General features: G+C 37.8%; 1 protein-coding gene and 1 pseudogene across 12 annotated transcripts; both read right to left on the minus strand.

The window, feature by feature from the left end:
• Positions 1-996: 996 nt before the first annotated feature.
• On the minus strand, positions 997-117,658 carry SYBU (syntabulin). 12 transcript variants are annotated; one of them, XM_012508646.2, is made up of 9 exons: positions 74,751-75,044; positions 71,904-72,024; positions 70,642-70,722; positions 68,729-68,930; positions 45,648-45,845; positions 12,854-12,956; positions 6,587-6,790; positions 4,657-4,806; positions 997-2,828 (listed from the first exon to the last, which is right to left on the minus strand). In XM_012508646.2, exons 3-9 carry the CDS (start codon positions 70,663-70,665, stop codon positions 1,718-1,720), a joined length of 1,992 nt encoding a protein of 663 aa, XP_012364100.1. In that variant the 5' UTR covers positions 70,666-70,722; positions 71,904-72,024; positions 74,751-75,044; the 3' UTR covers positions 997-1,717. The 12 variants fall into 12 exon arrangements, with proteins under 12 accessions (XP_012364100.1, XP_003256168.1, XP_004090844.1 ...); XM_003256120.3 differs by having other exon boundaries at positions 68,729-68,933; XM_004090796.3 differs by lacking the exons at positions 71,904-72,024; positions 74,751-75,044 and adding an exon at positions 117,206-117,658 and having other exon boundaries at positions 68,729-68,933.
• Positions 117,659-286,281: 168,623 nt separating this feature from the next.
• LOC115830756 lies at positions 286,282-286,387 on the minus strand (annotated as a pseudogene).
• Positions 286,388-288,358: the final 1,971 nt, after the last annotated feature.

Raw genomic sequence — 288,358 nt, forward strand, 5'->3', positions numbered from 1 at the left:
AAAATATTTTAAAAATAATTTGTGGGTACCCAGTAGGTGTCTATATAGGGCTCATGAGCTATTTTGGTACAGGCATGCAATGTGTGTGCAATAGTCACATCATGGAAGATGGGGTATCCATCCCCTCAAGCATCCTTTGTGTTAAAACAATCCAATTATATTATTTTAATTATTTTAATATATGCAATTAAACTATTATTGATTATAGGTTCCTTGTTGTGCTATCAAATTCTAAGTCTTATTCTTTCATTTGTTCTAGGTTCTTGACATACATCTGTGAACAAAGCAGAACACAGATCCCTGCCCTCATGGAACTAATATCTCAGTGGGAAAGATGGGTAATAACCAAGGCATTGTAAGTAAAAGGGTGGTATATTTAAAGGTGTTAAGTGCTATGGAAGAAGAGTTTCTGGATGAGAACTTAGGATATTATCCAGCCTCTTTATCCTCCCTTTGTGTGGCAAAGTAGAAAAGGCATTTGCTTTTGCAAACACTTGAAATCGTGGCTTCTGGAGATGAGCTCTGAGATCCTGAACATTTTTCCTCTTTGAGGCTTAGCTCCCTCATGTGTAAAATACTAATCTCGAAATTTTGGTGTAAGCACTAGATGAACATAGATCAAATACCTTCTCATCCCTTCCCAGCCACCCATCCTCATCCTATCATTCTGGGGAAGGAAGCTATATGGCACTACCATATTCTCCCTCTCCTGAACACTTAGCATGCTTAAATCAACCCAATGTTCCTGAAAACATTCAAGATATACTTACTGCATAAACGTGGACAAAATAGTGTATGGGCAATTTAAAAGTAAACAAAACTACTTTTATTCAGAAATGATGCTTTTTAAGTAAGTGTAGGAAATCTTCATCTTTCTTTAATAACTATTTTTCCCTCTTCCTAATTTAATTCAATTTTTACAGACCCCTATTGATAAAGATGTAAGATCTGCTATTCATTGTCTTTCTTATACATAGAAGTAAAATCACAGAAATAATTATTTTATAGGAGGATAAAACATTTATTTAAATGGAAACACTAATCTTTATTTTCATCATGCTGAAGTGTGTGGTTACAATTTCCAATAAAACACTATATATAATAAGCAAAATAAGTTAGTACATTGTAAACTTATGCACAGTTTCATCAATTAACAGTTTAAGAACAAACAAGCCATTTAAGACTTTGGAGCTACATTTAGTAAAAAATTGCAAACACTCAAATCTTATCAACCCCAAGTAAGACACTAAAGAGCTATTCAAGACTTCTTCAAACCAATTACACAAATACATGTTTATTTTTGGTTACAGTCCCCTGCTATGCACAAGACCATTGGAATGCTGGAACAATTACACATTTTAAAACGGCACAAAGCAAAGCAAGGAGATAACATGCCAGCCTTAGAGAAGCTGTCTTGAAAGTGCAAACTGCATTTTCTCTTCCTGAACCACTAGGATAAGAACGGGTACCTCAGACGACACGGCAGGGTCATGAGCATGCTTTCTATACCCCACTGGTGGGACATTTACTGGAACCAGGTCTCCATGCCTTTGAAGATACCTCCGGTTTTAAACAGTGAACAGGCTTCAACTAAATATAGTGCAAATCAAATATCAAGGAGCAAAACGACAGAATAGAGACCGTCACAGATTGACCTCCTGTTTCTCTACCTGGCACAACCCACATGGGACACATTGGCACACGGTAACAACAACTTCTATTTAGTTTTGATATGGAAGGCGGTGCGGCGGAGCGAATGCAGGGCAACCACGCAACAGCCCCTGAGCAAGGCCCCGATGTTATAGACAGGATCTGTTCCTCCTCTCTGAGTACTGAATGCCCACAGAACCGTGGGGACCACGGGGGCAGCCACAGCCAGGAGATCCACCAGGAAGCTGCTGCTCCAGTACTGCCTCACGACGCCCCCGCGAGCCAGTGGGATGACACCATCCAACCTCTCTTCCACGCAGGCTGCAAAATCTAGCTCTCTCATGAGGCGGTTTGCATGAACTTCTGCATCCACATTGGCGTACGGGGTCTCCACGGGAGACAAAAGGATGGCTGAGTTTGGATTTCTTGGAGTTAAATCAACCACTAAGGCAGAGAGGGACTCTGGGAAGCTCTCCATCGAGTCTGGTTCAGACTCATCAGGGGACGCCAAGCTCGAGGGACAGGGGTCCTGGAGCTTCTGCAGCACATTCTGAATGAGCTCCGAGATGGCTGGGCTGTAGGGCACCACGTCGGTCTGAACGGCTCGCTCCACCACCACACTGCCCTCCTCCTGACCCATGACCATGGGCAGCAGCTCCAGGACGTTAGCCCCAGGGGTGGAATGCACAAGCTCCAGGTCACCAGATTCTGTGGTGGTGGCTGTTACCATCTCATCAAACAAATCTGTGCCGTCGGCTATGCTATCTCCTACCAGTATCTCCCTGTCAGCCCCTTCCCCGGTGACCTGCTCTTCCAGAGATAACCCATCTGCCATTGTGTCAAGAGGGGGGTTGAGGGTTAAGCTCTTCTCTGGGGAATCACATGGAAAGTCTAGGCACAGTTCATCCCTCAGAGAGCCACTGTGTGCCATCTCCATGCTCTGAAGGAGAGACTCCAGCTTCTTGTTTTGGATGTTTATGTCCACAAAGTATTTCTGAATGCCTTTATCTTTATCAGCCAAGCTGCTCCGCATGGTTTCGATGACCTGTTTGAGCTGTTTAATCTCTTTCCTGGCTTCTTTGAGTGCCAACTGGGCCTCTACCCGGTGACACTCCTCTTCAATCCAGTCCTCTCGCATGCGGGCCAGCTGGGACTTAAGCTCCACGATTTCACTTTCCCTAGAGTGCCAAGACAAGCATGGTTAATTAAAAAAAAAAAACAAAAAAACTTTGAACTGGGCAACAGGCAGTTCTGGCACAGAGCCAAGAGCTCATACTCTTCCACTTGAAATACAGATGTGAAATCAGTTTTCAATTCAGGGAACTCAAGAGAACACAGAAAAACTTGAGAAAACACTCCAGCCTAAACATAAAGAAGCAGTACATTTTCTCTTTGGCAGAGATTAGCTATGAACTTTCTCTTTACTTGTAAATGGCTAAAGTAATAATAGTAATCAGAATCAGAATCAAAATAGCTACCACAATTTTTTTTGAGTACTCCTTATGGGTCAGATATTGCACTGTGTTATAAGTCTTATCTTCTAATCAATCCTTAATATTTGAAACTTTATTATTAGAACATCTTAGCATCTGTTAGCCTGTTTTTATCTCCATAGCCTACCCTTTCCAAATGTCTATAGTTTGTGGAAGGCCAGTTCACTTTTAATTACCTATCAAAGACAGAAGGTAGACTGATAAGTTTTAGCCTTGCTAAATTGTTCGTATGGTATTCCAATGATAAACATTTTCGAAATAATAAAATGCTACACGTGGCAGGAACTTTACCTGCTGACAAGCTGCTTATTCTATCTCCTCTCAGGTAGGATAATATTGAATTCATCCTACACTAAGGAGAATCTATCCTATTTTTTAGATCCTTCACAGGACAACTCTATTTCAAGGTCTTTGTATATAAATTCTTTCTTACATATAATTTTTTCATATTCAGTCCTTACATTCTCAGTGGATATGAAGATAGGGTACTCAGGATCCTCATATATATGAAGAGACATCAATATTGCTCATTTAAGTTTAGGTTAGAATATTTTCCCAAGTTTTGTTGCATTCCCATTCCTTCCTCCCTTAAGTGCTCCAGTCCTCCCATGGACTCTGCAAATCACAGACCAAACACTTCCAGACATAAGGTCTGACTCACCCCAGAGGAGAGTTTTGGTCTCAAGTCTATTTCAGACAGATGATGAACCAGATTAATTCGGAAGATGAAAAATGTCCCTTCCTCACAGTCTGCGCCCTTATCTGCCCACAGTTTTAGCAACCAAGGTCATTGAGTTTTCTCTATATCTTTCTGGCAGCAGAAGAGGAAGTTTGGGCTGATCAGGTAGCCCAGACTCTTAGAGAATGCACATGCCACCCTCACCCTGAGCTCACAGCTACCCTGGTCAGAGCTTTCCTGGTCTGTTCCAAAATGTTCCAGGGGAAAATCATCAAGCAGAAAAACTGGCCTGCTGCCCAGATGTCAAAAGTCTTCTCCCTCAGATAAGATCTCTTAAGCATGGGCTTTTTTTTTTTTCAACCTTAACGCTTGGCCAAGAACAATGAGCCCCTTCCTTCGCACAGAAATAGCATGCAGGAATCACAATGCACACAGATATCCATTCGTGCACGGATATAAACAGGGCTTAATTGGTCCACGGTTGTGACCCATTCTGCTGGAAGTATGGGATTGTTCCCGCACGTGTTTTTGCCATTTAAAAATAATCATGCACACACCCGATTATTTCACATCAAAGCTGTATACACGGCAAAGCAACAGCAAAAAACAACAACAACAACAAAACAAAGGATCCCCTCTAACCTACGGGCCTCCCTGAACTCCTGAAACAGCCATATCACACAGAGTTATGACTCTTTTCAGAGGCTGACTTTAAAAATTTGACAAAAATTGAATATAATCATTTTTTCTATCTTTCTATAGTTTGGGTTCATATTTCATTTTATGGAAAAAGAAGTTGTCCTACACCCCAGCGTGCAAGGAAGGCAGATTCACCTTTCATGGAGTCGGCGCTCAGATTCCTTCAGCTTGGTTTTGAGGTGTCTCACTGTCACCTCTTTCTGCTGCAGTGGAGTCAAATACTGCTCTGGGTTTGGGGGTCTGACACCATGATTTTCACCGCAAGACATGTACCTTCCAGAACGCCTGAAACAATCCAAGTAATGAAATGTTACTTTTTGCTGTTTCCTTTTCTATAAAAAGAAGAGTAACACAGAGTGTTATCAACTGAATGTTTGTGTCCCTCCAGAATTCATATGTTGAAATTCTTACCCCAATATGATGATATTAGGTGGTGAGGACTTTGGGAATTAGCCCATAAGGGTGAAGCCTTCATAAATGGGATTAATGCTCTTATAAAAGGAACCCCAGAGAGCTTTCTAGCTTTCTTTTTCCACCCTATGAGGATACACTAAGAGGTCAGCAGTCTGCAGCCCAGAAGACAGCCCTTCCCAGAACCAGACCTTGCTGGCACCCTGATCTCAGACCTAAACCTACAGTATGTAGCCCATGGTTCTCGAAAGATTTGGACCAACATCTAGAGTACTTTGTTATAGCCACCCACATTGACCCAGACACAGCTAACAGCTTGAGAAGGAATGGTAGCTGTGTGCTGGGGTCTTAAACCTCAATAATGGGTGACCTCACTTCAGAAGGTGAGCTGTAATAGAACTGCCAATCTTAGGACTGTTAATTACTTTGAAGATTGAAGGAGGTATTGGTGTATTTATGGAGAGAATAGGGACTGTGGAGGAGGAGAATTTTCTATGGCTTAGGAATGTTCTCATACAAAATAATGCACCATTGTCCAGGTGCCTGAACTGTCAGTTCAGAGTAACATGCAGCACAATGGGTGAGGGTCAGGGGATGGGCCTGGGCAGAAGAGAAGGAAGCCAGCCAGAGGACCTAACTTTCTGCACAGTGTGCCACTGCCTAAAGATCCTGATGGCTATTTGCTGAATGCAAGTTGTTCTAAAATCAATCCCTGCTGTGAGTATGCCAGTTTGGAGGAAACGGAAAGGTCCTTCTTCTGAAGGGAAGAAGTTTCTTCCTCTACTTAACTCTCCCCAGTGTGTTTTGTAAGACAGGCTCAATGTTTTACAAAACAGCCCTTGCTGGAATCTTGGCCCCTCTCAGGCCTGGCTGGGAGCTGGGAATCCCTGCTTTAAGAGAGCTGACTGACAAGAATAGGGATGCCCAGCAGGAAGAAGGCCGAAGGAGGAGGGCGGCCAGCTCCTTCCCTGACTCTGGACCCAGTCCCATCCACTGTGCTGCCAGCTCCCTGAGCACCTGCCTGCCTCCAAGATGACCTGTGTCCATGCCCACCATCCAGTCCTCCTGTCGTGGCCTCTTTGGAAATGCAGTTCCTTCTTTCTGCTCCACACTCCCTACAACCTCATATGAATTAACTTCTTGCTTGCTCTTCAGACCTCAATTCCATTTCACTTTCTCAGGGAGGCCTCCCCTGATCGCTCCAGACTGAGGTGGACACCCTCCCCACCTTTCACACACCCCTGTAGCAACAGGTGCCTACAGAATCATCTTAAGTTGTCTTCGTTTGTTTGTTTGTTTGAGATGGAGTCTTGCTCTGTTGCCCAGGCTGGAGTTCAGTGGCGCATCTCGGTTCACTGGAACCTCTGCCTCCCAGGTTCAAGCAATTCTCCTGCCTCAGCCTCCTGCTGCCTCTGTGGCATTTTCTCTCCCTATTCAGGAACTGCTTAGATTGCTGTGCCTTGTTAGAAATTGTGGCTTGCGCTCTTTCTGCAGCAGCCCTTGAGGAATAAGCCAAATGTGGGAAAGAAAAATGCAGTGTCTTGTAGAATCTGGCAAGGGATCAAGAGTTGTATAAATTTTTTTTTTCTTTTTTAAAGAAAAGCTTACCAAGTAGGACAAACTAAGATGCATGAATTAGGTGAGCAGGACTCACCTCATGATGGGGCTACAGTCGCTTCCTTTGTAGGAGCCTGAGTTGCTACTGCTTGGGGAAGAGGGTGCATAACTGGGATGGATATTGACAGGGCTCAGCTGATTCCTGCACAGCATGGACAGAAGGTCCTTTTCCCGCGGGGATGATGGGTTGCTGCCAGGCTTGTGTGACGAAGCTCCATTATTCCGCCCATGAGGACCTCGACTGGGAGAAAAGCATGAAAAATATTAAAATCCCTGGGGCTACAGATGCCCAAGGGATAATGTCTTACTCCTTAAATCTAAGGAAATCCAATTTATAGAGTTCAAAGGGGCAATACAATTATTCGTGTAGACTGTCCTTAGGAGCGGCCTTCTTCCCACCTGCCTGGTATTTTCTCTCCTTGTGTCATCAGCACAAGCAACCTCTCCCTCTGTTGTTCTTTCAAATAGTTTCTGACCATAAAGCTTGTTTTGGATTACACCCAATAGCCTGCTAAGAACATACACAATGTAGAATATTGATTTAGCTCAGGTTTATTTTGGAGGCTGTTTTCAAGATGTGGTTTTTGTTCTAGTCCACCTGTTTCAGTTTAGAAATATTTGCATTTGGTTCATGTCAGGGTAAGAAAATTAATGTGGTTCATTTGGAGGACGGAGGAAGGTGGTAGCCCATAAAGGAGGAGGAGAAAACAGGGCAGATAAACAGAGCACACATAAATGCATCATCAGTAATTTTGATTACTTAAAATTTTTTTTTTTCATCTTTTTCTAGCCCCAATGACTTAAGACAACCTTTGTCATTTAACTGCTGAAATACTGTAACAGCCGCATCTTGGTTCTCCTGCCTCTTGCCTTGCTCCCTCCAGTAGAAGGTTGGCTTGTGGCTGGAGTGGCCTTTCAAAACGGAATCTGATTCACCGTCCTCCTCAAAGCCTTGCAATGGTTCCCCACTGCCTCCAGAACAAAGGCCAGTCTCCTTAAGATGGCTCACAAGATCCAATCCCACTACTCCATCCAACCCCATCCTCCACCACTCCTCCCTCCTCCCTCTGTACTACAGCATTCCAAATCACTTACAGTTTCCTGAAGGATCCATGGTTGACCATCCTTAGGTTTTTGAACTCATAATCTCCTCTGCTTAGAATGTTCACCTGCTCCCTTCTCTAAGCCCCTGGATACCAGGATACTTCCTACTTTGAGACTGATGGGAACCTACTCTAAAGAGCCTTCTCTATATTCTTCCTTTCCTAGGCCAGTGTAGGTGCACTCCTTAATGCTCCCTAAAACTGTGCAAACTTCTACCATTGGACTTATCACATGGCGTCACAACTGCATACTTATTTGTCCTTCCTGCTAGGCTAGGGCAACCTTGAGGGCAGAAACAGCCTGTTCTTTCTATCCTCCTACTTTTGATACATGGTAAGTGTTCCCTAAAGGACTGCTGAATAAATAAACCAGGTGTGAGTCATTGGCACTGCCACTTAGTAGGAACTTAGGCAAGTGAGCCACTTAACATGGGGATCAAAACATGCACACACACACACCTTTCCTACCTTCCTCACAGAATTGATGTGAAAATCAAATCAAAGAATGCGTGTGAGTACATTCCACAAGCTATTAAGGGTAACTCAACTGTGGAGTATTATTAGAGAATAAACTTGTTCAAACTTCACCATTAATCCTGTTACAGAGATTTGACACCCACTAGTGTAAGGAAGCATCTTGAGAATGTTGAAATTACTTAAACAGGATAAAGTTCTATGTCAGGAATATTACTTGATGGCAAAAAAAAAAAAGAGAAAACAAGATAGCTTTCATATAGTAGTACTGCTTTCTGACAATCCTTTCTTTGCAATTTTCATTACAGCTGTATCCAACTGGCATCTTAATGAGAAGTGTGTGTAAATGTGAATGCGAGTGTGCGTGTGGGTATACTTGGCTTCAAAACCATGATTACTTATTTACAATCAAATATAATTTCAACTGGCTGTCAACCTGGCAAATCATACACAATAAAACGTAACCAAGTTCTAAAGTTAAAGTTATTTCCTTCTGAAATCATCCAAATGAATGCCGCTCTTCTCTTCGTGAGAAGAGGACACTTTATATGGAACAGATGGGCTGATGGCTTTGTGACAAAACCAACTTCAGCAGCCATGGTAGAAAGAACTTCATGAGTAGCTGAAAGGAACATGTACCCTGGTGTGCATTTTCTTTTCCATGCTTCACTTCTAAGTCTGGCATCAACCAGACTATTTCTTAATCTGATTATGAGAAATATGGAGGATTAGCTATTACACATTAGGCGGGAATGTAAAGAGCTGTCCCATATTTTGACCTGGGGAATTTTATTACGAGTTAACTTCCACTGAGGACTTTCGGTGACCCTAGCGCTGTTTCCGGTGCCTTCTGAATATTGATCAGGAAATAAATTATCAGACAGTTTGTAAGAGCTAACTTTTTAAAAAGAAGTAACATGCTTAAAAATATCAGTTCTCTTCATTTAGTAGTTCAAATGCTAACATATATCGATGCAAACTCATTATAGGTATTGATAGGAAACATTTTCAAAGGAGACACTGAGATTCCATGTTTGTCATGGCCATGAACCGTCAAACCCAATGCTGTCCTCTTCAGCCCATCCCAGATCCTTCGGTCTGGTGGACAAGAAAAACGCAGTCCACAAAGAGGAAAGAAAATTCTGCTGACCCTGAACCCTTCTACAAACCTGAATACGTAACTAGAAGGTCAGAGACAGAGGAGTGAAGATGAAACCTCATGAGTGACTCAGGTGAATTTTGATTCCCTGACCATGGCTCTGGACTTCAGGTAATATCATTATCACCATCATCATCATCATCATCATCATTATCATCATCATCATCACCATCATCACCATGATCTAGGGTTGAACTGTGTCACCCACTGCAAACTGATATGTTGAAGCCCTAACTCCCAGTACCATGGAATAACGGGGTTTTAAAAAAGTGATTAAGTTAAAATGAGGCAGTTAGGGTGGGTCCTAATCCAGTTTAACTAGTGTCCTTATACAAAGAAGGAATTTGAACAGACATAAACAGAAGGAAGATGATGTAGAGACACAGGGAGAAGATGGCCACTACAAGCCAAGGAGAGGAGCCTCAGAAGAAGCCAACCCTGCAGACATGTTGGTATCAGACTTCCCTTTTCCAGAACTGTGGGTAAATACATTTCTGTTGTTTAGGCCATCCAGTCTATGGTACTGGGTTATGCAGCCCTAGCAGACTAATATAATCACTACCACCATGATTACCATCATAACCACCACCACCAGCAGCAGCAGCAACAGCAACAGCAACAGTACCATGTCTCTTAGTAATACTTTCACCCCTACTGACAAAAACCACCTTTTACCAACACTTTCACTAAGTTCTGGGCATCATGTCAAGCACTCACACATATCATCTCATTTAACTCAGTGAGATAAGATGCTATTATTATCCCATATCCCAACACAGGAAACTGAAGCTTGGGGTCATACACCTGATAAATAATGGAGGCTAACCTCAATCCCAGGTCTGTCTGACTCCAAATCCCAAGGGTTTTCTTTTTCTGTCTAATTTTTATCTTCCAAACAGATTCATGTTTTAGTTTAAGAAAGATAATTCCTTAGAAATATCAGCAGAGTTGCCCTTCTATGAGACAAGATAATCTGTAAGCCTTTAAAGTTTTTGTTTTAAAAATAACTTGTCAAAAATATTGTCACCAACTCCACCTGTTTCTCACATTTCCCACTGATTGACCAATCTTCCTGTTAGCCTTCCTTCAGGGAGCTAATTCTCCACAGAGAAAATTCATTCACTACATGGGGAAGCAGCCAATTGAAAGGATCACAAGCTACTACAGAGTTTGGCAGAGATACCGGGCTACTCTAGAGGAGCTGCCCCCCCGCCCCGCCCCAATGCATGGCCCTCCAGGACACAAAATTTATGTGAAATTCCTGAGATAGTCCATGACCAAAATCTACTGATGGTACTCTGTGCCTGGGTGAGATTCTTTTATTTATTTATTTATTTATTTGAAACAGTCTTGTTCTGTTGCCCAGGACTGGAGTGCAGTGGTGCGATCTTGACTCACCGCAACCTCCACCTCTCAGGTTCAAGCAATTCTCCTGCCTCAACTTTCTGAGTAGCTGGGATAACAGGCACCCACCTACATGCCAGGCTAATTTTTTTTGTTGTTGTTTTTAGTACAGACAGGGTTTCACCATATTAGCCAGGCTGGTCTTGAACTCCTGAACTCAATTGATCCACCTGCCTTGGCCTCCTAAAAGTGCTGGGATTATAGGCGTGAGCCATTGCACCCAGCTGAGATTTTTAAAAACTGAGGCTAATAGGTAGAACACTGCCATTTTCAATTTTCCATCTATTAATTTTTGTTAAGCTTTTGAAGTCTATTATTGCTTGGCTATAACAGATACTAATATAAGCATTCATCTGATTTGCATATAATTATATTTGGCTATTTTATGTTTAATATATCAAATTTTGACCATGAATTCTAGACTAGAATATTTTCTCTTAGTCACTCTGTATTATTGACACAACCTTGGAATTTAACCACAAACACAAATTCCTTTGAAATATTTAAATTGGCTTCATCTACAGGCCTTCCTTTTTTATCTTTTTGCCTTTCTATATTGTTTGACACTTTGTTCCATGTGTATGTCATAATTTCTTGAATGGGTTATATAAATGGTTTATTCTCAGAGCAAGCCACATCTGATTTACACAGAATGTTTACATTCATGTCCTATAATCCCAGAGGCACTTTATTGCCAAAATGGTGGTGGTGGGTGGGGACCAGGGATAGAACAATTGTGCTTTATTACTGTAGACTTCACTGTTTTGTTACAGGTTTGTCTGGCTTCAGCTGTATTTTTAATGATAAAACTGTGCCCTGGGGGTCTCAGGTCACCTTATAAACATCTGCTAAATCTTCAGCTCACCCAAGAGAAATAGAAAATATTTGCTTGCTGAGTCCTGGAAAGGCAAGCTTTTGGAAACTAAATAGATTTTCTCCAGGAAGAGACCTTAAAAAGTCACACAGTCCAACTGTCTTTTGGACACCGTGGCCCAGGAGAATCAAGTGACATGACAAAGTCAGAAGCCAGGTCCCCTCACGTTCTGTGGCTCCCTCCATAGCTTTCTTTAAGTCTCTGCTCAGAGCTCAGTTCATCACTGAGGTATCCTAGGACCCACCAAGCTAAAATATACCACAAACCACATTACTTCCTATCTCCTTCCCCTGAGTGTTTTTAAAAATAATTATATTATTTTTCAATTTATTGTTCTTCTTGTCCTACTACAGTGAATATAATTTTGTGGAGTTTTGTTTCCTCATAGTAGATGCTCAATAAATACTTGTTAAATGAATAAAGCCACTGGTGGCAATCACAGAATCCTGGGGCTTACAGTCCCTCCCACTGAATGTGAATAGTGGCTCCCATGTCTCATAGTCCTCTCCACCAATTCAGATAACATCAATGGAGAGCATTGTTTGATGCTTGCTATGCTCCATGCTCTGACTCAGCATTTTACTTTTATTAACTTGTTTAATCCTAACAATAAACCCTCTGAGGTGGGTAGGTCTATTTCACAGATAAGGTAAACGAGGCATGGAGCGGTTAAACAACTTGCTCAGAGCCACACAGCCTGGAGTTGGTGGTGCTGGCATTTAAGCCAAGGCAGCCCGGCTTCAGAGCCCACACACCCAGCTAGTGTGCTCTATGGGGTGGCCACCATGCCTATGAACTCTACTACACTTTCTTCACTCCTTCCCCAGGTAAATGCTGCGAGTGGTCAGGGAGTAGCTGCTTCCTTCACAGAGGTTAAAAATGGAAGTCCAGCTAGAAGAATAAAAGGGTGAAGTCAGAGGCTTCACAGCTAAGAGACTCATAGATTCACGGAGGGGAGGTAGGAGGGAAGTGGGAGACCACTAGCTTCCTATGCAGATGAGTACACAGGTGAGTGAGGGAAAGAGAGAAGGGACAGAAGGAGGAGTGGGCATAGAGTCAAGGGCTGGATGGGAGACAGCCATGGATGGACAAACACAGGTGAGCCATGTGACCACAGTTGGCAAGGCAGGAAAAACTACCAATTTAAAATCACTGTAAAAAAAACAAAACAAAAAGCCTCACTGAATAATAAAATATGAACGGACAGTAATCTGGGTGGTTCTACGGATGCACAGCAGGTGAGTCACCTGTGTAAAGCGTCTTAATTACAGAGCAGGAGATGGTGCCTACTTGCGTGAAGAAGAAGACCGCTTGCTTCCCGCAGTCGACATATGGACCTCAGGAGCGGAAATGCTGCCTGTGCTGCTCGAGGAGCTAAAATCAGCTTCACTACCTGAAAAACAACAGGGGAGAAAGAAGCGTGAGGGAAAGGAAACCGGAGAACACACTGGCAAGTTCCCTGCCTTCCAGGTCCCTGCTCCCTGCTTTTGCAAACTATTGGCAAGTGCCAAGATTCCAGAGCTTCCAGGCTCACAGCATTTTCCTCAAAGCAGTCAAGAGAAGGCCCAGCAAAAGGACATCATTTCATAAACACAGCTAAGATGCACAGTAATGCTGGTTTCGTAAAGAGGCCAGTCTTCCTGCAGACACTGTCAACAGTGACCAAGTGCGTCAAGAAATGCACTGTTCTCCCGTATGTGAGGCTCTCACTCTACAATAACGGGCTTACCCTACTTCAAGCAAAAGAAAAATAAAATACTTATCAGTCCAAGAGTAGTTTTTCCAAGAGAGTTTATCTTTGGGCTTCTGTAGTCAGCTACTCACACTTCAATTTGGCACTTTAGGTTTGGAGACAGTTAACCAGTGAGAGGCAGTCAGGAAAGGGCAAAGCCTGGGCTCCCAGACTGCTGCACCGGCACTATCTGAGGGCTGACTTTCTCTGACTGCAGTTTTGTTTTTTCTTTAAAGAATAGATCCTTAACAGAAAAGCAGAAATTTAACAGTGATAGAAACTGAAATTTGGAATTTTAGCTTCAGGGTGGGATTACAGGTAGGGATGTTCATTAGTTTGCAAAGATCACATGATACTTTGAGTACAGACTACAGGTGGGTGTGTAATTATAAACATGCTGTGCAGTAAAATAATTTATATAAATTCATTCTAACAGAAATATGTAGTTCTGAAAGAGTAATAATGGAAACATTCCCACACAGTGCCTGGGGAAGTGAGGGGAGGTGGAAGAGGCAAGCTAGAACAAGGAGAAGAAGAAAAAGAATTTTTTAAAAACGTGAAGTACCATGTGCTTTTGAAAAACAACTCTAGGTATACAGTTTAATTTGACCTTGTTGCTCAACCCCTACAACACAATTTGTGCCATTTCTGGTCTAGAACTCAGAGCCAGCTCACATTTCTGAGCTGAAGAAAATATGAATAGCCTAAATCCTTGATTTTCTAACAAGCAGTGAACAATAATTATCATAATAATGACTATTTATTGAGTGTTTACTAGGTCCCAGGCCCTGTTCACGATGCTAATCTTGACATCTTTGTAAAATAGACATTAATCTCACTATTTTACTACTGAGAAAACTGAAGCTGTTTGCCTGAAGCTTGTAGGTGATAAATCCCGTCCAGGACCAAATCTTCATGCTACTTCTCCCATACTATGCTTTGTCCTCAGAAAGGCAGCAGGAAGAAGCAGGGGAAAAGGAGAAGTTCTTAAAGAAACTATACATTACCATCTCCCTAACAGGCCAACAAGAACCATAGGTACAAGATGTGGCCAGACTCTGGCCTACTAGGGAACAGATTTCTCTTTCTGATGGCCTCTATTAGTTTTGCTAGAGAGGAAGGTAGGTAATCACAAGGCAGAGAGAAAAAAAATCCTTTCCCTGGTTTCCAGGAGCTCTCAGGAACGCCACCCTCTAGGAAGTCCAGGTCTCTAGGAAAGAGACCAAGAATGACCCATTAGCCAAATGACAGCAGTGACTCCTGGCTCCCAGTAGAATTCTGGGAAGATTAGCATGGCAGTTTATCAGAACTGAGACCAGCTATTCCTTCTGGATTGCAGAGACTTTGTGTAATGATGTAATGAGCTCCTAGAAGCTCCCCAAACTTCATCAGTTGACTCTAAGGAATGCACTGGTTAAACTGTAGTAGTTTACAGTCTGAAGGATTCATGATTGGTAATGCAGTCCAGCAACATGAGATTCCTGATTGAGCCTAACTCAATCAGCTTTGTTTGCTAGTAAATTATCAGGTTGGTTATTAAATGATAAAGGTAGGCAATTTCCAAAAATAGATCCTGCAGTTACAGCCATCAGGCTTAAGATATTATTTTTTAATGTGAAATTATTACTCTGAAAAACACTCAGCTTTCATTCCTTTCACAAAAGTCCATCGATTATAATTGAACTGTTTGCCTAAAAGCAGAAATTCTAGAACAGGAACAGATAATTGCGGAAAATCCATTGTTACCCCATGGTGCTTCTGATGTGTGGTAATTATGTTCTCTTAACTAAAAGGACAACTTTGTTCTATATTTTATTGCTACTGGAACTCAATGTATTGACTTTTATGTATTTGCAGGGCCTAAGGTCACTTCGTTTCAGCACTTTTCTCTCTTACCTTCTGTACATCTGAAAGAGCTTTGAAGGCACATTCGGGTCCCTGCAGCTGTATTCAGGTCTATTTGAATAGTATGATAGTGAAAAATGTATATACTACTTCACAACTATTTCAGTTCATGAATTTATAAAACGTAACCTGGTTAATGCAGTGTAAAAATCAGTGAACTCTTTTTAAGGGATACACAGGAAAGCTAAATGTAATACATCATCTGATATACTTTCCTCACGTACTAAGCAAAATAACTAAGAGAAAAGCTGGAGACCTAATCACATCCCCCGCCCCCACCGCCATTTATCTAGTAGTTGGCAACAAAGATACAAGGAAAGAGAGGCATTCTTTATTCATTTCCTTTAAACAATGTATGCAACTAGGGTATTGTTTTCAGTGCTCTTTTGGGTTATTAAAATCACGCACAGAGTACCTAACCTAAAAACGTAGAACCTCAGCTGGGCATGGTGACTCATGCTTGTAATCCCAGCACTTTGGGAGGCCAAGGTGGGTGGATCACCTGAGGTCAGGAGTTCGAAACCAGCCTGGCTACCATGGCGAAACCCTGTCTCTACTAAAAATACAAAAATTAGCTGGGTGTGGTGGTGAGCGCCTGTAATCCTAGCTACTTGGGAAGCTGAGGCAGGAGAATTGCTTGAACCAGGGAGTCAGGGGTTGCAGTGAGCCAAGATCATGCCACTGCACTCCAGCCTGGGTGAAGAGCAAGACTCCGTCTCAAAAAACAAAACAAAACAAAACAAAAACAAAAAACAAAACAAAAAGAGAAAACATAGGACCTCAGCTAGACAGCCTGGATTCAAAGCCTGCCCCTAACCCATATTAGGTGGAAAGTTTTAGCCAAGTTACTTCATTTCTCTGTGTCCCAGTTTCCTAATTGGTTAAATAAAGATGATACTCATAGCACCTGCTTCATGGGTTTCTTGTAAAGAATGAATTTCATCCTCATCAACAGTCTTTGTTCCTCATCAATATTGTTTTCGATCAGCTGCCAGGTTAGTGGAGTGTTATCCCAGGACTGAACAGACAGGATGAATTTGATGACCTTTAAGATAATGCTCTGATGCCAAACACTTGGTGACTAAGCATCCTGCTGCAGAAGGCATTTTCCAACTCTCAAGGAGCTATGCCCAGTGACCTCCAGAAGTTCTGGCAGTTTTTTGTTTTCATAGCACTGCTGAACTCTTTTGAGAGATATTCCTTTTATTTATAACGTTAGGATAATAAGCGTTCTGTGCATGTATGCTAACGCCAGGGAATTAGAAAAGGAAGGAAAAATGAAAACAAAAAGAATACGTGCCCAAACTGATAACTAACTAGACTTATTTTTAAAGCACTGCCTGTAATCTGGTCTCTTAGGACATTATTAATTTTGCCTGTTTTCAAGATATGGAGCAGTCCTCATACATCAGAACATCACAGTGTAGAGCAATCCTGAGATCTACTAAGCAGTATTAAGCCATTCTAAAACACTGATTTAAGTAACCCCAAGCCCTCTCTTATCCTTTATCACTGCAAAGCTATCAAATTAATTCAGGTTGGACCACCTCAAATAGAGGCAGTAAATTAAAAAAAAAAAACCCAACTAGTTCCCACCCCTTCTCTCCCATCCGCCTTCTCCACCCATCCCCCCAAAATACACAGATTTTTAAATTTACAGGTCTCCAGGGAGGAGAGAGGAACCATTTTCACTGAAGCTAAGCACAGCTATTAAGGAGCAGCAGAAGCAATGGACACATGCAATTATAGAAAACACTATTAAAAGAAGCTGCTCTAAAGTATATTCAGTAGAACTGACTCTTAGCTGCTAAGGCTTGGGGGGCCCAGCCAAGGTATCCAAGAAACACTTCACAGCCTAAACAGGGTTTTTGTTTCAGTTTTTGCAAATTACTTTCCTGAACCCCATATAGGTATTTATCTCAGAAAGGGAATATTTGGTTAAATGATCAATACATTGATAAGATACATATACAGGTTTTTTTTGCATTTGAGAATAAAAGTATTCCTGAAAAATTGTAAATGTAATTTCCATTTATATCATAGTTTCAGAAAATAGTTTTCTTCATTCTGATTGATGCTCAATTGACAGAGCTGCCATATACTTAAAATAACACACACACACACACACATAAACAGCTAAACACAAAAGAAGAGAAGTTCGAACTTAAAAGTATTTAGAAGTGAATAATTTGTATTGATAAATCCAACTATATCAAATGAAACTGCTTATGGGAAAATAGCAAGGTCAAAGACAAATAGATACACTGAAAAAATATTTCCAACACATGAAAAAAGGTTAATCTCCTTAATTTACCAAAAGCTCATAAAATTAGTAAAAAAAAAACTAACAGAAAAATGGGCCAAAGACATATGAGGCGGATGACAGAAAAAGAAAAACAAATGGCTGATACACATGAAAAGCCAAATAATCTATCAATGCCACTAAAAATATAAATGAAGGTAAGGAGACTTTTTTCATCTATCTGATAGGCAAAAGAGTCTGATAATACCAGCTCTGTTAAGGGTTTGTGAAAACAGTTAGTAAGAGTGTGAATTATGCTACATGCATAAAAAAGAAAACTGTACTGCTAGGAATTTATTCTGCACATAAGGATCCAAAAAGACGACCTAGTCGTCCATCAATAGTGACTGGTTAAATCAGGTGGTATAGCAGCAGCCTAAGAGAATACTCTGCCATCAGGAAAAGGAGTGATGTGATCCTGGGTGTGTCGAAGTGAAAAGATATCAAACACCTGTTATTAGATGAGAAAAATAAGATGCAGAAAAGTGGGTATTGCAAGTCTGCCTTTTTTGTAAATAAATCTTTAGATAATATGTAACCTGTCATATGCACAGAACATTTTTCTTGAGGGATAAAATGATCTGTTAATAGCAGTGTCTCTTGGGAGCAGGAAAGTGTGGATATAAAGAGACTTATTTTCATTTTATTATCTTTCTGAGCCATTTGGCTTCTCTAACCATGTGCACATTATTCGTATATAAAATATACATAGGAGTGCACTGACGTATGAACAATCCATTTTTCCTTTTAAAAAATGTAAATTTTTTAAGGAAAACCTTTTTATAATAAGAGTAGTCACACCATATTATGTAGTATTAAAAGAGTTCTGGGGTTGAGACACCTGGGTTTGAATCTTGGCTCCTCTACTTGCTCTCTGTGGTGCCTTGAGGAACGAATTTACCCTCTCTGTGCCTTAGTATCCTCATCTATAAAATAGGGATGAGGTTATTAATATTAAGTATTACTAAAAGATTATGGAAATTCAGGTGAAACATGCAAAGAAATTAGAACAATGCCTGGCATACAGCAAGCCCTTAATAGTACCATTTTAGCTGAAACTACTGGTACAGTGGCCCAAAGGCCAGAAGATGGCTTCTCAAAAAAGGTCTTGATTACATCTATCCCTTAAAAAGACCTATAATACGAAATGCTTTTTTCTACTCATACATTTTTATAATTACTCTTTACAAAAGGTGGTTTTCCTTTTGCCATTGTTCAGCAAAGAGCATGTTTCTGTTTTTTAATTCTCTTTCTGTGTGTGTGTACAATAGGGCATGTGTGTGTGTACAATAGGATGTTTCCAAAGATCTTGATTCTAAAAGAGACTCCCCATGGATGCCTCCAAAAAGTTCTAGAGTCTCTCCTGGTTTAGAACTCTGCCTTCAGAAAGTCCCAGGGGAAATACGAGTAGGTTTACTCCAGCTCTCATCTTTGCAGGGCCCAGTCTCCTGAGCTAGGTAGCTTGGAAGGTCTGAGAAAGGGAGGAGGCCTTAAGGAGGCCAAGAGGGTCAGAGGCAATGCCACCCAGTTCACTCCTGTACCTTGGGCTGGCTCAGCTACCTGTCTAAGCAGAAATACAGGCAACCCATCTGCTGAACAAGAAGAGTGAATCAGAGAAATGATAAGCAAAGAGGGTGTAAAGAAACTTCAATAAACAAGGAGAAATGAAAGTTTCTGACCAGAAGTAGCTATAAAGCCCAGCTCCACCTGTCACTAGTTATGTATCTTGACCAAGTTTTTTTAACTCATCTAAGCCTTACTTACATGTATGTGTATATGTATACACATACATTTTAAAAGGTTAATTTATTATTTATTTAGCAAAAAGTTATTGAGCACCTGCCATGTGTCAGATCCTGTTTTAAGTGCAAAGACAATGATTCCCATCCCATTAGGTTGCTGTGAAAATGAACTGAGTTAATGCATAGAAAGTGCTTGACACACTCATAAATACGAATCTTAAAATTATTATTAATAATGCAGTAGTCCCTAAACCTAACTGTGCATGAAGATTATCTGGGAAGTTTAATAATAGTGCAGATTTCTGGGAAACTCTCACAAAAATTCCAGCTCCAAAGGTAAAACAGTGCCTGGACTTTCTCTCCAAGTCCTATCAAATTTCAAGAGCTTTCTTCAGTGTGATGCGAACAGTGAGTGAGCAGAAATGAAGACAGACAGGCCGGCAAAAGGAAGAGGAAGAAATTCACAGGCAAAGTGCACAGGAGAGAAGAATTTGATTTACAGAATGATCTGCACCCTCACAGCCCTCCAGGAACACTTTTCCTGGAGTGAATACATTATCAGAGGACTGGAGGGAAAAACGGAATGTACATAAGGCACAGGTTGTTTGAAACTGGGCCAGTTCCAGCCAAACTCATGCACACAAATGTTGGTTTGCAAAGCTAGTAGGATACTTAACAGTTGGTTCATGGTTCAAAGTCCTCATAATCCTGTTGTAAAAGAGAAGGGGCCAACCAGTGTGCTGTTGAGCATGTCAAATGCCATTCAGCAGAGAAAAAACATTTCACAATCCAGCATACGCTGCGTTGGGGTTATTCCATCAGTGCCAACCTGGATTTTCCGTGGCAGACACTCTTCACAGCATCAAAGGAACCACACACAGGCATTCATCATCTCCCACACTGACTCAGCTCAGGAACTACTCCAGTGGCAGGCATGTCCAACGGGCAACCCTTCCCCCACTGCCTTTCACCCAACAGGTCTGGGAAAGGTTACATCCACTGTGGTCATAAACTTCATCCTAGCTCATTATCTTGGGGACCCAGTAATAACAGAGCAAATCCTCCCTGAGTATTTTACAGACTTGTACGTGTTACTTATCTTTGATTTCTTGTCAAATTTACTGAAGTGAACTGAATTTCTGCCCCTTTAAAAGAACTAGCTGGAAAGCCTGCTGCTTCTATTTAAGGAGAAGCATGTATCCAGTGTTTAGCAAAATGAGATGCCTGCCCTCCTGTCTGGCAGGAAAACCTAAATCAGGAAGAGCAGCACTAATGGTGGTGCTGGGTGCAGAGCAGGGGTGCCATTGCAGGAGGTGTTCATAGGGGAGGAAGGAGGTGATGAAGGACTGGGAGAGAAAAATGGGGAGTGAGACACCAGGAAAGACAGAAGGTCATGACAGGGCTAGGATTTAAGTCTATGACTCAGTCCAGAATATAAGGGAGAAGGAAAAGATGAGAATGTTTTGGAGTCACCTCATTCTCCACTCTTCTTCATTTCAGTGAGGTGGTGCTGTCTGCTTGCAATTCTAGACCACAAATGGAATAAAACACCCACTTACTGGGAAACAGATGACATAATTCACAACTCGTTGCCAAGACATCCAATGGGGCCCTAAAATAATGTTTGTTTTTTATTTAAACCTCACTTCTGTACTTAAACATGGCTTTTCCTAATTGACTCTAAGTCCTAACAACCTTGACCATTCAACCCCCATCTTCGTCCCCACTGTGTGACAACCTCCAGGGTACACCATCTTCTCGACCCACAGGTTCCTTCCTTCCCTTGGCAGTGGCACTCAGAGTGTCAGGAAGGTTGCATCTGTCTCACACGTGGCTCACTCCCTGGATTTTCTCAGTAGCACTGACCTCCACCTCCACCCCATTTAAACAGAGCAGAGTTCCGACGCTGGACTCGGCCATGCTCCCCTTCCAATATCTTGATGTGCTTTCACCCTCCTCTCTCTTTCTCACTTGTATTTTCAGTCTCTATGAAGTTATTTCTCTTTGCCTTTTTAAAAATAATACGGTTTAGTAGTTTCAGTTACTAGCTGTGTGACCTTGGGAAAGACAAGCTCTCTGAGCTTCACTTTTTTCTATGAAAGGAGAATAATGATAGTATCCATTTTACAGAGTTGTTTTAAGGATGATGTAAGACAATATATGTAAAACATGTAAAAATAGTGCTGGCACTCAGTAAGCACTTTAAAATTTCACTATTATTTTTATTTTTCTTCTTCTTCTTATGATTGCCCTCTTTGAACGATATCTAGGTCCCAACACATGTGAGGCCAAAATCTGGAAGAACTTAGAACAGGGACAAGGAATGAGGCGAGGCTGTTGTGTACTGTGAGTGGCAAGAAAGGATTCAAAACAAGCATGAAAATAAAAAAAAAATAAAAGATGGTCCTGGCAGAGGACAGTAAAAATTCTTCTTTTAGATTATAAATCAATGAGTAAATCCTCCGCTGTATTGACTGAATATCCCAATTTCACAGGAAGGCCTGCAGCACACTAAACAACAGGGAGCTAATAACCCAGCCCTTCTTATAGGGTCTGTGGCTCACAAATAACACATGGTGAGAGCTGTTATCTCCACATCAGTTCATATTTGTGTGTTCCCCAGCACTTTGCTAGCACACGTGGGCTGAGACCATAGTCCTGCCTTCAGAGAGAGGCAAATGTCTTAGGAGGGACTCAAGTTAGGTGCTAAGAGAGGTTAACAATGGGAAAGACTGTTTCCTGCTGGAAGCATGACGACTTCATGGAGGAGGCACACTGAACTAGCCAGGTTTTGAAGCCATTTACAACAATTCAGGACTGTAGCATGCAGAGCTGTGGAGACAGCACGGTGTGAAGGGAACAGCATACAGAGATGGTAATGCTGAAAGAATTAGAAGCAACAGCAGGGAATGGGGCAATAAAGGGAACTTGGAGGCAGGCGAATTTAAAACCTTCCTTAGACACAGGTCCCAGTGGTTGCCACTGGTCAAGTTAAGAGTTGCTCATATTTGACACACAGGTCTTTTTTATTTTCTAAAATTCCCACTTTCACTTCTCTAATAAAATATGCAAACATATTACCTTACTCAGAGAAGTGAAAATGAAAGAAAAGGAAGCACAAATTTTTCCTATTCTAGGGATCCTACAGCCACAATTCTGTCTGAAGTGATTCCACTGACAACCCTTAATGGTCTACTGATCCGTGCCCTTCATGATCTCCATTTAGAGCTGAACCTGCTGACATTTGTGAGGTGAGGAAGTGGCAGGTCAGAAAGTGCCATACGAAACTAAGCATGGAACTATTTTTCTATACGTGAGTGACATTTCATTATTTTCTCTGTGACCTAGAAAGCTGTTCTCTCAATGTAGTTTTTAAAACAGTCTCAGATACAAAGAACTGGATTAATCATAATTCTTGGTTTTTGACATTCTCTCATCATTGGCCCATGCAAGGCTATCTTCAATTTATTTATTTACTGACTGCTCTGTTTAGGTATTTATGTTTTGTTTATGTTTAATATAATAAATGAAGAAACCACCAACCTATCACAAAAACTAGAACAGTGACACTAACTTACATGCATTTTTGTGGTCTTCCTTTATCTTATCCCCTGTTCACCATTTCCTTGCATTCACTTTTACAAAGAATGATCACATCTATGTATTTTTAAAAGGTAGAATTTGAGGATTTTTGTTTTATTTGTTTTTAACTTTTTAAAATAAATAGTTTATCATGATGTATATAAAATCCTTTGGGACAATTTTCATTCAATATTATATTGCGAAAATTCTCCATATAGTTGTAGTGCATTCATTTGACTGCTATATGATATTAGAGTGTGTGATTTTTATCCATAATTTATACTTCATTCTCCCAATAATGAGAAAATGAGTTGACTTTATTCCAGTTACTCATTTAGCTGGATTTTCCATTCTGATAAACATGTATTTGCATTTCCAGAGTCTAAGAAAAAAAAAATCAAGAGGAAATCTACTCTTAATAATATATTCCATAGGCAAAAAGAAATGCTCTGCGGATCACCTGTCCTTACAGATTTGTACTTATACCCTTCTTCCTGTCATTATGAATAATTAAAAGTAGTTATGAAGAGTAAAAGTAAAACTGGAATCTCTGTTTTAGCTTATCCCAATTATAGGGTCCAACATGCCTAAGGTGACCTCTTGTCTCATGGTAGCTCTGACCCTGAATAGCCCTCAAAGATCAGGAATTACCTGATGCCCTGTTGAGTCTGGCTTAGGTCACTTCACAACCCTGTACTTAGACTTGGCAAGGAGATGGGCCCATGAACGTGAGAAGCTGACCCAGAGTTGCTGGATTACACATACAACCTCATCGAGGGAGAAACCTCTTGTCCCAAAATGGGGGGGAAGGGTGATGGGAAAGCTTCCCTGAAGGTATGTGCTGGTGTTTAATGCAGCCCAGAACTTGTTCCTAATTCCAAGGCCTAATTTCAAGTTGCAAGCGAAGAAAAGATCTTCATTTTAAGGCAAGCCCCAGTGTTTTGGAGAAGGAGAATCCACCAGGTAAATCTCTATATTAAAGCTGGGTGCAGTGGCTCCCGTCTGTAATCCCAGCACTTTGGGAGGCTGAGATAGGCAGATCAATTGAGCCCAGGGGTTCGAGACCAGCCTGGGTAAAATGGTAAAACCCCATCTCTGAAAAAAAAAAAAAATACAAAAAAATTAGCCAGGCATGGTGGCATGCGCTTATAGTCCCACTACTCGGGAGACTGAGGTGGGAAGATCAATTGAGCCCCAGAGGTCGAGGCTGCAGTGAGCCATGAGCATGCCACTGCACTCCAGCCTGGGTGACAGAGTAAGGCCCTGTCTCGAAAAAAATTTTTTTGAGTCTATATGAGGAAGTAACTGCTATGCTTTATAAATGTTACAGGCAAAGTAAAAATTTCTGTCTTTTGATTTTTATCTAAGCATCTATGTGTTAGAGCTGATGACTTGTCACTTCAAAATGTCTTTGTGAAGTTAAATGTCTGTTGAGCGAGTCAGGCAATTATGGGATAGATTTTAAACCATCCTCAGTGAGTCAGAAACATGTTTCCCAGGTGGTGCTGATGCTGCTGGTTTGGGGCCACTCTTTGAGAGTCACTGTTTCAGAAGAACGAGAAGACGACTAATTTAGGAGCAGAGATGACATTTTGTAAGATTAAATAACTTATGGGTGGACGTGAGACCCAGTAATATAGGTTTTAATAAGCCCTCCAGGAATATGGACACTAAAGTTTGAGGACCACTGCCCTAAGACAGGCCTATGCCTGAGATCCCCCAGTAGCTTCCTGAATGGCTGCCTCTGACAAAGTGAGAGCAGCCGGCTTGACTGTAATTTGACATACAGATACACACTGTAGTATATATTTTGGGAACCATTTTTACATATTTCACATCCAAAATGAGTGAACTGCTTGATTTACTTGGCATAATACTGAGTGGTACTAACCATGCTGCATGTAATTGACAATATGTTTTTAACAGCTGTGGTTAAGAGCAGGTGCTAGCATCAGCAGATTCAGGGCTCAAATATCCGCTCTTTCATTAATGACAGTGTGACCTCAGGCAATCACTTAACCTCTCTACACCTCAGTTTACTCACTGTAAAAAGGGACTAAAAGAGTACCTATCACATGGAATTTTGTGCGAATTAAACGTCATAATATGAACTACTATAAGTGCACAGTAAATACTCATCATCATCATTAGCCTACTTATCCATGTGTTTGGTATGTGTGCTGCTAAACACTAAATTTTTCTAATAATTCTTGCATATGGGCACTGTAGACTATTTAAGTAATGTGATTTAAGAAGGAAAGGTATTTATTAAGTGACTAAACTCTAAATACAAGTGATAAGTTATAGATGACCTGGTTTCTCTCGGGAATAGTTAGAAACGGCTTGCTATGTTCACACCCTGTTCAAAGTGCCTTACAGGCATGCTCATTGAATCTTCATATCAAGCATATGAAAGAGGTACAATTATTATTCCTATTTTACAGGTGAGGAAAGTAGACAACAGGTAACTTGCTGAAGGTCACACAGCCTTTATGTGGGGATCTGAAACATCACAATAAGATTCATAATATGCCTTAAACACCAGGAAAGTATACCTGTATGGAACTTCAAGACTTGGGGCAATTTTGCCACCCTCACCCCCCATCCCACCCAAAGTGTTTGCTTGCTCTTGCAAGGGGCACACTGAAACCTTTGAAAATACATTACAAACAATCTGCAATAAAAAGTCTTAACAAAATCATCACTACTCTATTCTGTATCTCCCTAGCAGAGAGCAAACGATTAGTGAACACAGACTATACTAGCAAGGAGACTGCCCTTACACAGTAAACCCTGGGGCTGAGTCATTCATCTACTTTCAACAAAGATAATAGGACTGAATCTTCATTCTTAAGCAAAAAGTTAACATAATACATTTTAAAGAAGTGTTGCCATTTGAAACATCAGATAGATAGGGTTTTTTTATGGTACAGTCTGAGGACCACCTGCATCAGTATCACCTGGCCTCTTTGTTAACAATACAGATTCTTAACTCATACTCCAGATCCGCTGATTGAAATTTCTTTAAGTCAGCCTCATAATCCATTTTCGCAAATTGCCCAGGTGATCTTCTGCACACAGTAACGTTGTGAAATCACTACAACAAATGCTTCTTGTTTTCAAATCTGTCTGTTTAGTAACTGTGTCATCTGTCTGCTCTTTCCCATCCTGAATGCTCCACCTGAGGCCATCATCATTTCTCACCCAGAATTACTGAAACAGCCTCACACTGTGCCCAGCTGCTCCTTGTGGCCCCGAGCAGTTTGTCTTCTACACTACTCCAGAGAAGAAACCTCATTAGGCAATTCCCTTGTTGAAACTCCTCAATGGCACCCTGTGTCCATAAAGTCCAAACTCTTTAGCATGATTTACAAACCCTCCGTAATCTCTTCAGACTGTCATACCACAACCACTGCCAATGGAACCATTCACAGTTTCCTGAAGGAGGCACGATAGCCTCTAGACTCCCAGTTTTCACACACGCTGTTCCCTCTAGCTGGATTATTTTCCTGTCCCTCTGGGCTTGGCTAACTACTACCTGCTCTTCAGGTCTCAGTTTAGCCTTGAGCTTTACTTCCTTCAGGAAGGGGATTAGGTGGCCCTCCTTTATCTGACCCCACCCAGAATTTAACAAGTATTTATCACATTGCACTGCAATTGTCTGTTTGCTTTAACATATTTTCCAGTATGCTTGTCAGCTCCTTGAGGGCGTGTTCTTTTGTACCCCAGAGTGTCACGCAGGGTTTAGCACAGAGTAGGTGCTGTTGTTTTGAAATGTTATTTCACAGCATTAAAAGTTTCTCCACCATTGGCATTTAGGGATAGCTCCTCTTTCTCCTATTCTGCCCTTTAGGTTGGATTGACAGACTGGTGTTATTTCCGATTAGGACAAAAATACTCCCTTCCACTCCTACTTCCAGCCTGTATGCCCAAACCTCTTAAAAGTCAAGTTTTCTTTTTCTTTTTTTTTTTTTTTTTTTTTTTTTGAGACGGAGTCTCACTCTTTCGCCCAGGCCGGACTGCAGTGGCACTATCTTGGCTCACTGCAAGCTCCACCACCCGGGTTCACGCCATTCTCCTGCCGCAGCCTCCCGAGTAGCTGGGACTACAGGCGCCTGCCACAGCGCCTGGCTAATTTTTTGTATTTTTAGTAGAGACGGGGTTTCACCATGTTAGCCAGGATGGTCTCGATCTCCTGACCTCGTGATCTGCTTGCATTGGCCTCCCAAAGTGCTGGGATTACAGGTGTGAGCCACCGCGCCCGGCCAAAAGTCAAGTTTTCAGCACGGGATACCAGCATGCAAAAACCTTGCTAACTGCAAAGACCTTTGTCTCGTTCATCACTGCATCCCCAGAGCCAAGAGCACAGAGCCTGGCTTATAGCAGACTCAGAAGAATATTTAATGAATGAGGGAAGAAAGGTGCCAAAAGAACTTACATATATGATTGCAGAAATGATATCATTAACTTTTGAGAAACTGGAAAGGATGGGAGGTAGCAGGTTGGAAATGGGCAAAAAGTCTGCAGGTCATGAACGTAGAGAAAAGATAACTTCTGAAAATCACAAACTGCTGTTTGGTGTTGATCTCCAGTAAAATTGTAGAGAAAGTTCTTTAATAAGGCAAGAAGGAGCCAGCAAGAGTTCACTGGGTCAGATGTGAAAAACAATCTGCACTTCCTTTTCTGACAGAGTTATCATGGCCACATACATCACATATTTGGAGTTCAGCAGACGTTTAATGCAAACACTTAGGATACTCTTATGAACAAGGTCAACATGTGTGCACTGGGTGATAGCACAGTCCAGTACCCACAGGATGTTGACAAATGGGCTGTCTGTCAACCTCCAGGGAAATCTCTAGTAACATATCACCTGGCCCTGGTGTTGTCCATATCCTATTTAACATGCTTTATTAATGACATGAATGAAATCATGGATGGTATGGTGTTGACGGCAGACTCCTGATTACACAAAACCTTGAAGGGATAACTAATGCATCGGATGACAGCATCAGATAATAATGCCACTAGCCACTGTGGACTCAGAGCCTACTCTGTCAAGAATTCTACAGCTGCTATTTCCTTTAATCCTTCCCCCCAAAGACATACAAGTAAAGACCAGAAAACCAAAGTTCTGAGTGATGCTGAGACTCACCCCAAATCACAGAGCTAGTAAGCAGCAGAGCTGGCTTGTCTGACATCACTCTGCTTGATCCTTGTGATCAGAATTCACAAAGATCTAAGAACAGGAAACCAAGACAACAATGTTCAATCTAGTCCATCTCAACTATGCTTTAAACACTTCCTAGGCTAAGGCACTGGATGGGGGAGGCATGGAGAAACACAGTTCCAATGCTCAAGGGTTTCCTAGGAGGAGTTAGGCTATACAGACAAACAACCAGGATACAAGGCAGAATACAATGAGTGCAAACAGAGAGGGAGGGCACTCAGAAAACACAGAGGAGGAAGAAATCTTCTTAGCTAGGGTGAAGGGATGAGGGCAGGGGAATATGTCATGGGAGAGATGACACTTGAGATAGCCCTGATACACCAGGAAGAATGTAGTGTTGGGGGCATGGATAGGAGTTGACCTTGAGTGAAAGAGATCACATGAACTAAAACACAGAGGAAGAAAAAAACATGGCATGTGTAGTATATATATATGGAGTCCCTTGTATGGCTAGAATATAGTGACCAAATGAGAAAATGCAGCCAAAAAGGTGAGTTGTAACCAGAGAGTTGAAAAGTGTAAAAACTATGCTACGGGCAAGAGGGAACCATGACATATGAAGGCAAGAGAGAACCATGATGAGTTTTGTTTGGGGTGGTAACATAAACAGTGATGCTTTATGAAGACAACATGACAGCAATATCTGAAGGAGAGACTGGAGGCTGGCGGGGAATTCAGGTGACTGTTACAGTTTGGAGATGGGTCATAAGATAAGGGAGAATGAACTCTGAAAAAGGAGACCCTTTCCGGGTAGCTCTTAGGTTCCACAAAATTAACTGTATGGGTTCAAGATCATTTGACACTCCAGGTGGACAAAATGATTAAAAACAGAAAAAGGATAAAGTCAAGTTAAACATTAAAAAACACCTTTATCTTATGCTTTATCTTATGCCATATGCTTGACTGCAGTGCTCTCAATCAAATGAAAAGAACAATGTCTCTTATATATTTCCTGAAGAATTTGTGAAGAATTGGATAATCTGATAAGAATGGATTGAGGTACTGCAAGATCAATGCTAGATTTACCCTCTGTGTAATTTTTTTTTTTTTTTTTTTTTTTGAGACAGAGTTTCACTCCCATCGCACGGGCTGGAGTGTAGTGGCACAAACTCGGCCCTCTACAACCTCTGCCTCCCAGGCTCAGGTGATCCTTCTGCCTCAGCCTCCTGAGTAATTGGGACTACAGAAGCATGCCACCACACCCGGCTAATTTTTGCATTTTTGGTAGAGACAGGTTTCATCATGTTGACCGGGCTGGTCTCAAACTCCTGACCTCAAGTGATCCACCCGCCTTGGCCTCCCAAAGTGCTGGAATTACAGGTGTCTGTGTAATCTTTAATGTAAATTTCATTTGAAAGCACAAATATCAATACAATAAAACAAGTAAGCTGGGTAAATTCTGGCAATTTCTGGCATCTGTAGGGAGTGTGAGAACAAAAGCAAATGGAGAAATGGAGGGCCTAGTGGCGTTGGGGTTGTTTTTAACTCTGACATGTGTTTAAGGAACTCAAATGAGAAAGAGGGAAACAGAATAACGAAGTCACAAGAAAATATTTCCAAGATAAGTCCTGGCAGCACAACAGAGAAGTCTGGGTCAGGTGATGTGGTCAGAGGAAAGCAGGTGGAAAGCCGGTGGAACAGCTCCTGCGCGCCTGCCCTGGGACACCTGTGCAAGGACCACAGAGCCCAGCGTCCGCCCCAGGAGGGGACATGAACTTGGGATGCCTCGCTCCTACTTCTGTCTTCCTTCTCGAGCTGGGGCGGAAGCCGACAAGAAGCAAAGAGCTCTGTCTCCAGCAGCAAACAACAACATTTCACCTCATACCATTGTCTATCAATTGAAAATTATTCTAACTCTCAAGCTTCTGAACAAAATGTTTTTGAACTCCCACTCATCCTTCCAAAAACATTTTCTACAAATCCTGGTGTGGTTTATAGCATTTAAAATGAACGAAGCATACTCACGATTGGATTTTGCTCTGCTCACAAATTATGCTCTGCATTTCCTTGGACTCCTTTAGTGGAACCTTCCCCAGGATCTCACTCTCAGTGACATCTGGCACAAAGCACATGTTCCCAGGCCAACCCTTTGCTTGCCCAGCTACTCTGCCCCACCCCCCTACACAAGTTAACTTTTAAATTCAAGTGTACTCAGTGTTCTCTACTTTCTCCACCCCTTCCCTCTGCAGCCCACAATGTTCTGTGAAAAACCAAAATAAAATGGAAAAGCAAACCAGAGTATTACGAAAAATAAATCAAGGCCACTCTTTTTAGGACCATCAAAGAGTGTTTGCATGGCCGTAAAAACAAGGGAATAAGCAGGCTTTGGAAACAGTAGTTTTGAAAATACCCCCCAACATATTGTAAAGAGCACATATCTAAGCTGGTAACATTATTTTTAAAGTGCAAGGAAATGTTAAAACACACATTTCAGAACAGTGGTTACCCCTGGGGGAGTCAGAGAATAGGATCTGGGAGGAGTGTGCAGGCAGGTTCCCTGGTGGTAAATCTTAAAGTGGAAGGTGAAATCACAAGTTTTGCTTTATTATTATTCTACCCAGCTCACGCATATGTCACATACTTTCTCTTTATGCATCACATTATATGTAGTATTTATAAAGAAATCAGGGAAGCAGCAAAACTGAATTTAAAACAAAAGTTAATACAGTGCTTGTCAGAGAGAAATAAAGAGAGAAGAAAAGAAAAGAAGAAAAGAAAGAAAAAAGAAAACATGATCTTATTCCTAGAGAGGTTCACATTCTAGTAGAGAAAAGAGCCATCTAAAAAATTATTATTAAATATAACATGGTTACCATAACAATAGAATTTAAAAAAAACACTGCCTCTAAGGGCATACATAGTATTTAAGTTAACAATGATTGCATGTAAAGTTCAAATCCCTAACTGTCTTTGCCTTAAAAATACAGTTTTACCCTTTATAAGTATCAATATTGCATTACATTTCCTGGGACCCTTCCAAGACCCCAGAGTCTAGGTAACATGCTCATCCTCTGGGCTCCCACTGGACACTATGCTTCCTCCTGAAGCATATCACAATGTACAGGGATCCCCTAGTTTATTGTTGTACCCAGTGCCTGGTCACTGCCTAGCACATTAATAAACATTCGTTTAAAAAAACAAATGAGTAGCATTACCAGGTTCAGTTCTTTTAAATGGTAGCTGAGACTGAGAAGAAAAGGAAGGGTGGAAATGCTGAGTTGGAGAATCTTATCCAAAACTTGAGAATGACCCAGTATTGCATGGGAAAAATCCCTTTACTGTCCCTGGTTCTCTGGGCTGGGCAGTATAGGAGGCTATGGCGCAATCTGCAGATTCTAAACCATTGCCCTCTATGCACTAGTGCTTCTAAGCTCATGGCTTGGATCTTTCACTTCTTCCTCTAACGATGAGGGAAAAGGCATTGGATGTCAGGCAGTAACCCAGTATCGGATACAGGCATAGCCTTCATCTTTCAAGAAAAGTCAGGCCCGCCAGTAGTCTCGGCAGAAATCAGATCTTCCTGGCAGAGGCTCACAGAGCCTGCCTCTCTCAACCTCAGAGATGAGTACAAGAAGCCAAACACTCAGGAAGATCCAGTTTCCCTGAATAATGTTGCTGCCATGTAAGACAAGGAAGCATCCCTTCCTCTGAAAGTGCCACAAACTCTCCTGAAGGAAAAGGATGCAACAAATAGAAATGTCAACTGAGACCTCAGAAAGCTCCCCAGATATGACCCAAATATCATGACAGAAGCACCAGGTACCAGCAAACAACTGATGAACTGTGCGCCATCAGAGCATGTGCATGCGTGACTAATAACAATGGAATAGAAAGTGGGGCATTATTTTGTTCACAGACTAGCAGAATATAAGTAAAAGGTCACCATGCTAGTGGGGATATTGCTAAGGATTTAATTGTTCCATTGCAACTTTAAAATAGAAGGCTTATTCTAGCTAGGCCATCTGAGTGATATTGCATCTGAAATTATGTTTAGCTAAACATATTCAGCATGTATGAACATACATTGATTCCAAGTTGCCAGCCTCTCAAGACCTCATTTTAAACCACATCCTACAAATGCTACCCCCCTGCTCCTTTTTTTCATTCAAGTGACTTGGTATAGTCCTTGGTGCACATGCCACGTTCTTTCCAGGGAAAACAGAAGGAAAGAAGAGAATATGCCAGAAGAAGTAGAAATTAAAGTGGCATTAAAATAAAAATAAAGCTGCAAAATATAATCTGGGTCAACTCTTCATGCGTTTCAAAATAAGCACCAGCAGGCTCAGCACATATGGCATGGGTTTTATGTATTTTTTTGGCTCAGATGTCACACAGAATTAGTGCAAAAGGAAAAATCCCAGCATGGGGCCTATTTTTATACAGATTAATCAATCATTTCCCATCTCCTCCTCTCCCATCATTCCCCAAAATTTGAACCTAATGAAAAATGAAATTGCTTTTTTTTCAAACTATGTCATGGAAATCCTTCCAGGAAAAAAAGGAACTTAATATTTGAACCTAGATTTTAATCATCACATTTTAAATTCAAGTTATAAATACTAACTAGACTTATGCTATGGCTCAGCCTCTTTTATATTACATATTTACTGTGGTATCTTACCCATTTTGTTAATAGCAAAACAATTTCATATATATACATACATACACATATATATAGCTATTTAGCAAAACAACAAAGCCACACATTTGAAAAGGAAACAAAAACCACTACTGTATATTTCACTTTTTGTTAGGTACATTCTCGTGTACATAAAATCCCACAATTCCCATCAAAATGTTAAGCACATAGTAGATTCTTAGTAAGTACTTGATAAGAAATTTGATAGGCTGAATCAAATTGAAACAAAGAATTGTTCAAGCTATTAGCTAATGCCTCCCTTGACTACCAGGCATTGTAAAAATGATGATAATGTTTATAGTAATCACAATACAATAGAAGTTAATTTTTTTGTATGCCATATGCCATTGATTATTTCACTGAATTTTCAAAGCAGCCTTATGTGAGGGGTACTCTTACTATCTCCACTACATAGATGAAAGAAAAGTTTTAGAGAAAAGAGTCAGATATTTTGAGGTTAAAAAGAAATCCCATACTATGCTGGTTTTTAGAGGTGGGCAGGGGACTTCATTGCAGATCCACTGAGAAAGGGATATGGGGCTTTATACTATTAGTGCAGTAAAAGTTTGGAGAAAGTGTCATCCACATGGTTTCCAGGGCTCCAAAATCATGATCTCTGTAGAATTTCTCACACACCCGTGTTTGTCTGCTATTCCTTCTACTGTTAGAAATTATACTTATGAAATGTTAAGTTAATCACCTAAAGTTTGACCCCAGTGACAAAGCCAGGGACAGAGTAGTGCTTGGTACATTCACATTCTCAAAGGGTGGTATCTTTTCACTGTTCTGGGCAATTAAAATTGAACCATGACTAACCGTTGGAAAAGATGACATAAAAACAGTATTTTTTTTGTCTAAGTAGTCATGAGCATAAAAAAGTAAACAAAGTTAACAATCTAGCATAATGCTGTGCTCACTTTTTTATATGATTAAAGATGAATTTCTCTTATACTAATACAGTATATGCTTTGCTTTCTGTTTAGAGCTGCCAGATGTCAGCTATATATGTGAACAATCTAAACATCTTAATTTTACACAATTTTAAAGTTATCAAACTAAAGTTGGAGTTACCATAAACATAGTCTTTCTTTTGTTTCTACTAATTAATTTTACCACCACAGGCATTAATCATTTGCCTAGCAGATGAAAAGTACTTTAAGATGACTCATGTGTTTTACAACACTACAAACCCAACCTTTATGCTCTTGGAATCTACAGTAAAGAGGAAGTGTTAGGTCAAATCAGTTAATAAAAATAAAAATGTTCCACATCCCAGTTCCATGAACATTAACTGTTTCAGAATTTCTAGTGGATGCCATGTGAGAAAAGTAAATTAAAACCGGCCAGAGAGATGTGCTCTGAGTAATTTTCATGGTAATCAGGCAGACGTGGGTATTCCCTTTCCTAATCACACGAGCAGGCTCTCTCTTGATAATAAATACGTCGTGTTTCAGCCTACACAGAGGCCCATTTCAAACCATGTGCAGTGCCAATTAGCGTTCATTGTGGCTGTGTTCATCTATTCCCTTACCACACCACTGGTAAGGCCAGGCTTTTCATTTACAAATGCAATACGCAATGCTCATGGTTAGAAGAGCATTCTAAATGTAATTGCCAATGGTCAGTCTTTTTCATTTTGGCATCAAATTGACTTACAATTGCACAAATAGACTTATAAATGACAAAGAGTATTTAAAATAACACGTGTGTATTTTTAAAAGTTTAGTTATAAGACCATGCATTCAGAATATCTGAGAGGTGAAGATGAAAACTTGTTTTAGGCTCCATTTTGGCCTACCACAACTAACTTACACACACACACACACATACACACACACACACAGTCTAGCCTCTGTGATCCAATATAATTATTTACTTACTGTGACTAATACTACTTACTTAGAAGGTAAGCTCCATAGACTTTCATGGCAAACATTGCCTCTGCAAACAGCCTCCCAGCACAGGCTGGGGTATGTCTTTTGCAGAAATACAGTGTGTGCAGCTCATATCTCAGTAGAGTACAGTCTCAGAGTGGGGTATCCATGGAGACTGAGCCTTCTGCATGTGCAGGGCAAGGAAGTTACTCTGCTGGCACCATAGCAACAGGAGGCAGAGGGAAAGCCAGCCTATCAGGGAAGAGCACAGGGCCTTCTCCCTGGTGACTGCAGTGTTCCAATGAAACCATCGCCCTCATGAATGGACACAAAGGATTTGAAGAAATACCAAATTGTCAAATAGAAGTAAATGCCTACACAACAGTCAAGATGAATCCTTGGACAATATTGGAGCAAAACGTATAGAATCTTTCCACATTGATTATAATATCCCAATGGGCAAGCAAGAAATTATATCAAACCCCACACAGCCCTAAATTTTATGGCAAACACAACACTTTGAGAAAAATGCTTGGTGTACTCCATGAATTCCAGCTATTTAAATATGCATGACAATTCACAACACTGCCCAGAAGAAAGGAACAGGGGAGCCTGATTATTCTGAGGACAGAAAATGGAATACAGAGCTCTCTGGAACAATTTAAGGCAGATTCCCTCTAAATAGAAGTTTGCTCAGAAAAAAATGTTTAGTAAGCTTCCACCAAAGCTCTCTATTATTTCAGAATAATTCTTACTAAGAAGGCATCTGTGACAGAATAAGACTAATGCAGATGAGATGCTGAGTGGACATTAAAATGCCTTAAAGTTGTGCTATTCGTAAACTTTCCTTATTTCCCATTTTATAACAATAATAAAAGTGATCATTTATTGAGCACATACTGTATGCCAGGCAAATATTGTCACTACAAACACAGCTCACTTTCAAATGCCAACACCGATTTTTGCAAAGATACAGGATGTGCGTGTTTACCTCTCAGTGTTGTATAGTATTTAGGTAATGCATATATTCGGCTACATATCTAACACCTTTCATGATTTTCACAATAATACAAAGAAGCTACATATTAATTATCCCCTCATATTACAGTTAAAGAAAAAGAGAGAATATTTCCTTATGTTACCAAATAAACTCCCCCCGACCCGCGCTGCTCTGCAGGTGACCTGGTCCACCCTACCTCAATGTCTAAATATAAGGGGAAGAACCCCTCCTCCCGCAATTACCTCTCAGAAAAGAAGAAATCCCCTTATATTAGAGTCCTTCCAAAGCCTTTTATTACAGGGCTCTCTCCTAATTACCTTCTTTGAACAAAAAGTGCCATTTGCAAAAGACATATCCTTCTGAATTGGCTGCAATCAGTGCTAATTTTGCTTCCCTTTGGAAATTCAACTGATGGAATTGTTTAAAATGGAAGAGACAAAGAAATTCAAAAACAGATTTTGTAATTATTCCTATGGTATGACTCCTCCAGCCTTTTAGTGATCACTTTAAATAGAAATACTGTCAGTGGTTAAGTTGTAGCAATCACAAAAACCTATATTCCTTTTTTGCTCTCTGAATTCAGTGACTGAATAGCTTTCGATAATGAAGGATACTCATATATGTATACAAGAATATATGAATATACAGAAAAACCAGCTGCCCCATGCTATCCAGTGACAACTTGCTTGCTAGTTGTACACTAATGTCCCTCTCTATTCTCCTTTTCCATAATAAGCACCCATTTGACTCTGATGTCCTGGCTATAACTGGAAATGACATGTGTCATGGAGTTCAAGGCTACAGTGAGCTATGATCACACCACTGAACTCCAGCCTGGGGGACAGAGGAAGACACTGTCTCTCTAAAATAATAAATAAATAAAACACCTAAAAATCTCATTAGGAAAATTAGGGGATCTTATATATTTACTGTCTCCCTAAACTTTGCTGTATTTCCACCACCTCCATCCTAGGCTAAGCCATCCAAATTTAGTGTCTTGCTTGCAGTTTCACCTCATGATAATCCAAGCTCTACAGAGTCGTCAGAGGGATCCCAAACATGTAAATCAAATCATTTCTCACTTCTTAAAACCATCCAATGTCTTCACATTACTCTAAGGATATAGACTTCAGCTGCTACCACTCTTCTCCTTTCCTAACTCACTGCTCTGCCCACCACCTGCCACCCCATCCCCAACCCTCCCTAAGCATGGAACAATAAGGTTAAAGTCTCAGATCAAATGTCACCACCCCAGACACTCCCCTGACCATCCCCCATCACTCTCCAGTTACCTTGTTTTACTTGTCACCATCTGAACTTATCTTGTTTGTGTGCAAGCATCAGCCATCTCCCCCACGTTAAAGGTAGGCATCTTGTTTTTTCACTCCTCTATCCTCAATGCCTGGAACAATGGTGTCAGCATAGAGCAAACGCTTAATAAATATTCATCAAATGAATGGATGAAAGCTAGTAAATGTACAACCAGGAGTCAAACCTATGTTTAGCAGAAACCTCTTCTTGATTACATAGTGAAATGAGGGTTCCCTTTCCTTTAGACTCCTTCAGAGCGATCACCTTCTTGCAATGTTACAAATATGCCAGTCCGTGTATGTTGGAATACAAGCCTATTGCAGCTGTGTTGCTGAAGCATTACTCCACTTGACCGCAGCTGGCATTCATATAGCTTGCTTGGCTGCGCTCAGATACAGGCTTAGGTGGTGGAAGAGATTAACCCATCGAATTGCCCAAGTGAACATACTATGCTGTTCAACAGGTAACTTTCTCTAAATAATCCTACAGTTCACCAAAATGCCATGCAACAGATTGTACCAGCAGACAGTGAGGTCCAGGTATTTATCCCTCTGGCTCCTTTTCTGCTGGTGGCTGCATTCCTCTGCCAAAGTCCATAGTTCCTTCACAGGTGGCCTTGAAGTTCTCTCTCTAGGTTGGTAACTCTACCCTCCTCTTGCTCCTTCAGGATGCAGGAATGGCCCCAAGCTGTTGCCAGCACCCAGTATTTCACCATACTTTATCGAATCCCCTTAATCATGCACATACCTTTGCAGGCAGTCTCTTCAATAAATGCTCCTCAATTAGGGAGGTGGGGAAAGCCCAACCTAAAGCATATATCTGCAAGATCTACAATGCTTGGTTTAGAAGTCTGTGTGTAAAAGAAGTTTCCAGGTTTATTTCTGTTATGCTGACAGTTGATAAATATGTTGAATGGTGGGTATCTGGTCTGCTGGAGCTTCCACTACTTTTGAGAGACCTATAACGCTTCCTTCTCAACATATTAGAGTACTGAGTAAGCATTTGGCAGGCCCCCAAATCAGTGGCTAAGAACACTGTGCATGCAATAAATCCCAGTAGACCCAGGATTTGGATGACAGTTACCTCTGGAAAGAAGAGGATTATAATTCACTAATTCTTAGGGAAAAACCATTAAAGGGCCATTTGGCACCATTACATCAATTGGGTGCATCATCGAAAACACAGATGGGAGAAAGGCATGAGAGAAAATACGTAACCCTGCCATAAAGATAAACACGTAAGTCCACTGATCACATTTAAGCTTTATTTTACTGGTTTGGTCCCTGCTGGGGAGATGTGATAAACTATAAAACGGCCTGCCATAAACATGATCTGCTGTATCCTAGGGGAGCATTCTTTCTCTCAGGGTGAAAGGAAGTTTTAGAGATCTATTTCAGTATAAATACAAAAGCTCTTGCTTAAGCTGACAAACTCTAATGATTTTCATTTAAGAAAATATTCATGATATGCAGGGTAGCACATAAAACATCGTGACATGTGAAGAAAGGACTAGCTCATGATTAAGTAGAAAACACTGAAGACCTTAACATTTTTTGATATTCATATCTTTATGGTTTATTTTACTGATTTGCATCCAAATGGCCTTGTATGTTCAACTTTCTGTACTTCATTGCAGTTACGTCGAGGCTCACTGATTTTGTTGCTGGCAACTGTCAACATAATGTACATATGGACTGTATCAGCTAATTTATAAAAATTAGTAGGAATTTTTAGGGCTCTACGAACATTTTAAAAAATTGTGTTTTATATCAACACATCTTTCTTAATTTTAACACTCTCCTAGTGCAATTAAAACTACTCCTTTGAAGGTGGACTTTACTACTATGGCAGCAGTTAAGAGTTAGGAGCAAGGCTACCCTGTTTAAAATCCATTTACAAGCTATGTGACCTTGGATGAGTTACTTAACCTCCTTGTGCCCCAGTTTTCCTATCTGTAAAATGAAGGATAATGATATCCCTTTCTTGCACTGATATTAGGATGAAATGAGTTCAGTGCTTGGAATTTTGCTTGGGACAGGCAGTGCTCGATAACTATTCGTTTTAAAAAACTAATCAAATTTCAGACTGTTATTCAAGCCCACAATTACATCTAATATATCCTTCCAAATATTTTCATAAGGCGTATAGTATCTGAAATAGCTTACAGCTTGTATTTGAGGCTGGGGTTTGCTGCTGGAAGACCTTAGCTTATAACTGGCAAGCTATTAGAAAAATAATGCCTTGCCAAAGTATGCAGAATGTTTTCATATAACCAAAATCTTCCCTTTTAGCACTAAAATTTTAATTTTCTTCCACTCTATGGAGACATTGTTAAAATGCTTGACACATTTTTCTGCCTTCATATGCATTGTGTTTTCCAATTTCACCATCACATCGATTCAATCTGCTTTTACATCAATTACTGCACTAAGCGCCGCAAGTGACAAAACTGTCAATGGCCTAAAACACTTAAAAGGCCACCCAGGCCAAGTGCGGTGGCTCACGCCTGTAATCCCAGCACTTTAGGAGGCCAAGGCGGGCAGATCACCTGAGGTCTGGAGTTTGAGACCAGCCTGACCAACGTGGTGAAACCCCGTCTCTACTAAAAATACAAAAATTAGCCAGGCATGGTGGCAGGCACCTGTAATCCCAGCTACTTGGGAGGCTGAGGTGGGAGAATTGCTTGAACCTGGGAGGCGGAGTTTGCAGTGAACTGAGACTGCGCCACTGCACTCCAGCCTGGGTGACAGAGAAAGACTCTGTTAAAAAAAAAAAAAAAAAAAAGAAGAAGAAGAAGAAAAGAAAAAAGAAAGAAAGAAAAAAAAAGCACCACCTAGCTTTTTAGTGGTTTCTGTCTGCTCACTTATATTTTCCCATCTCTGTTCATTGTCAGCCATCAGCTGTAAACTCACACTCCTGTCTGTCCTCCTAGAGCAAGTATTCCTCTCCTTTTATGTGAATTGGGATAACATAACCTGCTAGATTTTTGTTCCAAGTACACGCAAATTGTGTGTGAGAGTTTTAGGAGTTTTCCTGTATATGAAGCGCACAGAATGTGTGGCATCTATTTTAAGAGCTACAAATGACCATCAGTAACATTTAGTGAGGAATTACTTTCTGCCAGGTCCAACACAGATCACTTGATATTCATTAATTTCACCTATTTAATATTTTCCATAACCTATTTTACAGATGCAGAACAGAGTCTCAAGAAGACGAGTAGCTATAGATCACACAGCTACGAAACAGTGGTATAAAGACTTGAACCTAGTATGCCGGACTCTAGAGTCTGGTGGTTAGAAAGTCCTCCTCCACCCCCACCCAATAACACAAATGTACTTTTTTTCTCCCAAGATAGGACAAGTTGGGTAACCTGGGGATAGGCTGTGTAAATCTACGCTCTCAACTCCCCTCTAGGCTGTTCAAGTTATTACAAGAATGGCCTACTCTAGGTAAGTTGTCTAGCTGTTTTATTTCACAGAACTAACTTTGAAGTGAAAGTGATGCTCATGATAAGAACAGAAACATCTGTCAGCTTCACTGTGTGTGCATGAGCCTCTATTAAGGGAAACAATGTTGATTAATCACTAACCTCCTTGGTGCCTTTTGAGTTTTCTAGCAAATGCTTCTGAATGTGGGAAATAAGGTTTTTTAAAGTAACCAATCCTCTGCTATTGTCATAAGGTTATTAGAGTTCAGCTTAGCTAGGTCTCCAATTTCAGTAGCAGGGGTAGTGTCTGATGACAAGGGGATACTAACTTAGTTTGAATGCTAAGGAGATACAGTCACATCTTTCACATACAGATTTTAACATTACAGTTTCTAAATGTGGATTCTTTTAAATTTTAGTGATTAGCAGGGGTAGTGTCTGATGACAAGGGGATACTAACTTAGTTTGAATGCTAAGGAGATACAGTCACATCTTTCACATACAGATTTTAACATTACAGTTTCTAAATGTGGATTCTTTTAAATTTTAGTGACCCTATTTGCTCTTTACCAGTCTCCTTAATCGCCTCCAGTGCTTTTGTCCTTTCACACTTTCTACTTTGTTTAAATTGTGTAATGGTTTTCCCATCTCTCTAATTAAACTTGTGGACAAAAAATTTAGTACTTCCCTTTGTAAAACAATGACATTATATCTTTTTCTTCCTTGCTTTAAGATATTCCCCAAGTAGGAAGTCAAGCCTTAAATGAGGCCCAGCACTGTCATTTAACGTTCTAAGTAAGTAATCCAATAGGTAGGTCTTTCATTTCTGGGTAAAAACAGTTTCATCAGGAAACTGACTGCAAACTAAATACGGGAGGAGCACCTGGGAGAAGGAACACCTCAGATTCCTAAAACCTTTCCCAGTTGTAAAGCCTTCATTTCTTTTCTTTTAATCTGTACATCAGTCCAAACTTATCATACGGTATTCTGCCTTAAATTAGAAGCTCCCTAAAAGCTGTGGATGGAGGTTCTTTGTCACAACTTCCCCACGCTCCTCCCACACAAAACATAATCTCTTGCACAAAGTATAAGCTCTACTTCTCATTTAAGTATTTATTGGTCAGCTTTATACTTTATGACAGACACAATATTAGGCTCTGCAGATTCAGCCTTGTGTGTTTTGCAGAGTTGTAGATAAAAGAGAAACATGAAAACACAAAGCCACCATCCAACAGGACTGTAGGACTGTTTTCTTTTGCTCCTTGGTGGCAATTTTTAATTAAATCTGCATAGGCATTAAGTGAGAGAAGCCAAAATGACAGAAGGCTCACCGCCTCCAAGAAGTTTCCAGAACCAGTTCCTGCCTGGAAACAGGAAGGGTTTTCCTGCTGCGTGTGCTGCCGGGCCCTGTTGGCAAGGTACAGGCTTGCTCGGCTCACCTTTCCAAGCCCTTCCCCGATGTCCTGTGACATATTTCCCTTCTTCTTCTGCATCATACACTCAGGGAACATTATTAGCTCTTTATCTTAATGACCAAAGGAGCATTTTAATAACTCCTTCCTGAGGTGAACAGCAGTGTTCCAGAATCTAGAGCAAGATACCTAAAATTAAATGGGCTTAGGTTACTTCATGTTAAAGAGTCCCTGAGCCTCTGTATAAGAGCCACTAATTGCTTGCTATTTTAATAAATTGGTATTGTTATTAATGAGTTGACTTATTTTTAAAAAAGTAGAGCATGCATCAAGAATTGAAGATCCATTTTGGCTGAGAGGAGATGGTCGCTTGGGGCTATGGAGGAGGCAGGACAGTTTGACCTGAGAGCAGTATCCTCTTGTGTTTTAACAGATTACGTCTCTGGATTCTATAAATTTTAGAGTCATCCAGGGGCCTCGCTTCCAGGATTTCCTCTCTTCATATTTATGAGACTGACAGGTTTGTTCTGCTAAAAGTTCAGAGAACTATAGGTCATGGTGCAGATTTTTGTCAAAGAACTTACTGTACAGAATTAGGTCACACACTGAAAAGTTGTAGCAACGTTTTCAGTGATGACATTAGAAATTTTAGGCAACTAAAAAAATAAGCTTTAAGGACCCCTTTACCTTGGTTAAACATGAATAAATAAAAAGATCACCAGCTAAAAACTGCTCAGGTGATATTTATGCCTCTGAGCAATTACATTAGAAGCAGTTGACAAAGTTGACAAAAGTGGTTGTTTGAGGCTTTGGCTTTGGGGAAGGGTCATTGAACTAGGATTCATAAATGCTAACAAATGAGATCCATGAAACCTTTGAAATGGTATGTGATATTTTGTGTATATGGACACTCTTCTGGAGTATGGGTCCATAGTTTTAATGATTCTCAAGGATCCATGAATCAAAATAGCATTAAGAAAAACTGTTTTTGTTTTCCTTCCTTCCTTCCATCCTTTTATCTATCCTTCCTTTATTCCCTATAATTTCTTTTCCTTTTTTTTTTTTTTTTTTTTTTTTTTTTTTTTTTTTGAGGCTGGAGTGCTGTGGCATGATCTCGGCTCATTGCAACCTCCGCCTCCAGGGTTCAAGCGATTCTCCTGCCTCAGCCTCCTGAGTAGCTGGGATTACAGGTGCACACCACCATGCCTGGCTAATTTTTGTATTTTTAGTAGAGACGGGGTTTCACCATGTTGGCCAGGCTGGTCTTGAACTCCTGACCTCGTGATCCACCCGCCTCAGCCTCCCAAATCCCATGCCTGGGATTACAGGCATGAGCCACCACACCTGGCCTATTCCCTGTAATTTCTTCATGAAGATGGAGAGCCATAATACTTCTCATCAAGATGAGTGGCTGCTCTTTAGCAAATGAGTATTTTCTACAGGATTAGGGAATTGTTCAGTGTGAATTCTGTATATATACACAGAGTTTTAAGTATTTTGTTAACATATAATTATTATGATTATTGAAACAAGGAAGGGCCATGATAATATTAACTCTCATATAAACTTAGTTTGTTCTTACTGTGCCATAGTTGTCTACTATTTCACTGTTTCCTTGTATTGCCATCACTATAAAATGTTTTGGGAATGAGGTGGTGGGGGCAGGATGAGGAAAACAAAAATAAAATCATTACAGGTTATGTTCAAACCCTACAATAGCTTCATGATGAAACATGCTTTTTTTTTTTTCAATCTATGAAGCTGACATTCTTTCCCACATCATTTTATCTTCTGAATCCCATAGCCTACCTTTGCTGTTGAGGTCGACGAATGTTGACTGAGTCTCTAATGTGCACCAGAGCCTGTGTTCTGGGAATGCAAAAAGAGGATGGTAGGGCCGGGCGCAATGGCTCATGCCTGTAATCCCAGCACTTTGGGAGGCTGAGGCAGGCAGATCATTTGAGGTCAGGAGTTTGAGACCAGCCTGACCAACATGGTGAAATCCCGTCTCTACTAAAAATAATAATAATAATAATAATAATAATAATAATAATAATAAGTTAGCCGGGCATGGTGGTGCTTGCCTGTAGTCCCAGATACTTGGGAGGCTGAGGCAGGAGAATCCATTGAACCTGGGAGGTGGAGGTTGCAGTGAGCCGAGATCGCGCCACTGCACTCCAGTCTGGGTGACAGAGTGAGACTCTGCCTCAAAAGAATAATAATAATAAAATAAAATAAAAACGTATGAAGTACTGATGCACCCCACATGGGTGAACATTGTAAACATTATTCTAAGGGAAAGAAACCATGTACAAAAGCCCACATACTGTATAATTCCATTTGTTTGAGATGTCGACAATAGGCAAATAGAGGTAGAGAGTAGGTTAGTGCATTTCAGGGACTGGGGAAAGGAGGAACACAGTGCTGATGGACTTGGCGTTTCCTTTTGGGAGTGATACAAACTTTTTAGAATTAGTAAATGGTGATGTTTGCACAACAGTTTGAATAGACTAAAAGCTATTGAATTGTACACTTTATAGGGTAATTTTTACGGTATATGAATCATATCTCAATTTTTCAAAAAGGCAGTTGAGCTAAGGGAAACAGTCCTAGCCCTTGGGTACACAAGGTAATTGTTTTATTTCTTGGCTAAAATTTCATGACATTCTTTAACTCATTGTCTCTTTCTTCAATATCAAGGGTGCTCAACACCCTTTGTATCATCCCCATTTTTCTCATTTATAGGCTGTCTTTCCTTCTTCATTGTGTAGCATTCCTTTTCTTTTACATATTATTCCAAAGTGGGAGACTATTAACGAATTCATTATGACTAACATTTATCAGGCACCACTAGGAAATAGAGGATTTCTTTTTCACAGTTTAAGCTTTCCTTGGTGACAAAATGGCCTAATCTTTGGTTGACAAAAGCAAGATGAAAAATAATCCATTATGATGTATTGTGTACATCAATGACTCAGGAAGAACAAAAGCAGAAAGAGATGTTAGCATCCTATGGAAGAGGACACAGGGCTAGGCCTTGGCCCCATCAAAATAAAACCATCTGTAGCTCCTTGCACAATAATGTCATCACCAAACAAAACTTGGAAGACAAATGTAAGAAACGAGACTCATGCAAGCCAGTAATCTGTCTTTTCAGCTCATAAATACGGACAGCATAACTGTGAATGCTAAAGAGAATAATGCAATATAGAGGATACCTCCCAATGATGATGAACACATCCTTTTACTTTAAAGTAAATATACTGCATGTGTATTTCTGAGATACAAAGTATTCATTTACATAGTGCAGATTCTGAGAATTGACCTTTTCTGATGCTGCTGGCATTTCATTCACTGCAGTAATGACCTCCATTTCATCTTATAGCTTCTAATATTTTGTAATTATTGAACATTTACATGTGTATATACATATCATATTCATATTTAAATCTCTAAAAGAAAAGACTATAACTAAGTTAGCAAGTACGCCCAGCTCTACATATTTGCATCAAGATAATGCCCAGCTCTACAGAGATTTGCATCGAGATAACCTGTTCTCTTCACGGTTTGTGGTCACTTATGATAGTACTAACTAATTGCTTAGTATAATGGAATCTAGAATTACTCATATAGTTTAAATGTTTGTTAAAACATCTAGCTTATATTTCTTCAACTTTTGTTTCTTTTTATAAAAAACTCTTTATAATGAATACACATGTCACTATAGGTCACTATAGTTACTCAGTTATTAAAAACCATTTCAGAAAATAGTCCACTTTCCACCCTGCCTCCTTTAAAAATGATGCTTTAGACGCTGGGTACAGTATTCGTGATCCCCAACTCGATATACAGGTGTTTAGTTTCAAACGTGAAACTACTCCCATCACAATGTTCTGATGAAAACATGACGAGTAAGTTCACTGACCTGGTTTCACAAGGCCTGACTTTGATTCCTTCTTATATCGAGAGGACTGAATGCTTCCTTCAGCAACCATTCCAATTGTGCATTTCTTTCTGGTGAAGTCTTCATCACTTCCAGGGCAAAAGCCAATGGGGCTGTTTCCAGCATCTGAGGGTGTCTTCACCGGAGACACTGACTGGCTGCTAGGACAGCCTGTGTCATCTAGAAGACAGGAATCAATAGGTGTTTAATGATGAGGAGGAAATCAATGATGGTGGTGAGAAGCCATGCGGTGCACCACACACACACACACGTGCACTCACACACGTCCACTCTGCTTGTGAAGCCTAGGTTAACTGCTGTGAACTCTCCTCTCATGACGCTCCTTTCATTTTTCTATATTTTAATGCAAAACCTTTTTTTTTTTTTTTTTTGAGACAGTCTCACTGTGTCACCCAGGCTGAAGTGCAGCAGTGCGATCTCAGTTCATTGCAACCTCCACATCCCAGGTTCAAACAATTCCCATGCCTCAGCCTCCCAAGTAGCTGGGATTACAGACATATGCCACCAGGCCCAGGTATTTTTTTTGTGTATTTTAGTACAGACAGGGTTTCACCATGTTGGCCAGGCTGGAGGGTTTCACCATGTTGGCCAGGCTGGTCTCAAACTCCTGGCCTCAAGCGATCCACCTGCCTCAGCCTCCCAAAGTGCTGGGATAACAAGCATGAGCTACCAGGCCCGGCCCCTTGTAAGCTTTTTGACACAAATATTTCTGTAACACTCATTTTGTCAAAACATAAAGATATGTCTGTTTCAACACTTTATATAGTGTATTTTTGGGTCATACGTGTCCATAGATTTTTGGATGTGTTTAGTAACAAGAAGTTCACCGGAACAACTCAGGATCTTTAGGGTGAACTCTTCAGAGTTTATATCTGGAAAATAAAATTACTTGAATATTACTGACCACATCCGGTTTTGGATCACTTGACCCATCAATTGGTTAACAGAGTTTGAAAGATAAGTCATCTGACTTTAGGGTTCAAAGAAGCAGAGTGAAGTGATCCTGTTTTATTATACACACACAACCAAAAATACATAAATCAGATATATTGCTGTCTGGAGTAAACTGGTAAGATGAAAATGATATTCAGATTAGAAACATTCCTTTAACTTTCAAGTAACAGATTATTACCAGGGTGATTATATTAAGTTAATATGCACGATATTAAGTGACCTATGTAGATACTTGTTATGGAAACAGGAAAGTCATACTGCTGACTCCTATAAATGCTTTCCACATTTATTAAAGTACTTATAATGGTTGGTTAATTTATTTATATTTTGATGAGCAGAACTGTATTGGACCTCAAAGCCAAATCAGTATTACTTAAAAGTACATCTACTCAAACTGATCAATTAGTGGTAAATTTACATGACTAAATAATCTTCATTATATGAAGATGTTTTGACGCCAGAGTTACTTTAGTAACTCATTAGACAAAAGAACAAATAAAGACATTTAGTACTAATAACTTTTCAGACATCTTGTGAATATTAAGGGAACTAAAATAATGTGCCATCTACCAAAGGCTATCTTAAAACTCTACAGCTTGAATAAAGATAGAAACAGAACTAGGCCTGAATAAAACATGCTGATTGCTAGAATCCATCTAAAGAAAGATTTGCCATTGCTTCATTTTTTGGCCTTTATTTCATTTTTCAATTACAAAATATCCCAATTCCTGGAACAGAGTGAACTTGGCACTAATAAAATGACTTATTTCTCTTGATAATCGTGTTTTGACTTTTCGGTGTGTTAGCATACGCAGGACCTCTGTGGTCTGTTTCTGGAAGTGAATGGTTTTTAGTGTGCTGCTCATGCCTGCAGTCTTTGGGCTCTTTTAAATACACTGCGTTCTTCCTGAACTCCTGAAGAAACTCTGGCCTTCAATGGCAAGGTGATGAGAACCCTTCTTGGTGGCTGTTGCTCAGCTCTTTCATCATTCACTGCCCTTGCCTTTCCCTTACACTTACACACCCCAGGCTTCAACCCAAAGATATTTGAGCTCCTTTTTAAAGGTGCAAATTTGCTAATTACTCAGACACAGATTCCAGCAATTTTACAAGGCACAACAGGTCTGCACAATGCCTCAGGAGAGCCTCTCTTAATTCCTATCCCAAAGCAGATAAATGAATGAAATCTAATCATTCAGCGTTCCCTGCTGTCTTTAACATTATTTCCTTATGAGTCAGTTCCATAAACCACTTCTTTTGAAAGAGAGATGTCCCTACAAAATAAAAATCTATGCTTCAGAGTGTCTACCCTAAAAAACTCAGATTTCCTGAAAACTCTCAGACTCACAGGGATAAAATTAAACAATTTCCAGCATTGAGAAATGCTGTCAAAATTATACCTTGGGTTCTATTACATTTTTCTACAGTTAAATGAGACAGAATGTGTGCCCACCATGTTTTCAGCGCTAGTCCTTTCAAAGATTAAGTGCTGGGGTCTGGTTAAAATTTGAGAACTGAAATTATTTAGAGTGGTGGCAGTGTGTAAGAGGCAGTAGGAATGTTTAACTTGGAGTGTGATGCCTCACCTGTCATCAGTATTTACAGCCAGGATCTCCAGAAGCAGGGAATGAAAAGATTAAAACCTAAATAAATCCTGAACTTTGGATCCATCTTACAGGATTTAAATCACTACAAAAAAGATCTCTTAACTATCTACTCTTGTGCTTCATATGCTGTGTGTGGGGGGAATAATAGGAATATAAGACATGGTCTTTCATTGGTTAAATGAATATGTATCAAGTGCTGGCACTGAACCAGGCTACAGGCATTGTACCCAGGCCCCATCCTGGTGGAGTTTATAAATAAGCCAAAAGGATCTACGTATATGTCACTTACAATGCATAGTTATTGTAAACTGGCAAGTCTGATAAAGTTAATCCATATCCAAGAAAATCTGTGGGTTATGGGAGAAGCCTGGGGCATTTGCCTGTTTTGTCTAATGCACCCAACACTAACAAAGGAATCTAGTTTCAGAAAGGGCAGGGCCATGAATTTTCCTACTACAGAGGGCACACTTTATCTATGAAAAGTAAGACCCCAGCAAAGGCACAGAGCTTCATGTGCTAGGGAGTAACCTGAGGTATTTTTCTTTGTGCAGCACTGAAGAAGAAGTTATCCTTACAAGTCTTGTTTAGGGCTCCTTCTCTGCTCTCCCTCCTCCTCTCTTCCTCTTCATGGCCGGTTGGAAGCTGACCACCATTCAAATGGAGATAACACTCCTTTTCAAAATTCTATGAAAAATATTCTTAGTTCCCATTTATCTGAGATTCTTTTTTTTAAGACTTAAATGACTTCTGCTTCATTAAACAATGAAATAATTTGAGTATCTATTATCTATCTATCTATCATCTATCTATCTATCTATCTATCTATCATCTATCTATCTATCATCTATCTATCTTTTTAAGACAGAGTCTCGCTCTGTCACCTAGGCTGTAGTGCAGTGGTGTGATCTTGGCTCACTGCAGTTTCCACCTCCTGGGTTCAAGTGATTCTCCTGCCTCAGCCTCCCGAGTAGCTGGGATTACAAGCATGTGCCACCCACACTCAGCTAATTTTTGTATTTTTAGTAGAGATGGGATTTCTCCATGTTGGCCAGGCTGGTCTTGAACTCCTGGCCTCAAGTGATCTGCCTGCCTTAGCCTCTCAAAGTGCTGGAATTATAGGTGTGAGCCAGTGTGCCTGGCCACAATTACTCTGAGATTCTATGAATAGTAAAGCCAAGCTGATGTTCTTTGGGTGTTTATATTTAATCTTACCATACTAAACTACATGCGGACCAAGCACATATTAAAGAGATTTATTTATTAAACCTGCTTCAGTTAAACTATGTGAATGTGCCTTCTCTTTGCTGCTGCTACCTGACTGCTGAATTTTCCTGTACAATCTATAGATTTATAAAGATATATTTATAATTTTAGCTTTTATGTTAATATAAGGAAATTATCAATGACAAAGATTTCTAATATGAGAAAACCGTTTCTGGGCAGGAAATTGCAGAAATACTGAATAATCTGCCCCCAAAGTGTGGGATGTTTCAAATTTCCAGAAGAATGCCTGACAAAACTGTGAACATTTTAGTCTGGTTTTGCCATAGGGAAGCTTTGCTCCAAGGTTTTAGGGAAGAAGATGTAGAAGACTGTTGGTCTATTACAGAGAGGAATTTACATCACAGGCACGTGTGCACACACACACACACACACAAGCACACACCCCTCTTACATAGTTGAGTTTTTACATTTCTTTCTCCATTATTCGAGGTAAGTATAACTTTACTTAAGAAACATAGGATCACTTTACATGCTTTATACAGTGTGATCCATGTGAAAATATGGGACAATTTCCTTCCAGGGGCTGCTATTTTAAATCCTCCTTAGACGGGTCCAAGATAGCCTCTGGTGGAACTCAGGTAAACATTACCCTCCTCAAGGCCACATCTAAATGATCACCTTCTAAGTGAAGGAGACTAATTTACATGCCCTCCTTGATTTAATTAGAAATCAGTTCTTTTGTTGTTGTTCTTGTTCATTTGCTTAAAATTGGTGAACACACAGGATTAAGGGTAGTAGAAAGAATACTCACAGATCCAGGAACCTCAGAGGTTGTGGGCTATCTAAAGTACTGTTAAAAAAATATGCCTATGGAATGGAATAGTTTCCAAATTGTCATCAAGAAAATAAAAAATATGCTAAGGTCTATAAAGACAGATGAGAAAAACCAGCAACTGTTACAATTTTGTAGCCTAGATGTTGTTAAAAAATGATTTTAAAAATCCATATTTCCTCTCTCTTTACATTATAAGGTCTTTGAAATATAGGATATAGTTAATAATTATGCAACTACTTATAATTCTGAAAAATATGTGCCTAAGTACTTTAAAAACACTTTGAATCTCATTTTAAATGTACTTGCTAATTAAATTAAATCTGTTGAGGTTGTTAAAATTTTAGCTTAACTTTCAATTATAAAACCAATAATTCTCATTGTGTGAAATCTGAAATACAAAAGAGTATAAAGAGGTAAAGAATAAAATAAAGACATACTATTCTCCTATAATTGTGTTACCCAGAAAAATATTTTGTGAATACAGTTTACTTGCGTGTTTGCTTTTTGTTTTATCAAATTTTCAACATATATTTTAGACAGTTTCATTATCTGTCATTGAAAATTTCTCCCTGGAACTTGCTAGGCTAGAAAGAAAGAAGCTATTAAAGACTAACGGGAACCAACGCAAAGGAGGCCCCATTGGTTGAGTACCAAAAAGAATAATAAATGCAAGTGACTGATAATCACTGGATATCTAAAAAAACTGAGTTCATGGTCATATAAAAAAACACATTACAGAGATAGAGAAAGGCCCCTTTCACCCCCAAAATGCCCAACTCCCTGGAAATCACTGGAAATGATCCAAGGACCAATTCTTTATATTGAAAATTGGCAATTAAACGGAAAGAAAGAATTAGCATGTATTTTTATTGTAAAAAGTGTTCTTATATAAACTGTATCTCAGTGTAACTGAAATCCCTCATTGTTATTGGAAAGTTTGTCCTTACAAAAGCATTCTGGTTAATGAAAGCAGATGGAATAACAGAAATAGAAAATTGCTATTTTGCAACCTCGAATGAAATAATTGATTTAGGCAACAAATGTAATAGATAAAACCATTAGACAAAGTCTAATAGAGAGTTTACAGTGGAGGGATCAGGCCTTACCCAAATGCACCCATCGAGTCTTCTTCCCATCTCCAACAGTGTGAAAACCCCTCTGATGCGATGTGAGATGAGGCATGCAGCACTCCCTATGAAGAATTCTTGCCACACACAAACACACAATTGCCCCCAAATCCAATCAAGGCTTTAAAGCTAATGTTCACCTTATGAAATATATAGAAAATAGAATAATGAGTTAAATTAGAGATTGGCAAACTGCAGCCTGCAGGGCAAATTTGGTCCACTGCCTGTTTTTTTGTAAATAAATTGTTATTGGAACACAGCCATGCCCAATCCTTTATATATTGTCTATGGTGGCTTTCAAGGCTACAATGGCAGAGAGTTGAATAACTGCATCAGAGGCCGTCTAGCCAATGAAATAAAAAATATTTGCTATCTGGCCCTTTATAGAAAAAGTTTGTTGATTTCTGGGTTAAATGATACCACAGGAAAGCAAATAGGCACTTATGAGAAAATCTGGGATATTTCATCATTCTCTGTCATACCAAGGAATTATGTTAATCATGTTAGAAATTAAAAGGGCACTGTGATTATGTAAGAAAATGTGCTTTTTTTTAAAAAAAAGTTATGCATGCTGAGGTATGTTGGTAGACAAGAAATGACATGATGTCTGGAGATTTGCTTTAAAATGCTTCAACAAAGAAAAGAGAGACATAACAAATACAGGAATATCCTGCTATCATTTAATCTAGATAAGTGGGTAATAAGCACATGAGAGTTCACTGCAGTATTCTCTGTTTTTGAGTATGCTTTTTAAAAGTTTCAAAATATTTTATTTGATTTCTTGAAAACATTATTTTAAAGGAGTACTGACTTAAAATAGATATAAACATCACTTTTAAAATGTGTTTGTTTATTTTCAGACAGAGTCTCGCTCTGTTGCCCAGGCTGGAGTGCAGAAGAACAATCATACCTCATTGCAGACTCCAACTCCTGGCTCACATGATTATTCCACCTCAGCCTCCCTAGTAGCTGGAACTACAGGCTCAGGTCACTGTGTTCAGCTTATGTTTAACTTTTTTTTTTAAGAGACAGAATCTTGCTTTGCTGGCCAGGCTGGTCTCAAACTCCTGAACTTAAGTGGTCCTCCCACCTTGGCTCCCAAAATGCTGGGATTACAGGTGTGAGTCACTGCGCCCAGCCAAACATAGCATTTTTAAAGACCAATCCTTCTTGTAGGAAGAATTAGTTTGTTTTAATTTTTCTCACTATTATTAAAATTGCTTTACTACACATTTTATAGATACATCCTCGATCAAATCTTTGATGAGCTCATAAAATGTATGTCTAGTGGAATTACTAAACTTCCAAGAAGTTTGAGACAACTTATATTCCTATTATTGTATGAACATACTCCACTTATTAAATACCTGCCAGTACTAAATATTATTTGGTTTACATTTTTTGAAGTTCATTAAAAATAAATTTTGATGTCTTAATTTACATGTATTTAATTGTTTGTGAAGCTCAATGTCTTTGTATGTTCATTGACCTTTTAAATTTATGCTATGAATTGTTCAAGTCCTTGATAATTTTTCTGTTTGGATGTTCAGGTTTTCTTACTGATCTGTAAGAACTCTTTATATGTTAAAAGCATCAACCCTTTGTCATACTTCACTGTTTATTGTTTGCTTTTGACTTTATAATGTTTTTGACATTCAAACCTTGCTCTATTCTGTCAAATCTCTCCATACGTTCCTTTGTGATTTCTTCCAATACTTTTATGCTTAGAATGTTCTTTTATTATTCAAAGATCAACCAAATATTTGCCTATACTTTCTCCTAGATATTTATAGTTTTCCTTTCATTTAAATTAAATCTATCTGGAATCCATTTTAAAATGTGGTATGAGGGTTAGATACTAACTTTATTATTAATATTATAATTTTAAGGAAGTCTACCCATTACTTTGCAATGCTTTTATGATGAAAATTTGAAAGCAATAAAAACTTTTTGCATAATTCATTTATATATTTCAAAATATTAGATTGCCCAAAGTGTGCATGTGCGTATCATAAACTTTCCTGATAATTAAACAAAAATGCCTAAAAACCAGTGCCATCAAACACATTTGGTGGCAATTATGATGACCAAGTACCTACTAAAATCTTCTAGCTGAGGCTGGCAGATCCCTTGAACTCAGGAGTTCGAGACCAGCCTAGGAAACATGGTGAAGCCTAGTCTCTACAAAAAATACAAAAATTAGTTGGGCATGATAGTGCATAGCTATAGTCCCAGCTGAGGTTGCAGTGAGCCACGATTGCACCACTGCACTCCAGCCTGGGTGTCTGAGTAAGACCCTGTCTCAAAAATAATCTTCTTACACCAATTACAGGTAAGAATAAAACACCAAGTTCTAAAAATTACAACTATTAATAAAATATTTCTTCAAAGTCCAAAAAGCATCTCTAAAACTGCTGGCTCCTTTTTGAATTTAGATCTCAGAGCCCACTGGCTTTCAAAAATGTTGAACTAAACAATTCCAGAAGACACTTAAAAACAACATTAATGGAGGAAAATATGATTTTGTGCCATAATGTCTTGAAACATTCAGTTATGGTTTGATTCTGTCCGATGTTCAGTTGTATAACTTTTTTTGGGGGGGAAGTTATTGCTGGTTTAAAGAAACATTATTTTAAACTATATGGAAATCTAGTTGATTCTCATGAACAGTGGAAGCATTTACTGACTACTTATTCATCCACTCAACAAATATTTATTGAATATCTACTATGTGTCAGACACTAATATAGCTCTTATTATGCTTATTGCTCCGGATACTGGCATTTTTGAAGATAGTTTAATGGAGACAGATAAAGTGTCACAGCTTAAACTCATGATTAATATAAACCAGGTGAAATTCTTACCACAAACCTTTCAGTGCATTTATAAGGCAAGAAAACTAACATTTATTAAGTACTTATCATGTGGCAAACACATTAATTATTATCATATAATTTTAATAATATGTTACTGTTGGGAAAATGGAGGCTCAGAGAGGTTAAAAATTTCACGGGCACAGAGCTGCTGGACAATTGACTCAGGATTCAAAGTAAGGTTTGTCTGACAAAGTGCCTGTTTTACTCACCACCATAAGCTAGCTGTTTTCTAAAATTTTCAACTTATGTTTGTTCCAAGAGGAAACATCAGCAATTCTGGGAATGCCCAAATTAAAAACAGACAAAGGAAGCTGTTAGAAAGAAGCCATCCCATAATAAACAGACCACAGAAACTGGAGGCAAGAAACCCTTTCTAGTTGTTTCCAGTATTCCTGCCTCAACACATGTAGCCAATGTGTGCCATTTTGATAATTTTGAATTCTAGGTTTTCAATAGCAAACCTCGCATTTCTATTCCTTCACCCAATTTTAGCATCTTTTTGTAGTGGGAACTCAGAGATCTACAGAGCTCTAAAATCTGCTTCAGTATTATACTATATGTCGCTAACCAGTGGCTGATGTTGAAGTGTATAAATCTCATCCATTCATCCATTTATTTTTTTTCTACAAGTAATTATTGATTTCCTACATGTGTCAGGTATTGTTCTAGACATTAGGGAGGTAATGATGAGTGAGACACTAAGATCCTTGTTCTTAACAAGTTCACATTCTAGTGGTGAGGAGAAACATTTAATAAGTTAAAAAAATACATAAAAAGATGTTTTGGGGCCAGGTGTGGTAGTGACAGCTCATGCCTGTAATCCCAGCACTTTTGGGAGGCCAAGGTGGGAGGATAGCTTGAGCCCAGGAGTTTGAGACCAGCCTGGGAAATGTGGGGAAATGACACCTCTTTTTTTTTTTTTTTTTTTTTTTTTGAGACAGAGTCTCACTCTGTCACCCAGGCTGGAGTGTAGTGATCAGGGATCAGTGCAGCCCCCCACCTTCTGGGCTCAGGTGATTCTCCCAACTCAGGATTCCATGTAACTGGGATCAAAGGTGTGTGCCACAACTGCTGGCTAATTTTTTCTTTTTCTTTTTTTTTGTAAATAGGATCTCACTATGTTGCCCAGGCTGGTCTCCAATTCCTGGGCTCAAGTGATCCTTCCACCTCAGCCTTTCAAAGTCCTGGGATTATAGGCATGAGCCACTGCACCCAGCCAGAGATCCTCATATCTACAAAAAAAATTTTTTTTTAAAAAGTTAGCTGGTCATGTCTATAGTCCCAGCTATGCAGGAGCCTGAAGTGGGAGGATTGCTCAAACCCAGGAGGTCAAGGCTGCAGTGAGCTGAGGCCGTGCCACTGCACTCCAGTCTGGGTGACAGAGTGACATCCATCTCAAAAAAAAAAGATATTTGGGATTTACTGTTAATGAAGTATACCCGATGATATTATGTAGACTAGGTGGGAGGTGGGAAGCTACTTCATTAGATATATCGTCATGGAAGGCTCCTGAAGAGGTCATTTGACCCTAAACCAAAAAAAAATCAGAAGGAAATAATCACACAAAAGGCAGAGAAAACAAGGAAAAGAATTCCAGATACAGAGAATAAGTACAAAAAGCTCTGAGATAGGCAGGAATATGGTGCATTATGGAAACCAAAAAGAGGAAGGGTGATGGGGAGAGAATGATGATGAGGGCAAAGGGATGCAGAAGCCCAAGTAGTGAAGAATTTTAGGTCAGGAATCTTGACGTTTGTTGGGAGTGCAACAGAAACTGCAGTGTGCACTACACATGAGATAACAAAAATTTAGCCTGTGCTTATAATGGAGAACAGACCGAATCAGTGATAATATATCTAGCTAATATTTACTGAGTGCCTATTAACTACCAAGCACTGTTCTAAACACTTTACTTCACTTCTAAACACTGTTCTTAAACACAAGTCTTAACTAACTTAATCTAATATCCCTTCTGAGATACGCACTGTTGTCATCCTGATTGGCAGGGGTCATACAAAACTAGCACTAGTGTTTACGCCACCTGCCCAAGCTTGTAATCAGTAAGTGGCAGAGTTGTAGTATGAATCCAGACAAGCTAACACCAGAGCCTCTTTGTTAACCACTGTGTTGCATGGCTCCTTTAAGAATGAAAGGATAGAAGCAAATAAACCCATTTGGAGGACAATACCATAGTAGAAATGAGAGGTAACAGTGGTTCGACTCGAGTGGTAGTAGTGAACATTAAGAAAAGTACATGTATTTGAGATAAATTTGGAAAAATAACTGAAAGCATTTATTTATAGTAATGAAAAATAGGAAAGGATCAATAATGTCTTCTAGGTTTTTTTCTTAAACAAGTGGGTATATGGCAGTCATTTCTGAACTGGAGAAAAATGGGTTTATGAGTGTGTAGCGGGTGAAATCAAGAATTCTGGTTTTGCTATGTTACATTTGAGACACAAATTAAACATGACCTTGGAGATAGCAAGTAGGCACTTGGATAAGTGAGCCTGGGGCCCAGCGGGGATGTCTGGAGCATCGTCACCCTACAGGTGAGACATTGAAAGACACAGGCCTGGATAAGCCCTTGGGGAGGACAGGAGAAGAGGCCAACAAGGTGACTTGAAAGGCAGGAGGAACGCTCAGCGGGGCGGTTCACAGAAGCCACGGAGGAAAATCTTTCCTAGGAGGGGGGCTTGTTCAATTATGTTGAATGCTGCTGACAGGTCAAGGAAAATGAGGGCAGACAGGGAGAATATTAGATTTGCCAACATGGTCACTCACATGCTTGCCAGGACACATTATGGAGCCAGGATTTTGGAGAGGTTTTGCCATGAAGAGGAGCAGAGAAACAGGATGGCAGTTGCAAAGAAATGGGGAGTCTTTTGCAAATGAAGGTAGTTGTAAAGAAGGAAGGGAGCTCTTTTTTCTTTATAGATGGCGAGTGCGTATGTGCTAATGGAAATTAGCTTGTCAGAGTGACTGAAATGAACACCTCACACTAAGACATGTAACTTACATCTACAAAAGCAAAGTAGAGAGTGGAGTAATTATTTACTGAGTGCCTTCCTTGTTTCTTGGAGACAAAATAATCACTTCACGGATAAACATTCCTGGGATTTCTGAGCTATTTTGGAGCTTCGAGTGCTCCCATAAAAGTCACTCTGGTGAAGCCCTGGGCAGTAAAGGAGGATGCAGGGCCAGGTGAGGTAAGCTCCATTTCTGCAGAAGACTCCGTGCTCTCTCTCTGGAACACGGGCCGAATACTTGGTTTCTACCAAGCATCAAGTTGTTTGATTTGCACTAGCAGCCCCTGAAAAAGGAATTTGGAGGAGAAAATATTTGGTCCAAATATTTAATGTAGAATGAGTAATGAATCTACCTAGAGGTTTTGGTGAGGGAGGAGTTGGTGTTGAAATTGGGAAACAGAGGGTGACTCTATCACTGACAGAAGAAAGGTGAGCCCTGGCACGGGGGTGGTGAATTTATCTTTCGGGAGAACTTTATCTTATTTTTTCTTTCATATGGTTATGATCTTTCCAAAATAGGCATGTTACAAATCTTTCTGACCTTCCCTCTCCTTAGCATTATGGGTTTATTTGCAGTTTCTAGGCCATGCCTTTTTAAAGGCTCAGTTTTTTTTTTTTTTTTTTTTAAGTTTCCTTGGTAGGAGAAGATAAAGGAAAGGGAGAAGAAAGAGAACTAAAAAGACAGGAAGGGAAGGAGAGGAAGAGAGACAGAGAGACAGAGCCCATGAAGCTATTTCTTTTATTTTTTTGAGACAGAGTTTCGCTCTTGTCGCCCAGGCTGGAGTACAGTGGTGTGATCTCGGCTCACTGTAACCTCCCCCTCCAGGGTTCAAGCGATTCTCCTGCCTAAGCCTCCTGAATAGCTGGAATTACAGGCGCCCGCCACCATGCCTGGTTAATTTTAGTAAAGTTGGGGTTTTGCCATGTTGGCCAGGTTGGTCTCGAACTCCTGGCCTCAGATGATCTGCCCGCCTCGGCCTCCCAAAATGCTGGGATTACAGGCATGAGCCACCGCGCCCAGCCCCAAGAAGCTCGTTCTTATTCTCTTGAAAAACTTATAATAAAATAACTACAAACCACTTTAAGGACATCTGAATTAAAGTGAGTTGTCTTGTAGCAATGTGAGTATCTTTTCCTTTCCTTTCCATTTTTCTTCACAATAAGAATCTGAACATGGTGATGGTCAAGATAGAGTAAGGGATAAAAATGGAAAAAAATAAAGAAAAAGCAATGTTCATCATACTGTTTATGTAATTGTTACATCTGAGTTTTTTCTATTTTGAAAAAAAGAATTGTTTTAGATAACATTTATATCATGGAATTTACTTCTTTTTTTAAAAAAAAGAACAAAAGAAAATAGAGTCAAAGAAAAAATATACTCATAGTCTAATTCCAGTGACAGTCATAATACAAAATTCTAAATTATGAAAGTTAGTCTCATAGACAAAATGTCCATCCACAGAAGAATGTTTGAATAAATTATGGTCCTCTGTAGAATGACACGCTATGCTGTCATTACCATGAATGTGGGGGACTTCCTTGTGCTGACAAGCAATGACAGGTACAGGTACTGCCCGGAATATGCATTTCTTGAGGGCAGGAAGAGCCATGCCGGTAGTGTTTATTGCTCTAGCTCAGCAACTAGAAAACTGCCTTGCACACAATAAGTATTCAATAAATATTTGCTTCATGAACAGAAAGGATCACAGATCAATATAGCATGATTTCACTTTGGCAAAAAGCAAAACAAAATACATCATACAAACGTGATTAGCTCTGGTCTGGTATATGTGTTTGTATATTTTATAACAAATATGTTTTTGTTACTTCTGAATTTAAAAATAAAAATATAATTAGCATTAAAGAAAATATAATCCTCACAAACACTCCAGCATCAATAGAAGGGTAGCCTAAGATCCAGAGGGTCTTAAGAATTCTGAGAGTTAGGTCAGTCTCTAACAGTGATCCTATCTGCCTGGTCACCCACACACAAAAAGAATAAAGCCTGAGCCAGCTGGTAAAGAGGCAGAGCCCAGAGAAAATCCACACTGAGCAGGGAAAAGTTGAAGGATATGATTTCTAGTGGGATGGGTGAATGCTGTGTGATCTCAACGACAGCACAGCTGTGCATCTGAAAACTTGGTTTGGGTTCCCTAAAAAGAGAGAACAGTCAACCTGAAATAACAGATCTCCTTCTGGAGCCAGAGGAGCCTAGCAGCTGGCAGGGAAGCTTCGGAGCAAAGACTGTATCCAGCAGTGGCCAGGGCACCAGGTTAGGAGGCACCTTCTGCTCCAGTCAGTGGGAAGAGGCTGGGGCTTTCTCAGAATAAAAACCACCTGGAGGGTGGGGTAGAGGGTGGTGACCAGTGTCAAATCAGACTCCTGGGAAACATGAAAATGTGGCCTGTACTAATTATCTTTTTTTTTTTTTTTTTTTTGAGACAAAATCTTGCTCTGTCACCCAGGCTGGAGTGCAGTGGTGCAATCTTGGCTCACTGCAGCCTCCACCTCCCGGGCTCAAGTGATTCTCATGCCTCAGCCTCCTAAGTAGCTGGAATTACAGGTGTGTGCCACCACACCCAGCTAATTTTTGCATTTTTTGTAGAGATGGAGTTTCACGATGTTGGCCAGGCTGATCTCTAACTCCTGGCCTCAAGTGACCTGCCAGTCTCGGCTTCCCAAAGTGCTGGGATTACAGGTATGAGCCACTGCAACTGGATATAATTACCTTTTAGATTGTAATCTAGGCTGCTCGTTTTTCTGATGGTTTTTGTGACTGAAAAATAACAATTAGAGAAGACAGTACTCCTCACTGCTCCCTAAATATTCCCTGTGCTTTTAAGACTCTGCTTTTACCCACATTGATCTTTTTGCCATTTTATGCTTTGCTTCTCAAACTCCTACACAACCTTCAAAACCTTGCTCATGTGCCAGCTCTTGAGTGGGGCATTTTCTGGTTTTCCTAGCAAAGAGATCTCTCTTCTAGATGCCCACAACTCTGGAGTCATGGTTCTATTGTGGAGCTTACCCTTTTTGACATTTAGAGACGCTAAATTCCTCAGGACAGGAATGTTTTCCTCGTCTAACCAAGCTATTTAATAGAGTACTGAGTACTTTTCTAGTTGTTTTATTTCCCCAACTACTAAGATAGTGCCATGCTCTCAATATATTTTATAAATGAGAGAATTATTCACTTGTGCTGTTCTCATAATTACAATTTCTACCAAATTTCAACAAATGCTTACTAAGAAACTGCTAGGAGTGCAGGGGACTATATTGTTCCTGCCTTCATAGGGTTTACAGTCTTGAGGAGTCAGGTAACCAAATAAGAAATTTTAAAACTAGGCTGGGCATGGTGGCTCGTGCCTGTAATCCCAGCACTTTGGGAGGCCAAAGCAAGCAAGCAAGCAAGAAATTTTAAAACCAGATAATGTGGAAAGCATAAAGATGGGGGCACCTAACCTGGACATTGAAATTAATCCTTCAGCTTCTTACTCTGATCTAGAAATATACTTATTTGTAGTCACATCCAGTCTTATTTCTTTTCTTCGAATTTATGTATCTTTTTTGGTCTACCTCGGCCTTGTGAATACTTCTCCACTATTATTATTATCTTTCTCTCCCTTCATCTCTCTCTCTGTTTTATTCTTTACTTCTCAGTCCAAAAACTTTATCAAATACCTGCCACTTGATAAACACCTGATTTTCACTGTAAATGCAATATTTGTTTTTATTCTATTATCTGTTTCCCATCCCAGTTAAACCTTTAAAAAAGTTGTCTATACTTTGTTACCTCTCACTGATGTCCCAGTTGATGAGAGGTTGATACATCCCATCTCTTGCTCACCATCAATTTGCTGCAACTGTTTCTGCTGCAGCTGTTTCTGCTGAAGATGACTGACAACCTAATGGTCTGATCCTTGAGCACTATTTAATGCACATTTTACTTAATCTTGCGGTGATATCTGAACCTCTTGGCTACTTACTTCTTGAAACTCTTTTCCTTTGGAAGGGGAGACATTGTCACACCTGGGTCTCGTACTTTATTCCTGAATGCTCATTCTCAGGTGTCTTGATTTCCTTTTCCTGCCTCCTCTTGCTACACCTCACAGTCCTTCTCCTAGTCCTCTAACTTTCTTCCCCGTGCACTCCCCACTAGTAATATTATCAAAACCCTTCACTTCTGCTGGTCACCATCTTAGAATTTTCTTTAGGGCTCCAGACTTTTGCCTAAAACTCAACAAAGCCTAAAATGAACTCATTAACTTGACTCCCTGCCCTTCTCCCCAAACCTGCTATTCCATATTATTCATCCAGTGGAGATTTAAACACAATCCTTCTCCTTCACCTTCCATTTGCAACTGGTGTCTAGACCCATCTGTTCTAGCCCCAAATCTCACACATGTCATTTATCAGTTCCTCACTTAGACTGCAGCAGTGTCCTTCAAAGCAGACAGACTCCGGTCACTCCTGCCCCCTCCCTGTCCAACACAGAAATAGGAAGACTTTCTAAATTATAAGTTTGATCATAACACTTCCTTGCTGAAAACCCTCCACTGGCTCTGCAAGATCTTTAGAAATTGCAAAATGGTAGCCCATGATCTATATTCACCTATGTGCACATGCTATTTGTCCCACAGAGTTTAAAAGCTGAAGTTTTAAAATTCAGAATATGTTTCATGATGGCACACACGTCCAGTTCTTGAGTTCTCTCTGTTGTCTTCTATCCAGGTGGCCTCACTGTTTACATTACTTGCCTAGTTCCTGTATGGACCCTTGAGCTCATGGAAGAAGTTCTGAGCATGGCATAGGAAGTCTTGCACAACCTGACCTGCCTGCCTTTCTGTCTCATTTCATGCTTTTAACTCAAATTTGCTGATGCCAAGGCTCATGTTTATCTACTACACCACACTAATTAATGTTACTTCTTTTCTTCCTTGGGCTTATGAAATGTGAGAAGCCAACGCAAATAATACATGGAACAACAAACTCAAATTACAAGGTAGGAGTGTACGTGGGGTGGGTGTGAATGAAAGGGACTGGGACACAGGTGAGTAAAAGCAGTACTGTGGGAATCCCATCCAGATGGGATAATTTGTTACCCCATTTATTTCAGTGTCAGGGTTAAGGCAGTAAAACAATTGATTTTTCTAATCCCTGTGTATCATTCATTTTTGTAGCCTAAGCACAATTCCTGATCCTTTGTAGGCATTTAAAAATGCTTACTGAATAAACATGTTTTGGTGAAGGCTTGCAAAAGGCTGAATGTCCTATCACTTCCAGGCCTCACCTTCTTTTCTTTCTGCCTCCTTCAGTGTATCTACTGGGTGTTCAGGGTACACTCTTGGTATCAGTATATCCCCTTTTGGCGTAACCCCAAATCATCCCAATATCACAAAAGAATATGCAAAATAGTAAAAAGTATAGATATAGTAAATTCAGAAAGAGGATAAATAGGAAAATAAAAAAGGAAATTCTTTCTCCTCCTCCTTACTTTGCTACTGTCCGAACACAAGTTAAACCTATTATGTAGACATAAATAATATTATGGCTAAGACTAATGACATGGGACCAGTAAATATAGAGTCAGAAGCTATAATTTCCGGGGACTGCGGAGGCATCCTTCCACATCCACCTTGCCCCATGGTCATTGGTTTAAACAGCCTGGCTGGCCACCATTTCTACCATCTTTGATCCTTATTCATCTTGTGTTGCTACTTTGGGCATACCCCTCATACTCCTCATACCAAATCCTCAAATACACACAGACCACAAAGAAGTGAGGTTCAGCCTTCAGTGTGCACAAGAGTTATCAGGAAAGCCTGTAAAATGCAGATTCCTGAGCCCTTTCATTTCAAGACAATAGTTTTGGGGTAAGGCCATTGTACCTGAATTTCAAACAAGTTTTACTGAGGATTCAAAAGTAGGCAAACACCATACTCCAAAATTGGAAAACATTCCCATAAAGACAGGTGTTTTAGAACCTGAAAGATTTTCAGGTTAAGTACTTTAATTTGCTTTCAGACATAGTCCAATTCCATCATGTTTACCTTTCACCATTCCTACTGCTAAGAATTGTTGATTAAATGGCAAAAATTTTGCTCTTGGCAAATTGCAGTTACCACATTCTCAAAGAAATAGTGCCTATATGCCTTTAATTTATAAATCTATTTCATTATGTACATGCTTCTGTGGTGAGGCTGCTAAGCATTTAAAATATTTATTACACATTTCCTAGGTCTCATACTCATTAAAGTGATACTAAATTGATAGGGTCTTTTTTTAAAAAATTCACAGCAGGGTAGCAGTCATTCAACTGTAGTATAATTTGGAATTGCAGCTCACTTCACTTTAAGCAGTTCATCTCAGTTCTAATCATTATGTTCAAAGCTTCACTCTATCCAGATGCCAAGTTTCCCCAACTGTACAAAAGCACAGGAGAAATATTTCTGTTTGGCAAGGCCTGGTAAATTTTTGGAGGCGTTGTCATGCCTCAACAGGGCACCAGTCAGGTTATAATTTGCCTTAATTGCTTGTGCCACAAACAGCAACAATGATTACCTCTTGGTCACTGGCACTCAAAGAAAGATTTCTTCCCAGCTACTGTAAATAACAAAATACTTTCTGCAAACACCTTACTTGGGATTAGACTGCAAAGCATCTCAGATTTTGACCATTTTAAAAAAATGACCTGGTGCGTTTTTAATGTGTTAAGTCGCACACTTGCCTGTGTATCTGTGTGTGCACATTAGAAACATGAAAATAACTCAGATAAATTACTGTTCTCCCATAAAACAACTAGTCTTCTATCTGCATAATTTGTTCCACCTGCCATGTTTACAAGGCACCCCAAGGAGAACTAGCTTAAAAGCCAGCAATCCATCTGCCTCTCAGTTCTAAGGGGGTAATTATTGCCTCAACTAAGCAAAGAGGAATGCCAGCATGCTGCTAACCATGTCAGGTGACTGATGTATGTGCCTGACACACTCACCCAGGTCATCGGCTTTTCTAATAGTGGCTGGGGTCATGGTACAGTAACGAACACAATTCACTACTTACAGAAAAGGGGGAGACAAACGGATAGAGGCTACATTCAATGGGCCAAACCCAGAACACAAACCAACAATGTGGGCTTTATAACTTCTTGTTTTAAAAACAAGAAACATGGGGGAGAAAAGACAGGTTGACTTTATGCCAAAACACTGGTTTAAACAAACAAACAAACAAAAAACTTGTTTTTTAAAGGGGACAGGAAAGGAGGTGTTTTGTCTCTATTAACTTCCTATTAACTGTACTTCCTCACGTATTTTTAAAATAAAGCATTAGTTAATATTTATTAATAATGTACAATGTTCTACTTGCTGTGCACATAAAATAGGGCCTGGCCTCTAATACTGTATAAACTTAACTGTCTCCAACTAAGGTCATAGTGACCAAGACTGAGGACAAACTGTGAGGAATACTGTTGGAAGACTAGAATGATGTCCAAGCACAAAAACACTCATGTGCTGATGAAATGCGCAAAACACATGCAGATCTTCGAGAAATTCTGCTAAGAAGAAGCGATTAAAAACAAACAAAAAAAAAGAGCTCTTTGGGGACACACCCCAAATGAATTGCAAAAGGTCACACTCAACTTCTTCCCTCTGAAATGAGGTAGAGACAACATACAAATTAGCATATAGAACATCAAGTCATTAAATGTTCCTTGCCAAAGCTCCCATGGGAAAGCAAGAGGGAGGCAGTGGAGTGCGGAGGGAAAACAGAAAGTGGGTAAAAACGGACAGATCACTTTGGAAATAGTTCCATTCTTTTCATTTCACAGGCTGGTAAAATTATAAGAAAAACTTGGGGGTGGAGTAGAGAAAACATCAACATTGAATTGACATTTATTTTGCCGAAGTACAGCTACCATCAACTATCATGAATTTTTGTTTCATTACAAATGATAGAAAAGCCAGATTCACAAAATAAAGGATAATTCTTTGTATTAAATAAATGTTTATGAAGCTCATTACATTATCTTTTTTTAAAAAAATAAAAATTTTAGAACATATGACGCTCTTCATAATTAATGCTTTTGATATAGATTTGAGGAAAGAGTCTCCAGTTTGCAGTTCTGAAAATGTAATTTTCAAATTAAATTTCATTGTGTTTGAGGTGACACGTTCCTCTGTAATTTCATTACCAGATTGTAAGAATTCCCTTAACTAGGCGTGGCCCCTTTTACATGAGTGAATGTGATGATTTATAAAGAAGATAAGCTAATACAGGAGGATTACTGGAAGGTTGTGAAGCTATGATGACAATAGATCCCTCTGAATTATTTTAGCTTTGTTCTAGTAAAAGATGGTATTTTTTAATATTTGTATGCACCTTGTTCTCTGACTTAACTGCCGTGATTAAACAACGAACACACATTCTGGCCTCAGTGTTGGAGTGGCTGGATTAAAACGAGCGATTTCCCCCTGCTGGTTGGACATGTCTTACATTCTCTATCTCACTGCCTGCAGCATTAACACTCCCCATAGTACCAAACCCATTTATTTTCCACCCACCAACCGGCCTCCTAAAGCATCATTAACATGCCCCCAAAGGCCTTGCTGCTGTCAATTTTAGCCTACACAACACTCAAAAGCCTTTGTGGGGTTTATCAGAGTTCTGTAGGAAAGGAAGAGAAAGGCATTAGACTCAAACCTTGGGGAATTGACAACACAGGAAGATGAAGAGAGATGAGGGAGAGGCCCAGGAATGGAGGAAATCCTATCTGCAGGCAGAGTGCAAGGCTCAAGATTGAAAGGCTGTTCAGAGACACCCATAATTATATGCTTCTGCCACTCAATTTTCATCTAGTTAATGGCAAAAAGATCAATATCTACTTTCGATTTTCATGTACAGCATTATAGCCTTAGCCAGAGACAGGTCTCTTAGGAAGGAGGATGATTCAGGAAGGGGGTCCAGGGAAGAATGATTCATAACCAAAATCAATAATCATATTGGTTTGCCTTTGTATTTTCTAAAATATATTTGGGGTTTTCCTTTTTTTGTTGTTGTTTTGAACAACTTTTTCTTATTTTCTGATAACACTACTCACCCTGAAATCCCTCACAGAGGAATTGATTACAGGGAGAGAATACCAGGAATAAATGTGGAACTGAGTTATGTACACAAAACTCTGTCAGTTTGAAATGATGTGCCCAGAGTTCATCCACACTCACCAGAGTGAGCTCTGGACTCCAAAACAGAGTTAAAGTAAACAGCATTACATTCTGCAAATATGACTCTAGATTCTAGGAATACTAACTGTGATAGCTTCTCAGTTATCCTTTTGTTTTCTTCTTGGGGGAATAGTAAGCAAAGCAGCGGTAGGTTTCCATCTTAAACTAGATTCATGTGATTCAAATAGAAATAAGTTTTAAAACATAATATTTTGATAGGGTTTTTTTTTTTTTTTTCAGAATCAAGCAGACGATTTGAGTTAGAAGAAAAAAAAAGTAGGCAGTGCAGAATTTCCAACATACAACTTATGCAGAGGACAGAATAACTTTGTGGAGGTATGTAATAAATCCAAAGCTGCATTTATAAAATCCTTGAAAAATGTAGCTGTGAGCCCTAAATGCAGTGGAATGTTAGGTCCTGCTAAATTAGAGCATTAATTAGAGCATCTTGATTCACGTGTTTCTTCTCATACATGTGTTAATCTTCAATTTCCATGTTCCCTAAATAAGTTCTAAAACATTATCCACTGTGAAACATTCTTCACTAGTCATAAGACAGTCACTCCTTTAAATTTTACCCAAATTCCTAATACTTCTCAAGGCATGTAAGTCCTTCTAAGTCATGTGCTTCAATGGGAATTAAAAGCTCTGTCAAGTGATAATGGTGGCACCTTCAGGAACTATCAAGAGATTTGTGCCCTTACCAAACATGCTCACAACTTTAAGGAAACTTTCTTAATCACGTGCCCAAACTGACATCCACAGTTCATTGTATTAAGAACCATCATTTATTAAGCACTTCTGTAAGCCAGGTACCATGCTAGGTGAACATTTAGGTACTGGTCTCATTCAACTTCATAGCCACTCTACAAGGCAAGTATTATAATCTCATTTTATGGATGTAACAACTGAGGCTTAAGGAGGTTAAGCAACTTGCTGAAGGTCACACAGTATGTAAGTGGTGAAAGGGCCAGGGATTCTAGCCCTTCAGGCTTGACAGATCACAAAGCCTGGGCTCTTCCCTACAAAACTATAAGGCCAGGCCAGCCTTGGGCTATAACTCTCCTTGATCTTGACCTCATTTATTAGGAATTGCTTTATCTTTGGGGAATTTTATAATTAGAGGTACACAGCCTTCTAGAGGTTGCTAGTATAAAATTCAATCCAATATTTTTTCTAGATTTAACAAAGGAATGCATTTTTAAAAACAGTCATAGAATGGCAGTCATTAAAAGGTCAGGAAAGGACAGATGCTGGAGAGGATATGGAGAAATAGGAACGTTTTTACACTGTTGGTGGGAGTGTAAATTAGTTCAACCATTGTGGAAGACAGTGTGGTGATTCCTCAAGGATCTAGAACCAGAAATACCATTTGACCCAGCAATCCCATTACTGGGTATATATCCAAAGAATTATAAATCATTCCACTATAAAGGCACACGGATGCATATGTTTATTGCAGCACTGTTCACAATAGCAAAGACTTGGAACCAACCCAAATGCCCATCAATGATAGACTGGATAAAGAAAATGTGGCACATATACACCATGGAATACTATGCAGCCATAAAAAAATGATGAGTTCATGTCCTTTGCAGGGACATGGATGAAGCTGGAAACCATCATTCTCAGCAAACTAAACACAGGAACAGAAAACCAAATACCACATGTTCTCACTCATAAGTGGAAGTTGAACACATGGACGCAGGGAGGGGAACATCACATACCAGGGCCTGTCAGGGGGTGGGGGGCTAGGAGAGGGATAGCGTTAGGAGAAATACCTAATGTAAATGATGGGTTGATGGGTGCAGCAAACCACCATGGCATGTGTATACTTATGTAACAAACCTGCACATTCTGCACGTGTATCCCAGAACTTAAAGTATAATAAAACAAAGGAAAAAAGTCATAGAAACAAGAAGTTAGATTTTACATTCGAAATTATAAGCTAGAATAACATATGAAAATTCAGGTGTGAGATTCCAATAAACTGAACTATACGAAACTGCTGTGTTTGTAGGTCACAACAGCCAGAAATGTACCGCCTTCTACAATTCATCCTAATAGTAGAAGTGTAGTTCTAGGCTATAAGGTACCCAGTATGGGCCCATTCACAACGCACCTGCAGTGCACACGCTTCACGCCTCTGGTGGCCTCCCCAGGGTACTGTACCTGAGCAGAAGCTGTTGCTGCTAACGGTCCTCGCTGAGCGCCCAGAGCTGCTGGGGTTGAACTCTCTGCTCTCTTCCTCAGAGAAAGGAGACTCAGAGGCTGGGGACACTTTGTGCTGTTGTTGGGGCATATGGGGCCGAAGAATCAACCGGGGAATTCGGCTTCGAGAAATCTCCTTGTCATGATGCTGCACTCTGTGCTCCTTCTCAAATTTGGACATCAAAAAAGAAAACAAAAAGAAACGCGTTTCCCTCTCTTAACTCCTGTCGGTTCCTTCAAGGATCAATTTCTAAGAAATCACATTTCTGAGTATTGAGTCTTCACAGAGTAGTCCTTCTTATCTCAGTTGCTGAAATGAGCTTCAAAACTCTTCCACTGAGCTAACCTTTCTAATCTACTGAATAGCACATGTCTGTGTGGCACATACACACACACACACACCACACATATACACACCTCCACTCACTAGCTAGAAGGCCATCCTACTTCCCTATGCCGGTCCTGACTCACCTTCCCACCCTGACTTCTATCACATTCAAGCTTCTGCCCCCCAAAGGCTCTTTATTAACACCACACTCTGACTTACTTGATAGCCTTCAGGCTTCCATTTTGCTTTCCCTAAATTAGCTGTGACAATCTGACTTCTGTTTTCTTGTCTCCTCACAAAGTTGAACCCTATATACCTGGAACAGTTATTTCCTGATAGCTCACACACAATTATCTTTAAAATCCCTCCTCTTCTGGGCAGGATCTTAATTATTCGTTAATATCCTGGTACACAGGGCTTGTTGCCAACAGAAAAGCAAACACGAATCCGATACTCGGGAAGATGGCTCCACCTTTTACATCATCTTTAATTTTTGTTTTCCTTACAGGACATCCATAAGAAGAGATTTTTCTCTCTCCTTAAAAACGCAGCATGAAGTACCCTGCCATGTCTTGGTTTTAAAAATGAATAACAGTAATATTTTCACAATGTTTCCCAACTTATAAAGTGCTTTTCCAACCATTTTCTCATTTGATCTTTACCCACCAGACTGTACACAGAGAGGACACCAATGAATGTCCCTATTTTCAGATAAGGAAACAGGCTAAATGGGGTAGAGATGCTTAGGCAATTCTGCACACCATGCCAGAAGTAGAACAAAATTCAAATCCAGTGCTTTGCAGGGTCACCACCACCCTACCTTATTAAAATGGATTCCTAGGAGGAGCGTTTTGCAAAAATTCCACTGCTTCCTCCAACCTCTGCCACTGAAAGGGACTCTTTGGCTTAGGTAACAAACACCTTTTCGAAACATGACCTACTGTTCCTTCCACCAGCTTACCAGGAAGGGTCACGGCCAAAATAAACACCTCTGGGAGGCCGGCACATGGCATAAATTGAAGGGTAAACCTCAGCAATGGGGAACTTCGGAGGGCCCTCAGGCATCCACTCTACCCGGGGGCCGCCAGCCGCACCCAGCCTCGGATTCGCCCTGCACATCTGCCGCCCTGCAGGTACCACGCGCCAGCCACTCCGCCGGGCACACCGCAGACCCTGAGCTAAGGCAGGGTCACTGACACGCGCGAGTCCTCATTTCCCAGTCTCGAATGCATCAAATTCCTTTCATTCACATCACACACACAGGACATCAACTGAAAGCTACACCCCACAGTCCCAGTTTCAGGAGGTGGGATTAACCCTCCAGTCATGTCATTCTCCAAAATCTATTCTTCCAGTACCACCTCCCCATCTCCTGGATCTCAACTCCTAAGCAATGCCTCCTGCCTTCTCCGGACCCCACCACCACCTCTTCCACCTTTCCACAGACTATAAACGTCACCCCTCCAGCTCTCATCCCGCCCGCTTCTCGCCCCGCAGTGACTGCCTTCCCCGCCCTCCAGCGCCCGCACTGCCCCGCGCTCCTTACCTTGCTCTCGCGGAGGGGCCCCATCGCGCCGCTGCCCGCCGGCTCCTGGCGCCGCCGCTGCCGCCGTCCAGGAGGAGGCACCTGCGAGCACGGAGCGAGGAGACTGCGCTGAGCCGGCGCGGGCTGCGGGCGGCGGCTGTTGGTGAGGCTCCAACGCGCCGCCGCCGCCACTGCCGCCGATTGCGCTGGGCTCCGAGGGCGCGCCCGGCCCCGCCCCGGCCGGACACGTGGTGCCGCAGTCGCTAGAGGCCGCTCCTGGGGCGCCTCCCACGCCCTCCCTCACCTGCGGCCTTCAGGGCAACTCGACCGCGCCTGGGCGCGCCCCACCCGCCGGATTTCGCCACGGCACTCCCCGCCCCCCCAGCCAGAGCCCGTGTCCCTCCCTCTCCAAGGAGCTCGCCCCGGTGTGGGCAGGCTGCGGCTAGCGGCATCTCCAGCCAAGGGGTGCCCCCACCCTTTTTTTTTTTTTGGCACTTGATCTCAGGTTTGAAAGGGGTGGCATTGGATGGAGTGACTGAGAAAAGCTGCGACATCACAGAGAGACAAAATGGAGAAAGTTTTCCCCTGGCGACCCCTCCTTGGCCTCCAGGTCTTAAGTCAGTCTACAGCTCCCCACAACTGCCTCGCCCGAGAGCGGCGGAGATCCCTCTCATACCGGACCCCAGCCAAGTCAGTGCGGCAGGACTGACACAGCCTCTGGGTTCTGGTATCTCAAAGGCTGCGACGGATTCTACTTGGAAGGGAATCATCAGAAAGGCCTTCAGAGGTCAGCGCAGCTCCCTCCGGCTTGGGGAAGCCAGGCTGCTATGTAGCCAGAGAACAGCCTTTTCCCCAGCGCTGCCCTGCAACTGCCCGGCTCCAGGAAGGAGCTCCAGCACACTGCTAAGGGAAGAGCACTGCAATTGAACTCAGAAAAACGAGTTCAAGCCAGCACTCCAATAGGTCCCTTCAGCCTGAGTGCCTTTATGCCTAAAGTTTTTGTTGTTGTTTCGTTGTTGTTGTTTTTTTGTTTGTTTGTTTGTTTTCCGTTGTTGTTGAAATGGCATGTCGTTCTGTGGCCCAGGCTGTAGTACAGTGGCGCGATCAGGGCTCACTGCAACCTCTAACTCCTGGGATCAAGGGATCCTCCCGTCTAGGCCTCTCAAAGTGCTCGAATTACATGCGGATGCCTTTGCATGCGTGGTCTACGCCTACGGTTCTTGACCCTTCTGAATTTCAAATTTACCCTTGTTAAATTGAGGGATAATAATAGTGATACCTACCTCTAGGATAGCTGTGAGGATTAGATGAGGAAAACAAACAGCTCTATCCAGCTGATTGAACAGAACTTTCCAAAGGGCAGCTAAGTCAGGTCCAGGTGATCCAGTCAATATTTGTTGATGCCTTTTACATGACAGGCAGAAAAAGCATTTGTGATGCACACAAATTTGTTTAAGAAAGCTCGAAAATCTGTCCAACGGCGGACTTAGAATACGGTACATTAGCTGGGCCAAGGGCCTTGATTTATTATAATTGCTACCCTTAAATCTTATCTGGTGATGGAATTCACCATGTATAATGACTTATATACCCTTTATTCAGAATTGGAGAATATTCCAAGCAGCAGTGTGACAGGTGAACCCTCTGATCCTTATGCACCAGCGTCCCACATGGGAGGACTGTGCTCCTCAAAAACGGAGGGTCATTGTCCCCTTTGGTCCATCCTCCAAACAGCATTTCTCTGAGTCCTCAACTCTCAAGCCTAAGAATGTATGTTGTGAGTCTAGAGAGAGCCTGAAGCCAGAGGATTAGTGGAATCAATTTTCCTTCTTCCTATAACTCCAAAAGAGAGCTTCCTCCATAAATCTTCATGCCTTTTCAATCTACTTAGCTCTCGCAAGAAGTGAGGTTGGTAATTTTAGGATTCTTTATTTGGGAAGAAGAGGTGATTAATTCGTACTTTCTATACCTACAGCTGTTTCAAATATGGACCTCAGGAAAGTGATGGTCCAGGATGATTCATACAACCGATTGTTCCTAAAATTCTGAGCCTGGGATTATATACTGTGAGATAAGAACAAACTTTTAAAGTTAATGGATGCTTCTGAGTTCCCAACTTAGAATTGAGAATTGACATGGGGACCTAATAGCAGAAACACCCTCCACTGAGTTAGCCAAGTCAGAACCTCAGTGTCATTGTGGACTTTTTTCTGTCACTCACCTGACCCACACATAGCATAAACCACCATGTGATCTCCATGCCACCCAAGTAATAACCGTCTTGAATCTGATTACTTCTGTCCACTATTTGTCTCCATTATCTTCATGTAGAGTATAAACCACAGTCACCCTAGATTATTGCAATAGTGGTCTAACTCAAGGTCTCTTGCTTTCACCCTTGCCTCTTATTCCTTTCTCTTCAATCAGTGTTTCCCTTTTTCCACAAGCCTTTATGAAAAGCTAAATCAAGTCATGCTTCTCCATGAAAACTCATTAATGATTTCCTGATTGTCCTCTAGGTAATACTGAAACTCCTTAATGTGGCACACAAGGCTTTCATGATCTGGCCACCTTGTTTACCTCTCCGATCTCATTTCTTACCACTCCTCTCTTTTATAGATACTCCCTCCCCTGCCTAACCCACCCCTTTTGTCCCTGCCACTCTTCCCCTACATACAAATGGATACTGCTCAAACTGTAGCACTTTCAGTTCTTGGAGGTGGAGGTTTTGTATTCTCTTTTTCCTTGAGACTGCTGCACCTGCCTCTGTTTAGAACGTTTCTTGCAGTACATCTGCCTATCCTCCTCAACTCTTAAAGTTACATTAAGTTCCATTTTAGACAGCTTCTTCCAGGAAATCTCCCCTGATGATTCCAGGACATTTATTTTTACGCCCAAGAGAGCTGTTATGATCTCCTCAGAATTCTTCATTTACTTGTTTGTTTTCACCGAAGCTTGTAGGCAGTGCCTAGTACAATTCCTGTTATACAGTGGACACTCAATACATAACTGTCAAATGAATTAATGCCTGAATGAGTGAATTCTATAACCCCATAAGGGGCCCATCAGTGCAAGATAAAAAACATAGATACAACTTGTTTTGAAAATGATTCAGATAAAGCTGCCTCCACAATGTATTTGTATCTGATGATTGGGTGTGTGCCTAAAAAATCCAACATGTGTTCAGTGACAGCTTTTACTGCAGAAGTGCAGGCACTGAGAGGCTGTGCGGTAGCCTTGCTGTCGCCATAGCAACCTAGCAGAGGGAAAGGCTGATGATTTAGTGTTCAGATGCCTCTTAGCTCTGTACTTTTGGAACCCAAGCCTGTTTTTCCACTGTTCTAAAAGGCAAGTTTTACTGATGATAATATCCATGCTGCCTTAATTTCATTCAGTGTTTCTCATGTCATTAGAAGAAATATCTTGTAACATTTGGATTATACCATCAAAGAGATATAATCTAATACAGCATAATATGGTCTTCTTTCCCCTGCTTTAAAATACTCTTATGCATCATTTTCATTTTTTATATCAAGACTTATTTTATGGTCTTGTTTTATCACCTTTTGGCTTCTTTAAAAATTAATGTATTTCTGGCTTTTAGAAAATATCAGTTGCTTTAGGATTTAACCTTGAAAGATTATAAATAATATATATATTATTTATATGTATCAATAGATATATCTGTATATCTGTATATCTATATATCTATCTATATATATAGATATATATCTCCTGGCAAAGCACAGGAGAGATAGGGTATTGTAGACTGGGAAGGAAGGTAATGTCTTTATATAATTATTCCCTCAAATCCGGGATAAGTTATTTGATTGTTTATGTAAAATTTGTAATTAAATGATTCCTACCTTTCTTATGCACAAAACTTTATATTTTCAGAACTCTTTCACATATATAATTTTATTTGAGCCTCACAAAAATCCTGCGAGGTACATGTGGCCAATCTCTACGACCAGATAACTGAAAAAGCATAGATTTTTATTAATAGGAATCCCCTAGACTGCAAACTTCACAGAGAAGACAATACAAATGCACTGCCGAAAAGAAAACGCCTGCACCAAACAACCCAGACACATCACGGTCCCTCACATTCACTCTTCCTCACATCTCACCTGTGTATGCTGGGGGCTTTCTTGGGCTCAATCAGGGCTGACAAAGCACCAGCTCCTAATCCTATCAGCTGTGTGAGCAAGAGCTGCCGTCTCTCTCGGTGACCTGATGTTGGGTGATCCGCACAGCAACAAGGAGCAGCTGACGTGCTTCACAACACGTCATGAAGGAAAGAAACTGCATTCTGGGGCATCGTGAGATTTTCGTGTGTGTGTGTGGTGGGGTGGGGTGGAGACCCATATTTTTCTTACCAGGGAGAGAGCTGCCTGTTTTCCCATAAGAGCATGTGTGATTGATCAACCCTCCACCTTTTTTTTTTTTTTTTTTTTTTTTTTTTTGGAGACAGAGTCTTGCTCTGTCGCCAGGCTGGAGTGCAGTGTGGTGCAATCTCGGCTCACTGCAACCTCCGCCTCCTGGGTTCAAGCTATTCTCCTGCCTTAGCCTCCTGAGTAGCTGGGACTACAGGTGCGCGCCACCACACCAGCTAATTTTTGTTATTTTTAGTAGAGATGGGGGTTTCACCATGTTGGCCAGGATGGTCTCCATCTCCTGACCTCATGATCCGCCCGCCTCGGCCTCCCAAAGTGCTGAGGTTACAAGCATTAGCCACCGCGCCCAGCCCCACCCTCGTCTTAATGTATGTGTGTTATTGTTACTATAGGTTGAGGTACTTTGATCTTGAAAAAATGAAATGACTAGAATTGCACAAGATCACTCCCCCAGGAGGTGGCCTAAAGGGTGCTTGGGGCAGAGAGGGCAGTGGGTAACCTGAGGCAGGGCATGCTTGAACATTCATTGGGCTCAGAGTGTGTCAATTATCTCTGCCCAACAAATGAGTGTTCAGTCAGAGTGTTCTGTCAGTGAAGAACAGAAATTAAGAAGGGCAAGTCCAGGGGAAGAGGCAGAGGTTAGGGGCTTGAAACGTTGAAGGATGGTAAGGGTCTAATCCTCTGCTTGCCTTATGGGGGAGCAAACATGAGATAGCCTCCCCCAAAATGGCTTTTTGTCTGTGGCCTTTGGTTCTTCTTTGAAAATAGGGTAGGATATTTGTCAAAAACATAGGCATGGTGATTGCATTAAACAAAATGGGGACACATTGTTGGACAAGTAGGTGTATACTTATTAGGACAATGAATCAGAATGATTGAAATTAAGAGGCTCTGGAAAGTATGCATGTAAAGGTTGCCATCTAAGTAGGGGACACTGAGACTTGACATTTACCTAGTGAAATGCTTCATATGATTGGACAATCTGTTGGTCTCACAGATGTGCGGAAAAGGCAAAGGATGTTATCTGTAAGACACGAAAAGGAAAGCCTAAATCCAGTAGATGAATTCTGGGGCTAATAGAGAAGCACCTTCCTTCCCCAAGAAACCAGAAGGTGTGGGAAAAGCAGCTGAAAGTTGCCTGAACCCAGCAGGGCAGCTATAGAGAGAGGATGCTTCTTAGACATGCCAGACACAGAGCAGATACACAGGCTGGGGGCTCTGAGGGGTTCACTCAGCATCCACAGCAGTCTAGGCTTAGAAAAAAAAATTGTAATCTGGGTCCCCGGAAAGCAGATCAATGGTAGATTTGAGTTACATTAAAAACAGTATGTTCTCCATAATACACTTCATTTCCATGATTTTATATTTTTGCTTCCACTTTCTAGTAAACATATTAAAAAATAACTTTGTCTTTATTTCTGCTGAGAAAATGAGAGCAGGAGCAAAAGAGGAAGATTTTGAGTGTCTCTTCTCAAAGAGCAAGAACACTATTGCCAAATGGAGCCGAGCAAGCCCCAGAGGCCAACCAACTACTATGATGGCAGCTACAGCAGGGAATGGTTGGGCTGTTGGTGTGGGGGTCACTTGTGCATTTGTAGAGCTGAGGATAGTTTTGATTGCTGCTTTATTCCCACTTCCTAGGTTATTCCTGTGAACCACTTTCCTTTATACCTGAAATCTTGTGACCTTGTGAGTAAAGCTAGCCTTTGCTGTGTACTCCCAGCTCCTCTCTAATCCACTGCAGAAGAATTTGTAGGAAAATAAATATAGAATTTGGGAATCTGGCCTATGTAGTTTTATCTGCCCATGTGTCCTCTTTAGCTACTTCTGCTTATCAAGAGAAAAAATATGCCTTTTTAAAATGATAACTATTTTTTTCTTAAAAAAGGATACTAAACCATGTTATCAAAATTTTAGAAAAAAAAATACTCATTATCTCATTGCCTTAACATCAATTATCCATATTCCTTCTGTTAGCAGTTTCACGTATTTACTTTCAGGCTTATCTACTGTGCATCAAAACCGGCATGTTAAAATAAGAATGAAATTCTAAGTGACATATGGTGAGTGAAGTTACTACTCCCCTCTGCCTTTTCTCAGATTATCAGGGACTGATCTGAGATGCAGGGATCTCGGGCCTCCTTATCACTACTGACAAACAGCTGAGGCTGTTTCTGGAAGCCTAGAAGTTTCAGGATGGCTTCCCAGATATCTCGTCCTGGTGGAGACTGGACCCATCTGAAGCTTCAGAAAAAGTTGCTGGTGGGGAATTAGCAAAGCTAAGGCTGGAGAAATGACCTTAACTCAGAGGCTGGTAGAGAAGTACCTGTGTCCCTTTCTAATCAGAAGCCCAGCTACTAGCTTGTCATAATGTGAAGCTAATTCAGGGAAGCACTGGAAAGTGAAATGAGTTTCCCAAGTCTGGAAAAAGATCTGTGATGAGAAAATGTAGTTTAATAAAAGATATGAATTCTTGAGTCTCATAGGCCTGAAATTGAGACTTTTTTTTTTTTTTTTTTTTTTGCCTCTGACAGTGCTACTCCAGTCAAGTTATTTAACCCCTGTAGGACTCAACATTCAGTATGTGCACATTAGCTAAAAAGGAAAGAAGGACCAGTTGCATTAGTTAATGTCTTTGGGCAAATTAACTTTTCTGTGCCTCATTGTCACACCTAGAAAATAAACTTAATAACAGTAATTAGTTCATAATACGGTTATAGGGATTAGATAAGAACAGACGCAAAGCCTAGCGTTTATATCTGGCACACGGTTAGAGCTTAATAGATATCCTCTGTACCTCAGGATCAAACGACTCCAACCACCATTGCTGTGTCCTGCTTGCTTGTTTCACATTCACCTCATCCTAAAAAGTTTCATCTTAATTTTTATTAAAGGGAAGCAATAAGTTTTCTCTCGATGACTTATGGCATATAAAGAAGGACACTGAATTTCTCATTAGAAAAGATATTGCCAGGACTTTTCCTCCAGAAGGTAGAGTAGAAGGCATGACGAATGCACAGACACCTATCACTCATTCATTCATTCATTCATCCATCCATCACTTCTTTCTTCATTCCTATTCTGAGCCATGCACTGCCTCAGCCACTAGTTCCAAAGTATTCAAAGATGAACAATGATTGCTGCCTCAAATGTCCCAAGGTCTAATAGAGACACGGACATGACCATTAGCTGGTAAACTATTCAGTGTGTTTGCTTGAGATCTGGACACCCAGAGGGCTTGCCAGTATCTAAATTAGACTGGGGTCTGAGAGGTTCAGGGGTGAGTTTTAAGATGAATTTTGAAGCATTGAATACATCCTATTATAATCTGGTTTCTTCAGAGTTCCTTTCTCTTTATTGTTCCTCTCCTCTCTTCCTCCTCTTCTTCTTCCTTTTTCTCCTCCTCCCCCTTCTTTCTTCCTTTTTCTCCTCCTCCCCTTTCTTCTTTTTCTACTCTCTCTCTCTCCCTTTTTTCCCCTACTTTGAGATACTTCTGCCACCGTCCAGGCCCAAAGAATTGATGCAGAGGAAAACATGTTTTGGGCTTCCCCTTGAATCTTTACTGCCTGGATGTAACCTCCTAGAAGAAAGGGATTTTTCTCAAATCTTGATCACCTAGGACAGCATCAAGACAATATGTGGTGTTTTGTTAATTAGCAATAGTTGACATTTTAAGAACACCATGTTATACTGCCACCTATGGGTTTGTTCATGAAATTTTCTTTTGACAGGTAAAGTCTCTTGGCCTGAAACATAATAAGGGTTAATAATGCCTTTATTCTAACTCTCAAGGCGATTTCAGAAAACTTTCAAAATATACGGCTATACAAAACTGGATGTTTATCAACAGAATATTATTTAGTGGTTGTGAAATAATGAGCAGGTGCTTTGATAGACAATGGTTCCAAACTCCTTTCTTCTGTTTACCTGCTGAACCACTTTAGGCAAGCTAGGTAACATCTCTGTATCTTGGTATTCTTATTTGTAAAATACATGCGTGGTTCTACTTCATAGATCTATTTTGAGGATTAAATTCTATAACACTTGTAATAAGCCCAGCATAGTCCCTTGTACAAACTGGGGATTTAACAATAGATTTCTTGCTCTCCTTTCTTCTCCCTTTCCTCAATTCACAATGACCCAGAGGAGGATAAACTATGTAATTCCATTTTAGCTGAACAGTCAGGTAAATCCTTCTAAAACAATAATGATAAATGATATTCATATGGTCACTACATCATGTATTCCTAGGCATCTATTTTATTTTTTAAAAAAATAATAAACTTTATATTTTTGAGCAGTTTTAGGTTTACAAAAAAAATTAAACAAAAGGTACAGAGAGTTCCCATATACCCCCTTACTAAGATCCATCCCAATCTACCTGATTAGTTAGCTATAATTATACTCTGGCTTTTGAAGAAGGTGTAAATAAGTGCCCATCAAATGGATCTATATCTCCCATCTTCCCCTGCCCTTTACCTGCCTACCACCTTTGGATTTGCCTCCAAGTTCTTCTCTGTCTCCCATGGTGGATTCAATGCCAAGACTCCTAGAAGTTTCCGAAAAGTTTTAACAGCCCCGCCTCTCCTATGACTGAAGCTGAGCACGGTGGGAAAACCCCACAACCCTGTGGTTGAATGACCCTGCATGCTCTTTTCACCTGCAGTGGGCCTCAGTGCTGCCTGGCAATCATTTTGGGCTTCTAGTGCGTGTTCTTTCCTATTCTCCACAATGTCTATTTTAAATCTCCTCCATACTTCAAATCTACCAGCCTACCACCCCTGCCCTCATGTTGTACAGATGGCCATTTCTCCTGATTGACAGACAAAAATAGGAGGTATTAAGAGAACTCTCTCAATCTCCTGCCTCCAAACCTATAAATTCACCTGCCTCCACCCCATCCTTCCCATTTCTGGTTCTTTAGGACGGAAGTTGTGTTTCTTCCTATACAAGGAAAATTCGTTTACCTGAGCTCTGGATCCCATTCTTTCCCACCTCTTAAGGCATATTATCCTATCAGTTAGTCTCATAGGATTATTGAGAGTATCAGAGGGGTTAATAATCATAAAGAACATGGAAGAGCACCCTGCACACACTAAGCACTCAATGAACGTTAGCTATTTTTTTGATAACTTTAATCCATTTTTTTACTGGACATTTCACATCAGCATTTAAACATGCCAAAAACTTTCCTAGCAAAATAAATGACCGTCCAAAGCTCTCATATATTTCTAGTACAACCTGATTTCTTATCCCCATTCATCACCAAATGTCTGAAAAAGTTACTTGTCTAGAGTATATGTCTCACACCTCCCTGCTCCTTGAACCAATCCCTACTCCACTCATGTACCCACTACTCTACCAAATAGCTCTTGCTCAAAGTCACAAATTCTTCCATTTGGTGTAATCTGATGGCTAGTTTTGATCTTTTTTTTTTTTTTTTTTTTTTTTTGAGACAGAGTCTCGCTCTGTCGCCCAGGCTGGAGTGCAGTGGCTCAATCTCGGCTCACTGCAACCTCTGCCTCCCAGGTTCATGCCATTCTCCTGCCTCAGCCTCTCCGAGTAGCTGGGACTACAGGCGCCGGCCACCACGCCCGGCTAATTTTTTTTTTTTTTTGTATTTTTAGTAGAGACGGGGTTTCACCGTGGTCTCGATCTCCTGACCTCGTGATCTGCCCGCCTCGGCCTCCCAAAGTGCTGGGATTACAAGCGTGAGCCACCGTGCCCGGCCTAGTTTTGATCTTAATCTTGGCTTCTCATCAGCCTTTGGCACAGTGAAATACTCGCACATTTTTGAAAAGCACTTTCGTTTTTTCTGGAACATTGCCTTCCTGATCTTCCCGTACTTCTTGGTATCCTTTTAGCTCATTTCTTAAATGTTGCTTTGGCTCACTTTCAAGCCCTCACCCTTTTATTCTTTCATCCATCCTTCCCTCTTAGGGCAGTATCCTTCTTTCCAATTGCTTCAATTGCTATTTATAGGCAGATCTTATAGAAATTATATAACTGCATACCTCTATTCCATGATTATCCCATAGTTTATTTGGATATCTCAGTTTTATATATCACAGGGTACACACAATCACTACTTTCCAAATTGAATTCATCATACTTCCTCTGAAAGCTGATTTTACTTCTGTGTTCCCTAAGTTGATAAACGATATCATCATGAAGACTCTGACACTTGGGTGACATTCTTAACTGTTCTGTCTCCCCTTAACCATTACAACTAATTGGAACCTAAGTCCTATCTGTTCTACTTCCTAATTATCTTTAAAATGTGTTCATTTCTTTACCACCCCTTCCTGCCTAGATTTCTAACCTGCCCCCAACACGTGTCCCGTTCAGTTCATTTTTCAACAGTGGTCACAATATTCTCTTTAAAGTGCAGATTTGATCATTCCTTCCCCACCCCATCTCTCTAGCCTCAAATGAAATCTTTCAATGCTCACTACCAGTCTCAAGATAAACTTCATCCACTAATGCATAGCTTACAAGATCCCTCATGATTTAATCCTTGCATTCCACCTTTGACTTTGACAAACGTTCCCTCTACCTTGAACACACCTCCCAATCTTCAACCTCCATCTCCCAGCACCGTCCAGTTCCTTTTGCCTTTCGGGTATATTCACTGGATAATTTGATTTGCCAGAGTCATGGCATTTGCTCCTGTCTTGAGTGTGAAATAGGATAAAATGATATTTGGCTTTGAAAATACTTTTTGGGGAAGTATATGGGTGTATTGTATAATGGAAAGATAAAGTTACATTAAAGCTATGATGAACATAGAAGCCGTGTTTGCTTTTGGGCTTGGAACATGAGTTGAATAGCAATTCAAAAGAATTTTTAAGTGACCAAGTGAAATTATGACTTCCAAATTGGTATAACTTGAAAGGCTTCTGCCAAAGAAAATACATACATTTCATCCTATGTATTATAAAATATTAATCTTAGCTTCATTATTTTAATGGACTCATTTCTCTTGAGTGAGAATTCAAAGAATACTCTTTGAAAAAAGTATCCTCATGATTCCTTGTTATAGTTTTTCTTCCTGCTTTCTTCTATCACTTATTGGACTTTTAGTATTAAAATAGAAAACAATTCTAAGTAAGAATTTATTTTACAAGACACTGTCATTTATATTTTCACATATTCATATAGTTGCGTTGCTATATTTTTCTCGTTATAACAAACTCAGGAAAATGTGTAGTTTCAAATTTATATACGATCTAGGCTGGGCGCGGTGGCTCACGCCTGTAATCCCAGCACTTTGGGAGGCTGAGGTGGGCAGATCATTTGAGGTCAGGAGTTTGAGACCAGCCTGGCCAACATGGGGAAACCCCATCTCTACTAAAAATATAAAAAATTAGCCAGGCATGGTGGTACTTGCCTATAACCTCAGCTATTCCGGAGGCTGAGGCAGGAGAATCGCTTGAACCCAGGAAGTGGAGGTTGCAGTGAGACGAGATCATGCTACTGCACTCCAGACTGGGCAACAGAGTGAGACTCCATCTCAAGAAAAAAATTACACACCATCTAGGTAGACCTATTTTTAAACTTGAAAATGGTTACTTTGGCAAGAGAGTATTAGAAAACTTCATACTGCAAACCTGCTTTAAATATACTTTGAGAGTAGCCAATTTCCTAATGCTTGAGACACTAAGTATAGAACTGTAAGTTTGTTAAAACCAATGTGCTTATATTTCCCTTAGTGAACACCTGGAATTTTTGCATATATTTTTTTCTGTGTACACTAATGTCAGCAGTCCTCTCTGCAGAGTTCTAAATTCAGAAATACCTCTATAGGAATGGAAATGTTGAGTATGGGGAATAAATATAGAATTAAGAATCTTCTGTTTGTCATTTTTGTCTTTTAATTATGTAATGTGTATCTGAAAATATTATCTTAAAGTGTGAAGAGTATTCATTGCTAAAAACCAGGAAATGAAGCAAACAATAATTGGGCAGTTTTCCTAATGCTCACTTAAGAATTGCCTTACAGACTTACACTTTTACTAATTGTAAATCCTACCCCTTGAATTCCAGGCTTTTTATACATAAGTGATGTTATTTATTCAACAAATATTAATTGAGCCCTTGCTGTGTACCAAGAACTCTGGTGAATGTTGGGAGACATTTAAGTAGTTTACCCGGGTAGTACAGATAGGTGTGATGTCTTATTTTGGAATAAGCAATGTTTGAACTGCTATATGGCCATGGAGAATAACGGTAGAATAATGAGCTTCACCCAAACACTATTATTTATTTTAAATAATAAAATATATTATTTTGACACTTAAACCCATGACTCATTTAATATTAATATAGAGAAATTATATTTCTAGCTTTAAACTATATTTTAAGATAAACCAAGAATAAAAGCACATAAAGACATGACAAAAGAATCCTATTTATTAACACAGGACAATATACAGATGTATCTTTTTCTTTATAATTAAGAAATATGGTTAAATGAAAATTAAGCATCTCTTTTTTTCTCCCTTGGTTGAATCCTTTGAATCTTTTCCACAGAGTACTGCTGTTTTTATAAATATTAAAAACTAAGTAGACATACAAAATTTTCTTAACGGTAGAAAATGTACTCATTTCTTCACTTCATTTTGCCACAGTGGTTCTATTATTGTCATTTATTATAGACCAGTCACTGTCGCATAATTTAAAAATATAGCAAAAGATCATTTACAGAGGTGGTTTGAGCAGAAAATTCTAAGGTTTTTTTCCCTTCGTTTTAAATCAGAAAGAATATGTCACCCCTTTAACACCAAGGTTTTCTGGTAGTCTTTTGACCATAGGAAATCTGTTTGTTCTAGAGAGCCTTAATTTAAAAAGGTTGACAGCAGGTCTGTAGTTATATACTTCTGGCATTGGGCCTTCCATAGAAATGCACATTAGATATTCAACTCCTTTCTTAAGCATTCTATTCCTGTAACCTGACTTCATCCTTTTCTTTCCACTGTTGCCACTGAAACTGGAAATGACTGCAGAATACAAATCATATGATAAATATTTGGGAATGTGTCTTTGTAATTTTTCAGAATCACTGCCAAACTTCTTGCCTAGAGAGCTGTGTGAGGCTTTTCAATCTGAAACCTTTGAGCAATCCCCTTCTCTAGCCAACTGGGAAGCATCCACATGATTTAATTGTAGCAGCCCTTCAAAGTGTTTAATAAACATTTCATGTTCTTTGACTCCATATTTTTCTAAGGGTGCTCATTTGTTGGCCATATATTTATACTCAATAATTTCAAACACTGGGATGCATCTTCTTTATGGAGATGCTCAAAGGTGATGCACATGATTTGAATAGCATTAGCATAAATAAAGACTCTTTCCCTAAAATTTTTATCACAATACTGTCCTCCAATTAGTCTGATCCTACTGAAAGACGCTACCTGTGGGTTTCTTTCTTCATTCACCAGTAAGCTACTAAGTGCACCATACAAGGTCCCTTTCTTGATCCTCTTGAAGGTACTGTAGCAAACACATCGTCCTTCTGGAAGACAGTGCCAGAGCTAATATCTTACCTATGAGTAGGATGGGTAGGACAAGTTTTAGGTTAATTAAGCATGTTCGGGTGGCTCTGGATTCTCACTTTTAGGCCTTTTGTGATTTTCTAACTGACTACTTTTAAGCTGAGGCACTAACATATATATAAAGGAGGGTTTTGCCTGTCCTATTTTTCTGCTATCATGAATGCATTCCATCTGCTTCCTTTGGTGTTGTTAAAGTTTCTTCTACAAACTTCTCAATTCACGAAGACAAACTGGGGATGTCCAATGTGAGTTATAAGGAGAAATAAATGTGACAAAAATGTAAACAAAGCCAGTGTTTTAAATGTGCTCATAGTTGGTAGCTCTAGAAATGATGACTAAGACAAGGTATGTGAATGAAGGAGCTTTCCTGCTCTAGTAGGTCAGAAGCTTCTCTCTTCATTTAGATATTGGGGCCAATGCTTTCATCCATTAAGCCAATATGCTTGTTATTTACATCCACTCTAAGCTCTGAGACTGTATTAAGAATTATATTCATGGCTGGGCATGGTGGCTCATGCCTGTAATCCCAGCACTTTAGGAGGCCAAGGTGGGCGGATCACCTGAGATCAGGAGTTTGAGACTAGCTTGACCAGCAGGGTGAAACCCCACCTCTATGAAAAATACAAAAATTAGCTGGGCGTGGTGGCGCGTGCCTGTAATCCCAGCTACCCAGGAGACTGAGGCAGGAGAATCGCTTGAACCGGAAAGGCAGAGGTTGCAGTGAGCAGAGATTGCGCCACACTGTACTCAAGCCTGGGAGACAGAGTGAGACTCTGTCTAAAACAACAACAACAACAAATTAAAACCTTCTGCATTCACCTGCTTGGCCTCTTTAAAACTCAATAATTTAACGTTTTTAAAAGCGATCTCGCTCACGTAGAACTTATATATCATTTCAAGGACATTAGCATTTGTGGTTTTGGACCCTTGTGTTTTCCAGTAACGATGAAAAAGAACTGGGCTTGCTGAACAGTGGCCATTAGAAGATGTGTGATGACTTTTCCAGTAATGTGGCTCAGCTTACATTTACTTTCAGAAAGATAGTCTTGCTCCAATTCCATTCTGAGATGAGCTTCTAGTGTGGCAATGTGAGAAAATTAGCCAAAGGGAATTTCTGGTTTAGCCAATGTGTAGGCAATATCAAACAATGTGACAATCTGATGCTCCTTGTTGGCCTCAGCACCTACAAAACTCCTATTCATGATGATCAAATTGAAGTTCTCCAATGTTGCAGGGGTAGGGATTTTTCAAAGCTGATGGCTTTTTGTTGCCTTTCACTGCCTAAATGTTTATTTACATTGTTTATTTTAATGAGAAGCCCATGATGCCATTGACAAAAGCATTATATTTCACATTGGTCCAATTTGAAGTTTTTCTTTTGTACATAGAGAACAATAAACTTTACTCATCACAACTCCATCACCACATTCATAAGAGCACTTCAGTTCTGCCTGCATTTAAAACACTCCCACACTAAGAACAATTCGGTTGTTCCCTTCTACTAGTTTTTCCACTTAGTCTTTTTGTGTGCCTTTCCCCCAAAATCTTATAGGTCTTTTGCAGTTTTCTGTAAATACACACACTTTAATGAACTGGGTATTAGTAGGGGAAAATATATATTTACTATTATTAATTAGTTTTAGAAACAGAGGTGGGTATTTTTGTAAAATTGTTGCTTAAGGCAGTTTTTTTTTAAATTTATCGACCAGATCCTCAGTAAATTTATTATGTGCAAATATAAATGTTGCATAAAAAAGAACAAAAATATTTGCCTTTATATCAACCTTAATATTTATAAGTCAAGCAGCCAATTAGCCAAATAGCACTAATTAAATGACTCTAAAATGTTTCTAATTTTGAGCCATCTTCTGACGGTGTCTATTTGGCTTAATTTATTTTAATAGCAAATATCTAGAAACACATCTTTCCACATTGATTTCAAATTTAAAATAAAACTAGAACCATAGTTTTTGTTTACAAATCAAAAGTAGTAGTCCTTTTACTTGTTAACCTAGGAAGGAAGTTGGTTCACAGCTATTCATAAGTTCTTTAAATTGTTACATTTACAGTTTTAACCAATGGCTTCCATCAGTACTATGTTGACAAGTTACAAGTAATTTTAACATTTATTTCATTATTTATACCTATTGGAGAGTTAAGTTTAAACTTTTGAACTGTGTATTTAACTACGTTAGTATTGTATCTTATCTCACATAATAAAAATTGGAGTTCACGGCTGTTGTCTGATATCTTAATATTCACACTGGCCATTTTTCAAAGCTAAGGTTTATTTTCCATGGCTCACATGAAAATATATTTCCAAGTGTAGTGTAGCTAGCCTGCCTAACTGTTTACCAGATTACTATCTATCCAAACATAGGGAAACCTTTAATTCAGGCTAAAGAAAAGAATAAAGTGGTTAACAAGAAAATATGGGAGCTGAAAGAAGTAAATGGCAATATTCTAAATAAAAAACAAACATATCAATTAATACTATTTTCTACTCATTTGACAATTATAAATAAATATTTTTGACATTTCTCTTTGACTTTACTGTCTACATTATTTCTCACTAAGCAAATATTTATTGGGTATTTATTCTGACACTGGTACCTTTTTTTACTTATGACAAATAAAAACGAGGTCCTCATTCCACAGTGAGTGAAGCTGGAAAATACATGAATTGCTGAATATTATCCAAAAAGATTTTGGAAACGTGAATTTGTCCACCTACAAATTCCTAGTGGCTTACTCTGGAAGTACTAAGAAATTCTCAATGTCCTACCCAAGAATTGTAAGATAAGCAGGAGAAGGTTGAGGCCACAGTGATTAAAAGGAACAAGGGAAACTAAAATGATCAAAAAGAAGAGAGGTCCTGAGAAGTCTAAAATTGTAAGGATTCAAATCTGGAAAGGCAAAGGCTGAATAGATTTTGGACAGAAGTGTGTGCACCATACAGTGTGTAAATACAGTAATCTCACACTTGCCCACTCAGCAAATGCTGGAATATGAGCATGAGAGAGTGCCTTCCAACTCCTGAGAAACTTAAGATGAAGTCTGCGGTCTCTGAAGTTCAGAGAAGCTCCCTATCAGGGTGAGGAGCAGCTAAATAAACTGTTGGACATGGAAAAGAAATGCTAGGATTGAACTTTGTAAATAAAACAATTATGATGTTTAATATGTAGAATGATACCTGTAACCTCATTTAGCTTCTAACTGGAGATACCTAGTGTCATCTATGTAAATGCAATGAGAATGAGAGATCCCCTATGCAGGCTTAGACAGGGATGTCCCTCTTTCATTCACAGGGTATTGTAGCAGAGTGCAGTTTGCATGTGCCTGGACCATACAGAATAATTTTAACTCAACAAAATGGGGAAATGGCTTTAAAAAGTGCTCAGCAAAGGAAATGCAGATTGAAGTTAATGCCAATAGTGCAAGAAGAAGCAAACCAGAAAATTATGGAGCTGCCTCTTTACCCAGTATGAACTCTTCATTAGCAAAATTATCAAGTAGAAACAATGGAGAATAAGCCACATGTATTAAATATTAAGGGTGTGCACTCAACAATTCTGTTATTATAGAGATGTGTGATCAAAGAAGTTGGTAGAGCACTGGTCTAGGGTCACATAACATGAAATATCAACGTGCATGTTTACCAACTTTATTACCTCCAAGAAATACTTAAAATTGACATCTTCTGTACCTCTGTTAGGTTCTCTTTCCTTCAGTGCTTTTAACTTCTTTCTCATGCTTACTGTGGAATTTAGATCTCCAGCTTGTCCAAGCCAAGATCTTTTATTTTCAAATCTCACCTGGATGCTGTGTCCCAAACTCAAACTATGTTTCAAATTATATGTCATTTTAAAAATTCTCCCCCAATTGGCTCATCATCCCAAATTTATCCATGTTACCATTATTCTTTTAGGAAGTGAGACAGAGAATAGCATAGACGTTAAGACCATTGGATCTAGACTGCCTAAACTAAAATTTCTGCTCAGCTGTGACTTTGGAAAATTTACATTTCCTCCATGAATTTTAGCTTTCTTATACGTTGGGGGCACTATTGTTATTTATATCAATAAATGCAACCTGAAACTTGGGACAATCCAGTAAAAGCACACAAAACACTGCACAGAGCAAATGTTCATAATAATTAGCTATTGTTACTTTTTCATCAGTGCTCAAAACCCTGGGGTCATTTTTGACCATCTCATCCATACTTTTTTACCTGCTGTTTCCAGTAAGTCACCAGGTCCTGTCTGCTCCTTTCAAAAACTACTCCTGGTGTAGTCCCATGGCCACTGCTCTAGTCCCATGGTCACCGCCCACTCATCTTTCCAACGTAGGCTAAAGCCAAGAATCTCTGACATGGTATTCTCTCTGCAGACTCTCCCAGACTCTAACCTATTTCCACACTGGACTATATGAATCTAATTTTAGTGCAGGATTATCTTGTAGACGCTCTCCTCAAAAATTTTCATGGGTTCTGTAGTATCTATCAGGACATAATGTAAACCATGCCTTGGGCTTCAATAGCTTTTCAAAATTGGCTTTCTTTTACAAACTTTCTTGGTTATTCCAGCTTGCCTTCTGTTCCACTTTTCTGAACTAGAGTATAGGTTCCGCAAAATTTAGCATTCACTCTCCATTTATTTTCAGATTATGTTTGTCTTTTATTCCCAACCAGATCATGATCCTGAAGGCAAAGAAAGTATATGTCTCACTTTCTTTTTGTTCTCCCTAAGACCTGGCCCCAAACACAGTAAACACATTGTAGATGCACACCGTTGATCAATTGATTAAGACATTTTATGATGTCACAAAGTCATGAATGATATTTAAATGGGTCATTAAGAGAAACCTGGATCCTGAGATATACTCTTGATTTTTGAGGTGGAAATCAGGAAGATAGCTACTTCTTTCTTCAATATGATGTTTAGTTTAATGCCATTGTCAGAGATTCCACAAATATTGAGTGAATTATATCAAGCACAAGAAACATGAAGAGACATAAAACATAGGCTCTCTCAGTCATATCTTATGTGTGTGGAAGGGTCAGTTTAATAAAAATACATATAGATAGATAGACAGATAGATAGATAGATAGATACCAATAGAATAAAGGCTGCAGTAGGACTGATTTTGACCAGGACAATAAAAGATACAATGGGTCAATGCAAGGTAGTTTCTGGGTCAGAATTCACATCATATTTCCTAGGTAATATCTTTCATTTTTATCTCATAACTTGCATAAATATTCCAATTTTGGTTAGTCAGTGCAGTGTGTACAATGGTAATGAATCAATTAGGCTTTGGAAACTGGTTGGTAAGTGCATATTTTTGAAAAAATAAATTATAGTTAACATACAACCGTGCCAATATTTGATAGAAGTGGGCATTTTTTGTTTCACAATGAAAATATTTCTGGTGGTACTTTATTATTCCTTTTAGTCTTTCCTTACCCCTAGTACATTTTTAAAAATGTTAAGTTCTCTTTTTTTCATTTTCTCGTTTTCTAATAATCTATTTGACCCTGACCTGTATTTTACAGTGATTTTACTCCTTTTGCCCGCAAAAAACATGCCAATGGTATTTTTTGGCTTTGCTTATTGTTTCTGATGCTATTTTATACTAAACAAATTACAGGTTGTCCTATACTTCTGATTTAAAATTTAAATCAGTGTTAAAACTTAAAAGTATTGTGCAAGAGCAAGAACCATAGGTTCAGCTTACTGTATATGTCCAATTAGTGTTGCTATTACTATTAACAGGACTAATACAAATGTGGTATGATCATTTGATATATTAAGCTAAATAAACAGGTAATGACTAATTTTGCACAATGCTAATTATTGTAATTTCTGGCTTCAGTAAATCACATACAATGTATTTAGGAAACAAGAAAAAAATTGAAAGTTTAAGTAAATGAGTAAGATTTATATAATGGCTCCAATTGAGAGGAAAAAAAGGTCACAAAAGAAGTACGTGCTGATTAATGGCCCATGACATGATTTCTCAAAGTTTGTTGCCAGAAACTCAGTCCTGTAACATGCTTGGAGAAACAAACGTGCTCTATTATGTGGGGGAGGGTGTAGGTCGTTTTATGAGGTGGGGAAGAATGAGCCTGGGATACATAGAAGAATGAGAGTGTTTTTAAATGAATAAACACACAAATAAATAAATGGAACAAAAACAACAAGAAAAGACTAAGAAATGCTCTATACCATATGGCTCAATTCAGATTAAGCTATTAAGGGCCCTAAGAAATCCTCCAGTAGAGACCAATTTGACTACATTTAACTCAGTATTTATCTAACTCATTTAACCACAAAGCTATTTTTTTTTCTCAGAAAATGTAACACCTGGCAGTCCCAGTGTTAGAAGAAACACACTTTGAGAAAAGCAGGTATTGCTTAAATACTAAAGAGATTAGAAGAGGGAGAGTCCACTTGAAATTGGAAAAAACCATTCTGAAGAAGGAAAAATTTGAGTGAGACCTTGAAGCTTGTAGAAAGATGAGCAGGTGAGGCATCCCAAACAGGGAACACTGTGACCGAAAACATAGAAAAGAGAATACTGGGTGTTGGGAGGAATGGTTTGGAAGAACCTGCTAGGGAAGCAGAAGGTTCCTAGAGGGCAGAAGAACCATTCTGATAATAAAACTCTCCTTCTGGGGAAGCAGAAGGTTCCTATAGGGCATAAATGGGGAAATGGGGCTTTAACACTGTGAAATCCATGCCACCAGTGAAGTGATTAGCAAATGATATATTCTAATTTCCCTTCATTGATATCCTTTTTAAAATGCTTATTTGATCAGGAAAGTTATTGGTTAATTAACACTTGAATGGTCTAGGCCAATGCTTCCAACAGAAATATAATGAGTCCAACAGAAATACAATGAGCCAACTATAAGTCTATAATATAATATATAATGCACTTTTAAACTTGCTACCAGTAACATCAAACAAGTAAAAAAGCAACAAGTAAAATTAATTTAATGATGTATTTTATTTAACTTAATATATTCAAAATATTATTTCAGTATGTAATCAATATAAAAATTAAAATTAGTTGACTTTTTTCGGCCAAGCCTCCAACCTCCAGTTTGTATTTTACACTTACAACACATCTCAGTTTAGGCTAGCCATATTTCAAGTGCTTGATAACCATGTGCCTCGTACTACCATACTGGACAGCACAGGTCTACCAGTTAGCATAAATCAGCTGGGTAAAGCAGAGTTGATTTGGGTAGTTTTCTAATACCTTTCACCATGATCAAAAGTTTTAAATTATTTAAAATTAAGTGGGTAAGGCATACTTGCTTTGCCAGTTTCTGAAATTTATGTTTCCATTTTTTTGGTTGGATTAAAAATAGGCAAATTATAGGGAAAAAGTGAAAAGCTTCACTTTTGACTTCAAATCAGCTAATTAATGTAAATGAATGACCATGAAGCTCTCTTTGGCCTATTAATGAGTTAACGGTCAGTGCATTTGTGACACTGAAACAAGAAGGCTCTATTGTAGATTTCAGTTGACTGGTAACCATGTACATGTTCTAAGAAACTATTTTTTAGATTTTTAAAATTTTAAATGATTCCTCCTGCTGGTACAGTCTCTTCACACTTCATCACATTTCTAAATAAGCAATCACAGAACAAGTGAAGATTTCATGTCCTGAAGGCATTATACCAATACTTACCAAATGCTTCTATTTAAAATACAAAGCAGTTTTATTCACACTTCCCATTTTTGAATCCACTAAGGCCATTTTGGGAGAGGAGAAACTAGAAGCCTGCTGTTCAGTTTTTGTTTTCTACAACTTTTCTTTACTGAGAGCTTGCACGTTTCTTGTTAAGTTTCCAAAGCATATTTAATATACATTAGAATCTGAGTAAATATGGCACATTCTGTAAATGGACGCTGTGGAAAATTGCTGCTTTCAGATGGAAGAGAACACCATGGCAACTGCTGTGCTTCTGAGTAGGAAGCTACTTGACCAACGTGGATGTGGATTAGGAATGGAAAATATCCAACAACACAACATATTCTTTGAAAATTCATGGCTTTATTCCTGAGTTTCTGAACCTCGACACTATTAACTTATTGGGCTGGATAATTCATGTAGCAGGGGCTGTCCTTTGCATTGTAGGATGTTTAGCAGCTTCTCCAGCCTCCACCCACTAGATGCCAGTAGCAGCTCCCCCTACCCCCGACCCAGGTCATTACAAATAAAAAATGTCTCCCAGACATTGCCAGACATCTCCTAGGAGACAAGATCATCCTCAATTGAGAACCACTGCTCATGCCTGTAATTCCTGAACTTTGGGAGGCTGAGGCGGGAGGATCACTTGAGGTCAGGAATTTGAGACCAACCTGGCCAACATGGTGAAACCCCGTCTCTACCAATAATACAAAAATTAGCCAGGCGTGGTGATGCATGCCTGTAATCCTTTCTATTTGGGAGACCAAGGCTTGATCACTTGCATGCCAGTGGTGGGGGATGGCAGAGATTGCAGTGAATGGAGATCACGCCATTGCACCCCAGCCTAGGCAACAGAGACTCCATTTCAGAAAAAAAAGAAATCTGGAAAATATATATTTAAAATCACAGTGTGAGCTTTAATCTCAGAGTACAAATGTATTAATAATAAACTATACTACATTTATATTTTAAAATAATGTATAGCCTTAGGAAGATGTATTAGATTCACATGAGATTCTCTTGTATCCCACCTTCTCCATCTTAATGATCTTGTTTTAGCTTATCCTCTAATTTAAATATCCCATCTCATTTTTACATGGAATTGGCATACCATAATAAAATGCCAACTTTCATACAAAATTAATTATTACATACAACAGAGTAAAAAGATGTAGCAACTTGAACTAACCTAGATATATTTCAAGGATGTTTACTAAAATTATTATTATTACTATTGTTATTATTATTTTTTTTGAGATGGAGTCTCGCTCTGTCACCCAGGCTGGAGTGCAGTGGTGTGATTTTGGCTCACTGAAACCTCCACCTCCCGGGTTCATGCCATTCTCCTGCCTCAGCCTCCTGAGTAGCTGGGACTACAGGTGCCCGCCACCACGCCCAGCTAATTTTTTGTATTTTTAGTAGAGATGGGGTTTCACCGTGTTAGCCAGGATGGTCTCAATCTCCTCGTGATCCGCCCACCTCAGCCTCCTAAAGTGCTGAGATTACCAGTGTGAGCCACCGTGCCTGGCCCCTACTAAAATTATTTTTATAATGACTGTACTCCCTAGAAATAAACAAGAATATTAAAACACCACTGCCATCAATTTGGTATTTTTCAGTAGTGCCACAAAAAAAAAAAACAAAAAACGCAGTAATTTGTGTTTTAAATGGTATCTAAAACCTCTCCTACCACATAAAATACTGTGCATAAATAAAATGCTTCAAAGCAAATTTTACATTTCTTGTTTATTTTTTATTGTTCTGTTGTTGGTGATTGTTTGAGACAGAGTCTTGCTCTGTTGCCCAGAGTGCAGTGGCACGATCACAGCTCATTTCAGCCTTGACCTCCTGGTCTCAAGCAATCCTCCCACCTCAGCATCCCAAAGTGTTGGGATTACAGGCTTTTTTGTTGTTGTTGTTGATGTGTTTTGTTTTTTAAAACCAGACCAGATAAAAAACACCTTAGCCCAGCCTGTTCATTGTCATATAAAAAATTTGAACAGTTTAAGTAGAAGCATATTCCATATTTTAAGGCCTATTAGCTTATTTTAAAATGACAGAAGTCAAGTTCATTCTGTATGTTTTACTGCTTCCTGGGCAACTCTTAGTGAGACCTGGCGTGACACCACCACAAAGCTTGTAATTACAGGAGGCTAATGGACTTTTTGGCAAAAAAGTAGAGTCTTGTCATATTTTCCTTTAAATTAAGCAAACACAAGTCACAAGTATTCAAGTTTAGAACAAGGGCATAAGGGAGGGAGAGGGGAAGGAAGAAGAGGCAGAGGGGGAGAGGGGGAGAGAGAGAATAAGAGAGAGAAAGGAGAGAGAGACAGAGAGAGAGAGACAGAGAGAGAGACTTTTAATAGTGTAGGCATTTCCAGTTAAGGCCTGAGATTTAAAGTGAAATGTGAGGTGTAGATCTGCTGTCTCCTTGGTTCTCACATCTTACTGAACCATTTTGTTGCTAGTGTTTTAAGATCCAACTATTTTTACATTAAGATTCTAATTATACATCAACAACTTCATCTGGTATTTTAAAAAAATTGACCTGTTCTTATGCTAGAAGGAAACTGGCTAGGTAACTTAGTAGGCAATTTAAAATATTTCAAAGGTATTTTAACTATATTACTGTGACTTGCTTTCCTTAAAATCCAAACCAACATGTAATATAACTCTTCCACCTTTGTCTGTCTGTATGTATGTGTGCTATGGAGAGTAGGGAGTAAGGAATGATTTTGAGGGGATGTCGCCACACAATTTTCCAACAAGAAAAATGAAACCTGAAAACATATTATTCATGGTATTACTAAAAATAGCAAAATAGTATCCTGCTATTTCAGATCGTTGCTGTCAAAGATAAACATATTTCAGAGCATCTCAGGGTGAACACTGGATGGCAAATGTTTTATTTTCAAACTTGACAGTCCTTCAAAGGAGTCTCAGTGAAAAAAGATTGGGCTAGTAACTCAAGCTCAATAACTTGTAACTTAAAATTCCTCTTAATTTGTATGATGAATATTTTATGAAAATTAGTGAACACAAGTATTTAACTCAATCATGTTAAATTTTACATACAAATAGATTGAAATTCATCCACATGTCAAATTTTAAGAGCCTACGAAAGGGGAGACGTTGAAAACAGCAAAAATTTTACTAGACTGAAAATTTAGGTTTATTTCTCTGACACTGAATTAGTTTAAAAAGCAACTGATCAGCCGGGCGTGGCGGCTCACGCCTGTAATCCCAGCACTTTGGGAGGCGGAGGCGGGCGGATCACAAGGTCAGGAGATGGAGACCATCCTGGCTAACACGATGAAACCCCATCTCTACCAAAAATACAAAAAATTAGCCAGGCGTGGTGGCGGGCGTCTGTAGTCCCAGCTACTAGGGAGGCTGAGGCAGGAGAATGGCTGAACCCAGGAGGCGGAGCTTGCAGTGAGCCGAGATCGCGCCACTGCACTCCAGCCTGGGCGACAGAGTGAGACTCCGTCAAAAAAAAAAAAAAAAAAAAAAATCAACTGATCTATGAGTTTGAAGATATTTATTGTCTCTGTCACAAATACTTGTAAAATCTGATTGAATAGATTACATGTATGAGGTATTATAATATAAAACATATCAACGTGTTGAAGTTTAGCTGGTAAAGCATCTTTTTGTCATTTCCGATTTAATCCTAAGTCAGGTTTGGTTCAAACACTGTATGTTTTAATATCTGAAGTGCAAGTAAGAAAAATGTGAATTCACTTATACCAATTAAATGCTTCTTTGGGTTGATTCTTTCCTTTCCCCACATCTCTTCCCCAAATTATCCACGGAAAATTTGATGCAGCCAGAGGCTACTATTTCATAATAGAGAAGAATGTGTTCATTGATTTTATAATTCCCATAGGATGAACATTTATTTGTGAGTTTAAATAAATGTTTATTCCTTGATTACAACTGTTTTGGTCAAGCGATATTGACATAACCTGGATCCTAGCTACCTATGTAAAATAAAAAATCCATACATGTGTGAGCAATCGAGGCACTTTAATCTTTCAAAAGCTGATGAATGCTCATCATAGTCACATTTATTTTCAGTATAAATGTAGAGGTTTTAGCAGGCTTAGGTTAAACAAAAAAAGGTCAGTAATGGTAACAGAATTATGAGCAGAACTCTAATAAATTCATTTTCATGATGTAGAAATTAGCTTGTTTTATTATTCTGTTATTAGCTGTTTCCAACACATATATGTATGCATCCACATACCAAGCTGAATACTAAGCAGTTTAAATTCTACTTTAAAAGTTTTTTTAAATTTTTTTTTATTATTATACTCTAAGTTCTAGGGTACCTGTGCACAACGTGCAGGTTTGTTACATATGTATACATGTGCCTTGTTGGTGTGCTGCACCCATTAACTCATCATTTACATTAGGTATATCTCAAAAAAAATAAAAATAAAATAAAAAATAAAAAGTAAAACTAACAATTAGACTTTTCGTATTTACAAAAAAGTTTAGAAAAATACATTTTTAATACTATTACCTTATATATTTTAGTTTTACAAATAATTTTCATGTATACTAGCTCATTGAATTTCTAAATACCTCCTGAACTTTACTGTGATGTTTTTCCTATAGGACTATTTTGATAAGGCTACTGTGTAATAATTTATGTTTTTGTGAATACTACTGAATGAAGATATAAATGGTCATTCACTTCTATAATTTATCTTTCATTATTGTTTAAACATAAGATCTTTAAATAAAATTTTAAATTAAACAGGATTTGCTTTATTTCTGCCAGCATATCAGTTTTTACCAAACAATCCTGATTCCTTTCTTTCTTTTCTTTCCTCTCCATCTCCCTTCATTTCTTCCATTTATAATAGAATTCTAGGAGTATAATTTAATTGTTTTCTCTAAAGAAACAAGAGGGAAGGAGGGAGGGAGGGAGAGGTAGAAATAGAGTTAGACTGGAAGAGAGAGAGAGACTTTGCTTTATGTGGGCATCAAAGGGAACCTTAATATAGAATTTTTCCTCTTTGTGCTAAACAGATAAAAAATTGGTTCTTTTTAAAAGACAGAGTCAACAGCTCTCAAATTATGTATCTTCTAGATGAAGTTACTTGTTTTTTCTAATTCATAGCATAGTAATTGGGTATGAAAATGCTGATTTCAAATGTGTAGTGTTGGTTTCTTACCCCCATAATAAGTCTCTCAGAAAGAATGAACTCAAATTTCCATGCAAAAAAATTATTTATGTCAAAATCATTAAATTCAAGACAAATCTTATTTCAGCATTTCGAGTTTTTTTTTCTTTACTGTAGGTGTGGCATAGTGTTTTCTTAAAAAGAGAGGAAGGCTATTTGAGTGCATATTTCATAAGCTTCTTATTCATTATTCATGCCATTAGAGATAGAAGGAGTATACACACACGGGGCATTTTCTCAGATGTGTCCTCTGAGAAGTACACTCAGCCTAAACCTCAAAGAGTCTTTTTCAGTGGGGGCTGGAGGGAAGCTCATTGAGGATGGCAGATGGCCCTCCTCACATATATTCCTATAGTAATGCTCTTGTGGGTTCTAAGTTCCACTGCAATTTAATTTTTGGCCACATGAATTAGGCCAACAGCACCTTACCCTAAAATACTTTGAGTGATTAAAGCATTTGAAATGTTTCAAACTAGTTTTGTTCAATGTGTTTCAGAAATATTTTCTGAAATATGAAAATAAACCAATCTCGAATTCAATTTTCGTAGGGTTCATATCATTTATTATATCATTTATTTAAATTGGATTTAGGCTTCTTGCAAGAAGGTACAACTGATTTAGGCCTATGACTTGATATGCACAAAACATGCTATGGGTACTTTATAAATATTTAATTACAAAAAATGAGGATGGCATGTTTCTCTCTACTTGAATTAAAAATGAGTTATTAGTGTCAACCTTTTTGAAAAACTGATTAAGTCAAAATGAATTTTTTTTGTTTTGTTTTTGAGATGGAGTTTTGCTCTTGTTGCCCAGGCTGGAGTGCAATGGCATGATCTCAGCTCATTGCATTCTCTGCCTCCCAGTTTCAAGTGATTCGCCTGCCTCAGCCTCCTGAGTAACTGGGATTATATGCATGTGCCACCATGCCCAGCTAATTTTGTATTTTTAGTAGAGATGGAGTTTCTCCATGTTTCTCACACTGGTCTTGAAATCCCGACCTCAGGTGATCCGCCTGCCTTGGCCTCCCAAAGTGCTGGGATTACAGGCGTGCGCCACCAAGCCCAGCCAAAATACATTATGTAATTTAAAAGTTGGGGGTGGCTGGCAAGATGACCGAATAGGAACAGCTCCTGTCTGCAGCTCCCAGCGAGATCAATGCAGAAGGTGGGTGATTTCTGCATTTCCAACTGAGGTACCCAGCTCATCTCACTGGGACTGGTTAGACAGTGGGTGCAGCCCACAGAGGGCAAGCTAAAGCAAGGTGGGGCATTGCCTCACCTAGGAAGTGCAATGGGTTGGGGAACTCCCTGCCCTAGCTAAGGGAAGCTGTGAGGGACTGTGCCATGAGGAACGGTGCATCGAGGCCCAGATACTATGCTTTTCCCATGGTCTTCACAACCCACAGACCAGGAGATTCCCTCGGAAGCCTATACCACCAGGGCTTTAGGTTTCAAGCACAAAACTGGGTGGTTGTTTGGGTAGACAGTGGGCTAGCTGGAGGAGTCATTTTTTCAAACCCAGTGGCTCCTGGAATGCCAGCGAGACAGAACCATTCCCTCCCCTGGAAAGGGGGCTGAAGCCAGGGACCCAAGTGGTCTAGCTCAGCAGATCCCACCGCCACGGAGCCCAGCAAGCTAAGATCCCCTGGCTTTAAATTCTCGCTGCCAGCACAGCAGTCTGAAGTCAACCTAGGATGCTGGAGCTTGGTGGGGGGAGGGGCATCTGCCATTACTGAGGCTTGAGTAGGTGATTTTCCCCACACAGTGTAAACAAAGCCACTGGGAACTTTGGACTGAGTGGAGCCCACTACAGCACCACAAAGCTGCTGTAGCCAGACTGCCTCTCTGGGTTGGACAGGGCATCTCTGAAAGAAAAGCAGCAGCCCCAGTCAGGGGCTTATAGATAAAACTCCCAACTCCCTGGGACAAAGCACCTGGGGGAAGGGGCGGCTGTGGACACAGCTTCAGCAGACTTAAACGTTCCTGCCTGCTGGCTCTGAAGAGAGCAATGGATCTCCCAGCACAGCACTCGAGCTCTGCTAAGGCACAGACTGCCTCCTCAAGTGGGTTCCTGACCCCGTGCCTCCTGACTGGGAGACACCTCCCAGGAGGGGTCAACAGACACCTCATACAGGTGAGCTTCGGCTGGCATTTGGCAGGTGCCCCTCTGGGACGAAGCTTCCAGGGGAAGAAACAGGCAGCAATCTTTGCTGTTCTGCAGCCTCCGCTGGTGATACCCAGGCAAACAGAGTCTGGAGTGGACCTCCAGCAAACTCCAGCAGACCTGCAACAGAGGGGCCTGACTGTTAGAAGGAAAACTAACAAACAGAAAGAAATAGCATCAACATCAACATAAAGAATGTCCACACAATAAGACCATATAAGAATCACCAATATCAAAGACCAAAGGTAGATAAATCTACCAAGATGAGGAAAAAGTGCAAAAAGGCTGAAAATTCCAAAAACCAGATTGCCTTTTCTTCTCCAAAAGATCACAACTCCTCGCCAGCAAGGGAACAAAACTGAACAGAGAATATGTTTGACAAATTGACAGAAATAGGCTTCAGAAGGTGGGTAATGAGAAACTCCTCCGAGCTAAAGGAACATGTTCTAACCCAATGCAAGGAAGCTAAGAACCTTGAAAAAAAGTTAGAGGAATTGCTAACTAGAATAACCAGTTTAGAGAAGAACATGAATGACCTGATGGAGCTGAAAAACACAGCACAAGAACTTTGTGAAGCATACACAAGTATCAATAGCCAAATTTATATAGCAGAAGAGATATCAGAGATTGAAGATCAACTTAATGAAATAAAGCACGAAGACAAGATTAGAGAAAAAAGAATGAAAAGGAACGAACAAAGCCTCCAAGAAATATGGGACTATGTGAAAAGATCAAATCTACTTTTGATTGGTGTACCTGAAATTGACGGGGATAATGGAATCAAGTTGGAAAACACTCTTCAGGATATTATCCAGGAGAACTTCCCCAACCTAGCAAGACAGGCAAACATTCAAATTCAGGAAATACAGAGAACACCACAAAGATACTCCTCGAGAAGAGCAACCCCAAGACACATAATCATCAGATTCACCAAGGTTGAAATGAAAAAAAAAAAAAATGTTAAGGGCAGCCCGAGAGAAAGGTCAGGTTACTCACAAAGGGAAGCCCATCAGACTAACAGCGGATCTCTCTGCAGAAACCCTACAAGCCAGAAAAGAATGGGGGCCAATATTCAACATTCTTAAAGAAAAGATTTTTCAACCCAGAATTTCATATCCAGCCAAACTAAACTTCGTAAGCAAAGGAGAAATAAAATCCTTTACCGACAAGCAAATGCTGAGATTTTGTCACCACCAGGCCTGCCTTACAAGAGCTCCTGAAGGAAGCACTAAATATGGAGAGGAAAAACCAGTACCAGCCACTATAAAAACATACCAAATTGTAAAGAACATCGACACTGTGAAGAAACTGCATCAACTAATGAGCAAAATAAAGCAAGTTCTTAGAGACCTACGAAGGGACTTAGACTCCCACACAATAATAGTGGGAGACTTTAACACTCCACTCTCAATATTATAGAGATCAACGAGACAGAAAATTAACAAGGATATTCAGGACTTGAACTCAGTTCTGGACCAAGCAGACATAATAGACATCTACAGAACTCTCTACCCCTAATCAACAGAATATACATTCTTCTCAGCACCATATCACACTTATTCTAAAATAGACCATGTAATTGGAAGTAAAACACTCCTCAGCAAAAGCAAAATAACTGAAATCATAACAGTCTCTCAGCCCACAGTGCAATGAAATTAGACCTCAGGATTAAGAAACTCACTAAAAACTGGACAACCTGCTCCTGAATGACCACTGGGTAAATAATGAAATTAAGGCAGAAATAAATGAGTTCTTTGAAACCAATGAGAACAAAGACACAATGTATCAGAATCTCTGGGACATAGCTAAAGCAGTGTGTAGAGGGAAATTTATAGCACTAAATGCCCACAGGAGAAAGCAGGACAGATGTAAAATTGACACCCTAACATCACAATGAAAAGAACTAGAAGAGCAAGAGCAAACAAATTAAAAGACTAGCAGAAGACAAGAAATAACTAAGATCAGAGCAGAACTGAAGTAGATAGAGACAAGAAAAGCCCTTTAAAAAATCAATGAATTCCGGAGCTGGTTTTTTGAAAAGATTAACAAAATGATAGACTGCTAGCCAGACTAATAAAGAAGAAAAGAGAAGAATCAAATAGACACAATAAAAAATGATAAAGGGGAGATCACCACTGATCCCACAGAACTACAGACTACCATCAGAGAATACTATAAACACCTCTACACAAATAAACTAGGAAATATAGAAGAAATGGATAAATTCCTGGGCACACACACCCTCCCAAGACTAAGCTAGGAAGAATTCGAATCCTTGAATAGACCAGTAACAAGTTCTGAAATTGAGGCAGTAATTAATAGCCTAAAACAAACAAAAAAGCCCAGGACCAGAAGGATTCACAGCTGAATTCTACCAGAGGTACAAAGAGGAGCTGGTGCTATTCCTTCTGAAATTATTCCAAACAATAGAAAAACAGGGACTCCTCCCTAACTCATTTTATGAGGCCAGCACAATCCTGATACCAAAACCTGGCAGAGACACGACAAAAAAAGAAAATTTCAGGCCAATATCCCTGATGAACATTGATGCAAAAATCCTCAATAAAATACTGTCAGACCAAATCCAGCAGCACATCAAAAAGCTTATCCACCATGATCAAGTCGGTTTCATCCCTGGGATGCAAGGCTGGTTTAACATATGCAAATCAATAAACGTAATCCATCACATAAACAGAGCCAACGACAAAAACCACTTGATCATCTCAACAGATGCAGAAAAGGCCTTCGATAAAATTCAACACCCTTTCATGCTAAAAACTCTCAATAAACTAGGTAGTGATGGAACATATCTCAAAATAATAAGAGCTATTTATGACAAACCCACAGCCAATATACTGAATGGGGAAAAGCTGGAAGTATTTCGTTTGAAAACTAGCACAAGACAAGGATACCCTCTGTCATCACTCCTATTCAACATAGTGTTGGAAGTTATGGCTGGGGCAATCAGGCAAGAGAAAGAAATAAAGGGTATTCAAATAGGAAGAGAGGTCGTCAAATTGTCTCTGTTTGCAGATGACATGACTGTATATTTAGAAAACCCCATTGTGTCAGCCCAAAATCTCCTTAAGCTGATAAGCAACTTCCTCAAAGTCTCAGGATACAAAATCAATGTGCAAAAATCACAAACATTCTTATCTCAGGAAAACACTGTCATTATTAAATTAAGTTATCGTGTAGTTGGTTATCATTATTAGAAAGAATATAGCAAATGTAAGTCATTTGAAGGCTGCTGTGCATTTAATCAACTGTAATCAAGCAACTTGGAATCCAGGGTTTCATTATAAATCGCAGTTGCTTAACTCCAGTTTCACAGTATAGCATCAGGTTTCTTATATACAAATATAAATTATTGAGAATTCAACTGGAATAGAAAAAGTATTAGAAATTTCTGGATTGAGATTCAGAGTCTGATGTCCAGAAGTTGTATGATTAAAAATGACTTAAATATTGTCTTCAGAAATTGAGCTATGGACATGGCACCCAAGAGGGAATGGGATTCTCTGCATAATGAAGAATATGTCACTTAAGTATTTATTGGATTGCTTTGGCAGTAGTCAGTTGTGATCAACATTTATGTTGGCTAAGATCTTGGAATATATGTTGTGGAAAAATCTCTCACTCACTCTGTCTCTTTGTGCCTGAGTCTCCATTTCTCTCTCTTTTCTGTCTTTCAGGGTGTGTGTGTGTGTGTGTGTGTCTGTGTGTGTGAAGGAAGATCTAGGAAAAAACAGCTAGAAATCTGTAGTTAGTTTGTTGGATACAGGTGAGTGCTATGTACATGGATTAAGATTTGTGAGAGGCCTTTAAAGAACTTGTGCCAATAAGTGACAATAGTCATTTACAAAACTGAAAAAAAAATTAAGGTACTCTAAAAGTAATACATACAAGTTAACCCCTGGTACCTTTTCAATTAAAAAATATAAACACACACAAATAATTTGAAATGCTTTCTGCAGTATATTTGCCAATGACCAAAATAAGGACATATTTTAGTTATTTCTTTTCTTTATTTTAACATTTAGACAAATTAATAAACTTTGCATTTTCTGCATGATTTTTTAATGACTTTGAATTTCTTTAATTATTTGAAGTAAATTGCAAAAAATACACCTCATGTTCCAGGCAAAGCTTTGAATTAATCCTCTTTGAAAAACAACAGATGAACCATCATAATATATGGGAAATAATAGTTTTTCTCTACTCATTGCCTTAAGGTTAACCTGAGACGCTTTAATGTTAAAATTAATAAGCTGAGGAAGGAAGGTGAAAACTAACATATTAAATACCCACTGTATGTCAGGCACTATGCTAGACTTTTATCATGCATTATATCTTCAATTCTTTCAGCAACCCTATAAATGCAGTATTCTAGTCACTTTTTCTACCTGAGCAAACTGGCTGGAGTGAGTGTTTTCCAAACTTCAGACTAAGATGGGTCTCAGACATAGAATTGTGATAAACATTGCTGAATAACTCAAACACAACTTTATTACATTTAGATATGGAAAAGTAAGTCTGGGAGCGGTGGCTCACACCTGTAATCCCAACACTTTGGCAGGCCGAGGCAGGTGGATCACCTGAGGTCAGGAGTTCGAGACCAGCCTTACCAACATGGAAAAACTCCATCTCTACAAAAAATACAAAATTAGTTGGGTATGGTGGTGCATGCATGTAATCCCAGCTATTTGGGAGGCTGAGGCAGGAGAATCACTTGAATCCGGGAGGCAGAGGTTGCAGTGAGCTGAGATCGCACCATTGCTCTCTAGCCTGGGCAATAAGAGTGAAACTCCACCTCAAAAAAAAAAAAAAGGAAAAGGAAAAGGAAAAGTAACATTTAAAGTAAAAAGAGTAAAAGTAAACTTTAAAAGTCACACCCTTTTAAAGTTTACTTTTCCAGAGTTGACCTCAAGTATATTAGCATTTAGATAAAGCATCACATTTGCACCCCTATGAATTTTATGTCATGTCCCATAACTCAAGATTGTTAGGTTAAGCTTGAGACCCCACTTCTCACTTTGTCTTATAAGTAGATAAATAACGTACTACTTGATATTGCTGTCTGGGGGTGGGGCGGAAGAGCAGTTTCAAATAACTATTTTTTTTTTCTTGAGACAGAGTCTTGCTCTGTAGCCCAAGCTGGAATGCAGTGGCGTGATCTCTGCTCACTGCAATCTCCACCTCCCGAGTTCAAGCAATTCTCCTGACTCAGCCTCCCGAGTACAAGCAATTCTCCTGACTCAGCCTCCCGAGTAGCTGGGACTACAGGTGTGCACCACCACGCCCAGCTAATTTTTGTATTTTTAGTAGAGACAGGGTTTCACCATGTTGGTGAGGATGGTCTGGATCTCCTGACCTTGTGATATGCCCGCCTCGGCCTCCCAAAGTGCTGGGATTATAGGTGTGAGCTACCGCGCCCAGCCTCAAATAACTTTTAAAATCATGAAGGAAGACAATTCTTACTAAGGCAGAGGTTCTCAACCTTAATAAATCTTAGAATTACAGGAAGACCTTTAAAAAATACTGATGCATGGAGCCCACCATGTGATTCTGTCAGAGGTGTTTGAACTAGAGCAACTCCATTTTGAACAGGGGTTGGGTAATATAAGGCTGAGACCTATTGGGCTCTATTCCCAGGAGGTTAGATATTCTAAGTCACAGGATGGAGGTTGGCACAAGGTACAGGTCAAAAAGACCTTGCTGATAAAACAGGATGCGGTAAAGAAGCTGGCCTAAACCCACCAAAACCAAGATGGCCATGAAAGTGACTTCCGGTCATCCTTACTGCTCATTATATGCTAATTATAATTCATTAGCATGCTAAAAGACACTCCTACCAGCACCATGACAGTTTATAAATGCCATGGCAATGTAAGGAAATCAACCTATATGGTCTAAAAAGTGGGAGGAACCCTAAATTCTGGGAATTGCCCAACCCTTTCCCAGAAAACTCATGAATAATCTACCCCTTGTTTAGCATGTAATCAAGAAATAGCCATAAAAATAGCCAATGAGTAGCTCATGCTGCTGCTCTGCCTATGGAGTAGCCATTCCTTTGTTTCTTTACTTCTCTAATAAACTTGCTTTCATTTTACTCTATGAATTTGCCTTGAATTCTTTCTTGTGCAAGATCCGAGAACTCTCCCTTGGGGTATGGATCAGGACCCCTTTCCGGTAACATCTTCCAATGTGCAGTTAAGGTTGGAAAACATTGCTCTTAGTTTGTCCACACAATAATGGCACTATTCTTATGTAATTGCTTTGCTATTACACCTAAGTGACCTCAAACAAGTTGAGGTTTGGGACATTAGGTAGGTGTGAGGAATTAAGGACAGCACAAGTAAGACAGCTCTCTATGTTATTAGGAACGAGATGACTCTGACAGTAACAATAATTACCACCATTTCAGGATAGATTTCTGAACGCCTGCAAAAATATTATAAGTCTTGCTAGAGATAAAATTGGCTTTAGAGCACTGGCCAACAATCTTTCCCCTCTTGCTGAGGTGGGAGTTTAACTGGTATCCACTTAATGCCAAGTGGTATTGGAGTCAATAAGAAAAATAGCTGTATTTAAATCCAGTTTCACCTGTGAGAGTCTCCAAGTTTTAAACTAAACCATTACCTTCATGGTAGCTATTTTTGAAAATGTACACACTTGATAGTTTAACAATAAATAATACAACACATTTACTTAAGAGCAGATATGGCACTTCAACCTTAACCTGTGAAAGCTCCCAACCAGGAGAACATGTATAAACTCTCATATACTACAGACGTATTCAATTTGTACAACTACAAAACAACAGCATATCACATTCAAATTAATTCAATTTAAAATGTTTCTAGATCAAGAGCATTAATTTTCACTTACATTCTACAGCAAAGCCTGCAGTACAAAATTATTATATAATCTGGGATAAACTCTAAATAGAAACTAATTTAAACTCCTTCGCCCAACTACTGTCAACCTGCCAAGTGTAGGAATGGCAGCATGCTACTGTAGTTAGCAGCTCTCTCCTGGTCAATCAGATCAGAGAGACTCAGAGTGAAGAACCCAAAGAAATTAGTTTTATACAGTTTAATAAAAGGAAAACAGCTTCTACACTAATGACAAATTAGGAACAATTTTATAATACATGATTTACAATTTCTTTGCAGGAATCGTAAGTCAGACCGTACAAATTCTTTGCTATTTAAATGCTCACTTGAAAACTTAAATTTTCTCCTGATCATTTCTAACTCCAAAACTAGGCTTATTTGGAATATCAGCAATATTTTATGAAATGTGATTTAGTTAACCACATCTTCCTTAATATGTTTATGACAAATCTTTGACAAGAATATAACCCCTTAGCAAAACAAATATACCTCCCTTACCACAACAAGCAAACTTACCTCTTGGGAAGAAGAAGTGATCAAAAATTACTGGCTCAGCCAAATAGAAAGAACATATAAGGCTTCAGTTCTGGAGTCAAGGACTGGTGACTTGTTTAAATAAGCTCAAGAGTCAAATGGCTGTGCCTTCTCTTTAAAGGGAAACCAGAAAACTCTGCACTAATGTGTACTGCTTCCAGGCACCTCCCTTTGTTCTAAGTAGAATGCTAATGCTAAAATTGCAGTTTGCATTCCTGCTTACTCAGGGAACACTGACGCAGTCTGACAAAGCTTCCAGCTTAAATATCCTGATGGGGGGAAGAAAAGTCCCAGAAGATGGTATTTCCCTTGTGCACTAGTAAAACAAGCAACACGATGAATGTGTAAATTTGAACAGCTGGCAGTTTGTGGTCACATTAATGTTAACCTGATCTCATTTGTAACATATATTACAGACACTGAGAAAGAAATGTTTCACTTCTTATGAATGTCCATTAAGGAAGTCAAGAGTGTGTGTCTGAATGTTTTCACCTCTTCTCCTTGGCATGCAAAATTTTCATTAACATACACAAAAGCAGTTAGTATAAAAGGAGAAAGAAATTCCTTAGGGCAGTGAAATATAGATTAAGCTTAGTATAATGGGATGAAAAATAATGTGAAAAAGTTAAGGCCATAAAGAGTAAAAGAAAACCTAGCAGTGCAATTTATTCACGTGTTAACATGATATATTTTAAAGTACAGGAAAAATTTAATTTCAAATTATGTTTAATATTGTTTTTCATTGTACAGAGGGAATGTAAAGCAGGGATTGCTATGTAATGTCAAATTTTTAAGAAGAAATTTAAGATGTGTTATGTGCTATCTCATCCCTTCTCCTAGGGTCTTTATAAATGATGAAGTTTATTTTCTTCTTTTTATATACAATAATTGGATAACAGCATACGTAATTCAATAACTGGGAAAAAAATATTCTGGAGCAAGCGATCACACACTTAATTTACAAGCCTCTAGATATTTACTGATATATACAGGACTGGAAAGCATATCAATAATATGTCAGTCACTTCGTGATATGGTTTGGCTGTGTCCCTACCCAAATCTCATCTTGAATTGTAGTTCCCATAAACTGCATGTGTCATGGGAGGGGCCTGGTGGGAGGTAATTGAATCATGGTGTCTGTTACCTCCATACTGTTCTTGTGATAGTGAGTGAGTTCCCATGAGATCTGATGTTTTATAAGGGGATTCTCCCCTTTTTGCTTGGCACTTCTTCTTACTGCTGCTACGTGAAGAAAGACATGTTTACTTCCCCTTCCATCATGATTGTAAGTTTCCTGAGGTTTCTCAAGCCATCCGAAAGTGAGTCAATTAAGCCTCTTTCCTTTATAAATTACCTAGTGTCAGATATGTCTTTATTAGCAGCATGAGAATAGACTAATACAGTAAATTGGTACCGGGAGTGGGGTGCTGCTATGAGGATACCTGAAAATGTGAAAGCAACTTTGGAAATTGGTAGTAGGCAGAGGTTAAAACAGTTTGGAGGGCTCAGAAGAAGACAGGAAAATGTGGAAAAGTTTGGAACTTTCTAGAGACTTGGAGGGCTCAGAAGACAGGAAGATGTGGGAAAGTTTGCAACTTCCTAGAGACTAGTTGAATGGCTTTGGCCAAAATGCTGATAGAGATATAGACAATTAAGTGCAGGCTGAGGTGGTTTCAGATGGAGATGAGGAACTTGATGGGGCCTAGAGTAAAGGTCACTCTTGCTATGTTTTAGCAAAGAGACTGGTGGGATTTTGTCCCTGCCCTAGAGATTTGTGAAACTTTGAACTCGAGAGTGATGATTTAGGGTATCAAGAACTGAGGTTTGGGAACCTCCACGTAGATTTCAGAGGATGTATGGAATCACCTGGATGTCCAGGGAGAAGTTTGCTGCTGGGGCAGAACATTCATGGAAAACCACTGTTAGGGCAGTGTGGAAGAGAAATGTGGGGTTGGGGGCACTGCCTAGTAGAGCTGTGAGAAGAGGGCCACTGTCCTCCAGATCACAGAATGGTAGATCCGCTGACAGTTTGTACTGTGTACCTGGAAAAGCCACAGACAACACCTGCCTGTGAAAGCTGCCAGGAGTTGGGCTGTCTCATGCGAAGCCACAGGGGCAGAGCTGTCCAAGGTCATGGGAGCCCACCTCTTGCATCAACATGACCTGGATGTGAGACATGAAGTCGAAGGAGAGCATTTTGGAACTTTAAGGTTTAATGACTGCCATATTGGATTTTGAACTTGGATGGGACTTGTAACCCCTTTGTTTTGGCCAATTTCTCCCATTTGGAATGGGTCTATTAGTCCAATGCTTGTACCCCCATTGTATCTGGGAAGTAACTTACTTGCTTTTAATTTTTGCAAGCTCATAGGCAGAAGGGACTTGCTTTCAGATGAGACTCTGGACTTGGACTTTTGGGTTAATGCTGGAATGAGTTAAGACTCTGGGGGACTGTTGGAAAGGCATGATTGTGTTTTGAAATGTGAGGACATGAGATTCGGGAAGGGCCAGGGGCAGAATGATAGGGTTTGGTTCTCTGTCCATTGCTCAAACCCTAACTTAAACTGTAGTTCCCATAATCTCAACGTGTCATGGGAGTTACCCGGTAGGAGGCAATTGAATCATGGGGGCAGTTACCTCCAAGCTGTTCTCATGATAGTGAGTGTGTTCTCACAAGATCTGATGGTTTTATAAGGAGCTTCCCCCCTTTTTCTTTGCACTTCTCCTTACTGCCACTATGTGAAGAAGGATGTGTTTGCCTTCTCTTCCACTATGATTACAAGATTCCTGATGTCTCCCCAGCCATGCAGAACTGTGAGTCAATTAAACCTCTTTCCTTTATAAATTACCCAGTCTCAGATATGTCTTTATTACTAGTGTGAGAACAAACTAATACACTTCATCTAATGCATAACTTTATTATTATTTCAGCAAGGAAAATCAGATTGTCTTTGGTGTTTTCCAATAAGGAAAATAAGTGTTTAGGTATTGTCAGTGTGTGGAATGTCTTCAGAACTATTGGGCTTAGTTAACTTTCATTTTTAAGTTTCTAGCTGGATGTCCAGATGCAAATTTAAGAATGGTAAGAATTCTATGTGATTAACACAGCTAAGCTACTAAATCTGTTCTTTTTGTACTTCTTTATGAAAAGTGATCATAAGTGAGTTAAGTTCAAGATGATTGATAAGTTTTCTGGACAAACTTCAGTGATGATTAGTGGTGACAGCTGAATAATAGATGCTGGATTTAAAAGTTTTGGTTTAAAAAATGTGGCATAAAGATAAGAAATATCAGACTGGGAAATACTGTGAGGAAATTATATAATGGGCTTATTAAACTGTACATAAGTTTAATATAATTGTATAAACATTATCAATCTAGCTCAGGGTGTTTGATATTGGTCTTGTTGGAAACTGAAAAATAAGCCTCTGTGTGGAACATTGTTTCAAAAGTCTTTGGCTGAACCTCATGCCACAGCTACTTCACTTCAAAAAGAAGTAGGAGAGAACATTCTAGTTGTTAGAGAATAATCACTGGAGTCCCCACAAAACCTTTCCAACTTAGGGTAGAGGGTAGAGAGGACTATCTATTCTTTTCCACTCTGTCATTCTTCTTCCTCTGCTTTCTACATAAACCCAAAGGATGGCTCTGGCTCTGGGATTTTATGCTTTTCCCCATGAATAAAGTTTCCTTTTGCCTGTTATGAAGAGGGAGGAAAGTGACTTCTCTACTGTTAATTAGAAAAGCAAGGTTGCCTAGGTAACAGATCTTCCATAAACAGATCAAGAGAAAGATTTCCAAAGAGCTAGAATTCACATGATGGCATGAAAATTACAAAAGCTCTTTGATGCTCAAGGATAGTTTGGGGTTTTGGCATAGTAATAGTTAAAAACACAGCATTAGACAGGCTGAGTTTTATTCTGAATTTCTAATTACCGACTGGGTTACTTAAGACAGTCTCTTAACTTTCCTCATTTGTAAAGAGGAAATTGTAATAATTGTAGTGAGCAATAAGTGAGGTGCCGTGTGTAAAACACTTAAAAAATACCTAACATTTAATATACATGAAAACATGTTAGACTTATTTTTGCTTTACATAATTTAATGCATGGAGGAAAACAGATAAATGTATATCAATTTCTGTAACATAATAATTGGACAATGCGTACCCCTTCTTAAGTGGGTAGCTGTAAATCAACATCATCTGATTTGTGCCACAAATTCTAGCTCTTTTTGCACTTACTCATCCACTAATGTTCTATGGCATTTAACAAATACTTTTTGTGCACTCACTATGACTTAGGAACTGTGTTACATACTTGAGATAAATCTATAAAAAATCAAACAGGTCCAGTCCCTCAATGACCTTAAATTCTAGTAATATACAGTGCTTTGTGTTGTTATTTTATTTTTTATGCAAATGCAGTAATTATTTTATTTAAGGTTTCTCAGGGGCAAGGGCCATATATAAAAATTCTTCATAATCCTCACAATTATATGCATTAAGTATTTCTTGACAATTTGTTATGGACAATAAGTATTCTACAAACATATAAATTGTAATGGAAATAATGGCTCATTATTTGAGGAGGCATTATTTTTCTTATTTAAAATTATGTGAAAAATGTCCAAAGTATCTATTGTAATAAGTCAGAGAGAAAGCAATACTATGGGACTAAAAGATTATGAAATGAAGAGTTTTTAAAAAAGAAATAGAAACTGACAACCATTAAATATTATTAATTTAATTAATCAAGAAATTGTAGGAGTAAAGTGATAAAAATTTCCAAGCTATACTTCAAATAGGTTAAAAACAAATATTTGTCAATTCGTCCTACAAGCACATCACTCAAATATACAAGCTAGTAATGTCTGCAAATTCTCTTTCCATGCTGATTATAAAACTGAAGAATACATAATTTTTAAAGTCAATATTTGTATTCTTGTAAGTCATTAACTGGAAGAAATGCCTTTTTTTTTTTTTCTTTCTGTACCTAATTCTGTAGTGAGGTCACTGAGGAAAAGCCCGTTTCAGCACCATGGACAAAGCACCCCCCGACAGCCTTACTCTTGGGAGTGACAGGAAATGTTCCCCTTTGATTAAAATTTAAAAATAACTTTATTATAGCCAACTTCCATTTTAATATGTTTTAAGAACCAAATGGATACTAAAGAATGTTCATATAGATAATATAAAGTTTACACTTTCAAACTCCTTCTCTCTTGTGGAAAAACATAATGGCCCTTTAAAAGACATGCATCAATGTGATGAATACATTTAAGTGTCATTAGGTTTAATGGCTCCTACTCACTTAGACTATCATTCCATACCATTTAAAGTTAATTTGGTGTGTATTAATGGTGCAAAATTGATGAAATTATGAATTGAGTTTCCCCAGGCACAGGTTAAATCAAGAAAGAAGGAAGAGAACTGGTTAATATTACCTTCCACCCATTCTTCATTTATACCACAAAAGACATCAGTTCTGCCCTTGGGAAGAAAATTCTCACAGTTAGTAAGTTGAAACTAAATTGATTTTTAAGGTTTTAAGTCAGGAAACTGTCTTTAGTTGGGTCACCAAAAGTTCAGAGTTTTCTTTAGGGAATAAGAAAATATGTACTCTTCTGAGATTAAATTCATATTTCATTCCTTATTTTCAGAGAAATAGATAATTTTTTACTTCTTTCTCTTTCTGCATTCAACTTGCACATCTTTACTTAGAAGGTCATTTGGAATATTCTTATTTTGTAATCTCTCTCACATCCCACCATTTTCAGATAAAATAATGATGTTTGGTTAATTTAAAAGCTGAATTAAATATTATGATAATAAATACCATTACTATTAATGCAAAAAACTGAAAAATCTTAGGTTCTGGTCCCAAGAACATTTGATACGGTAAAACTTCAGTTCACAGTTTCAAGAAGACTGAACTCTAATTTTGAACTATGGCTTACCATAAGAAATAGAAAAAGATTCACTTTATGTTTTAAGTAAGAAGAAAAAGAAAAGTATAAACTCCCTACTTGTTACAGTTCATTTAATACTGATGAATAACTAAGAGAACACATAACTTTCTAGTGACTCGTTTGCTTCTCTGTCAAGTAAAAATTATTTCCAAACTAAAAAGGAAAAAATAAAACTTGGCAAAAGAGAATAAAGCTCAGGGCAAGTCATGTCACTAGCTTCTCTTAAGACATTTAACAAGTTATGAACTGGACTTTACAATCTCATCTCATACAAATAGAATTATGGCACCACTGTTAATGTCTATGAAGAACCCTGAGCATGAGATTCCAAGATATTAGAAATGTAGAAGCCAAGCATATAGTTCTGATTTTCCAAAGCCAGAGAGAAGGGAAAGCCTGTAAAACACTGATTGATGAGGCTGAAATGAAATATTGGGCAATATTTTGGCACAAGTTAATAAAATGTTGGTTTCTGGGTGCTTAGAAAAGAAAAAAGTGACAGAGATCGTCCTGGGCTTCTAAGAATTACTTGGACCAAGTCTAGACTTTTTTTTCTTATTACAGATAGGGTTAGAACTGGCAGAGCATATGGACTTTGATGAGGCATCTGGCAAAATGTCACATGGTATTATTATAGAGAATTTTTGGTTGGGTGGCAGTAGAGATACAGTAGAGGTAATTAGGTGAGTTCACATCTACTCTCAATATAAGGATAAATGGATTGTCCCAATAATTAAATGGACTGCTCTAACAATAGAAGTACTCATTCTAACCACATTTTGACAATTCACAAGACCATATAGGAAAAATAATCTAGAGTTAAAGTTTTAATTAATATTTTCTCTACTTACTCTGCATAGCTAGGCTTCTCCTCATCCTCAGGTCCTGGAGCACCTCCCAAGGTTGTGTCATTGTACAGTGTTTCCTGATACATTAGGTGGTACACAGAGAATTTTAGGTGGTTCATGGATGTCTTTTGTAAAGTTATAATATATATTTATTTGTACATATTAGGAGAAATGTAACAAACAGATGAAACATGTTATTTCATAGGTGGGCATTATTCCTTTGATAAAGTCTGAGTAAAAAATAATGTGTTAATTTAAGTAAGAATCAGTAAATAGTAGTATGATTCATATTCAGAGATGATAAAAATTGTGAAGTATACTAGAAAAACTGAAGTTCTGGAAATACTGCCTTCTCCCATGCAAAAGAACATTTCTTTCGTCAGAAGTGTGTACACAGGAACCTTTCTTTCCTTTGCCAGCACCTGCCGTCAGTCTACAAGACCACAGAAGCTTTAGTTCCCTGTTTTCTTTGGGGATAGATTTAGGTATTCTGGGACTTAGGCCATTGGTGGCCAACCCCAAAGAAAAAACACGCTGATGTTGGTGAGGGTGGCTCTGAACATCCACAAAAGACTTTTCAGATATTTCAAATAACTTAATTTACTTTCCTAATTTCTTTCAATGAGAGATCTTCATGAACATCAGTTTTGTTCTTTTTTTTTTTCTATCCTATCCCCTCTATCATGTCTGCTTGGTGATATCTCTGGGTTCTGTCACCTGAACCACAGAAAACATCCTGCTAAGAAGAAGGATGTAGACTCAAAACCTCAGTATTTTTACACAGACAAAAAAAGAGAAGAATAAAAACACCAGCTGTTATTTTCACACAAGTACTATTTAAATAAAACACTTTCTCTTTGTTTTCCAAAATTTTAAATAAACAGAAATTGACTAAAATGAAATTAATACCTATTGCTAAGATGCTATTTGATATTCCAGCATGATTAGTTATATCTTAAAGGTGTGTATGGTCTTTTAAATATCAATAAAGTTATATGCAGGTGTTAGTTTGTACCACAAGTATTTTAAGTATGTATTACGTACTTATAACAGCATATATAGTAAAATGAAATATTTTGCATACATTCAGATTTAGAAAAATGGCCAATGTTGGAATTTGATGTACTTACAAAATGACTGTAAAAAAAGTTTCTTTATTTTGAAATTATTGTAGACTCACAGGGAGTTGTAAAGATAGTACAGAGAGATCCCATGCACCCTTCACCCAGTTTTCCCCAATGGTTATATCATATAACTACGGTATCATATCAAAGCCAGGAAATTGACATTGGTGCAATGCCTGTTTACAGCTCTATGATTTTTTTAAATTTTCTTTAATTAATTAATTAATTTATTTATTTTTGAGACAAGGTTTTGATCTGTCACCCAGGCTGGAGTGCAGTGGTGTTATTACAGCTCCCTGCACCCTGGGCTCAAGCAATTCTCCTGCCTCAGCCTCCTCAGTAGCTGGAACTACAGGCAGCTACTGCTGTGTCCACATATTTTTTTTTTATATTTTGTATTTTTAGTGGAGATGGGGTCCCACCATGTTGTCCAGGCTGGTCTCTAACTACTGGACTCAAGCAACCCATCTTCTCAGGCTCCCAAAGTGCTGGGATTACAGGCACAAGCCAACATACCAGGCCTGTTATTTTATCTTATATGTAGATTTGTGTAACCACAATAATCAAGATACATAGCTATGCCATCCTCACAAAGATCTCCTTCATGCTACACTTTTAGTGTCACATTCTTCTCACCCTCATCCCATCTCCAAACCTTGTCAACCACTAGTTTGTAGTATTACTCTTTTATGCTTATCTTTTACCAACTGTTACTACAATATGAAAAAAAAAAAACATGACTATTAGAGACAGCTGGTTCTAAGTGCGCCACTGGCTAAATTACTCACTCTCTGTAAGCCTCAGTAGATCATCTGTAGAAATAAAGTTTTGGACCAATTTTTTGTTTTTTGTTCAGTGCATCAGCATTTAAGAATGCATACAATTAGTTTCAATTATGATATCACCTTAAGGACTATTAAATACAAATCAAGTGAATTAAATATTATTTAAATATGTACAGATCATTATGAATTGAACAGCATATTTTAAATATATTCTTCATTAAAATAGTGCTATTGTAAAATAAATTAAGCAATCAAAATCTGCACTATGATAATGTATTGCTGCTCTAAAATCCGAAGCATATAAAAAAAATGATTTCACTTGGGCTTATCTCTCAGAGATAGGTGTTACTGCTCTCCCAAATGTACAAGTGGAGAAAACTTGGCACAGAGAATACCTGACTCCCTTTGCCCCAAGGGCGCCCTATGGGGAGGAAAAGGCAAACATTCCTAAAATGTGCCTACTGACGAATCTGATCTGGCAGAAACTTTGAGTTGAAGATTCTGATCTGTAGGGTTCAAATGTGGCCCTTTTCTGAGAAGAGATATCCAGATGTTACAGCTGCCCTTTGCTTCTGCTGCACAGGCTCTGGGGTCAGGGCTAGAGGACGCAAGAGGAACCTAGCAGTGGAGTCTCCTGTTTTCCTTGATAGCACTACCTGCTGGACACTGGGGAAGATAAAAGCAACGATTTTCCCCAGTAGCTTCTTTCATTTAAAAAGCTTTCAGAATCTCTTTCCACATACTAAATTAAGCTTACAGATATCTTTTACTGTACAATTTACCTCTGTTTTAAATCCAAACCTGTTGATACCACCTACCATAAGGAGGTTTTGAGCTCATCAACGTAGCCCTTCAACAGCACATTAATGGAAAATGGGTCATCCTTTCTCACCCGGAATAGTCTTTACGAAAGTTTCTTCAGGCAGCAGAAATTTGAAAAGTGTCCTCTGGGGACTTGGGACTGTCTCCCTCTTTGGAGAGCTCAATGGAGGCTTCCTGGAGAACACCTATTCTTAATGAACCTTCCTTATCAAAAGCCACCATTTCCAAACCCACTCCTGAGAACAATCAGTACAGGGAGATTCAAAACCGACGGCCTACACATTGGCCTGGCCAATCTTGCTCCTTGCAACAAGGAGTCCAGCCCGACCATCTCAACAACAATCAAACTAATCAAACAGGAGTGCCTTTCCCTCGGCCTCCATGTGCTGAGAGTGCCCTTGATTCCCCATTTTCCACGACTTTCTTCTGTGCATCGCCGAGCACCCTGGATACCTCCCGCATTGGAAAGGGTGGTCCTGGGGTCCGGAGCGCCCCATCACTGCCCTCATTGGACCGAAGACCATCAGTCGCCCTCCCGTGTCCGCGGGCACTGACAGCAGAGCCCGCATAGGCGCCCCGGTCTTACCATTTCTCGCCCAGAAGGGCCCCATCGCGCTGTCCAGGAGGAGGCACCTACGTGCGCCCGGGAGACCGGGCCCCGGCTGGGCCGGGTGCCGGTGCGGACTGGACCCCGCGTCGCTGCTGGTTTGCGCTCAGGCCCGGGGAGCCGGGCCCGGCCCGCTCCGCCCGCCTTAGCCCGGCTCGGACACGTGGTGCCGCGGAATCCCTTGCTCTCCGGTGCCCTCGGCCCCTCGGCCTCTGCAGCCAGCCCGGAGGCTGCTGGGGCTGAGGACGAAATGGAGAGAAGGGCGGGGGACCAAAAGGCAGGCACCGCTGGGTGGGGCGCAGCGGCGTGAGCACGGTGAGGGCCGCGCGCGGGGGGCGCCAGGATTCTGCTCCCTGGACTCGCTGCCGGAAGGACCGGTTCCTGTTGCCAGGGCCCTGGCAGATTATGCTGCAGGATCTGTTTCTTGAAGAAGCCGCTCTCAGCGGGGGTGGCGCGCTGCAGAGCCTCTGGGCTCCTGCCAGATGAGGGAGCCCCAGCGGAGGCCGGGAGGGCTTGCGTTGCACAATCTGGAGCGGATCCCTGGGGGTGGCTGAGGGCCTGAGACCCCAGTCTCCCTCCAGGTCTTTACTCACACCCCTGCTAAGGAGCACCCTTGTCCTCACGCTGGAGAGGAAGAGCCCTGAACACTGACTTCAGCGTGAACCTAAGGTGCCCTTTAGGACAGTCTTCCTCGGAAAATTTATCTCGCGACCACAGCCTGCCTGTCTGGGGACAGCTAAGGAGGCGTGGCTCAAAACTAGGGGGCGAAGACTTACCTACAGCTTCAAGCTCTTTCTAACTTCACCAGTGACCTTGGGCGCCTCATCTGAACAGTGTGTCTGTGTTTAAGTTTCCTGATCTTTGATCTGGGGATAAATGTGGCTGTTCACTTTCTAGTTCTCAGGAGATAACAGCAATTGGGTTTAACAGAAATACTCCAGACTTCCTTAATAGCAAGTGCAATAGAGATGTAATTTGTTTTGACTTTAGGTAGGGCTGACGGGAACCCCAGACTGGAAAGGATACTGTGTTCTAATTTCTTAGTCCAAATGCAAATTTAATAATCAACCCCACTACCTGCTTTTCTTGGAAAACAGGTTTCTGAAGAGACTGTTGCAAAGGGGCTTTCTTCCCTCAGAATTGCCAGAGTCCCAGCCAGGTAGCCCCATAAAGAACGCCTAGCTTTCCTACGGCTCTTAATGATGAATCCAGTTACATCGTCCTATCATAGCTAAGGGTGAAAGAGTCGCTACCACAGTTTGGCTAAAGACTCTTCTAGGTGAGATTCTTGTGATGTTGTTTGCTTACTCTGAGATTACTCTTCATTTTTACCCCTGAAGGAAGTTTCTGCACAAAAGGAAGGGATGCTTCTGCATCCTACCCCTTCTCCTTTCCCTGCCTCCCTTCCTTACTGTATTCACTAGCCTTTAGCACACAGTTAGCTTAAAGTCCAACCTACTTACATTCATGTGTGAGGAAACTTGGCAGCGCAAGTTTATGCAATGGTAACCTGACAATCTCATATTCCTACTTAACTTGGCACATGTTAAATGCATTAAGCATTTCATTTTTAGTTCCAGGTTATTTTTGTTATCTGATCATTTCTTCTACTTCTCACTGTAAGGCTTAGACGTGAAGATTTCTTCTCTGTAGTGTTTTCTAAGCCCTAGAAATCCCTCCCCCATTGAAAATACATATTCATAACACAGTGCAACCCATCCCAACAATTTCTTTTTCTTTTCTCCTTTCTTTCCCCTCCCCTCCCCTCCCCTCCCCTCCCCTCCCCTTCCCTTCCCTTCCCTTCCCTTCCCTTCCCTTCCCTCTTTGCCAAACTGTGACATAGGAGGTCTTAGTATGTTCCTTCCCTCCCTCCCTACCCCTCCCATTCTACCTCTATTCAAAGTCCAACCATTGAGTTTAATCCTCCTTTGGCCTTAAAGGGATGTAAGTGCCCTCCTTTGACTTTTGGTCAAAACTGCTCTCTGCCCAATATTTCCTTCACCAGATTAGCTTATGTCCTCTTCGAAGTATGCTCTAGGAACTCGGCTTTCTGTCTTCCTTCTATCCATAATCCAGGCTTCCAGGACCTCTGTATCAAGTATTCCTGGATTGTTTTTATTGAATTCCAACTAGTTATTTATAAGATCATTTGTGAAGCTAAAAAAAAGTGTACACAAAGTGCTACGAAAATGTAAGACTATTAGGTTAAAGATAACCAGTCTTATGCCCTTGCACATAAACAGTTTCCTTTAGAATGGGGATTGCTACCTATCTGGAAGGAAATGTCACTCTATTTTTATTCTGAAGACTTAAGGGCACAGAGAGTGTATATGTGAGAGAGGTGGGAGGGGTGGGGGTGAGGGTGGTAAAGTAGGGAAGAGGAAAGGGCAGACATGGAGTTCCTGAGCGGGAATGCTCAAGTGGACTAGAAGATAGAAAGAGGAAAGGGAAAAATCTTGTTTTTGGTTTTCATCAGACTGGCCACAGTCCTGACTGTACTGTGGAATAAAAGGAGGAGGCTCACATGCAGGCGCTTTCTTCCTTGGTCCTTGTCTACATACTTCCTCCATGATGTCTCTGCTATAAGAGCACCTTCTGAAACTGAGAATACAGTAAATACCTCTCAATGAATATCAAAGCACAAATAATCAAACTCAAATTTTGCTGGAATTCCAAGAATACAATGTAATTGTAGAAACAGTTGTAGAAATCGTTTAGGAGGAAGGTTTAAATCGGGGAGTTTATGCAATTGGAGATTGCAGAGTGGAGTGGAGATTGCAGGACTTTAAAAGATGATCTAATCCAGGTTTTTAGATGTTATATCAGTCATGCTTCCTTAGTTTTGGGTTTCAGGTTTTTCTCCTTTTTGACTCCCAACTTCTTCCCAAAACCCATATGTTTCCAAACCAGGACTTATTCCTCATGGCTATCAATACAACACAACACAACACAACAACAACTACAAACCTTCCCCATACCTACTTGTTTTCCCCTAGATTTTAGATTTGAATTAGACTAAAGAAAATCCCCCTTTTAACTTCCTAAGACCTGAGAAGGGTGCTAAATAAGCAGCTCACAAGTTGGAGGGGTCAAATGGTGCCCAGAAGCCACATGCTCATATAAGAAATCCAAAGTTAAAGGAAAACAAATTCAGTTAAAGTGATTGCAAAGCAATGCTAGCCTTTCTTATATAGAGAGTATAAAGTGTAATTTTCTTGTTCTAAAAATACTTAAAGTTCAGTTTTTGTTGCTTCTATCAAAAATATGAATGATGTTAATAATTATTGATATTATTAGTCATATATAATTAATAATAATATTCTATTAATAATTAATATAATTAATATTTAAGATCCATCTATAATTTACTTATTCAGTAATCTGTATCCAGTACCATATTCCAAACCTATCTTATCTTTCCTTTCTCTCTATTTCCTCAAGACTTGTTCGCTAAAGTGTGATTAGATTGATATGTTACTCCTCCAAGGTAACAGAATGGGGAGGAATTCACATTTGCTGAGTATATACTGTAAACTAAGCACTAATTTATGTTGTCTAATTTAATTATTACATTTATCTTAAGAAGTAGTTATTCCTATACACTTTGCTGATGCAAAAAAGGAGACCCATGACTTGTTGACAATCACAAAGCTATTAAATTGTCCAATGGGGATTTGAAGCTAAATACTTATGATTATTTTGTATTCCTACTCACTGTAGAGGCTTTCTGGAGGCGATGCTTTCACTCAAAGGAATAAGTCAAGTGAGAGAAATATTAGATGCTACTGCAGGATGTAGGGGGAGTAGATTTGGTCATGTGCTAGGAATACAGTAGGTCTTTTGTGTATTAAACATGCAGTAGTGTTAGACTCCCTTAAACCACACATATGCTGACTAATATTTATTGAAAACATATTTTGGAAAAAGATTATTTATTAAAATTCCTGGGTCTACATCATAATTTTACAAGTATTAAAATATTAGTCAATGGAGTCTCGTGCTTTGGCCAGGCTGGAGTGCAGTGGCACGATCTTGGCTCACTGCAACCTCTGCCTCCTGGGTTCAAGCAATTCTCCTGCTTCGGCCTCCAGGTAGCTGGTATTACAGGCTCGCGCCACCATGCCCAGCTAATTTTTGTATTTTTAGTAGAGACAAGTTTTCACCATGTTGGCCAGGATGGTCTCGATCTCCTGACCTCGATATCCACCCGCCTCAGCCTCCCAAAGTGCTGAGATTACAGGCGTGAGCCACTGCACCCCGCCCGAACAACTTTTATTTGTAACAGACACATTTAGTGAAATGAGATGCACGCTGAAGTCATATACCCTCTCTGAGCTTATAATCCTTATCCGGAAAACAGAAATAGTAAGTACTATCATGCTTCGGGAATTTGAAGTAAGTGTCAAAGGAAATAATGGAAACAAAAGTGCTTTGTGAGCTGTAACTATGTATACATTATTGTAGATGAAAATAAGAAAAGAGCTCATTAGAAACACAGTGAATGAAGTGGAAAATGAATATTTTATAATTCAAGTAAGCTTTGCACACATAAGAGTCATGAAATTTTAGCATAGATAAGAAATGCATAGATTAGTTAATTTCCCATGTTTTACAAATGAGGAAACAAATGCCCAGAGAAAGTAAACTGTCTACAATCACATTACATTCTTAAGAATATTGTTGAAAATTCTAAAATAAGAAAGTGGGGCTGAGGATGTTGGCTCATGCCTATAATTTCGGCCCTTTGGGAGGCCGAGGCGGGCAGATCACCTGAGGTAGGGAATTCGAGACCAGCTGGACCAACATGGAGAAACCCCGTCTCTACTAAAAATACAAAAAATTAGCTGGGCATGGTGGTGCATGCCTGTAGTCCCAGCTACTCGGGAGGCTGAGGCAGGAGAATCGTTTGAACCCGGGAGGCAAAGGTTGCAGTGAGCCAAGATCGCACCACTGCACTCCAGCCTGGTCGACAAGAGTGAAACTCCGTCTCAAAAAAAAAAAAAAAAAAAAAAAAAAAAAAAAAAAAAAAGCCTGGCACGTGGCACGTGCCTTTGGTCTCAGCTACTCCAGAAGCCAAAGCAGGAGGATCAGTGGAGCCCAGGAGGGTGAGGCTGCAGTGAGCTACGATTGTGTCACTGCACTCCAGTGTGGGTGACAGAGCCACCCCAAAAAAATTTTAAAAAATGGTATCATGAGAACAGGCAGCATCAGTCAATTAAAATTTATTGAGTGGCTATTATATGTCAGGCAGAGTTTTAGATGCTAGGACTATAGTGATGAACAAAATAGCATATTTGCCTTCAAATAAATGATATTCTAATAGAGAGTTAGACAAAATGAGTGCGAGAAAACAAGATCATTTCAGGCACTAATCATTGTTTTAAAGAAGTTAAAATGGAAGATGGAGTTGTTGAGTGGAAGCCTGGAGCTCAGAAATTTCCACGCTAGAGGTAAATATTTCAGTCTTCATCACAGAGAAGATTTTACAGCAATGGAATTTTTAAGTTAATAATTCATTCCTAAATGTAAGTGATTTTCCTTTGTCCGGTTGCTGTGTAAGCAAGGTGGTTCAAACATGACCTAGCTTGTCTTCCAAAACTGAAGCCACCTGAAGCCGCTCAGCCAGGGCCTGAAGCCGCTCAGCCAGGGCCGAGCAGACCATCACCATAGCAACGGATCTTGTCAAAGAGGAGAGTGAATCTTTTCCCGTTTTGAGGCTTTAATCATATGTCTGCCATCATAAAATGAAGGTGTTTATGGCCACACTTCTATTCCTTGTGTTAAGGCCCACAAATGTGCCTCAAATCCATTTCAGAGATTGCGATGAGACGCGACTGGAGGCTCCTCTGGAGGAACATGCTTTGACTAGTGTGTTATGTGTCCAAATAACCCCAACTTCTGAGCTGAACTTGATAATGGCTTCTTCATATGTCTGTTTTTAAAGATATGTGTGCAAACCATCACTCAATTTAGATTTTCTCATCAAAATTATCTAGAGTGCCCATTTTTGCTTATCGTGTAATTTTTTATGGCATGTTAGAAAATATAACTCCCATAATCCTTATTTAGTGCTGTGGTAGCAGTTACTGCAAGAGTTCTTCTCAGGTAAAAAAAAAAAAAAAAACTTTGAATTTAGAGTGGAAATAATGAAGCCAAAGATTACAGATTTTCAGTATTGTCTTCCTCAAGGTATAGTCTATGATCAAAAAGGCCCTCTAATGCCCCGGAACACCCAGGTTTCACAATGACTTTATATTCTACCTTTAGAGAATAATTTCTATCAATTGGCACAGAGTTTGCCTTATAGTTCTATTTGATTTTTCTAAAGTAAAGAAAAGTACATTATGGAAAGTTTTAAAATGCAGAAAAGCATAAAGAAGAAAAAATCCTTTGTAATCTCTCACCATGTACAAAGGCAGAGCAGCAGGCATGGGACCCCATGATACATTTGGAGGGCTGCAGGTAGTTCGGTGCGGGAATTTTAACTATGGAAGATGGTTTCGCAGTTTAGTTCTTCTATCTGTGCTATAACTTCTTTGTCTATTTTCCTCTGGGGCCCACTCAATTATTCTTTTCCTCTATTCTGTCTCTCTTACTGGCTCTTTTACCTTAGTGGATAAACATACTCAAAAGTTTCCTATGTTTTAAACTACTATTTTCATTTCTACTGTCATTACTACCATCACCACCACTATCACCATCACCTCCACCTTTACTATTTCCATTACCTTTGCCTTAACTGTCATCACTTTGACCACCTTCATCATCATTTAAACCATCACCTCCCCGTGACCACTGTACCTCCACCACCTCCACCATGTTCATTCCCACTACCTTTATCACCTCCAAGACCACCACTGCTGCTACCATCTCCACCTATACCACCTCCACTATCACCTCCAACATCAACTCTGCTATCTCCTTCACCAGCTGTACCACAATCACCACCATTGCCATATCCATAACCTTCCTTTAGTTCTCCATTCCTCTCATCAGTCATGACATCACCTTGTTTCACAACAACCTTCTTGAAAGAGTAGTATCACGTTGCCTTTCCTTTTTTGTTACTCTTATTTGTTACTTAGCCAACTAAAAACTGGTTTCTATTCTTATCACTCAGTTGAAATTATTTAAAATAAATTCACTACTTTCCGTGATCACAACATTGCCACATTCAGTGAACACTTTTGGCCCTTAACTCACTTGATCTCATTGCAGCCTTTGGTTCTGCTTTCTACTTCTTTCTTAAAAATATTCTTTTTCCTTTGGCTTTGTAATAATAAAACTTCTGGTTACCTTCTAATTTCCTATCCTCTCCTTTTTCAGTCTTTTCTAAGGGCAAACCACCATCCAGTTATTCCTTAAATGTGGTTTTCCCTGGCTGTCTGCTGTTCTCTCAGTCTTTAGGTGACTGCAAATGTAACCTCTCACACTCATTTCCTACATCCAGTAAATAAGAGCAAGGCAATTTGATGCAAATGAATAAAAAGTCTTGAGTAAGGAGGTGAAAGTTTGGCAAAGCTGCTGAGGGAGGTAAGAATGGGAGCTGACTAAGACATTCTGGTCAGGGCATGGAGCCTAGCCCAGCTGAGGCTGCATATCGTAAATGTGTGGTGTTTTGAAACCACTCAGTTGTAGATTTTTTTCCAGCATCCTAAGAGTATGAAAGAAATTAAATATGTGGAAATGTGGCTAGAAAAAGGGATAGAATATTTAAATGTTTTTCCTTACAATCTTCACTATGACTATTCCCTTAACCAGGAATCATATAACCAAATAGTTAGAGGGCATGGTTATTAAAAGATAGTCATCCCTAACTATTTTGTAGTGAAAGTAAAATACTGTTCCTGTTTAGTGTGGTAATTCTTTATTTTACTCATCCATGATTTTAAAAGATTTATAGGTTTTACCTGTATTGTTTTAAATTAATGTGGTATAGAGTTAGATTTGTCTAAATCCCTTAATGTGATCTTTGTAGACTTTCTTGAGATGATTTATTAAAAACAACTCCTGCAACAGACAAAATAAATTTGACGTAAACGTTTGGAGTTACATCTGCCCTATCAGTAAGAGGTCTCCTGTATTTTCAGGATTGGGTCTAAACCAGTTTATTTTTAACCAGAATCTTTGATCATATATATGGACAAACATGAGGCTGAATTCATATGGGTTATTTGGCATTCTATGTCATCTTGCATTTTCTGCTGCAGATTCTTGGATGCAGCACTTGAAATTATTTGAAGTCAGAGAAATTTATATTTTGAATAAAATCCAGACATTTTAACATGGATTTTCATTAGTTTTCTTGTCTATCTCACCAGGCTCAACGTTCCATTCTTCCTAACCTCACAATATACGCTCCAGCCATATTGAATTACTTCCAAATCCTCAGCCATGCCACATCTTCTCTCACAAAATGGTAAGAGAACTCTTACGAATTCTTCAAGGCTTTATCTTCTTTAAGAAGTCTTCCTTGACACCCTGATGTTAACTGTATCATAGGACTTAGTGCATCATATTGCAATAATTCTATCTTTGCCACCTCTACTAGACAATAAGATTTTTGGGGACTTTGTTTTTATCCTGGTATACCCACTGTCTAGCACAAGGCTTGACAATCAAAGACATTCAAACATTGTTATTCGGTTGAGTGAATCAATGAGTGGATGAAATTACTCTCCAAGTTTCATTATTCTTTTAAAATCATATTATCTGACATATTTTTCAGTCATGTTTCAGTTTCCGTAGTCCCTGTTGATGATCTGAAACAGGAGCTTCCAAAGAGAGAGTAGATAACTTCCCCTACGCTTTTCATATGCAGTTTTCTCTGCCGCGAATGGCCTTGTCTGCCTTCACCAACAGTTCCAGTGTTGCTTCTTGGAAATCTTTCTGATTTCTATTATACCCTTTTAATAATATTTTTAAATAATATACTTATCCCACACATATTCATGCATTTGTATGCCACTCACTTCCAGTGACTGTGAGCTTTTCTGAAGCAGGACCCCTCAGTTTTTGTATTCCAGTGCTAAGCACAGTGCATGGAACTTTGTGTTCTTGTCTCTCAGGCCTTAAGAATGCCCCTCCAAGGCATGATGGCTCCAAGTTGCCTTGCCCTATAGAAGGTACCTATAGCTATTCAGTGGCTTTATCTGTGACTAGCACAGTACCTGAAACATCACATAATAAGATCCGAGTAAACGATGTAGTTACAGCAGATGACTTCATATGATGTTTATAGACTACCATTTTGTTTCAAGGTATTGGACTAAACTCACAGTAGAAAATATATACTTTAAGAAAGGACCAAACATGGGTAAAATCAATGAAATGTTACCAATAGAACAAATAGAACCACTCAAATATCCAGTAAAAGGTACAGAATTGGGAATCTGAAATTCCATGGGTTTTACAGGATTTATCTTGTAAAATATATTCATATACTTTTGAAAGTGCCATTTAAAATGCTATAAAACTTGCAAATTGTCACATTTTTTGAAACCCACTCAGGGGAGATTTATGCATTTGTAAAACCCACTTTTTATTAAATGTAAGACATACTTTTCTTCGAAATACTTATGCCATATTATCATCTTCATAGTCATGTTTTATAGCTTTCCTCATATTTCTTTTTTTCTACCATTTTTTTCAACTTTTATTTTAGATTTGGGGGTGTACGTGCAGGTTTATTACCTGAGTATATTGCATGATGCTGAGATTTGTGGTGTGATTGATCCTGTCACCAGGGTATTGACCATAGTACCCAAGAGTTAGTTTTTCAACCCTTGCTCCTTTCCATTCCTCCCCCATCTAGTAGTCCACAGTGTCTATTTTTCCATTTTTATGTCTATGAGAACCCAAGGTTTAGCTCCCACTTATAAGTGAGAACATGCTTACTTGCTTCTTCATTTCTGCATTAATTCACTTATTTCCTTATATTTCTTTAAGCATGATATTTTATTTGAAAAGTTGAAATTCGTTGAATTTTGGGAAATAAGCTTTGACTAGTACACTGTTCCTTTTAGGTGTTGTGATGTGAAATAATCAAATTAAAACAAATATTGGAATGGAATTTACAGTTATATAATATTCCTGTGTCTGTAAGTCAGTTTAATTCATCATCTGATCCCCTGAACTAGTTAATGGAATCACTGAAGATAGAAGGCTGTCGTCCTGCATTTTACATTTGCATTTTACGTTGCCCCTCAGGAGGCAAATTTCTTTTCTTTTCTCCAGTAAATTGTATTATATTTTCCCTCATATGGCATTAAATGTTTTAAGTAGAAAGTAAGCATGACATTAAAAATATATTTTTCTTGAAGTTATTAAATATGAGAGACTGCCTGTAATGTACATAGTAAGGTACAATGCCCCGTACCTAGAAGACACAATAAATTATCATTGTTTTAAACAACAAATTATTGTAGCTGCATTACAGACATGCCTTCAAATTTTTAGTTCTATAAGCTCTTAGAGGCTAATAACCATGTCTTACTAACCTTTGAGTTGCTTGCATCACCTAGAACTATTCCCTGCATATATAAGATACTAAATTTTGGGATATGAATGAGTGAATTCATAAATTAAAGAGATAACTGAATGGGATAGCACGTACAAAAACAGCTTGTAAATATAAAATGCTACCCTAATAAGAGATTAATATTACATTTACTGTTACAAATAATTTAAAAAATGTTTCTGAAAGATGACTACATTCAGAAAAGTACAATATCATAAGTGTGATTAAACTCATGTAACCAGCCCCCAAATCAAAGACAAAATATTACCACATCCTAGAAGTCCCACTTATGCCCCTTTCAGTCACTGCTTCTCCCAAAGTTAACCACTACTCTGACTTCCAACACTATGGATTCATTTTGCCTGTTTTTGAATTTCATAAAATGGAATCATACAGAATGTACTTTTTGTGTCTCACTATTTCTGCTCAATATCAAGTTTGTGCAATCCATTCATGTTTTAGGATGTAGCTATCACTTGTTCATTCTCATTGCTGTATAGTATCCCTCTGTATGAATATACTGAAGTGTATTTATTCTTTCTACTACTGAGGGACATTTGGGTTGCTTCCAGTTTTGGGCTATGATGAAAGTAAAATGAATATTCTTCTACATGTCTTTTGGTGAACATATGCACATATTTCCAATGCAGACATACCTAGGAGGGAGATTGCTGATGAGTACAGATATATTCAGCTTTAATCAGTATACTGCCAATCTTCCCAAGAATTTATATTTAGTTTTATTATCATCGGCAACATATGAGAGTTCAGTTGCTCTTCATTCTAGACAACACTTGGTTTCATTTGAGCCATTCTGGATGCGTATGGTGGTGTTACAGTGTGTTTTAATTTGCATTCCCATGATGACTACTGAAAAAGAGCTTTTTTGTCTTGTTTTGTTTTTACTGGTCATTGCTTTTATGAAGTGCCTGTCCAAGATTTTGCACTTTTAGGGGGTGGGTAGATTTATTTCCTTTTATGTTGTAAGAGTTCTTTATATATTCTGGATATGGCTTCTTTGTCAAGTATATGTATTACAAATATTCTCTGTGTGAATAATTTTAATCTGCAGTCCATTCACAGTACAGATACTCCACATGGGCCAACTACTGGTTGTGTCAAGCTAGTGTACTATAGAATGCCAAGGTGATTTTCAAAAACACCAATGTCAGTGCATCGTTCCTGAACAATTGAATCTGAATCTCTGGGGATTGGGACTGGTGCTACATATTGTTCATTATTGGATCCCCAGTGCCTAGTAAGTAGTATTCTTGACATTAAAACAGGTATTTAAAATTTAATCTTTAGCTCACGATCCATTCTTTCACCAAACCATATATATTATAATTTGAATATATTCTCTTACATGATTAAACACATTTAATAGAACTTGATAAATAGAAGAAAAGAAAAATTTATCTTCAGATATTTGCTCTGTATTCACAATTATAACAAAATAAATGTTCTAATAGAATGCTTAATAATATCCTCATATAAAACGAAAAAATCATTAAAAAATTTTTAAATCTTAATCCTCACAAAACGATGACATGATTTAAAACACTTTTAAGGGAGACTTTTGAGATTTTATATTTTAGTGGAAGAGGTTTATTGTTCAAAATCAGCTGGAGTATACTGCTCTGGGAGGAGAGTGGGGGATGAAATTAAAAGGCTGCAGGCTATGGCTCATGACTAAGAAGAATATGGGGAGAGAGTTATCCAACAATGCAAAGACTTACTTCTTGAGGCTGCAAGCGACCCATTATTAAGGGCAATCACATGGAGTTCGAATTTCCATCTGGATAGAAATTTCCACAGTAGGTCAGATTTTCTGACTGCTAACAGTGTCTTACAGCTTTAAAATCTATACCTTTTCTGCAGTGTAAGGCGTTTCATATAGTGCAGACACAATTCTACCCCTGGAAGTGAAATCCTCCTACCCCTACTCCTCTTGATATTCTTGCCATGGATACAGAGCAAAAATTCACCTTAGGGCTCAAGCCTGTAATCCCAGCACTTTGGGAGGCCGAGGCGGGTGGATCATGAGGTCAGGAGATCGAGACCACGGTGAAACCCCGTCTCTACTAAAAATACAAAAAATTAGCCGGGCGTGGTGGCGGGCGCCTGTAGTCCCAGCTACTCGGAGAGGCTGAGGCAGGAGAATGGCGTGAACCCGGGAGGCGGAGCTTGCAGTGAGCCGAGATCCCGCCACTGCACTCCAGCCTGGGGGACAGAGAAAGACTCCGTCTCAAAAAAAAAAAAAAAAAAAAAAAAAAAAAAAAAAAAAAAAAAAAAATTCACCTTAGGGTTTTAGAAGTCACTCTTTGAAGGAGTATTGCCAAAAGGATACTTTCCTGTCATTGATTTAGCAGAAAGGTTCTTATTAGTCTTCTCTCTTCCTTTTGGACTTATTCCTGCTCTGTATTTTTAGGGACCACTACTTCCCTCAGCTAAATTCAAGATGTTCTGTGAAATGGAAATGTAGCTGAGTACAAGGCAAGATTGACAGTGAGAGTCTTCAGTTTTCCATTTACAAAAGATAATCTCTTCAACATTAAATATAAAAAGCTCTGCCTGATGGTCGCATTATAACCAGTGGGGTGTCTTGTCAACCAACATGCTGAGAAACAGGTTTATACAGCTAACTCTTTTTGGTAATTATTGCCTTTAAGGGACAGCATCCAACCATATTAAATGAGACTTAGTTCATAATTGTCAGATATTAGTATAATGGATTCAGCTAAAAGGATTTTAGACATTTGGGCCAATTAGGCCCTCTGTTCTAGAAGCTGCATGTGGCATGGAATGAACCCACCCCTTGAAATTGGAGAGAGGATGTTGTGAATAACCAGATGCCTGCCTTTAGTTTCTAACATTTCCTGACACATGTGCCACCCTAGACATTGCTAGCTTTTGTGTGCAGGACTTAGGTCAGGTCTACCTCTAACAAACAAAATGATCTGTAGGAAGTTACTGACTCCAGGGAGCACTAAATCCAGAGCTTAATTGTCAGGCTGAAAATCCGCAATCAACACTATTTTCATTTGGTTTCTTAGTTCACATTTCCAAATGTTGTCATTTCCAAGTAAGATTTGTTAGGCAGTTTTTAGTCTTATGTTAGGGAGTGAGCTGTGCCTGAATTCCCACATGTCCTCAACTGTTCAGCATATTGTGTTAGTGCAGGATTGTAAAAGTTTTAGTATAAGAAACATGACATTTCTGAGTTCCTTTTTCCTAAAGTCTCTAATGCAGAGAGTGTACATGCACAACAGGGAAATTACACCAATTCTACTAGTAACTTAATCAGCCTGTCAAGTTTGGGCCACAATTTTCACAGCTTGCTAGGGTTGGCATATTATTTGAGGATCTCTTTTAGTATGGCCTCCAGAACCTTTTGGGAGATTCCAGGGAAAAAATGATTATTTTGATAAAAACAAGTGGTCTTTAAGCACTACAGGCCTTACCTTACTGACCCTTTGGAGGAGACACATCCCTCACTGGTGAGTGTTTATTTTAGATTTCCCCTCGATTATAGCTGTATCTGGGAGTCCCTGAGTCTAGGATGCAATTTTATTCCACAGCCAATCCCAGTATGGTCATGAACTGACCACAGTTTTTCATCTTTTAAAAAGTACTCATTAGCTTATACAGGCAACACATGAATACATGCTTGTGGAAACTTTTCCAACAACAAAATATTTTTGGAAAATGATATTTGGGATTAAAGAGTTAGCCAACCTTCATTCCTGCCTGTAATCCCACTCCAGATGATTCAACTGTAAAAGTAGCCATTATTCGTAGCAGAAAATCTTTTTTCTGATCTTTTTAACGCATTTATATTCATACATATATGAATGTATACAAATATATAGTGTAGCAAATATTAGATAAATCATAGAGTATGCATTTTTTGCTATTTGCACTTTTATTTAAAAATATAAATTAACTATATTTAAGTCAGAAATTATCAGGGCTTGGGAATGCATCACTGTCTGCAAACCCAGATTTGAAGAAGTTTTCTAAAGGCCTCCCTCAGACTCCCTCCTTTCTGTACTATTTGATTTCACTCCCACTACCATTCCCATTGTCTCACAGTTCAGCTGCATCAAGCAGAAAGACATTCTAACCAGTGCAACAATTTAGAAAGCCTTGCTTGTGTCTTCAGATTAAAGTACACATGCGATTTTTGAATCAACAGGGTGAGAAAATGGAAATGCTAACAAAGATTTTAATTAAGAGCTAAATACTCTATATAGATTGGCTGCATAGACAGCAAGGAAGTATTTCTCATAGCCTCAGAGATGGAAATGGGATAATTGCTGAGAAAAATAGATCCCTCTGACCTATTATCCCTTATTTATACCAAATTCTAGCAGCTTTCTTAACCTTTCCCTTATGACCACTTGAAAAGGAGCAGAGGGCAGTGGCTCCTCCCTGCAACAGTTGAGCTTGATTGCTTACAATCTTCCACACCGAGGGGTTTGCATCCCCCCTTGATTAGGAGAAATGGCCCCCTGCTCATCCTGTCAAGACTGCCAGGCTGCACAGTGAATAGGGGAGAAATCTCATTTTGGAGACAAGCGTTTTCTGTGAACTCTATTAAGCAACAAAGAAGCAAGGCTTTCATGGGGTCACATTTCCAGGATATAATCACCAACTTCTTGGGTGCAATATAAGGCCCTGCCGGAGTCCACTCTTTCCATATTCGTCAATGTGATTATTTCACGATAACAGCTTTCTCGAGGGAGTCGGGAATGCTTTCTGCACATTATAATGAGCCTGTCATCCTGTCTCAATTTTTTCCCATAGTCTTTATTTCATTTCTGATTCTTTTTTTCGTGTTGTGAGCCACATTTATTTGGAAGGCAGAGAGGACACAGAGATTTTAAATGTCATCCAATGTAGATGAAAATTCATTGTCTTCCCTTCCTGAGATTTAGCGATATTGCACTTTTTGGTTTAGCTGGGTTAAAAATATGCTGTATCTGTGCAGAAAAAAATATATAATTGGACATGGAATTCAATATGTTCCTGGATTTAAAAAAAATCTTTCTTTTCATGAAGATTTGAAGCATGAGTTAACTGCAGTTATAATAAGGAGCAATACAACAAACATCCCTGTGTAGTAAAAGATTTCAGGGTCCTATCCAATGACCCAGAAACTACAAGATTCCATAGTTCTGGTTTTACTAGACTCTATTAAAAGAGGCCAGATGATTTATGAATAAACACAATTCTAACATTAACATTTTTATATTTAGGTATTAATTTAAAAGCAAATACTAAAATTGAGATTCATAAAAAAGTGGTTTTTACTTTTAGAAATAGAAAAAAATGGACAGAATACTTGATTTTATTTCTGTTACCTATTCTACTTTATTTTTACTAAATTTAACCTTAATTTTAAATATGTTTAATATTTTTTCTCCTACTAGAGTTTGATTTTATAGCTAAATTTACCCTGGGATTTAGTATAAAAGATAGTAGCACAGGATTTGATTTCATAAATAAATTTACCTTGGGATTTATTATGTAAGGACCGTAGATTAGGGTATATTTTAATGAATTTCAACTACCCCTCGACAATGATTTATTCTAATTTTTCAGATGGCTTTTGTTAATGAATGGTGTCTGTGACTAATGCTCCCTGTAGCTTCACCTATTTAAATTAATCTGGCTCTTTATCCTTTGTAAACATACGTATGATCTGCTTCAATCAGATTTTCTGAAAACAAAGAAAAGTACTCCCCATCCTTTCCCAAGAGGTTTACAAATGATATGCATTGAACTAATCCAATTGGACTAATATGATTAATTTTGTGTGTATGCAAAAGTGCATAGATTGCTCAATAATATATGAGAAAAGAGAGGTGACTATTCTCCTGCCAGCTTCTTTACATATGCATCTGGAGGAGAAAGTGTCTCTGGGCTAAAAACCCATGTGGCTGCTAAGACTTCCTTACAAACAGTGCTCCTGCTTTCTCTGGAAACAAGGATGCATCTCCAACACAAAGAGGACACATCAGTTCGCTTTCACTCACACCTCTTTTTCCAGTAGTGATGAGGGGCTTGTAGGCACAGATTCAGACTCCCATCTGGCCACTACTGTGACAGAGCTGAGGCCCGGGCATCCAGACCACTGGCAGAGGGGGAGATAGGCCCTCTGTCTGAGCCTGGGTGTGCGTCCACGAGGCTGCCCCTCAAACTCTTTCTTGGTGTGCTTCCTTCCTCTGCTCTCCTTTTACACGCTGGTGTTCCCAAAGCTCTTCCTTTGTCCCTCTCTCTTTTTATGTTACATACTCCCTGGTAATTTTACCAAATCCATGATTCTCATCATCTCCTAATGACTCTGAAAATATATTATCAGCACAGACCCTCTCCTGAGACCCAGATCCAAATATTCACCTTATTCAGCACCTTGCTGGATATCTTAATTTGGATATATCTTTGGTTCCTCAAACCCATCAGGTCCCAAAATGAACTATTATATTTATTCCTAAATATGTCTTCTTTTGTGTCTCTGATCTATGAGAATGACACATCCAATTGCCAAAAATGAAGTCATAACGACTTCTTCCCTCTTGTCACCTCTGGCATTCCAGGTCACTAAATTCTACAAATTTCATCTTCTGAATACATCTCAGATTTCTCCCCTCTTTTCCATGACTACTTCCACAACATCAGTTAAGGTAGGGGATTTCTTTAATATTTTGTAGAGGAGGGAAGTGAGTGGACAGGGAGATAAGTGTTTTCATTGACGTGGTGCACACTCTGTCAGGATAGGATGGAAACTGAATGTATTAACGTCCCAAGCTTTTTCCTTCTTATATTGCTTTGTGAATATAATTTTAAAAGGTTGTAAATTAGTTCAAGTTTAAAGACAAGCCATGAGGATGGCTTACCTGATGATGACATGTCTTTTGCATCAATTTGTAATTCCACTAGTTTATACTTCCACGAACATTATATGAAAGTCCTTTCATGCACATTCTTGCCAACGCTAGATATCTGTTTTTAACAATCTGATGGGCAAAAGCTGTATTTTATTCTCTTTTAAGCTATATTTTTATGACTATTAACATGTTTGAGCATTTTTGTATCTTTATCATTTTTTAAATATGAATTACCTATTATTCTCATGAATTTTCATAATCATCATCATCATAAACTTTAAATAACATTTCTATTGACTTGGAGGACCTCTTTATGCAATAAGCATGTTAACCTTTCTGGGGTATTGGTGCATGTGTAGTACTTTTTCCCTTTCACTCTGCTACTTGCCTTTTGATAATGTTTATGTTACTTTTTGTGATTCAGAAATATTTTTCATGTAGTCTCAACTCCTAGTCTTTTCCTGTATGTCTCTGCAACATAGTTCTTACTAGTCTCTCTCCCATGGTCTCCTCACTCTTCCTCTGCACTCCAATTTGTCACAGAGTTATATTTTCCCAACATAAATCAGCCCTGTTTCTTCCTGCTTCCAACCTTTCCACGTCTTCCCATTGTCTACATTGATTTCAGCATGGCAAAGGTTTTTAGAGATCTAGTACCTTGATGCCAATTCAACACATAGTCTATCATTTGCCGCCACCATCTAATTATCCAGCTGTATTATCCCAACAGGGCTCAGATACACCATGGGTGCAATTCATGTTAGTTTTTGTATGTGGTCCCCCTTCGTCTGGAATGACTTTCCTCTTTCCTTGACCTGTTAGGAATTTCTATTTATTTTTCTAGGCTTGGATGCATTGATTATTCTTTGTTTAAAATATGATGACACAGTAAATATTCCTCTTTTGCACTGTGTCACCAATTTTTGCTGTACCAATGTTCCTGTAGTCTTATTTACATAAAGGCTCTTTTAAATACATACCATTCTTAATTTAAATATAACTACTAAAATTGTATATCTCTACTGTAAATGGAGATACCATGTTACTTGCAATAGATAGGAGAAAACCATTAAAATGGAAACACAGTGTGGAATGATAGACAATAGAGACTTGGAAGGTTGCAGGGGTGGGAAGGGAGTGGGAGATAAGAAATCACTTAGTGGGTACAATGTACGTTATTCAGGTGATGGATGCACAAAAACCCTGTCTTCGTCACTATACAGTAATATATGCATGTAACAAAATAACACCTGGACTCCAAAATTTATACCAAAAGCCCCCACAAAAGCATAACTACTACAAAAATCTACCTGTGCTCCACCCAAAATCATCCTGCACATCAACACTTATGCACCTGCTACCTTTTGCAAAGCACTACTCAATTTTACCATTTATTAAATTATCAAAAGGCAGACTTTTAAGAGAGATATTTTCTGTGGTATATTTATAGATCATTGTACAATCATAGCTTATAAAAAGACATAAATTGGCAAGAGTTTGAACAGATCTTTGGATACCCACATTTATTTCTAGTTATTTATCATCCTAAAAGGTGTTAATCTTTACCATGTGCAAATGGAGCAAGTCTTGGTTCACCATGCACTGACTGAATTACAAACAAACGGACTGTACTTTAAAACTGTTTCTTAGTCCATCTATTCCATGGCATTTGTCTTAATTCAGGAGAGAAAATATTAAATATAGATAAAGGAAAATGAAATCAGCAGGGCAATGAAAATGGGATGTAGGGTCTCAGTGGGGAGATGTTGTTACAGAAAACTCTGTCCGTCAGGCTTAATTTGTTAGATTCTGTGGTAGAATGAATGTGAGTTAGAAGAAAACACAATATTATATTTAGATTTGGGAATGGTTAAGGACCATTGCCAGGCTAGATTTAATTACATGTGTCATTTGACTCTGTGGTACTCTATATTCTTAAAAATCTCAAAAGGATCTGTTATTTTTCCTAAAAGTTTAAATATGCAATTCATATTACTATCATTCTCTCTTCATTTTTTTTAATCTCTAGGTACTGATTTGTACATTTGATGAGGTGCAATAGAAATAATCTGCTTCCAAATGTTTCCTATTATTTTATTTTCTAAGAATGTGTCAACATAGAAGCTGAACATTTAATAAGGTGAAAGCTAAAAAATGGTATTATTTTAAACTTTACAAATTTGTTACACCTCTCATTCCAGGATTATAAAGTACCAATTTCTACAAAATGCACAAAAATGCTGCCAATCTTTAACATTTCCAAGAGAATGGTAAACATTAAATAGTAGTATAAAAATAGAACGTTGTACCCAGTAATGAAATGGTGTTTATTTCTTATATTACTCTGAAATGTATAATTTTAGTTGTTCCTTTTCAAATTACAACCGAATACAAAAACCTCTTTTCACCCAGAAAGGATGTTATTAAGCTTTCCTTAAAAAAAGAAAAAAAATACAGCTGTGTGCAGGCAGGTCTCAAAAATAGCCCCAAAGTTGAATGCAATAGCTTATTAACAAGGTTCAGTATTTTAATGAGGTGAAGTCATATCGTTTAACTCTTTATCATTCATGTTAACTTTATTATCATTCACCATTTGTGATCTCAGGCTGTGAGAAAGGCATTCAGCTTAAGCAAAGCTGAAATTGCATCCATGAGTTCATAAGTGTTTGGCCTGATAATGGTTGTCTTATTTGCTCTATTATCGAACTTGGGATTTTAGCGTTTCTCTGGGCCTTTAGCTAAAGTTAGAGATCATGTGCAACTGAGATTCTCCTTCCTTTGATGAGAGCCCTCTGACATCCTCAATAGCTGGCCATAGACTTGAATCTCACAATACCACTGCTCTCTGAATCAGAGGTCAATGGGGAGGCTTCAGAGTGCCACAATTCCTGTCCTCCTGTTTGTAACAACATTGTACATGATTATGGGTTATCTCTTTTCACTTTGAGAGAGATTCCATAGCTTCCAGAAAATTCCTTAAGGATCCATTAATTTTTTAAAAAATGTTTTTGCGGTACCTCATTGTGTTGTAATATATAGTCCTAGAGCAACTGAGAACACCTTACATAAACTCCAAATATTTTTAGGGTGAAACCTGAAAGACTTCTTTTAAAAAATATTGTGGTAGAATATACATCATATTTATCATTCCAACCATTTGTAAGTGTACAATTCTGTGGTATTAAATACATTCACAACATTGTGTAACCATTACCAGTATGTATATCTACAACTTTTCATCATCCCCAACAAAGACTCTGTACCTATTAAATAATAATCCCCCTTTCTCTCCTCCACCCCCATCCTCTCAGCCCCTGATAACTGCTATTTCATTTTCTGACTCTGAATTTGCCTAGGTGTATATGATTCCACTTATATGGAATACATATTTGTCCAGTGTCTGGCTTATTTCACTAAGCATAATAGTTACAAGGACCATTCATGTTGTAGACATGTCAAAATTTTATACCCTTTTATGGCTAAATGATAATCTATTGCATGTATATTCCACAATGTGTTCATCCACTCATTTGTGGATAGACACTTGATTGTTTCCACCTTTTGGCTACTGTGAATAATGCTGCTATGAACGTGGGCTGACAAATATCTGTTTGAATCTCTGCTTTCAATTATTTTGGATATATATCCAGGAGTGAAATTGCTGGGCAAGATCTATCTTTATTAGATTAAAAATTTTAAATCAGTTTCTTCTTTTCATCATCAAGAAAAGTTTTTGCCATAGAACTATTCAAGTTGGTCCCTAGTCAGTTTGATGTATGTAATTCCTCTGATACTAATCCACCTAGGTGGTCTCTGTAATTACCCTGTTTCCATATCATAAGAACTTTTCTCATATTATTGCCTTGCAAAGCACTTGGAAACAAAATCCATCCAAGAACAATATAGTTATTTACAATTGATCTTAAGTATAGATCCTTCTCTCTTCTTTTTCAACATTCATGCCACATAAAGAATGTTTTACTTCATGAAAAATACATTCTGGGCATTATTCCCATGCAATCTTCAGAATTTATTTGGCAAATTGCTTGAAATGGCACTTGTCGCCAGTGAACAGGGATGGAAAATAAGGACATGTCGTTCTCCTTGTAGAAATGATTATTCTGGACACGGTGCTAATTTGCCAACCCTCGAAAAGTCAGTTTTGTTTATAAAGACCTTGACATATTCACAGAATTGAGAATTTTAAGTAAATATCATGAGCTTGTGTTTGCCGATCCCTGGGGTAATTGCTTAATACAAGTTCCTCAGAGCTCTTTATCCTCAGAAATCATACTAAAACGATGATATTATCAAAGTGTTGGAAGATGGGAGAGAAAAAAAATAAGATGGGTTTACAATGGGAGCTCAGACTTAAGGGTTCATTTTCATAGAGATGTTTTGTCATTTCTCCTAAAGTCATTTTTATGTCCATCAGGGAGACAGGAAAGAGGGAATGGGCATATTCCTTTGAGACTCATAGGTAATTATCCTAAATATTGTGGTAGATGCTGCCAGTTAATGGGAATGGAAATAAAGTAATGTCAGGAACCTGCAGTGCCCACAACACTGCTTTCATTCCCTGCTGTCAGGTTTGGTCTGGATTAGCATCGGTTCTGTAGATTTGCCTCTATTTTGAAGAACAATGAAATCATAAAATTGAAAGCTTTGATGGTGTTTGTACTCATCTGTCTGAATTTCATCTGTATCTCTGCTAAGTGGACTTCTGAATCTCAAATGAATTGTTCAGAGACAGTGAACAATACGGTGTGATGGTTCAGAGAGCTCTGATTTGGGGATCAGACCAATTTGTATCTGATTGCAGACTCTGCCACTTACTAGCTGTGAGTGCTTAGATAAGTCACTTAACTCCCTGAGCCTCGGTGTCCTCATCAATAATCTAAGCTTAACAATACTTCATATAATTTTTATGAGAACAAAATAGAATAAGTTTTGTACACTGTGATCATTATTGAATGGCTTCTTTGTTCTTACCACAACAGAAAATGCTTTACATACATATTGTCTCTAGTTGGTGCAATGGGAGTGTCAGGTGAGTATTACCTATGCCTCTAGTTATTGTAACAGCATCAAATCTCACCCTACCAGCACCTTCAATTTATTCTCCAGAATATGATTGTGGTAATCACCATCAAATGGAAATTTGATCATATTATTTCTCTACTGGAAATATGTCAGTCTCATTTTATCACCATCCAGAATATGTTTAGATTTCTTAGTATGACATTCTGGTGAGTTTTGACTTCTGCTAGCTTTTAGTCTTTTCTCTGCTCCTCCCATGTATTTGTCCTTGGGCACAATTAAATAGCCAGAGTTTCACACATGCCCCATTCTCTTTCACAATCTTCGCCCTTTCCTTTTGCAGAATAACACATACTCTGCTTTGCTGGCCACTCGCAAATGTCATTTCTTCTAGAAGCCTTTCTTGATACTTCACATAATATCACTGTAAGTTTACTTGACTGCAGTGGGCACAAAGCTCTGGCTTCCTGAGAGCAAGAACTGTCTTTCATTTCCTGTATGAAAATATCAAGCATCATTTCTGGCCTTTTGTAGGTCTTAACTAATATTTACTGAATTGATGAATAAATGAACACCAATCCTTTGAAGATAATTAACCTTGTGTTCTGATTTTTTCTTCTCGATACTAAACCAGTGACGCAAATCTAGTTACCCTTATTAATATCCCTCAGTGGACTCAGTTGCCCAGAGGGTAAGTCCAAGCTTGGCTGATGTTTTAGGTAGAGATTAACACATCGGTTTTCTTCTCCTCTCTCTCAAAACATCCCTGAAATGATGGTAGAAAAACACAAAGAGTAATGCAGGCCCATGAATATAGAGAGATAGAGTAGGGATATAAACACAACTAATATAAATATATTTACTAATACATTACCATAAAATATGTGAGACTTGGCATTTTTGCATTTGCTCCATTCACCATGCACCTACTTGAATCACATTTATTTTTAGTTATTTTAATGCTTATGTTTCTGTTTTTAAATAATATGCTTATATATAACCTATAATTTATTTTCTTACTACCATATTAGATATTTAAATGTTGTTATTTTTGTTAAAACAAGGCTGTATGAAAAATTATTTTACAAAATAATTGTGTGTTTGTGTAACCATTTACTTAGGAATGGAGTTCTAAAAGTGGCATACTCTCTTCACTGGACAAAAAACAAGAAAAATGGGCTACAAGCTAGATTTAAATCGGGAGTGCTCTGAGATCTTAAACGTTTTAAAATTGGTAGCCTCAGTTCATCCTATGGTATAAATAATGAAATAAATGATATATATGATGTACTTCATCAAATAATAAATATGATGTACTCTTTGAAGGAAGTCTCTAGTATTACCCTTCCAATCCTTCACACATGCCCACTGCAGCCCTTCAAGCTGATTGTGGAACTCTTCATGTTACAAAAATATGGGATAACTTCATATTTTTGTTGTTTGCCTTCATAGTATATCAGATAAAAAGTTTTTGACTGTATGTAGCACTCTCAACAAAATTTACCCAAATAAATTAAATTTTCTTACAAAACAAGCTCAGAGGCCATCTGTCCAGAGCAGACATGACAAGCTCCATGACACCACTATCTGGGGTCCTTCTATCTTCCTGTTATGCCATCCTTTTCATGTCTTTTTCATCCTCATGGCTGGAAAATGTCTGCTCTGCCTACAGGCATGACATCTACACGCTAGACCAAAAGGGAGAAAGTTTGGCCAAAGGACAAAAGACCTTTTTCCAAACCAGCCACTCAAGGCCATCACTTTTTAAAGAGCTTTCCCAGAAACCTCAACCTGTGACCTCCAGTTAACATCTCATTTTCCAGAACTAGGATACATGGTCATTCCTAGTTGCAAGAAGACAGAAAATGAGCATACTGTACAATGCCCTTTGAGATTAGATTATCAGTTTGGTTAATAAAGATGGAGGGAAAAATGGAGACTGAGAGATTGAGCAGAAACCAGTTGTGTCTGCTATAGTTGGCAACTCAGGTGATAATGTATTAAAGAAGGCCCTAAAAATGTGGACGATTTATCCTTGATTCTGTTATAGGCAAAGGGATTAAAATGCATGGTGTATACAACACTGGACAAAAATACTGTAAATAAGGAATTGCCTATAACTATACCTTCCTTTAAAAAGTACTGTTTTTGTTTTTCTATGTCTCTTTCTGGTCCCACTGAATATGCAATTATAACTTTTACATATCTTTAACCCGGAATAGATTACATTATATATTCTGTTCAGTTTTGCTTAATAAATCATGTGTATTTTAATCTCTTTGTACCCAATCTTCTAAATATTCATTTGAAAGAGTTGTAGTATATGCCACCAGATTTATATAATATTTATTTATTTAAATCTACAATGTTAGACATCTAGATTATTTCCACTTTGAAGAGAAAATTTAGAAAGCGTTACAAGGATTATTCTTTTATATACAGCTTTTTAGTTCTTCAGGGCTTATTATTTATGGAACTATTTCAATATGTTGTAACTACAAGTCAAAGCATATGATAATTTTTATGGTTCTTTTGAAAAGAATCATTCTATTTTTGGGATTTTATTTTTTTATTTTTATTTTTTTACTGATGTATAGTCCCATCTACACTACATCTATATATTCACTACCTTTAAAAAGAAAGAAAAAGAAAAGGATGAAGTCCAGAACTGAATCAACCCTGCCCTCTTGTGGTAAATCTTAAGGTTACAGGGCAAGCTTTTTCTCCTAGGACTTATTTATTTATTTTGTGTTTTAGTTTGTTGCAAAGTGACAAATTATACTTGTATATATTTTGGAGGAACAGTGTTATATTATAATAAAGGTATTTTCAGATTTTTTAGATGCTGTGAGCCTGGCATCATGCTATTCTCATTAGCCACTTATCTTTTCAAACAGAATGTACACACCTCAGTATTAGTTGTTATTAGACTCATAGGAATTATTATATCAAATATACAAAATTATATCTAATATTATTAGATTCATGGAGATAGCTTTGGCTTGAAGTCCACAGCAGCCACAAAGAAATCACTTTACAATAGATCCATATAGGTATAGGTAAATTCTTGTTCTAGTTGATGAGAGAAATGGTGATATTACTTGAGAAGCAATCTTCAGAAGAGGATGGCCTTTAAATGATGATTTAAAGGATAGATAATATGGTTGAAGACTGATGAGTTTTTGCATTTTTGACCCAGAGAAAACAATAAGGATTGTCTAGCTCAATTATTCTATGTTACAAGTGTAGAGACTGAAGATCAGAGAAATTAAGTGACTTTCCCAAGCAAAAATGCCAATAAATCATAACAAACTTGTGAGTGTCTGGCCAGCCCTTTATCCATTCTACTCCATGGACTTTCTGTTAGATTTCTTCTTAAAGAGTTGTGAGCACCAAAGAAGATAAGGCACAGGAAGTGCTTTAAGTAATATTCAGTACAAACACAAGGAAGTGGAATTATTAAGTGATATAGCAGAGAGGCAGTGCACATTGAGTCAAGAGTACCAACTTGCACACAAAACCTCCGGGTCCGGGGCTTGGTTTTATTGCTTGGTGTTCAACAAGACACTTAGTTCCTCAGAGAGTCAATTTTCTCCTCTGCAGACTAGAGATAATGTATTATTCCATTTGCCTTGCTTTATAGCAAGATATTCCTTTTAAAAAGGAATATCTGAAGCTGAGTAATTTATAAGGAAAATAACTTTTTTTGGGTTCACATTTCTGTAGGCTGTACAAGCATGGTGCCAACATTTGCTTGGATTCTGGTGAGGCCTCAGGAAGCTTTTACTCATGGCAGAAGGCAGAGGGGAAGCAGATGTGTTACAACGCAAAAGAGGGAGCAAGAAAGCTGCCAGCCTCTTTTATTATGGTAACTAATTGAACAAGAACTCACTTATTACCACGGGGAGGGCACCAAGCCATTCATAAGGGATCCACCCCCACAATCCAAACACCTCCCACCAGGCCCCACCTTCAACATTGGGGATCACATTTTAACATGAGATAGTTTACTGCCTAATAATAGCTCCTGTGATTTTATTGTCATCTGTTATCATTCAGATGTTGTAGCTCCTATGATGTTATTGTAATCTGATATAGTTTAAACTATTATTATTAGGCATGGCATAAATTAGTTTGCCTAAAATCACTGAAATGGTGAAACTCAAAAGGATCTTTAAAAAATCCATTCTACTTCCTGGTGGAATAAATGGGTCTGAACTAATACACACAATAGTGGTCCAGAAAATGTTAAATAATAACTGTTACCTGTTTTAAATGTTTTACATAGATCTCTCCTTTAACACTTACGACCACCCACTGAAGCAGTCCTAATTTAATTCCATGTATAGATGAGGAAGTTGAGGAGTAGAGAGGTTAACTTGCTATGATCATACAAATGTAAGTGGTGGTCCAGCACTTGACCTTAACAGCCTGGTTCTGTCATTTGAATCCTTTCTGCTTCACTAAACTACCTTTAGGGGTGCATCTCATGCTCAGGCTGAAGCCCATTCTCTGACTATGACACAACACACCATATCTTCTCTGTTATGCACGTCTCTATCTTATGCAGGAAAATAGATGATTTCTCCGTTTCTTTTTAGACTTACAATGTAACTTTATTAAGAGTCCTTACATTATCAAAATGAAGTTATTATTGCAGCAGATGAGTAATTTGTTTTCTACTTCGTCATAATAGTGGAGAAACAGGTATGCTGACAATTGTTCTCTCTTCTCAACAGCAGAGAGGACAATAGGAAGACACTCCTTTTTTTATTCAAAAGTCAACTAATATTACTGAATGTCTTTTTAGCAAAATAACTGAGGGAATGAGGTTATCTTGATGTCCAAGAGAGACGTGATCCCTGCACTCATGGTGCTTACATTCTTAAGGAGAACATGAGTATTAATTAATTGATCACAAAGGCAAATGTGATAATTGCTATACAAAAAGGATATGAGAGAGTCTAACAGTGGGGCCCATCTTCATATGGATGATCAAATAAGGTTTTCTGAGGAAATAACATGAGAGCTAATAGCAGAAGGGTAAGTAAAAATTAAATGAGTGAAGAGTAAATGGGCTGGGCTTAGAAAGAGCATTTCAGGAGGAGGGGATAGCATATGCAAAAACTATGACATGAGGAAATATGACCTCATTAAGGAACTGAAAGGACTGTGACTGGAGCACTAGAGAGTAGGAGAATACAAGCTGAGAAGAAGGACAGACAATGGATCATGGAGAATGACTGGCTTCAAACTGGCGTGTGTGTTTGTGTGTGTGTGTGTGTGTGTGTATACATGCATGTGTGTGTGTTAACTTTGCTACAGTTTGAAGAATAGATTGGAAAGGAATATTGATGAGACTGTGACTAGGAGGTGCCTTTCCAGTACTAGATGGCAGATGTTTTGGATCATAGTAGGGGTGATACAGAAAAGCAAATGAACTTAATAGATACTTGAGTGGTAAACTCTACAAGACTTTATAAGGGACAAGTTATGAAAGAAGAGATTGTCAAGGAAGACTTTAGTTTTCTTGAAATGCAATTCAATTGATAGTGTCATCCTTGATGTAAGTAATGACTATTGGAAGGGTCTTAGGGAATGGGGTGGTAGACCTCCATTTTGGACTTCAAGTGGTGAAGCCAAGGAAGTAGCTGGGTTTGTGCAACCAGACCTTAAGAGAGAGCGAGAGAGCAGGGAATAAAAACTTGAATCACTTATATGTAAATAGGCATAGATGAGATTGCCTAGGGAGAGTATACACAGTAAGTAGAAGATCTAGATTAGTCTTGAAGAACTCTAACATTTAATGGTCAGATAAGGGAAGGTGAGCTCATAAAAGAGAGATATAGAAAGCATTGAAAAGTAGGGAAAACTGAGGAATGGTGTCACAGGGGCTGAGGAAAGGATCTATTTCAAAAACAGGGAAGCAGCTGTATCAAGTGTGCTGAGTGTCAAGAAAAGTGAAAAATGGAACTGTCCCTTGGATTTAGCTACATGGAGGTCTTAGATGATCTTAGCAAGAAAGTTACAGTGGAGTAGGGATGATGGAAGCCCAATTAGAATGTGCTAAGGAAAGGAGTCCATTCATTAGTGTTCATGTGCTAAGGAAAGGTCCATTTGGAGGAGGCTGGAGTGGAAAGTGTAATGCTAAGAGGTTAAATAAGAGGAGACTGAAAAATATTCATCAGAACAGTTGATATGCTAGACAGATGGAGACAGAAGCCATGCCAGAGTTGGCTGATGAGTGAGAGGTGATCCCAAGTAGATTACTCATTTGAGAAATTTTTCTGTGAAAGAGAGAGAAAAGATAATGTCAGAAGTCAAGAGAGGTCTCCACATGGAGTGGCAGCATTCCTGCAGTAGAACAGGCAAGCCACAAAGCTTTCTGTTTTGGGCTGAGGGAAGAGGTTTCACCTCAAAGCCATTTTGGCAGAGAGCCACAAGACAGGCATTTTTTTTTTTTTTTTTCCTGCAGCTGTCAACTACACTGTGGCCTGGAGATAGATGGCACTGACTACCTAAACTGAGTCCTGAGCCCCAGGACAGGGACATGATAAGGAAGTGGGTCACATTCCTATCTGCCTAGGAGGTGGAGATGGTGCAGCCCCCTCCCTCCATGAAGACCTCAGTGCATTTCACCAGGAGCTTCCCACACCCTCATCAGGGCCAGTGCTTGTGCCCATCACTGAAGTATCTGAGGACGAGATTGGCTGTCCAGCTCTGTTCGGCTTTGTCCCCCACTCTGGGATTGAACAAGGAACTCAGGACACTGGGCATTCCACAGACCAGCCCACTGTGTGTAGCAAAAAAGAACTCCTCTTGGTAAACAAAAATCATGCATATATCCACCTGCTTCTTACGCAGCCAGCTCTTCCTCCTGAGTGCCATTTACTGGCCTGGAGGTTGAAATGCACAACCTAATGCAAAGTTGCTCACAGTAGTGCACAGCTCTAGGGCATGAGATAAGCTTCCTGAGACCTCCACACTCCCTGCCCTGCAGAAGGCAGTGATCCTGCTCTTATGCCCAGTACATTGCTACTAAAACCAGCATTTGAGAAAGCCATTGCACAAAGGCTGTCTATGACCAAGGAACTCATACAGAGTCTTTGCCACTGAAAGCACTCAGAATTGAAGTCAAATGATTACACAACATACATTATAGTCACACCTCAAGTGGGAAAAAATTTCATTCAAATGAAAGTAAATTAGAAAAATAATGAGAGGTTATTCAGATGAGAGGAAATCAGAGAAATGATTTTGTTAAAAACGAAACAAAACAAAACAGAGTGTTATAACACCCCCAAAGGATCACACTAACTCTCCAGCAAAGAATTCTAATTAAAATGAAATCTTCGAAATGCCAAATAAAGAGTTAAAAATATTTAGTTTAAAGAAATTCAATGAAATCCAAGAGAAAGTTGAAAACCAAAACAAAGAAATCAAAAAGCAATTCAGGATATGAATGAAAAATTCATTAAAGAGAGATTTTAAAAAGCAACCAAACAGAACTTCTGACATGAAAAATTTATGGAAGGGATTATAAAATACAGCTGAAAGCTTTAATAATAGACTAGCCCAAGCAGAGGAAGGAATTTCAGAGCTTGAAGGCAGGTTTTTCAAATTAACCCAGACAAAAATAAAGAAAAAAATTTAAAAAACAAAGCCTCTGAGAAACATGGGATTATGTAAAATATCCAAACCTACAAGTCAGAAAAAATAAAAAGTTTGGAAAAGCTATTTGAGGGAATAACTGAGGAAAATTTTCCTAGTCTAGAGATTTAGACATGTAGATGCAAGATTCTCAGATCTCTCCAGGAAGGTACATTACAAGATGGATATCACCAGGACATATAGACATCAGACTATCTAAAGTGAATGTGACAGAAAACATCCTAAAAGCATCAGAAGAAAAGCATCCAATCATCTGTAAAGGAAATCCTATCAGACTCACTGTGGACTTCTCAGAAAAAACTCCACAGACCAGAAGAAACTGGGATCCTACTTTTAGTCTTAGAGAAAAAAAAAACTGTGAGCTGAGAATTTTGCATCCTACTAAACCAAGTTCCATAAATGAAGGAGAAATAATGTATTTCCCAGAAAGAAAACTCTGAGGGAATTTGTCACCACTAAACTAGCCCTACAAAAATGCTCAAAGGAATTCTAAACATGAAAATGAAAGGTCAATACTCACCATCATAAAAGTATACAAAAGTATATAACTCAGAAGTATTATAAAACAATTACACAATTGAGAGGAAAAAGCAACTAGGGAACTATAAATATTATGATAGAAACAAAACCTCATATATTAATATTAACCTTAAATGTAAATGGATTAAATACTCCACTTAAAAGATATAGATTTGCACAATGAATAAAAAACAAGATCCAACCATATGCTGCTTATAAGGAACACACCTAACTGGTTATGACAGAGTCAATCAAGGTAAAGAGCTGGAAAAAGATGTTCTACACAAACAGAAACAAAAAATGAACAGGTGGTGCTACACTGAAATCAGATAAAACAGATTTTAAATTAACAACAGTAAGAAAGAACAGTCATTATATAATGATAAAGGGATTGATCCAACAAGAAGATATAACAATCCTAAATATGTATGTACCCAACACCAGAGCACCCAGATTCATTAAACAAATACTTCTGGACCTAAGAAAAGAGATAGATGGCAACACAATAATAGAGAGGGACTTCAACACCTCAGGGACAGCACTAGACAGATTATCGAAGTAGAAGGTCAACAAGGAAACACTAGACTTCAATTGGATTCTAGACCAAATGGACATAACAGATATTTATGGAACATTGTATCCAAAACTGAAGATACAGTTTTCATCAGTGCATGAAGTATTTTTGCAAAATAGACCATCTATTAGGCCACAAATCAAGTCTCGATAAAATTTAAAAAATCAAAATGAGATGAATTATTTTTTGGACCACAGTCAAATAAAATTAGAAATCAATACCAAGGGAGAACTCTCAAAACTATGCAAATACATGGAAATTAAACAACATGCTCCTAAATGACCTCTGGGTCAATGATGAAATTAAGATGCAGAAAGATTTTTGAAATGAATGAATATAAAGACAGAACATACCAAAATTTCTGTTATACAGCAAAAGCAGTGCTAAGAGGAAAGTTTACGGTGTTAAATACCTAAATCAAGAATATAGAAAGATCACAAATTAATAGCCTAATGTCACACCTCAAGGAATTAGGAAAACAAGAACAAATCAAGCTTAAAACTCCAAGAGAAAAGAAATAACAAAGACCAGACCAGAACTAAATGAAATTGAGACAAAAAAAAAAACAAAAAATCAATGAAACAAAAAGTTGATTCCTTGAAAACATAAACAAAATTGATAGACCCCTAGCTAGATTAACCAAGAAAAAAAGAAAGAATATTCAAATAAGCACAATCAGAAATGAAAAGGGAAATATTCCAACTACTAACACAGAAATACAGAAAATCACCAGAGACTACTATGAACATCTCCACACTTAAGCTAGAAAATCTAGAGAAAATGGATGCATTCTTGCAAACGTACAACCTCCCCAGATTGAACTAGGAAGAAATTGAAATCCTGAACAGACCAATAATGGGTAGTGAGATTGAATCTGCATAAAAATTCCATCCCCCCCAACAAAAGAATGCCCAGGACCAGATGGATTCACAGCTGAATTCTGCCAGATATGTAAAGAACTGGTACCAATCATACTGAAAAACCAAGGCAAAAAACTGAGGCAGAGAGAATCCTCCCTAACTCATTCTACAAAGTCAATATCACCCTAATTCCAAAGTCAGTCAAGGACACACATGCACACACACACAGACATGTGTAAGAAAATCAGAAGTCGATATCTCTTATGAATGCAGATGGAAAAATCAACAAAATACTAGCAAACTGAATCAACCAGCACATAAAAAAGAGAATACACCACAATCAGATGGGTTTCATTTTAAGAACATAAGAATGGTTCAATATATGCAAATCAATAAATGTTATTTACCATATAAACAGAAATAAAAGCAAAAACCATGTGATCATATCCATGTATGCAGAAAAAGAATTCGATATAGTTAAGCATCACTTCATGGTAAAAACCCTCAACAAACTAAGCATATACATAACATACCTCAAAATAATAAAAGTCATATGTGACAAACCCACAGCTGACATCATACTGAATGGGGAAAAGTTGAAATCATTTCCCCTAAGAACTAGAACAAAATAAGGATGCCCACTTTTACCACTACCATTCCAGATAATGCTGGAAGTCTTAGCTAGAACAATCAGGAAAGAGAAAGAGATAAAAAGCATCCAAATTGCAAAAAAGGATGTCGAATTATCTCTGTTTGCTCATTATATAATCTATACCAAGAAAACCTTAAAAAATACTGCAATAGACTCCTACATTTGATAAATGACTTCAGTAGAGTCTTAGGATACAAAAATCAATGTACAAAAGTTAGTAACATTTCTATACACCAATAGCAATCAAGCTGAGAACAAAATCAAGAACTTAATCCCATTTACAATAGCTACTAAAAATAAAAATAAAATACCTAGGAATACATTTAACCGAGGAGGTGAAAGATCTCTACAAGGATAACTACAAAATGCTGATGAAAGAAATCATAGGTGACACAAACAAATGAAGAAATATCCCATGCTCGTATATTGGAAGAATCAATGTCATTGAAAAGACCATACTGCCCAAAGTAATATACAGATTCAGTGCAATCCCTATCAAAATACCAAAATCATGTATCACAGAATTAGAAAAAACAATCTTACAATTCATATGGAACCAAAAAAAAAGCCCAAATAGCCAAGGCAATCCTAAGCAAAAACACAAAGCTGGAGGCATCACATTACTTGACTTCAAATTATACTACAAGGTTATGGTAACCAAAACAGCCTGGTACTGGTAGAAAAATAGAAACATAAACAAATGGAGCAGGATAGAGAATCCAGAAAGGCTATATACCTGTAACCAACTTGTCTCCAACAAAGTTGACAACAAATATACACTGAGAAAAGGATACCCTATTCAATAAAGGGTCCTGGGAAAACTGGATAACTGTATGCAGAAGAATGAAACTGGACCCCCATCTCTCACCATATACAAAAATTAACCCAAGATAGATTAAAGACTTAAACATGAGACCTTAATCTATACAAATTCTAGGAGAAAACCTAAGAAAAACTCTTCTGGAGAGTAGCATAGGCAAACAATTTATGACTAAGACATCAAAAGCAAATGCAACAAAACCAAAAATAGACAAATGGGATTTAATTAAACTAAAAAGCTTCTGCACAGCACAAGAAACAATCAACAGAGTATACAGACAACCTACAGAATGGGATAAAATATTTGCAAACTATTCATCTGACAAAAGACTAACATCCAGAATCTACCAAGAATTCAAAAAAATTCAACAAGAAAAAAACCAAATAATCCCATTAAAAAGTGAGCAAAGGACATGAACAGACATTTTTCAAAAGAAGACATAGAAGTGGCCGACAAATTTTTGAAAAAATGCTCAACATCACTAATCATCAGATAAATGCAAATCAAAACCACAGTGAGATACCATTTCACACCAGTCAGAATGGCTATTATTAAAAAGTCAAAAACCAACAGATATTGGCAATGATGCAGAGAATAGGGAATGCTTACATGCTGTTAGTAGGAATGTAAATGGAAAACAGTATGGAGATGTCTCAAAGAAACCATTTGATCCAGCAACCTCACTACTGGGTATCTACCCAAAAGAAAATAAATTATTATATAAAATGACATCTGAACTTGCAGGTTTATAGCAACACTATGCACAATAGCAAAGTCATGAAATCAACCTAAGTGTCCATCAATGGATAATTGATGGATAATTAAAGAAACTGTGGTATATATATAATCACATATACCACCATGTGTATGTGTATATGTATGTGTGTGTGTGTGTATATATATTATATATATATATATATATATATCCCATGAAATACTACTCAGCCAGAAAAAGTATGAAATCATGTATTTTGCAGAAACTTGGATGGAACTGGAGGCCATTATTTTAAGTGAAATAACTCAGAAACAGAAAGTCAAATATCACCTATTCTCACTTACAAATGGGAGATAAACAATGGCTTCATATGGACATAAAGAGTGAAATAATAGACATTGGAGACTCCAGAAGGTGGGAAGGTGGGAGGGGTGTGAGGAATAAGAAACTATCTATTGGGTACAATGTATACTATTTGGGTGATGGTTACATTAAAAGGCCAGAGTTTACCACTACATAAAATGTTTATGTAATAAAACTGTACTTGTACTCCCTAAATCTATAAAAGTAAAAAAAGTAGAGAGATGTGCATTTGAGGGATTTATATTTCTCTCTCTCTCTCAATTGCAGAGAATAATAAACATTTTAAAGAAGATCAAACATTAAAGCAATAATAAATGTAATATTATAAAGTCTTCAGAAGGTAGGAGAGGATTAGATTTTTGATTTTCCTTCTTCATCTTTCTATCAAATCTCAATTTATAACCAACAGGAACATCTAGGACCTTTATTCTACTAAACATTATTTTCACTGTTTCAGAATTTTCATCATCACTATCATTAGCATCATCGAGAAACATTTATAAATCTCCAAGTGGCATGAGGTGCTCTAAAAAAATATATCATTTTTGTCCCCTTCTGATATCTCAAATCCTGCCTGGAAGGGATGCCTGAGCCAGTCTGCCCTATATACCTTGTACATAGCTGAAAGAAGTGCAGAGTTTTTTGCTTACCTGAGAAAATTTGTTTTTATTCTATTTACCAAGCTGACACCATGTTCAGAAATAATGAAGATCATATAACCCCATTTTGAAGATGTTACAGTTTAAAATATGAAGGCTTGAACTACTAGAGTTTTATAAGCCTTTGTGTCCAATATGAAAAGTATGCATAAGTGGTAAAATTTGCTCTCATGTTGTTTAATTTCTTTGCTTTCAACTTGTATTGAAAACATATTTATGGAGCATCTAGTAAGTGCTAGCATTGTGCTGGTACTAGACACAGAACCATGATAGATGCTTCCTGCTTTCAAAGAATTTGCAGTCTGGTACTACCAAGACAAACACAGAAAAGAAAAGAAGTCACTTGCACGTAACTAGGCATTACTTATGTTGAGTGCATCATGATATGTGAGCATATAGAAGGGACTCTGGCTTGGAGGATCTAGGAAGGATTTTTTTTTTTTTTTTTTTTTTTTTTTAAGATGCAAGACGTAATTTGGAAGTTGAGACCTGAGAATGACTAGGACCTAGGTGAAGGGAGCAGGGAGAGCAAATACCTTTTTTACAGAGGGAACAATCTAAGCAATGAGTCAAGGGCGAGATAAATCTTGGGTACATTTAGGGTGATCTCAAGTTGCTCTTCATGGCTATAGCATAGAGTGCAAAGGAGAAGTAGCAAGAGACGGGGCTGAAGAAGTAAGCAGCAGATAGCTTGGGAAGGTACAGGCAACAATAATAGCAAATACTTCTCTAGTGATTATTGGAGCCAGGATTTATGCACAATAATGCATTTATAAAAGCTGTCTAAGGTCTTTATCATTGTAGAGACCAGGTAGTTGAGAAAGTGCACTGAGGTTAAACAACTTTTCTAAAGTTGCACCAGTGACTAGTCAGGCTGGTAAGGAGAGAGATGTCAAGTGCTCTGTCCACAGGATGCATGCTCTGTGCACTACCAAACAGCCTCTCCAGGACTAAGCAATCTGAAGATTCAGACTGTGTCCTGAGCACAGCAGTGACACGTGCTTCCTTCCAGCTCTGCTGATGTGCATTCCACTTCCCAGAGTGCACTCTGGGTATCTTTTCCTAAACTTTTAGAATTCTTTTGCCCCATTCTACTGCCTTGAATTGGTAATGCTTGGGGGAAGAAAGGAAGAAAGAGAAGGAGGAAGAGGGGGAGGAGGGAAAAGTTAGTCTGAGGAATCAGCCCCTAAAGTGGTGAATATGGCTCTGGCAGTAGGTAAAGGAGAGCTATAAGGCACAGTGACTTAGGAGTGGATACGGGTCATATACACTAGATGAAGGGGGCCTTTGAAAGATGGGGAGGCAGACACTTGGATAACTTATGCAATAACCATACAAGCTGATAATTATTCTAGTAGGGGAAGTGAGAATTACTTTGGCAATAATTGATAGCAGAAGCATATCAATTATTTTAGGCCATAGTTTTTTGTTGTTGTTGTTGTTAAAATAATATACACTGGCTTAAAAAGCATTATAGTTTAATGAGAGAGGAAGGGCAAAAACCAATGAAAATATGAGAATGAACATCAAATAGGCACACAAACAATAGTAGTGATGAGTTCCTGGAACAACTTGAATGACAAAAGCTATAGGTGCGATGAAGGACTTCCTTAGGAATTAAGGGCATGGTGTTCTGCTCGATTTGGTGGTTTCATGTTTTATTGAAGCTTTGATCTTCCTTCCACATTCCTGCTCTAGGGCTCTACGTGTTTATGGCTTTTGCTCCTATGCTCCTATTTGCAAAGCCCCAAAGTTTGCCCAGGGTTAGGGGAAGATGAGTCTTCCAGGTACCAATAGCCCTTCCACCTTAAGACTCTTAGAGAAAGTAGGATATAAACAATGATACAGAAGAGCAAATGGTGAGAGAGAAGAGGGAGCAAAGCATTGCGAGTGGAAGGATAAGGCTGCTTGTTGTAGTCCTAGAGAAGCTACAAGGAGGAAGTGTGGCTTCCTATTCCAAGTGTGCAGAGAGCAGTACCCAGCTTATATGCTCTGAGGGCCTATGATATGCCAGACTCTGAACTACACATTTTATACATATTCTCTCATTCTCTTCTCTCAGTCACCCAGTGAATCAAGTACTATGATTATCCTCTTTTTACAGATGCAGAAATTGAGGCTGAGGGGGTGACTAATAAGTAAGTTTTCAGAACCACATAGCTGGTAACTGGTAGAGAACGTTTTTAACATCAAACTTTGCTCAACTCCAAATCCCGTTTTTAGAGCCATCCTGCTAGGTAGACGAGCCTTCCTAGGACAGAGAAACAACAATTGTTCTAATATAAACAAACAGAAGGCATGTTTCAATCTACATGGCTCAGGATTGATTCTGGTAAGTTCTGCTTGAGGCACAGAACACAGAGGTAAATCAAGTCATGCTTAGTAGATTGGAAGGCTGAGGCACAAAAGGCTCAGCCTGTATCATAAAGAAAATGAGCAGCCAAGCCAGTATGGGGTTTTGCTCACTTATGAGGTAGATTATTGAATTCTCTTGCATATGCTGCAGAATTAACTTTCTGTCCACTTGGTTGTTTTTGGTTTCAGAAAAAAAGTTGTTTATGAATAACAACTACAGAACACAGCTTGTGAATAATAAAGTGAGAGGATTCTTCTTCTGGTTGTTCTATTCCCTTGCTGAAGGATTTCAGATTAATTGCGATAGAGCACATTGAATAATGCAGATTAGTGCCTGCATTACTCATGGGGAAATACTTTCATTGGATCCTTTGAAAAGTAGATTTTAAACAATGTCCTTAAGGATTCAACTCCCAACTTTAAAAAATGCATTTTAATAATACCGTTTTGGAAAGTCAAATATGGTGTGTTCTCACTTATAAGTGGGAGCTAAACAATGAGTACACGTTGAAAAACAGAGGGGAATACTAGATATTGGCGACTCCAGAAAGGGGGAGGGTAGGAGGAAGTTGAGGGTTGAACAAGTATCTATTGGGTACAATGTTCACTGTTCGGGTGATGGGCACACTAAAAGCCAGGACTTCACCACCATGCAATATATCCATGTAACAAAATTGCAACTGTACCACCATTTTTTTCATCATTCAGTATTAGCCACATAAATGGCTTTCACTGATGGCTGAACATTTAAGTGTCTTGGCTGGGTGTGTGGCTCACACCTGTAATCCCAGCACTTTGGGAGGCCGACGTGGGTGGATCCCCTGAGGTCAGGTGACCAGCCTGGCCAACATGGCAAAACCATGTCTCTACTAAAAATATAAAAATTAGCTGAGCATGGTAGTGGGCACCCTGTAATCCCAGCTACTAAGGCGGCTGAGGCAGGAGAATCGCTTGAACCCAGGAGGTTGAGGTTGCAGTCAGCTGAGATCGCACTACTGCACTCCAGCCTGGGCGATGGAGCAGGACTCAGTCTCAAAATGAACAAACAAACAAACAAAAACAAAAACAAAGAAAATTTAAGTGTTGTATTTACCCACAAGCCTGGTGCACTAAAATCTAAATCTAGCCCTGAAGACCTGCTGCAAGATGTTTGAGACTGACTGAGGCACCTCTAAAGACCATATTTTAATTGTAGCTAAGAACATGGCTCATTGCCATTGCTTTAGAAATCTCCAGGAATACCGTACCTCTGATAACTTTTAATTCTTGTCTCCCATCTCATTAAGGTTTTCTGGCACTGACTGTACCTTGGCTTTATTATGTCTGCCAAGAGGCAGGCAGGAGAGGTGAAACTTATCTATAAAGGCTAACCACTTTTATTCCTAGTAAGAATATGTTACATTCCTTCTACAACTAGCATGTGAAAAATAAAATTCTGATTTTAGGGTAAAATAACGAGTAAAGAGATTAAATACATTAACAGAAGGTGAATGAATGTAAGTAGTTGAAAATTAGCAGTCTGTTTCAACACTCAACTCCTGCTAGTTCAGAATTCCACTATCTGGAGAGATTTAATACTTGAGAAGTGAAAGCTCTGTTTTCTTCCTATTTCATGGGAATTGCTGTCACTTGGAATTGCCTTTTTTGTACCTTACTTTCTCTTCCCAGGCTAAGATTTAGGTGGTAGGAAAAAGAGCAATAGTTTTAGAGGTGCTTTGATCATTTACATGTCATCTCCCTAGGCTGTGTATTATTCAGACGGATTATGCAGATCCTTGACTTTTTCTTCTGTTATGTTGTCTTGTTATTTCATTTTTATTTCACCTACTAATACACCTGGGGCAAAGACTCCCACAGAAACAGGCAATTTTTGCAATAGAGTAACAATTTATCAAAACTCTTGGTCAGATTAGCTCATCAAATTCCCTCAGACTCATCTCCCACACCTTTTAGAGGATATTTTTTCCCTAAAAGATTCTTTTCCCTTTCTCTGGATTGTGTTTCACCCCTGATAGCTGTATGACCTTGGGCAAGACACTTAATTTGCTAAGGCAAATTTTCCTTGTCTCTAAAATGAGGACATTACTTGCTATCTGCCTGAAGACTTTGAGACTTGAATGAGATAGGATATGTGGAGCTCTCTGTAAACTGTGGAGCCTACAGTAAGGGCTTATAAAGTATTAATGAACTGCCTATACTACTCTCTAATGTATGTACTTCTTCAAATTTTGAAGTCCCACAATCTGATATCTCTAAAAGCTTTCCATTATCTCTGTAATGCACTTCACGACTAAACATTTGTCCTTGGCATACCAGTTAGTCTGGCTCCTTCCTGCCTTGCTGAGAAGCAGAAGTGGGTCTCTTTAGTCTGCTGGTGGCTGAAGGCAATCTTCAGGGAAAATCACTTGCTTTTTCTAAAGTCAAAGGTCATTCAGTTTTGAATTTCTAGTCCTTATGCTATTCATGATTTATACACATAAGTATTAAGCATAAGCACACATTAGTATAAGCCTCAGTAGGCAATGTGAGAGATGAAGGGGAAGGAAGTTGAGACATTGATTTTCCCAGCTCTCTTTGAAGGGGGACCACAGACTGATTGTGTCTCTCCACTGCAGGTCTCTTTTCTTATTAGGTGTCCCGGTAATGCACCTACCTCGGTCTTCAGGCCTACTACTGGCTATAGCCTGCCCCACTGTTAGTAGCACCAAAATATTGCACTGCTGAGGGGAGCCATGAAACATTCGCTTCCTAAACAGTCCCTTACTAAGCATCTCCTAATTACTCATCTGTTTCCTGTTGGGGCCCTGATTGATTTAAGCAATAAACAAGATATGAAAGACTTTGCTCATATGGAGCTTAGATTCTAGAGGGGAAAGACAGATGATTAACAATTAAACAAAAATAAGAAAGATAGGAATAGAGAAATAATCTTTGTGAAAAAAATTAAAGTTTATTTGATAGAAAGAAACTAGGGTGTTGGGTGGGGTGCAGCATTAGAAAGGACAGCAGAGAAAACATTTTGAAGGAGGTGATATTTGAGGCCTGACTGCCAAAATGAGGAGGGAAAATAATGTGCGGGTGGAAGATAATCACTGGCACAGTAGGTCCTGAGGTAGGAATGAGAAAGAACAAAGACACAGAAGGCCGGGATGGCTGGACACAGTGAGTTCAGGGCGTAGGAACAGGAAGTAAGGAGCACATGAAAGGGACCAAGTGTCACAATGCCCAGCCTAGCACTAGTGAAAACAGCCCTGGTGGAGATCTGGTTAGTCACGTACATGCACCAAGATTGCTTCGTTATATATACCAGATTTTTCTCCCTCCCTATCTAGAGACTCAAGAAAGACAACGGATCAGTAATAATTTCCTCATTACTGGAAAAAAAAGCTGTATTTAAAAAAATTTCATTGTGTTTTTTGAAGGTGTAGGTCAAACATCCCCTCACCTCCAAATTATCTTTCTAAAAATATGCCTTGAGTTTCTCTGTTTCAGCCTGCCACTTTCCATCTCTGTGCTTGTCATCCACACATCTAGACCTGGGAATGTTTTATGCCATTGCAAAACTCTCTTCCAGAAAGCCAGTCATGCTTGCAGCTCATTACTTCTCAGGCAGATCTTCCCTTGTGTTTTTTCCACCTTAAAAAATGTAGAACCACTGCCTTTGATATGATTGCCAAGATCAGACCTCTCACTGCAGGTTTCCAACTCTTAAAAAACTTTCTTATCTCACAGCCGGCTTTGTTCTTGACCTCTTTAGCCACTTGGCAGTGCACTACCTTTTTTTTACAGTGCTACTGGGAACCCCCAGCACAGCATCCAAGCCTGAGCTGCTGAGTTTGCAATGGAACCTCCTACCCCATACCGATAATCAGAGAAATGGAAAAGGCTTGCGTTTGAGAAAAAAGTTTTGAACCATATTCTTCTAAAAGCAACTTACAACATTAAAACTAGAGACCACATAATACACATTTGAGTTTCTCTTTATATCAAGCTTTTAAAAAAGGCAGGGGATGTTTTTGATGATTGGATCACTATTTAGAGACTACAGTTCTATTTCATTAGTATATTTAGCTCTTTAAGAGTATCTTGCAAGAAACAGTTATACTGGTACTGGGTCATAAAATATTTAGGACAAAAGAAACTTGTTAAAATGCTGGCATTTCAGAATGGAACAGTTGTTTTGCGGGGAGACGAGTTGCCCAAAGTGGGATACTGAGTGAGTGAGGGGAGATCTTGGAACTTTTCACATTCCATTCATTCTAGGTTAGTAGCCTTGGCTTCTTTTTTTTTTTTTTTTGAGAGGATCTCGGCTCACTGCAAGCTCCGCCTCCCGGGTTCACGCCATTCTCCTGCCTCAGCCTCCCGAGTAGCTGGGACTACAGGCGCCCGCCACCTCGCCCGGCTAATTTTTTGTATTTTTAGTAACGACGGGGTTTCGCTGTGTTAGCCAGGATGGTCTTGATCTCCCGACCTCGTGATCCGCCCGCCACGGCCTCCCAAAGTGCTGGGATTACAGGCGTGAGCCACCGCGCCCGGCCTAGCCTTGGCTTCTTATTGAAATGCTATGGACATTAACAGATGTTGAACATTCACAATTATGTTCATACCAGAGAGGAACGCAGGGGACTTGTCGCGGAAGTAAACACTCAGGTGACGTATCTTTAAGTTTGGTGACTTCAGGCAGAGCTGGCTTTAGCATTACTACATAATAACCACTAGATGGCAGGAGTGAACAACATAAAATACAAAATGTAGCCTCTAACGGTAAAAAACTAGTTTTTGTGTTTCTCCTTTCCTTTCCCCAGTCTTCCCACTTCTTAGAAGTGCTTATCTTCTCTCATTCTACCACGTCTCTTCTCTCAGTTCCACACTGTATTTGTGTTTTTAGTTATAATTTTAAATAACTCTCTCGGATTCTTCAGAATTGGATCTGAAAACCCGTCATACATACTTGTAATTTGAATACTAAAAATGCACAAAGTATTTTCTTGAATTCAAGAGGTCTTTCATAACTGCCTTATTCTTGAGCTGGGATAAATCTTCAGAGGATCTTAAGGCTCAGAAAGCCTTATGCTTTCAGCCCTGCACTCTCATGCTCTGGCAGGTGGCAGGGGAGGGCGGGTGTGGGGAAGAGCAGGACAGAAAAGGAGAAATAGGCTCAAAGATCTTTGCAGCTCTGTCTAAATCCATCAGCCATACTCACGTTTCTGTGACATTATCACAGGGGTGATTTGATAATGATTAAGGTGCTGTGCTGAAGTCATTCTTAAAACACAGAAATAAACAATATCTACAACATAACTTGGCTGTAGACAGCACTTGAAAAATGAGCTACCATTTTACTAATCCATTCCGTAGAGGAGTCATCATCGTTTGAATAACAGCTGTGCAATTGAGCGTCATACTTGAGGGCGTGATTTAGGCTTCCTGATCTTTCTCCTTCTTGGAGTCATTGTTCTCTGCCAAGTAAATCTTCCTTTCTTTTTCAAAAATTTTTCCATCCTCCAAGGCTTCTCCTTTTGAAGGCTGGGTTCTGGTTTCTTAAGCACAGAAGTAGAATTTTCTCCCCAAATCCCTCAATCATTCAAAGGCAGGCTTCATAGAGCTCCTCAGGGGTTAGCAGTGCCATTTGGGGGGACTTCTTGGGCACTGCTGGTAAGCCATGGGTTTTAAGAGGTCCAGCTGTCAATTAAGGCATCAAGGAAGAGGTGCTTCCCTCCCTCCCTCGCCCTCTCTCTCTTTCACACACACACACACGCGCACACACACACACACACACACACATGCTATTCCACAAACATACAAATATAAGAACACACACTTATGCTAGTTTAAAATTAAACCTGTCCATACTAAATGAGATTATGAAAATTCCCTCTGTGGCTATCGCTGATGTGCTGACTCACTTTTACCCTGATGTATTTAATAGAAGTTAAATACCAGTTCTTGAAGGGAGACTAAAAGCAAAGAACAGACCTCAAAGTGACGCAATTTCTGAGACCACAAACTCACTGCTAAGAGGTATATTTGCCCTAATAAAACTCAGAGAATTCAGAGTATAGTAGTTTATTCCAATAGTTCTATGTAGGTCGGAATTGTGAAGTGGCATATGCACAGTAAGTGTGATTGTTTTAGCTAAGTTGACTAGTTAATACTCTGATATGGTCACTTACTAGATGTTTTTATCCAAGTTACTTAACCATTCTAAGCGACAGTTTTCTCATTTGTAAAATAAATTTGGTGACATCCACCCCACAGTGCTGTTCTGGAGTAAACTGAGATACCATATGTAAAGTGTTTGGCATTGTGCCTAGCTCATAGTAAGTGCTTAATAAATAGAAGGTATTAATTTGGAAACAATGGTAGAGAAATAGTAGAATGTGGACAGTGGAGTTCAAGAGGCCTTGGTTTAAATCCTACACTTCCTCTCCTACAGGCTGCAAGATTTTGGGTGAGCTACTCAATTCTCAGCTGTAAAATGATGATAATATAACATTGTTTACTGGGTTACTGTTCTGGCGTTTGGTAATAATTCTGCAAGTGTCAACTATTATTATCGACATTGCCTGTTCATTTCTTAAAACATTTATTGAAATCAAACCATGTTATGTGTTTAGCGCTACATTGAGTGCTAACAAGGAATATACACAAAAATCATGTGATAGCACTTGCTTTCAAGAGGTTTACAGCTTTGTTGAGGAAAAAAAGACAGGTGAAAACATGGTTGCCTAAAGTAACCATGTAAAATAACCAAGTGTCAGTAATAAATGACATCCTGCATAATCAAGTCTGGTAGATTTCAGAAAAGGTAGAGAATATTGGGGGCCACCATTGTTGGGATGGGCCTGGAGGAATGGTAAAGTCCTCGAGGGTTTTGAAGGATAAGTAAGATTTGCAGATGTGGGAACTTGGATGGAAATAGTATCTTGCTATGGAGGAAAATAACAAGCGTGGAGAAAAGGCAGTCCTGGGGCAGATTACAATTTTAAATAGGGTGGACAGGGAACACCTCACTGAGAAGCCCTCATGGGAAGTTGTTAGCTGAGCAAAGTAGATGAGGGAGTGACTCACACGGATATCCAGAGAAATAACATTCAAGCCTGAGGGAACTGCAGATGCAAAGGCTCTCAGACAGAAGCATGCTTGGAATGTTGGAGAAATAGCAAGGAGGCCAGAGTGGCTGGCATTGAGACAGCAGTGGGGAAAGTTGGAAAAGATGAGGTTGGAGAGAGATCATTACGGGATTGAGTGTTGAGGGGAGCAGGCAGCTCATGCAGGGCCATGTGTGCCATTTTAAAGACTTTGGCTTAACTTTGAGTAAAATGGGAAACCCACTGAAAAAAATTGAGCAGAGGAAGAGCAAGACCTGATTTCTATTTACAAAGGGTCAATCTGGCTGCTGTTTTGAGAAATAGGCTATAGGAAGCCAAGGGTAGAAGCAGGGAAATCATTGAAGAGAAAGTTGTAATAATACAGGTGAGACCTGATCATATGTTGGACTAAAATGCCGGAAGTTCGGATAATGAGAGGTGGTTGGATTCTGGAATCCTAAATATATTTTGAACTAGCAGGATGAATCATACAAAAATAATGATCTCATGAGGTGCTTTTGAAACTGTTAACCTTTGAACTCTTTGCTTTAGATTTATTACATTTTAGAGATGCAGAGGAACATTGTGTATTTTAAAATCCTCTCTTTAATTCTGTACCACTTTTATGTTTTGAGTCACCTCTTTCACCCTCCACTCTGTCTCTTTTACTGTATATCCATCCCTCATCCATCCATTCATCCATCCATCCATCCCTCATCCATGCATCCAATCCCTCCATTCACTGGAAACCCAATGTTCCTTTAAGTTTAGGGACTAGTGCTGGTGATAGAGATGAATATAGTTCATGACTCAATTACTAAAAAGCTCATAGTCTTAATAATAGAGACAGGCTTTTAACAAGAAAAGTGAAACAGTTTGAAAGGACCTGTGTTAGGTAGATTAAAGACACGACGGGGCACAAAGAAGGAGGTGTTTAACACGATCTGCATCTTAAAAAGTCTTGTATCCTTTTCCCTCTGTCTTTTTAAATGTAAGTATTTACAATAATTGTCCTTTAACCTTTGTGTTCTGTCTCCTTTTGAGATCTCATCCATTCTCACAACTTTATCACCTCTACTTGCATGTCTTCCAAACCTTTATCTTTAACCCTATGTCATCCAGGGCTTTAATTTTAACCCTGACCTTTCTTTGAAAGCCCTCAATTAAGTTTCAAATGGTATCTTCCTGGAATATTTGGGCCCTCACCACGATGGCCCCCGTTCTTCTAGTGTACCAGTTTGAAACTTTTTTTATCCGTGACTCTTCTCTGTTTCCTATACCCAAGCAACGACTAAATCTCATAGAATCTACCTCTGCAGTCTCTCTCTCACCCATTTGCTCTTGCTCCATTCCTATTGCCATCATACATCACTTCTTTGCTCTACTGTTGTGGTAGCCACATGTTATGGCTATGTGTTGCCTCATGAACCTGCCCTACACTTAGCCACCAGATGTATTTCCGTGTCCCTCTTATTATATTACAGCTCTACTCAACTGCTACCCACTCCCTATGTGAGCGTGAATGTGAACTCTGGCAAAATATGGCACCCAACCAAACCTTATTTCCCATGATGTCCTTCTGCTCCTGCCAAACTGAGTTTCTCTTGCTTTCTTGCCATCATGCCATTTGCCATGTTTTTCTGAATGTATGGAACAATCTCCCTTACCATCACTACCTTTTAAAATTCTGCCCCTACTTCTAAGGTCATTTCAAAAGTGTTCCTCTAAGGGTTGCCTTTTCTGTTCTCTAAACCAAATAAAAATACTTATATGCAATTATTTACTATGTAAATTAATCATGCAATTGTGATGTTTATGTATAAATTCAGCAAACATATATCTACTATGTGTTTGGTAGTATGTGAGGATAATGATGTTGGAAATATAGCTAAAGGTGTAGCTATTTCTTTCCAGAAGTTTATGGTTCAATGGGAGATGGTTTAAGTAAACACGGATATACTATGGTACAGGTAAGTGCTATGATACTGATAGGTATATGTTATTAATCAGGTAAACCTGCGCAACTATGGGAGTACATTGGAAGGCCCCTGATCTGGTCTGGGTAAAGGTTGAAAGAATCAAACTTCCCAAAGCAGGGGAGAATTGGGTCCCTAGAACTCTTTTTCCTCTTTTTTTTAATTTTTTTTTTTATTTTTAGTTTTTGTGGATACTCTTATTTTGGGGCTCAAATAATATATCAGAAAGCTTTGATGAGACCAGCTTCCTATATTTCTCTAGCATCATGTTTTCATACGAGTTGTCTGCAAGTTCTTTACTCTTGAATGAAGTCCCCAGTTTCATCCTAGAAAATTTCTGTGATGAATCCTGCTGTGATTCCCTCTGTCTTTGTGCTTCTTCTTGGGGAGGTGGAGTTCTGGGAATGTACATTTCTCACACATGGCAATCATTGCAGATGATGAGAGTGTGTGAATGAACTCATACAAAACTGCCTACATTGCTCCTATCTCTTGTATCTTATTCTGTCCTATTGAATTACCTCATCTCCTCTAGTGGAAAGGACATGCATGAGCTAGGCTCAACTTAAAATTTTTCAGGATTATTGTGATATTACATGAAGTTCTCTTTGCAATGTACTTAGCATAATACCTAGTCCATAGCAGACTGTAAATGTGATATCTCCTGTCTGTCACCCAGGTCTTCACCCTCCACTGTTGTAAGCCTCTTGACAGCAAGAGTTGGCCTTGACATCTTATCTCTGTTATCACTTAGCATGAAATAAGTTGCATGGTAGATGCTCAATAACAAGTATTATTTAGTTTGAACTCTTTTATCTTTAGGAAAATGTGATAAAATTCCAAACTTGTTGGCTCTCAAATTTGGCATTCATAAAAATTATCAAAGAAAGTTTGTAATAAATTCAGATTTATGGGGCTCTTATGCAGTTATTTTAATTCTGTAAAAGTGGGGTAGAACCCATTAGTCTTCATTTTTAAATAAGCATTCTACATGATTCAGTTGCAGTTGGTCTGAAATCGGAAAACAATGCCCAAAGATACGAGATGATTTTTCTGAGCTCACCTAAAACAGCCGGAAGTCCAGCTTAAGTCTGACTTTTTCGAAGATGATGGACATCTGGTTGAAACATCTGTAAGTAATGATGCTGGGTACATGAATGTTCCTCCCTTCTCTTACTTTTTGAGGATTCACACACCTGGGAGTTTTCAGTTTCTTGTTTTTGTTACTCATCTTAGCTCAGAGATCTCCTATCCCAAATATATTTCGTTCTTTGTCTTTAAGCAGGGTTTATTTTGTTTGATGTACCCCAGTTCCATTTGGGGTACATCAATTTTGAAAGGAGGTAGAGTTACCTAATGATTTCAATATATTCTTTTTGATTCCTATACTTTTCAGAGCATTATCATAAAGTAGAAGTTTTATTTTGAAAATGAAGTATATTGGCACAATATTTTTTGAGCTGTTAATTTTTCAAATGAATATGTATTAATGCTTCTGTCTACAGAGCTCTATCAGACAGAAATGATTCTGTTTTCATTTTTTACCTTTTGTAAATAGCAATAACATTTCTAAAAAGGGGAAATGATGAGACTAGAACCAATTTTAATTATTTCAAAAGGAATACTCCCCCACCTGCTGCCAATTAGTGGAAGTAGTTCTTAATTTAGAGGTTCCCATTTGATGTACAGGATATTCTCTCTCTCTCCCTCTCCCTCTCTCCCCCTCTCTCTCTGTGTGTCGTGTATGTATGTGTGGGTGTGTGTTTGTGAAAGAGAGAGAGGAAGACTCCTTTCAAGTGCGTATGATTCATACCTTGAGGAATTGACTTTACAATGTGCTTTTTTTCCCCCAGTAAAGTTTCTGTTGCTTGTATTTGAGTTCAGTAACTTTTTAAGGTACCAATGTTTATCTAGTCTAATAACTAATAACTAAAACATCCAAAATTTATATTAGATAGAGAATATAACCATTTTAATTTTATCTTATCTTATCTCTCACCTCTTCTCTGGCCACTGGCCTAATTGGTACCTAATATGAGAATACAAAATTACTTTTTTTGGAATATATATACTTTTCAAACCTCTTTTCACATACAGTTCCTCTTATCTGAGATACACTTCCCTTTCTTTTGGTTAGGTAAAATCTCATAACTTCTTCAGAGACGAGCACTACTTCTATAGTACTAATACTCACAGTACTAATGACAGTAAAAACCACAACCAGAATAACAATTGTTTACAGAGCAATTACTTTGTGCCAGGAAATGCTTCATCATCAAAACAACCCTACAGGATATGTGTTCTTAAATCCTTATCTTTTGGGTGAAGAAACTCTGTAGACCAGAGAGATTAAGTGCCTTGCCTAGGTCCCACAGGTAGTAAGAGTAAGAATCAGCTTCTGAACTCCGTATAACTGAGTGCAGAGTTGATGCTTTTAATTATAGTGCTCTGATGTACAGATATTCCCAGTGGGCCAAAAGCTCATTGTTCAAATATGACCACCGTCACTATCTCATTAGTCTATACTTACCACACTGAATAGTAAGCTCTTTGAAAATGGAAACTATATTTTAGTGGCGTGCTTGGACATAATAGATGTTAAATAAATATTTGCTAAATCAATTGGATTGATAAACATTCTTCACAGCTTTTAGAAACTCACAACTAAAGAATATTTTGGACTTCTGGTGGTGTTTGGTTCAGCAGTATTTATAGTTTGAAAACAGATTTATATATCCAGAGATTTTCTTACAACCTACAAAGAGGCATGAAAGCCACAGCTTTGAAAATGAAGCTGGTTGCTTGGAAAATAATTGGTATCACTAGTACTTCTTAATAATAACTTCTGGTACCACTGTATACAATTTGTAACTGTTGTGCAGTTCTTAATTATTCCTGCAATGTACACTCATTTTATTTCACTTAGAAATAAGTCTGCAAACAATAATTTGTACAAGTAAAGAAAATATACTAAATTTTTCTTTGGTGTTTAATGTAGCTGATTTCCTTTGCTAATAAATGTTTGTTTTAGAATTCTGAGTAATTCAATATTGAAAATTCTCTTGCTTGTTGAGTAGGTTATAAAGGTCTTCATTTTTGACAATTGTAATTTTTACATTTGTTACAAAAGATTTCAAAGGTTACAAATCATGATACCTGATGTAATATATCATGTTGTGAAATTATAGGAATATTTTTCCTCTATCCCTGTCTTTAAATTTCCATTTAAATGGAAGTAATCCAGCATATAAACAGAACCAAAGACAAAAACCACATGATTATCTCAGATGCAGAAAAGGCCTTTGACAAAATTCAACAACCCTTCATGCTAAAAACTCTCAATAAATTAGGTATTGATGGGACGTATCTCAAAATAATAAGAGCTATCTATGACAAACCCACAGCCAATATCATACTGAATGGGCAAAAACTGGAAGCATTCCCTTTGAAAACTGGCACCAGACAGGGATGCCCTCTCTCACCACTCCTATTCAACATAGTGTTGGAAGTTCTGGCCAGGGCAATCAGGCAGGAGAAGGAAATAAAGGGTATTCAACTAGGAAAAGAGCAAGTCAAATTGTCCCTGTTTGCAGATGACATGATTGTATATCTAGATTTTCATTTTTATTGATTCACAGTCAGTTTCCAGGATAAAAACAATTTCAACTTTCTAGCATTTCTATATATTTGATAAATAAAATCCTCTTCACAATGACTTTTCCATAGCATTGTATTAGGTAAAAAATTAAGTTAAAAAGGGAAGAGACATATACATAGAGGCACAATGGAATAAATACAAAAAGGCCATTTATCTATAAAGGGATTCAGAGTAGATCCCTTTTAAATCAAATGACATTAATAACTGTAAGATGTGATTTCACTGATGAAAACTTAAAGTATATATAAGTTCTTAAGCACACTGACGTGTAGCATAGCTCTTTGCTAGTAATAGGTACTGGGTAAATTTTTGTTGCTCAAGAAATAAAATGGGTAAAGCCAGATGTATCCAAGAACATTGTTCACATTGCTTGGAGTCTATATGCTTTCTAGAGCAGCTCTAAGTTGAGGGCAAAAATGTCCCTGTCTTTTTCATTTCCTTTAGTTTCCCTGCATTTTCCGCATCACAGAGGGGGCTTAGATGTGAGTGCTTAGCATTACTTTTGCCTCCGCAGTTCAAACTGATGGAATTAAGATTTTGAAACTTATTTATAAAAGTAGTAAGTCCCCATTTTCCTATAAGAGGCTTTCCTTCTTAAACAGAAATGGTTGTTTAAAATTTTTTTTTTAGTGACATACCTGTCAAAACTTCTGACAGTTTGTAGTGAGACTGGAAAAGATAGAGAATTTTCCTCTCAACGACTGTATTGTGCATTTAATTGTTGTCATTTTGTGTGCCCAGAGGAATACGCACTGTGTCTAAAAACAGAATTTAGAACTGCTTTCTGTTGCCAGTAGCCCTCAAGAAATGCTTACTAAAGTCCTGAAATAAAATCACCAATTCCCTTCAAATTGCCAGTTTTCTTAAATCGTATTTTTGGTTAATAATATGACTTATTTCTTCATTTAGTTTTGAGTCTTCACTTTCTCTCAATTCTCATATTTAGGTGACAGTTCTGTTGGTTTTCTTTTACAACCATTCCTTCCTATTGTTGTCTCTACCATACTTAAAAACAAAATATATGCAATGCCCACTGGGGGATGAATGAGAAAGTAGGAAATCCAATATTTTGAGTCTCTGCAAAATCCTTTTTATTCATTCACTCATTCAAAAATATTGGAGCAAACTGTGTGCAAGATATCACACAAGGTGCTTAAGGATACTACAGAGATGGTCACATCATAGTCTCTTCCCCTTATGGCTTGGCGGTTTAGACAAGGAATTCCTAATAATTAATTTAACAGTGTATGCTATAAACATAATGGGAAGGTTACCAACAAATTATGGTTTCAAATAGGGAAAGATTATTTTTTGGCTGGTGTCACAAGGGAAATGGTGCCTGAACCAACATTTCAGTGATAAAAAGGAGGGAAGGAAGCTCTTTTGAGAAGAGAAAAATAATGGAGAAATAGATATCCAAGGACACGTTTGCAGACAGATGCAATCAGTGCCTATCTATGTCTGGAAGAACATTAGTTGAATGGTGGAAGGGAGCTGAAACATGAAATTTGGCTGGATGGGCGAATTCATTTATGGGTGAATTCATTTGTCAAAGAATGAAGAACTATGCAAGGCTTCCTTGTAGGGGGTTAGCATAATTAAAGTAATATTACAGTAACTTGAACTCAGTGTCAGTGTATAGTACTGAGGATAGGAAAACTCTGGGCATTCAAGTAGAGGACAGTTGCAGTAGTCTAATTGAGGAATAAACGAGAATGGAAGTTGACATTCTTGGCTCTAAGATTACAAAAATTAAAAAGAGATACTTAAAGTAATATAAGAAAAATACTAGCATGCATTTATTTATTCCCGTGTATTCCTTGAACAGTTTTTGAATATTTACCATGTGCCAGACCATGTGACTACCAGAGTTTGGGAGATAAATGAAATGGTGATTTTGCGTCCAAGGAGCTCATGTCATGGTCTAAGAAGGGAGACAGAAAAATAACCCGACAGTTACATACTTTTAGAGGATCTTTCTTTTTTTGCCTAGTAGAGACATACATTTTCTCTAACAATTCTCAATTTTTGTTCACCCTTGGGGCTGTGCTTAATAGTGTTTAGTTATAAACTGACTGGTCAGGATCAGGGTAAAGTCTGTGATGTGCTATCTGAGTAAAGGAGTTGTCCTTTAGTCAATTTAACCTGTATTTTTCAGATCCTATTTACTGCCTCAGGCTCATCAGCTGCTGTTTAGCTAAGAATAAAAGAATCCAGAAAGCCAAGGATAAAAGAAAGTGAAAAAGTAAGCAGGACACCCTGCAGGCACACCTAATTGGCTAACTTCCAACATATCCTCAGGCTTCCTCAAGCTTTGATGAATCTAAGATCTTGTTTTCAGGGACTGAATGTCTTTCAGACGGATGATAGATCATCTTGCCAGAATGAGAGAGAGAGACAGAGAGAGAGAGAACAAATAGAATGAGCCCCCTTAGCCTGCTCCTGCCATCATTTCACTTTATTTGACCAGCGATCAACTGATGAAGAGGGCTTAGGCTTCTAAAAAAGAAGGAAAAAATGCTTCCTTATTACTTAGTCATCTTTGGGCATGTCAGCAACACTGAGAGCAGTTGCCAAACAAGATGATTTAGCAGGTGCAAAGGAGTTTATAAGTGCAATTTCCACCCTTTCCCCCAAAAAGTAAATGATGACTCAGGCACCAGCAGTATCTCAGCATAAATGAGATTCTCTGGGTACTTCCCTGTTTTCTCGTTGGTAGAAGATGGAGCTGGGTGTTGCATTGGCTGTGTTTATGAGATGTGCTGAAGTATGTAAAAAGGGCAGAAATAAATGCCAGGCACATAGTAGGTGCTCAGTTAGCTTTTATGGAAGGTGTAGTGTGTATTCTTCATTCATATGCCTTGAAGCTCTTCAACTGTCTTCTCAACCATTGCAGATACACAAAAGAACAAAAGACACATTGTAATGAAAAGAAAGCAAAATTGAAAAAGGCCCCAATAATTATGTGGGGTCACAGTTGTTAAGACTGCAACCTTGTAAAATAAGTCATGAAATATCTATATGTGTCTATATATTACATGTGACATACACATGTGATATAAATTTGCCTTTTTATGAAAACATTTAATGCTGAAAAAATATTGAATCACCTTTCCCCAAATTCAAGTGCATTCCTAACATAGTAGTCACTGGATAAGATTAATCTCATAAATGAATTCATTTCCTTTTTCTTTCTTTTTGCTATTGGACCAAATATTAGATAAACTCAATAGGCTAATTTTGGACTTTTTTTACATGTTAACTCAAGTGATACATCTTACTAATTTTTTTCTTTATAAACAACAGATTGGTGTTTTGAAAATTTAATGCCTTCTCTAATTATTAATATTTGACTTTTGGTTTCAATTCTTTAGATATATTTTTTTTGCCCAGATGTTTTTTTAGCCTGATCTTTAGAGTTAAAGCAATTGTAAATTAATTTAAGTGAGAATGTAAAATCTCAAGACTTAAAAAGGACCTTCAGAAGTTGTTTAATCCCAATTCTATTTATCCAAAAGGATCACAGAATTGGATATGCAGGTTATATAGCTCTTCAGCAGTGTGTAGGATATTCTGACTTTCTAATTATAATTGAAACCACTGTCAGTATTCCTGTTTCAAAACAAAACAACAAAAAAGGACACAATGATATCTGCTTATGAGGGGTTATTTCATATTTTGCTGCAGAACTCCTATGGCCAGAACATTTAATTTGTACAGATATTACAGCAAACCTATGAGCCTTCAATTAGATTCAGCATTTATATTCCCCTTAAGTTTTAGTAGGGAGGAGAATTATGTGAGATATACATTAAAAATGCAGATTCCACTACTGTCCACAGAGATTTTGATTTTGTAGGTTTGGGGAGGAGTTCTGGAGTCTTCAATTTTAGACAACCTTCTCTGGTGCTTCTGAGAAGACTCCTAACACCCGCTGAGAAACTGAGGGTTTCAAACCTGCTCTTAAGGCAAATCTCACTCAACAGTCATCTTTCCAATGTGCCCTCCTACCTCTCATATTATTAATTTATCTCTGTACAAACATAAACCTCATCAAACTGCATTCATGTTCAAAAATAAAGGGATACATTTTTGTGGTTTTCATATTATGTAGCTCCTTGTGAATTTAGAAACTTAATTACTTTGTTTAAAATTTGCATATGGGTGAAGGAATTTCTCATGGAAAATTCAACATTTAGATAAAATAATAAATAATCACCTACTATTCACATTTGACCACCGTGTTTCAGAAATGGAAGAAGAATCTCAGAGTTTCTTTAGAAAACAAGAGTTTTTGGTATAATCTAAAATTTGGCTGAACTATTTTTTAAAAATCAAAAACTTCACTGTTTTTGACCTTTCAAAAATCAAATTAGCTTTATTTGAATGAAAATCAATGGGAAGTTGAAATACATGAAGTAAAAGTTGGAAAGATGTTTCTTTTTGCCAAAGAACATATAGGGGTGTGTGTAGTTGAAACAAGCCACCACCTGCTATTTGAGAGAATTATAAACTAAGCCTCCTCAAACTTCCTGAAAGAAGTATCTCCTGAGTTTTAGAATGTGCTGGACTGGAACTATCCAATAGTATGTTGTGCAATGGTAAAACTATTCTATATCTATGCTGTCCAATATGGTGGGCGCTAGCCACATATAGCTATGTGGCACTTGAAATATGGCTAGTAAAATAAAAGCACTGACTTTTTAGTTTTATTAAGTTTTAATGATTTAAATTTAAATATGCCCATGTGGCTAGCAGCTTTAGTATTGAATAGCACGGGTCTAGACAATATATTCAGACTTCATTCATAGCCATCTACATAAAACTTACCTACATTAAGCCCATATAAAATTCAAAGTCCTTAAAAATATTCCTGTTTCTTTAAAACATATAAATAAAATTGTTTCAGACAATTGGTAGTGGTGAAAAAAAGTACTGTAATTGGAATCAGTCTCTACCGGCATTTAGTAGACTTGTCTTTGGGAGAGGCACTTCACCTTCAGGCCTTTATTTTCCTTACTGGAATAAAGAGGGTCCCCAAGGTTTCCTCTACCTCCAACACTTTATGATTTACATTAGAGTGTTTCTAGGTACTAAGAGTGAAGAACACAGAGAAATCAAGAGCACATTCATTGTTTGAGTGGTGGGAGTTTGTTCCTTTTTCTCTGTACAGATTTTCTTTTCACGGACTTTTCCATTTTCATAATTTCAGTTATTATCTCCATGCAGACACACCCCAGATCTAAATCTCTGCATGTAACCTCTTCAACATACTCTCATCTTACAGCTACAGTCATCTAAGATTCTTTTCAGGTATTCTACTCCTTAGCTCAATGTAAGCATATCTGTTAGCCTCAATTGTTTCCATCTGCTGAGATGGGGCAGGCGGGGAGCCACAGGTTTATCGGGAAGAGTGAGTTCAGTAAATGCCTAGCAGACATTCAAGTAGAAAAACTGAAAAGGCAGGTTAACACGAGAGACAAATTCAGAGAGGTAGGGGTTAGAGACATACATTAGAATTTCATCAATATACAGAAGGTGTACGTGGGTCTAGAGTGAGTGTAGACAGAAAAGTAGCCTGAAGCAGGAGCCCAGAGGCATTCCAGCATTTAGGTGTGGGCAACTGGAAAAAGTTCCATAGAGTATACTTGGAATGAGCAGCCTCTGATCCGAGGAAAATCAGGAGGTGTGTTTTTCAGAGGTCAAGTTAAAACAGCTGTCCGTTGTTATCAATTCTCTAGTTTAATGGTTCTCGAACTTGAGTGTATATCACAATCACCTGGAGGGCTTGTTAAACCACAAATTGCTGGCAGCCCACCTACAGAGTTTCTGACTCAGTAGGTCTAGGGTTTGGCCCAAGAAATTGCACTTTGATCAGGCTCCCAGGTTGTTCATGCTGGTGCTCATGCTGCTTGTTCAGAGGCTAAAATATGAGAACCACTGTTATCAGTTAAAGGTTATCTAACTGTGATCCACAGAATATTTGTGAGGACCTAATCCATTCCTTAATTTTTATCTATTCAGTACTTTATTGATGTATTATAAAGTTATAAGCGTTGTGCTAGGCATGAGGGATGCAGTATCTAGTAGAAGATTTGCATGTAAACTTATTATTTATAGTCCAAAGTGTAAGTATAATAGGAGAGGCATGGAAAAGGCAAAGCGGCAACATGGGGATGTAAAAGAGGTAAGAGGGGTTTTGAGTGGGGACTTTTGAAAAACAGGTGGTGTTTAACTTAGTTATGAGTCAGGATTCTTTAGCTGGTCAAAAGGGGGAAATGCGTTCCAGGGATGAATATGTGTAAAGACATGGAGGAGTGAATGAACACGAAAGGCATATTCATGAGATTCAGGGCACTGCAAGGAATTTGACTTATTGGATTACAGAGTTTAAAAAGTAGGGGAAGGAGATGAGGCTAGACTTAGATGTGTGTCATTTGCCTTATTGTTTAGCTTTTTCTTAACAGCTTATTAAGTTTAACTTGTTTACAGATATGAACAATAATATTTATTTGAAAAGCAATATAGATTAAATCATTAGGCCTGTCCTAATCAGAAATTTTAATGACTAATGTATTAAAATCATTTCCTTTAGAAGTGATATAAAAGATAATATGAAAATATATTGTATAATTATATTTATATGAAACATCAAGAAAAGCTAAATCTGTAGAGACAGAAAGCAGATTAGTGGTTGCCAAGGGCAGACAGGAAGGGGAATAGGAGTGACTGCTTAATGGACCTGAGATCTTTATGAGGGGCGGTGAAGACGTTTTGAAACCAGACAGAGGTGATGGTTTGCACACCACTGTGAATGAACTAAATGCCACCCAACTGTGCATTTTAAACTGATTAATTTTGTGTTACATGAATTTCTTCTCAATTAAAATATATTAGAATGATTCAAATTATAAATAAAATGCTTAAAAATTATATGTCCTGTTAAGAATGCAGATTAGGGCTATTCTAATTTTCATGTATGTCTAGAAAGAAATATCAGGCAATTTAATCTCACAATATAAAGGTTGTTTGTTATTAACCTGGTTGAACACTACAATAGGAATTTTTAATAAATAAAACACAACTGACACTAACTTCAAGAAGCTTAGTATTTTAATGAAGATAAGCTGTTTTTGATGACATTTACTGACTGAAAGGTCTGTATTTTCATCTACAGCATTAATATCTTAAAATGGCATTGTACTGTTGAATGTACCACTTTTCATGTGACTCACAGCCAAAATAAAACGAATCTAATATTGCAGATGTATAAATTGATTAGGGTCAGATTATCTCAGTACTTGAACTACCTCTAAGAGGAAAGCATTCATTTTTTGTTTAAATATTATTATATAAACAAAATTACAGTAAATTTTAAAATTATGGAAAAGCATACTCATAAATTCATCCATATGAACACAGCTATTGTTATTTTGTATATTCCCTTCCTTACAGTTTCCTTTTAAATAGCTAGCCTTCTTTTAAAAAGAATCTTATTTTTGGTTCTCTGAGGCAGAAAATTGAGTTTATCATATTCTTTCTCATAGCAGAACATATCAATGCTCCATTCAAAGCCTTTTTTTTCCTCCTTCGTTTCAACTCCACTCTAATTTCACGCCCCCCACCCCCCTAACTAGTCACTCTTTTTTTTTTTTGATATTCATTGAGATGCATACATATACACATTCTGGAAAGATATATAGTGTTGTTTCATTAATCCATGCTTTTAATTTATACAAATGATATACAGATCTCCTTCACTCCACCCTATGTTCCTTTTTTGTTTGTTTGTTTGTTTTGAGACGGAGTGTTGCTCTGTTGCCCGTGCTGGAGTGCAATGGCGTGATCTCATTTCACTGCAAACTCCGCCTCCTGGGTTCAAGTCATTCTCCTGCCTCAGCTTCCCTAGTAGCTGGGATTACAGGCATGCACCACCATGCCTGGCTAATTTTTGTATTTTTGGTAGAGATGGGGTTTCGCCATGTTGGCCAGGCTGGTCTCAAACTCCTGACCTCAGGTGATCCACCCACCTCGGCCTCCCAAAGTGTTGGGATTACAGGTGTGAGCCACTGCGCCCGGTCCCTACCCTATACTTTTAAAGTAATTTCTTCATAGCTATCTTTTCTGTTCTTCGATGGCCATTTTGGGTGTTTAATTTCGACTGTTATATTTTTCATGCTGGTTATCTCCAGATATTACCTCCTTATATCTATTCCTGCTTCATGTTTCGAAGCAGGACTCTCCCTTGTTTCTTAGAGGATATTTATTTTAAAATTTTTACTTAAAATTCTTATTTAATTCAGTCCATTAATTTGGCTTCCTCCATTGCAGAGTATTGAGTTTGCTGTTTTCCTCCTATAGGGCTTCAGCTTCTGCTGAATTTAGGGAGTAGATTCAGGGGTGGCAACTTAGGGTGGTGAACCTCTGATGTTACCACTTGGGCTAGACCACTGCCTCTGCCCATCCTTTCCTCTCTCACTTTTAATGCCCTTGGTGCTATTTCTCATTAATCCACTCCATATCTTTCCCAGGGAGTGGTTCTATTCTAAGAGCTGCTTTCTTTGGATTAAATCACCTAGACCAGTGGTTCTATAATGTTTGCACACATCAAAATAATCAGACATGCTTGTTAAAGCACATAAGTTTGGGCCCCAGAGTTTCAATAAATCTAGGGAGGAGAAAAGTATTTGAATATCTAATAATGTATGAGATGATGCTGATACTGCTAATAAGGAACCACACTTTGAGAGCTACTGACTTAGACAATGGGATTAAAGAGAGGCAAGAAAACAAATAATTAGGTGTTGGCCCACCTACCTGGCACGTATTGTTTTTTGCTTCCTTTTTTACTGGTTCCATGACCTATCTCAACTTGGATGTTGCCCTGAGGTCTCTGGTTAGCTCTGGTTGGTCCTCCTGCTGTTATACTGCTTGGAGTTGGTAATTGGCTGGGCTGTGATCCAGGACCACATGAGCTAGGATAAAAGGTATAAGAAGGACATTTTAGTCTATTCATGTTTTTGTACCCCCTTCTGCTCCTACAGAACTTTTCCCTTTACCTCACTGTCCTGCCTGACTTGGGCCTAACCAACTTCTGTTTCCTCAGAGCTTGTTATAGTTTTATGACCTGAAATTAATCAGTCTTCCTCTAATTTGTGCAGATCATTTGTCCAGCACAAGGGCAGATCCAGCATCTTTTGGTAATTTGATATCTTGTCAGGCATCCTACAATTTCTACATAAGTTTTAAAAATATTGCACACTTAGAGTTTTGTAATTTTTGTCTACCTAGCACCTGTCATTGTACGTTATGGTTTATAATTATGATGCATAATGAGCATAATGATAGAAGAATATAACAATAATACATTACTTGGGTAAACTATAATTCATCTAGTTATCCCCTACTGTTGGACACTTGAGATTCTTTCCATTGTCTCAACATTATTAATAGCATTAAATGGATAAATTTTTTATAAGTACAAATATATATTACTGTGCACTTTCCTTGTTTTGTTGTTTCTCAGTATTCTGAAAGAGTTAGGGCAGCTTCTGAAAGTGCTGTAAGTTCTGGGAGAATCTGGTTCTTTGTGTCTGATTCATTTTCTGTGTGGGTGGTGTACTGCCTTAACCTTGTCACTGACAGAAAAGTTCAGATTTCATTCTCATACTGTAAAGAGAAAAGAAGGTTGTCCTTGAAGTTCTCTCTGACTGAAGTATTTGCCTTTAGACAATGATTGTCTACACTCTTCCATCAACACTCTGGTACTTCTTCGTGTCAATTCTCCTTTGAGTTGAAATTGTAATTTCCTTTGTTCATCTGGGCTATTTTTAAACTATGGCAGATCTTATCTGAAAGGCAAAAGTTATGCTCCAGATTAATCCTGTCCAGATTTGATAGTGATCATTATATTGTTCAGTGCAATTGAAGCAATCAAATGAAGAGAGAACACTTCTTTTCTAACTTATTTGGCCAAAATGAATGTTCAGATAACACAATTTTAGTTTCTATATAGACCCATAGTATTTTGGTAAGTAGCATCTGAAAATAGTTAATGAATCATCATGGGAGCTTGAGAATTGTTGATTTAAAAAAGGATGTGAGCAGTCCTTTAAGTCAATCTCCTACCCCAAAGCAAAACTTAGCTATAGTGTGCTAATGGTCTATCAGTTTTGATCAGAGCCCTTTCATGGTTGGAAGATCCCTACCTTGTTAGAGAGCCCATTATTTTTGGACAGCTGAAATTAAAAGTTCTCTATTTTTTTTTAATTAATGCCTGTCCTTTTAAAATCTACTTAAAGATACACTGGCTTCCTTTTGAAGTGATACAGAAAAAAGTATATTTCTCCTCATCACAGTCCTTCCAATATTTGAAGACATCTATTTGGTCTCCTTTTAGTATGTTCTCTCCTCTTTGAGATAAACATCTTTAGGCCACCCAGGATTTTTTTTTTTCTGTTTCCTTTTTTCTTTTCTTTTTTAAAAAACATTATGATGCTTATACCCCTAATCATCTCAAATGCTTTCGTGGATATTTTCCAATTTGTCCATATTCTTAAAATAATGGTTCTAGGGAGAACATAGTGGCTACAAGACACAGTGGAACCACTTTCTGTTCCTGTGGTCTTGACTTGAGATATGTTGCTTTACAAGTATCTTAGAGGCATTGTCCAAAATTATTATCATGTGGTATTTCTCTGTGATATATCTAGAGGTACATATTATTTCTGGCAGTCTTATCTTAGAACACAGTTGCTGAGAGACGGCACATTTATTATGAGGTAACATTTAAATTGATCATAACTGTTTTATGAGGGCATATTCATAAAGCCATAGTGATTTCAATAGGAATACAGTTTATAATGATAGATGAAAAGATAATCATTTATACCTGAGAGCTAATCTTTAATTGCAGCTTCAATTTAATGGCCAATAATGTGAGAAAAATCTAATAGAAAAATTAATTTTTAAATATGCTACAACTAGAAAAATAGCCGGTGCTGTCTTTCTAAAATATTTGTAAAGAATCTGACTTACTCTGATAGAATCTTACACATCATACCATCCTAAACCATACAGGTGACTGACCTCCTAATTCTTCCCAACTACCTGGGAATCACTTGTAATTTGAAAGTTTAGTTGAGAGGTGATTCTACTTTTTTAAAAACTTATTTTTTTCTTTTTTTCCTAGTTCCTACTCTACATAGATAATCATTTTGATAATTTTAAACATCTTGATTAGATTCAGTCTATTTAAAAGAAAATAAAAGTAGTTAATGGTTAATGACATTTATTATTCAAATTAGTCACAAGAGTTGCTCTACTATCCTTTGAAGATACAAAAATAAATATCATGGTATACTTAGTGGCTAGTCTTTTTAATATAAATAATTATATCTTAAGATTTTTTAATTGTTAAATTTACATACAAAACTATATAACTACCTTTTTGTGGTTTTGCTAAGCATAAACAATGCATTGCTCAGTTTTTTCTATTTTGGACCTTGGTATAAATACCATGATGTTTTATATATTTTTCTGTTTTCTAGCTGTTTTTGTTCAGTAGTATGTTCATGTGATGGAGTCACATGGATGTGCGTTGTGTAGTTCATTTATTTTTATTTTTATTTCTATTCTTTTTTTTTTTTTTTTTTTTTGAGACGGAGTCTCACTCTGTCGCCCAGGCTGGAATGCTGTGGCGTGATCTCGTCTCACTGAAAGCTCTGCCTCCCGGGTTCACGCCATTCTCCTGCCTCGGCCTCCCGAGTAGCTGGGACTACAGGTGCCCGCCACCATGCCCAGCTAATTTTTTGTATTTTTAGTAGAGATGGGGTTTCACCGTGTTAGCCAGGATGGTCTCAATCTCCTGACCTCGTGATCCGCCGGCCTCGGCCTCCCAAAGTGCTGGGATTACAGGCGTGAGCCCTGTATTTCTATTTCTATTAGAAATATTTCTATTAGAAATATCTAATATCTAATATAAATTAGATATATAATATCTATAATAGAATTATTTCTATTAGAAATATTTCTATTTCTATTAGGCCCTTTATTTCTATTCTTTTAGTAGACTAGAAGAGGACTGCCATTTATTTTTAATGTTGTGTGGATGTGTTACAATTTATTTATTCAACTTACTGTTGATGTACAATTAGAGTATTCCTAATTTTTGCTTTTTTATTTGTTTTTTAATCTATTATAGGTAATGCTGCTAGAAATATTCTTCACATGTCAAATGGTGCACCGATGCAAGAGATTTCTACCATGTAAACCCAAAACTGAAGGTGCTGTATTGTAAGGTACGTGAATGTTTTACATTAGTAGATTCGCCTAAACCATTTTAAAGTAATTATATCAGCAATATGTAAAAGATATTCTTACTCTTTGCAAATACTAGGTTTCATCAGGCTTTAGGTATTTTTGCCAACTAGAGGATGTCCCGTACTTCATTCTGATTTTAATTTGTAAATCTCTGATTACTGATATTCAGAATATTTTCAAATGTTTATTGGTCATTTGATTGTCCTTTTTTTTTTCTTTCCAACTTTTAGTTTAGGTTCAGGGTCCATGTGCAGGTTTGCTATATAGGTCAATTGTGTGTCATGGGGGTTTAGTGTTCAGATTATTTCACCACCCAGCTAATAAGCATAGTACCCAGTAGGTAGTTTTTTGATCCTCACACTCCTCCCACCTTCTCAAGTAGGCCGTGGTGTCTGTTGTCCCCTTCTTTGTGTCCACGTATATGCAATATTTAGCTCCCACATATAAGTGAGAATGTGTAGTGTTTGGTTGTCTGTTCCTGCATTGATTTGCTTAGGATGATGGCCTCTAGCTCCATCCATTTTGCTGAAAAGGATATAATCTCATTCTTTTTTATGGCTGCGTTTATTCCATGGAGTATATGTACCACATATATATTTTTTTATTCAGTCTACCATTGATGGGAATTTATTTTGATTCCATGTCTTTGCTGTGGTGAATAGTGCTGTGAGAAACATATACATGCATGCATCTTTATCATGGAGCATTTTATATTCCTTGGAGTATATACCCAGTAATCAGATTTCTGGGTCGAAAGGTAGTTTGTGTTCTTTGAGAAATCTCCAAACTGCTTTTCACCTTGGCTGAACTAATTTAAATTCCCACCAGCAGTGTATAAGCATTCCCTTTTCTCTGCAACCTCACCAGCATCTGTTATTTTTTGTGATTGTCCTTTCTTTAAAGTTCTTGATTAGATTGTCTTTTTTCTTTATAATTCATAGACTTAAAAATAATATTCTTGATATTAATTCTTTATTGTTATGAATGTCACACATATACATTGCTAATAAAATATTTACTGCATTAAAGATTTTTGAATTTAAGATCATAATTTTAATGCAATTGATTTACTTCAATCTTTTCTCTTTTGGTCAGTGCATTTTAAATATTGAGTCCTTTTCAAAATTTCTTCTTTACCTTGAGGGTGTGAAAATAATCTCTATTTATTATATTCTAAAAGCTTTATTGCTTTGCCTTCAATTGCTACATGTTTTTGAATGCCAGGAATTATATCCATCTATGTTATATGTGGACAAATTAAAACAAGAAAATATTCCCATTTATTTGTTCTAAACATAGAACATTTTGTATTTTTGAAAAAGATCTACTGTTCTGTTTAGTGTTTAAAAACACAATTTATAATTGTAATCTGTTTCTGAGATGTTTCTAACTTTTCTGTATGTATGTTTTAACTGCTTAGAAAAGAATTCAAATAAATATTTAATTCTCTTAATACCTATTGTTCCATTTCACAGCACCCAAAAATTTCTGGACTGTGCTAGGACACAGTATCTCCACATTGAACAGAACACTTTCTTCCCTGAATATTTCAGGACATTAAGGTATCATTCTGTCAGGTACACACAAACACTTTCTAAAATCACATTGACAGCCAGAACATCTGACAACTGGTGTCACTACTGGAGGAGAACTTCTCATTGTTTTAATCTTTATATTCAGATGATGATGAATAATATTCTCTTATTCTGTAAATATAGAATAACATTATCTATACAGAATTAGAATTAGCATTTAAGTTCATGAAAACATATCTGATAAGAGGTAAACAACAGGTTTAGTATGGTCTCTTAAATTTTGGTATCGTGTCTAATAATACTTTGCCTTACTCAAGGTCACAAACATTTTTTCCTAGTTTTTTTTTTTCATAGAATTTTAAAGTTTCAGCTGTTATATTTAGTTGGTGATCCATTTTGAGTTCATTTCTGTTGTGTATGGTATAGGAAGGGGTCCAACTTTATTCTTTCACATATGGATATTCATTTGTTTCAGCACAATTTGTTGAAAAGACAATTCTCCATTACATTGTTTTGGTACCCTTATTGAAAATTAACTATAAATTTAAGAGTTTATTTCTGAACTTTTCTATTTCACTGATCTATATGTCTATTTTTATTATCATACTATCTGAATACTTCGGTTTTGCTCTAAGTTTGAAATCAGTCAATGTGAGTCTTCCACTTTTGTTCTTCTTTTTCAAGAGTGTTCTAGTTATTCTTGATCTGTTGTGTTTCCATTTTAGTTTAAGGATAGGCTTATAAATTCTCAAAGGAAGTTAGCTGGGATTGTGATAGAGATTGTATTGAATCTATAGATCAACTTGGGACTATTGTCATCTTACAATATTAAGTTGTCTGATTCATAAACGTGGATGTCTTAATTCAAGCACTGTTTTATAATTTTCAGAGTACAAATGTGTACTTCTGTTAAATTTGTTCCTAGGTATTTTATTTTTTTGATGCTACTGTAAATATAATTGTTTTATTAATTTCACTTTCAGATTGTTCATTGCTAGTGTATAAGAGCAATTGATTTTGTGTTATGACACTGCTGAACTCATTTATTAGTTCTAATCATTTTTGTGGGTTCCTTTGTGTTTTCTATATACAAAATTATGCCATCTGCAAATAGAGATAGTTTTAACCTTTCTTTTCCCACCTGGATGCGTTTTATTTTTTCTTGCCCTATTGTCCTGGCTAGACTTCCCATTACAATATCGAATAGACGTGGCAAAAGTAGACATCTTGTGTTGTTCCCGCTCTTAGAAGGAAAACATTGTCCTTCATTATTAAGCATGCTGTTAGCTATGGGTTTTTTCTAGATGCTGTTTATCAGATTGATGAAGTTTCCATCTATTCCTCCTTCACTGAGTGTTTTCATCATGAAACGGTGTTGAATTTTGTCAAATGCTTTTTCATACTACGAAATAAGAATATTTTCCCCTTTATTATATTGATGTGGTGTGTTACATTAATTGATATTCAGATGTTACAGCAACCTTGAATTATTGTGGCAAATGCCACTTAGTCATGCTATATGTTTCTTTTTAATGTTGTTAGATTCAGTTTGCTAGTGTTTTGTTGAGGAGTTTTACATATATATTCATAAAAGATATTGGTTGGTAGTTTAAAAAATATTTTTAATTTTTGTGGATCCGTAGTAGGTGTATGTATTTATGAGGTACATGAGATATTTTGATATAGGCATGCAATACATAATAATTGCATTATGGAAAATGGGGTATCCATCCCCTCCAATTTGTATTTTTGTGTTACACAATATCCAGTTGTACTCTTTTAGTTATTTTTAAAATGTACAATTAAATTATTATTGACAATAGCCACCCTATTGTGCTATCAAATAGAAGGTCTTATTCATTCTCCTATTTTTTTGTACCCATTAACCATCCCAAGCTTTCAACCACTCCATTACTACCCTACTGGTGTCTAGTAATCATCTTTCTACTCTCTATCTCCATGAAATCAATTGTTTTGATTTTTAGATCTCACAAATAAGTGAGAACATGTGATTTTGGTCTTTCTGTGCCTAGCTTATGTCACTTAACATAAAGACTTCCAGTTCCATCCATGTTGTTGCAAATGACAGGATCTCATTCTTTTTATGGCTGAATAGTACTCCATTGTATATAAGTACCACATTTTCCTTATCCATTCATTTGTTGATGAACACTTAGACTGCTTTCAAATCTTGGCTATCGTAAACAGTGCTGCAACAAACATGAGGGTGCAGATATCTCTTCGATATATTGATTTCCTTTCTTTCAGGTATATACGCAGCAGTGGGATTTTTGGATTGTGTGGTACTCCTATTTTTGGTCTCTTGAGGAACATCCAAACTGTTCTCCATATTCATTGTACTAATTTACATTCTCATCAACAGTGTACAAGTGTTCCCTTTTCTTCACATCTTTGCCAGCATTTGTTATTGCCTGTCTTTTGGATATAAGCCATTTTAACTGAGGTGAGATGATATCTTATTGTAGTTTCAATGTGCATTTCTTTGATGATCATTGATACTGAGCAGCTTTTCATATGCCTGTTTGCCTTTTGTATGTCTTCTTTTGAGATATGTCTATTCAAATCTTTTACCCATTTTTGATTGGATTATTAAATTTTTCTCTCTAGAGTTGTTCGAGCTCCTTATATATTATGGTTATTAATCCCTTGTCAGATGGGGTAGTTTGCAAATATTTTCTCCCATTCTGTGGGTTGTCTCTTAACTTTTTTCATTATGCAGACACTTTTTAACTTGGTGTGATCCCATTTGTCCATTTCTGCTTTGGTTGCCTGTGCTTGTGGAGTATTACTCAAAAAATGTTTGCTGAGACTAAAATCCTGGAGAGTTTCCCCAATATTTTCTGGTACTGGTTTCATAGTTTGAGAGATTTAAGTTTTTAATCCATTTTGATTTGATTTTTATATATGGCAAGAGACAGGAGTCTAGTTTCATTTTTCTGCATATGGATATCCAGTTTTTCCAGGACCATTTATTGAAGAGACTGTCTTTTCTCCAACATATGTTCTTGGCACTTTTGTTGAAAATAAGTTCACTGTAGTTTTGTGGATTTGTTTTTGGGTTCTCTCTTCTGTTCCATTGGCCTGTGTGCCTGTTTTTATGCCAGTACCATGTTGTTTTGGTTACTAGGCTCTGCAGTATAATTTGAAGTCAGGTAATATGATTCCTCCAGTTTTGTTCTTTTTGCTTAGAATAGCTTTGGCTATTCTGGATCTTTTTGTAATTCCATATAAATTTTAGGACTCTTTTTTCTATTTCATTGAAGAACGTTATTGGCATTTTGATAGGAATTGCATTGAATCTGTAGATTAATTTGGGTAGTATGGACATTTTAATACTATTGATTCTTCTAATCCATGAACCTGGAATATCTCTCCATTTTTTGGTGTCCTCTTTAATTTCTTTCATCAGTGTTTTATGGTTTTTATTATATAGACCTTTCATTTCTATAGTTAATTCCTAGATATTTAATTTTATTTGTGGCTATTGTCAATGGAATGACTTTTTGATTTATCTTTCAAATTGTTCACTTTTGGCATACAGAGATGATATGATTTTTGTATGTTGATTTTGTATCCTGCAACTTTACAGAATTTGTTTATAAGTTCTAATAGTTTTTTTGGTGAAGTTTTTAGGTTTTTCCAAATATGAGATTATATCATCAGCAAACAAGGATAATTTGACTTCTTCCTTTCCAATTTGCGTGCCTTTTATTTCTTTCTCCTGTCTGATTGTTCTAGCTAGGAACTCCAGTACTATGTTGAATAACAGTGGTGAAAGTGGGCCTCCTTTTAGTGTTCCATATATTAGAGGAAAGGCTTTTAGCCTTTCCCAATTCAGTAAACTAGTTGTGGGTCTATTGTATATGACTTTTACTATGTTGAGGTGTGTTCTTTCTATGCCAAGTTGTTTTTAGGGTTTTTATTATGAAGGGATGTTGAATTTTATCAAATGCTTTTCAGCATAAGTTGAACCGAAGGATCTATGTTCTTCATTCTGTTGATATGATATATCACATTGATTAATTTGCATAGGTTGAATCATTCTTGCATTTCAGGGATAAATCCCACTTGGTCATGATGGATGATCTTTTTAATGTATTGTTGAATTCAGCTTGCTAGTATTATGTTAAGGATTTTTGCATAATATTTATCAGAGATATTGGTCTGTAGGTTTCTTTTTTGATATGTCTTTGTCTGGTTTTGGTATCAGGGTGAAATTGACCTTGTACGATGAGGTTGGAAGTAGTTCCTATTTTTCAGAATAGTCTGAGTACAAATAGTTTTTTATTAGTTCTTCTTTAAATGTTTGGTAGAATTCCATACTGAAGCCCTTAGATACAAAGATTTTCTTTACTGGGAGATTTTTTTGACAGCTTCCATCTCATTACTTGCTATAGGTTTCTTTAGGTTTTGGGGGTATTCACAGTTTATTCTTGGTAGGTTTTATGTGTCTAGGAATTTATTCATTTCCTCTAGATTTCCCAGTTTATTGACATATAATTGCTTGAAGCAGCCAGTAATCATCCTTTGAATTTCTGAAGTATCAATTCTAATGTTTCCTTTTTCATCTTTGATTTTATTTATTTTGATCATCTTTCTTTTTTTCTTCATTAGTCTGGCTAAAGGTTTGTCAAGTTTGCCTCACTTTAAAAAAAAACAATTTTTTGTTTCAATGATCTCTTGCATTTTTTCAGTTTAATTTCAGATTTGTTTCTGCTCTGATTTTATTATTTTTCTTTTTATTTTATTTTATTTTATTATTATACTTTAGGTTTTAGGGTACATGTGCACAATGTGCAGGTTTGTTACATATGTATCCATGTGCCATGTTGGTTTGCTGCACCCATTAACTCGTCATTTAGCATTAGGTATATCACCTAATGCTGTCCCTCCCCCCTCCCCCCACCCCACAACAGTCTCTGGAGTGTGATGTTCCCCTTCCTGTGTCCATGAGTTCTCATTGTTCAATTCCCACCTATGAGTGAGAACATGCGGTGTTTGGTTTTTTGTCCTTGCGATAGTTTACTGAGAATGATGGTTTCCAGTTTCATCCATGTGCCTACAAAGGACATGAACTCATCATTTTTTATGGCTGCATAGTATTCCATGGTGTATATGTGCCACATTTCCTTAATCCAGTCTATCGTTGTTGGACATTTGGGTTGGTTCCAACTCTTTGCTATTGTGAATAGTGCCGCAATAAACATACGTGTGCATGTGTCTTTATAGCAGCATGATTTATAGTCCTTTGGGTATATACCCAGTAATGGGATGGCTGGGTCAAATGGTATTTCTAGTTCTAGATCCCTGAGGAATCGCCACACTGACTTCCACAATGGTTGAACTAGTTTACAGTCCCACCAACAGTGTAAAAGTGTTCCTATTTCTCCACATCCTCTCCAGCACCTGTTGTTTCCTGACTTTTGAATGATGGCCATTCTAACTGGTGTGAGATGGTATCTCATTGTGGTTTTGATTTGCATTTCTCTGATGGCCAGTGATGATGAGCATTTTTTCATGTGTTTTTTGGCTGCATAAATGTCTTCTTTTGAGAAATGTCTGTTCACGTCCTTCGCCCACTTTTTGATGGGGTTGTTTTTTTCTTGTAAATTTGTTGGAGTTCATTGTAGATTCTGGATATTAGCCCTTTGTCAGATGAGTAAGTTGCAAAAATTTTCTCCCATTTTGTAGGTTGCCTGTTCACTCTGATGGTAGTTTCTTTTGCTGTGCAGAAGCTCTTTAGTTTAATTAGATCCCATTTGTCAATTTTGGCTTTTGTTGCCATTGCTTTTGGTGTTTTAGACATGAAGTCCTTGCCCATGCCTATGTCCTGAATGGTATTGCCTAGGTTTTCTTCTAGGGTGTTTATGGTTTTAGGTCTAACATGTAAGTCTTTAATCCATCTTGAATTAATTTTTGTATAAGGTGTAAGGAAGAGATCCAGTTTCAGCTTTCTACACATGGCTATCCAGTTTTCCCAGCACCATTTATTAAATAGGGAATCCTTTCCCCATTGCTTGTTTTTGTCAGGTTTGTCAAAGATCAGATAGTTATAGATATGTGGCATTATTTCTGAGGGCTCTGTTCTGTTCCATTGATCTATGTCTCTGTTTTGGTACCAGTACCATGCCGTTTTGGTTACTGTAGACTTGATGAAAAAATGCTCATCATCACTGGCCATCAGAGAAATGCAAATCAAAACCACAATGAGATACCATCTCACACCAGTTAGAATGGCCATCATTCAAAAGTCAGGAAACAACAGGTGCTGGAGAGGTTGTGGAGAAATAGGAACACTTTTACACTGTTGGTGGGACTGTAAACTAGTTCAACCATTGTGGAAGTCAGTGTTGCGATTCCTCAGGGATCTAGAACTAGAAATACCATTTGACCCAGCCATCCCATTACTGGGTATATACCCAAAGGACTATAAATCATGCTGCTATAAAGACACATGCACACGTATGTTTATTGCGGCACTATTCACAATAGCAAAGACTTGGAACCAACTCAAATGTCCAACAATGATAGACTGGATTAAGAAAATGTGGCACCTATACACCATGGAATACTATGCAGCCATAAAAAATGATGAGTTCATGTCCTTTGTAGGCACATGGATGAAACTGGAAACCATCATTCTCAGTAAACTATCGAAAGGACAAAAAACCAAACACTGCATGTTCTCACTCATAGGTGGGAATTGAACAATGAGAACTCATGGACACAGGAAGGGGAACATCACACTCCAGGGACTGTTGTGGGGTGGGGTGAGGGGGGAGGGATAGCATTAGGAGATATACCTAATGCTAAATGACGAGTTAATGGGTACAGCACACCAATATGGCACATGGATACATATGTAACAAACCTGCACATTGTGCACATGTACCCTAAAACTTAAAGTATAATAATAATAATAAAAAAGAAAAAAAAAAAGAAACTACAGCCTCTACTACTCCAGGGTCTGCAGAGGACGACCAAGGGGGCAAGATGAGGTGCTTATGATCAGTCTCTGCTTGGGAGGTTTCTTTTTGTTATTCTTTTTCTAAGGCTTATGTCAAGGATTTCCTGATTCCCATAATTATATAAGACTCCAGAGAACCAGTTTTAATGACCAGAGTAGGCTGGGTGAAGACAAAACAGCTGTGGTGCTGTCTTTATGGAAGATGTCTTATTTTCATCAGCCTTCTCATGCAAGGCATAGGTAGCTTTTTGGGTTACAGAAATGCACTTTACACAGCATTAGCCTCTAGTATGGCTTACGGATGTGGAGGCTGCAGATCAATCTCATCACCATGGACACTTAAGGGATGAGAATAGGTGATTTTCATTATGGATTTTAATCTCATTTCAGTTGTGTTGACTTTACTAGGAGTGGCTCTAATGTGAAAGTTGACCATAGTTCTTAAGAATCAGCCCTGAAATGGAATTTACAAGAGGACTTGTCATGAACGGAGTTAATTCTAGGCCTAAGGCAGAAATTAGAAATACTATGTACAGGCTCTAAGGCAAATAAGATGTCCTGTGAGTACCTACTATACTCTTTAAAATATTGAAAGCCTAGCCATTCAGAGTGTTGTCAGCAGAGCAGCAGCACTGGAATTACCTGAGAGTTAGAAGTGTAAAAATTCTCAGGCCCCACCCCAGATTCCCTGAATAAGAATCTGCATTTTAAGATGTCCAAATAATTTTTAAGCACATTGATGTCGAGCTCCCTAGGAATCTATGATATCTCTATATCTGGGCTTGGAATCTCTTTATTGAACTTAAGCCATAAAAGAGCATCCTTGAGAATATTCTTCTTTGCTAGGGTTCAGAAACAGTGATCAAGGTACTAAGAAGCAGGTATAAAATATACTTGAGTCTGAAGGCATTGTGGGGACTGCAACTAGCTAGTTCTCCCAAGAAGAGTGTGGACTCTCACATTCCCAAGGCCAATCTAGCATTGGAAGTAGGGATGACCCTTTAGCATTGATGAGGAAGACTTTATCCTTTAGGGCTTAATTCTTAGTGACCAGGCATCATTATAAGGCAATCCCTGTACTCTCCCACTTACTTGGGTTGCAAGTAATTAACTTACCTTATTTCTCAAGAGAATAAAAAATACATTGTTATGTACATCAGAATGATTTTACTTTTCTTGTTTCTGTGGTCCTTTTCTAATTTATCTCAGCTTCTGCTCTTTGCCTCTCCTACTGTCTCTGTATTGTCCGGGTCATTTCTGGTTTTGCATTTACCTGCCTGGGGAAGCAGACTGAATCAGCCTTCCTGGCCACAGTGTACCCAGCTGATGCCAATTATGCAGAGCCAATTCAGATGCCTACATAGAGCAATTGATTCTAGCGACTTTGAGAGTCTAGTATGTGGGATTCAAGCCTGGGGAGCCAGAAGGCTGAGTGGGAGTAAACTCCAGGGGCCCCAGCTTTCTGGTGAGTTCAGAGGCAGGGTGCAGAGAGGTTCCTATGGATTCATCTCAGCAGACAGATTTAATTTTATTCCTCTGGGAACATCAAAGTTCAGAGAATTGTGATTGGTCTAGGGCTTTATTAGAGATAGCTGTGCTGGGTTGCCTTGCATCAGTAAGCATGCTGGGAAATTTATCCTAATGTACTTAAAAGAAGAAAGAGGTCCTGGAAGTTAGTAATTAAATGGGCCTAGTCATTAGTGTTAGAGTGAAGTGGGGCAGGGAGCCAGGCTGCATTCATGTTTATTCAGAGAATGAACAATTCCCATGAATTGTTCAGTTTGGAAATGTTTAACTGTGAGAAAGTCATTATGTTTTAACTTTATAGATTTATGCCTAGATGTGTAGAGTACCAGAGATTTTTTATGTGCCCTATGGTGTTTTTGTGTGCATGGTCTTTGAGTGCAGTGACCAAAATTCATGGCTTGCTGTTGTTCACCGAACTTAATGGAGAATTGATAAATATTCGCAAACATTATTTGGATGTATTAAAATCTGATAAAATAGATTTAAGATGATCAGTTTTCTGCTTTGTCTCGAGTTGAATGAAGGAAATTTCCTGAATTAAATAATCTCTAAGAGGTAAGATTATGTTTAGAAAACCTTCATTTTATCACATTTATGAGTGAATTACTTAATTTAAGGCTTTTTTACAGTTCTCAGAGAGAATCATTTAGGCAAACCCTTGAAAACATGTTTTTGGAACTAGTTTTCTCCTAGTATATCCTATGTCCATGAGTTTAATGTAATCTAAGTGTATCTACATCCATGTTTCATTCCTGTTCGGGGTTATGAGGATTACAAAATTGTTCTAACATCTGAGGTCCTGTCCTTGCGTCGGAGCTGGCAAAGATGGGGTTGGGGATTGGAAAGGAGGTCTCTAATCCTGTTGTGAGCCCAGTTCAAACCTGAGTGGCTCTAGGCCTACACTCTTTGCAAGCAGATTTTCCACAGATGCTCAGGTAAGGTCCCAGTAGGGCTACATAAAAACTTTGCCATTTGAAGTCACAAGGTGTGTTTACAGTTTAAGGGGAAAGGAGAAGAAGCTGGTATAAAAGACTTCAGTCAGTTCCTATTCTTATCTGCTTTCAAGTGAAATCCATTTATCCTAAAATGCTCTAATAGATTTTAGGGCTTAAACTTTTTTTTCTCTCTAGCTTGTGCCTTCTAACCTCTGACTCCTAGGTCTGATAGAAAACTACATTTTCTTTCAGTAAAATTTGTGTGTGTGCATGTGTGTGTGTTTCAATCTAACACAGGTCTGTCTTCTCCAGATATCTATTCAGTACGTTCTTCCCCTTCCTTCAGTCAGCTTTCTCACAACTGACAAATGCCAGGCTAGCTATTTATTTCCTTGTCCAGAAAAGACCTCTGTGTTGCTTTGGAGATTGTGAACTCCAAACTGCTGGTTCAACTTTGTGTTCTGGCTGTGTCCTTGCTCTCCTGCCCAAATCCTCTCTCTCTCTCTCTCTGCTTCCAGCTCTCTTTCTTCTCAACTTTTCACACCCTAGTAATAAACAGATCATAGGCACTTTCATATGCTGTTCTAGTTCTGCTACAACTAAATGGATATTGTACATATTCAATGAGTCTTATGTAGTAGACATTTAAGACTATTGAGCTATTGAATCAAATCTTTATGGCAGGTGATTAATTACTATTTTTCCTCTTATGCCAGTTATTTAAAAATGTAGATTAATAAATTATAGTAACTAATATGTTATGAGTTTATGGAAGAAACCAGTATATGCACCTCTGAACTTATAATAAAAGTTAAAATATTTAAATAAATAAAAATAAAAAACAAACAACAACAAACCAAACAGAACTATATTCTAGTGCATGTTAAATTTAGACAAAACCAGAAAGTTTGGGCTCTGTGGGAAAAACAGCTGAGACTTTTCTCTTATTTGCTGTTAGTGGATTTGATGTATGGGTTGGTAAAGGGTCCTGGGAGGCTTTTTGGGACTCACTTCTGAGAATGCCGCACATTCTCAAATAAACTTAGAAATCAGGATCAGATGCAGTTATTAGCATCTGGTAAAGTACACCTATGACTACCATAACATACACTGTTTCGATAGGCTCATCAGATAAGTCTGGAGGAAAACAGGATTGGAATTAAACTGAATATTATAAGGGTAAAAAAAGGAATGATGAATAATAACAGTTCCAAGAATCTTTTGGCAGGGAGAGGACAAGCCATTATCACACTAACCTCTTTTAATTTTTACAGATTAGATTTTAGTTTTTGAAGATGTAGTTTTTCAGTATATATATTGTTTTGTGTTGCACTCTTTTTCCAAGTACCTGTGGTTTCTATAAGTCTACATTAATTATTAAATATAATGGACTTAGTGATTTTATACATAAATATATATATAAGCAACTCATCCATTGTAGAATATTAAGTTAATTTTAATTTCCTTCCTTCTTATTAAAGATACATTTGGAGTAGACCTTTTGTTAATGTGGATTTGGCTTTTGTTAAGTGTGCTTCTTTAGGAATCATTTCTATAGGTAGGGTTGTTGGGTAAAAGGACATAAACATAAATGTTTTTATAAATGAATAATTTTGAAACTTTCAATGCTACCAGCTGCATAAGTATATAATAAAGTTTCACCATGGCCTGAAGTATCAAATATTATAATTTAAAATCTATTTTAATACTTTGATGTGATTAAATTGTTACCTCGAGTTTGCTATAATTTGCTTTTTTTATTATGAGGAAAAGCAAGACATTTTCTATTTTGTGTTTACTCTTTGTATTGTCTTTTTTTAAACATTTTTCCTTCAGTTTTCATTTATTTATTTATTTATTTATTTATTTATTTATTTTTATACTGTAAGTTCTAGGGTGCATGTGCACAACGTGCAGGTTTGTTACATAGGTATACATGTGCCAGGTTGGTTTGCTGCACCCATCAACTTGTCATTTACATTAGGTATTTCTCCTAATGCTATCCCTCCCCTAGCCCCCCACCCCACAACAGGCCCTGGTGTGTGATTTTCTCCGCCCTGTGTCCAAGTGTTCTCATCCTTCAATTTCCACTTATGAGTGAGAAAATATGGTGTTTGGTTTTCTGTCCTTGTGACCGTTTGCTGAGAATGATGGTTTCCAGCTTCATCCATGTCCCTGCAAAGGACATGAATTCATCCTTTTTTATGGTTGCATAGTATTCCATGGTGTATATGTGCCACATTTTCTTTATCCAGTCTATCATTGATGGGCATTTGGGTTTGTTCCAAGTCTGCTATTGTGAATAGTGCTGCAATAAACATACATGTGAATGTGTCTTTATAGTAGCATGATTTATAATCGTTTGGGTATATATCCAGTAATGGGATCACTGGGTCAAATGGTATTTGTAGTTCTAGATCCTTGAGGAATTGTCACGCTGTCTTCCACAATGGTTGAACTAATTTACACTCCTGCCAACAGTGTAAAAGTGTTCCTTTTTCTCCACATCCTCTCCAGCATCTGTTGTTTCCTGACTTTTTAATGATCACCATTCTAACTGGTGTGAGATGGTATCTCATTGTGGTTTTGATTTGCATTTCTCTGATGACCAGTGATGATGAGTATTTTTTCATGTGTCTGTTGGCTGCATAAATGTATTCTTTTGAGAAATATCTGTTCATACCCTTTGCCCACTTTTTGATGGGGTTGTTTTTTCTTGTAAATTTGTTTAAGTTCTCTGTAGATTCTGGATATTAGCCCTTTGTCAGATGGGGTATAGATTGCAAACATTTTCTTCCATTCTGTAGGTTGCCTGTTCATCTGATGGTAGTTTCTTTTGCTGTGCAGAAGCTCTTTAGTTTAATTAGATCCCATTTGTCAATTTTGGCTTTTGTTGCCATTGCTTTTGGCATTTTAGACATGAAGTCCTTGCCCATGCCTATGTCCTGAATGGTATTGCCTAGGTTTTCTTCTAGGGTTTTTATGGTTTTAGGTCTAACATTTAAGTCTTTAATCCGTCTTGAATTATTTTTTGTATAAGGTGTAAGGAAGGGATCCAGTTTAAGCTTTCTACATACGGCTAGCCAGTTTTCCCAGCACCATTTATTAAATAGGGAATCCTTTCCCCATTGCTTGTTTTTGTCAGGTTTGTCAAAGATCAGATGGTTGTAGATGTGTGATGTTATTTCTGAGGGCTCTGTTCTGTTCTATTGGTCTATATCTCTGTTTTCGTACCAGTACCATGCTGTTTTGGTTACTGTAGCCTTGTAGTATAGCTCGAAGTCAGGTAGCAAGATGCCTCCAGCTTTGTTCTTTTGGCTTCGGATTGTCTTGGCAATGTGGGCTCTTTTATGGTTCCATATGAACTTCGAAGTAGTTTTTTCCAATTCTGAAGAAAGTCATTGGTAGTTTGATGGGGATGGCATTGAATCTATAAATTACCTTGGGCAGTATGGCCATTTTCACGACATTGATTCTTCCTATCCATGAGCATGGAATGTTTTTCCATTTGTTTTTGTCCTCTTTTATTTTGTTGAGCAGTGGTTTGTAGTTCCCCTTGAAGAGGTCCTTCACATCCTTTGTAAGATGGATTCCTGGGTATTTGATTCTCTTTGTAGCAATTGTGAATGGGAGTTCACTCATGATTTGGCTGTCTGTTTGTCTGTTAGTGGTGTATAGGAATGCTTGTGATTTTTGCACATTGATCTTGTATCCTGAGATTTTGCTGAAGTTGCTTATCAGCTTAAGGAGATTTTGGGCTGAGACGATGGGGTTTTCTAAATATACAATCATGTCATCTGCAAACAGGAACAATTTTATTTCCTCTTTTCCTAATTAAATAAACTTTATTTCTTTCTCTTGCCTCATTGTCCTGGCCAGAACTTCCAACACTATGTTGAATAGGAATGGTGAGAGAGGGCATCCTTGTCTTGTGCTGGTTTTCAAAGGGAATGCTTCCAGTTTTTGCCCATTCAGTATGATATTGGCTGTGAGTTTGTCATAAATAGCTCTTATTATTTTGAGATATGTTCCATCAATACCTAGTTTATTGAGAGTTTTTAGCATGAAGGGCTGTTGAATTTTGTTGAAGGCCTTTTCTGCATCTATTGCGATAACCATGTGGTTTTTGTCATTGGTTCTGTTTATGTGATGGATTATATTTATTGATTTGCATATGTTGAATGAGCCTTGCATCCCAGCGATGAAGTCTACTTGATTGTGGTGGATAAGCTTTTTGATATGCTGTTTTGTTTACCAGTATTTTATTGAGGATTTTTGCATCGATGTTCATCAGGGATATTGGTCTAAAATTCTCTTTTTTTGTTGTGTCTCTACCAGGCTTTGGTATCAGGATGATGCTGGCCTTATAAAATGAGTTAGGGAGGATTCCCTCTTTTTCTATTGATTGGAATAGTTTCAGAAGGAATGGTACCATCTCCTCTTTGTATCTCTGGTAGAATTTGGCTGTGAATCTGTCTGGTCATGGACTTTTTTTTGGTGAGTAGGCTATTAATTATTGCCTCAATTTTAGAGCCTGTTATTGGTCTATTCAGAGATTCAACTTCTTCCTGGTTTAGTCTTAGGAGGGTGTATGTGTCCAGGAATGTATCCATTTCTTCTAGATTTTCTAGTTTATTTGCTTAGAGGTGTTTGTAGTATTCTCTGATGGTAGTTTGTATTTCTGTGGGATCGGTGGTGTTATCCCCTTTATCATTTTTTATTGCATCTATTTGATTCTTCTCTCTTTTCTTCTTTATTAGTCTTGCTAGTGGTCTATCAATTTTGTTGATCTTTTCAAAAGACCAGCTCCTGGATTCATTGATTTTTGAATGGTTTTTTGTGTCTCTATCTCCTGTAGTTCTGCTCTGATCTTAGTTATTTCTTGCCTTCTGCTAGCTTTTGAATTTTTTTGCTCTCGCCTGTGTAGTTCTTTTAATTGTGATGTTAGGGTGTCAATTTTAGATCTTTACTGCTTTCTCTTGTGGGCATTTAGTGCTATAAATTTCCCTCTACACATTGCTTTTAATATGTCCCAGAGATTCTGGTACATTGTGTCTTTGTTCTTATTGGTTTCAAAGAACATCTTTATTTCTGCCTTCATTTTGTTATGTACCTAGTAGTCATTCAGGAGCAGGTTGTTCAGTTTCCATGTAGTGCTGCAGTTTTGAGTGAGTTTCTTAATCCTGAGTTCTAATTTGATTGCACTGTGGTCTGAGAGACAGTTTGTTGTGATTTCTGTTCTTTTACATTTGCTGAGGAGTGCTTTACTTCCAATTATGTTGTTAATTTTAGAATAAGTGCGATGTGGTGCTAAGAAGAACGTATATTCTGTTGATTTGGGGTGGAGAGTTCTGTAGATGTCTATTAGGTCCACTTTGTGCAGAGCTGAGTTCAATTCCTGGATATCCTTGTTAACTTTCTGTCTCGTTGATCTGTCTAATGTTGACAGTGGGGTGTTAAAGTCTCCCATTATTATTGTGTGGGAGTCTAAGTCTCTCTGTAGGTCTCTAAGGACTTGCTTTATGAATCTGGGTTCTCCTGTATTGGGTGCATATATGTTTAAGATAGTTAGCTCTTCTTGTTGAATTGATCCCTTTACCATTATATAATGGCCTTCTTTGTCTCTTTTGATCTTTGTTGGTTTAAAGTCTGTTTTATCAGAGACTAGGATTGCAATCCCTGCTTTTTTTTTTTGCTTTCTATTTGCCTGGTATATCTTCCTCCATCCCTTTGTTTTGAGCCTATGTGTGTCTCTGCACATGAGGTGGGTCTCCTGAATACAGCACACTGATTGGTCTTGACTCTTTATCCAGCTTGCCAGTCTGTGTCTTTTAATTTGGGGCATGTAGCCTATTTACATTTATGTTAATATTGTTATGTGTGAACTTGATCCTGTCATTATGATGTTAGTTGGTTATTTTGACCATTAGTTGATGCAGTTTCTTCCTAGTTTCAATGTTCTTTACCATTTGGCATGTTTTTGCAGTGGCTGGTTCCAGTTATTCCTTTCCATGTTTAGTGCTTCCTTCAGGTAGTCTTGTATGGCAGGCCTTGTGGTGACAAAATCTGTCAGCATTTGCTTGTCTGTAAAGGATTTTATTTCTCCTTCACTTACGAAGCTTAGTTTGGCTGGATATGAAATTCTGGATTGAAAATTCTTCTCTTTAAGAATGTTGAGTATTGGCCCCCATTCTCTTCTGGCTTGTAGGGTTTCTGCCGAGAGATCCACTGTTAGTCTGATGGGCTTCCCTTTGTACATAACCCGACCTTTGTCTCTGGCTACCCTTAACATTTTTTTCCTACATTTCAACCTTAGTGAATCTGAAAATTATGTGTCTTGGGGTTGCTCTTCTCGAAGAGTATCTTTGTGGTGTTCTCTGTATTTCCTGAATTTGAATGTCGGCCTCCCTTGCTAGGTTGGGGAAGTTCTCCTGAATAATATCCTGAAGAGTGTTGTCCAACTTGGTTCCATTTTCCCCATCACTTTCAGGTACACCAATCAGACATAGATTTGGTCTTTTCACATAGTTTCATATTTCTTGGAGGCTTTGTTCGTTACTTTTTACTTTTTTTTCTCTAATCTTCTATTCTTACTTTATTTCATTAATTTGATCTTCAATCACTGATACCTTTTCTTCCACTTGATTGAATTGGCTATTGAAGCTTATGCAAGAGTCACAAAGTTCTCTTGCCATGGTTTTCAGCTTCATCTGGTCACATAAGGTCTTCTCTACACTGTTTATTCTAGTTAGCCATTCGTCTAACATTTTTTCAAGGTTTTTTGCTTCCTTGCAATGGGTTAGAACATGCTCCTTTAACTCGGAGAAGTTTGTTATTACCAACCTTCTGAAGCCTACTTTTGTCAACTCATCAAAGTCATTCTCCATCCAGCTTTGTTCCTTTGCTGGCAAGGAGCTGCAATTCTTTGGAGGAGAATAGGCACTCTAGTTTTTAGAATTTTCAGGTTTTCTGCTCTGGTTTCTCCCCATCTTTGTTGTTTAATCTACCTTTGGTCTTTGATGTTGGTGACCTACAGATGGGGTTTTGGTGTAGATGACCTTTTTGTTGATGTTGATGCTATTCCCTTCTGTTTATTAGTTTTCCTTCTAACAGTCAGGTCCCTCAGCTGCAGATCTGTTGGAGTTTGCTGGACATCCACTCCAGAACCTGTTTGCCTGGGTATCACCAGTGGAGGCTGTGGAACAGCAAATATTGCAGACAACAAATATTGCTGCCTGATCCTTCCTCTGGAAGCTTCATCCCAGAGGGGCACCTGCCTGTATGAGGTGTCTGTTGGCCCCTATTGGGAGTTGTCTCCCAGTTAGGCTACATGGGGCCAGGGACCCACTTGAGGAGGCAGTCTCTCCATTCTAAGAGCTCAAATGCCATTCTGGGAGAACCACTGCTCTCTTCAGAGCTGTCAGACAAGGATATTTAAGTCTGCAGAAGTTTCTGCTCTATTTTGTTCAGCTATGCCCTGCCCACAGAGGTGGAGCCTATAGAGGCAGTAGGCCTTGCTGAGCTGTGGTGGGCTCCACCCAGTTCGAGCTTCTAAGCCACTTTGTTTACCTACTCAAGCCGTAGCAATGGCAGATGCCCCTCTCCCAGCTGTACCGCAGCCTTGCAGGTCAATCTCAGACTGCTGTGCTAGCAGCGAGCAAGGCTCCGTGGGCGTGGAACCCACCAAGCCAGGCATGGGACAGAATCTCCTGGTCTGCCAGTTGCTAGGACCGTGGGAAAAGCACAGTATTTGCGCGAGAGTGTCCCATTTTTCCAGGTACAGTCACGGCTTCCCTTGGCTAGGAAAGGGAAATCCCCTGACCCCTTGCACTTCCCAGGTGAGGCGAAGCCATGCCCTGCTTCAGCTCGCCCTCCATGGGCTGCTCTCACTGTCCAACCAGTTCCAATGAGATGAACAAGGTACCTCAGTTGGAAATGCAGAAATCACCTGTCTTCTGCGTCAAACACGCTGGGAGCTGTAGACTAGAGCTGTTCCTGTTCAGCCATCTTGGAATGGACCCTCTACTCTTTGCATTTTATTTTGTATGAATTCTGTTTGTATTACAAGATATGTATTTCTCTTCTCCCTCTCTCCCAAGAGTCTAAAAGCAAACTTTACTCAGGGATAAGAAATTTTATATTTTTTGCATTGAATATTATTTATATTATAAATATATTTGACTAGAATCTAGGTTGAATTCCGCAAAGAACCCACAAGGTTGATTAAACTTAAATTTTGGTATGAGAGTTTTTTTCCTCTCTTTCTTTTGCATTGCAGTTTATGGAAATTACCTACAATTTTACGTCACTTTAGACATGTATATTAAATAGTAAAATGAAGTCCTTTTATACATTGTAACCATGTAATTGATAACTATAAGGAACTGACATTCGGCAGGATCATCAGTTACTGGTATTTACTGAGCATTCACTTGAATCAGGTATTGTTAAGGAGGGGAGAGACACAATGGTGAAATGGCTCATACCATGCCCTCAGGGAACTTTGTGATCTAGATTATCAGAAAGAATGATAAATAATGTAAACAGATGTGTCGTGGTAGGAGAAACAAAATCAAGAAAAATTCACAACCAGGTGAGTCCAAGAAACCCAAAGGAGGCCAGTGCAGTGTGAAAGGGAAGCATTTCATTTAACTTTAACTGAGAGCTAAAGGAGGAGCAGGAGTTACCTGCTCTATCTAACTGGGCCTTATGTATCCCCATTCTTTTGTTCTGATGGTGATGATGATGGTTGTTTTTTAGTCTCTGTGGGTGAGCATTAGTAGGTAGTTTCTGTATTTTCTCAGAAGGCAAACTTAAGCATCACAGGAAAAGAGTCCATGTCCATGGAGAGAAGCCTAGCAGGCAGACACCCTGAACACCAAACTCCTCTACTAGGAGGTTTGTTTGGCAGCTCAGTGTCTTGACCTGTTTTTTCAAAAAGGAAATGTTCACAAAGTGGCACTCCAGCCTCATGTCCTGGCCCGTCGGTATCTGGTTCAGCACATCTGCATTAAATTCGTGTTCTAGTACCTCATGGCTTATGGGAGGAGAACAGAAGAGCTGTTAAGGAGGAAAATGTACCCTGAGGCTGTCATGCTGCTAATGACCAGCATTCTGACACATGGGCACTTTCTAACACTGAAAGGCCCCTTGCAGACTCATCTGAAAGGCAGCCTCACATTCTATGAACATATCTCCCTATTCCTTTAGGATCACTACAAGCTGAAGTTACAGAGCTATATAGATTGGCCTCACAGCACGATCCATTTGATTGTAAGAAAGTGGGGCCCACCTCAGAGGAAGAGGCCACCTAGGCTTGAATGACCTGCCATCACTGCCTGCTGTACCTGAGAGACTTGTTCTGCTACCAGAGGGAGTTCCTACCTCTGGTCACCAAGAACTTGGCAGAGAGAAGTTATTAGAGCGCCCTGTCAGTGTCCCTGCACATGGGAATGCCCTTCAACCTGTTGGGAGCTATCACAAGGAACAAATACTATGACATTGAATCCATGTACTTCTATCAGCACTGGCTGTACTCAGAAGTGCCTTTTAAAGGGGCATCTTGGAACCTCAAAGGGCTCTTTGATCATGCAGGGAAAAGGTACAGCCATCTGAAAATGTACCAGGGAAGGAAAGTGTCTCCCAAGCAGAGGCAGTGTTGAGATAACCAAAGGCTACTGGTTAGCTTCCTCTATCTTCAGAGCCTTCTGCAGCCTCAAAGGAAATTCACGGCAGTCAAGTTGATAGCTAGTTCTGCTACTTCTGGAAGACTCTTGTCTCTGTCTTTCCTATCGGCCCTGTCCATCTTACCCAAGCTGAGCGTCCGTGAAGCAAAAGCTCCTAAGAGGTGATTTGTTTCTCCCAGACCTCCTCATCTTCCACATGGTGCTTCTTTGACTCATGAATGTGAACAGCCTGAGGAAAACAGGCTTAAAACAGCACAGGCCAGCAGTCATCTTCACCTTGACTTTCATCTCATTCAACATGTGGATGCATGAATCCAGGCTGAGATCCAGATAAACAAGCTGGCAGCAGAGGTCGCTGTCCCTGGTGATGGAAGTCAGGATTGAAAAGTCTGGGGAGGGGCAACAAGACTTTCTAGCTCCCTGTCCTGGGCCCTACTACAGAAAATAGCAGAAAAACCACAGGCTGTCTTATGTTTCTAGTGAGGACCACAACTTGGAAGCTAATTTTCATTCTTGCTGTGAGTTGGATGAAACAGATGAATAGGAAAACACATCCTTGAGTTCACAGGTCCACTCAGAAACAAGCAGAGAGAGACTTTCATTCAGATACAACTGATGAAGAAGAGACTGGCTTCTCAAATCCAGAAGCAGTACAGGAAAGTGGGGCCACATCCAAATGTAAAGCTGTTTATCCCAGGGATAAGTGGAGGGCACATAAACCTCTCCATCGTCTCCCAGATCTGCTGAAAACAACAATTTCTGCCACCCTGCCAGCCCCTTGGGCCAAAAGCTCCAAGTGAAACCTGGCTTGCGCTTGGCTCCTGCCTTCAGTCACGGCATTCTGAGGCCTCAGTCTCAGCTGAGCCCTGCCTCCGGCAGTGCATTTGGCACTAAGGACAAGGATGATATGAGCAGCTTTTTTGAGCTAGAGCCTCCAACTGGCTCCTATTTGGGGCAGAATGCCTCCATTGGCCAGTTTCACAATACTCTCCAGACCATTAAAAAGAAATGAAGATCCTCTCTGTGGGAGGGACTGCTGCCCACCATCAAGGTGATGCTGGGCTGGCTCTTCGCCAACCACATCCTCCTCAACTCAGGTTAGTAGAGTCCACGTAGCCTGTGGGACCACCTGTTGATGCTGCTGAACCTGCTTCCCTCAGTGGGAGGCCCTCAGGAGCCAGGCCTGGGCCTGTCCCACCATCTGCATGACCTATTGCAGAGCTGTAAAGGTTCCAACATCCCCAGGTTGCTGCAACTTCTTGAGGATATTGCTCTGTGCTGGCTGTCTCCCCTGCAGGCTTCCCAGGAAAGGGTGGATTTAGGATAGGTCCCACCTCCATTCAGCAGTCAGGATGAAGCTGCTGTGTGCCTCTATTTCCCCAGAAGCATTAGCTACTTTGTAACTAGACACCCTGGACAGTTCTTGAGGTTTGACCGTAAGTTGGGTGTCTTTGTGAGCACTACATTTGAAGGAGCAGAAAACCCATCTCAACAGCTTCCAGGGAGAACTTCAAGGACTCGGTTTCCAAAGATATGGTCCAGCTCTGGCTTTAGCGTGAAGTGGCATAATTCATGAAGACCTCAGGGGCCTCTAGACTCAGTCAGCCTTGACCCCTTACCTGTTTCGCAAACTCTGGGCCTTCTGTGAGCATCTTGCAATCATCCAGCAACTTGCCACCTCTGGTAAATTTCCCCTTATCATACCCAAGACTGTGGTCAACACAGTGTATGTCCTGAGGGGAGAAGACCACAGGGCCTGGGCAGCCATCAGACTCCTAGAGGGGGAACTGAAGAGAGAGAATCAGTACATTCTACGCCAGCCCTTTGTGTTTGAGAGGTTTGTGAGGTCCAGGATGACCAGGCCAGACTCTGATACCTGGGACCTTTATAACATTCTTGACTTCTGCAAAGGCCTGCTGGACTTATCCAGGCCAGGGACACTCGTTTCCAGCACCATGGGGTCTATCATCATCAGCATCTGTTTGGACAACCCTAGGAACTTGTTATACCCTCTGTATTTGGCACTGGGGACAGCAAGTGAAGCTAGTGTGGAGATCAAGAAAATCCAGCACTTCCAAAGAGAGTGGAAGATGATCAGATGACATAGTCTGTCTCTCTTCTGTCTACTCCTTCAGCACTTATGAATCAAACTCAATTTGTTTCTCTGTCTTGAGTAAGCACCTAATGTTCACAGTAAACATTGTGTAAATGAATATTTGTATCTACTTGTGGGTAGAGTTTTAGTGTTCAGTCTTCAGTTTCCTTCTTTGTCATCTTGGCTTGAAACCATGTTTTCTATCTGAAAAAGTCTCAAAATCAGGGTAACTCAGTGCATAGCGTTCTTATGGTAAAGCAGCAAGTTCAGGAAGCATTCCCAAGTCCAGATATAGCTAAGTAGTACACTAATTTGCTTAGCTTGTTTTGTGACATGAAATTTTTACTTTAAAAGTTGTTTTATGATGAGACCTTGCCTACTACCTAAGGTAGGTCTCTGCCATCTGTGAAAACTCGATAAATATAAATCTAAAATTCGTTGTCAGGGTGAAGGATTCCATTGCAATTCTTGGTCATGCCTTTACCTTATTCTATACTTAGTTCAGGTTTTACTTTTAGCTAGAACTGGGTTAGTAGCCAAGACTGCTATGGCATACTTTTTTTTCTTTTGTCTAACCAAGCATGATAGTAATAGCTCCAAGGATTGGCACACACAGTTCTGCTTTGATAATCTGGGAATAGGTATTTCATGGTTTAATATTGGCATTTTTTTTCTACATTTGCTCAATTTTTTTAACTTTGGTTACCATGAAATTGTCTTTGGGGACTTTTCCTCATTTTCCTACTTGGTATGCACCTCAGGAAGTAATTCATTTTCCACAATTAGCAAAACTTAGACGTGAGTCCTAAAAAAAGACTGGATAAAAGTTAAAATCCACAACCTTATCTGACTAAAGTGTGTTAAAAGTATTAACATCAATGTCTTCTCTTTTGCCAATCCCTAATTTTCTTCCATGATAGATGATCAAATTTCAAAACCAAACTTAATACATTTTTAGCACCCCAAGTTGTTGAGGCATTTGCAGTCCCCTTTGTTCTGGTGCACCCCTGAGCTTCAGATCCCATTGCTCCCATCATAAGCAGAGAAATTCCATATGTGGCTTTTTCCTCACTCTTGAGTTCTCATCATATTTCTCAGTTGCTCTAAGCTAAGCCTTTCTGTTTCAGTTAAACCTTCTGTCACTTCTTCTCAATGTTTTTCTTAAATATTTTTTGGCATTTTATTATATTTATTAGGAAAATTTCAACAAACTAAAGAAAAATAGAAGAAAAGAAAAACCCAAAGGTCATTTCTTTTGAACATAACCACTTTTGTTGGTTTGAGTTGTTGTTTATAGCCTATTATGTTTCCTCTGCATACATGTTTTTCTTAGTTGTAATTATATTCATTAAGTATCTTTTCAGCCTAGTATTATTTGAATTACAAATATTTGTTATTGCATTACCTTTATTGCTTCTTTGATGGTTGCATTCTATTATTGCTTGTTCAAGTATTCATATTTCTAATATTTTTAGTATTATTAGTAATTAATAATTATTAATAAAGATCTTTTTATCTGGAAGAATTCGTTTCTTAAGACAGATGAGCAGAAATTTATTTATTGAGTTAAAATATATAAATATACACATATGTATATATACCATTATATTATATTATATTACAGATGCATATATACAAATCAATATAACTTTTTAAGGGACGTTGCCAAGAAAATTATTTATTTCCAAAAAGGAAATAAACATTCTATTTAATTTTATAGCCTATATTTTTCACCAAGTATGATCATTTTCTTACGTATTTATTCTCTTAAAAGATGATTTAAAAAAATCATTATAGGTGGAAAAACATTCTATGCTTATGGATAGGAAGAATCAATATCATGAAAATGGCCATACTGCCCAAAGCAATTTAGAGATTCAATGCTATTCCCATTAAACTACCACTGACATTATTTACAGAATTATAAAAAACTATTTAAAAATTCATATGCAACAAAAATGAGCTTGTATAGCCAGGACAATCTTAAACAAAAGGAACAAAGCTGGAGGCATCACACTACCTGACTTCAAACTATACTATAAGGCTACAGTAATCAAAACAGCTTGGTACTGGTACAAAAACAGGCATAGACCAATGGAACAGAATAGAGAACTAAGAAGTAAAACCACAGATCTACAACCATCTATCTGATCTTTGACAAACCTGACAAAAACAAGCAATGGGGAAAGTATTCCCCATTTAACAAATGGTGCTGGGAGAACTGGCTAGCCATATGCAGAAAATTGAAACTGGACCCCTTCCTTACACCTTATGCAAAAATTAACTCAAGATGGATTAAAGACTTAAATGTAAAACCCAAAACTATAAAAAATCTAGAAAAAAATCTAAGCAATACCAATCAGGACATTGGTATGGGCAAACACTTTATGATGAAATTGCCAAAAGCAATTGAAACAAAAGCAAAAATTGATGAATGGGAACTAATTAAACTAAAGAGCTTCTTCACAGCAAAAGAAACTATCATCAGAGCAAACAGACAACCTACAGAATGGGAGAAAATTTTTGCAATCTATCCATCTGACAAAGGTCTAATATCCAGAGTCTAAAAGGAACTTTAGCAAATTTACAAGAGAAAAACAAACAAGCCCATTAAAAAATGGGCAAAGGATATGAACAGTTTTCAAAAGAAGACATACAGGCGGCCAACAAACATATGAAAAAAAGCTCATCATCACTGATCATTAGAGAAATGCAAATCAAAACCACAATGAGATACCATCTCACACCAGTCAGAATGGCAATTATTAAAAAGTTAAGAAACAACAGATTCTGGCAAGGTTGCGGAGGAATAGGAATGTGTTTACACTGTTGGTAGGAATGTAAATGAGTTCAACCATTGTGGAAGACAGTGTGGCAATTCCTCAAAGATTCAGAACCAGAAATACCATTTGACCTAGCAATACCATTATTGGGTGTATACCCAAAGGAATATAAATCATTCCATTATAAAGATACATGCACACGTAGGTTCAATGCAGCACTATTCAAAATAGCAAAGATGTGGAATCAACCCAAATGCCCATCATTGATAGATTGGATAAAGAAAATGTGGTAGATATACACTGTTGAATACTATGCAGCCATAAAAAGGAACAAGATCATATCCTTTGCAGGGACATGGATGAATTTGGAAGCAATTATCCTCAGCAATCTAATGCAGGAATAGAAAACCAAACACCACATGTTCTCACTTATAAGTGGGAGCTGAACAATGAGAACACATGGACACAGGGAGGGGAACAATACACATGGGAGCCTGCTGGGGCAGGGCAGTGGTGGGGAGAGCATTAGGAAAAAGGTAATGCATGTAAAATTTAATACCAAAGTAATCGGTTAATAGTTGCAGCAAACCACCATGGCACACATTTACCTATGTAACAAACCTGCACATCCAGCACATGTACCCCAGAATTAAAAAATATATATATTATATGGGTATGCCACAATTTGTTTTACCATTCTTCAATTTTTAAATTTTTTTCTGTTATAAATAATAAAAATGAATTTTTATATGTGTTTTGATTATTAGAATAAATTCCTACAAGTAGAATTACTGAGGTCAAGGGTAAAAATAGATCAAGGCCCTTAATAACACTAAAAATTATGCTAAACCATAATGACACTAAGATTTTAGGAATTCTTACTCCCAAGCATATAAGTGTGCATATTTCACTACTTTCAATTCAGAGAAATTTTTGCTTGCCAATTTGATGTGTGAAATTATTATTGTATTTTTGACTGTGAGAGACTGAACTTAATAGCTTAATGGATGTGTTAATTTTAATTTTTTGGCCACGTTCCTTTTCATTTTAAAATTGAACTTTTGTATTTTTTAAATTTCTTATTGTCATAATCTGCAACCACACCAAAAGCATGTGCGAGTGCAAATTTAATTGGACCTAAATACAATCACCTGAATCAGATAGTTGACTGCCCCTGTATCTTCTGCTTTGCTTGCTGCAACCTGCCACGCTCAGTGTTAAATGCATACGAAGGAACTAATAAAACTGATGGCTTGAGAAGGAGGAAAAATAGCTCAAAATATGCAGGGGAGCAGAAGAGAATAAAAGAACAAGAGTAAATTATTTTGAAAAATGCAAAGAGAGTTGTCTTTCTGGTGGGAGATATTTGGCGTTTTCACATAGGAAAAAGTGATAATTTATTACTGTGGAAGATTCTCCCTTCAAAATGTTTGGATGGCAGGTTCTGAATTGCATTTGTAAGGTGATAGTCTAATAATATGAATGAGGTTGGGCAAGAAAATCTAGGGCTGTACTTACTGTCAACATAATAGACATTGTAATTGTATCTCATAGTGGATTTGGGTTCATTCAAGCCTGGAACCCAATTCCACTCTCATCCTCACCCCTAAAAATGGGTCATTTAAAAATGCTTTGGCAGCTATGATGCTGATGCAGGCAAGACATGCTCTCAGAAAACAACAATGGTAGCAGCAACTAAACAACCATAGTTCTCCTGATTTAAAAAACAATTATTACATGCAAGAAGCATGCTTCCTGAGAAAGCACACCCCTCTTTGTGTTCTGCAATATTTCTTTTCTTTTCCTGGTAGGTGTTTTGAAACTGAAAATGTTCAGTTACCCATCAGCAGACACCCCTAGAATGGATTTAGAAAAGCACCGAGAAACACTAGGGTGTCTTGAAGATGTCATTGCTATGACTTCATGACTCATGTCACAGATGTCTCTTGTATGGTTTGCTAATTACTGGTTGCCATAAAAAGAATCTTGCTTAATCCGTAGAAGAGCTATGAGATAAAGGGAAAGAGAACATTTGATTGTTAAATGATTGGACTTCATTTGGCTTACTTGGCAGATGAGAACCACTGAAGTCAGCCTTTGGCAGTTGAACCACCCAGGTGAAGTCCTTTAATGAAACCTCTAAGATTACTTGTTGTGTCTAGTCATCCTAAAAGTGTTTGTCTTCTAAAAATGTCTTTCATCCTAGGCCCATGGGATTGTGGACAAAGGTTTGTCTACTAAGAGATTTAGTCTTTTCATAGTTTTCTCCTTTCTTCATCGTGTATATGAAGAATGTTATAAAATGTTGTAAAGAAACGACCAATTTATTTTATTTTATTAATCTTGCGTGTAAATAAAACGTAAAGTATGATTTTAAAAAAGAATGTTATATAAAAAGCACAAGAAAATATTAAGCAGTGCAGTACCTAAATCTTAGTATTTTTATAGAGGCTCTGCTGAGGAAAATAGAAGGTTTTTTTATTATCACATGATTTTCTGATAGCGAGACTGCTGTTTAATACATGAAAGTTTGTCACTAGTCGTGGCTACTGCTAATAGCTTAGATGGTTATGGTAGGAAGAGGACCTCTATGAGTCAACTGGTTTCTTTCATTATACCCTAGAATGTAGGAAAGAACCTTATTTTGCAGATGAGTGAGATAAAACGCGTCAAGTTAAGCAGCTTTCCCAAAGACCTGCAGCTACTATGTGACTTACCTAATACTTCATTCCGGATTTATCAGGCTCTTGAGTAAATGTAGCTCATTTATAAGCATACAAAAGCATGTAATATTCAGTAACAAGGCAGGAAGATGACGTCTCAGTGAAGGGCAGCTAGAATCTAGAGGGCACCTTGTGGGCCACAGAAACAACCCTCTTTCTTCCCCCTTCTTACTGTCATGGTGATACTTGAACTTTCACCTTTATCCAGGTGCTCTAGGGAAAGAAAAGTTAGAAGAGGGAGGAAACAGCTTTGACAGGAGATTTCAACTCTGACTTGAGAGGCTATTTACCCGAGAAGAAACAGCCTTAAATGGGAAGACGGTGAATTATCTTTACTAGGCAAATTTTGCATTTAGGGTAAAATTGGTTTGAAGGTAAGTTATGTTCAGAGAATAATTAGAGCTAGACATTTCTTTTGCACTTGAGTTGTAATGCATAAATTTCAGCCTGTATAGAGATATGGGTTATATGTGCTATCTAGGCAGCCAGAAACTACATTTACTGTGGTTGAATATAATATTTGACTGGAATAACTTCTCTTATGAACATAAGACTCGAATTTCTACCTGCCTCCTCAGTATATCTGCTGGAATCTTCCATATGCAATCATGTGCCACATAATGACGTTTTCATCAATGACAGACTGCATATATAATAATGGTCCCGTAAGATTATAATTGAGCTGAAAAATTCCTATTGTGCATTGGTGTTTTGATAATCCTGTATAGGCCTAGGCTGATGTGTGTGTGTGTTTGTGTCTTAGTTTTTAGCAAAAAAATATGAGCACATACATTTATGTACAGTACATAATACTTGAGAGTAAATGGCTGTTACTAGTTTATGTATTTACTACACTATGCTTTTGATTGTTTCTTTAGCATGTACTCCTTCTACTTACTAAAAAATGTTAAGTGTAAAAGAACCTCAGGCAGGTCCTTCAGGAGGTATTCCTGAAGAAGTTATTGTTTTCATAGCAGATGACAGCTTCATGCATGTTATTGCCCCTAAAGAGCTTCCACTGGGAAAGGATATGGAGGTGGAAGACAGTGATATTGATGATTCTGACCCTGTGTAGGCCTAGGCTAATGTCAGTGTTTGTGTCTTAGTTTTAACAAATGAGTTTAAAAACTAAAAAGTTTAGTTTAAAAACTAAAAAAAGAAATTTTTAAAAATAGAATAAAAGCTTATGGAAAAAAGACATAAAAATATTTTGTACAGCGGTGTGATGTGTGTTTTAAGCTAAATGTTATTACAAAAGAGTCAAAGTTTTAAAAATTAAAGTTTATGAAGTAAAAGAAATACAGTGATCTAAGTAATGTGTTATTGAAGAAAGAAAAAATGTAAAATAAATTTAGTGTAGCCTTAAGAGTACAGTGTTATTAAAGTTCACAGTGTATTATAGGGTCTACAGTAGTGTACATTAATGTTCTAGGCCTTCATAGTCACTCACTACTCATTCAGTGACTTATCCAGAGCAACTTCTAGTCTTGCAGGCTTCATTCATGGTAAATGCCATATACAAGAATACCATTTTTTAATCTTTTACATTATATTTCTGTTGTACCTTTTTATGTTCATGTTAAGATACACAAATACCATTGTATTACAATTGCTTACAGTATTCAGTACAGTAACATGTTGTACAGGTATGTACCACATAGCCTAGGCTATAAAATCTAGGTTTGTGTAAGTACAGTACGATGTTCGCAAAATGAAAAAAATCACCTAACGATGCATTTCTCATAACATATCCCTGTCATTAAAGTGATTCATGATTGTATCTGAAATTCAAGATGTCTACAAGTAAAGTCATTATTTCTACCTGAACTAGCCTTCTTCCTTGCTGTCTTTATCTTGACAAATGGAATTTAGCTTATTAAGTTTGAAATACTGCAACACTAGTTCTATCATCTCCCTCAATGAAAATAATTTATAAATATGTGTGTGTGTGTGTGTGTGTGTGTGTGTGTGTGTGTGTTTGTATTCATTTCAAGGAATCAACTTATGGATGGCAAGTCTGAAATCTGTAGGGCAGGCTGGCAGGCTGGAAACTCTTGGGTAGGAGCTGGAGCCGATACCGTAGTCTTGAGACAGAACTTTTTTTTTTTCTCAGAGATACCACAGTTTTGCTCTTGAGGCCTTTATTAAAGACAACCTCTTTAATAAATGGGGCTGGGAAACCTGAATATCCATATGCAGAAGAATGAAGCCAGACCCCTATCTCTCGCCATATGCAAAATTCAAATCAAAATGGATTAAAATCTAAGACCTCAAACTATGAAACTACTACAAGAAAACATTTGGGAAAATCTCCAAGACACTGATCTGGGCAAAAGTTTCTTAAGCAATACCCCACAAGCACAGGCAACCAAAGCAAAAATGGACAAATGGGATCACATCAAGCTAAAAAGCTTCTGCACAGCAAAGGATACAATTAACAAAATGAAGAGATAACCCAAAGAATGGGAGAAAAATATTTGCAAATTACCCATCTGACAAGAGATTAAAAACCAGAATATATAAGGTGCTCAAACAACTCTAAAGGGAAAAATCTAATAATCTGATCAAAAAAATGGGCAAAAGATTTGAATAGGCATTTCTCCAAAAAAGACATACAAATGGCAAACAGGCATATGAAAAGATGCTCAACATCACTTCACCTCAGAAAAATGTAAATCAAAACTACAATGAGATATCATCTCAACCCAGGTACAATGGCTTATATCCAAAAGACAGGCAATAACAAATGTTGGCAAGGAGGTGGAAAAAGGGGAACCCTCGTACCCTGTTCGTGGAAATGTAAATTAGTACAACTACTATGGAGAACAGTCTGGTGATTACTCAAAACATTAAAAATAGAGCTACCATATGATCTAACAATCCCACTGCTGGGTATATACCCAAAAGAAAGGAAATCAGTATGTTTTAGAGATATCTGCACCCCTGTGTTTGTTGCTGCACTGTTTACAACAGCTAAGATTTGGAAGCAACCTAAGTGTCCATCAGCAGATAAATGGATAAAGAAAACATGGTACATATAGACAATGCAGTACTATTTAGCTATAAAAATGAGATCTAGTCATTTGCAACAACACTGATGGAACTGAAGGTCATTGTGTTAAGTGAAATAAGCCAGACACAGAAGACCAACATCACATGTTCTCACTTATTTGTGGGATCTAAAATTCAAAACAATGGAATTCATGGGCATAGAAGGTAGAAGGATGGTTACCAGAGGCCAGGGAGGGTAGTAGGGGTATGGTGGTGGTGGTGGTAGTGGTAGTGGGGATGGTAAAAAAAAAACAACCCAGAATGAATAAGACCTACTATTTTATAGCACAACAGTGTGACTGTAGTGAGTAACTTAATTGTACATTTTAAAATAACTTAAAGATTGTCACTGAATTGTTTGTAACTCAAAGGATAGATGCTTGAGAGGGTAGATACCCCATTCACCATCATGTGCTTATTTCACATTGCATGCCTATATCAAAACATCTCATGTGTCTCATAAATATATACACCTGCTATGTACTCACAAAAATTAAAAATCAAAAGGATTTTTAAAATAAGGCTTGTTTCCTGTCCTCAGCCAAACACCGCATGTTGTCACTCATAGGTGGGAATTGAACAATGAGAACACTTGGACACAGGAAGGGGAACATCACACACCGGGGCCTGTCATGAGGTTGGGGGAGGGGGGCGGGATAGCATTAGGAGATATACCTAATGTAAATGACGAGTTAATGGGTGCAGCACATCAACATGGTGCATGTATACATATGTAACAAACCTGCACATTGTGCACATGTACCCTAGAACTTAAAGTATAATAATAAAAAAAAATAAGACTTGTTTTCTGTCCTTAAAGCAATCACTTACTCTTTGTATATTGGGAGAACATTAAATAGTAAATCATCAAGGATGTTTGTCATGGTTTTGCTGCACATCCATTAGTACTTCTTTGCTCCTCAGGAAATACCAACACACACTTTTCCAAACAAGCTTCTGAATTTTCCTGCTGAAAGGTTATGCCAGTGTAATGCTGTCTTCTTTCCCCTAATTAAGTCACTGTAATGCAGCACTGAAGAGCATGGGCTTTCGAGCCGGCCGTTCTGGCCTCAGTCACTTTTTCAGGCAAGATAAATGATGAGTCGTTCATTTTTTCTGAGTTGATATCCTCACAGAGTTGTCATGCAGATCAAATGAGCCAGTATGTGTAAAGTACATTGCATGGTGCCAGGCACATAGTGGCACAGATATAACTATGAGTTATGCCTCTCTTGAATTACAGCTCTAACTAGAAAATCTAAATGGTTTGTTCTGTATCAAAACCAAGTGGAAATAATTGTGGACAGATATTTCTGGGTGAACATTTAATTCTATCTTCTCATTTTTATAAGGAAACTTCTGCCTCTGCCTTGGAATACAATACAATAACTTGAAATCTGATGTCAAAATAGAAAATTTATAACTATTGGCTAATCATAGAATGGTAGAGCTGGAAGGGCCCATATAAATGACCTACGACAATCTCCTCTCTTTGAAAACAAGGCATCTGAGACCTCGAGGGATTAGGTGACTGTCCATGGTTGTACAACTAGGGAGTAGTGAAGTAGGGTACTCCACTTCAGCTCATTCTTGGATAAAAGCATGACTCAGAATTTTTCCCCCATTGGCTCATTTATGCAGATTTATCTAATAAATAAAGGAAAGGCCCAGTGCGGTGGCTCACGCCTGTAATCCTAGCATTTTGGGAGGCTGAGGCATGTGGATCACGAGGTCAGGAGATCAAGACCATCCTGGCTAACATGGTGAAACCCTGTCTCCACTAAAAATAGAAAAATTTAGCTGGACGTGGTGGCGGGTGACTGTAGTCCCAGCTACTCGGGAGGCTGAGGCAGGAGAATGACATGAACCTGGGAGGCGGAGCTTGCAGTGAGCTGAGATTGTGCCACTGCCCTCCAGCCTGCACGACAGAGCGAGACTCTGTCTCAAAAAAAATAAATAAATAAAAATAAAAAATAAAGGAAAATAATTTTTCAAATGTGTGAAAAATTTGAATTGCAACTATCCAACATTAAAATATTAAAAACTCATAAAGATGAATAACATATTTTACAGAACAGAATACCACTGCTAGTTTATTTTCATTTTTTACTTTCTAATAAAAATGGAGGTATATCAGATTAGATGAGTTTATTTGCAACTAGCTGACTTCAATTAATTTATGTGGTACCTGATTTAAGCACTAGTACTCTGCTCTCTGAGGACTTAGTATCAGGTGAGAAAGCTGGCATTAAAGTCAGAGCAGTGTGCAATCACTTCAGCCTCTCTAGCTTGGCTCGAGCTGTTGGTATAATCACCAGCCTATGTTAACGCTGAGGTTTTAGATCACTGCCTTAAAAAATAATAACATCTGGGATGAGACTCTGGCTCAGAAATCCTACTCCAAATGAAATGGCCTTTCTTGTATTTAGTTGACTAGAAATGCTGGGAAGAGCAGAGAGGTTGGGTAGGCACATGGTTAGTATAATTTTTGTGGGATCATGAGTGCCATCTCTTTAAGGAGTCTACCCAGTGATGGCGTACACCTTGCACATATCATTTATTCATTGGATCTGACCCTGATTTCATTTCCTTCTCTGATTGTATAATACTGTCTCCCACATGAAGTGGCTATTTATTGTGTGCATGTGTTTAATTCTGAGTCCTCTAGGCAAGTTTAAGCAAGCAACAAACACTTAAATAAGTTTTCCCAAAGTTTAAACATGTTAATGGTTCATAGCATCTGTCCAACTTGATGGAGCAATGCTTTTATTTTATCTGAGCAGATTCTGAAAAGTCTTCTTACAATTTTGAGTTTGATTCCTGTGCTGTCATTTGACTTAGCTATCTCTGTTTATTATGCCTTAAAGAAGAAGGGATGTCAGTATAGGCACAGAATTCAATAGTAAAAATGTGGGGAGTATTCTGGAGGAGCCACAGAAAGTCACATGAAAGTAAAAATGATGATTTGCAAACCCAAAGAAGTCTTTTTAAAGTAGAGATAGAATGAAGATGTATTTTAGCAATAAAGTCTTGTCACTTTACTATTAGAAGGTAGTTGAAATAATCTAAAAATCAATGCAAGGATTACTCACTTGAAGAATGAGAGTAACAAAATGTCAGATGTTTTGAGAGAAAGATGTCATTTAGGAATTTTCACAATGTTCTGTCCCAGCAGAAACTAGCTTCTTTCCATCTTGATGAGGTGCCTCTAACCTCTTTCTGGACTTCTCCTGTAGCAAGAACTCTGGGCCTGAAATGAGGTCAGATTTTTAAGTTGCCACTAAGTGAACATCATTTATAATTTCCATTCCTCTAAAAGAGCTTATCAGGTAATTGCCCTCTAATAGCAGGCTAGCAGTATGACAAGCACGATGAGGCATGATAAAGCTAATGAAAATTTAAAGTGGTCTCCATTTTCCGCTGGCTTTGGAAAGGCCTATCAGAGCAATGCCACTCCCCACAGATAATGACATACCTCCTAAAATGATTGAAACAAGGATGTGCAGAAAACAAGATAAGTCTTTTGGTTCCCCAAAGCATAGTCTTCTCAAATTCATGGTAATAGTTCCTGGAACATTTAAAAATTTTCTTTATGCCAAATGGTAGCTTAAACTTTACAGTTTCAAAGGTAAAATGTCAGAGACTAAGATCCTCATATCTATAGAACTAATCTTGAAGACATTTGATACAAAAATAATCTATGAAACTTTCATTAAAACTATCTGCATTTAGGTGCTGAACTGGGCCTACACTGTATTTCTGAACTTCTCCTAGAACGTTTTTCTTAGCTGTAACTAAGGAAAAAAAACCTAGTCATAAAAATACTTGGTTGTGTTAAGGCAGGAAAGACACTTTCTTACTTTGTGTTTACATAAATCAGACCCTAAGAGAATGGCATAACTACATATATTTTATTCAGGAAGTAATCCCAGAAAGCACAGACAGTGTGTGAGGAAATAAAGAGAAAGGAGAAAAGCCAATAAAGAAAGCATGATTGAGTTGGTTACGAATGTTGACAATTGGAACTCAATTTCTCTGGGGATCTTTTGAGAAACCATGTAGAATGTGCAGTATTGTCTCACCAGTGGAAGAGGAAATGGCTTATTTATCCATCAACTCTTATCCCTCTTTGCTTTAGAGTTACCTGGCTTTCAGCAACACCCTGTGTATAGGTCCAGCAAGCTTTGTGGTCCTGAAGAAAGCCCTTAGCCAGAAAAGCAGAAGGAATCAGCACTTGAGGTAGGAAGCTTTCTGTGTTTTAGGAACCATCTCAATTACAACTGCAGGTAATCTGAGTAGACCGAGAGATTCTGAGACATGGCATCAACATCTCTACTCAAATTGGTTCATGCCTCTCTGTAAGTCCACTCTGTTACTGACTCTTCAAGAGATTAGCCTGTAATCATCTGTAAGAAAGACTTACAACTGAAGGTTTCATGGACAGTTGTTGCTGTGGCAGCTGGTCTTGACACATACTTGATAGGCATTATCTTCCTCCTCTTCTACTCATTGTAGGTTCCCCTTACTCTTGGCCAGTACTGCTGCTGATCTAATACAATAGAAGTAGGGTCTGTATTGCATCTTTTTCTATTTTACTTTTGCCTTTTGGATCTACTCAGGCCCAATGCTGACTATCTTTTTTATTGTATGATGGATTGCTGCTATGCCTCCCTGATCTCTTGATTGGTAGTTTTGACAATACCCTTTTCATGGTGGGTAGTTCCAGTTGCATGCTCACTTAACTATGGTTAGTTTCTATTAGGGCTCAGTCGCATGCCAGGTAGTCCTTTTCAGGTGGCAAGTGATCAGTGCTACAAAATGCATGGTCTTGCTCCAGAATCTTAGAAAATCTATGTTACAGAGCATGTCCTCAGGGGCTTGACAGAGACCCCACACAGTGTCCATACCTACCACAGGTATCTCTGATACTGTTGGATCTGCTGGCCTGAAAGAATATGAAGCTTTCACTGAAAGTCCTCTCTTGCTGTAGGACCCACTCAAAACTGGTAGTTTTCTAAGTCACCCAATAAATGGGTTGGAATAGTATTTCCAACTATGAAATATATTGCCTCCAAAATTCAGGGCAATCCTTTCAGTGCTGTGCCTGGTTGTAGGAGTTATGATGTTTACTAACTTGCCTTTTTCTTTGTAGAGAATATCTCAAATGCCCAAGAAAACCATACCTCTGAAAACTTCACCAAAGCAGAAGGCTTTTGGATCTTTATGGAGTTTATCTCAACCTTTTGCCATGCATGTGTCTTACAAGGACTACAGAGTAATTGCCACTTCCTGTTTACCCAGTCCAGTTAGTGTGCCACCAATACGTAAACACATCTGATATTCTGTGGAATGTTAAAATAATCCAGGTCCCTTTTGTGAACAAAAGGAAGCAAGAGAATTAAGACAGCTCTGGGGCAAGAAAGTATTTATCTCAGATGAATACAAACAGCTTGAATTTAAAAAATGTGTTGCTCAGATCAACAACTACCCATCCCGTGTCAGAGCTGGGTAGATACGTTCTAGTCAGGATATCAAATTTGGCACAGGAGATACGACTGGCACCACAGCTGGCTTATAATGGATTACCATCATCTGCCATGATTTATTTGGAATTTTCAATGACCATATCGATCAATTAAACTTTCAGTCCGAAGTTGACACTAGTTTCTATAATTCTACCCCAGAAAATTAAATTTTAAAGATTTACTATTTTAGGGGAAAGTTCCAGGGTTTCCATTTGACTTTTCCCATCATAATGGGTCTTAATCCATAGATTGAGAAAACAATATGAGTGTTCTGCCAGCTGCACTAATCACCTAGGGAATTGATGACAGAAAAGCCCATTGGACACACTGTATGATGGCCTTGGTCTCCACAGGCCCCCACTCTAACAGGAGTTATCATAGTACTTTGGGTCTCCTGGTAACAGTGTCAGCTCAAACTCTCTATCATAGCTCTCAAAATATCTGGGTATTATCCCTCTTCTAGTGTATAATTATTCTGTTAAATGGCCATACTTTTCTATGGGAAAGAATTGGGAGAATATTTTTGCATAACTTGGTGTGGCATTCCAGGGTTCTTTTTTAAGTGGACCTCATCTTTAAGTGATGGACTCAATAACTAGCTCAGATTTGGAAACAGGCAAGAAATAATGACTTGTCATTGCAGCAACCCTTTCCTGAAGAACCTTTGGCCTTTTGTTGTTGTTATTGTTAAGTCCAGAGGTGCCCTTATTGGCTGCCTATTCATCTTGTTCCAAGGAATACCATTGTTTATCAGCCATTGTCACAAATCTATGTGGTCAAGACCCCCTGGTTTCCTCTCTGGCCTTGCCCCTCCGTTTTCCCGGGCGATAAAATATGTCCACCAAAATCCTGTTATTCTCATTGACACTAGGAAGCCTGTTTTCAAGCATTATTTCCTACCATCACCCTGGCTTACAGGAGACCATGAAGCTTTTCAGTGAATCTGGTATCTTCCTCACTCATGCACGCCTTATCGCTTTAGTGAAGGAGGTGTCATTCAGGCTCTTTTATGAAACATAGCTAGCTGGTGGACTTCTGATTTCATTTTGACTTGCTCACCTTTCTGACCCTTTCCTCATTACCCTGCCAAGGCAGTTCTGCATTTCAACCTTGATTATCACAGATCATCATCATATTCAAACTCTAAGGCCACCATAATGTCAAGGGAGAGTACCCCTCTATCAATAAGCTCTCAGCTCTCAATCTGACAGTCTATTCAAACTCATTTCCCAATTTCTTGCTATTACATATTAGCTGAGTGCTGCAGATCTGCTAGAAAATAAGTCTTTCTTCACATAGAACCTCTCTGTTCAAGCTATGCTAAAACTTGATTCTAGTTATTGGTAGTCCATGCATTCTAAACGGGAGTAAAAATTGGTTTTAGGAGCACAAAAAATTTCTTAGAATGATTTTTGTCCTTCCAAAGGATGACAGACCATAAACAGATACACTGTATATCTGTGGTATTAACATTTTATAGGGAGGTAGTTAATTAGGAGAAAAATATCTAAGGTGCCTTAGGTAGATGATAATAAAAAAGAGATTGAGAAGCCTGGTCTAGACAATACAGCAGGGTTTCTCAGCCTTAGCACTATTGACATTTTGGGCCAGATCATCTTTGTTGTGGAAGATGTTCTGTGCACTATACAATGTTTAGCAGCATCTGTGGCCACTAGATACTAGTAGCCTTCTCCACCCCACTCTACTGTAGCAAGAACCCAAAATGCCTCCAGGTATTGTAGTGGTTGTCAAACTCTATTATGCATCAGAATCACTGGAAGCCCTTGTTAAAGCACAGATGATGGAGTCCTACCTCCAAGTGGGACCTGAGAATCTGCTTTCCTAAACACTCTAAGTAAGGAAATTGATTGTAGTACTTATCCGGTAGGGTTATTTTGTGAATTAAATGAATTAAGGCTGAGAACAGAAGTACAAATGCCATGAAGCTGGAACATGCTTTGTTTGCTCAGGAAGCAGCAGGAAGACCAGTGGCTGGAGCAGAGTGAAAAAGTGGGAGAGTAGAAGTAGACGAAGTAAGAGCAGTAGCGAGGTGCCTGTGTATGCAGAGAAGATTGGCCATAGTAAATTTCATTTCGTTTTATTTATATTATTTTTACTTTATTTTATTTTACTTTGAGTTCCAGGATACATGTACAGGCTGTGCAAGTTTGTTACATAGGTAAACCTGTACCATGGTGGTTTGCTGCACCTATCAACCCATCACCTAGGTATTAAGCCCAGCATGCATTAGCTATTTTTCCTGATGCTCACCCTGCTCCCTTCTGTCACCTGACAGGCCCCAGTGTATGATGTTCCCCACCCCCAAGTCCATGTGTTCTCATTGTTCAGCTACCACTTATAAGTGAGAACACGTAGTGTTTGGCTTTTTGTTTCTGTGTTAGTTTGCAGAGGATAATGGCTTCCAGCTCCAACCATGTCCCAGCAAAGAACACGATCTCATTCCTTTTTATGACTGCATAGTACTCCATGGCATATATGTACCACATTTCTTTATCCAATATATCATTGATGGGCATTTGGGTTAATTAATTTTTACTCTGAGAGCTATCAAGAGCCACTGGAGTGTGTTGAGCTGACAGATGGCATGATCTGACTTATATTATGTTTACTCTGTTTGCTGTGTGCAGTGTAGATGGAATGGAAGTGTGAGGAAAGCAAGAACTCAAGTTAAGAGCTTACTGCAATTCAAGGCCTGGTGAGGTGGCTCACGCCTATAATCCCAGCACTTTAGGAGGCCAAGGAAGGTGGATTGCTTGAGTCCAGGAGTTTGAGACCAGCCTGGGCAACATGATGAAATCCCATCTCTACAGAAAAATACAAAAATTAGCCAGGTGTGGTAGCTCATGCCTGTAGTCCCAGCTACTTGGGAAGCTGAGATGTGAGAATCACCTGAGCCTGGGGAGGTCAAGGCTGCTGTGAGCCGAGATTGCACCAATGTACTCTAGCCAGCCTATGTTACAGAGTGATACCCTGTCTCAAAAAAAAAAAAAGTTATTGCAATTCAGGAAGAGATGTGTAGGGTTTGGAGAGAAGTGGTCAGGTTCTAGGGCTATTTCCAAATAAGAATTGGCAGGATATAATGATGGATTGGATAAGAAAGAGAAAAGACCCAGGGTCAAGAATGTCCCCAAAGACTTTTGCCTGAATTGGAAACATAGAGTTCCCATATTCTGAATCAGAAAATATTGATAGGGAAGAAAGTTTTGGTGAAAAAATCTAGAGTGTATTTTGGGACATATTAAGCCTTAGTATCTCAAACAGAGGTGTTGAATAGGTGTCTGGATCTGTGAATCTGGAGTTCAAAGTATGATCTGGGCTAAAAATGTAAATGCCCAGTTATATCCCCACAAATGATGTTTAAAATTCTGACACTGGAAGATATTACTTAAGGATGAGTGCTGATGAGATCTGAAGGGTAAATCCTATTGCACCAGAACTTTTAGTGTAATTGGGAACTAAGGTTATTATTAATAAAGTGGATTATCAGTAATTGTCTAGCAAAATCTAATAAGTAAGATGACTGAAAAAATCACCCAGGTAAATGTCCCCTGGTAAGATAATTTGACCAAAAGACAAACAAAAAATGTTATCCATTATCTTTGGATTCACAGGGCTGGCAGAATCAGTTTACTGAAAATCCAAATTTGCTTATATATCCATGGGCTGTAATAGCTACTTCCTGAGGCCAATTATAAGAATTAGAGATAGTATAAAATTGTTACTATTTTATTTGAAGAGGAATATTGAAATTTGTTTTATGCTGCATAAAGAACTTGTTTGATGTATATTTCATGAGCCCTGGTTGAGAGGGAACATTTCATATTGGAATATATGAAAGCTTCTAATCAAACATTTATGTCAGCAAGAGTTTTCTTTTATGGAGGAAAGTTATTGTTATAAAAAAGTTTTAAAAAAGCATAATAATACCCTGAAAATGATAATCCATTTTGGACAAGATACAGAGCAGGGAGAAGTCCCAGTAATGAACAGATCTTGACAGCTGGATTGAAGTCAGAAGCTGGCGTCGGAGGCATGGCTTCTAACCTTGGTTTTCACGGAGAGCCTCCGAACTTTCCATTTTCCTAGCGAATTCTGAACCTAGTCTGTTACACCTTCTTTGTAACACAGCAGTTATGAGTGGTTGCCTTTACATTTCTTCAGTATAATTTTATATTTCAATTGGAGAAAATAAGGAAGTTCAGTTTAAACAAATACAGTGTCTAGTATGGGCAATTTCTGAAGGGGAAAGAAAATGTTTAGAAGTGGGTTCATTTATATTGGTATTAATAAATTTGTTGTCAGCCTCTGTCTTTTTTTATTATTCTTTCAATAATTTTTTTTTTATTATTGTACTTTAAGTTTTAGGGTACATGTGCACAATGTGCAGGTTTGTTACATATGTATCCATGTGCCATGTTGCTGTGCTGTACCCATTAACTCGTCATTTAGCATTAGGTATATCTCCTAATGCTATCCCTCCCCCCTCACCCCACCCCACAACAGTCCCTGGAGTGTGATGTTCCCCTTCCTGTGTCCATGTGTTCTCAGTGTTCAATTCCCACCTATGAGTGAGAACATGCGGTGTTTGGTTTTTTGTCCTTGCGATAGTTTACTGAGAATGATGATTTCCAGTTTCATCCATGTCCCTACAAAGGACATGAACTCATCATTTTTTATGGCTGCATAGTATTCCATGGTGTATATGTGCCACATTTTCTTAATCCAGTCTATCATTGTTGGACATTTGGGTTGGTTCCAAGTCTTTGCTATTGTGAATAGTGCCGCAATAAACATACGTGTGCATGTGTCTTTATAGCAGCATGATTTATAGTCCTTTGGGTATATACCCACTAATGGGATGGCTGGGTCAAATGGTATTTCTAGTTCTAGATCCCTGAGGAATCGCCACACTGACTTCCACAATGGTTGAACTAGTTTACAGTCCCACCAACAGTGTAAAAGTGTTCCTATTTCTCCACAACCTCTCCAGCACCTGTTGTTTCCTGACTTTTGAATGATGGCCATTCTAACTGGTGTGAGATGGTATCTCATTGTGGTTTTGATTTGCATTTCTCTGATAGCCAGTGACAATGAACATTTTTTCATGTGTTTTTTGGCTGCATAAATATCTTCTTTTGAGAAGTGTCTGTTCATGTCCTTTGTCCACTTTTTGATGGGGGTTGTTTGTTTTTTTTCTTGTAGATTTGTTTGAGTTCATTGTAGATTCTGGATATCAGCCCTTTGTCAGATGAGTAGGTTGCAAAAATTTTCTCCCATTTTGTAGGTTGCCTGTTCACTCTGATGGTAGTTTCTTTTGCTGTGCAGAAGCTCTTTAGTTTAATGAGATCCCATTTGTCAATTTTGGCTTTTGTTGCCATTGCTTTTGGTGTTTTAGACATGAAGTCCTTGCCCATGCCTATGTCATGAATGGTAATGCCTAGGTTTTCCTCTAGGGTTTTTATGGTTTTAGGTCTAACATGTAAGTCTTTAATCCATCTTGAATTAATTTTTGTATAAGGTGTAAGGAAGGGATCCAGTTTCAGCTTTTTACATATGGCTAGCCAGTTTTCCCAGCACCATTTATTAAATAGGGAATCCTTTTCCCATTGCTTGTTTTTGTCAGGTTTGTCAAAGATCAGATAGTTGTAGATATGCAGCGTTATTTCTGAGGGCTCTGTTCTGTTCCATTGATCTATATCTCTGTTTTGGTACCAGTACCATGCTGTTTTGGTACCAGTACCATGCTGTTTTGGTTACTGTAGCCTTGTAGTATAGTTTGAAGTCAGGTAGCGTGATGCCTCCAGCTTTGTTCTTTTGGGTTAGGATTGACTTGGCGATGCGGCCTGTTTTTTGGTTCCATATGAATTTTAAAGTAGTTTTTTCCAATTCTATGAAGAAAGTCATTGGTAGCTTGATGGGGATGGCATTGAATCTATAAATTACCTTGGGCAGTATGGCCATTTTCACAATATTGATTTTTCCAACCCATGAGCATGGAATGTTCTTTCATTTGTTTGTATCCTCTTTTATTTCACTGAACAGTGGTTTGTAGTTCTCCTTGAAGAGGTCCTTCACGTCCCTTGTAAGTTGGATTCCTAGGTATTTTATTCTCTTTCAAGCAATCGTGAATGGTAGTTCACTCATCATTTGGCTCTCTGTTTGTCTGTTATTGGTGTATAAGAATGCTTGTGATTTTTGTACATTGATTTTGTATCCTGAGACTTTGCTGAAGTTGCTTATCAGCTTAAGGAGATTTTGGGCTGAGACAGTCAGCCTCTGTCTTATCCAGCTATTCCAAACTGAGACCCTTGTCAGCTTTTGGCTGTGAACCCATTTTATCCATGGAGTCTGAATTAATTTTCACAGGGCCTGTGTATGTCTTTGTAGCCCTGATCAAAGGACCCCTCTCTATACCCTCTTTCATCTTCTGCATGGCTCTTAGGAGACTGGAATAAACCTGATTTTCTAGAAATGGCCACTGGGCCCTTGATTTTGCCTTCATTATTTCTGTTTCATGCTTCCTATCCTACCCTACCACACTTTTCCCCCATCCCACTATGTTCTTTTCTGCACATAGACTTGGGATCTAGTATAGAAGGACAGGACTCTGGGTTTCTGAGTAGCTCAAAACACCAAACATTTTCATCTGTTATCCTCATTCCACTTCTTTTTTGTTTAGGCTCCTGGTTTGTATTTTGACTCAGGTTTTCTTCTCATTCAGTGTAAGTAGTGACTCTGTATGGTGCCCCTCCTCTCTGGACTTGGAGTCCTGACCCTAACCATATATCATTGGGCTGGATCAGCTTCCTTGAGATTGGGTCATCTTCCGGAGGGCCTTATCTTTTTTTTTATATAGATCTCATGCAAATTAGCTGTTTCTTCCTTGACAACCAAGTATACAGGAATCTTCTGGTTGCTCTATGTATCTTCCTGGTTGGAGATTATGGTGCTACTAGTTCCAGAACCTCAGTTGTGAGAGTTAGGTCCCAAAACACCATGTCTTAATCACATGGGCATCTTCTTTGTGACAATTTTGATGGGAATCTATTTATTAAATATTAAATGGACTCACTCCTTCCTCAATTTGGTACTGATTTTGCCCTCTCCTTTTTCTCCCCATCTCCCTCTGGCCCTATGTTCTTGAGTTTCTCTTATATCTGAGACTGCCCAGATAGATGATATTGTTGGACATATTGCATCATGTTTCTAATGTAACAGGTTCTTCTATATAGCACACATTCAACAATGCTTACTGTGAAGAAGCCATGCTATTTAAATTCTATTTTGAGTGGGACAATTTATTCAAAGATTTGATGTATTTGTTCTTCAAGATACTAGGAACTTCACTGATCTAAGTTATAATTTGGGCCCAGTCAAAGATATCTTATCTAAGAGCAGAGAGTGGGTTTGAGGGAAGGAGGTAGATTTCCCTGTCTTTCAACACATACATACTTATGAAGTACTTACTGTATTCCAGGCTATGTCCTAAAGTCTAAAGACTCACTAATGGCAAGTTGTAGCTCCCATACAGCTAATATCAGCAAAATTGATATCAGCACAGTACTTCGCATGTTGTAGGTTTTCAATCATCTGTTGCATAAATATTAGTATTCATTTTCATTTTTATTATCATAAAATTTGCTTTTTACTAACACCAAATTTTAACTTCTAGACTTAATTAAAACACAATTTTGAATCCCTGTCTGAACCTTAAGTTTAATTTCACTGAAGCCTTGTCCATTTCATGAGCCTTTCTGAAGTAAAAAACTTCTTTTTAGTATTGAATCTAGAAGAACAATGATAGCTCTTACATGTATCCCACACATTGATCAACATATCTTCCCCTAAACTTTCTTCCAATCAGCAAAGGGCAATTTTTATCTTGTTATTTTTTCTTCAGCTTAGATTAAAAACTAGTTTTTACTGATAAATCTAGTTTTACATAATCTTGCTTCTATTATTGGCTCTGACCACTTTAAAAAATTAAGGCTTGTTTAATGACAGCCTATCTGAATAACTAACTTTATAAAATCAAATTTGACCATTACATGATAATATTTTAAGACAAAAATAGAATTTCTTTACATGCTACTCCCAAAGTTATGTACTTCAAAGTGCAGGCCCCCTTGTTATTCCTGCAAGTGAATAAAAAAGCTCTGAGAATGCTGTGCCTATGTTCTGTCATCCTCAGAGCCTGGAACATAATAATGATGCTACATTTGAGGATCTTTTATGCATTAAAAATACTTTCACATGTGCTTTTTGTAGCACCCTGGTGAAATGAAAGCATGAATTTTTGAGTTAGCCAACCTTAGGCTTAAATCCTAACTGGCATCCTGCTGTCTGTGTGGTCTTGGTTAAGTTTCTTAACCTGTCTGAGCTCATTTCCTCGAATCAAAAATAGAGGTGATGCTACTTATTTAGGGAAGTTGAGGGGATTAAATTATATAATGTAGGTACTACTCCTGGAACATCAAAAGTTTTCAATACATTCTGGTTTGATAATAACCTTGGAAGACTGAGGAGTTGGAGTACTGACCAACATCAATAATTTACACAGACTTTTCGTATGTTTAATAGATAAGTATTTCCTCCTTACACATCAGTACAAGAAATGTTGTTATTTTGGTTTAATTTTCTAAGTCAAATAAAATGTCTATGTGCCCTTACTCTCCAAGGAGGTAAGGAATTAAATCTCAATCAAGGGTTTTAGTGTCTTCTCACTCCTTATATTCCAAATTTGGGTACTTATGTGGATATAGAAAGATGTGGGAGGTGGAGTGGGCCTCCTTGTTCTTATAGCTCCTTTTGCTGGAAAATCTACCTTCCATTTTCCCTTCCATCGCTTACCAAGCACTGATGCTCTCTGCAAACTTAGAAGTGAATTCTCCAGAGATCCTGTCCAGGGACCACATGCTTTGTTACTAAAGACCCTTGATGATCCGTTCTTGGTCTCCATGGTTATATCAGGAGGAATTACCCATCAAGTTATCTGCATTCTTGGTATCTCTACAAACTACTAGACCCTGCCGTGCCTGGGAAAATTTCTTCTTCATCGGTTTCTTCTCTCAGCACCAGCCTTCACCTCTGTTTCCTTTAAGGGTCTTCTCCTCAAATTAAGTCTGTGGAGAAGTTAGCGCTTGTGTAAAGTAGATTTCACTTTCTAATCTGAGATTCTCTGAGGCAGTGGAGCCCAGAAGCAGAGTACTAAGTCGTGGTTACTTTGGGGAAAAAAGGATGGCAGCAAGAACACTCATTATTCTGAACATCCAATAGCAGTAAAAATAATGTATAAGGTACATTAACACAATAATAAGTCATCTGATAAGGATTTTATTTATTTTTCCCATCACTCCTATGATATAAGTTCTTCAGGCACCACACTACCCTCACTAATGAAAGAGATTTATCCTGGTTTTCTGCTTCATGAAGATCTACCCCTTCCCAGACTACAGCATCACTTAGGTGTTAGAGAGAAGAGGTCCTTTAGCCACTGATGGTTCTGGCCAAAGTTCTTTGAGCAGATGTTCACTTATCCCTTGGTCTTGAAACATCCAACATGAACCACTTATCTGCCTTATCCCAGACTTTCTCAGGTCAGATCCCATCATGATTTGTATCTCTCCCTCCTCTGGTCACCATTAGAAACTCAGCTTGTCATGTCATGCATCACTAGTACTCTCATCACTGCACTGCTCCAACCCCCTTGCCATCTTTCTCCATTTTCTGACCCAGTCTTCTTTTCCTCATAGGCTTCCCAAACTCTTCCCATGTGCTGTCATTAGGAAAATTCTCTTTACCTTCATCCTACTTTTGTCTTTTCCTGTTCCCTTAATCTTATTTTTCTAGCAGAAACCAGGCTTTCCCTTGGTGCCATTTATTCCTTAGGTCCTTTTGAATGGATGATGTGTTTTCTTCCTAACATTCTTATCTCAGGGCCTATAATTGAGGAGAATGTTTTACCTTTACAATTTGTCTGTTTATTCAACACCTTCTTTCTTCTTATCTCAGTCAATTATTTGACTTCATAAGAGACATCTCACTCACTGTTCTAACACTTTTGAGTCCCTACATCCTTGAAAGTTTATGCCATCAGACTTTGCTACTATTAGCCCTTTCTGTGTTATCTTGACATTTTATTAATCTTTATTATATTTCTTTATGTTTTGCAGACTTTACTATGTGGATAACTGTTTCCCTCTATATCTTCTTAACTATTATTTGACTTCATAAGAGACATCTCACCCACTGTTCTAACACTTTTGAGTCTCTACCTCCTTGAAAGTTTATGCCATCAGACTTTGCTACTATTAGCACTTTCTGTGTTACCTTGACATTTTATTAATCTTTATTGTATTTCTTTATTTTTTGCAGACTTTACTATGCGGATAACTGTCTCCCTCTATATCTTCTTAACTATTTACCATTCTTCGTTATTTCAAAATCCAAGTGGAAGATTCAGCTAATACATTTCTGTGTTAGTCTGGGTCCTCCAAAAAGAAGCCTAAATAGGATTAAACATATATAAAATTTATTAGGGGAATGAATGCTTTTGAGAGTAAAATTTGTGGAGGAACTCAAGAGAAATTTTGAGAGTCATCAGACTATACTGCAGGTTTTACCCCAAGGGGGGAAAGAGGGAGAGAAGAGAGGTTGGATAAAAGTAACTTAAATTGCAGTTCAGTTGTAAGGAAAGCTTTTCAAGGACAATGGGGAAGGCTTGAGGCAAAATTGCTTGTAAGAGGGGTCTTGTGTCTCCCAGGAATGGGCCTGCCTTTTAATCCCTGCTGCACTCAGTCATTGGCTGTGAGAAACCTATGGGAAGTATGGCTTTGTTGTGACATGGTGATGGATTTTGGTACACAGTAGCTGGGGTCATCTGTTAATTATGATCCCCTCGGCTGGAGATTTGTGGGACATATTTTAATGGCTGTTATACTTTCCTCTCAGTTCTTTGACCTCTTTACCTCCAATGATTTTTTCTTCTACTCCTCCTTAGCTGCCAAGTCCCATGTTTATTTTTGTCATTAGACCTTGTTATTGTGAGAACTGTAACACCTCTAAAAATGATAAAAATGACTCATTCAATTCTTCAACCTCATAGAAACATCTCATTCACTCTTCTTACACTAATTTCCCCCCTTTCTCTTCTTACTAATTGTCCACAGTGCATCACTATGATCAATCTCTTGCAATATCCAACTCTCTTGCCGCAACTTTAGCTTATTTTCTGTTTCTTAAAATAGAATGCCAGAGACTGGATAAATTTTTTAAAATTATTTTTCACAGTTCTAGAGCCTGGAAAGTTCAAGAGCATGGTGCCAGCATCTGGCAAAGCCCTGCCTGATGCGTTATCCCATGGCAGAAAGGCAAGCAAGCACATGAGTTGGAGAGAAAGACAATGAGCCAAATTCACCTTTTTATCAGAGCCCACTCCTGCAATAAAGGCATTAAACCAAGAGTGGAGCCCTTCTGGCATAATCACCTCTCAACACTGTTACAATGGCAATTAAATTTCAATATGAGTTTTGAAGGAAAGTTCAAATTATAGCAACCCTTCTCCTCTGTTGTATGCATCTATCAAAATTCTAATTATGCCTAAATCCAATTATTCTCTTATCGTCTAACAGAACCTGAACAGCTGTATGTTGTGAAAACTCCTGTTTTTCCTTTTCTTTTTTTATTTCTTTCTCTCTCTTTTTTCTATTTCTCTACAAAACTCCAATGATTCCTCGATATTGCTTGACTATTTTTGCTACACTTTACCCTCATATGCTACAAAATGAATATTTTACATTTTCTCTTTTTCCTTCTTATAGTCTCTTTCTCACACTTTATTTTCAGCTGAAGATCTTGCCTCATACTTTAAGTAAGATCAATTAGATAAAAATTCCATAAACTTCCCAATGCCCAATTTACCAGCCTTTCTACATCTTTATCTATACTTTTCGTCTTCCATTTATTCATAGCCTATAACATAAGATTGATGAGAAAAAGAATCTTGTTTTTTTTGTTCGCTGATATATCTGCAAAGATGGTCCATAATCATCTTTATTCAGTAAATATTTTTTAGATAGATTGGTCCATTGAATAATGATTATTTTTTCTATTATACAGGAAGCTTATAGAAATACAGTGACTTTTCCAAATTTTCCAGATGTTACTTAAATTTTTCAGATGAGAATACTCAGCACTGAAAGGACTATGAGAGAGAGAGAGAGAGAGTGAGAGAGAGAGAGAGAAAGTGATATAATATGGGCTAGTCAAATACTCTTTCCATGGTCACACAGGTTTTTGCTATAAAATATTGCATTTTGTTCTTCGAGCCAGTTTAACTTCTGAGATCACAAATAATCATATTCTTCCAACTTTTAATATTCTAAATGAGTTGGTTCTTAATATTTGGGTGTGATTAAACCTTTGAGAATCTGAATAAATCTATGGCCTCTTAATTCAGAAAAATACACATTCACATACAGAAAAATTTACTTGCAAGTCAAAAGATTTGTGAATCTAATCAGGCCAATATGTGACTATCATCAGCACTGAAAGTGAGAACAAAATGAAAAGGGATGGTTTATACATTAATTCAGTTTGAACATAAGGATGGGGGCTTTGTCAAGGTTGGTTGGGATGGTCATGGTCCAGGTCTGAAGACAACAACCTGCTTAGGAAAGAGACTTGGAACTGGCAAGTAGACACATGGATGGTGGGCTGCTATCAAGACAGATCAAAGTTACACTTAACTGGGTTGGACAGGAATTTGGGCAGGACTTCTCTAACCTGAAGTTACCTCAATTCTAAAATGAAGAAGTTGGATTATGTGATATGTTAAATTTCCATTATGCCCTAAACATCTACATCTGCAGTTACTTTCATAGGTAAGACAAGGCATATCATTTGATCAAGTGAAAATATTTCAAGGCACCATCAAGAAGAAAATGCAGATTAATGGCGGCCTTAAGTTAACGTGGAAGGCCAAGTGGGTATTTGTTCAGATAAATGTTTGAATTAAATGCTTCTGTTCTATCTTTAGCTGCTTGTCTTCAGCGAAGGGAGAGTAGCATTTCCCAAAGCCTCCTATTGTAGCACTTATCACATTGTATTAAAGCTTTCTGTTTATATATCAGTTGCTTCTTAGAATGTTAGCACTTTAAGGACAAAAACTATGTTCCCTAGGGTCTAGCGCAGTCTTGGTTTCCCCAGGATCTAACCCTGTCCTTGGGGTATGGTGAATTGTCTGTACATGTTTGTTGAACCAAAGTGAAATGAACTGACACACACATACACACACACGAACAAAAAGGAATCAACTTAAAAGCCATGCTTGTCAAATTTGAAAAGTAACAAAATCTAAAGAATGTCATCAGGCTTTAAGTTGTCATCAACATATTATCATTCCAATCCAGGGCCCATGAGAATAATGGCACTGCCAGGCACTGAGTCCTCAGCACCTATTTTAATGGCAAGAGAAGAAAAAGTGTTTGTTCTTAGGTTGTCATAGGAGCATAGTCTGCATTTAGACCGAGAAGTTGTACCATATGTCAAAACAATATTTGGTAACCAAAATAATTTGTGAGTAAAAAATGAACCAAGTGTGTTTCTATAAACTTTTCCATCACCATTGGAACCAACTTCTTGAGGATTTAGATAAAAATATTACATTTTCCATAAATTTACTCTTTGTTAATTATATAACTTTGTTCATAGATGAATAAGGAACAAAGCCGAAGAAGATAACAAGCAAAGAAAACATTATATTCCCATATGCCTCATGTTAAATATAGAATCATGGGGAGGTATGATACTTCAGGATATATTACCACAATAATTGCTATACACTGAGGATTATATTTTGCTGTGTTGTTTAAGCAGAAACTCAACATATCCCTTTAAAAAATTGAGCTTACAGTCTGAATAGCAAAATAATAACTTCCAAAATGCAATTTTAGTAGGTCCAAATACCTACTAAAAGAGGTCTGTTTTCTTTTTTTTTTTTTTAATTATACTTTAGGTTTTAGGGTACATGTGCACAATGTGCAGGTTTGTTACATATGTATCCATGTGCCATGTTGATTTCCTGCACCCATTAACTCGTCATTTAGCATTAGGTATATCTCCTAATGCTGTCCCTCCCCCCTCCCCCCACCCCACAACAGTCCCTGGAATGCATATGTAGAAAGCTGAAACTGGATCCCTTCCTTACACCTTATACAAAAATTAATTCAAAATGGATTAAAGACTTAAATGTTAGACCTAAAACCATTAAAATCCTACAAGAAAACCTAGGCAATACCATTCAGGACATAGGCGTGGGCAAGGACTTCATGTCTAAAACACCAAAAGCAATGGCAACAAAAGAGGTCTGTTTTCTTATTTGAAAATTCAATGACTAAAAAAAAAAATTTAAAGTTATCTTTTGGTGTTTTGATTTACCACAAAGAAATGATTTACCTTGTCTGAGAGGCTATGTGTTTGGTTTTGGCAGATTGATTATTTTCAAGATAGTTTCCCAACAGACCCTGGCATAAGAGCTCAGTCTGAATGAGACGAACAAGGAATGCGCTTTGCCACCAGATGGAAGCCTGTGGTAATCAGCGAAGTCAGGTTCCTGTCATCAGGTGCAAATCATCCAGATAATGAAAGTCCCTTTTGTACACTGTGCGCTTGTTCCAGAAAGCATTAGTTAAAATTGGCTAAATTCTGCTCTGTATGTATTCTCTCAACCTCATTATGTTATTTACTTGGTAGAAGATGAGGTGCTAGGATCAAAATGTTAGTCTAATGACATGTTTTCTATATTAATAATCCTTAGGTCATTGCCATATTCAGGGCTGTATTAGATAATAACATTTAAAAAGCCCATTTTCATTCTGAGCAGCTCAGTTTTAGTAACTGTTGAGTTTCACACCACCACCTCTTATCCCTATACCAGCTGCCTACAGGAAGCACAGAAACTTAATTATTGACAGACTAAATATTTGCATCTTGTGGAAACCAGAATATTCCATAATTTAAGAACTTAGCAAATATTTTCCCTAAAACCAGATTTTGTACTTTGTTGTGGGTTGCATTTAAGAATAGCAGTATGAAATTTTCAAACTGCAGTTGGGAACCTTTATCCTTTCTGAGGTCTGAGCATGGATTGTTAGCTCCGTTTTCCTTTTTAAAATGTTTAATCTTTGCCCGCTTTTGCCATTTCTTCTTTCATGTGCGTGAAATGTCAGCTTGCAAATTGGTGAGCTGCTACGTACTATTTTCCCTCAATGTATGAGTAATTTCTATGCCATGCGGATGCATTTGTAAAAGGCCACTGATTAAGGTTATTCTGTGTACAAGGATCTTATTTAAGAGCGCCCATGATCAAATTTTAATTTCTCTTGCTAATCTGCAGTTCTCTGCAAAAAAAAACAAAAAAAAAAAAAGCTTGATTAACATCTCATTTGATGTAAACGAATTGTTTTGTTTTGCAGGTGCAAACTTCTCTAGGGAACTACAAAGTATCATATACACATCTTTTGAGAAATATAAAGTGCCATGAAAATAAAAAAACATTATTGTTCTTATTTTCTTATAGCTTAAAGGTGACCCCCATTTTAAGAATTACCTTTGGGAATCCCTCCAAGTTAGTTGTCATGGAAACAACTCTGCCAGGACAAGATTTTCAAATCTTGTTTTTGTGTATGGAAACAAGGCTGTTGGAAATGGTTTCTATCCCTGTGAGTGATAGGGGCTGAAGTTCTTTCTATGCTTTTCTGATGCTCAGTTCATTCAATAGCAGGGTTGTGAAAATGGCAGGTAATTAAGAAACAGATGACAGAGTTCAAGGCGCTGCTTTGCTACTTCTCTTCTGCATAAATTTGGGGAAATCATTGAACCTGTTTGAGACTGTTTTCCTATATGTAAAATGAGAATAATATGCTTGCTTGACCTGGCTATTAAAATTAAAAGTAATCGAGGATTTTTAAGTGCTACACAAAGTTGGTTATTACTAAGACTGACTTATTGGTGTATTGTGTTTCATCAGAGAAACACACACCCAAACTGCACTGTTTTAATTTTACTAAACTGCATTTTGGCATCTATTAACCAAACTTGAGGGACATGATAAGAAAATTAAAACACTTTTCTATTCACCTTAGTGTAGAAAAGTAATTGGGGAAAGTTTTTATGCCTCCTACAGTATCCTTTTTAATGAATACCTGGAGACATGACATATTTTTTTCAGAATATCTGGATTACTTTTAAACAACAGCTTTCTGTATTTATTTTTAAAGTCATATATAACTTATTGTGTTTTCCTCTTTACACTGGCTTCTAGGCAGTTCTGAGTTAAATCCATGGTTTATATCTAGCTAAATATATATGACTTTATAATATTTATTTTAGCTCACCAATGTCTTCAACTTGTTATTTTTGGCTATATTTTCCTTTTGTTCATGATTTCTTCACTTTTCCCTTTTCATGTGCTACATGTGTTTTAAAAACTACATAATTTTTGGAATGAGGTGATACTATATCTAAATAGAAAATAATTGTTTTCTATAAGATATCTGTGGTAGATAATAATTGCTACCATATTTTGAAGTCGTACTACATGTTAGGCCCTCTGATAAGCACTATCTCTTATCTCTTTTATTTTTTGCCCAAAAGGTATCATTTCCTATCTTTTACAAATGATGATACTAAGGCTTAGAAACAAGTAAATTGACTCATCTAGTGGCCTTCCTCTAGTAAATGGAGGAAATTGATTTCCAATGTAGATTTATCTGATTCTAAAATTCATGTTGATTAGTCATTGTATTATACTGCCTTTTATTACTGAGTAAAATAATGCAACAAATGACTATCATTATTATCATTGCTGTAGAATTATTATCAAAGGTTTCTGATGTAGTTGAATATTTAATTTTGACCAAGAGCGTACATAATTAAAAAATACATGTTCTAAAACTCTATTATTCATATTTTTGCTTGACAATTTGATGGTGCGAGTGTTTTGCCACATCTTGCCTTTACTGCCAAGAATGATTTCAAGGCCTATCTCCATATGTAACTTGGTGTACAACCCCGGAGAAATGTATGCCTCTTACTGACATATGGGGAAACACATCCAACAATCCTTTTTTAGAATGTAGCAAAAACTTCCTGGCACTTTCGAACAATCTTGTGCCATGCTTTGTTCCTTCAAGTTGTACTTCAAATGCATTTGCTACTCTCTTTCTCTTCATGATCTTCAAGTTTATTATCCATTGTCATATCTTTCTGTTTGGTTGTTTAAATGGGAAGGTTCTGTTTAGTTTCTGTCTTTCTGCCCGTAAGAGGTCTCTTTTGTTTCTAATTTTATATCCATGATTTTAAAGAATGATTGAGAAAGTGTAGGCCACACAGAATTGACCAAAAAAAGTAAACAGTAAGATCCGGGCTTGGGTAGTGGGAGGATGATATTTGCTATCACAGTGAGGAAGGCATTACGGAGTTAATAACTTCTGAATCGGGTTTATATTGAAAGGAGGGGGTGTCTTGAGGGTGGGGTGCTTAGAACCATAGAAGGGATTTTTCTTCCTACCAAAGCCTTATAAAAATCTTCCATACAGCAAGTTCTTTTCCTAAAAGAGAAGCAATGTTCAGAAAGCCTGAAACATGTAGCCCAGTTAGAGAAGTCATTTCCAGGAAAATTGGTAACTAAGGCAGTCATTTTTCAGAGAATTAAAAGAGACAAGATCTCCATCACTTCATCTTTTGAACATATCTGTGAAGGAACTAATGGGAGCAGGAACAGCTGGAGCCATAAGTAATTCATAAAAACTCCACGTGGGGTGATCATGTTGAGCATTATATTCGGAAAGAATGGAATGCCTTTGCAATTGTGCTATCATTCCAGTGCAGACTCACATGGGAGAAGGGTCGGGATTGCACACAAAGGATGATCTGCCAAGGCTACTATGTCAGACTGTGAAAGAGAAAAAGGATAAGAGGAGAACAAATAGTGAAAATTTTTTTCTTAGCCAAACTTTTGGAAATGTTTCAACAAATCCTTATTGAAGTATAATTAGAAGTGTATTTCTCAACCTTGTCTTTTATTTTTTACAATTTTTTTTGTGGGGGAACCATTTTGTTCATTATGTGATATAGGCGCAATTCCTAGGGCTGTAAACTTTTGGAAGGTCTACAAATATATGTGCAACCTGAAAAATGACTTAATAACTCTGTAATATGAAAATAAAACTGCAAAATTAAAAGGAATTAATACTTAATGAAATATCCACAAAGCATAACGTTATTTTACTTGTTTCACTGCAACTTAACTGCTATATCTTATGAGAGATAATAAATAGCAAGGAAAATGTTTATTCTCAAATAAGCAAAATTATAAAAATTCTCTCTAAAAATGTTACAATAAAAATATTCTTAATGCATGATGTAAGCATTGCAAAACATGCTTGATATGATATGCAGTGAGACTTTTAAAATTAAGAGAGCCTCTTGTCTAGGACGGTTGTCATTAAACAACTCATAATGGGTTTATGTACAACTATGTTTGTTTTAGTTTTCTATTGGTACGTAACAAATTACCACAAGCTTAGCAGATTAAGACAGCACATTATTACCTCAGGCTTTCCCTGTGTTAGGACTTAGGGCATAGGTTAGCTGAGTCCTTCATTCAGGGTCTAACTGGCATGAAATTGAGGTGTCAGCCAGGGCTGTGGTCTCACCTAAAGACTTGATTCAGTTGGCTAAGGTGGAGACATCATGGGAGTGATATCTCATCCTCTTTGTCATATGTGGAATCTAGTCAAGGGAATGACATTCCATCACTCTTACTATATTCTATAGACAAGAAATCACAGGTTCTGCCTACCCCAAAAGAGGGGATTATGTAAGTTGGGAAGGGGATCACACATCCTTAAGAAATATAGTAGAGGTTATTTTAGGATGTGTCTGCCAAAATGTTTAAAGTTATGCTTTTTAAGGTTTTGTTCTCCAGTGTGGGCTCAGTTATTGTCAAATATTTCTTTAGTTGTCTTTATAAAGTTCTGAGATAAAGAACACTTTCACCTATGTTATAAATGATATTTAGAACCAGTTTGGCACATAGTAGGTACAGAATTAATGAATTACAGAAAAGATTCTTTTGACTAGAGAAGATATATAAAAGAGAGAGTTCGGAGAAAGATTTTTCCAATCTGATTGTGTCTTACATTCCCCAAGCACTCATGCTTCAAGTATTCCAAGAACGTTCTTGGTAAACTTAATTCAGAGCTTCTGAGGTCATAGAGCAGGTTAAAGGCTTTATACTAGCAGAGTCTAGAAGGCTAAGAAAAAGGCATCAGTTAGGACTGAAAGTAATATTACTGGTTATAATTGCATTCTGACACCCTTGCTGATCACCAACATATATCTCCTCCTAAAGATGTTCTTCTTTATCCCTGTTTCTCTCGTTTCCTCAGCTCTCCATCTCTCCTGCTTTTTGTCTTTCTTGCTCATAACCTCTCTCCACAGTTTGGCTTTTCTTTCATTTTATCATTTTAACTCTTCTAACATTTGTCTCTTGTAGTCTATTATTCCATCTCTCAGGATTATTACTTTCATCAATATTGAGAGAGAGTGTGTGTGTGGCTCTGTGTTTGCATGTCTGTGTACGTGTATGCTTATGTCAGTGTATAAACTTGGTGTGTTACAGTCAGACGGCTTTAGATTTGTGTGGTGGGGTACATAGGCCTTCTTTCACTCTGAGATGGAGGAGTCAGGGTCACCCGAGTCATGGCCGGAGTAAGTGATGCCTGCGATATTCATGCCCTTGAAAGAGCCTGGGAACTCAGTGGAGCAAGAGGCTTTATTGGAGAAGCCTTCCTTGTAGTTAAGATTTCACAGATGGAATGGACTTCCTAAGAAAGAAGTGAATCTGGGTAAGTCTGCGAAACAGAGGAGAGGTTTTTGGTTTTTGTTTGTTTTAGTTTTATTTGGTGAGATTCTCTGACTCTTGGTACAGTGTTTTTAGGGCAGGGCTACATATTTGACAGCAGTAGCAAATTTTAAAGATCCAGGTGAGAACAATTAGAAGGAAGAGCCTGTGGGTGATATTGTTAGTTTTAAATCTATCATTCTAGGAGCCAAGTCACGAAGAATCCTATATGATGGGTACCTCTATTGGCTGACACTATAAAACATTAACGTGGCTGTATAAGTTCATGGCTCCTAGTTTAAATTCCCACTCGGAAGAAAGAAGCTATGTATATTTAGAAAACAGTCACTTCTCTGTAGGAGTGCTTTATACCACAACCATCTGAAGAGCTTTCAAATTCAGTATATTTTGGTATCAGAACAAATAAAACCACATCTTCAACAAGTGAAAATTTCCGGTCTTCACCATTTTTATTTTCTTGTCGACCAGTGATTGCAGATGCTTAAGCTAGCCTCCTCAGCTGAAAACTGATGGATTCAGAACTGGCCACATGGTGTGCTCATATGATTTTTGCCATCTATCTTTAAATACAACACTCCAGTATATGTCTGTAAGTAACGTAACAGGAAAATTTCCACGTAGAATTACTAATCAAGCTTGAAGTCCACATTTCCAAACAGAGAGATTACGGAAAGATAAAGAACTAACAAGGGAAAAAGATAATTTGTGTAAGGAAATAGTATAAAAGAAGAAAAGAAAAATGAAAGTAGGTAGATAATTAATTAAACAGCAGGAAGGAGATGGACAGTTTCCAGAAACAGTATTTTCCTCCCACTTGAAAGCTGGAGAGCTTAATTTTTCTCTTTTTCTGATAATTTGTGAGAGATCCTCTTCAGAGCTCATACATTTTATTGGTTCAGTTAAAAAACATTCATTATATTGGAACAACTTAAGTCTGGAGATAGTTGTTTTAACCCTTCTGTTAACACTGCATAATCTTAGAAACTATATAAATTAGACTGTATTTTAAATGAATCTTCACAAATAGATTGTGATTTCTCTACTTTTGTAGCTAAATTCAAAGTGAATAAGCAGACCTTTAAAATGCATTAAAATTATCTTCATTCATATATACTTACCTTTTTAAATAAAATAAACAAAAGACTCATATACTGATATAATCATACTGATTGAATACTGATATAATCATATTCAAACTTAAGGAGACCTGGCCTGATATGGGAAAAGCAGTTATATCCTGGAATATCATAAAAAGAGCAGGATTCAGAATTAATTAAGCCTCACTTCTACTTGTAAGAAGATTTCTAATCAAAAGCTTCTTCTTAGAGAGTATTATATTGTGCCATCAAACTTCAGCCTCTTCCTAACATGTCCTTGATACAGAACTTCCATTAAGGAAGCCCATATCCAAAATCTCCATTTAAGAGCGTAGATTTGTGCAGACTAACTCTCAAACTAAGTGGGATTTTGGAAACTCCCCAATGCTGTTTCAGTTCTTAAGGGAACATTAAAATTAAGCAATATGCAAGCCAGATAATTCTTTTTAAAAGCAGAAAGTGCTTCCTTTATACCAATACTTTATTTTTTAAAGAAGCATTAGAGATCATAAAGAGTGAATCTATATGCTGCCTAGCAGAATTTGGTAGAGAACAAGGATATTTTCTTATTTGAATTGTGTTCATCTTTTGAAACATTTTATCCACAACTAGAGAGTAAATGCAGATGCTTAGCTTGACTCAGAAGTTTTGGATGGAATAAGGGAATATGTAAAATGCTTTACCTGTTGTTGAAAGAAATAAAAAACCACCACATAAAGTCATTGAAGTTTGACATAGAAGATGAATCCAGGGTCACAGTGGTCACCTCTAAATTGGAAGACTGATGATTTATCGAGACTGGATGTCAACTTTCAATGGCTAGGTGTTACTGAAGAAAAGTACCCGTAGCTCTAGAACACAGATAAGGTAAAAAAAAAAAAAATCTAATGGGAAAGTACGTAACACCAACAATGAGTTATAAAAGTAACATAGAAGCAAATGTTAACTCATGATGAGTTTCTTCAGTAAGGTAAATTGACTTTTTTTAAAAAATAAATTAACTTTATAATATAAAATTAGTCTTCATAATGTGATAATTTGGGACACTTTAGAATAATAATGGGGAAATATCTAAAATCATCATAGAGTAAACACAATTAATTGAAATAAACTAGATAAACCCTCTTATTGGGCATTTTCAAAATTTAAAATTTTGATATTTGTTATAATTTTTATGTTTGCTAAGAAAATAGCTAAGTCCAGTTTTCTACTGTTTCTTAGAGTGCTTCTATTCTATGCCACAAAGGTGAGGAAATAGTCTGCCTCCATTTACAAATGCTGTGATTGAGAATATGCTTTTCCATTCATTAATTCAATAGGGAAAAGGAGGAAAAACACTTCTGAGTACATGAAGGGAGTTATTACGTTGCTTAAATGAAGCAGTAAAATGAACGGGAAATAAAAAAAATTGGGGGTAAGATTAAATTAGCTGTGTGGCATTGAAAGTAGTTTATACTCTCTGATTCTTTTTATTTGTAAAATAAGGATAATAATACCTAATTGGACAGATTGTTGTGATGAGTAGAGTACTTGCCAAAGTCATCATGCAAAGTGTGGTATTGATTTTTTTATTATTGAGTTTCATATACCTGGAACTCACTGGAGATAATTAAAGATGTTTCTCTTGTATACTTTGAAATTACAGAAAAAGAAAATCCACAGTTAGAACTTATTCTCCATAAAAACAAAGATTAGCTTGACAATAGGAAAGGGCTTATATGGTTAAATTTCACAATGAACAATAAATTTCGGGGCATTTTATTCTATGATCATCCTGTTATTTGGGACATTCTATCATCTGGTTCACACTGTCTGCTAAACTTGGTTGGGCAACTTAGTTGAGCCTTATTCTAGTAGAGAAGCAGATTATGAAATTAATTTTCAACATAGTAGAGCAACTTTGGGGATGAAGTTAATTGAATTATTTTATCCTGGCACATTTGGGAAGCTTCTGGTATAATATCAGAGAACTATAAATAAAGCCTTTGAAGATGACACTTTCCATTTTATTTGCCCAGGTGGAAGTATAAGAGCAATAGTAACAATAAAAGGGGGGTCCTAAATAAGGCTTGCCATTAAATGGTAAGATTGAGGATTTGGGTGTGAATTTAGATGTGAAGGGATGAAGGAGGCTGTTTAGCCTGATTTAGTTTCCAGAAGTGGATCTGCCTCTAGATATAGCAAAAGTAGTTTTCTCTGCATCCAGTTAGTAGATTAGGGGACTAAATTAGTTTGAAATCAAAGCCCCAGATGAAAAGTAAAGCATTTATCTCCTTTTCCTTGTATTTGGTGCATAAATATTATCACTGAGAGATGTTTCATGGAGGGATGTCTGGTTAGAGATAGAATGTGGATTTGGGATTCCTACATCTGTCTACATATTTACGTAGATACATTATATATCTGTAAAATAAGCTTATAGAGCCTACTGAAATTTTTTTGCATTATTGAGTGAGTCTCCTATGTGGAAGAGGTTTTGAAAAAAATTGATTGTTCAATACAAGGCTAGGGTCACTGGTGAGAACTCTTATGAAAATTGTTCAAAGAAGAAAAGATTGAAAGAAGCCTTCTTTCCCCCTCTCACTAGGCTTTGTTTACCCTTCTCTGCTTTACTTTCAAAATCAGAAGAATAGTAAACAACTTTACATGAAATGCTTTTCTCTTTTTAGAGCTTGTTTTTATCATGACTTCACTGGCAATGATTCAATTGAGGAATTGAAAGACAATTGTGTAATAGATAAGAGCAGGGATTCTAGAGCCAGGATCTTGGGTTTGGGCCTTGTCACTGCCACTTACTCTAACTTTTGAGAAATTATGTGGCATCTCTGCTCCACAGTTTGGTTTTTGTTCTACATCAAATGGGACTAATTGCATAGAGCTGCTGTGAGGATTAACTAAATTATTTCCGAGAATAGTACCTGGTACTTCCTAAATTCTCATAAATTGTCAGTTATTTTTCTCATTATAATTCTTATTACTATGAAGGTAGCCATGTATTTTTCTAAGAAACTTACGACAGCCCCAAGCTGATCAACTGATTTTGAAATTGTAGGTAGAATGTCAAAGAAATTTTGAAATTAATTGCTTAATATTTGGGATACCATTCCTTCTCTTCACAGTTACGGTGTTCTGACAGAATAAATGAAAACTTTTCTTCACACTATTATTATATTTGAAGATGAGTTCAGCTTTGGTGGGAGGTACAAGACAAAGGTTATGTTAGAATTTGTTCTATGTGACAAACTGAGATCAAATTATTCAGAGTAGCCTGTCATAGCAGGAGATCGCAATAGCTAATGTGGTATTGGATGTTGATCATGACTAAGTAGTATATGACTTCATTATACTCTTGCTCATCCTGGTGCCTAAATTTGTTGTGTAGTAAATATAAATTCATCTCTGTTGCTAGTAATTGAAGCCATTAACCATGTATCCTTTGGGCTGGAAAAGTTAGAGCTTTAGGTTCCTTACTGATATTGTGTCTAGAAGAGACAAAGATTTAAAACTAAACAAATCAGCTGCACCTGTTTATTATTTTTATTTTTGTGAGTACATGATAGGTGTATATATTTATGGAGTACACGAGATGTTTCGATACAGGAGTACAGTGCATAATAACCACATGGTGATGAGTATCCATCACCTCAAGCATTTATCCTTTGTGTTACAAACAGTCCACTTATAGTTTTAGTTATTTAAAAGTGTACAATTAAATTATTATTGCCTATGGTCACCCTGTTGTGCTATCAAATACTAGGCCTTATTCATTCTTTCTATTGTTTTTTGTACCAAATAACCATCTTCACCTCCTTCCCACTCCCCAACTATCCTTCCCAACCTCTGGTAACCATCCTTCTATTCTCTATATATCTTTATGAGTTCAATTGTTTTCATTTTTATCTCCAAAAAATAAGTGAGAATATGAGATGTGTATGTTTCTGTGCCTGGATTATTTCACTTAATATAATGATCACCAGTTTCATCCATGTTGTTGCAAATGAAGAATTTCATTCTTTTTTATGGCTGAGTAGTACTCCAATGTGTATAAATACCACATTTTCTTTATCTGTTCATCTGTCGATGGGCACTTAGGTTGCTTCCAAACCTGGGCTATTGTGAACAGAGCTGCAACAAACATGGAAGTGCAGATATCTCTTTGACATAGTGATTTCCTTTCTTTTGGGTATATACCCAGCAGTGGGATTGCTAGATCATATGTTAGCTCTACTTTTAGTTTTTTGAGGAACCTCCAAACTGTTCTCCATAGTGGTTGTACTAATTTATATTCCCACCAACAGTGTACACGGGTTTCTTTTTCTCTGCATCCTCACCAGCATTTGTTATTGTCTGTGTTTTGAATAAAAGCTATTTTAACTGGGATGAGATGATATCTCATTATAGTTTTGATTTTCATTCCTCTGATGATCAATGATGTTGAGCCCCTTTTCATATGCCTATTTGCCATTTGTATGTGTTTTCTTTTTTGAGAAATGTCTACTTAAATCTTTTGCATGTTTTTTCATTGGATTATTCGAGTTTTTCCAGTAGAGTTTTTGAGGACCTTATATATTCTGGTTAATAATCCCTTGCCAGTTGGCTAATTTGCAAATATTTTCTACCATTCTTTTGGTTGTGTCTTCACTTTTTTCATTGTGCAGAAGCTTTTTAATTGGTTGTGATCCCATTTGTCCGTTTTTGCTTTGGTTGCCCATGCTTGTGGAGTATTACTCAAAAAATGTTTGCCCAGGCTAAAGTCCTGGAGAGTTTCCCCAATTTTTTTTGTAATGGTTTCATAGCTTGAGAGATTTAAATTTTTAATCCATTTTGATTTGATTTTTGTATATGGTGAGAGATAGGAGTCTAGTTTCATTCTTCTGCATATGTATATTCTGTTTTCCAAGCACAATTAATTGAAGAGACTGTCTGTCTTTTCCCTAGTGTATATTCTTGGCACCTTTGTCAAAATGAGTTCAATGTAGATAGGTGGATTTGTTTCTTTGTTGTCTATTCATTTCCATTGGTCTATGTTTCTTTTTTTATGCTGTTACAATGCTGTTTTGGTTACTATAGCTCTGTAGTACAATTTGAAGTTAGGTAATGTGTTTCCTCCAGTTTTATGTTTTTTGTTAAAAATACCTTTGGCTATTCTGGGCCTTTTGAGTTTCCATATAAATTTTAGGATTGTTTATCTATTTCTTTTTTTTTTCTTTTTTATTATTATACTTTAGGTTTTAGGGTACATGTGCACAATGTGCAGGTTTGTTACATATGTATCCATGTACCATGTTGATTTCCTGCACCCATTAACTCGTCATTTAGCATTAGGTATGTCTCCTAATGCTGTCCCTCCCCCCTCCCCCAACCCCACAACAGTCCCCGGAGTGTGATGTTCCCCTTCCTGTGTCCATGAGTTCTCATTGTTCAATTCCCACCTATGAGTGAGAACATGCGGTGTTTGGTTTTTTGTTCTTGCGATAGTTTACTGAGAATGATGGTTTCCAGTTTCATCCATGTGCCTACAAAGGACATGAACTCATCATTTTTTATGGCTGCATAGTATTCCATGGTGTATATACGCCACATTTTCTTAATCCAGTCTATCGTTGTTGGACATTTGGGTTGGTTCCAAGTCTTTGCTATTGTGAATAGTGCCACAATAAACATACATGTGCATGTGTCTTTATAGCAGCATGATTTATAGTCCTTTGGGTATATACCCACTAATGGGATGGCTGGGTCAAATGGTATTTCTAGTTCTAGATCCCTAAGGAATCACCACACTGACTTCCACAATGGTTGAACTAGTTTACAGTCCCACCAACAGTGTAAAAGTGTTCCTATTTCTCCACATCCTCTCCAGCACCTGTTGTTTCCTGATTTTTTAATGACAGCCATTCTAACTGGTGTGAGATGGTATCTCATTGTGGTTTTGATTTGCATTTCTCTGATGGCCAGTGATGATGAGCATTTCTTCATGTGTTTTTTGGCTGCATAAATGTCTTCTTTTGAGAAGGGTCTGTTCATATCCTTTGCCCACTTTTTGATGGGGTTGTTTGTTTTTTTCTTGTAAATTTGTTTGAGTTCATTGTAGATTCTGGATATTAGCCCTTTGTCAGATGAGTAGGTTGCAAAAATTTTCTCCCATTCTGTAGGTTTTCTGTTCACTCTGATGGTAGTTTCTTTTGCTGTGCAGAAGCTCTTTAGTTTAATGAGATCCCATTTGTCAATTTTGGCTTTTGTTGCCATTGCTTTTGGTGTTTTAGACATGAAGTCCTTGCCCACGCCTATGTCCTGAATGGTATTGCCTAGGTTTTCTTGTAGGATTTTAATGGTTTTAGGTCTAACATTTAAGTCTTTAATCCATCTTGAATTAATTTTTGTATAAGGTGTAAGGAAGGGATCCAGTTTCAGCTTTCTACATATGGCTAGCCAGTTTTCCCAGCACCATTTATTAAATAGGGAATCCTTTCCCCATTGCTTGTTTTTGTCAGGTTTGTCAAAGATCAGATAGTTGTAATGTCATTGATATTTTGATAGTGATTTTATTAAATCTGTAGATTGCTGTAGATGTCATTGAATCTGTAGATTGGTATTTTGATAGGGATTTCACTGAATCTGTAGCATGGACATTTAACACTATTGATTCATCCAATCCATGAACATGAAATTTCTTTCCATTTTTTTTTTTTTTTGGTGTCCTCTTCAATTTCTTTCATCAGTGTTTTATAGTTTTCATTATAGAGACTTTTCACTTTTTTGGTTAATTCTTAGATATTTAATTTTATTTGTGGCTATTGTAAATGGGATTACTTTTTAAAATTTATTTTCAGATTATTTGCTATTGGTATATAGGAATGCTACTGATTTTTGTATGTTGATTTTCTATCCTCCAAATTTACTGAATTTGCTTAACAGTTTTAATGGTTTTCTAGGAGATTCTTTAGGTTTTTCCAAATATAAAATTATAACATCAGCAAACAAGGATAAGTTGACTTCTTTCTTTCTATTTTGGATTCCCTTTATTTCTTTCTCTTATCTGATTGCTCTAACCAAGACTTCCAGAACTCTGTTGAGTAAAAGTGGTGAAAGTGGGAAAACTTGTCGTGCTCCATCCAGATCTTACAGGAAAGGCTTTCATTTTTTTTCCTAATTTAGTATTATACTAGCTGTGGGTCTGTCATATATGGCTTTTATTATGCTGAGGTATGTTCCTTCAAGGCCTAGTTTTTTCAAGGTTTTTATCATGAAGGGATGTTGAATCTTATCAAGTGCTTTTTCAGCATCATTTGAAATGACCATAATGTTTTTGTCCTTCATTCTGTTGAAATGATGTATCACATTAATTATTTTGGACATGTTGAATGATTCTTGCATCCCAGGGATAAATCCCAGTTCGTCATGATGAATAATGTTTTAATATAGTGTTGAATTTGAATTTTTAGTGTTAAGGATTTTTGTATCAATGTTCTTCAGAGATATTGTCTGTAGTTTTTTGTTTTTTTTTTTGATGTGTCTTTGTCTGGATTTGGTACCAGAGTAATACTGGCCTTATAGAATGCATTTGGAAGTATTCCCTCCTCCTCTATTTTTTGGAATACTTTGAGTAGGATTGGTATTAGTTCTTCCTTAAATGTTTGGTATAATAAGGCAGTGAGGCCATTGGGTCCTGGCCTTTTCTTTACTGGCAGACATTTCATTATGACTTCAGCCTTGTTACTTGTTATTGGTCTGTTCAGGTTTTGGACTTCTTCATGGTTCAGTTAGCCAGTTCTATGTGTCTAGGCATTTGTCCATTCTTCTAGATTATTCAGTTTATTGGCATATAGTTGCTGATAGTAGCCACTACTAATCTTTTTAGTTTCTGTAGTATCAATTTTAATGTCTCCTTTTTCATCTCTGATTTTATTTATTTGTGGCTTCTTTCATTTTTTTCTCAGTCTGGCTAAGTTGAATTTTTTTATCTTTTCAAAAACCAACTTTTTCATTCATTGATCTTTTGTATTTTTTAATTTCAATTTTATTTATTTATGCTTTTATTTTTATTATGTCTTTTCTTCTGCTAATCTTGGGTCTTGTTTGTGTTTTTCTAGTTCTTTAAAATGTATCATTAGGTTGTTTACTTGAAGTTTTTCTTCTTTTTGGATGTGGACACCTATAGCTGCAAGCTTCCTTCTTAGTACTGCTTTTGCTGTATCCTATAGATTTTGATATGTTTTATTTCCATTATCATTTTTTAAGACATTTTTCAAGGCATTTTTCAATTTCCTTCTTAATTTCTTCATTGATCCATGGTCATTCAAGACCATATTTTTAAATTTCTGTGTGTTTGTGTAGTTTCAAAAAATCTTCTTGTTATTGATTTCTAGTTTTATCACCTTGTGGTCAGAGAAGTCACTTAACATTATTTCATTTTTTGGAATGTTTTAAGACTTATTTTGTAATCTACCATGTGGTCTATCCTTGAGTGTGGTCCACATGCTGAGGAAAAGAATGTATTCTGTAGCCATTGGATGAAATGTTCTGTAAATATCTATTAGGTTCATTTGGTCTATGGTGCAGATTAAGTCCAGTGTTTCTTTGCTGATTTTCTGTCTGGAAGATCTGTCCAATGATGAATGCAGGGTATTAAAGTCCCGTCTATCTCTCTCTTTAGTTCTAAAGTTTGCTTTATATATCTGGGTGTGCCAGTGGTGGGTACATATACATTTAAAATTGTTATGTCCTCTTACTGGATTGACTTCTTCATAATCATATGCTTACCTTTTCTCTTCTTACACTTGTTGCCTTGAAATCCATTTTTTTCTGATGTAAGTGTAGCTACTACCGCTGTTTTTGTTTCTATTTGCAGAGCATATCTTTGCTCATCCCTTTATTTTCAATCTATGTGTGTCTTTATAGGTAAAGTGTGTTTCTTGTAAGGAATAGATCATTAGATCTTGTTTACTAGTCCATTCTCTCTCTCTGTTTTTTTTTTTTTTTTTTAGATGGAGTTTCACTCTCGTTGCCCAGGCTAGAGAGCAGTGGCACCATCTCGGCTCACTGCAACCTCTGCCTCCTGGGTTCAAGTCCATTCTAAGCTGCACTTTTGATGGCTAGATTGAAATTTTACCTTAGGAGGGAATCCTTCAATACTTCTTTTTTTTTTTAACTTAAAATTTTTTTTTTTTTTTACTTTTAAGTTCAGGGGTACAAGTGCAGCTTTGTTACACAGGTAAATGTGTGTCAAGGGGGTTTGTTGTACAGATTATTTCATCAACTAGGTATTAAGCATAGTAGCCACTAGTTATTTTTCCTGATCATCTCCCTCCTCCCACCCTACACCCTCTGAAAGACTCCTGTATGTGTTATTCCCCTCCATGTGTCCATGTGTTCTCATCATTTAGCTCTCACTTATAAGTGAGCACATGTGGTATTTGGTTTTCTGTTCTTGTGTTAGTTTGCTAAGGATAATGACCTCCAGTTCCATCCATGTCCCTGCAAAGGACATGATCTTATTCTTTTTTATTCCTGCATAGTATCCCATGGTGTATATGTACCACATTTTCTTTATCCAGTTTATCATTGATGGGCATTTAGGTTTATTCCGTGTCTTTGCACACTTCTCTTTTTGTCTTCAAAGCTTTCTTTCCTCTGATGACTTCATATGTCTCACAAATTATATACATAGTTTAAAGACAATAATTACACAATGAACAAAAAATTTGTATTACTTTAAATTGTCTATAGAAATAAAACAAGATTGTTCATATTCATTTCACCAGTAAACATTTATTATGGATAGTCTCTATATTGTTACACAGTATTATGAACAAGGCCCTTTTATAATAAAATGTGATTGCAAACATACATATAAACAAGTGTAGAAGAATGTTAATTTCAAAAATTGATTAATGTTATGAAAGAAGTTAAATAGGATAATGTGATGAAGAAGATAGTGTGTGGCAAGAGAGCGACAGATAGGATGAATCTTGCCTTCAAAGAAAACCTCAATAAAATGGGGAGATGTAGGTTAAAGTTACAAAGTAGCATATATGTAGGATAAGCAAATCTAGAGATTTAATGCACAAAATGAGGACGACAGTTTATACAATTTATCAGGTATTTTTGTTAAATAAGTAAATTTTCTTGCTCTTGTACCCAAAAATGTATGTGGGATTATAGACATGTTAATTTGCTTCACTGTAGTAATAATGTACTACTATATGTATCTCATAACTTTGTTTTGTGAACCTCAATTATACATAAAATTTATTTTAAAAGAAAACCCTGATAATACCAAAAATTAGAACCCATATTGGATGTATTTTTTGACTACCAAAATTTGATGACAATAACAAACTAAAAGTTAAAGTTAAATTTAAGAATTATCTTAAATAATTTTAATAACTGTTGGACAAAAAAGGAAACAAAAGTTGTTATTACAGGATGCAAAGAAGTTAATGAAAATGACCAGCTTTCTTATAAGATGCTGGCAAAGAGACATATTCATGGCTTTCAAAACTTAGCTACTTAAAAGAAAGAAGAAAATAAAAAATTTTGATATTTAACTTACATAAGAAGATTTTAAGAAGAACATAATGAAAGAATTCAGAAAGATAAAAACAGAACTGAATAAATTAGAAAATAATTGATAAATAGAATTAAGAAATCTAAGAACTAGAGTTGTGACAAGGCCAATTGAACAAACTTTTAGTACTAATAAAAAACCAATAAAAAACAATAATGCATGATATTTTGAATATAAAAGAAAAAATAACCACAAATTGTGTTAAATTTTCAAATTGTAAGAAAATAGTTTACATAGCTCTATGCCAAATTTAAATTAATTTGATTATATGGGTGATTTTCAGGGAAGATGAGTTATCCAGAATTAACAGTAAGCTATGTTCAAAATGTGACTAAAATCAAACTATAAACAGAATTGAGAAAAATGGCAAATAAATAAAAATGGCAAATATTTTCTTTTCCATAATCTGCAAACAAACAAAAACATCACCAAGCTCTGATTGTAAAGCTTCAAGGAGCAATTTCTGATATTTAAATTATCTCAAAGTATTAAAAAAACTATAAAAGATTCACAATTCTTTTAGAAATCTAACATAATTCTAATATTAAAATCTGAAAATTTACGCAAAAATGGAAAACAATGTCTGATCAAATGAAAATAATTTAATTGAAAAAATTTAATTAAAACACCAGCAATTTTATTATAAAAATAGTGCATAATAAAAGAATAAAACATTATGGACAAGTAGAATTGATTTCAAGAATGAAAGGATGAGCTGACGTTAGAAAAATTTTCCACTGTAGCTCATCACACAGGTTGAGAGATTTTTTTGCTTTTATTTCTTGTCTTTCTGTTTATCTGATTCAGTTGTCTTGTCATCTCAGTTTGATCTTTATAACTTAGACTTTTTTTCACACGTACCATGTCTATGTTCTCCCGAGAACACCAAATGTGTTCCTGAAATGTCCTCAATCTTGAAATAGCTTTTAGAGACTATCTCATCCTTTGAATTACCTTTCACAACAAAAAAACAGGGTGTTACTAAGAGGCTAATCAGTGTTTTTTTGTTGTTTATATTTATCATTCTCTGACGAAACTTGCTTCTCAGACTCAGTATTTGTCAACAATCAGCAATAGATTCCCCTTTATCTACATACACAGGTATGATGGTTTGACTTCAGGCACACTATTCTTGGCTATTCTTTCACTGTTCCTGGGATCCTTCTCTGACAGAATGTGGGTGGGCACCATCCAATTGGCTGCAAGCATAGCTAGGGCAAAGCAGGCAGAAAAAGGTGGGATAACCTTGCTTCTGGTTTTCATCTTTCTCCCATGATGGATGATTCCTTCCATTTCTCCTGCCCTTGGACACCAAACTCCAGCTTCTTTGGCCTTTTGACCCTTGGACTTATACCAGGAATTTGCTGGGGTCTTGACTGAAAGCCGTACTATCAGCTTCCCTGCTTTTGAGGCTTTTGTACTCCGACTGAGCCCCTGCTGGCTTCTTTCTTCCCCAGCTTGCAGATGGCCTACCATGGAACTTTGCTTATAATCATGTGAGCCAATTATCCCTAAACTCCCTTTCATATATACATATGTCCTATTAGTTCTGTCCTTCTGGAGAACCCTGACTAATCGAGTACCTTTCTTGATTAGCATCAAACCATAAGACCTTACTAAATGTTCATAGATATTGGCTATCTAATAAATGTACATAGTACACAAAGACTACAGATGAAACAAAATGATATAAAATCAAAATAATATAAAAATCACAAAAAAGCAAGAATACTGAAATAGACCAACTTAATGAATCCATAAGAAATAATGTGAATGATAACTATACATTACAAATAGAATAATAAAGACTTGGCTTTAAGCAGTTAGAGTAATTGAAACTGTCTAGAGTAGACTTCCCCTTTCAGACAAAATGGACCAGAATTACCCTCTCGGCTGAAACAAGTAAAAAAACTGTAAAAGTATATATGAAGCAGTACTTATTAGACATTGGGCATTAGGTAGTCCAGAAGAGTGATTCCCTGAGGAAGGGGAAACAAATAAGGTGCCTCCTACAACAGACCCAGCTTACTGCTTGGAAAGAGTTTTCAGGCTTTTGCTCAGGAAGCTGGAAACCAAGTGGAATCAGGCAGTCATCCTGAGTTAAGGAGTCTAGGAGTTTGGGGAGGCCAGTATGGCTACAGTTCAGAAGGCAGAATACTAGGGAGGTGAAAAAGATGACAAAAACAAGCAATGGGGAAAGGACTCTCTATTTAATAAATGGTGCTGGGATAACTGGCTAGCCATATGCAGAAGATTGAAACTCAACCCCTTCTTTACACCATATACAGAAATCAACTCGAGATGGATTGAAGACTTAAATGTAAAACTCAAAACTATAAAAACTCTGGAAGACAACCTAGGAGATAGCATTCTGGACATAGGAACTGGCAAAGATTTCATGGGACAAAGATGCCAAAAGCAATTGCAGCAATAGCAAAAACATTGACAAATGGATCTAATTAAAGAGCTTCCACACAGCAAAAGGAACTATCAACAAAGTAGACAGACAACCTACATAATGGGAGAAAATATTCGCAAACTATGCTTCTGACAAAGGTCTAATATTCAGAATGTATAGGGAACTTAAGCACATTTACAAGCAAACCCAAGCATCCCCATTAAAAATTGGGCAAAGGAAACTGACAGACATTTTTCAAAAGAAGACATACACGCGGCCAACAAGCATGTGAAAAAAAGCTCAACGTCACTAACCATTAGAGAAATGCAAATTAAAACCACAATGAGATACCATCTCACACCAGTCAGAATGACTATTATTAGAAAGTCAAAAAATAACAGATGCTGGCGAGGTTACAGAGAAAAGGGAATCCTTATGCAATGCTGGTGAAAGTGTAAATTAGTTTAACCACTGTGTAAAGTAGTGTGGTGATTCCTCAAAGAAGTAAAAACAGAACTACCATTTGACCCAGAAATCCCATTGCAGGGTACATCCCCAAAAGAATATAAATCATTCTACCATAAAGACACATGCATACGTACATTCATTATAGCACTATTTGCAATAGCAAAGACATGGAATCAACCTAAATGCCCATCAATGGATGGATAAAGAAAATGTGGTATATATATATACCACAGAATACTATACAGCCATAAAAAAGAATGAGATTGTGTCCTTTGCAGGAACATGAATGGAGCTGACGGCTATTTTCTTTGGAAAACTAATTCAGGAACAGAAAACCAAATACCACATGTTCTCACTTTTAAGTGGGAGCTAAATGATAAGAACACATGGACATAAACAGAACAACAGACACTGGAGCCTACTCGATGGTGAAGGGTGGGAGGAGCAAGAGGGTCAGAAAAAATAACTATTGAGTACTATGCTTAGTAACTGGATGATGAAATAATCTGAATGCCAAACTCCTATGACATGAGTTTACCTATATATCAAGCCTGCACATGTACCCCTGAACCTACAATAAAAGTTAAAAAAAAAAAAAAAGAATACTGGAGAGGCAAGAGATAGACAGAACTCACAAGTGAACTGCAGAGGGTCTGCCTCGAGTCTTCAGCTGAGTACTGCATTAGCACATGCGTATAATGAAACTACTTTATTCAATGGGTGGGGAGTGGGTGAAAACCTCTAAAATACCTAAAATAAGCAAGGAAAACAATCTTGAGGTCTCACACAGGTTTGGGAGCAGTTGGTATATCTACCAGCCAAAGTGGGAAACTACATAATTTATGGGACACGCAGAGCACTCAGAATGGCATTTCCTCCCTAACGGGGCCAAATTTGTTCTAGATTATAGGCTGCACTGGTCCTGGCTAAACAAGTTTAAAAGGAAGCCTCAGAATAATCAAATTCTTTCCGAGCAACTTACTGCTTATCAGAGCAAAGTTCAATAATATTTATAGGGACATAAAATTACTCAACATTTAGCAAGTGTAAAAAAACATTGGGTATCAAATGAAAAATTACCCATTGTGGAAACAAACCTGCAAATACAACCTATGATGAACAAAGGAAAATAATCAGTAAAAGAGATTCAATTATGACACAGATGTTAGAAATAGTGAACAAAGACATAAAATAGTTACGCTAACAATATTGCATATATTCAAGAATATAGATGAAATATGGATCTTGTTATATAAAAATATAGAAAATAAAAAAGGACCCAAGTAGAACTTCTAGAAATGAACAGTATAATATCTGATATGAGAAACATTTCCTTGGATTAAAAGAGGATTTGATATTGATGACGAAAAGATTAGTAAACTTGATTAGTAAACTTGAAGACGGAGCAGTAGAAACTATCCAAAACGAAACCCAGGGATTTTTGTCAAACATGCCAAGGTAATTCAATAGGGGAAAAGATTCTTTTGCAACAAAAGGTATTGGAACAACTGGTTCTCTGTATACAACAAAACCCTTGATTTATATTTTGTATTATAACAAAAGTAACTTAAAATTCATTATAGACTTAAATATAAAACTCCAAATCATAACATTTCTGAAAAAAAGGATAACATCACAGATAGACATATATCAAAACTTATAAAATTATACAGATTCAATATGTACAATTTATTACATGACAATTACACCCCAATAAATCTATTACAAAACCACTTTAAACAAAATAAAGAAACAATACTACGCAAAAATAATTTAAGGTGCATTGTGTCTAAATGTATTACATTTTACAAATACTTAGTAAAGTAGAAAATTAATGCCCAAGTGAAACCTTACATGTAACATTTCTGCAACAGTTAAAATTAGAAAAAAAAAATAGAAAACTACTCTTGAAAGTACAATAAATAAACTTAAAGAGGACTGAATCTTCCTGTGAAACTTGGCAAGTTTACTAAATCATATTTTAGTCCAGAGTGTCTTTATTTGCATTATTAATTGGCTATATTATATTAAGATAATTAAATTTCTATACAATTTGGCTTTTCAGCAAAATGGGCTGCATCCAGATATGATTCCTACTAGTTGTTTTTTTAATTTAAAGACTTTATTTATTTATTTATTTTAGCAGTTTTAGGTTCACAGCAAAATTGAGAGGAGGTACAGAGATTTCCCTTCTACTCCTCAGTCCCCACACATGGATAGCCTTCCCCATTATCAACATCCCTCACCAGAACCTACCTTGTTTCTAAATGAGAGTTTGGCTGGTCATTGCTCGTCGCTGTCTTCTCCCTGGCTAAGGTCTTCTGGCAAATACTGTCTGTTCACTATCTGATAACTTTTCCTCTGTTTCCTCCTTGCTGCCTGCCAAAACTTAGATTTTAATTTTGCATTTGAAGGTAACACGCTTAACTTTTCTTGTATTTCTTCCTTGCTACCTACCAAAACTTAAATTTTAATTGGTATTTGAAGGTAATATACTTCAATATAAACTGGGAAAATCTTGGTTAGTTCAAGCTAATCATGTTAGTTCCATTTCCTGTGGCTATTAATTGACTTAGGAATAATAATTATATGACACAATTCATGGCGTGAGACATACAGGAATATCTATTGAGGGCAGCCATCTTGAAACTGTGAGGGGACTAGTTTCAAGGCCAAAGCCTTGTTATGTTAAAGACGGCTAAACTGAAAGAAGAAAAGAGCCTAGGTATTTGATGGTGTTGATGAGTCTTTAAATTAATTATGTTGAAAAGGGCCTATCTCCATCTTTCTCATTACATGAGATAACTATTTAGTTAAGCCATTTTCAGCTTATTTCTTCCCCAGCTGAATGTATCATAAAGGATTTGCAATAAACATTATGCCCCTGAACTGAATAGGGCATGTAAAATTGTTCCCAACCTAACTTTGATTTTCTTCCCTATTTGTACATTCACCCTCTCTGAGCATCACCCAGCTGATTTTTTTAATGTCCACTGCACTGCCTTATGCTATCTTTCTTCACCTGACAAAGTCCTTCTTAATGTTAAACTCAAAACTCAGATATTATCTTTTCTGTGCAGATTTCCCCAACTCTCTCAAGAATTGTTTTCAATCCTCTCATCTTGCTGCTATGAGTATTATTTTCTCCTCTACTACAGAAGCTTTTCTCTCATATTTGCATTTCTATCTACTTGGTAGCCTGAGATTCTTGAGGGCAGATTGTTTTATTTATGGCTATATTTTCCAAACTGTATTGGCATAATATAAATACTGACCATATATGGTACAAATATGAAAAATAAGGTATGTTAGATGGAGTACTAATTGCTCTTCAGTATTATTCAATTCCTATGCAATAAACTCTTGGGCCAGGAAATAAATGACAGTCAAGTATCTAAAAGCTGTGAGTTCAAGTTTTCCGGGTCTCCAAGAAAAAGAGAAACCATTAGGGGCAACTCAGGCAGAAGGAAAAGGGACTAAGACTGGCTGTTTCCTATTTTAAATCATCATTTTCTGCTTATATGTCACATGAGAGAAGTATCAAAGTGGTCTTGTTTACTGGATCAGCTACTTGCTGTGTACTATCTCTTCCACAATATTTTTTCTAGACTATTAGGAAAAATCCAAAAGCATCCAATTTTGTGAATTGATTTCTCCTGTCAACCTGTTTTGGAATCAGCAGTAGCACAACCAGCACCTCTTTTTGTGTCAGAACTGTTCATAGTTAATTTTAAATGCAAACACTACAGCTCTGTGTTTAATATAGATTGCTAGGAAATGTGTCTGGCTATCACGATTTGATGAAACAAAACTGAGCATTTCCTGTCATCTTTGCCGAGATCTTTTTTAAGTGGAGATAGGTCCAATTTGTTAAAGAAGGTGTAAGGAAATAAAAATTCATAAGTTTTAAAACTACATAGGAGAGAGGAAGCAAGGAGGGAACAGTTGGTCGTCGTTTCAATCATTAAATGCTGCTTTAAAGATTTTGTCATCTTTGGGTAGAAAGTCAGTTCAAGTCTCGGAACACCAGATTCAGCTCCATTATATCTGAAATGAACATTGTACAGGTCACTTACAAGACCCCTCATGATCAGACTCTCTAAGATAGGGAGACACATTTTCTCTTTTCTGATGGAAATGCATCTTGGATTTGATCCTCTTCATCTCGAATGTAGTTTATTAATAATAAAAATAATATCTTTTGATTCATCATTATAGTTACAGTAAATGGCATCAAGATCAAGTTTCCCTTTCTTACACCTTATACAAAAGTCAACTCAAGATGGATTAAAGACTGAAGCGTAAGACCTAAAACCATAAAAACCCTAGGAGAAAACCTAGGCAATACCATTCAGGATATAGGCATCAGCAAAGACTTCACGACTAAAGCACCAAAAGCAATGGAAACAAAAGCCAAAACTGACAAATGGGATCTAATTAAACTAAAGAGCTTCTGCACAGCAAAAGAAACTACCATCAGAGTGAACAGGCAACCTACGGAATGGGAGAAAATTTTTGCATCTGACAAAGGGCTAATATCCAGAATCTACAAAAGACTTAAACAAATTTACAAGAAAAAAACAAACAACCCCATCAAAAAATGGGTGAAGGATATGAACAGACATTTCTCAGAAGAAGACATTTATGCAGCCAACAAACATGAAAAAAAGCTCATCATCACTGGTTGTGAGAGAAATGCAAATCAAAACCACAATGACATCCCATCTCATGCCAGTTAGAATGGCAGTCGTTAAAAAGTCAGGAAACAACAGATGCTGGAGAGGATGTGGAGAAACAGGAATGCTTTTACACTGTTGGTGGGAGTGTGAATTAGTTCAACCATTGTGGAAGACAGTGTGGTGATTCCTCAAGGATCTAGAACTAGAAATACCATTTGACCCAGCAATCCCATTACTGGGTATATACCCAAAGGATTATAAATCATGCTACTATAAAGACACATGCACACGTATGTTTATTGCAGCACTGTTCACAATAGCAATGACTTGGAACCAACCCAAATGCCCATCAATGATAGGCTGGATAAAGAAAATGTGGCACATATATGCCATGGAATACTATGCAGCCATAAAAAATGATGAGTTCATGTCCTTTGCAGGGACATGGATGAAGCTGGAAACCATCATTCTCAGCAAACTAACACAGGAACAGAAAACCAAACACCACATGTTCTCACTCATAAGTGGGAGTTGAACAATGGGAACACATGGACACAGGGAGGGGAACATCACACACTGGGGCCTGTTGTGGGGTGGGGTGCTAGGGGAGGGATAGCATTAGGAGAAATACCTAATTTAAATGATGAGTTGATGGGTGCAGCAAACCACCATGGCACATGTATACCTATGTAACAAACATGCATGTTCTGCACTTGTATCCCAGAACTTAAAGTATAATTAAAAAAAGAAGAAGACTAAAACTAGCAAAAATGCATGGACAACGACAACAAAATAATCAAGTTAGGTTAGAATAGAGATTGCAGAAAATAAAATGTAGAGACTATAACATTTGCTCAATAGTTTTTCATGTTATGGTTCTAAGAAATTTCAGAATTGTACGTAAAGTGTCAAAAGTTATGTATAGTACAGTGTCTGGAAATTCTAAATGATCAGTATGCTACTAAGAAACATTTCTTCTCTTGGAGAATTTTCTCACTAAAACAAATGTTTTTTTCACAGTGATACATTTGAAATAAACTGCACATTCAGAAGTTAGAGAATTACTAATGGGCTTCCGATGCCTTTTCTTACTACACTCAAAATTCTGTATTCAAGAGGAAATCTTTTAAGAAAGTAATAGAATGATGTTTGTTTTTGAAAGATAAATTATCTTGGTGTGAGTTTCTCTTCTGGAGGTTTCTCCAGAGTTTAATAATTTCTAACTTTTCTAGGTCAACTTAGAAAACTGAATACGCAGGAAATGGTATTGAATTATAGTTTTCATCTTTAACATTTAATAACCTGGGATGAGATTTGCATTTTCGGGTAAAAATCAGGACTGTCTTATCTATAAAATTGCTCTTCCACAGTGTTTGCAGCAAGTTAAAGATTTATATAACATTTCAACTGCAAGTTAGAAAAGGTCAACATGATTGAAGTATTATTTAAATTCAGAAAGGATTAGAAACAGTAAGTGGCATTGTGTACTGAGTAGGTCAGGTAACTTACAGAGGAAAAGCCCATGAGGCAACATGTAAAAACCATTTGTCTGGAATTAGAGAGCCTGGAATTGCCTATAGGCCTGGATTTTAATAGCCAAGGAACTTTGCACAGTCTGCATGCCTTCTTTAAGTGCTAGCATCTCATCTTTGAAATAAGCTCATGGAATCATGAAATAGTTCAAGTTTCTTTCTGTATTGATATTTCATCCCCCCGCCCTCTTTTTTTTTGGAGAGTCATTTTATATTTGACTCAGGGGGAATGGAGAATGATGGAAGATTTTTATTTAAAAATTATTTTAAAATCAGAAAATTATACTATATACTTTAATAGTTTAACTATTTATTTAAACTAATATTGCATATCTACTGTGTCCCAGCCACTGTTCTAGGTGTTAGGGACACAGCAATGAACAGACAACATTCCTTCCTCCGTGCTCCCTGCATTCTAAATGCTCTTAACCGCTGCTTGGAGAGTGAGGAGGACTGCACAGCAAGTTGGTTTCAAGTCTATTTTTCTTTTTTTGGATGAGAAAGCAATGCAAAATCAGGAAATTAGTGACATAGGGATTAACTTCAGGAAGGGTGTGGTAGGCACTGATATTTTATTTTGGCAGTTGGCCACGAGCTAAACCATTAAAAATTAAAAGTAAGTAATTCCTGTGGTTGCTTCACATTCCAGCTCCTGAATCCCTCTTCTTCCTCTATGCTATGTTCTATCCCAGACCATAGTTTACCAAATGTCTAAAAGTCTCATGTCACAGTGACTCTGTGTGTAGACACTATATGCTTTTCTCCTTACCTGAAGCACAGTGGAGATGGTGACATGCCTGAATATTTTCTGTTGGACAGAAAGGAAAAGAGACTGAGAAGCAGGGTTATAATGATGTCTTAGAACCTCCAGGTATAAATTAACTCAGGTTTAGACTTAGCGCTATGTCTAGTCTAGTCTTAGTGCTACGGTCCTTGTAAACTCAAACTTCCTGACAGCTGCTTTTGATTTTTGGACAAATGAGGGAGAAAAGCCAAGTGAGAGACTAGAATCAAAGCATATCAGTATTGCCAAGAAACTGAGACTTACCTAGATAAATAAACTGTGGACCATATGTGGACTTAATTATCTTGTCTTTGGAAAAAGAGAATGTTTTATTCGTTGCTTGGCTTCCAGACTCAGCTGGAAGCGGATGTTTCCTTACTAAGGCTCTTTACAATCCTTGTCTTATCCTGGCTGATTTCAACAACCTGAGCTTTAAGAACCCTCTTTTCACATTTCTTCCCAACTTGTCAATCTCAGAATGGGAAAAGCCTGGGGAGTCTATTAGCTCCAGCCTTGCCAGCTCGATTCAGGCCCAGCATAATACCTGTGGAGCAAAATATTGGTTTAGATGTGAAGAAAACATCAGTGAAACAAATATTGGCTGAACATGCACAGAAGAGACACCTGCCATAGGTAGAAAGAGGGAGTGCCTTGTTTTCTTGTTTTTGTTTACGGTTCAGGAGTTACCACAGCCACTGAGTAGGAAATGTGATTTTAGTTCCATTGTAAATATAATGCCATGTTTCTGCCCCCAACTCCTAGCTCTGATGAACAAGAAAATGTGAGCTGAGCTAGAGGTGTTGATAGAGATTTCCATTTTCCAGACACTATTTCATGATACAAATGTCTGCCTTAACTGTGACTGCCATTACATAGGCAGCCTGCATTGAAATGCTGACTCAATTTCCCTATTTTCTCTTCCATTAAAAAAGGTCAACTTTTAATTTGGAAATAATATATGTATATAAATGTGCACAGTTTGTAAGTGTATAGCTCAATGAGTTATCTGTCATACTGTGAATACTTCTGTGTACTTTCCACCCGTCAAAAAATAAATCATCATAAGCATCCCTAAGTCTCTCTGTGCCCTCTTCAAATCTCCTCTCCTTCCTTCCCACTATCCTGTCTTCTATCACTTTTGTTTTGCCTGAGTTTGACTGTTTTTTTTTTTTTTTTTTGAGACCGGGAGGATTGCTTGAGCCTCCACTAACCAGGCTCAAGCAATCCTCCCACTTCAGCCTCCCAAGTAGCTGGGATCACAGGTGCACACCATTATGCCCTGCTAATTTTTTACTTTTTTTGTAGAGATGAGGTCTCATCATGTCGCCCAGGCTTGTCTCGAACACCTGGGCTCAAGACCACCCAAAGTGCTGGGATTACAAGTGTGAGCCACCACACCCAGCCCTAGTTTTGAACTTTATATAAATGGAAACATACCTTATGGACTCTTTTGTTTTTGGCGTTTTTTTTCAACATAATATTTGTGAGATTCATCTATGTTAGCATGCATGGCAGAAGTATGGCAGAGACTGGCATTACTCTCTACCTACATTTTTTCAGGCCACTATTGTAGTGAGTGAGGCCAAATTGTACCTGCCTGGGGGCTGTCTTTGCCTCACCTCTTGCACCTGAAAGCCAGAAATACAGAGAAATTAATGACCGTCTAGCAGATCTCAATCAATGACTGACAAAAGTTTGTGTATAAATGCCCTAGCTCCCCTACTCCGTGGGTAACATAACTCTGAGGCAAGTATTTGACACTGAGTCTCAGAGTTCCCCAGTGGGATTAAGTTCCACTTACTCGCAATGATAACTGTCTTGCTAATGTATGTTTTATTGGCCGGATTCCCTTTCCCGTCTAATTTCTCCACTCTATTAATATTTCCTGGAGTCATCTTCTATATAAATCAGTTGAACTTGAATTCTCGTCTCTGGGTCTGCTTCTGGGAATTCAATTGAATAACAAATAGCTTGATCATTTTCATTGTTCCGTGATATGCTGTTACATGACTATACCTTAAATTATTTGTATGTTATTATGTCAGTGGACATTTGTGCTGCTTTTGAATGTGGCTATTGTTAATCTTTTGGTAAACATATGATTGTGAAATTTCTATGTCAGAGTTTACATATATATTCAACTTTAGCAGATGATAAACTATTTTTCAAAGTGGTTGAAACAATTTAAACTGCCATGAAATGTGTTTGAGAATTCTAGTTGTTGCATATCTTTGTCAATGCTTCTTCTTGTCTTTTCTTTTCATTTTAGTCATTCTTCTAGGTATACTCTGGTATTTATTGTGTTTTAATTTACATTAGTTTGAAGACTGAACACATTTTCATATTTTATATTCATATTTATCATTTGGATATTCTCTTTTGTGAAGTGTTTTATTATGAACTGAATGTTTGTGTCTCCCTAAAGTTCATATTTTGAAGCCCCAACCCCCAGTGTGACTGAATTTGGAGATTGGGTATGAAGGTAGTTAAGGGTGAATGAGGTCCTAAAGGAGGGGCCCTGAACCAATAGGATCAGTGTCCTTACAAGAAGTGTAAACAGAGCTCTCTTTCTCTGTAGTGTAAGGACACAGGGAGGAGGCCATCTGAAAGCTAGGAAGAAAGCCAAACCAAATTGGCCAACACCTTGATCTTGGGCTTCCCAGCCACAGAATTGTGAGGAAATTGATTTCTGTTGTATAAACCATGTAGTCCGAGGTATTTTTTCATGTCAGCTAGCTGACTAATACATCCCTCTTAAATCTCTTATTTTTTTCTTTTATCTTTTATTATTATTATTTTTATTATTATTATTATTATTTTTTTTTTTGAGAGGGAGTCTTGCTCTGTTACCAGGCTGGAGTGCAGTGGCACAATCTCGGCTCACTGCAACCTCTGCCTCCTGGGTTCAAGCGATTCCCTTGCCTCAGCCTCTCCAATATCTGGGATTACAGGCATGTGCCTCCACGCCCCACTGATTTTGTATTTTTAGTAGAGACGGGGTTTCTCCATGTTGGTCAGGCTGGCCTTGAACTCCCAACCTCAGGTGATCTGCCTGCCTCGGTCTCCCAAAGTGCTGGGATTACAGGCGTGAGCCACCACGTCTGGCCTATTTTTTTCTTTTATATCAAGTGATCTGATTTTTTATTTTTCTTTTGATTTATAGGATTTCCTATATAATCTGGGGAACATTTAATTGGTTATAAGTGTTGCAAATATCTTCACCCATCCCACAGTTTGCCTTTTCACACTTTTATGCTTAATTTCATTTAACAAAATTTAAATAATTTAAATGCAATTTATTCATCTTTCGTGATTGGTTATTCTGGAGCTTATTTGAGAAGCTTCTCCCTACTCTAAGGCCACCATGATATTTTTCTAGGTTGCATTGTGCTGTGCTATCCAATATGGTAGTCACTAGTCACAAGGGCTGTTGAATACTTGAAATGTGTTTAATCCAAATTGAGATGCACTATAATTACAAAATATACATTTCAAAGACAATATGAATAATAAATATAAAATATTTTGTTAACATTTTAACACTGGCTACATATAGAAATAACATATTTGATGTGTTAAATATATTATTTAATATATTAAATGTATAAATATATTAATATGACAATTGATTATTGTATTAACATAATTAATAATTATAACACAATCAAGTAATATATTAATATAATAATTTAATTAACAAATATATTAAATATATAATCTATAGAATACATTATTAAAATTTAATTCACTGTTTCTTTTTATCTTTTTATGCATAGATCTGAGAATTGTGTTATGTGGTTTGCATCATGTTTCCATTAGATAATGATGACTTAGAAACTTTATTTTTACTTTTTCATATTTATATCTACAATCTACCTGGAATTGATTTTTGTGTATGTTATAAGGCAGGGTTCAAGGTTTATGCTTTTCCCCGTATGGGTATCCAATTGGCCCAGTAACCTTTATTTAGAATACATCCTTTCCCTACTGAATTGTAGTGGCACCTTTGTTGCGAATCATATGGCTAAAAGCAAGTATGTCTATTTCTGGGCTCTGTATTCTATTACATTGTCTACTAGTCCATCCTTGCACCAACACCACACTATTATAATTACTGTAGCTTTTAAACAAGTTTTAATATCTGAGAGGGGAAGTCTTTCAGGTTTGTCTTCAGTAAGAGGATCATGGCTATTTTTGACTCACTGTTTGTCTGTATTTATTTTACAAATAATTTGAAAGTTTTCACAAAAATTCATGCTGGATTTTGATTGGAATTGCATTAAATGTATGAATGTTTTGGGGTAAGTTGATGTCTTTATTGAATCTTCTAACATATGATATAGTCTTCCATTTATTTAGGTATCTTTAGTTTCTTTCAGTTATGTGTTATTTTTTGTGTAGAGGTCTTGCAGATATTAAATTAGGTTTATTCTTAGATATTTGACTTCTTAATGTAATTACAAGTGCTGTCTTTTAAAAATGTGTTTCAATTGTTTACTTACTAATGGCAATAACTTCTTTGTAGAGGTTTTTAGGTTTTTTTTTTTTGACATTACTGCATAGGACCTCAAGTATAACAAATAAATAGAAGTGTTGACAGTGAGCATTTTTATTGATACAAAATGATTGTACATATTTATGGGGGCTATGTGATATTTTGATATATGCATATAACATGTTTTGGTCAAATCAGAGTATTTAGGATATTCATCACCTGAAACATTTATCATTTCTTTGTGTTGAAAATATTTCATATTTAACTTTCTAGTTATTTTGAAATATACAATACATTATCGTTTTTAACTATTGACACCCTACTGTGCCACCAAACACTAGAACTTATTCCTTCTATATAATGTATGTTTGTACCCATTAACCAACCTCTCTTCATCTCCACTCCCCCTTCCTTGCCTCTAATAATGATCATTCTACTCTTTAGCTCAATGATATCCACTTTTTTAGCTCCCACATATGAGTGAGATCATGTGATATCTGCTTTTCTGTGCGTGGCTTATTTCGCTAAACATAATGACCTCCAGTTTCATCCATGTCGCTGCAAATGACAGAATTTCATTCTTTTTATGGCTAAATAGTATCCCATTCATCTTTTGGTGGACACTTAGGTTAATTGCATATCTTGGCTTTTGTGAATACTGCTGCAATAAACATGAAGGTACAGGTACTTCTCTGATACACTGATTTCCTTTCCTTTGGATAAATACCCAGTAGTGGGACTGCTGGATCAGACGGTAGTTCATTTTTAGGTTTTTGAGAAAACTCCATACTTTTTTCATGATGGTTGTACTACTTCATACATCCACCAACAGTGTACAAGGGTTCCCTTTTCTGCACATCCTCATCAACACTTGTTGGATTTTTTTTGTCTTTTTGTTAATAGCCATCTTAAGACATTTGAGATGACATCTCATTGGGATTTTAATTTGCATTTTCCTGATGATTAGTGATGTTTAGCATTTTTTCGTATATCTGTTGGCCATTTGTATGTTTTCTTTTGAGAAATGTCTGTTAAGATCCTTGGCTCACTTTTTAATAAGGTTTTTTTTTTCTGTTGAGATGTCTGAGTTGCTTATATATTCTTTATGTTAGTCTGTTGTCAGATTAATAGTTTGCAACTATTTTCTCCCATTCTACAGATTGTTTCTTTACTACATCGTTTCCTTTGCTGTGCAGACGCTTTTTAGTTTAATACAGTTTCATCTGCCTATTTTTGTTTTTGTTGCCTGTGCTTGTGAAGTCTTAGCCACAAAATCTTTGCCTATACCATTGTCCTGAATCATATCTTCTAGATTTTCTTCTGGTAGTTTTATAATTTCAGGTCTTATGTTTAAATCTTCAATCCAATTTATTGGTTTTTGTATATAGTGAGATATAGGGGCCTGGTCTCATTCTTCTGCATATGGATATTCAATTTTCTCAACACTAGTTACTGAAGAGGTTTCCCTTTCCCCAATGTACGCTTTTGGCACCTTTGGTGAACATCAGTTAGCTGTAAATATGTGGATTTATTTCTGGGTTCTCTACTCTGCTCCATTGATCTATGTGTCTATTTTATAGCAATATCATACTGTTTCGACTGCTGTAGATTTGTAGTAAATTTTGAAGTCAGACAATACAAAACCTCCCGTTTTTTTCTTTATGCTTAGGATTGCTATGTTTATAGTCTTTGTAATTTCATATGAATTTCAGAATTGTTTTTCCTATTTCTGTGAAGAATTTTGGAATTTTGATAGGGATTGCATTGAATCTGTAGATTGCCTTAGGTAATACTGTCATTTTAACAATATTAATTCTTCCAGTTCATGAGCATGGGGTGACTTTCCATTCGTTTGTTCCCTTTCAATTTCTTTCATCAGCATTGTGTAGTTTTTGTTGTAGAAGTCTTTTACTTCTTTAGTGAAACTTATTCCTAGGTATTATTATTATTTTGTGGCTATTGTAAATGAGACTGCTTTCTCGATTTCTTTCTTACAAAGCTTGTTATTGCTATATAAAAATGTTACTGATTTTTGTATGTTGATTTTTTTATCATGCATCTTTATTGATTTTATTACTTCTAAGAATTTTTGGTGGAATCTTTAGGTTTTTCAATATATAACATGGACATATTGGAGTCTATAGGTTTCCAATATAAAATATCATGTCATCTGCAAAGAGAAACAATTTAACTTCCTTTTTTCCTGTTTGAATGCCTTATTTTTTCCTCTTGTCTTATTACTCTGGCTGGGACTTCCAATGCTAAGCTGAATAAGAGTAATAAAAGTGGGCATTCTTGTCTTGTTCCAGTTCTTAGAGGAAAAACATCTTTCAGCTTTTCCACATTCAGTATGATACTAGCTGTGGGTTTGTCATATATGGCATTTATTACATTGAAATATGTTCCTCCTATGCCTAATTTGTTGAGAGTTTTATTATGAAGGGAGGTTGAATTTTGTCAAATGCCTTTTCTGTGTCTGTTGGGATAATCATATGGTTTTTGTCCTTCATTCTGTTGATATGATGTATCACAATAATTGATTTGCATACGTTGGACCATCCTTGCATCCCTGAGATAAATCCCACTTGATCATGGTGTATTATCTTTTTAATATGTTGTTGAGTTCAGTTTGCTAGTATTTTTTTGAGAATTTTTACACATATTCACAGGGATTTTGGCCTCTAGTTTCCTTTTTTATTGTGTTCTTATCTGTTTTTGGTACCAGGATAATGTTGGCCTCACAGAATGAGTTAAGAAGAATTCCTTCATCTTCATTATTTTGGAACAGTATGAGAAAATTGGTGTTAGTTTTTCTTCACAAGTTTGGTAGAAATCAGCAGTAAAGCCATCTGATCCTGGGCTTTTCTTTGTCAGGAGGCTTTTTGTTTGTATAAAGATTCAGTCTTTATACTGATTATTGTTCTGTTCAGCTTTTCTATCTTACTAGCTCTATCTTGGTAGGTTGTATGTGTCCATTAATATATCCATTTTATCTATGTTTTCCAATTTGTTAGCATATATTTATTCGTAATTGTCTCAGGTGATTCTTTGTGTTTCTGTGGTATCTGTTGTAATGTGTTCTTTTTCACTTCTGGTTTTATTTATTTGAGTCTTTTCTCTTTTTTCCTTGGTTAATTGAGCTAGTGGCTTATTGATTTTGTTTATCTTTTCAAAAACATACTTTTCATTTTGTTGGTCCTTTGTACATTTTATTCTCTGTTTAGTTTTGCTTTAATTTTGTATTATTTATTTTCTTCTACTAATTTTGGGTTTGATTTGTTCTTGCTTTCCTAGTTCTAGTTAGTTATATAGGCTTTCTTCATTCTTTTACATTTTTTTTTTTGTCTTACTGGGTTATGTCAAAAGACCTGTCTTTATGTTCAGAAATCCATTCTTCTGCTTTAGATCTAGTCTATTGTTGAAGCTCTTGATTACATATTTTTTTCATTCATTAAATTCAGTAGTTCCAGGTTGTCTCTTTTTAAATGATTATTTATCTCTTTGTTGAATTTCTCACTCAGATCATGAATTGTTTTTCTGATTTATTTGTATTGTTTATTTGTGTTCTCTTGTATCTTGTGTTTGTGCATGTTGCACCACCGGTAAGAGTAGTGTTGACAGGTCAATTGTTGGGCCCTTGAGTGGTGAGTGTGGGCACCAGTGGCAACAGCAGCAGGCTGGGCAGGCTGGTCCCTAGGCCCTTGGCAGGTGTACACAGGCACTGGTAGCAGGTGGAGTGATCCTGTCATTATGCCCCTGGACAGCATGCATGTGCACGAGTAGTGGCAGGGTGGATCAGTCCCCAGGCTCCTGGATAACATTTGTGGGTGGTGGCAGTGGCAGTGGCAGGAAGGTCAGACCTGTCCTCAGTTTCCTCAATGGGGACATTCCCACCAGTGGCAGTGGCTAAAGGAGATTGGTTCCCAGATCCTCAGATAATGTGTTCAGGTGTCAGTGTTGGTGGTGATGAGTGGTGATGGCCCTGTCCTCAGTTTTGAATATGGCACCCATGTAGGCTCATGCCCAGGTCCCTTGAAGGTGTGTGCTGGTACACAGTGGCCCTGATTGGAGAGGATGGGGTTGTTGTCAGTAGCAGCAGCCCTGGACAGGTGCCTTTCTGGCTCTAAGTAATTTACACTTTGGCTCCCCTTTTCTCAGAGGCAGCCTCCCTGGTGCACTCCCTGGGATGTAAAACCCTCATGGGCGAGAGTAGTAGGAACCTGGCCGCCCCGTGGAGTTCAGCTGGTGTAGTGATGCTGCAGCCCTCTGGGTGGATGTGGGGGTATATTAGCAGTGATGTGGAGATGCAATGGCTCTTGGGCCCCAACACAGGATGTAGTTTAGTGGGAGCTGCATTCTTAAAATGTTGCTGTGTTGTAGCTGCTTGTTCAGAGTGGGTGTGTGGGACTTTGTGTGAACTCCTTCTTTGGAGCAATGTCACTTTCTCTACTCCAGTAGCTCTGTATACTAGTCTCAGAGCCTGTGAGGGCTGAGGGGCTCTCTCAAGGCTAGGATTGCAAGCGTACACTATGTGGAGGGGTTGTGGACTCCTTGTGAATCTCTCACTTACCTTTCTCTTGCAATGGGGAGTTCCTTCAGGCTCAGAGCCAATACCATTGGGCTGGATGATTTATTTTCCTCCTCTCATGCCTAAGAGCTCTTCTGTCACTTCCCTGGTGAATTTTAGTATTCTGTCTTAGAAGGTCTATTTAACACGTTATCTCCTCTCTGTATTGGTCTTGTTTTGTTTTGTTGTGTTGAGAAGGGGAATGCCGGAGCCTCTAGTCTGCCATTTTGAAACTCCCTTCAATAGTGATCATTCTTGCATTGTTTTCGATCTCAGCGGAAAAGCTCTCAACATGTTGACATTAAGCATAATTTGGGAGCAAATACCTTTTATCAGAGATGGATTGTTATGGATAGCTTTTATCATAGACTTTAAATTTATCTTGTAAATATCTTTTATCAGATAAAGGAAGTTTCTATTTCAAATTGGCTTATAGCTTTCATCATGAATGAGTGTTTATCAATTGCATTTTCTGCATTAATTGAGATGATCACATGATATATCTTCATTATTCTGATAATGTGGTAACTTGCATTGTTTTAAAATATTAAAAGTAAACTTGCATTTTAGACAAAAATCTAGCCTGATTGGAATATAAATAGTACTGGATTTAGATTTGTAATGTTTTACTTGTAACTTTATATTATGTTTATATATCAGATTGGTCTGTAATTTTTTCTGTCTTACCATTTTTGTCAGGTTTTGTTATCAAGTTTTTCCTGGTCTCATAAAATAATCTAGTACAAGATCTCCTTTTTTCAACTGTATGGAGTTATTAATGTAATGCCAGTGTTATATTTCAACAAGTTTTGGAAGATTTATTGGTGAAGGCATATGGGCTTGGAATTATTTTTGTTGGGAAATTTTATATTATGGATTTTTATAATGAACATAAGATTATTTGGGTATTCTATATCATCTTATATGAGTTAGGTGTTTTATTTTTAGCAAATGAATAATTATTAGAATTATTTCCTATTTCTATAATATTTTTCTATTATCTTTGTAATATACATGTGGTGTATAATGATGCAACTATTTGCATTCCTAATATTGGTTATTTATGTCTTCTCTTTCTCTTTTTTTTATTGCTCAGTCTTGCCAGGAATTTTTAAATTTTATTACTATTTTCAAAGAATCCAGTTTTGGATTTGTTGCCCCTATTTATTCTTTGTTCATTTTCTATATAATTTATTTATGTTATGTTTATTATTTCTTTTCTCATAATATCTTCAGGTTTTCTAAAATAATTTATTGATATGGATATTTACAGCATTTAGTTTCAGCCCAGGTACTGAGATATATGTTCATTCTTTAATGTAATTTTAAATTACAAGATATTATTATTATTTTTATATAGTTAATATTATGTAGGAAACTATACTTGCTCTATAAATTGCTCTTCATTTTTTTCTTACATCTCTGAGATTTTCCTCTGGGATAATTTCCCTCTTCTACAGAGGTATCTTTTAATATTTCCTACAGAGTAGATCTGATGGTAAAAATTCCTTTCAGATTTTTTGTTTGTGTAAAGATGTCCCATTTTGTCTTTTTTTGTTTATGAATATTTTCACTGGATGTAATGTTAGAAAGCAATTTTAACTCTTTGGTGACATTCTATTTTCTTTTTGTTTCCTTTTGAGAAATCAGTTGTGAGTCTTATTGTGAATCTTCGAAGGGCATTTGTATTTTTTCTTGAACTTCTTTTAAGAATGACTTAATTTTAAAAATGTATTAGTTTATTGTGATGTACCTTATGGTGGTTTTTCTTCCTTTTCCTTTTTTTTTTAAGGAATTCATATTGTTTTCAGAATCTGTGACCAATCTCTCTTTTATCTACACATCTAGATGTCCACTTATAGGAGCATGGGCACTTTTTTTGTATTCCAGATCTCTTATACTCTTCAAATCTTTTTTTATTTTTTTGTTTTTTGAGACAGGGTCTTGCTCTGTTACTCAGGCTGGAGTGCAGTGGCGTGAGCTTGGCTCACTGCAACCTCTGCCTCCCAAGTTCAAGCAATTTTCCTGCCTCAGCTTCTTGAGTAGTGGGATTACAGGTGGGTGCCACCATGCCTAGCTAATTTTTGTATTTTTAGTACAGACAGGGTTTCACCATGTTGGCCAGGCTGGTCTTGAACTCCTGACCTCAAGTGATCCACCTGCCTCCATCTCCCAAAGTGCTGGGATTACAGGTGTGAGCCACTGCTCCCAGCTTACTCTTCAGATCTTCTAAACATTAGTTTTTTTTCTTAATTATGAAAATTTTTTCTGAACTTTCTTTAATATTATATAACCTGGTATTAAAATCATTTAATTACTTCTTATTTTTAGTGATTATATTTTTAAATTATAGAATTTCTGTATGATTTTCTATAGTTTCAAATTTTGCCACAACTTTCCATTTGTCTTGCAATCCATTGATACCATTCATCATGAAATACAAGTTTTACATCTGGTAGCTCCATTATTTGGATATTTTCCAGGTGTGATTCTGTCTTCTATTTTTTCTTGGGTTTTAGTCATTTCTTACCTTTGTATGACATAGTTATTTTGATTGGGTGCTACAGATGGCTTGTTAAAAATTGTAGTTAATCACTTGAGATTCTAGATATTTTTATTTCATCCAAAGAGGATTTACTTTTGCTTTTGGTAGTCAGCTATGGGGGGCAGGTGTTCTAGCAATCTCAGATCACATTTGTCTTGTCATAGATTGACATGATGATACTTGGCTTGTGCCCCTTACAGTCTGGTAAAGTCTGTGATGTTTCCTTACTCCTAGGATAGAATCCTTTGGGGTTTCTCTTCGAAGTCTAAGGTGTTTTCCATTGGCCCTTCTCCTTGGTGGTTATTGTTTTCCTGGGCTTGAGTTCCACAAGAACCCTATTTAGTTTTTCAGCTTTACGTTTCAGAATAGGCAAAATTTCAATTACTCTTTAGAGTAAAAGCCAGTGTTCTTCCCACTCTACCACATTCAGAACAAAACCTTCTCTACCTTTAAGAAAGTATAAATATTCAACTATAGTTCAATCTATTTGTTTCATTTGTTTAAATTTTAAAACTTAAATCTCTCTGAAATTTATTTTTGTGTGGTTATAAAGAATAGATTTAACTTTATTTTATGTTTTCCAAATGATTGAATAGTTACTCTAAAAGCAGTCATTGAATAATCCATATTTTCCTTATTAAAAAATCAAAGACTGAATTTTTGATACTGCCTAAAATAAAGCTAAGGTATTAAAACAATGAAAATTATAATTTTAAACAGTAATAACTTACGCATCAATATTGAAGCAACAAAATAAAGACTGTCATAGAAGTATCAACAAAACAAAAATAATTTAGCATCTGCTGTAACTTCAAATATATAAATATAACATTTAGTATGATTTAAATTCCAAGTTTAACCCCTTTTATTATTACTGTATTTTTTACATCTTGTCTTTCCCATTCTTACATTCTTATTTTGATTTATTTTTTGAATAGGTTGTAACTTTGTTTAGTTTCCCACCCCCAGAGAGCTTTATGAAGTCTTTCTCATTTTAAATATGTGTAAATATTTTTCTGTTACCTTTACATCTAAATAATTTAATTGAATGTGGAATTCATGTTACATGAACCTATGTATTCGGAATTACTGGTCATAACCATTTAGTGCTGCAGTTTGGAAATCTGAGGTTAGTAAGACTTTTGTTACTTTATAAGTTACTTGTATTTTTTCTGCCTTAATGCAAAGATTTTTCTTGATCTGGGAATTAAAATGTTCTTCAGGAATCTTTCTTAATAAAAGAAAGATTATTTTATTAATTATTTTATAATATATATACTACTTGAAATTCAAGAATTTCTAATATAATTTCCATTTTCTCTCTCATACCTAGCTTTTTGCAATTAATGTTTTGCATTCTTTATCTCTTCTTGTCCTGTCTTTCATACTCTTTGCTTTTCTCTTATTTCAATATTGCATACTTTTCTTTTGACCTTTGAGTGAATCGTTCAGTCTTATCTTTCCACCAGTGATTTCATTTCTTACTGCATCCAAGATCTTATTCACTGACTTAACTTAGTTTTATTTATTTTATTTTTTCTTAGTAGTTTTATTTTGAAATGTTTTTAGATTACGAAAGGCTTGCAGAGATGGCACCAGAGAGTTCCTGTATAGTTTTCACTCAGTTTCCACTAATGTTAACAGCTTACATAACCATAGGACATTTAACAACACTAAGAAGTTAGCATTGGTAAAATACTATTAACTGAGCCGTTCCTTTAATTTGGGTTCTCCGGTTCTTCCACTATCCTTTTTTTGTCCTAAGGCAAGGCTCAAATCAAGATTTGGCATTACATTTAGCTGCTGTGATTCCTTAGGCACCTCCAATCTGTGACAGTTCCTTGGTTATTACTTGTCTCTCATGACTTTGACAGTTTTGATTAGTACTTTACAGAATGGTGTTTCATAGAACATCCCTTAATTTGTTTCTCTGATGTTTTCTTGTGTTAAGGGTACCAGGGATTTGTTTTAATCACATATGGTAAGACATGCAGACTTGGAAATGACTGTTATGAAGAAAGATGTTTATTACTAGATCCTTAGAAACAGGAGGCATGGCATGCCATGTAGGGCCACACAGAGAACAGCAGAGTTGGTCTGGAGGCAGGGCGAGTGGGGAGCATGTGGAGAAGAGCATCTATTGTATCTTCTGTAGGAAGGAGCAAGTGAGGCAGGGTGAGCAGGTTTAGAATCGAATAGTTTGAGTAATTTCAGTTGGCTTCAGGGTATACAGTCTCTCCCTAGTTGTCTGGTACCTGACCCTAGGGTGATTTGAGTAGGTAGATAGTGGCTTAGAGTGTGAGAATATGATATATGAAGTAGTTGAGGAATGAGCTCTGGATCGGTTAGTTGGGAAAAGAAAGGTAATAAAGCTTGGATATGTGTCCTCACCCAAATCTCATGTTGAATTGTAATTCCCTATGTTGGAGAAAGAGCTTGGTGGGAGGTAATTGGATCATGGGGGTGGGTTTCTCATGAATGGTTTAGCACCATCCCTCTTGGTACTGTCCTCATGACAGTGAGTGAGTTCTAGTGAGATCTGGTTGCTTAAAAGTGTGTAACACCTCTCCCCTCTTTCTCTTGCTCCTGCTCCTGCCATGTAAAATGCCTGCTCCCCTTTGCCTTCTGCCGTGATTTTGAGTTTCCTGAGGCCTCCCCAGAAGCAGAAGCTGCTCTATTTCCTGTGCATCCTGCAGAACTGAGAACCAATTAAACATATTTTCTTCATAAAGTACTCAATCTCGAATATTTCTTAAGAGCAATGAGAGAATGGACTAATACCAAAAGCATGCCAGCATTTTAATCATTTACTTCTCTCTAGGAGTTGGCTTTCCCTAGGAGGCACAGTTTCTCTAGTGTCAGCAAGTCTCCAAGATATTAAAATATCAAACATATGGAAGGCATAATTAATACATTTCTTATTATTGGACTGAGGAAGTCTCAATTTAGTTTTGAAATTAGCAATCATGTTTTTCATTTTGAAAAGGTCTTTCCTGATCTTAGAATACTTAGTTCATGATTTACTCATTTCAGTGTGTCTCATCTCCTTTGATGAGTTGGAGGTTTGAAAAGTTGTCTTTTATTCTTCCTGCAACATTATTTTGTAAGAGAAAATTACTTTTACTCTTCAGTGTTGTCTTTGTTTAAACAATCGAATCTATATGACTGGCGTCTTTCTTTCACCCCCATTTTCTTATGCATACAGAAAGTTGTTTGCTTAGTACTGGAGATGAGATGACTTCTATCCCAGAGTATGTGGGTCTTTATTAAAATCTTCCCTTCACAGGTGGAGAGAAAATGAAAATGTTAATATTTAATTTATTTTTGTCTTTAGGCTAGATTTTAGGATCAGTAGTCTGAGAGATAGGAAAAAAAAAAAGAGACTTTTCCCCCTACACTCACTCATACTGTCAACCCAACACTTCTGACACCAAATGTGTGGGGGCTTTACCTTACACACCAACTAAGCAATTCTGCAGCAGACACCAGCTGGCTGTCTTCTAATTTAATTCAATTATGACACTTCCTACCTGGTGTAAGCCAAAAATAAAATTCTAAGCCCCCTGACTGACTGAATAGACCACATCTCTTGGCCAAGGGGATGCCAAAGACATCTGAAAAAGGAATCCAGGTCATGATGGGAAGGGGGAGTCCAACATACCTTATTATACCCTCCTCTCTTTGGAGTTCAGGCATAAAACTGACCAGCATTAACATTAAAACAGAGATCTGAAGACTGACAAAATAGGCTTTTTGTAGCAATAAGATACCACATTCCAACCTGGATCTAGTATAGCATCACATGACACATGGGGGCTCTGAAAGTAATCAAAATAAAGTATTTTACCCCAATATATTTCTTTGAAATATTTTGAAATATCTCTGCAAAGCCGTCTCTTGTGGGGAAAAATTACATTCTATAGAGAATCCCCCTCCCTTTCCAGGTCTTTTTCTGATCCTGAAAAGATTAGCTGAGAGTCTCGCACATTTTAAAGGTCTGAAAAGGAAACAATTTGCCATCTATTGCCCCTAAGGATGGACACCTTCCTATGAGACTTCATCTATATAATAATAACTTTGATCTTCACAATGCCTTATCTTGACCCAGACACTCCTTTCTGTTGATTCTAGATCTTCAGATAGTAACTCTTTCAACCAATTGCCAATCATAAAATCTTATGATCTTCCACCTATAACCTGGAAGCCCCCACTTTGAGATGTCCTGCCTTTCCAAACTGAACCAATGTATACCCCACATGTATTGATTGATGTCTTCTGTCTCCCTAAAATATATAAAATCAAACTGTAACTCAACCACCTTGGGAACATGTTTTCGGGACTTCCTCAGGCTCTGTCATGGGTTATTATTCTTAACCTTGGCAAAATAAACTTCCAAATTAACTGATACCTATCTCAGGCACTTTTTGGTTTACGCTTGAGATACTGTCAGATCCCACAGGTTGAGGGCTCAGTTCCACAGGACTGTCCCCCACTTCAGGTCACCAGTTTGCAAATAATAGTCACTTATGCTTTGACCAACCAGCTATAAACTGGGGGTTCCCATGACACCTACCTTGGTTTTGATTAATTTGCTAATGTGACCAGTAGAATTCTGGGAAACACTTTAACTGTGTTTACCATTTATTGTAAAGAATATTACAAAGAATACATAGGAAAAATGAGATAGAAAAGATGTATAGGGCAAGGTATGTAGAAAGGGACACAGAACTTTCGTGTCCTCTCAGGACATGCCTCCCTCTAGGAACCTTCAGGTATTTAGCTCTCTGCAAGCCCTCTAATGGAAGCTTCATCATGTAGTCATGATTGATTAAATCATTGGTCATTGGTGATCAGTTCAACCTTCAGCCCCTCTCCCTTCCCTGGAGGTTGTGGATGGGGCTAAAAGATTCAATCCTGTAATCATGCCCTGGTATTTCTGGTAACCAGCTTTCATTTGGAAGCTATTCACAACTCATCAGGATACAAAAAGACACTTATCACTTGGAGATTCCAAGAGCTCGAGGAGTTGTGTGCCAGGAAATATCACCATTATATTCTCATGATCACAAGTAGCCTGTTGGCTACATCATGTAGGTGAATTTTCCTACAGGAGTTGCATATCTTTCCACTAATTTTTCTATAATCTGATATTTTCTTCTTTAGGACCTTATTACTGGTAAATTTCCCATGTTATTTAAAAGGAAGGATAGTCCATATGTAAAGTCCATGGAATTGTTAAATTTATAGTATTATAGGTTGTGATAGGTAAGGTTTCCCAGATTCAGAGTCTGAGATGGGAAGTGATTTATTGAGGAAGTGACAGGGAACCAATTTTATCAGAGTTTCTCCAATTTTAAAGAATTAGGGCTGAAATTTTGCACCCCTGCATCAAAAAGTCACTTTCTCTGGGTTTCCTATAGGGCAGGAGGTAAGAAGTCTCCCACTGGTTGAGGAAAATTCTCCACAGAAAGTAACAGATGTGATTCATTAGCAGACGACGCAGCCACTGCAAGATGAGCAAAAGAGACCTGAAAGGTCACTGTCAGGGAGGGAATATCATTTCTCCTCAACTATTATAAGTTCATAGTTGAGACAGATCCCAGTAACAAAAGACAGATTAACAAGAGAAAAACAGCAAGTTTATTAATGCATGTAGTTCACATCATACAGGAAAAACCTCAATGAATGGGAACTCAAGGCAGTGGCTTACAGCTCTGGCTTATGTAGCATCTTTAACAAAGAACAATACATATGTGGAAAAATGACTCACCAAAGGAAAACAGTTCTACTCTTCCAAAGGTGGGAAACTGTGGGAAGAAACGAACGGAGTAAAACTTATGTGTAGATTCCTCTGGTGCCATCTCTGAACTAATAAGAGTTGTCTTCAGTAAAGCATTTATATCTTGTCTTTAGGCAGAAAAGGGGGAGGATAGAGAGAATTCTTCCTCTATTGGCTGCTTCCTAATTGGCTTTAGCTAATAAATTCTTCATTCCCTGGGGAGGCACATTCTGGTGTCCCAGGGCACTGACAGTGGTTTCTGCATGTGCCACTGCTCCAAGGGTCAACCACAAAGAAGAAGTGACCTATTTCTGGTCACTGGATTTTAAAAATAAAGTAGCCTTTCTGATTCTGAGTAAATGAGCATTCAATGTCACAAAGAACTATTATGCTTGAAAAAAAGGTGTCTGACAAAACAAAAATCCTTAATAGCGGTGCTTGCCATGACATGCGTTAATTTTATGTTTAGTAGAAAATAAGTACTAAGCACATACTATCTGTACTTAGAGGTGTTTATCAAAAATGTAACTTTTTCTCAGAGGTAGTATAGTATGCTAATTATCCACCAGAGTTGCTTTGATGTTCAAATCCCCAACATCCTGAGCCGTAATGGAAGTTGTCAATCTAGAAAAGGAAACCAATTCAAAACTCATTAATAGGAAAAGCAACAGCTGTTATAAATAGTGCATCATATGTCTTTCCAGTATGATTTAAGCTGCTCCTGAGACTGAAAGGTATTGTGATTATAGGAAAGTTTAGTAACACATCCATTCAAAATTAAACTACAAATTTCAATGTAATTCAGTTTTGCAGTAATACATTAATGCTCAATGACCAACACTGTTCTGGGTTTGGTGGAGAATCAATGTAAAGAAAACCCCCAGTGGATCTTACAGACTTCTACCATTATTAGAAAATTAATACAATAAATTACATTTTTATTTCAGAGAGCTTTTTTTAAAAAAAATACCTAAATACATACATATATATATCATATATATATATATGATATATATATATATATATCATATATAATATATATATATATCCTGAGTCTTAATGTACAATATTCGCTTACCTTACAGTTAATCTATGGTTAACTTCTACAATTCAAAACATAATCATGATAAAATATGTTCAGAGAAAAGAAAAATTATAGCTATAAAATACAGAAATTTCTTTTTAAAGGAGAGGTGTAGGCCTGTGTTTTAAGAGTCTAATGACCTGGAGTTCTGCTTAAAAATAAGGGTTTGGTTAAACAGAATTGGTTATCTATTTTTCACCAGGAATTTTAAATTTTTATAGACTGTAACAGAGTAGTGTATTAGTCTGTTTTCATGCCGCTGATAAAGACATACTGGAGACTGGGTAATTTATACAGGAAAAAGGGTTTAAGTGAACTTACAGTTCCACATGGCTGGGGAGGCCTCACAGTCATGGTGGAAAGTGAAAGGCGGGTCTTACGTCACAATAGGCAAGACAGAGAATGAGAACCAAGCGAAACAGGTTTCCCCTTATCAAACCACCAGATCTCAGAAGGCTTATTCACTACCAGGGGAACAGTATGGGAGAAACCGCCCGCATGATCCGATTATCTCCCACTGGGTCCCTCCCACAACACATGGGATTTATGGGAGTATAATTCAAGATGAGATTTGGGTGGGGACACAGAGCCAAACCATATCAAGTAGCATTGCAGATGTAGCGGTCATGAAAAGTCACTGCTCAGATCTCCAGCTGCAGAGAGCATAGTTAACTGATGGCTTCATCTACTGCCCCAGTGGGTCTGACACTGTCTGTGCTAAGGCCATACTTCTTGAAAGCTACCCTCAGCTAATGACTGAGCACAGCGAAGGTAATAAGACAAGCCTATTATTGCTAGATGCTGGACTCTTCCTGTGTGTGTCTTTGGATCAAGGACCTGTCCCATCTTTTGGTTAGTTCAACCATTCTTAGAACTGTGCTGCTAGTGTTGCTATTTGTGATTCCTCCTATCCTGTCCTCTTTACTTCCCTCCCTCCTTACAGAGGAGTCGCTCTAAAGGTTCCCTCTACCTTCTCCTATTCCCTTTTCAAATCTCTCACATGCATAATCTCATATTGGTAAGTGCTTCTCAGCAGACCTAAATAAACACAGTGGTTATGAGAGGGATCCAAGAAAGCAGGTGATAGGATGAGGATATGAGACTAGCTTACCAAGCACCTAGTGGGCAAAGAAGATGCCATCCTCAGCGGATCATCCCTGCCACAAGTTGGTTGCTCAGTTGCTAAATATTTCACCAGTGGTAACTTGGGAAAGCATAACAAGAAGGGGAATGCCTTGCAGGTGTGATGACTCAGATATTTGAGAGATATGGAAGTGAGGGGAATGTTTACAAAAACGGCAGCATGGGCTTGTTAGTACCAAGTTGTATTGTTGTCTTACAGAGGAATAATAAGAAATTGAGAGCTATTGAAAGCTAAGTGTGGGAACCAGAAAGCCTCTTTGGTAACTTCTAATGAGTACGTTATCTTCTGAGTAGAAAAGCAGACACAACTGTGCAGAAAAACAAAGATTTGACGAGTCACAGAGCTCCAGAGACATTTGAATGTTCATCATTTCAGACAGGCCTGTTATGTTAAATTCAGCGTTCTGGATTGGAAACCCAGAATCCAGAAACAGAGAAAGGACATTTGGGGTAAAACTCCTGCATAGGTTGGCTCTGCAGATCCTCTAGAAAAGTAGTTAACCTTTTGCTATAATGCTCTGCAGAGGCCTTATCTGTGTAAAATAACAGGTGTCTCACTCAGGAACTCTTCCTTGTTCCTCTTCTGGCTCCCAGGCTAATTAAATTTAAATTCCAGCATATCTCATCTGCTGGGCCTGATAAGGGAAGGTTTATAATCTGAAGGCATTGTGAAACTTAGTTACAGTGTACTGGTAGAAGCCAGGGGAGTGTACCTGAGATTAGATTTTCAGGGTGCTTTATAAAAGAGCTAGAATGTAAAATAGGACAAATAATAATTTATTAGCTTGGTGGCACTTTCTTTGGAAAAGGAATTTAAAACCCTGGCAGGAACCATAGGGGTAAAATTGAGAGCCAGTGCTGAGCCCCCAGTACGACATGCTTCCTTAAGGAGACCAACAAGTCAGTTTGTGGCAATCAACTATGTGATAGTTGATTGAATCAACTACATTATAATATACATATAGTATAACCATCTGTCCTGGAAAGGCCAGCAACTTGCCTTCACAGGGATAGATTAATATTCTGTATGTAATTTTTTCTTTACCACCCACAGAGCTCAGCCAGCACTACTATCGTGGGACTCTGGGATGCCTGTTCACAGACCTTGAATCCCACATCCCACACATGAAAATGTGGAGGATTAGTTTCGTTGGAACCACTGATTAGATCACATACCATACCATGCAGGGAAGAGCTGTCATCACTGAATGCTGGAACATCCTGCCAAAGGCAAAGTTTCAGAAGTAATGCTCTGAAACAATGAGGTGTCATCATTCAGGATCTGCTGTATGTATTAAACTAGAGACCTCTATGCAGTGCATATAGTGCTGTGTCCCCAGTAAGAACACATGGGTTCAGAAACAAAGGGGTTTAAGCAAGAATAGCCCTACATACCACCCTTCCCAATAACTCTGTGCTTCCTGTCCCAGTACTCTACACTTGCAGGGTTGGAGGTCTTGGTCCCTAAGGAGACTCACTCTTGACAGGAGGCACAGCAAATTTCCCATTGAACTGTAAGTGTCATTTGCTCTCAGGGCACTGGAAACTTTTTATGTCCAGGAATCTGTAAGGAAGGAGTCACCATCGTGGCAGAGATTAACAACTCTGACCAGGAGGAGGATATAGGCCACTTTTATACAATGGGACAGGAAGAAATATTTGTGATACTCATGTGATCTTTGGTTGCCTTCCATTACTACCTTGCCCTATTGAAATCATGAATGAACAAGAACAGCAATGCAATCTGAAAAAAGTATGATTATTGAGTCCTCACCCCCCTCAAAAAGGAGGTTTTGGGTCACAGTAGTTACCCAGACCTCTTGAGGTAATAGGTGAAGTTACAAGAAATTTAGAATGGAAAGTGGAGACAGGCAAGGATGAGTACCAGCTATAGGTACTGGTATACAGTATGCATACAAGGATGCAGCCAAATATAATGATGAGACTCTAGTTCATCTCACTAACCTCCCTCTTTTAGGCTTCTCCTTGGGAAGGGAGTCCCATAAGAACTGTGGAGGGGCTGACCTCGAGACCTTCATGGAGTGGTAGATCTGTACTGCTCCAAGGTGGGCTTTGGTAGCTATGGAAATTTAATGCAGAGATTTCCTGCTGCAGGGAGCATAGCGACATGATGGCCCCTGCGCTGCTCCCTGAATCTACCACTGCATTTGTACCAACACTATGCTTTTCACTGGCTGCTCCTTGTTAATGACTGGGCGTGGCAGGGAATCTAGGGCAGCCCTGTTCTGGTGAGATGTGGGAAAACTCATATGGGTGACGTATGAAATATTAAGAATAATTCAAAGATGTATAAATATATACACACATACAAATATACATATATATGGAAGAAAAAATTTAGTTTCTGTTCTTCCTTTAATGAGTTTTAAATATTCAAAAACCACAGATATTTGATAATTAAAAATAGGCAGAAGATGTAAACATGCAGTGATATAAATAACCAATAAATTAATGAAATATTGTATTCTCTCATAATTAAAGGAATTTAAAAAGAATCTCCCATGATTAAAGAAATAATAGAAACCACAAGATATATACAATTTTCTCACCTTCCAGATTTACCAAAATGATTGACTTTATCCATCACTAGAGAGGATGTTGGGATATTGGGTAAGCTCATATTATATTTTGGGGAGCATTAATTGTTGAAAATGTTGAGAAGGATGATTTCTATTATTTATCAAAATTTTAAGTGATATTTCCTTTGATTCAACAATTCTGGCCAGTTGCTGACTCCTGGAATCCCAGTACTCTGGGAGGCCGAGATGGGAGGATTGCTTGAGCCCGAGAATTCAAGATCAGCTGGCAATATAGCGAGACCCTTTCTGTACAAAAAAATTTAAAAAGTTTGCCGGGTGTGGTGGTGCCGTCTGGTAGCCCCAGCTCCTTGAGAGGCTAACATGAGAGAATCACCTGCACCCAGAAGGTTGAGTCTGCAGTTAGCTGTGATCATGCCACTGCACTTCAGCCTGGGTGACAGAGAGAGACTCTGTCTCTCAAAAAATAAAATGAAATTAAATAAATAAACAATCCTATGGCTAAGAAGTTTTCCAAGTTTCATAAGTACAAGGACATTGAACTACACCATTGTTTTTGATAGCATAAGCTTCGCGGGGGCTAATACTGATTGTTTATTCTGTATAAAACACTGTTATAAGCACTTTACATGCATTGGCTGATTTGATCTCCTCAAAAATCTTACGAGGTGGGTAACTTATTACTCACACTTTACAGATGAGAAAAGTTACGCACAGAGAGGTTAAGTTACTTGTCCAGGATCTAGTTAGTGATGGAGATGGAATTGGGCCCAGTCTAGCTCTGCTGTCCATGCTCTTAACCGCTATACACATTACTTCTTGGTAAGTCGTGGCAGATTCACAATTGCTTAGCCACAATTCTGAATTTCAATTCCAATAACTGAAAATTGTTTTTATAACTCACTTGGTAGAAACTCTGACTTAACTGAACTCATATGACAGCAGAACATGAAATCAATTGACATGAAGCTATTTATAGTTATTATTCACCCCATTTAGTGATATATTAATGATTCACTGCAGAAATATTAATATGTTCAATTATAGAATGATGTCCCATACCGTGCTGAGGATGTTCTATGATGTATGACATATAAACTCTCTATGGATGGACTAGACAGATACTTAGGAGATAAAATCAACAGTGATGCAAAATTGGATAAGGAATGAGGGAGCGGGACGCTCAAAGAGACTCAAGGGTTAATAACTTGCATTGAGCCATTCACTGAAATAGGAAACAAAGCAATGAGATGGATTTGGACAAAATGTGAGTTCAGTTTGATTTCTCTCTGAGACATCAGCAGGTATATCAAGTAGGCAGTTAGATATATTGATGTGGAAGTCAAGGATAGCTCTCTGCTGGGAAAAAAAGTTTGTAATTCTATAGTAGGATCTGTGAAATTCTGCTGAAATATCAAGTAAGACAGGGCTTGATTAAGCTACTTGTAGGGTATAGATAACATTAGTAAAAACTGTTTATGTGGGATGTTACTGTAGAATCTTGGACCAGGACTTGAGTGGTAGAGTGGAAATGAAGATAAAAAAATACAGTTGATGCTTTTAATAAGCTTGGCTATTAAGGGTGGAGAGAAAAAACTGGTAGTTGCAGGAGGCTGTGAGGCTACAGTGAAGATTGTTGAGACTTGAGCATACTTAAGCACACAAGAGCCCAGGCATGGTGGCTCACGCATGTAATCCCGGCACTTTCAGAGACCAAGGTGGGTGGATCACTTGAGGTCAGGAGTTCGAGGCCAACCGTGGTGAATCTCGGTCTCTATTAAAAATACAAAAATTAGCAGGGTGTGGTGGCAGGCACTTGTAATCCAACTACTCAGGAGGCTTAGGCAGGAGAATCACTTGAACGCAGGAGGCAGAGGTTGCAGTGAGCCGAGATCACGCCACTACCCTCCAGCCTGGGTGACAGAGTGAGACTCTGTCTCAAAGAAAGAAAAGAAAAAAAGAACACAGGATGGCAAAGACATACTCAGCGTGCAGGTTTTTTTTTTTTTTTTTTTTTTGAGACAGAGTCTCGCTCTGTCGCCCAGGCTGGAATGCAGTGGCGCAATCTCGGCTCACTGCAAGCTCTGCCTCCCGGGTTCACACCATTCTCCTGCCTCAGCCTCTCCAAGTAGCTGGGACCACAGGCGCCTGCCACCACGCCTGGCTAATTTTTTTGTATTTTTAGTAGAGACGGGGTTTCACCGTGGTCTCGATCTCCTGACCTCATGATCCGCCCGCCTCGGCCTCCCAAAGTGCTGGGATTACAAGCGTGAGCCACTGCGCCCGGCCCAGCATGCAGGTTTTGAGTAAATGCAGTAGAGTAGGCTCTAGAATGCTAATGGAGGGATAGGCCTTAGGAGGAGGAAATGGTATTCGCTTCTTTTAGGAAGGAAGGAAGATAGCACGTGTGTAGATTCTTATGTACACAGGTCTCAATGTTTTGAATCAAGAAGATGAAAAGATTCCATCAGATAGCCTCAAGTTAGTGCCTCATCTTCTGGGCCATGAGTGTGGGGCACACTTGGAGGTTTCATGAGAGGAGAAAAATTTTGAAATAACTCTTGCCAATTGTGGCAGATCATCAACAGATTAGCAGAATATTGCCATGCAGGTTTGAGAGTCTGTTGAAATAAGAGTTAATGGTTTAATTTGATAGCAAAGTACAGCACTTTCTCCAGAAAGGCTTTCTCCTAGTAAGGCTATTAGGGTACAAGAGTATAAATACCTGCTATAGAGAGGGCTATGTCACACCAGAAGACCTATCTCGGTTTAATTAAGGAAAATTAGCTGCTAAATTCAAAAAAGTACAGTTTCTCATTTCTAAATAATCATTGTAGTCAAAATACTAAAACGAAAGTTATAGAATGGAGTTTAAACAGAGCTTGGGCTCGTGGGTCAGGCGGCCTTGGTTGGAATTCCAGCTCTGCATTTACTTAGCTGAATATCCTTGGACAAATTGGTTCACCTTCCAGTGCCACCACTGTCTCATCTGTAAATTGGGCTAATTAATGGAAAATAGAACAGTGCTTGCACATAATAAGTGCTCAGCAGTGTGGGGCAGCCTGCTCAGGACTTCATAAAGAGTAAGTCAAGGAACCAACAAACCAGAGAGTCTGGCTTGAGTCCAGGTTCTTAAATATTATTCAGGGACTGTTCAGAAAGCCCAAATGTTAGCTGCAATTTTAAAAATTTAAGTGTGACTTTTAAAAGTATGCTTTCATTTTTTGTTTGTTCATTCAAAATCAATAAAGAATAAATACTTTATAAAACATTCTCTTTCAAGACTGTCCTTGGGTCATACAATGGATTGACATTTTTATACCAATAGGCTACGTCTAGATTTCACTCAACATGGTGGCATTTAGATGTCAATAAATGTGAGTGTTTGATACTATATTAGCACAAAACTAAGTCTCTTAGGAAAATACAATGGTCACTTGAATGGATAAAATTGGTAGATAATAGAAAAATTTGTGTTTTGTATCTCTCAAGAAAAAGTGTTACCCAAATCGGTTTTTAGGCTTTGAAGCCAAATCTATAAAATAATCACATTTTCATAACAATTATACTGGGGTTTTTGGTTAGAAGGATAACACAATATATCAGTCCATATGTATATACCTAACTTCCTGTGGTGTGTCTTCAAAATAAGAAAAAGAAATTAATTGAAGAATTATGGAACAAAAAGCGCAAATTTTCTTTTACTCCAATTAGTAGGGTCAAGTCAAAAGTGAAAAAAATTAAAAGGAAAAATAAAAGTGAATACGACAGTAAATAGTAAATATACCAAAAAATCCTAGAATACACTAAAGCTATCCAAAGAGATAAATGTCCTCTAAACATTTTTTTTTGTTTTATAAGATAAAACAAATGTTTAGGAAAGTTTAGAATTGGATCCTAGTCAGATTTTAAAATTTCACCGATTTTAGGAACCATTTTCTGTTAAATCATATAAACACAAATAATAATACAGTTTACAATGAAGTACTATTTTACATCTTTAAAAAATGAAGAATAAGTTTAAGTAGTGGAATCACACACTAGTCTTCTGATTTCACTAGACCCTCTTTCCAATTCCCACAGCTTTGACATCGTTAATAACCTTCTCATTTTGGAAGCCTGAAGGGCTCATAATTTTTATTATAATAGCTTTCATATTTCTATTTTTATATTATTTTAGATTATGCCTCTTTCTTTTTTCCCTTAAATGTGGCTCCCTCTATGGATACTCTTTGGTCTTCTTTCAATTTTTCTGCACATTTCCTCTAATGATTGTTACAGCTTGAATTCCATACGTGAAAATAAGTAATTCACAATCTAAGCTGTTGGGACTTTAAAATATTTTGAGCCTTAAGGGAATGTAATTATGAAACCTGAGTCACATAAACAGGCAGCTATAACCTAGGCAGCTGTAACATTTGTTTTTCTGATTATATGTTAGCATTTTTACTTACATTGTTTTATAAAATATTGTAAATGACTGAGAGGTGCTGGGGAATACTTCTCTCTTACCTATTGGTCTTAATTACAAATTATCTTCTCTCTTTCCTCTCTCCCACAAAGACTTCATGAGTATCACATTGTTTAAGAGGGAATGTTAAATACACTCTTTTGAATTAGAAAGAAAAATAAAGCAAGATGTATGAAAAAGAAGACAAACTGCAGCTACATTGCTGTAATTCGTAAACTAGCCTTGTATAGAAAATGTTACAATCCTACAAAATTTCATTGCTTTCTACCTATATAAGTGGACCTCAACTTTTAGCTTTGGAGTACTGATCCCATTCCTTTGGAGTGTGTTACCTGAATGGCTATTCTTAGCTTTACACTTGAATAAACTCTTTTAATATGGATTCTGATCCTTTCAATTATTTCAGGTTGGCACTGGTAAACTTGCAAAACCTTCTTAACAGTCCTGATTGTTCACAGGAGTGACATTCTATCACATTTGCTCTATTACATAGACTATTCAAGGGACTCATATCCCATCACCTTTTCCATAGTTTCATGGTTAGCTATAATTTTATGATGCACCTAGGTTCATAAGTGAGCCTATATTTTTCCTTTTGCTATCTCCTTTATCTGTTTTTGTAATTTATAAAATCAATAGAAATCAAAAAATATTTTGGACTTAACCAAAAACATAGGATCTTTATGATGAAAGTGAATATATAGAAAGACATTTCATGATCTTGGATGGATTACTTAGTATTGTATAAATATACATTCTTCACAAATTATATATTACATACAAATAAATAAAAATATATAAATAAAAATATTACAAAGACAGCAATAAAAGCAGTGTGGATTAGTGCAAGAACAGAACAGATCAATGCAAAAGATTAGAGAACAACAGAGACAGACCTCTGTATAAAGGTAATTTGTGGAGATATACAAACATACCTAAGAATGACCCCTAAGTCAATGGGAAATAGATGTGTTGTAAAAAACAAAATAAGGCTGTCCAACTCTATGGAAAAATAATAAAACTTAATTCCTACTGAGTACAATGTGATCTCTAGTTAAATTAAACCTCACTGTGACAGGTAAAACAATAACCATTCATGAAAAAGTCTCCTCTCTAATAAAAATCTTAAATTTTCAAAGCATAACCCATAAGGCAAAGAAATTTATGAATTTAATTCCATTCAAATAAAACATTTCTTTCAAAAAGGGAAGAAGTTAATAGACAAATGGCAAAATGATAGAAGAGATTTGCAATCTTAGAGCCTACTAAAGTTTTAAGATTTCTTAGTCATTAAAATATCTTATCTTTACAAAAAATTATTTAGTTTACCGAAGCTGTTGAAATGGAATTTTATTCTTTTATCATAAATGTATATTATTTTATCATTTTAAAATGATTATTGCAAGATAGGTTGTATGAATGTATAATACCAGTGGAGAAAATAAACATTGTGTTTTAAACTGATAAGAAGAGATACTACACTTGATCTTAGCCAAAAGGCTGAGATGTGATTAACACTGTGTTTTGTAGAGTGTGGTTCAATAGCCATTCCCATTAGAACCTGGAGAATTGGTTAAAACATATTCCCAGTTCTACACCAGCCCTATTTAAATTCACTGTGATATTAGATAGTTTTCCCCCATGCTGTTGGAAGTGAGGTCTGTCCTTTCTCCTAGCTATGACTGTAGTGAGCAAGATTAGTTTCTTCCTAGGAGACTCTGTAGGGATGTACAATTTCTTGCAAAGGTTGATCCTCAAATTTGTTCTCCAAAGATTTTTACCATTCTTTAGCTACTTGCAGTTATTTCCACAGTAGTTTAATTGTATTTTCTCTGTATATGAGGTACAGTTGATTTTATGGAACTGTGTTTCCTTTGGACAGGTTGAACTATTTAGTTTTCACATGAGTAGCTATGTTTTAAAAATCCATAATCTGACAAAATTGCTGTTTTTCTCATAGTGTGCCCTATCCTAAATGATACTGCTGGTGGAAGGATGAGCAGAAAAGTAGGTACAGTATGACGAGAAAAATAAAAACATTTGGGGGAATAAAGATGGCCATTTTCCCACAAAGATGCTTTAGACCTTGGTGGTTCTGAGTGCCTGCTGCTTAAGAATAGGTATCTCTTACCCATGTTCAAATTGGAAAATTTAAAGAGTTTTAGGATTAAAGAGAACAGCATTTTGTATATTATCATAATCCTGCTACCATCTTGGTAGCGACTTTGCTGATTACATGTTAGGGTGATCAATGTTGATTTTCAAGTGATTAGGGAAGATTAAGGGTATTCAAACTTTCTGTAAAGGGCCAGAAGATAAATAATTTAAATTTTGTGGGCCATATGCTGTCTGTCACAACCACTCAACTCTGCCATTGTAGTGTGAAAATAGCCATAGACAATACACAAACAATGGGCATGGCTTTGTTCCAATAAAACTTGGTAAGAACAGACATTAGATTTGGCCCAAAACCATAGTTTCCACACCTTTGGTCCAGATACGAGCATGCTGGCTCATGTTTGGTTGTGGTATATGTGTCAGGAGTGGTTATCCTTCCATAAAGGTCAAGACTCTGGCAATGAGCAGAGGGACTTGTGTTGGTAACAGAAAAATAAATATCTTGGGATAGAGATTTATCCACACAAATAAAGTCAGGGCTAATTGAATGAAAATGTGTTTACAGTGACAAATTAATGCCCTTACAGCATTAAAGAAATATAAACTAGTGGATTTCTACTTCCATGGAGATTTTATGTAACACAATGGCCTTTTCACTATGCCATTTTATGTAATTACCATTAGCACAGAGGCTATTAATTCAATATAATCAAGGAATGTAAAGGTCAGCTAACACTGTGCTATGTCCAGCACTAAATATTTCTTTCCATTTTTCCACATTTTATAATCGAGTTTTCTTGTCAGACTTTTCAATATTATTTTGAGGTTTGGCTGTTCCTGCCAAAATGAAGTGAAATTATTAACAAGAAATTGTCAGCATTCATTCACATTAAAAATTCCATTTAATATATATATTTTTTCTGTTACATTAAGCAGAAGAGGCTTTCATTTATCTCAGATGTACCCATGCTTGCTGTGGGTGAACGGAAGGAACATCACTTATTGATCTCAGTCAGAATTAATGAGCAATAGTTACTTGTGAGCCTGTGTTCTTCTGTCATCTTTCTTCTTCTCTTGCCCAGTGATCCAAACCACCATTATAATGGGCTTCCTTTGTACATTTATCATGTCTTTACTGATTGGGCGGTATTTGAAAGTCAGGCACTTTGAGCTTGTAACCCTGACTTTCACATGTCAGCCACATGTATAGTGTTGTGTTTTTAAAACATGGCACTCTATTACTCTCCAGTTTCTCCACAAGTGAAATAAACTTAGAAAATACATTTTTATATAATATATGACACTAAAAAAGTAAACTAATTAAAAAATTACTTAACAGGGAAAATAAAAATTGCTAAAAGCACT

This window comes from Nomascus leucogenys, chromosome 16 (genome assembly GCF_006542625.1).
Source record: "Nomascus leucogenys isolate Asia chromosome 16, Asia_NLE_v1, whole genome shotgun sequence".
NCBI lineage: Eukaryota > Metazoa > Chordata > Mammalia > Primates > Hylobatidae > Nomascus > Nomascus leucogenys.

Coding starts and splice junctions, on each gene's coding strand:
- SYBU (XM_030794917.1), bottom strand. CDS start 72,122: ATGTACCGTATTCTAAGTCCGCCGTTGGACAGATTTTCGAGCTTTCTT. Junction 70,723..71,903: donor TCCTCACAGCTATCCTAGAG/GTAGGTATCACT, acceptor CCGTGCTCGCAG/GTGCCTCCTCCTGGACGGCG. Junction 6,791..12,853: donor CGGTCTTCTTCTTCACGCAA/GTAGGCACCATC, acceptor CTTTTCTCCCAG/TCGAGGTCCTCATGGGCGGA.